The 288,358-nt window shown below is 34.3% G+C and overlaps 1 protein-coding gene across 2 annotated transcripts; it reads left to right on the top strand.

The window, feature by feature from the left end:
• The first annotated feature begins 149,336 nt into the window (after positions 1-149,336).
• Positions 149,337-280,457, top strand: NR3C1 (nuclear receptor subfamily 3 group C member 1). Of its 2 annotated transcripts, none has more exons than XM_051978636.1 (9): positions 149,337-152,234; positions 154,773-155,942; positions 242,969-243,135; positions 251,163-251,279; positions 259,240-259,518; positions 261,089-261,233; positions 271,856-271,986; positions 274,963-275,120; positions 276,003-280,457. In XM_051978636.1, the coding sequence occupies exons 2-9, from the start codon at positions 154,786-154,788 to the stop codon at positions 276,153-276,155; spliced, it is 2,307 nt and encodes a 768-aa protein (XP_051834596.1). In that variant the 5' UTR covers positions 149,337-152,234; positions 154,773-154,785; the 3' UTR covers positions 276,156-280,457. The 2 variants fall into 2 exon arrangements, with proteins under 2 accessions (XP_051834596.1, XP_051834597.1); XM_051978637.1 differs by having other exon boundaries at positions 149,340-152,234; positions 242,969-243,132.
• Positions 280,458-288,358: the final 7,901 nt, after the last annotated feature.

Genomic DNA, 288,358 nt, shown 5'->3' with positions numbered 1-288,358 from the left:
TCTTGTTAAGTTATACATTAGATTCAAGAAGATGACTTCAGAAGTCCTTTCCAATTCTGATACAGGGTGATTCTGTAACCTCCAAGAACCTTCACATTTTTAAATTTCAATTTTTTAAATAAATGATTTAGTGAAAGATATAATTGAAATGCTTATTAAATTTGCAGATGACATGAAGTTGAATATGTTGTATAACAAAAACAAAATCCAAAAAAATCATGATGGGGAAAGTTGATGAGCTGACATTTAATATAGATAATGTAAAATTCTATCTATAAGTTCAAAAAATCAATTGCCTAATTGATTTTACCTAGGTTGGAGGAGATAATAACTAGTCAACAGTTAATAGAGAGGGAAGAAGAAGAAACCTGGGGATATCAGGAACTCCAAGATCAATAAGAATTAAGTGTGACTTAATAGCCAAAGAGTAATGAAACACTTAAGAAGAATATATGAAGGGTTCCACTAGAATCTCTTGAATTCTGATAGCATTTTTAGGAGGGAAACTGATAAGCACAAAGTATCTAGAGAAGAGTAAACAAAATAGTAAAGATACTGGAAACCAAGTTATATCAGAATCAGTTAAAGGTAATAGAAATATGTTATGGGCCAGAACTCTGAACTTGAAACAAGGATTCTTACCAGTTGTTAATTAAGTGGAATTGATGAGACAATGGTTATCTAGTTTAGCATGGTGCTTAATAGTTCTCTAAGTTCAGCATGATTGATTTAATTTTACAACAAATAATGGTTTCCTAGTCATATAATGATTGGTTTATACTCAGTGTAGAGCATATAAGCTAGAAGCCTCAACCAGGTTCATTCAGAAGCAGAGAAGACAAAGGACTGGGGGCAGGAGCTCAAGCTCTCAGAACCAAGGAGAGAAATTCATTCAATCTTCAGTTAGGCTTCTGGGGAACTGAGAGGCTCAGAGAGTGAGCTAGAGAAAACAAGTGGACTGGAGGCTGAAGCACAAGCCCTTGGACTCAGTTTAATTCATTCTATCTCACACTACCCTGGTGGCAGGCTCTCCTCCTTATTTCTCCATTGAAACCAAGATTCCAGAAGGCCTCTAAGAAAGCTAACCGGGCCCCAGGAAAGGAGACAAAACTTTGAAAGAGATAATAAAAGTAACCTTTAACACCTGGCTACTCTCGTGGTAATTATTGAACTGAAATGAAAGCTGCTCCCAGAGACCCCAAGAAAACCAAACCAGAGAACATTACAGAAATATTTATGCCAAAGATGATAATTTAAGGCATATGATAGCTACCTATGAATAGTTCCAGAGTTTTCTTTTTTTCCCCCCTGAGGCAATTGGGGTTAAGTGACTTGCCCAGGGTCACACACCTAAGAAGTATTAAATGTCTGAGAACAGATCTGAACTCAAGTCCTGCTAGCTTAAGGGCTGGGGCTCTATTCACTGTGTCACCTAGCTGCTCCTACCACCTAGCTGTCCCAAGAGTTTTCTTAAGAAAGACAAATTATATTCATTCTGCTTGGTCCCAGAGGACAGAATTCGAAGAAATGAGTAGTAGTTACAGAGAAGCAAAAGCTGAATGGAATGCCTAGACACATAATGGATTGAAGTGGTTTGGTGGTAAAATGGAAAGAGTACTGGGCTTAGAGTGAGGAAGACCTAAATTCAAATGCAGTTTCAGATGCATAAGTCCATTAACTGAGTCATCTTGGGCAAGATATTTAACATCTGTCTACCACAGGTTCCTCATATGTAAAGTAGGGATAATAATAATACTTATCTTATAAGATTATTGTGAAGATCAAATAAGATAACATTTTAAAGCACTTAGCACAGTTCCTGGCATATGGCAGATACTAAATAAATGTTTAGTAGTAGCAGTAATAGTAATAGTGGATTCTTTGAAGACAATTTTATATAGAAGGTGGATGAGTACTTGTTAGGAGTATTTACTTGTTAGGCATATTTCAGAAGGGATTCTAAAATGCCATTATCATTAGTTGCTATTTGTCTTTCCCACTACCACCACAGGAATGATCTTGATTCCAGCCAGGTTCTTCCTTACTTCTCCTAAGAATAGCCTTTCCCTGATGATTATTGATTAGGGCATATCTAGAGATATGTTCTTCAAAGCTGGTGCAAGTCCCCCTTCTGATACATACTGAATATGTGACCATGGCTAACTCATTTCTCAAAAAAACTAAAACAATCAGTGGCAGAGATATCCCAGTCTACATTGGTAGAAAAGAAAAATTCTCTCCCATGGAATTCCCAATAAGAACCACAGGTCTTTCCCTGCCCTCCCAGTCTCCACCAATTTTTTTTCTTTTTAAAAATAACTCAGTCAAATCACTATCTCAGGCTCAATTCTTTACCACAACACAATTAAAGCTTGGTTGTTTGCATAAATGACAATCTAACATTTGACTTGTAATTCCTAGGCACCTAATTTTAAAATTCTCCCTTCTTTATTAATAAATAGAAGAATAGAAAAATGGTATAGAGTAGACACAATTTTACAGCAGCAAATAAATATAACAGTTTTATATGTGACAAATATAAAAACTTAAGATTTGGGGAATAAGAATTCATTATTTGGTAAAAATTGTTGGGAAAACTGGAAAGCTGTCATACTGCTTTGGGCATAGACCAATGTCTTACAACATTTACTAAAAGAAATTTTATAAGAAAATTGGAAGAACACAGGACATATTGCTTATCAGACTTTTGGATAGGCAAACAATTTTTTAAAATGAGATAGAAAGTAATGTTGGATATAAAATTATTTTAATTACATTAAACTAATTAGACTGTACAAATAAAACAAATGTAACCAAGATCAGAAGGAAAGCAAGAAATGTGGGAGAAATTTTTTAGACAATTTATCAGCTAAAGGTCTCATATCTAAACTATATAAAGAACTTTATCAAATTGTGAGGGATGTAGAAGACCCTTACCCAAAATGACTACTCAGAGATCACTCGGTAGAAGGCAGAAAAGTTGTTTATTGAAAACCTCTGGAGGATGTGCCCTCCCATCGTGAGATAAGAAAGAGAAAGCTCACAGTAGGAGAGCTAAGAAGTAGTAAAGATACATAGTTTTTATACAAGAAATTACATCACAAGTAAGAGAGCATTGAGAAGGGGAGGGGGAGGCATTTAATTGGTTGTTGCTATTTGGGGAGATTGGAATAGAAGGTTTCTGTTTCCCTGAAATCTCCTGATTTCTAGGAAACAGAAAGTCAGGCCTTCAGGCTTAATCAAGCAGACAGTGGTCCAGCTAATAGACTAAATATCAATAAATGTCAAATACCAATAAATGTCATCAGCTCAGGTTAAGTAAATATGTTTCTAGTTGGCCAAGGCTCAAGTAGATATGAGCCTGCACATATTATAAAGGTCATGAGGGAGACACAGAAATAATAAAATACAAAAAAAGAATCCATACATTCCTGTAAGTTCTTCACCTTATTTATTCCCCACAAAATCCATAAGAATATCTCATTCCCCAATTGATAATTGGTGAAAGCATCTGAACAGGCAAGTCTTCTGATGAAGAAATCAAAACAATTTATCATCATATAAAAAATGCTAAATCATTATCGATTAGAGAACTTCATATTAAAACAAGCTTGAGACATCATTTTACAACTACCAGATTGGATAAAATGATAGAAGAGGACAGTGACAAGTGTTGAAGAAGATTTGGAAAAATTGGGACACTTATTTTTGGTAGATTTGTAAACTCTAATCATTTTGGAGAGCAATCTGAAACTTATACCCAAAGAGTTATTAAACTTTTACTTAGCAATACTAATATTTGATCTATTTCCAAAGATAATTACAGAAAAGAAAAAGAACTTATATGTTCTAAAATGTTTGCAGCAGTTCTCCTTATGGTGGCAAAGAACTGGAAACTGAAGGGATGTTCATCAACTGGATAATAACTAAATGAGTTATGGTATACGATTGTGATGGAATGCTACTCTGCTATAAGAAATGGTAATTTTAGAAAAATATGAAAAATCTTGCATGAAATAATAAAAAGCAAAGTGAGCAGAACCAAGAAAGCAACTTTGAACAACTTAAGTTATTTTCAAAGCAGCTAAAGCACAAACCCTGCATAATTCACAAAATTACTAATTGGCCAATAGATAATAAATTCAAGAAACTCTGAGAATCAAGTAATAATTTATATTCATTAGAATTCTGGGTAAATATTGACTGGAATGGGATAGGCTGTGAAAGGCAACAATATTCCCACAGCTTTGAATATCTGTTTGCCTTTTAGGACAGTTTCAGGAAATACCACAGACAGATTTTTTTTTTTTAATTCTCCTAGGATTTCATGCTGAGGATGTTTTTAAGTTGAATTTTTTTTCCTCCAAAAGCCCTTACATATTCATTCAATTTAAGAAACATTTATTGAGTTTCTCCTACATGAAGGTTGCCAAGCAGCAGTGAGAACCCGACTAATGTGAGAACAGGCATTTGTGGTGAAACCAGTCTTCAATCAAATGACTTTCTTCATACAATATTTGGCAGCCTGGGAACAGGAGATAAAATGCTGAATGATGTGGATTTCCCTGTTTGGGGGATTGGCAAGACAAGTAGAGCAGAAGATTTAAGAGGATAATAGATTCTAGGTAATAATGACAGGATAATTGAAATAGCTGTTGATGGAGCCCAAATTGGGTGGGAAGAAAAGTAAATTCACAAGTGTGCTAATGATGATTGGTTTAGTGAATAGGGAGGGGTAGGGAAGTAGAGTTTTCATGAAAGCAAAGAGCAGGCTTATTAGAAATATAGAAGGGGGAAGGGGAGGGGAGGTGGCAGGAAGTGAGGGACATTTCAGAACTCAAGGGATAGTTGGAAGGTAATGTGTGAGCAATACTCAGTTGAGAGTGGCCATACTTTGGGATGGCAGAAATACAGATATGAACATCAATGGAGTTGAGATGATGGACAGGGTTATGAGGCCAAGAATTATAAGGAATATCAACATAAATGCTGAAGTCACCAAAGATGATCACAAGGAATAGGGCATAGAAGACAATTAAACTAAGAATAAAATCCCTTTTTTAAAAAAAGGGAATACCATTGTCCCGGAGGCAAGTAAACTCTGGCAAGGCAAGGAGGGCAGAATGAGGCTTAATACAAAGCTTTATTGCATTAAGTTTTTGAAATCCCCTTTCAACTATATGGCTTAAAGGGTATGTAACATATCATCCACTACTTACTGAGCCTTCAGGGAAGGAAGATAGGGTCCCTGGGAGGGTTTGTAAATGACTGAAGCCCATTTCAGATTAGTTTTATTGCCATGAAGAATTAAAGGATGGCTAGAACTAGCCTTTTGTCACCTACATTTGCACTTCCTCAGCTTCAATTGTCAGAAAAGGAGACTACTATCTGCAGAAGAGCTGAATGCAGCAGGGAGTCATACATTCTGTAAATAGCTAGCTAATTTACAAATTAACAAATTAACAAAATAACTAAAATTAACAAATGGCTCTTATTTGTTGAAGGCTTGTCCAGACTTGTTTCAATCTAAGCACATCCAAATGTAACCATTCCCCTCCCCACCCCCACCAATACTAAACATAACAAAAGCATCAAAATAAAGTTTTTATTTTTGGCTAATCTTTGCCTAAGTACTCTCTATATGAATTTCTTTTTAATCAATCTCACCAATGAATGGGCCAACTTAAAACTAAATTCTTAAAATTCAGATGAGGACAATTCGAATAAGGCTGATATATTTGCCTTTAAAAACAGTTTAAAGGAAAATTTTCTTTAATATCCCTTTACAAAATGGGTAAAGAGAAAGCACAAAAAAATGAGGTTGACTACATCTTATCTAACAGGATTAGTTTATTTGAGAGAAGTCATTTAAGAATTCACTGAGGTGTGGTTAAGATATAATTAATTATTTGATAGTTTTAAGTTCTTTACTCACTGCCAAATTATAAGCATAATTTTTTCTAAAGGACACAGAATCATTTAATGTTGGAGAAATAAATTCAAAGGAAAAACTATAGAAATATTGTAAGCATACTCCCAAACTCTAGATAGAAATGAACTATAGGTACAAAATGAGAAATCCATTTTAAGACACTATCAATGTAGTTATATATATATATATATATATATTTGCTTAACAATGCTGGCTTGTTCCAAGAAAAGACATTTATTTTTGGCAGAGCATTGAGAGAGGAGTGATGAGATAGGAAAAAAAAAAAGTAATGAGGAATTATAACCACTTATAGGGGGTTAATTGACTTATCATAAACTGGCCTTTTTATGCTAGGCTTAGATGACTGAAAAGTTGCATCAATGACTTGAGCTCTATAGAGTCTTTTGGACTTCCTTCCTTTAAGGAAAAACTAATCTGTGCAAGATGGTAGGACCCTGGGCAACCAAAAATTTGAATAACTGGTTTCAGTCCTAGTTTCCTGAAATGATCAAGTGTAAGAAGTTTCCCTGCTTTTAAGGAAATCGAACAAACATGAATTGTCTTTTGTAGGTCCAAAATAACTTTGTAAGTTCTACACATTATCTGAATTGTAACCTAGCTTAAATATTTTTCTCTTCATGTCTGGTTCTATATCTCCAGATCATCTTAAATATCTGCCTAAAATACATGCTTGAGAAACTAACTCAGTGAATTACCCATCCACCTGCATTTAGCAACTTTAGCAATGTGCATTTTCATCCATTTTCTTTTCACCTTGTTAAAAGTTATGCTCTTTCAAGTAAGTATGAAGTTCATTAATAGAGAATGCCTCTTTTATTGAGATACTGCTCAGAACATTTTCCACTATACCTTAGTCTCACTCTATTTTATGACTTTCTTGAGACTGGTTTTGAGCAGCCTTTGAACAAACTTATCTATGAAATTCAACTGTCATAGAATTTTATGTGGTTTTTGCATGTGTGGGAAACAACTTATTTGCAGAAGTTAAAACTTATTTTTTACTCACTTTTTATGTATATCAACAAAAAGAAAATTATAGGTTCATATATTTTCTACACATTGAAGTCAGTTTTACGACTATGCTGATGGCCCCAGCTTTACAGAATTATCTATAACTGCTTATTTCTTTCCCAAGTTTTTATTAAGAATACTCTTAACATATATACATGTACATATATGGCAAATTCTTGTTAAGATTATATGATGATTAGAAAGAAGGCATATAATTAACCATAGCTGTAATATTCTCTTTATCCTTTGTTACAAGTATCATATACTATTTTTTCCTTTAAAATCTTCATCTTAAGGAAAGTTCTTAAAAGTCAATAAACATACAAGAAGCAATAGAGAAAAAAGCTCTCAGCACAATTCTCATACTTTACAGTCTAAATCTGTAATGTCCCACATAGACAGTAATTAAAATTTCAGTAAGAACAGAACTTAAAAATAGCTTAATCTATAATCTTTGGAAATGGAAGACATGGCTTAGGGAAAAGTTAATATACCAAGCCTTCCTCAGACTATTTATAGCCCAGCAACTGATCCTACATGCACTTCAATTTCTAGCTTTGGATGGGTGGTATCTATCATTAGTGACCCAGTATATCAAACATATTCATCCATGCTTTAATAGGGAGAGTAGGATGATGTGAAGAACGTTGACCACTAGTCACTATGCCAAAGAGAATAAATAGCTGGGAGGAAGGGATAGGGAAGGAGTCCCAATAGTGCCGAATTGACCTTCCATACTGAAGGAAAAGAGAAGAAAGCAGTACAAAACCAGCTGTAGAATATTCATATGAAATATCCATGTGGCAGGGAAGCCTCCAGATACCTCTAAAACTCCACTTGAGAAGAACTCTTATATTATATAAATCTCATGATTTGAGAAAAAGTAAATATTTGGGTAAGTCTAACAGTATCTATACCTTATATATTTTGCTGACTGATCAGAAGGGTGTGTGTGTACCATAAGAAAAGTGATATAGAAAGTTTAAAGATAAGTCATCACCCAAGCAGAACACTATCTGAATGACTCATCAAAACAGATGGAAAACTAAGCAAGGAGATCTAAAAAGTTCCCAGAACAATGAAGAGATGTTGTTCCATGACAGAAAATTGCAAAAAAAAAAAAAAAAAAAAATCCCAGTGGAAAAGTAAGAAAATAAATTTTATGATCTCCCATAAATAATAAAACAAGACATCTTGGGTTGGTCTAAATGAAGCAAATGTAAAAAAAAAAAAATTAAGTACAGAAATTAGGACTAAATTTGTGATAGAATGTAATTCTTCAAGGAAGAAATTAATAGATTATAAAACACAAAAGAAAATTTCTCCATGGCACAGAAGCTCTAAGAAAAGTGAAAATCAGATATGCAACTCCAAAATACAAATTAGGAGAAAATTCATCAACAAAGAGTAAAAGAAGAATAACATTAAAAAAATGCATGAGTTCTATACAATTCATAATGAACAGTTGAGCTCATGGATCTTCTTGGGGGGAAAATGATTAAATAAAAAACCTAAGTTCATCAAATAATATAAGAACATTGCCCCTAAAATATTTATAAAAAGAAATTAATGTCATAATTGACTAGATTGCCAACAGAGAGAAACTCTATTCTCTAAACAGGATGGAATATAGAGACTAAATTTCAGAATTTCAATATGAAACAAGAAATATTACAAATGTGTAAGATGGAGATCATTTGCTTTTAGTAGAAAATCAATCCATGGAGTCCAGAAATTAAAAATGATTTTGGAATGTGGTTTTAAAAAATCAAGGAAATTAAAATACACCTCAAGAACAATCTATCCTCTAAAGCAGAACCTATTCATCAATGAGAATGAATGACTTTTCAACAACAGGATGATATTCAAGAAATTCCTCTAAAAGAAAAAAGAAGAAAGTACTGTTGGTGTTCTTCATTTTCAAAAAGTAGCAGTAACATCATGGGCTGATGTTTTGATTTGTATGTGAATTAGATTTAAGTGAAGCAAAGTTACAGAAAGTCATCAGTCTCAATTTCTCTTACTGAGTCATCAAAGTTCAGTGGCAAAACAGTCAAAATGACCCACAACAGATAAGAATGCATCTTAGCACCTTTAATTTGTGGCCAAGCTATAACCATGACCTTTGGAACAAATGGCTGTCATCTACCCATTCCACTGGGGAAAGTCTTCACTTGGGGTAAACAATCCCCTAATTCACCAATGGGTTCAAGTCCTGTTGGTTACTCTCATAATGATTTGGTTCAATTGCTTAGACAGTTTTACCAAATTATAGCAACTGTACAGGCTACTGTGTCTTGGAGTGAGAGTTGGGTGAAAAGTAAACGGTAAATGAGTAGCCCTGCATTTAGGCTCCATCAATTCTTTCTCTGGTGGTTAAGAGCATTTTTCATAATAAATCCTTTAAAATTGTCTTGGATTATTGTAGTGCTAAGAATTGCTAAATTATTCACAATTGATCATCATATCACATTCCTATTACTGTATATAGTATTCTCCTAGTTCTGCTCATTTTGCCTTTCAGTTCATGTATATATATCCAGGTATTTCTGAATGTATCTTGCTTATCATTTCTTCTAGTACAATAGTGTGCCATCGAGGAGCAGAGCCAAAATATCAGAGAGTAGACACATCTTTATCTGAGCTCCTCCTAGTGTCCTGCAGATCAACACCAAATCAAGGCTCTGAACTGGTTTTGGAGTAACAGAACCCACATATTTATAGTATAACAAATTTCTTGCAGAAGATACTTTGGAACAACTTCAGAAAAGGTCTGTTTCAATTGAGCAGGAGTAGAGGAGGCCGACCACAGATGCAGCACAGGGAGCCACAGCACCATGATGTCCACTTTCTGAGGAATACACTGGGAGGCTCTTAGGCAAAATACAGCTGCATTGGCTATTCTGTCCTGGTTACAAACCAGTGGATCAGCAGATTGGCTGTAAGACCTCCAATGCAAATGAAAAAGGCAAATAGTAAGACTCTGAACCCCAGAAAAATGTGGGACCTGGCCACCCCTACCCAACACCAGAAGTAAGCCAGCAGCACCAGTCCCAGGGCAACCTAAAGTGGCTATTGACTATAGAGGAAGGCTGGAACAACTTCCCCTTTGTCCTAAAAGCAGACCTCAGCCTTTAAAAAAAAATGAGCAAAAAGGCCAAAATAACACTGAACATAGATAGCTTTTATGGAGAAAAAGAAGAACAGATCTCAAATCCTAAAGGGTTGGAAAAGCAAATGATCTACAGATGAAGCCCCAAAGGGTGATATAAGTTGGTCACCATCTCACAAGGCTTTCTTGGGAGAATTAAGACGGAAGAAAAATGGGGAAAAAAATGAGAATTTTGCAAGAGATTTTGGAAAAGGAAAAACCAAAATTATCTGAAGAAACTCCTTAAAAATAGATCTGATGAAATGGAAAAAGCATGTAACTCCTTAAAAATAGATATCAAAAAAGAAACTATCTCTTTGAAAAACAGAATTGACAAAACAGAGAAAAAATGCAATGAACAAAACACCTCATTTAAAAGCACAGTAGACTAAATGCAAAAGGAGATAAAAAAGCTAACTGAAGAAAATAATTCACTAAAATTAGAATTGAACAAATGGAAGTGAATTACTCATTGAGACTTCAAGAATCAATCACACAAAACCAAAAAAAAAAAAAAAATAGAAGAAAATCTGTAATACCTCATTGGAAAAACAACTGACCTGGAAAATAGATCTGGGAGAGACAATCTAAGGATTATTGGATTCCTGAAAACAATGATAAAAAAAAAAGTGCCTAGACATCTTTCAGGAAATCATCAAAGAAAACTGCCCTGATGTTCTAGAACCAGAGGGTAAAATAGCCATTAAAAGAATTCACTGATCATCTCCTGAAAGAGACCCCAAATGAAAACTTCAAGGAACTTCACAGCTAGATTTCAGAATTATCAAATCAAAGAGAAAATATTGCAAGCAGCCAAGAGGAAACAATTCAAGTATCAAGGATCCACAATCACAATTACCCAGGACCTAGCAGCTTCCACTTTAAAGAATAGAAGGGCATGGAATCTGATATTCTGAATGACAAAGGAATTTGGATTGCAGTCAAGAATCAACTATCCACTAAAATTGAGCATTATCTTTCAGGGGAGAAAATGGACATTCAATGAAACAGGTAAATTTCATTAGTTTCTGATGAAAAGACCAGAGCTGAATAGAAAATTTGATCTTCAAATATAGAACTCAAGAGAAGCATAAAAAGGAAAGGAGAAAAGAGGGGAAAAAAAACTTTGTTTTAAAAGTATATGGGAATATGATATGTTTAACTTTTGAAATCTTATCTCTATTATAGGTATATTTATAAGATGCAGATATAAAAAGAAACTAGAGGAGGAAAGATGATTCTACTTGAAGAAGGGGAAAATAGAGTGAAAATGGGCCTCTCAGAAAGAGGCCAAAAAAGATCTTTTATAATTGAGGGAAAGAAGGAAGGGAGATGAGCATTGTGTAAATCTTACTCTCATCAGATTTGACTCATAGAAAGCTACATATCAAACATATTTAGCTTCACAAAGAAGTTTGTTTCACCTTATAGAGAGGTACAAAGGGAAAGGTATTAGAAAGGGGAGGAGATGTAAAAGGGGAGGGCTATTTGAGGGAGGAGTGGTCACAAGCAAAATACTCGGGAGGAGAAAAAAGGAGAAAGGAAATAAAAAAGTATAAAGGGGAGAGGGGGAAACAAGATGGCAGGAAGTACAGAGTTAGTAATTTTAACTGTGAATGTGAATGGGATGAACTCTCCCATAAAATTGAAGTGGATAGCAGACTGGATGAAAAGCCAGAATCCTACAATTTTGTTGTTTACAAGAAAATTATTTAAAGTAGAATGATACATTTAGAGTATCATTCTAAGGTAATGTAAAAAGTAAAAGGCTGAAGCAGAATCTATTATGCTTCAGCTAAAGTAAAAAAAAAAAAAGCAGGGGAAGCAATCCTGATCTCAGATCAAGCAAAAGCAAAAATGGATCTAATTAAAAGAAATAAGAATGGAAACTACATCCTACTAAAAGGTACCATAGATAAATGAAGTAATATCAATACTAAACATGTATAGCATCCAAATTTCTAAAGGCGAAGTTAAGAGAGCTGGAAGAATTAGACAACAAAACTGTACTAATGGGAGATCTCAATCTTACTAGATTGAGATCTAGATTTTGGATAAATTGAATCACAAAATAAAATAAGAAGTTGAGGAGGTAAACAGAATTCTAGAAAAGTTAGGTATGATAGACTTTTGGAGAAAATTGAATGGAGACAGAAAGGAATATATTTTTTTTCTTGATAGTACATGGAACCTACACAAAAATTGACTGTGCATTAGGGTATAAAAACCTCAAAATCACATAGTGTTCCTTCACAATTATATGCCACAATTCATTCAGTTATTCTCAATTGATGGATATCCCCTCTATTTCCAATTTTTTGCCACCATAAAAAGAGCTGCTATAAATATTTTTTTGTATTTTTAGTTCTTTTTCTTTTTGTCTTTTTTTTTTTTATCTCTTTTGGATATAGTCCTCAAAGTGGTATTGCTGGGTCAAAGGATATGTATGGTTTTATAGATCTTTGGGTATAGTTCTAAATTGCTCTATAGAAGAGTTGAATCAATTCACAACTTCATCAGCAGTACATTCTTAGGAACTTGAATCAGTTCTTGAAGATAGCTAATAGTCTCCTCTGAGTTTTCTCTTCTCTAAGACAAATATTCCCTGTTCTGCATTAATACTCATATGGCATGATCTAGAGGCTTTTTGCCATATAGTCACCATGCTCTGAACATTTTTTATTTATTGTTCAATCAGTCTCAAAGTATAAGGGGAGGAAACATAATTGAGATGTGGGAGTGTTTGTCAGGGAACTATGAGCTTAATATAAGTCAATAGTATGATATAGAAAAAGTAATATAATCTTGGGCTGTGTTTACAGAGGTATAACCTTTAAGGTTAAGAAGGTGATCTTGGTGTTATTATTATTTCTATTTTAGGGCTAAGAAAATTGAGGACAAGATAAATTAAGTGACTTGACCATTGTCATAACATCTATTATCTGTCTGAAGTAAATTTCAGATTCAAATCTCCATGACTCAAGTCCAGCATTCTAAACACTGTGCCTCCTAGAACATAGGAGTAGACCCAATTCAATTTAATTAAGACTGTATTTTTTTTAAGAATTTAACTAAATTCTAAGCAGTAGAGATAAAAAAAAATGCCCAAGGTAGTAGAATTCCCTTAACTGAAGGATTTTAAGAAAAGGTTAGATGACTAGTTGTTTACACTGTGGAAGACACTCTTTTTCAGGAATGAGATAGCCACTAAGGCTCCTTCCATTTCTGAGATTCCTTGATTCTGTAATTTTCCTAATCCAGTGTGGCTATGTATGAGCAATAGAATGACTCAAATATTGGTCACTAAAGGGAAGAACTAAGCAACTGAATACTGAATAATGATCTATGAAAAAATCAAAAGTTAACTGTAATTATTCTTGACATTTGCAGAGAATGTTCACACTTACCTTACCAAAGCAGCTCTTCTTTTATAGTCTATATACCTCTATCCTCTGATAATCACAAATTTACTGGCAGTTCTCATCAGAGCAATGAATTTAATAGCCACTAGCTAGTCAGCTTTCTGCCAAAGTTACTTTTGTCAATTACTATATTAAGAACCCATGGATCTGCAAAGAACTAATTCAGTTTGGATTATATGAGTTGGGGCACCTGAGAAAGGACTCCTGGGACCTTTGGCAAGAGCTGCAATTTGTAATTTCTAATTCAGGAATATTTCTATCATAAAAAATTGAGTTAATACATCTTTCATGGCACATGCTCAAATGCTATCTCCAACAAGAAGCCTTTCTTGATCTCCCCAATTGCTAGTGTCCTCCTCCTAGAAATTAATCAGTATTTCATTTTTATTACCATAGAAACTCTTTTTTTGTTGTTGTTCAGTCATTTTTCAATTGTTTTCAACTCTTCATTACTCCATTTCTGGCTTTCTTGGCAAAGACTCTGTGGTGGTTTGCCATTTTCTTCTCCATTCATTTTACAGATAAGAAAACTGAGGAAAACAGGAATAAATGGCTTGCCCAGAGTCACACAGACAGTAAGTGCTTGAGGCTAGTTTTGAACTCAGGAAAATAAGTCTTCTTGACTCTAGGCCCATCCAGCACTCTATTCATTCCAGCCACCTCGTTAAAAACTCTTTAGAAGATTAGTAATCCTTTGACTATGTTAATTTTTGTATTCTATTCACATTTCTATGGGTAAAATGAAGACATTGGACAGAGTGTGAGGAAATGGTCTCCAATGGGAATGCAAGCTTCATGAAAGCAGGGACAGTTTTGTTTTTGTCTTTGTTTCCCCAGTACCTAGCTGGATAACCATACAATCTCATTTGAATTCACATAGTAAGTTCTTAGTAAATTCTCATCATTATTTCTAAGTGACCTTGAGATCTAGAAAATGAAATTCCCTGAGGTAACATTCTACCAAAAATTCCATAGCTTTACCAAGATTACTCATTTTTCCAATCAATTCCAATTACTTTTACTTAATAGGTTCTCCTTTCTTCCCTCATTTACTTCTAATTTTCTCCAAAGGTGCTTGATTCACTTAGATCACATCTACACATATACAATGAGCTGAAGAATCGAGGCAAATATCTAGAATAACCAGCCAAAGCTACCTTACATTCCACTTAGGCATTCAGAAATTCAAGGAACATTTACTAGGTTCTAAGAGAGATACCAGGTTTAAATAAGAGCTGGTCTCTTCCCTCAAAGAGCTTATACTATACTATGGAATTACCATAGCACAGAAGTCAGAGGTCATGGTTCAAATCCCTACTTTTAACACTTCTTACTTATATGTCCTTAAATAAATCATTTAGCCTCAGTTTCCACAACTGTAAAATAAAGGGATGGCTAAAGAGTCTCTGAAGTCCTTTCAGGTTCTAACTCTATAATCCTATCATCCTCAGGTAGTCAAAACAAGTCACTAAAACTCTGAGCCTCAGTCTCATCATCTTTAAAATGAGATGATAATACCTATGTTACTCTTCATCCATAGTAATTCATATGTCCAGATGAGATGTTATAAACTTTAAAGCACTATACATATGTCAATAATGATTAGATCACTGATTTACTTGAATTATGTTGGCTAATGCACCCTTTGCTTTTACTTGCATAAACATAGCCTTCCCCGTCATCCTTCCTATCTCCATTAAAAAATAGAAATGGAAGATGCTTTTAGTCCCAGGCAGAGCTGCCAAAATAATTAGGAATAAGTATGCTCCCATTCTTCTTGGCTAATTTTCCCATCAGGTCTCAAGGGAAACAAAATCATTCTCATTCCTTAGTTTGCCACTTGACACCCTTGTCACCACCATGAAGGGAAGGACAAACAGTTACAAGGAAGAGGGGAGAAAAGAAAAGCCCCTTCAGGGGCAAGAAGATGGTGATGTATAAACAGGTAGGAACATGTGGATGCTGGGGAGTAAGTTCCCAGTGAATTTCTTGAGCCTTAATCATTCCTTGGCAAAGTTCCCATCATTACTACTTATATCAAACTAGAAGGGGCCAGTTCCACCAATCCGTATTTTATTTAAGCTCACATTTAATGCAAAACCCACAAGAATTCATTTTGATCCAATACTCAACCTTCTCTTCTTCTAGAAAATTTCTTTTATCTTCCTCTTACAAAATCCAGAAAATCCCAAGCACTCTGAAGCAGCAAGGGAGTTAGTTGGCAATTCCTTTAGTATTTCTAATAAAACCTTAGAGAAGTTGGAGACATTTGCTTACTGATCAGAGATTCACATTCCCTGTGAATAAGAACAACAGTAATTGTTGTCATGAACAGAGAATCTTTATGAAACTATTTTAAGATTGTTTGTTCTTGAAGATAATAGCATGACAAATGATGGCTGGAATCTTTAAAGCTTCCACCCTGAGTAGAGGTTAAGAATGCACCAGTAGCCCCACATACTTAAAGTTGGAATTTGAGGGCTTTTGTGATCAGAAAGATATGTCATGTAGCTGCAGATTCTTTGCTTTTAAGAAAAAACACATTGAATTCTTAGAAGTAAAAGCCCTAAAGCCACCCAAATTAAGAAAGGAAGGAAGGAAGGAAGGGAAAAAAAAGAGGGAGGGAAGAAGGAAGGAAACAAACTTTCTCAAAACTATGGATAAAAGTAGTTAGAGAAGGTAGTTCCACTCATGGATTCAAAGATTTCAAGGAGACTCCCTGCCCTAAATTATGTCTCACACTGACGTCAGAAATTCTGCCATTAGAGATCAATTCCTTTGGATTCAACTTTGTACAAATTCACATTTATGTAGTACTTAGCAATCCCCAAAGAGTTTTCTTCACAATGACCCTCCCAGATAATTAAGACTAGTATTGTTAGCCTCATTCACTGAAGCTAAGAGAGGTAAGATGATTTTCAGTTCCACAACTAATAAAACTTGGAGTCTTAGTTTGAACACATATCTTTTGATTCCAAATTCTGTCTACAACACTACTATCTATCTCTCATTCATTTTTCCAGATAATTACATATTGCTAATTAATCCTTGAGGTTGGGGCTTTTATTCCCATTTTGGGAGTAGGTGAGGGGACAAAATAGCATATTAAGTTCCCAATACCCCAATAGGTATGAGTTCATTCAACAAGCTTCTTTCCTGTAGAAGATGAAACAGCATGAAAGTAAATGTGCCCAAGGAAAAGAGGATAATTGTGAAGAAGAGGAGAGAAAGGCCTAAAGATGAATGTGAGAATATTGAAGACAAAAGATACATAGAAACCTGAAAATTCTAACCATAGTCAGATTAACCCAAAAGAAAGTTGGTTTCTCCCTAAAGTAGGTTATTCCCCCTAAGAATAAGAAAGTGGAATAGGGAAGACAAGTGTGCATGAAAGTGAGATTTATTTCTACTTTTAGACCATGTTTCTGAAATCCTAGAATTATATACTTGGAGTTAGGAATATCCATGTTCTAATCCTAGCTCTGATACTTAATAGTTGGATAACAAGTCCCTTTAGTTCTATGAAACTCAACTTCCTTATCTGTAAAGTGAGACTAATACTTACATCAAGTCAAGTCAAGGGACTCAAGATCCCTTCCAGCCCTGGATCTATTAGCCTTTGATCTACAAATATTATTTTAGTGTTATCAGTGTGCTAAGCACTAGGCAACATGCTGAAAGAAAAAAAGGCAAAAAAGGGGGAAAAGAGACATTTACTACCTCAGAGAGATTTTGCCTAGGAAAAGATACAACTAAATATATACACAATCTAGACAAAGCAAATAAAAACAAATTTGGGATAGCCCTGAAATTCTTAAGAGGAGAAGTTAAGAGAGCTGCAAGAAGGATTAAACAGCAAAATTATACTAGTGGAAGATACTTGCTCTCTCAGACTTAGATAAATCAAACAACAAAATAAATAAGAACTAGATAAATCAAACCACAAAACAAATAAAAAGTTAAGGAGGTAAATAGAATTTTAGAAAAGTAAGGTAGGAGAAATCTTTAGAGAAAATTGAATGGAGGTATAAAGGAATATACTTTTTCTCAGTGGTACATGGAACCTACACAAAAATTGACCGTGTACTAGGGCATAAAAAACTCAAAATCAAATGACAGAAATATAAATGCATCTTTTTTTCAGATCATGATGCAATAAAAATTACATGTAATAAAGGGCCAAGGAAAAATTAATTGGAAACTAAATAATCTAATTCTAAAGAATGAGTAGGTGAAACCAAATATCATAGACACAATAATTTCATCCAAGAGAATGAAAATAATGAAACAAAATTTATGGAATACAGCCAAAGCAGCTCTTAAAGGAAGTTTTATATCTCTAGATGTTTGCTTGCATAAAATAGAAAAAGAGAAGATTAATGAATTAGGCATGCAACTAAAAAGGCTAGAAAAAGAACTAATTAAAAATCCTCAATTAAATACCAAATTTAAAATTCTGAAAATAAAAGTAGAGATTAATAAAATTGAAAGTAATAAAACTATTGAATGAATAAACAAAACAAAGAGTTGGTTTCATGAAAAAAATAGACAAACCTTTAGTTAACTTGATAGAAAAAAGGAAAGAAGAAAATCAAATTGTTAGTATTAAAAATGAAAAGGGTGAACTTCACACCAATGAAGAGGAAATTGGAGCAACAATTAGAAGCTATTTTGCCCAACCATATGCCAATAAATCTGATAATGTAAGTGAAATGGATGAATACTTATAAAAATATAAATTGTCCAGATTAACAGAGGAAGAAATAAATTACTTATATAGTCCTATTTTAAAGAAATTAAACAAGCTATTAATCAAATCTCTAAGAAATGTCTCCCTGGCCAGATAGCTTTATATGTGAATTCTACCAAATATTTAAAGGACAACTAATTCTAATACTATGAAAACTGTTTGAAAAATAGGGAAAGGAATCCTATCAAATTTCTTTTATAACACAGATATGATGTTGATACCTAAACCAGGTAGAGTCAAAACAGAAAAAGAAAATTATAGACCAATTTCCCCAATGAATATTGATGCAGAAATTTAAATAAAATATTGGCAAAGTTATACAGCAAGTTATCACCAGGATAATACATCATGCACAAGTAAGATTTATACCAGGAATGCAGGGCTGGTTCAATATTAGAAGAACTATTAGCATAATTGGTTATATTAACAATCAAACTAACAGGAATTATATGATTATCTCAATAGAAACAGAAACAAAAATGGACAAAATCCAATACTCATTCCTATTAAAAAACACTAGAGAGTATGAAAATAAACAGTTTTCCTTAAAATGATCAGTAGCATTTATTTAAAATCATCAGCAAGCATTATATGTAATGGGGATAAATAAGAACCATTCCCAATAAAATCAGACATAAAATAAGGTTGCCCACTATCACCATTACTATTCAATATTGTATTAGAAATGTTAGCTTTAGCAATAAAAGAAGAAAAAGAGATTAAAGGAATTCAAGTAGATAATGAGGAAACCAAATTATCACTCTTTGCAGATGATATGATGATATACTTAGAGAAGCCTAGAGAATCAACTAAAAACTATTAAAAACAATTAACTTTAGAAAAGTTGCAGGATACAAAATAAATCCACATAAATCATCAGCATTGTTATATGTTACCAACAAAGTTCTGTAGCAAGTGACACAAAGAGAAAATCCATTTAGAATAGCTGTAGATAATATAAAATATTTGGGAGTCTATCTGCAAAGGCAATGTCAGGAACTATGCAAACACAATTACAAAACACTTTCCACACAAAAAATGTCAGATCTAATCAACTAGAAAAATATCAAGTGCTCATGAGTAGGTCAAGCTAATATAATAAAAATGACAATACTACCTAAATTAATCTACTTATTTGGTGTCATGCAAATCAAATGCCCAAGAAATTATTTTACAAAGTTAGAAAAAATAATAGCAAAGTTCATCTGGAAGAAAAAAAGACCAAGAATTTCAAGAGAATTAATGAAAAAACTTTCCAATGAAGGTGGCCTAGCTGTTCCAGAGCTAAAACTATATTATATAGCTGAAATCATCAAAACCATTACTGGCTAAGAAATAAAGTAGTCAATCAGTGGAATAGGGTAGGTTCACAAGACACAATAATCAATGACTATAGTAATCTAATGTTTGATAAACCCAAAGCCCCCAGCTTCTGGGATAAGAACTCACTATTTGAGAAAAATTTTTTGGAAAATTGGAAATTAGTATGGCAGAAACTAGGCACTGACACACACCTAACAGTCTATGCCAAGAACACATGAAAATGGGTTCATGATTTAGACATAAAGAGTGATACTTTAAGCAAATTAGAAGAATAAAAGATATTTTACCTTTCAGATCTATGGAGAAGGAAGGAATTTATGGCCAAAGAAAAACTAGAGTATATTATAGAATGCAAAATGGATAATTTTTATTATATTAAGTTTTTGTACAAACAAAACCAATGCAGACAAGATTAGAAGGAAAGTAATAAATTGGGGAGGGGGGAATTTTACATCCAAAGGTTCTGATAAAGCCCTCATTTCTAAAGTATATAGATAATTGACTCAAATTTATAAGAATTCAAGCCATTCTCCAATTAATAGTCAAAGAATATGAACAGACAATTTTCAAATGAAGAAATTAAAACCATTATAGTCATATGAAAAAGTGCTCTAAATCACTATTGATCAAAGAGATGCAAATTAAAACAACTCTGAGGTACTACTTTTCAGATTGACTAAGATGATAGGAAAAAATGATAAATGTTGGAAGGGATATGGGAAAACTGGGACTCTAATACAGTGTTATTGGAGTTGTGAACTGATTAAATCATCTTGAAGAGCATTTGAAACTATGCCTAAATGCCTATTAAGCTGTGCATACCTCAGTGTTTCTAATGAATCTGTATCCTAAAGAGATCACAAAAAAGGGGAAAGAACCCACATGTGCAAAAATGTTTGTAGCAGCCTTTTTTGTAGTGGCAAGAAACTGAAAATGAGTGAGTGCCCATCAATTGGAGAATGGCTAAATAAGTTATGATATATGAATTTTATAGAATATTACAGTTCTATAAGAAAAAATCAGCAGGATGATTTCACAGAGGCCTAGAGAGACTTACATGAACTGATGCTAAGTGAAGTGATGCTAAGAACCAGGAGAACATTGTACACAATAACAGCAAGATTATGATAATAATTCTGATGGATGTGACTCAACAGTGAGGTGATTCAGCCTAGTTCCAATGATCTTGTGATGAGAACTATGTGCACCCAGAGAGAGGACTGTGGGGACTAAGTGTAGATCACAACATAGTATTTTCATTTTTTTATTGTTGTTTGCTTATATTTTGTTTTCTTTCTCATTTTTCCCCTTTTTCAATTTGATTTTCCTTTTTCAGTATGATAATTGTGGGAAAATGTATAGAAGAATTGCACCTGTTTAACATATTGGATTACTTGCCATTTAGTAAAGGGGGTGGGGAGGAAGGGAGGGAAAAATTTGAGACACAAGGTTTTGCAAGGGTGAATGTTGAAAATTATCTATGCATATGTTTTGAAAATAAAAAAAAATTTAATTAAAAAAAAAAAGAAATTTGGAGTGAAGATGAGCACTGACAAACAAGAATATCAAGAAAGACCTCCTATAAGAGTTGATTATGTTTAGAAGAAAGTCAGAGATTTTGTGAGGCATAAATGAGAAGGGAAGCGTTCTGGCCTGTGTAAATGCATGGGAGCTGGTAATCGAACATCTAATACAAAAAGGATCAAGTATGTTGTCTGCTGAAATAAAGGGATGGAATGTGAAGAAATAATAAACTATTAGTTTATCAGTTTAGGTCAGTTTCAGATAGTGAAGGTCTTTAAATGACAGAGAGAAAAGTTTGTTTTATTCTGAAGACAATAAAGCGTCATTAAAGCTGTTAGAACAGAGGAGTGATAAGGTCAGATCTCAACTTTAGTAATATTAATTAGGTAGCTTTGCAAAGAATAGTTTGAAGAGACAAAGAGACTGGAAGCAGAATGATAATAGAATCACCAAATTACAGAGCTAGGAAGGACTTCAGCAGCCATCCAGTCCAATGTCTACTTGACAAAGATTTCTACTATCCCAAAAACAATCACCCAAAGTCTGCTTGATGAAGACTCCAATGATGGTTAAACCTAATCCTCAAGACACTCCCCACCCTGACACACATACTCTATTCCTTTGCAGACATGGAAGGCCCATAATATAAGTACACTATACACCTTTTCAGAATTTTTCAACATATTGATCAGTTTTGCTTTTTATTTGTTTAAAAATATGATTTGAAATATGGTATGGCTCTCTGAGAGGGATACCTAGAGAAACTTTGATAATGTTAAATTATATATATGTGTGTGTGCATGTGTATGTGTGATGACCAGACCAGGCAGAATATGGAAAACAAGATTCACATGCTGGTGGACTGCATCAACATCCAAATGGGAAATGAATGCCAGGATTTTCATCCACCTGAAGGCAAGCCAAGGGACCATATACTGCAGATTGTTTGTGGAGATGGAAAAATTATCAATCTTTGTGCCGAAAGTGAAGATGATTGCTTGGCCTGGAAATTTGCACTCCAGGATGCCAGAACAAATACTGCCTATGTTGGCTCGGAAGTGATGTATGATGAGACTGCTGTTGCTTCATCTCTATCTCCTTATACAGCTTATCCCACGCCATCTTCTGAACTCTCTGCATACTGACCTTGACCAGCTAGTTGGTCAAAAGTGATTTGTCCAATAGCTCCTGTTTGTCTATTGTGTTGGGTTTGAATTATATATATATATATATATATATATATATATATATATATATATATATATATGAACACTTTATAAAAAGAAAGGAATAATTGATGATGTTGAAGATAATAGCTCTAGTTGAGAGATGAGATTAAAAATCAGATTTTAGAAAGTCTGAGGAGAAGAAATGGAGGCAATGGAAAATTATTTTACTAAGAAATTCTTTTACTAAGCAGTCATTTAACTTTTGATAACTATCTTGAAGTCTAGCCATTAAACCAATTCCAAATCCATCTATTTGTTTTGTACCAAATGCTTTGCTAAAATGAATTCTCTCTGTATATAAAACATCATATACCTGTTTTCCCCTTTTTTCCCCCAAGATCTTTTGAAGGCAGAATCAATAACATTTGGCAATTAATTGGTTATAAACCTATATTACTGAAAGGATGATGGCACCCTCAATAGAGATAAAGAAGTCAGGGAGAGGGAAGAAACAGAAAAGAAATGAAAGAATTTTTATTTAGACAAAGGTAAGTTTGGGTTCAATAAATAATTGAAAATAAAAAAGGAAAAATGAACAAAAGAAATGACATTAACACAAAGAATAAAATAACTGAAAAAGTATTTTAGTTAGCAAATATCTCATTTAATAGCCAAATGGAGAAAGATTTCTACAAAAGGTAGTATCATGCTAGAACATAAACTCTTTTGTAAAATCTTGCAAAGAAGGATAATGAAAGGTTAAGAGCAGCTTTGCCTCATAAAGCAAAGAGAAGTGGCAAAAGATAAAACCAGTTTAAAGAAAATTTGGCAAGATATCCAACAAAGCAGTCATATCAATGACATGTGAAGATTTAAATGAAAGGACTATGAACAAAAGAAAAATGGAAAGGATTTTTAAAAGTCACTATTGCAAAATTTTCTGCATCAAGGATATTGGAACTACCACCCCTGTTCTCTAATATCATAGTTCTCAATATGTTTAAAGGTAACATAATTGCCATTCAGGAGTACAAAGAAGGGAAAAGTAGTTGAATTTATCCTCAAATTTGACCAAGGATGCCCATGCTATAGGTGATACAATTATGAAGGCACCGAAGACTCAAAACATAAATTATCTAAAAGGAGGGAAAAAATTTAAGAAATCTCAGATTGTATTAATCCTAAGAAAAAGCTGCCAAGAGAACATGAATAACTACTGACTCACTTTTCTAGTGACAAAAAATATTTATTAGAGTCCCTGATACAGGAATTGAGGACAACTTTAATGAGGCAATTAGGAGGAAACAAGCAGGATTTCACATGGACTATTCAACTAAAGACCACCTCTTTATCATTTCTGTTCAGTGAAAAATATAAAGAATATAACATCCCATTGTGCTCAGTATTTTTATTATTAAGAAGTATTTGATTCAATGAGAGAAAAAAGCTACCTTAGAGACTCATTTACAACAAAGTTACCTCCCATTCTTCTATCAATATCATTTAAGCCTCCTTGAAAGAGATATCAAAATAAATAACCCTGTTCAATGTTCAATGATGATGAACACCAAATGTGACACAAAACATACATATATTTGTATATTTATCAAAAGTATCTATTACAGTAAAGGAAGAGATCTGAGAAAGTATCCAAGTTGTAGAAAAATTCCCTAGGAATGGTGAAATCTTCCAGATATCTGAAGAAGGACCATAGAGAAATCTCATATGCCTTCACACCTAGCGGGTAAGAACTGTATGACTCCACAAAGAAGATTTAAAAGCAGGCAGAGAAGTGGGAAGAAAACTACCAGAAAGAACATCACAATAATCCAGATAGAAGATAGTGTCAAGGAGCTATGTCACAGATTATTGCTAAGAAAATGATTTGTAAAAAAAAATTACAAAATGTTAAAAGAAATGGCTCTATTGTGGAGCAGGAGTGAATATATAAAAGACTTAAGTGTTGTAAAGAGAACAGATTAAATAAAGACATTTTCATAAATATGGGTTATTTTCATTTCATAAATATGGGTAATATTCAATATGGATGAGGAGCTTCTTGGTTATTTTCTTCTGGTACTAGAATTACCCTCTGATATAATCTTACCCAAAGTTGTACCCTCTAGTAGCCTAGTGGATTAATACAGTTTTTAATCTTCTGTCTCTGAACTTCTTTAATATTTTGACAATTGTTGTTTCCATATAATTGGTTTTCTTTGGGCATAGAATATCATATCCATTGAATTACATAGAGGTCAGTTCAAACAAATCCTAGAGGATTTAAGAAGATGTAATGTTAAACTAACCTAGAATAGAGGGTCTTAACATAGATTCCCCAAATTTTTGTTTGTTTTTATATTTTGATAGCTGTATTTCAATCTAAGTGGTTTCTTTTATAATCCTATGCATTTTATTGTGTTTGGTTCTGAATGCAGCAATTTAAGAAAATCCTTGATTTTCTAAAGCCCAGAGGAAAGCACCTGGCAAGTGAGGGTTTTCAAGTTCATGTTGGGAGAACTGTTTGGTTCTGCAAATATATATTATATCTAGGATATACTGCAACATATTTAACATGTATAGGACTGCTTGCCATCGGGGGGGGGGGGGGGGGGGAGGGGGGGTGGAGGGAGGGAGGGGAAAAAACGAAACATAAGCGAGTGCAAGGGATAATGTTGTAAAAGATTACCCTGGCATGGATTCTGTCAATACAAAGTTATTATTAAATAAAATTAAATTAAAAAAAAAAGTTCATGTTGTATGAGAATCATTTGAAGGAACTAGAGACATTTAATTTAGAAAAAAAAAGATTCAAAGGAAACATGATAAATGTTCAAATATTTGCAAGATTGTCACATGAAAGCGGGATCATACTTGTATTTTAGTCTTAGAGAACAGGACTAGGAGCACTGCATATATATTTTAAAGATGCTACCAGTCTAAGGCTTAAATTCATAAGCCTGAAAGACTAGGGGAATGTTCAAATCAAAGAGAGCTCTAGAACCAGAAGGTATGTGAGATTTTGAACTCAAGAGTAAGTGGGAAATGAAAGAGGTTAGAGAAGGGATCTCTTTCAGAGAATACTTATTCCACTACCACATAAAGGAAAATAATAATGATTATTGGAAAACTGAGACACCATGAATCCAAACTAAGTTACCTGAATTGATCCATCAGGGTCTACCTTATATTCTACTTCTGAGAAGCTTTTTTTTAAGATCTCTGGAAATCAAGAGACCAAGGTTCTAACCCCAGCTCTTCTTTTTAACCTTGTACAAATTCCTTCACCTCCAGAAGAGCAGGAGGGAGAAAGCATGGGGGCGGGAAGAAGCTTCAATTCCTCTTCAGTAAAATGAGGGGATGGTACTAGGTGATGTATTTTTTCTATTTTCTATTTTCATATTTCTAACTCACTTTACCCCCATCCTGCTCATGCTGTTCTTAACTGCTGATTCGAATACTTAGCTGCTTTACTTCATTATTGGAACTGACCTACATATATTATTTTTGTTTCTGTAACAGTGCTAGTATACACTAGCTAAATAGTACGGAACTGTAATTTCATAATTACAAGAAAGTAACACATCACTCCAGTATTTCTGATGTGGGGAATTTTTTTTTTGTACTCATGACAAGATTTTACAGCAAATAGTTAATATTAATTAATAAGTAATTAATAGTTAATATAGTTAATAATAGATGCACATGTGCATCCTTCTTTTTTCTAAAAATACATAAAATACATAAAAATCTAAATCACTATTGATCAGAGAAATGCAAATTAAGACAACTGAGGTACCACTACACCTCTCAAATTAGCTAAAATAACAGAAAAAGATAATGATGAATGTTAGAGGGAATGTGGGAAAAGTGGGACACTAATACATTGGTGGTGAAGTTGTGCACTGATCCAAGCATTCTGGAGAGCAATTTGGAACTATACCCAAAGGACTAGCAAACTGTGAATACTCCTTTGATCCAGCAGTGTTTCTACTGGGCTTATATCCCAAAGAGATCTTAAAGGAGAGAAAGGGACTCATATGTACAAAAATATTTGTGGCAGCCCTTTTTGTAATGGCAAGAAACTGGAAACTGAGTGGATACCATCAGTTGGAAGGAGAATGGCTGAACAAGTTATGGTATGTTAATGTTATGGAATATTATTGTTCTGTAAGAAACAATCAACAGGATGATTTCAGAAAGGCCTAGAGAGACTTATTACATGAACTGATGCTAAGTGAAATGAGCAGAACCAAGACAACATTGTACATCAGTTGGAGAATGGCTGAAGAAGTTATGGTTTATGAATGTTATGGAGTATTATTTTTCTGTAAGCAACGATTAGCAGGATGATTTCAAAGAGACCTGGAGAGACATGAACTGATGTTAAGTAAAATGAACAGAACCAGGAGATCATTGTACATGGCAACATCTATATCATACAATGTATTAGTATATGATAACAAAAAACAAGCAAAAACCTGCTTCTTCTTATGACCCACAATCCTGACATTTTTAGAATGGGGAAAAGGAGGGGAGATTAAAAATACAAATATCACAAGCCTCCCAAAACAGCACAATTATACATGGAGATATGAAGTAAAGAAATTCCTAACAATGAATATCTATAAAAATCTCTGCAACTTTATTTCAGAGTATAAATTGCTTGGGATATGAGCAGGATTAAGAGAAGAAAACAAATCAGGTATTTATTAAATACTATGTATGAGTCATTGTGATAAGCAATTTTATAAATATTATTTCATTTGATCCTCACAATAATCTTTTAAGTACATTTTCCAGTTGAGAAAACCAAGTCGAGTTGAATGGAGATCAAATGAAATAATACTTCTAAAGTGCTTAATACAGTGCCTACCACATAGTAGGCACTTAATAAATACCTATTTCCTTCACTATCCTCCCTAAAGCAGAGTTTAAGTTACTTGCCCAAAGTTACACCATTTAGTAAAAGTCTGAGGCTGGATTTGAATTCAGGGTTTCCTAACTCTTAAGCCCAGCACACTATCCACCAAAATTAAATTATTTACCTGTGATGATACAGCTTGTATATATCAGAGGCAAGATTTGAACATGTCTTCCTAATTCCAAGGTCAACTATCTACATGTCTGTCTATCTACATCCCACTGTCTACTGATACATAACTATTTTAGGATCATGAGATCATACATTTAGAACTGGTAGGGATCTTAAAAGTGTCATAAAATCTAACTCCCTCATTTTATAAATGACCAGACTGACCCAGAGAAGTTAAATGACTTACCTAGGGCCACACAGCTAGTTAAGTTTGGGGAAAATATTTAAATTCAGGTGGTCATGACTCCAAGTCCAATGTTTTTTCCACCATATCAGCCTCAACAGAGAGCTTGCTACCTTGAAATGAAGTTGTTGAAATTGTAAAGTGGGCAGTTTGCCCTTGATTCAGAACTTCCTCCCTTTCAAGCATCACACCAGCAGGTCAGTTTTTATGACCCATCATTTTTGGCATGCCCTTTCCAGATGATGCTTCCCCATAGTGGCCCAGAGATAACCATGAAAACATTCCCTGCAGCTTTCCTTCCTCGACCCTCTTATAGAACTCTAGGCAAGCTCAGCCACTGTACCTTTCAACACAAGAACTAATGTAACTTACAACATGCTCCACAAAATAAAATATCATTCTTTGTTAATCCCAAGAACCCTCAGTCTGATCCATCTAAAAACATGTGCATATTTGAACAGTGACTTTCTGGAAGCAATATCTCCTTCCCTCACACCCACCCTTTTATTTTTTTCTTATCTAACATTAAGGAATGACATATAGTAGAGATTTGGAGTCAGAAAAGAAAAGGTAATGTCATGGCAGGAAAGCAAAGGAGCATTTGGGGATTGTAAAGACTTCATGGAGCCCTTCAAATTACAGAACATAGAGATTATCTATCTATTCATATAGTATTCCCTCCCTCAAGCCCTCATTCTCTGTACCTTGAGATTCCTAAGGAATCCTAAAATACATTTTATATGGCCCTCTTCCTCTGTTGCTAGGAGACAGTAAGACAGTGAAGAATGACCATAATACAGGAGCCAGGCTCTCTGTGTGTGACTCAATCTTTTTAGCCTCTTGCCTGGGGACTTGAAACTCAGATTTCATGTTTGTTTTAAATGTACAATTCTTGTGTGTTTTCAGGACCTAAATCTGCATTCTCATCACACACAAAAAAAAAGTGTTACTCTAATTACAGATCATCTGAAAAGACAAAGAGAAGCATAATACACTGTGGCCTAGCTTTAAGATTTCTTCCCTAAACTGGGATAAAACATACTTAGCTTTTTATGATTACAGGGTCATAACATCCAATGAGTTAAAGCTGAAAAGGTCTTCAGAAACCAGCAAATCCATGCTCCTTCTTTTTGTAGACGAAGAAAGTAAAACCCATAGAGGTCAAGTAATTTTCTCAGAATCATTCAAGTAGTAAGAAGCAGAACTATGCTAATATTATCTTTGACAGATTTAATCCCAGGTCATGTGACTCTATATCCAATGCCCTTTCCACTATATCAGGCTTCATCCCTACTTAGGTTTTGGGTTGCTTTGTTTGTTTGTTTGTTTGTTTGTTTTAAGCATCTCAATAAAAGTTATATGTAAAATTTTCAGCCTTAAGATTTTCATGTAGAAAATACATGTAATCACTCACTCTGGGAGTCATAAATCCGTGGCTAGTTTCATAAATCACTTTCCTTACAGCACTGCCACATTACCTAATTCCTTATACTATGACATAATGGGCTGAACTCTTATTCTGTAATCAGAGTATTTCATCATAATACCTGAAAAAGAAATGGAGAAATATTTCCTTTAATACTTAAACTTCCTCTATAAATAATACAACATTACTTTGAAATGTTTTATCAAAATCCATGACTCAGATTTCTTAGAAACATAGAATATTAGAGTTGGAATGTCTCTTCAAGCAATAGAATCAAACTCGGAAGTGTGGGCCACATGAATTCACTGTAGAATACCAAAACTGGCAATGCTTAGAATTTAGAAATGAATGGCTAAACTGGCAAGTACCTGAGAATATAGAGTATTAGAGTCAGGGGAAAAAAATTAGAAAAATAACATAAAATGTTAGAGATAGAAAGGACCTTACAGACTATTTATTTTACAGATTTGAAACTGAGTCCCAAGAAGGGAATTAACTTGCCCAAGATAACAGGAATTAGAACCTAAGTCCCAGCCAATGCACTATTTGAAATTTGTTCCTTTATTGCCCAACCACTCCCTAAATACCACCCTCTCAAAGAAAAACAGTAACACTATCACAGAGTCATGAAATTTTAGAGCTGAAAGGGACCTTAGAAGTCTTTCTCTTTACCTAAAGTGAGGGGGAAAGGGCAAGAGGCATCCTATAATTATAGCTCTGACTCCATATGAACCCAGTTCAATATTGAAAGTTTATTATTAACTAACTAAATGACTAATAAAGACATTTACAATATCTCCTTTCTGTAAATGTCTGAATTTAATTCATTTCTATCTCTCATCTAAGACATCTTTAATTCCCTTGTAAGCACTAAACTAAGAAGGCGCGGAACAGAACAAGTTTACCACACACAATAAAGAAAGAAAAGACTCATACCTGAGTCAATAGATAGTAAAAAAAAAAAAAATAATGATAATAATAAAATCTACTATGATGAACCCTATCTTCCTCAGAAACTTATAAAACTGATCTAGATTTTTTGCTATAAGGCTGGTTTTTGAGACCTCCCATCAAAAAGAAAAAAAAAAAATTTATGTTAGGTGAGTCTTGTTGTGGGAATGACTAAGACAAGAGCAAGAAATGTGTGCTGAGAAAGGAAGAAGTTAACCCTTAAAATGAACCCTATCTTCCACAAGGACTTATACATTTACCCCCATTCTATATGGTCATAATGGTGTTGAGGCCCATCCAAGTGATGAAAGAACTTGAGGCTAATTAGAGAACTAATATGTCCACACAGACATTCATAGTACACATAATTTATAATGCCAACAAAGGGGATGGTTCATATTTGTTCTACCTTGTCCGCGCTTTTTACCTCATCATTCTTTAGTTTGGTTCAGGAACTCCTCTACTTATTTTAGGAATTTCTAGCCACTTTACTAAAGACCATACTACCTTAGCACTGTCTTTGTCTTCTAACACCACAAATAGCATCTTTCCCACTGACATTGCAAGTAATATCATCTTGAGAGCATGCCTTCTGGGGTCACACTGACACTGGAAGAGAGGCAGCTCCAACCACATATTTTAGGAGTAACTCTGTAGTTGACTTTTTCCCAAAAAAATAGGGGCTCATGTGCCCCCTATTAGTGTGTTTCCCATTAACAATCACAATATATTAACTCTTAGAAAAGGTCTTATTCAAATGGAAGGAGGCTTTGATATCCAACCCCAAAAGAAACCACTAAGAATAGAAGGAAGTGAGCAATAAGGGGTAAATAAGGAAAGGGGAAAGGATTGAAATAAAGAGTTCAGAAATAAGAAAATTCAAAAACCTTGAATATAAATAAATCAACGGGAAAAACAAAACAAGAAAATAGAGCCTCCATATCTATTAGTAAATATTGCAAAACAAGGGAAATGATACAATACTTGATGAAACAGAAAATCCTATGGAATTTGAGGAGAATTTTCAACCAAAAGAAAGCATTCTTATGTGGTTTAAAAAAAAGGAATAAGAATGATAAGACCAGAATTTATGTCCTACACTCCAAAAATAATAGGCAAAATTTTTAAAAAGCCTACATTCTACATTGGCACACTGAAACAGAGCTTAGGGTATGACTGAAGGTAACCTAGCCTAAAAATCCAAACTTAACTACAATACAAGTGAAAAAAAAAAGTAGATGTTCAATGGTAAAGGGACATTTTAAACATTTTTTCAAAGAAAATGAGAATTGAAGAACTTGTTTGCTTCTCAAACACCAGAAACAACAGAAAAATAGAAATAATGAATAAATGCATATGGCAAAGACAACAGCAACAGTACCAATAAAACTTCTTTTTGAATGGATACGAGTAGATAGGGGTAAAGACAGACATCTGGTAGAGTTAACAAGAACTTGATAATACCCTGGTTACAGGTGAATCAGTTTTGTTTTGTGGGACTACATTACAATATGAAAATGGTACATAAAGGGGAATAGAGTATACAAGGTACCAAGATCAAGGGCTAACAAAAAGGGGAAGGTGTTCTGAGATCTCAGAAAAAGAAGAGTCTATGGGAGAATGGATACAGAAGTCGAGAGAATAATTGAAAAGAAGGAAAAGAAAGGAAGCCTTACTATGGTGTTAGAAGGGGGTTCCTCTAATGAATGTTCCTAAAGATGAAGAGAAATGGTTGAAGGAAACCAGAGACCTTATATTGAGTAGCTCTTGGGATTTAGTACCTGAGAATTCTATTTATCCTACATCAAAAGAGGCTAAGAAGTTGGAATCCGTTGAGATAAGAAGTACATGAAGTAATGGGAAATCATGGACCCAGCGGGAAGATGTTAAGATAAAAGGGGAGGTTATTTATAGATCAATTTTGAGCTGCATAATCAGGGACAATGTAGGAGAGGTAACCTGAGATGAGGCAATGTTGTCACTGGTACTTGTAATAACTGACATTGTTCTGGAACTGACGAATATTGGAAAAGGGGAAATGATGGTACAAATTCTACAGGCAATGGCACAAACCACCTAAAGCCTAGAATGGAAATCTTGAAAGCTTTCCTCACATGAGAAATGCAGACAAAAGAGAAATTATTAATTATAGGGGTAATGAATCAAAGCATAAAAGTCTAGAGTACAGAGAGGATAAATAATGAATAAAGAGAAATCATTTTTGGAAAAGGGTACAAAAATGAAACTTTAAAAAATAATGAATAAGATAAGCTGAAGGGGAAAAAAGGAAGAGGGAATCTACTTGACTGAGAGGAAAAATAATGAAAAAATTACATAATGACATAAAAAAAGGAAATAAAAAGGAACTAATAAGAAAAATCCCCAAAAGGAATGTGTTCACAAAGGAGGGAAAGGATTCAGGAGTGAGAAGAAAAAAAAAAAAAAAAAAAAAAACATTGAGAACAGAGACATCTTAAAAAACATTAAAGTAACTGAAGGAATATAATATAGAAGAAGGGAAGAAATTATAACATGAAAAATACTCTACATTAGAGATAGGTAGAGTAAAATATGAGCTTAACTCATAACTTTAAATGTGAATAGATTAAACAATCCAATCAAGGGGGTAAATGACAGATTGGGTAAAAAAAAAAAATACCCTTACTTACAACAACAAAAAACAAAGATATATGCAATATTTTTTTTAATTTAGCCAGGTTTTTTTTTAATAATTATAATTTTTATTGACAGAATCCATGCCTGGATAATTTTTTATTGCAACACTAATACATTGTTGGTGGAATTGTGAATACATCCAATCATTCTGGAGAGCAATTTGGAACTATGCTCAAAAAGTTATCAAACTGTGCATACCCTTTGATCCAGCAGTGTTACTACTGGGCTTATATTCCCAAAGAGATCATAAAGAAGGGAAAGGGATCTGTATGTGCACGAATGTTTGTGGAAGCCCTCTTTGTAGTAGTCAGAAAATGGAAACTGAGTAAATGCCCATCATTTGGAGAATGGCTGAATAAATTGTTGTGGTATATGAATATTATGGAATATTATTGTTCGGTAGGAAATGACCAACAGGATGATTTCAGAAAGGCCTAGAGAGACTTACATGAACTGATGCTGAGTAAAACGAACAGGGCCAGGAGATCATTATATACTTCAACAACAATACTATATGATGATCAATTCTGATGGACCTGGTCATCTTCAGCAGTGAGATGAACCAAATCAGTTCCAATGGAGCAGTAATGAACTGAACCAGCTACACCCAGAGAAAGAACTCTGGGAGATGACTAAGAACCATTACATTGAATTCCTAATTCCTACATTTTCACCTGCCTGCATTTTGGATTTCCTTCACAGGCTAATTGTACAATATTTCAGAGCCCGATTCTTTTTGTACAGCAAAATAACAGTTTGGTCATGAATACTTATTGTGTATCTAATTTATACTTTAATATATTTAACATCTACTGGTCATCCTGCCATCTAGGGGAAGGGGTGGAGGGAAGGAGGGGAAAAATTGGAACAAAAGATTCGGCAATTGTCAATGCTGTAAAATTACCCATACATATAACTTATAAATAAAAAGCTATTAAAAAAAAATCACACATTATCCCTTGCACTCACTTCTGTTACAACTTTTCCCCTCCCTCCACCCAATCCCCCAGATGGCAAGCAGTCCTATACATGTTAAATAACACATATACAATATAAAACTTAAGGGATAGGGAAAAAAAAACTTAATATGCATCAAGTTAAACTCAAAAAAGCAGGAGTTTCAATCACACTATCTAATAAAGCAAGAACAAATGTTCAAGAAATAAAAAGGGATAAACAAGGAAGTACGTTATACTGAAAGGAACCATAGACAACAAATCAATATAGTTAAATGTCTTGGCATCCAAATTCATAAAGAAAATATCTGAGCTATAAGAAGATGGAGTAGCAATAATGACAGCAGACTTCAATATTCCTCTCTCAGTTTTGGATAGGTCTATACAGAAAAATGCACAAAAGAAAAAAATGTAAAACTAAACAAATTACTGAAAACATTAGCGTTAAAAAAAAACTTATGGTATCTTCTAAATGGGACAAGAAAATATATCTATAGCTATATATCTGTGTTATTTCACAGTACCACATAGAAAAATTTAAATGTACTATATATATAATGTGTATATGTATGTATATATGGAGATATACATCCTTTCCAAATCACAACAAGAAAAATAATAATTGATTCACGGATCACAAACAAAAAATACTTAGTCAAAGAAAGAGTCAATAGAAACAATTACTAATTATGGAAAAGAAAATAATACTGATCAAACAATACACCAAAACTTCTGACATGCAGCTGAAACAGTTATCAGGGACCAAAGCATATTTTTACAAATATAAATGAATAAAACAAGAGAGAAAGGACTAATGAGCTAAATATAAATTGTATTTTATAAATTAGAAAGCCAACAAATAAACAAACCTAAATTAGACACAAAAAGAAAAAAATTTTAATTGCAGAGAAGACAGATGTATTATATATAAAAATAGGAATGATAAAACTAAATGTTGGGTTTTAAAAACCCCATAAAATTGATAAGTCCTTAGTTAATGTCATCACAAAGAAGAGTAGAAAAATAAATTAATAAAATAGATGAACAAGATGAAATTACAACAAAACTAGAAGAAATAAAAAGAATCATTAGCCCATAATATTCACAATTATAGGCTAACAAAACTTAGAACATGAAAGAAACAGAAAAACACCTTCAAAAATATAAAATACATAAAATATCAGAAAACTAAATAAAGATCTTAAATAACCCAATCTCAGAAAAGGAAATAGATCTACTTATAAGTGAACTACCAAAGAAAAAATCCTTGATTCTGATAGATTCACAGGAGAATTCACTCAAACTATTAAAGAACATTTAGCATTCACACTTCACAAATTAATCCCAAAAACTGATAAAGAAAGCACCCTACAAGAATATTTTTGTGAAACAAGTATATTTCTGATATGTAAAACAAAGACAAAACACCAAAAGAAAACTATAGACCAATATCATTAATGGATTTTGATTTAAAATTTTAAAACAAAATCTCATCAGACTACAGCAATTTTTTCAAAAAATCATTCATTATGAGCAAGTGGAATTTGCATCAGGAATATAAGGATAGTTCAATATTAGAAAAACAATCAACATTAATTAATCATATTAAAAATGAAAACCAAATTAATAGAAACCAAAAACAATCTTTAACAAAGTGCAACATTCCTTTATACTAAAAATCCTATAAAGTATAGACACAGAGGAATAGCATCTATCTAAAACTCAAAAAAAGCACCATATGTAAGGAGCAATATACTACTTTTTAATAAATACAGTAGTGACACAATAAAGGCCACTCTCCCCACTATTATTATATTGTTCTAGAAATGATAGCAACAAGAAGACAAGAGAAAGAAATTAAAATTATATATATATATATATGTGTGTGTGTGTGTGTGTGTGTGTGTGTGTGTGTGTGTGTGTGTGTATAAAGAGGAGATAAAAATATCCTTGTTGATTACAGAATAGATTACTAAGGATATTCAAGAGAAACAGCAAAGATACCAATTGAGACTCTTAATAGCAAAATTATAGGCTACAAAAGAAATTCTAAAAAATCAAAAGTGTCTCTATATAATAAGAACAAAACCGAAGAAACAATAACAGAAATGGAAATCCCATTACAAATAACTACTAAATATCTAGAAATTAACCTTTCAAAGCAAATAAAAGGTTTATATAGATTCAATCACAAAGTACTCCTTAATTATCATACACAGCAACAAGATCATACAAGGATCAGTTCTGATGGACATGGCTCTTTTTAACAATGAGGTGATTCAGACCAGTTTCAATAGACCTGTGATGGAGAGAGCCATCTATACCCAGAGAGAGAACTGTGGGAACTGAGAGTGGATCACAACATAGCATTTTCACTCTTTTTGTTGTGGTTTACTTGAATTTTATTTTCTTTCTCATTTTTTTTTTTTTTTTTACTTTTTGATCTGATTTTTCTTATGCAACAAAATAATTGTATAAATATGTATGCCTATATTTGAAGGGGATAAAAGTACTCCTTAAGGAAATAAAGAACAACTTAAATATCTAGAAAAATATCTAGTGTTCACGGCTAGGCCATGACATAATAAAAATGAAAATATTACCAAAATTAATTTATACTTTTACTACCATACCAATCAAAGTACAATAGGATACGTTAGAGAATTTAACAAAATTCATTTGGCAAAACAAAAGCTCTAGAATATCAAGGAAAATTATGAAAAGACATAGGAAGAAAAGAGGAATAGCACTTCCAGACCTCAAATTATAATATCATGACTATATATACATATATGTGTATGGTGTGTGTGTGTGTGTGTGTGTGTGTGTGTGTGTGTGTGAGAGAGAGAGAGAGAGAGACAGAGACAGACAGACAGACAGACAGACAGACTATATATATATATGGTTGTTTGAGTTCCCTTTTGTTTTTTGTTTTTTTAACAAAGGACCTCCTTGAATTCCTAATGTCATTCTAAGGCTTCTCTGATCCTCAATTCAGAGTAATTTGGATGGTGTGGTATTATTAGATGTAGGGCATTAGAAAAGGAGAGAATGATAGTTGGCAATGTAAACGGAAAAAGGTATTAATGTTTTTTCCCAGTCTCAAAAAAAGACTTGATAGAAGAAAGAGAGGTAAAGTGACAAAGAGAGAGACAGAAACAGAAAGGCAGGCAGGTAAGCAGAGAGATACAAATATAGATAGAGACAGAGATATACACAGAGAGAGTCATCAAACTCATCTGACACTAACTAAGAATAGTGAGATAGATCAATGGAAAAGATTAAAGAAGGAAAATTTGGGAGGGAAAATAGGATTTAATAACCTTGTATTCAATAACATGGAAAATATATTATCTAGGGGAAAAAAAACCCTTATTTAATTTTTTTTAATCTCCTGGAAAAACTGGAAAGTAGTCTGACAGTAATTAGGCTTAAACCAATACCTCCCACCACACTCTGCAATATATTCTAAATGTATATATGACCTTAATGTAAAGGTGTTGCCAAAAAAATTAGAAGAGACACAGATCATATATATTTCTCAGCTATATGTAGATAGTGGATTCTTAACCACACAACAGTGAAAGGAAATTATAAAAGATAATATAGTAAGTATGATGATTTGAAACAGAAACTCTGCACATTCAACATTAATGCATCTAGGGTAATAGAAATGATTGAATTGGAGCATGGAGGATAGGGAAGAATTTTTGTATTAAATTTCCTTCATAAGTGTTTGGTATTCAAGACAAATAAGTAACAATAGATATATGTGACATAGTCATTTCACCTCAGATAAATGTTCAAAATATATGAACAAACAGTTCTCAAAAAAACTGTAAAATTTTCACAAACACATAATAAGATGTTCCAGATCTAATAATAAAAGAAATGCAACCCCCCCCAATGAGGTTTCAACATGCATGCTACAAAATGGAAAAAATGGAAGGGGGGAGAGAGGGAAATGACAACAGTCAATGTTGGAGATGTTGTAGAAGGATAGGCACATTAATAGACTCTTGGTAGAGCTATGAAATAGTATAATCATTTTGGAAAACGATTTGGAAACATGTAAAAAAGTGACAAAAAACAGAAACTACTACTGGGTTTATATCCCAAAAAATTCATCAATAAGAAGAAAATATACATATACTCCAAAAAAAATGTATAGCAACACTTTTTATGATAGCAAAGAATTGGAAACAATGGTATATATGCAATGTTGAAGAACGGATAAACAAATTGTGGTACATGAATGTAATGCAATATTATTGTGTTGTAAGAAATGATATGTGATGAGAAGCAGGGCAGCATGGAAAGATCTATATGAACTGACTCAAAATGAAGTAAGTAGAGCCAAGAAAACAATATACACAGTAACTATAATATAAATATAATATAAATACATGTCAAAAAATCAGAAATAAATGTCACAATATTATAAAGAAAAAGGATTCAAAGTGATATGATACCCCCTACTTACCTTTTTGTGGAGGTGGGAAGTCCATAAGTGTTACATATTTCATGTGTTTTTCATCTTTTCCAATATATTGATCAGTTTTGCTGATTTTTTCCCTTTAAAAAGTATTATTTGTCATATAGATTTGCTCTTTGGAAATGGGGTGGAAGTTTAGGATAACTTTGATAATGTAAAAAACAGAAAGCATCAGTAAAAACTTTTTAAGTGTCACAACTTTTGAAAAATGTGCTAATCCAGACCTGCATGCCACAAAGGTAATCAACCCTTTTCTAGCTTTCCTTTAATCATTCCCACAGCCACCTTCTTCAAAAGGTATTATCTGGAAGCTTTAATGTCCCCCACAAGATTTCTTGCTTACTCTTTTTAAATCAAAGTTTCTTCAGCCTGCCTGCACAGTACAAGTGAATTGTATTCTCTTCCCTGCACATCATCAATCTCTCTCTGTCTCTGTGTGTTTGTTTTTCTGTGTGTGTGTGTGTGTGTGTGTGTGTGTGTGTGTGTGTGTGTGTGTGTTTATGTTTATCTTTTTCTCTCCTCCTTTTCCCTCTCCCTCTCTTTCTTCTATCAAGTCTTCTTGAAATTGGGGAAAATATCAATACCTCTTTCCATTCACATTGCCAACTCTTATTATTCTTTTTCTTTTCAGTGCCCCACCTCTAGTAATTATAACCACACCATCCAAATTATCTTCAGAGTCAGAGAAGTCTCAGGATGGCATTAGCAATGGAAGAAGGTCTTTCAAAACATCAAGGAGGAACAGCTCAAACAATCATAGATATCAGTGCTATTCCAACAACAAAAGCTTCTAATTCCATTCATTGTAGAGAATTTAGGGTTCGAACTGTGATAGGCCTTGGATATTGGAAGTTTTAACTTCATTTTATAGGCAATGGACTATCCTTAAAGGTTTTTAAAGAGAAAAAAACATGGCTAAAGTGGTGGTAGTGTATACGTGTGTGTGTATGTGTGTTGGCAGGCAACACTACTAAAAAGGATGGATTGAATTTTGGTTTTTAGGAGGGAACAAAGTTTGGGGGAAGGAAAACCTTTGAAGCAATTAGATATGTTATACCATACAATGAGATCATGACTACAATTCATTCAGGAAGAAAGCTCTATTTAGAATCAAGGTGTGATTATTATTATTATAATATTATTATTGTATTCCACCAGGGAAATAGTGACAAACTTATTGTCTAAGCCAATTGAAAACAATTTTGGACAAAAAGCATCTTGTAAGATCTGATAATACCTAAAAGAAGCTTAGTAACTCTTTCTTCTCTATAGTTTTCAATGGCCTGAGTTATTAAAAGACATGGTCTGTGGAGTCCAACAGATTCCCACATTTCCCAGAGGAGAGAAGCCCCTCAGAACTGGTTTACTTTACAGTCATGGAGATCTGTTTACTGTGTTAAACTCATTACACTGTGGGCAGTTTGGAATCGCAGCAATTCATCTGTTTAAGTTTCCAAAATATTATGGTCCTGACCACCTCCTGTTCTATGCAATGGAAATAAAGAGTGAAGAAAGGAAAACTAGGATAGTTTCTAGTGTGTGGCAATTGAGTAGTTAGAATTAGGATGTCATAAGGACTGGAGTGAATAATAGCCAAGTAAGAGGCAAGGAAAGAAATAAGAAAGGGACATTTTAAGGGCTCTATGCTGTTCCTTGCTCCTTAGTTACTACATGGGGTCCTATGTTCATCAATTCAGGATGAAGAGGATGTAGCTAAAAACAAATACATAATTAACATCAGCATCCAAAATCTAACTAGTATAAGCACCACCAATTTAACAAGAGCTTCAAAATACACACACACACACACACACACACACACACACACACATACACACACACACTCATAATTTTGGCTGAAGATTCAAATGTATAAAAATAGTGGTAGGGGGAGAGAAACCTGTACCATGTGATTTCTCACCTCCACTTTCACTCTAGATTCCATAATCTCTTAAGGGAAGGCCTATGAAAAGTAATTTTGTTCATAAATCGTTAAATAAGACGCAAGAGGGGCAAACACAAGTCTAAAGTACATGACTCAGGCCTCAAGGAAACCAGCAGAGTCCTGGAGAAGCAATCAAGAGAAAACAATGTTTAACTGGTATAAAGCAAGCCAATAAGAATTTATTAGAACTATTGGTCAGAATTAAGCTGTTCTTCAAAAAAAGGATATAATATAAATTCCATATATGAACCAAGAGGTAGTAGAAAGGTTATCTACTTATCATTATGTAAGAACATTTTTTTTTCTAATTCATACTCTTTTCATCCACTGAAGAGAATTATCTGATGAATTCAATGATCTTAGGAAAAAACATAGAAAGACTTGCATAAAATAATGAAAAGTGAAATGAACAGAATAAAAAAAAAACATTGTATGTGCCTATCTTTTAGAATTGTTATAAGAATCAAATATATGGTATAATATATATAAAGACCTTTGCAAAAGTTGAAGCGACATATAAATGCTTGCTATTATTGTTGACTGCAGAAGACAGGAGGAGACAGAGCAAAGCAAAAGAAACTCATATATATCCAAGGACTATCATAATCATCCAAGCTGCAAACAATATGAATACTTAAGGAAAAAGAAACGGAGATAATCAGATTAAATCTAAGAGTGCTTCCATTTCCAACATTCAAATTTCTAATGTCTACTCAAATACTAATCTTCTGTGACTCTCTGAGTATAAGATGGAATTAAATGTCATGGATGAGTGCTTCTTCAAATTTCTATACTGATCTATCAGCATCTGGTGGGGATAAAACTGAAACTGGATAAGAGTAGAGAATATTATTGACTACTTCCTGAACATGGTAGAAGAAAGCCAGGGATCCATCATGACGGATTACTACTTTCTAACCATGTAATCTAAAATAAAATACTTTGTCTCAATAAAGTTATAAAATAGGAATGATAAAAATAAACAAATTATACTTCCAATAAGGCTTTTGCTGATGCTCCCAGAACTACTTTGTATTTATTTTGCATATACTGTATGTGTGTTGGCTCTCCCTTGTAAATTTTAGAGACTTCATTTTTTCCTTTATCTCATACTTGCTTCATCCACTACAGACAGTTATCTGCAGAGAATGAAAAAGAAAAGCTACAAGAAACTCAGCTGAAGAAAGTAGGTGGTATCTTTGTATCTCCAGCACATGGCAGAATGATTGGCACATAGTAGGTGCTCAACAAATGTGTGGTGAAGCGAAAGAACTCTGGGAGATGATCAAGAACTGTTACATAGAATTCCCAATCCCTCTATTTTTGTCCACTGCATTTTTTATTTCCTTCACAGGCTAATTGTACATTATTTAAGAGTCCGATTCTTTTTGTTCAGCAAAATAACTATTTGGACATGTATACTTATTTTGTATTTAATTTATACTTTAACATATTTAACATTTATTGGTCAACCTGCCATCTGGGGGAGGGGATAGGGGAAAGGAGGGGAAAAAATGGAACAAAAGGTTTGGCAATTGTCAATACTATAAAACTACCCATGCATATAATTTCTAAATAAAAAGCTATATAAAGTATAGTCTTTAAAAAAAAAAATTGGGTCTCCTGAGGCTCCTCAGAAATGGCCCACATTTCTCTGCATTCAGCACCTCGCAATCTTGCATCAGCTTGACAACATATGACAAGGGATGACAAGGGAATAAAGGCTTCTTCTAGGTAAAAAAAAATAAAATAAAATAAATGTATGGTGATTGATTTTCCATTTAGCACATTTCAAGCTCTTCGGATGCTTATCCTCATTCCACTCACCAACAAATCTCAGGTCCCAGAGTAGAGGCATACCTCCCCCTCCAGGGTTTTTGTTCAATCTTAAATATCCATCTTATTTTACTACTAGCATGTAGTACTACTACTAGTATGCTCTCTAGGTCCCCAGGTATTGCCATTTGACCTGTTAATGAACTTTAAAGATTCCTACCTTGCCAACCATTCTCCTACTGAACTTTTAGGACCATGAGCCCCTTTTCTCCATTCTGTAATTACATTTTCCTATATCTGTTGCCTCCCCCATTTAGAGTATAAGGTCATTGATAATTGGAATTGTTTCACTTTATTAATTGCATCCCCAGCACTAAACACAATAATTAGGGAAATGCTTAGTCAATTTTCCCCCCATTCATTCAAGATAAAATTAAAACTACTCACCAATCTTAATATCTTTTCAGGATGGATCCTGGGTTCTGTCTGCCTTTCCAGATTTATTTCACATGACTCATCATCTCACTATTCTGTCCAGGGGACGTGTAATAGAAAGAGCACTGCATTAGGAGTTGGAGCTGGGTTCAAATCCCAGCTCTAATTCTCAGTATTTGTATGACTTTGGACAAGACAGTTTACCTCTCTGGGATTCAGTTTCCTTAGCTGAAAATTAAGAGATTGAACTAATTCATCTTTGAATTTCTTTTCCATTTCTAAATTTAGGATCCTCTGACTAAACTAAATGATCACTGAGGTCTCTTCCAACTCTAAGTCCTATGATCCCAATATATTAGAGCCAAACCTGTTTGCCTGCTTTGCAAAACAGAAAGTGCCATCTCCTACCTTTGTCTTGTTATACAAACAATCCCCCAGCACTTAAAATGTCCTCCCTCTTCACCTTATAATAAAATAATGACTTATTTTCATCAAGGGTCAAACTCAGGGCTCTCTTCGATGATAGCTCTTTCTTTTCCTCCCCTACTTGTGGTCTCTTTCTCCTCAAATTATATTATTTCTACTTATCTGTATACCTGTCTTAACTAACCTCTCCTAAAAGAAGAGAAACTCCTATTTGGGTGGTGTGAGGGGCAAGGTAAAAACAATTTACCTGGAGATAATAACAACTGGTATGTGATAGATTGGCAGTTTCGTGTGCAAATATCTTTTTTTTTTTATTGTACTGTGCTGTGGAAATCCTTATGGATTTTTATGGATTTGTTATGGAACAAAACTTGAAAAAAATTTTCTTTTAAGAAATGAAAAGAACAAGAGTAAAAGTAAAAAGAAATTTCAAAATACTAAAAAATGGATCATTAAAACAAAAAGAAACACAAACAGTAATTTTGTTACTTTGTTCAATTTAATCTATTCTTTAAGAGAAATTGTGACAGAGGTTCATGATTTTGCATATTATCCTCTTTTTCATCTTTTGTATATTGGAATATTTGTATTTGTTGATGATAAAGTTCATAACAAAAAAAAAAAAAAGAAAAATTTTAAAAAGAAACAAGAAACCTAAAAGAAAAAAGAAGAAAAGCTTAAAGGCAAGGAGCATATTTTATTACCTTTATCTCTCCAATGCCCAGCACAATGGCTTACATGTTGTAAAAATCTTTAAATATTTGTTGTTTTTTTTTTCTGTAAGCTATCAACAAATAAATGTAAACTTTTTAAAATTGTTACTAGGCAAATGGTCCCCAAAGCAGCACATATATTACAAATTTGTGCAGTAAGATGTTGGAAGGAGTGGTTGAAGGAGAAATATTTAGTTTGGATTTAAATACTGTCAAACATTTTAGGATAAATTCTAGGTACAAATTTGGAATAAAAAAGATTCAACCCACTAATATAAAATTAGCTCATTGTCATGTAGCTTTGATAATTTTATTTTTCATTGACATTTAGAAACAAATATTTACAATTGGCATTATTTCATGATTTATAAAAAATAAAATAAAATAAATCTCTCATTCTTTAGGGCCAAAAGATGTTCTTTGTCTTCCAATGGAGTTGAGTAATATAATTTTTTTTCTTAATTCATTTAATTTCTACTTGGGTGATATTTTTCTGTCTTTTTCTCTCTAATAACGTAGACTTCCTGGCAATCTTATGTTGAAAATTAAAGCAATATCCTTTCTGAACTTGAATTGATTTTGTCCTAGTCTATGTTTCAGAAATAATAGCAAAGAGAAATAATGAACTCAGAAAGACCTTGAATTTCACAGATTCCTTCTTTTCTGCCTAGCTTGAAGCCATTTTATGAGTTCTGTGATTTTTCTTCCCCTTTCCTCTCCATCTCTCACATTCAAAATGCTGTTATTACTTTACATGATTTTCTGTTGTTGATTCTGAAAATAGATTGGTTCAAGGGCTGGTAATTAAATCATCTACTTATATTTCTTCCTTTCACTCAAAACCAGAAAATTTTTTTAGGCCCCCAAGAAAATACTTATTCAATATGTATAGTCAGATTTACTCTAGCCAAATAAGGTGGAAGATAAAGAAGTTGTAAAGATAAGTCTGATCCAATACTTCTTTGAAGGGTTCTTTTGGTCCAAATTATATAGAGAATTTGCCTCCATTTTCTCTTTACATCTCTTGTGCAGATGTAATTTTCTTCTCAAAGCATAGCTCTGACCATGCTCATGTAGCTTATAATGCCATGAGCATTGTCAATTATCTAGTCATGGTTACCAAAGTAAATAAACTAGAGAAACCTGAGAAGTAGAGCCAGAATCATCCACTTTGGGAATGTGAATTATCTAAATTATCTGTTTATACAGATCTTTACTTCAATATGTATCAGTACGTTGAAACTGAAAATTCAGCACAAGGATAAAGAGTAGATCAAAAAGGGACCCTTTTTATAACCATTTTTTTCCTGCAAGTTCATATTTTGTTGAGTAAAAATATAAATAGTTGGAGTTTAATTGATCTATCTATCTAGAACTATAGTCAATATGCTATTTTATTAATAACTATAAATAAATAAATAAACCATAATAAATAATAAACTATAATTTATACAAATAAAACACAATATTTTAATTTTATCAATAATGTACTACTCCTTATTTCAGGAAACAGAATGAGGTGAGTCCACACAACATGAAATGAGGAGACCTACATCATGTTCGAGACTTTTCTGGTCATAGGCTGCATGTCTTTGAGCAAATCATTTTCCCACTTAGTTTCCTCATCTGTCGAAAGAAGCTGACCCCATATGGAGGTTTCATAACTGAATGTGAGGGTTGCAAAATTATGATTTATTATCAGTAAATGTTTGATTTGTATACCCATTTTATATACCTCTTTCTACATAAAGGGTCACAAAAATTTCTTGGGCAAAAAGTAGAAAAAGTTTAAGAAGCTCTGAAGTAGATGATCTAACAGGGTTTTTTTTCAGTTCTCAAATCCTGTCATCTATATTTTATCTTGGCTCTGAAAATATTTCTGCTTCTCTTTTTTCATTGTTCAAACATGAACAACTCTTTGTGACCCATTTGGGTTTTCTTGGCAAAAGTATTAGAGTGGTTTCCTTCTCTAGCTCATTTTTTAAACGAGGAAACTCAGACAAAGAAGGTTAAGTGACTTATCCAGAGCCCACAGTAAGTGTCTGAGGCCAGATTGGAACTCAGAAAGATCAGTCTTCCTGACTCTAACCCCAGAACTCTATCTACTGACCTATCAAACTGATCTTTTTGTTGTAATTCTTTTTTTAAGAGCCTTCAAAAATTAAACAATATATAAAATTTCAATAACTGAAATAATGAAAGCATAGGATCATAGAGCAATAGCTAAAAAGGACATTAAAGGAAATCTTGTCCAAATTTTAGAAAAGCCCTAAAATTAAAGGCTACATGAGATATGCTCATGATGCTTTAATCTAAACCCAATATGATGCTTCTAAATAAAAAGGATTTTCTTTCTTTTTTAATGATTACTTTGCATTAATTTTAGCACTTGAAAAAGCTGAGAATTTGACAATCCAGTTTAGTATTTCTTTTGTTAATTCATGATACAGAAGCACAAAGGCCAACGTTAATTTACCCTCTTAGTGGGGTCTTTACAACTAGTCTGGAAAAATCACAGTCAGCAGAGCCAAAAGGGTAGAAAAGAGTCAGAAAGTTGACTGAACTCTCCCCAGTTTCCCTCTGAAATATAAAATCAAGCCTCTAAACAGATTTGGGAGTGATAGAACATATAAAAAGATGGAGTGAAACAATTTTTCAGGCCAAGATATTTTGGAAGGACTTCAAGAAAGGTCTGTTTCACTTAGATAAAAAATGAGCATAGCCCAGAATAGACAGTGTCTGGTCAAGCCAGCAAGATACTCTCAGTCACAGCACAGATCTACAACCAACATGCCTTGGTCAAAGCTTAGCAGGCTAGTGGCACAGCAAACCAGCTGTGAGGCTCCAGCCCCAGCATAGCAGGCAAGCTGGTGTCCCACAGGCACTACTAGGCCATGTAGTGGGTAAGCCACCAATATCTGAATCCTGGACCCAAAAAAACATGACCAGGCCTCTGGGCCCCAGACCAAAAAGTTTGAGAAAGTGCCCTTCTTCTATGCCCCAGATCAAAGTTCAATTTTAAAAGTCACAAAATAGGCTTAAATATGAGCAAAAAACAAAAAACAAAAACAAAACAAACAAACAAAAAAACAGAAAAGAACCCTAATTATAAAAAAAAAAAACAACTATGGTAACAAGGAAGATCAAAACACAAACACAGAAGACAACAATATCAAAATGCCTTCCTAGGCTCCTTTATGGGGGAATATAAATTTGTCTCAAACCAAAAAATTCTTCTTGTCATAAACTATTTTAAAGAGAGGTAGAAAAAATATTATTCAAGACGATTAAACTATTTACATCCCTATCAAAAAGATGACACATGTAACTCTTAAGAACTGTATAGAGCAATTAGAAGGAATAAATATAAGGGTGTAGACATAAATTAACTTTGATGTGATGATATTTTTAAAAATTAGGGGTTGAAAAATCATTGTGCAAGGGGAAGAGGAAAAGAGGAGGTAAAATGGGATAAACTACATCACATGTAGAGGCACAGAAAGCCTATTATAGCAAAGGGAAAGAAGAGAGGGTGAGGAGCATTATTTGAATCTTATTCTCATTAGATTTGGCTCAAAGAGAGAATGATATCCACACTTAGTTTGGTATAGAAATTTTTCTCACCCTATATGGAACTAGAAAATGATAAGGATAAAAGAGGGGAATGATAAAAGGAAGAGTAGATTGAGGAAGGTAAAACAAAACACTAGTGAGGAGGGAAAGAGTGAAAGAAGAGAAAAAAGCATAAATGGGGGGAAACAGGATGGCGGGAAATATAGTCATCTTAACTATGAATGTGAGTAGGATAAACTCTTCCATAAAACAGAAACAGATAGCAAAGTGCATTAAAAGCCAGAATCCTACAATATGTTGTTACAAGAAACATATTTGAAGCACAGAGATACATACTGAGTAAAGATAAAAGGCTGGAGAATATATCATTCAGCTGAAGTAAAGAAAGCAGAGGAACCAATCCTGATATCAGACAAAATAAAAGCAAAAACATATCTAATCAAAAGATATGAAGAAGGAAACTATATCCCATTAAAAGGGACTGTTAGAATTCTTACAAGATACTAATTCAGTGGAACTGAGGAGACAAAGAGTAAATCTAATTTAGCATTGATTTAATCTACAACAAATAATGGTTGCCTACTGATGTAATGATTGAATTATACCCAGTGTGCAGCATATAAGCAAGAACTCTGGAAGATTGAGAAGCCAGGATTCAATTGGACAGAACGAAGGAAGACAGAGAAGAGGTGGCAGGCTGTCCTGTGGAGAACACTGAAATCAAGATATGGAAGGCCTCCAGATAGCTAGCTGAGCCCCTGGCTGCATTTGGGATTATTACTCAGAACTGAAAGGAAGGCTGCTTCCAGAAGCTCCACAAGAAACCTGCTCTCAGAGAACATTTTTAGAGGAGAGAACATTACATTTTGGTGCTCGAACATGGGACAGACACGATCCTTATTTCAGTGGAAAAGTCTCCTATCTTGATTTCAGTGGAAAAGCCTCCTCCACCCAGAAATTAGGGTGAGTACAATAAGGAAACTTTGTTAAAAAGCTAAAGTAATATTTCAGCTGAAATGGGACAGATATTTAGAAAACAGCCTTCTTTTCAAGGAAAATGTTTAGAGAGCATTGCCAAGGTTATGAAAAGCCAAGGTTTGATTATAATTTGGGAGCAGATCACTGAACTTTTAGAAACTGTACAGTACACATCTCCTTCATTCTCTATGGAAAAAGAATTGGATGTAGAGGAGTGGAAATTAGTAGTAGAGCAACTTTGTCAATCCTATAATGATAATGGACCTGACTCAATTTCCAAAGACACACTTAATACATACAAATACATACAAATACAAAAATACAGTTTAATATAATTGGCTTTAGGAAATTACATAATTATAGAATAAGGAAAAAGAAGAAGGAGCATGAGGAGGATTTGCCAACTAAACTAGGTGAAAAGGATGAAGAATGAGATAAAAATTCACAGCAGGAGAAATTAGATCATTCCCAATCTCCTGATCTACTTCCTTCAATTAACCCTTCATGGGTGGAGGGGGAAGGAGGAGGGGGAGAGGCAGTAACACAATCAGTTCCTCCTATGAAGCAGTCTATGACAAGACTAGAAAAGGCATTGGTTAAGGCAAAAAATGGATCTGATTTTATAAGTGCATACCCTGTGATTGAAGAGATTAACTCTTCAGGTCAAAAAAGGAGAAGATACTCCTTTTGATCTGGAAAAAAATTAAGGATTTGAAAAAGGGTTGCACTCTTTATGGGTCTACATCATCTTATGTTAAAATGTTACTAGATAATTTGGCTTACAAAATCCTAACCCCCAGTGATTGGAAATCCATAGCAAGGACATATTTAAACTTGGATAAAACTTGTCGTGGCTTTCAGAGTATCATGAATTATGCAGGATTCAAGCCAGACACAATAGGAAAACAGGAGTTAATATACAAATCACTTTTGACCAACTAGCAGGTGAAGGTCAGTATGGAGAGAATTCAGAACAGATTATTTATCCCATAACAGGATATGAACAAATTTCTAAGGCTGAAATAAAATCTTGGGGTACCCTTCCAAGAAAAGATCAAGGGGAAGCCTTCACAAAAATAAAGCAAGGTCCCAATGAACCCTTTGCAGATTTTGTGGAACATTTGCAGACAGCTGTCACAAGAACCATTGGAGAAAATTCAGCTATGGAAATAATGACCAGATATCTAGCTAAGGAAAATGCTAATGAGGTTTGCAAAAGAATTATATGGGGACTACATAAAGATGCTCCTTTAGAAGAAATCATAAGATGCTGTGCCAGAGTGAGCACAAATGCTTATTATACCCAGACTATGATGAACATAGGAAGACAGGGTCCCTCTTGGCAAGGGACTTCTAGAGAAAATCATCAATGTTTTCAGTGTGGAAAAGTTGGACATTTGAGAGCCCATTGTAGATATGGAGATAGAATGAAAAGACAGGGTGAGAGAAAACCCAAAACCCCATGTCCAAAATGCAACTGAGGCTTCCACTGGGCCTTGGACTGTAGATTGAAGGAAGGGAAATGAGAAGCAGAGCCCAGCCCCAAGATATCAACAAAAGATAGGTGCGGCATGATGGCAGTTGAGTTTACACCCAAAGAGTCTGTAGAAGGTCAGGACTCTGATGTGATCAATCAGCCTAAAAATAATCACATGGCAGAAAGGGATTCAGGGGTCCTCAAACTTTTAAAATAGGGGACCAGTTCACTGTCCCTCAGACTGTTGGAGAGCCAGATTATAGTAAGAACAAATACTTTGTTTTGTGGGCCTTTAAATAAAGAAACTTCATAGCCCTGGGTGAGGGGGATAATTATTCTCAGCTGCCGCATCTGGCCACGGCCGGCCGTTGTTTGACGACCCCTGGACATGATCAACCAACAGCAAAGCAATCAGATGGCAGAAAGGGATTACAGTTGGGGAGAATACAGGCTTTTTAAATCAACAGGGCAGTGTCCCGTGCAAATAGCTTCAATATAATTGCCAGGTAATGAGGAGAAATCCCAAAAGTGGTAAATAGAAGGGAATTAGATAGGTTAACTGCTTGGGCGAAAGAGTTTGCTTGCATTCTTACAAATAGAGAAGAAAACAGATGGAGAAGGAAACAGATGGGTGGCAACGAGCACCTGAAGAGAGACAGAAAAGGAGAAAAACCTCAAAACAAAGGAGAAGATCTAAGAAACATCTGACACTGAAAGAGCATGAGACTGTTAAAGAATTTTAAAATCTGCAGGAATCATTGGATTCCTTGAGATGAAAAATTGTTGATAAAGACTGTTGCAGGACTTGAAAACCATCAGGAATCACTTGATTCCCTAACATAAGATGAGACTGTTTCAGGACTTGAAAACGAGCAGGAATCATTGGATTCCTTGAGATGCAAAATTGTTGATGAGACTACTGCAAGACTTCAAAACTTGCAGGAATTATTGCATTCCTGGCACATGAACTAATGGACAATAGATTCCTTTTGGACTGTTTCTGGACTTATGGACATGTATAATTCCTCATATTGATTTATATTATTTGTTTCATCACTACTAGCCTGTGTTATGTTACTATGTGCTTATGTAATTTATGTAATCATGTGTAATACCTCCCATATTGATGGATTTATGTATACCTGTTTTAAGAGTGAGCCCCTTTAGAAATCTGATTTGATTTCCCATTTCCTTTGGTGTTTTCATCGCCCTTCCTGAGAAGTCAGGGAGGGCATGATCACGTTCTTTTTATGGTGTTTTTACTCCCTTTTTGAGCAGTCTGGGAAGGCATGATCATCTTCTTTTTTGGGGTTCTCACCTCCTTGAGAAGTCAGGGAGGTCATGACCACCTATGTTCTAAATCAAAAGAAAGGGGGTGATGTTAGAATTCTTACAAGGTGCTAAATCAGTGGAATTAAGGAGACAATGGTTAAATCTAATTTAGCATTGATTTAATCCTACAACAAATAATGGTTTCCTAGTGATGTAGTAATTGAAGCATACTCAGTGTGCAGTATATAAGCAAGAAGCCAGGATTCAGTTGGGCAGAATGAAGGAAGACAGAGAATAGGTGGCAAGCTGTCCTGTGGAGAACACTGAAACCAAGATTCGGAAGGCCTCCAGAAAGCTAGCCGAGCCCCTGGCTGCATTTGGGATTATTACTCAGAACTGAAAGGAAGGCTGCTTCCAGAAGCTCCACAAGAAACCTGATCTCAGAGAACATTTTATTTTTGAGAAGAGAGCATTACAAAGGACCATAAACAATGAAGTAATATCAATGCTAACCATATATGTACCCAGTAGTATAACGTCAAAATTCTTAGAGAAGAAGCTAAATGAGTTACAGGAAAAAATAGATAGCAAAGCTATATGAGTCGGGGACCTGAGCACCACCCCCCGCCCCAGAACTAGATAAATCTAACTGCAAAATAAATAGAAGATAAGGAGGTGAATAGAATTTTAGAAAAGCTAGATAGGATAGATCTCTAGAAAAAATTTAATGAAGATAGAAAAGGATATAAATGTCACCTACATGAAAATTGATTGTATTAGGGCATTAAAAACTTCACAATCAAATGCAGAAAGGCAGGAATATTAAATGCATCCTTTTCAGATTACAATGCAATAAAAATTATATGTATTAATAAGCTGTGGAAGGTTACCCTAAAAACTAATTGAAAATTAAACTATCTAATCCTAAAGAATGACTGGATCAAACAACAAATCATAGAAACAATAATTTCACTAAAGAGAATGACAATAATAAGATAACATACTAAAAGTTATGGGATATAACCAAAGAACTTCTTAGGTGAAATTTTATATCTCTAAATGCTTACTTCCATAAAATGAAGAAATAGCAGGTTGATGAATTGAGTGTGCAACTAAAACAGCTAGAAAAAGAACAAATTAAAAATTTTCAACTAAATACTAAATGAGAAATTCTAAAAGCCAGAGGAGAAATTAATAAATTAAAAGTAAGAGAGAGATGGAACTAATAAATAAAATTCAGAGCTGATTTTGTGAAAAATAAAATAGATAAACCTGTGGTTAATTTGATTTTTTTAAAAAGAAAAAAAATCAAATTACCAATATGAAAAATGAAAAGGGTGAATCCATCATCAATAAAATAACATTAAAGCAATAATTAGGAATGATTTTTCCCAACTGTATGTCAATAAATATGACCATCTAAGTGAAATAGATGAATATTTACAAAATATAAATTGATCAGATCGGCAGGAAAGGAAATAAAATACTTACCATCATTTTAGAAAAAGAAATTGAATAAAGCATTAGTGAATTCCGTAAGAAAATATCCCAGGTACCACTACACATCTGTCAGATTGGCCAAGATGACAAGAAAAGATAATGATTAATGTTGGAGGGGATGTGGGAAAATGGGACATTGAAGCATTGTTGGTGGAGTTGTGAACAGATCTAACCATTTTGGAGAGCAATTTGGAACTATACTCAAGAAGTTATCAAACTGTGCATACCCTTTGATCCAGCAGTTACTAAGGGACTTATATTCCAAAGAGATATTAAAGAAGGGAAAGGGATATACATGTGCAAAAATGTTTGTTGCAGCCCTTTCTGTAGTGGCTAGAAACTGGAAATTGAATGGATGCCCACCAATTGGAGAATAGCTGAATAAATTGTGGTATATGAATTTTATGGAACATTATTATTCTATAAGAAATGACCAGCAGGATGAATACAGAGAGGCTTGGAGAGACTTACATGAACTGATGCTAAGTGAAATGAGCAGAACCAGGAAATCATTATACACTTCAACAACAATATTACATGATGATCAATTCTGATGAACATGACTCTCTTCAACAATGAGAGGATCCAAAACAGTTCCAATTGATTTATAATGAACAGAACCAGCTACACCCAGAGAAAGAATACTGAGAAATGAGGATGGACCACAACATAATATTTCCACTCTGTTAATGTTTGCTTGAATTTTTGTTTTTTTCTTCTCAGGTTATTTTTATCTTCTTTCTAAATCTGATCTTTCTGGTGCAACAAGATAACTGTATGTGTGTGTGTATGTGTGTATATATATATCTATATATATATATATACACATACATGCAGATATATATGTGTGTGTGTATACATACATACAGATATGTGTGTGTATTATATATATATATGTTGTATTTAACATATGCTTTAACATATTTTATATGTATGGGACTATCTGCCATCTAGGGGAGGGGGTGGGGGGAAGGAGCAGAAAATTGGAACAGAAGGTTTTGCCAGGGTCAATGTTGAAAAATTACCCATGCATATGTTTTGTATATAAAAAGCTATAATAAAAAATAAAATTAAAAAAAGAAAAGAAAATATCTCCAAGGAGAATTCTGGGGAAATGGCAAAGGTCAGTAAATATCAAGCTCTCCAGATTTCCCTCACAAACAAGTGTACCTTACGTGGAATTAGATTGATCAAAAATCAAGAAGACTTGAGGCATAACAGGGATACTCCTAGTACATTCCAGAAGAACCTTGAGACAATAATGCAAGAAATAATCCAATAAAATTGTCCTGAAGTGATAAAACATGTGATGAAAATAGAAATAGAAAAATCCAATGATCACCACTTCAAAGAGATCTTTTATGGAAAACATATAGGAATAATGCCAAATTTTAAAATCTTCAGATCAAAGAGAAAATCTTGCAAGAAACAAGAAAAACAATTCAAATATGCTGGAGCTACAATTAAAATTGCATAAAATTTATCAGCAGCCACAATAAAAGACCTGGAATCATGTTTACCAATAATCAAAATAACTAAGCCTGCAGCCAAAAATATCATATCCAGTAAAATTATCTATAATATTGAATGGGAAAAAATGAACATCCAACAAACCTGCAGATTTTCGGGACTTTGTTTCAACCAAACCCAAACTCAATAGAAAATTTAACATATAAAAGTCAATACCAAAGATCAATTTCAAGGAAGAATATGGACAAATTGTTTATGTTTTTTAACATGAAAATATATAGTATATGTTTAAGATTGACATTAGCAATTGAAAGAAAGATTGAGGCAGAGTTAAGTAGTTATACGCATGAGGTGCAGAGAAAGAATAGACATAGAGGCATTAGATGGGGGAGAAGGGCTCATAATTCTGAAAAACTATTCCCATTGGGAATGGATTAAATAGGCAACACTACATATATACCATAAAGAGTATAGCACTCTCTAAAATATATAAAGAAATAAGGGGGAAGGGATGGAAGGAGAGGAAGCAAAAAGTGAAGGGAGAAGACAAGAGAGGGATTCATGGATGAGGAGAGATTAAGTAATAGCAAGGCAAGTTAAGGAGCAGAATTAAAGCAAAGAGTTAGCAGGGATAGGAAAGATAGGCTGTGTGTACTGGGGGAGGGGAAGTGGATGTGTATATATATCTATGTCTATATCTATCTATGTATACATAAATATATTCTTTTTTTATTTTAATTTTATTTTATTTAATAATAACTTTGTATTGACAGAATCCATGCCAGGGTAATTTTTTACAACATTATCCCTTGCACTCACTTATGTTTCGTTTTTTTCCCCTCCCTCCCTCCACCCCTCCCGCCAAGATGGCAAGCAGTCCTATATATGTTAAATATGTTGCAGTATATCCTAGATACAATACATATTTGCAGAACCGAACAGTTCTCCTGTTGCACAAGGAGAATTGGATTCAGAAGGTAAAAATAACTCGGGAAGAAAATCAAAAATGCAAATAGTTCACATTCGTTTCCCAGTGTTCCTTCTTTGGGTGTAGCTGTTTCTGTCCATCATTTATCCATTGAAACTCAGTTAGGTCTCTTTGTCATAGAAATCCACTTCCATCAGAATACATCCTCATACAATATCGTTGTCGAAGTGTATAATGATCTCCTGGTTCTGCTCATCTCATTTAGCATCAGTCCATGTAGGTCTCTCCAAGCCTCTCTGTATTCATCCTGCTGGTCATTCCTTACAGAGTGATAATATTCCATAACATTCATATTCCACAATTTACCCAACCATTCTCCAATTGATGGGCATCCATTCATTTTCCAGCTTCTAGCCACTACAAACAGGGCTGCTACAAACATTTTGGCACATACAGGTCCCTTTCCCTTTTTTAGTATCTCTTTGAGGTATAAGCCCAATAGAAACACTGCTGGATCAAAGGGTATGCACAGTTTGATAACTTTTTGGGTATAATTCCAGATTGCTCTCCAGAATGGTTGGATTTGTTCACAACTCCACCAACAATGCATCAGTGTCCCCGTTTTTCCGCATCCCCTCCAACATTCATCATTATTTTTTCCTGTCATCTTAGCCAATCTGACAGGTGTGTAGTGATATCTCAGAGTTGTCTTAATTTGCATTTCTCTGATCAATAGTGATTTGGAACACTCTTTCATGTGAGTAGTAATAGTTTCAATTTCATCATCTGAAAATTGTCTGTTCATATCCTTTGACCATTTATCAATTGGAGAATGGCTTGATTTTTTATAAATTTGAGTCAGTTCTCTATATATTTTGGAAATGAGGCCTTTATCAGAACCTTTAATTGTAAAGATGTTTTCCCAGTTTGTTGCTTCCCTACTAATCTTGTTTGCATTCGTTCTGTTTGTACAAAGGCTTTTTAATTTGATATAATCAAAATTTTCTATTTTGTGATCAGTAATGGTCTCTAGTTCATCTTTGGTCACAAATTTTTTTCTCCTCCACAAGTCTGAGAGATAAACTATCCTATGTTCCTCTAATTTATTTATAATCTCGTTCTTTTACATAAATATATTCTTGCTTAACTAACTATGGTCTATCTGAGAGAGGCAAGGGGGGAAAAAAATAAAATTTTAAAATGCCCAGCAAAGAACAAAAGAACAACCCACAAGGAAATAAAGAAAAGATGGACATTCATTAATATAATCTCTTCTATTATTATATATCCTTTCTCTACATTTTGAATGCTCCTTGCTGTTCTGCTGGGCACCTGACAAAGTTCTGTTTTATCTTGTTTTGTTTGGTTTGGTTTTCTTTTTTATTCTGTTTTTCTTAATAAAAAAAATTTTTTAAAGAAAAAATAAGGAAAAAAAATGAGGGAAAATTATCTCCAGGGCCAGATAAATTTACGACTTCTACCAAACATTTAAAGAACAATTAATTTCAATACTATATAAATTATTTGGAAAATAGGCAAATAAAGAGTCCTGCAAAATTCCTTTTATCTCAACACTAAACATAGTGTTGAGAAAAAAAGGATAGATTAATTTCCCTAATGAATATTCATTCAAAAAATTAAATAGAAATTAGCAAAGAAATTATAGTAATTTATCACCAGGATAATACATTGTGACTAGGTGGGATTTTTACCAGAAATGCAAAGCTATTGCAATATTTAGAAAACTATTAGCACAATTGACCATATCAATAACAAAACTAAAAAAAACCATATGTTTATCTCAATAGATGCAGAAAAAGCTTTTTACAAAATACAGCACCCATTCCTATTAAAAACATTAGAAAGCATAGGAATATTTTTTTTTTTACTTAAAATGATAAGCAGTATTACCTAAAACCATCAACAAGCATTATATATACTAAAGATAAGTTAGAAGCCTTCCCAATTAAGAGTAGGAGTGAAACGAAGATATTCATTATCACCATGATTATTCAATATTGTGCTAGAAATTCTAGCTTTAGCAATTAGAAAAGAATTAGAATAGGCAATGAGGAAAACTATCACTCTTTGCAGGTGATATGAATGTACACTTAGATAATCCACTAAAAACTATTTGAAACAATTAACAACTTTAGCAAAGTTGCACTATATAAAATAAACCCACATAAATAATCAGCATTTTTAATTTAATAAAGTCCAGCAACAAGAAAGAGAAAGCAAAAGTTTATTTAAAATATGAGTAGACAATATAAAGTAGTTGGGAGTCTTTCAGCCAAGACAAAACCAGGAACTTATGAACCCAATTATAAAATATTTTTCACATTAATAACATGAGAGCTAAACAATTGAGAAAATATTAATTGCTCACGGATAAGCCAAGCTAATAAAATAAAAAGCAATTCTTTCTAAATTAATTTACTTATTCAGTGCCATACCAAACTACCAAAAATATATTTTATAGAGATAGAAAAAAAAATAATATCAAAATCCATCTCTGAAAGAACCAAAAAAAATCTAAAATATCAAGTGAACTAATGAAAAAAAAATAGAAAGAAAGGTGGCCTAGACATACCAGATTTAAATTTATATTATAAAGCAGCAATCCTCAAAACTATTTGCTACTGGCTAAGAAAGAGAGTGGTGAATAAGTGGAATAAGATGGGTATGCAAGACACAGTAGTAAATGATTGCAATGATTTTCTAATTATAATCCAAAGATTCCAGCATCTGGGATGAGAACTATTTGACAAAAACTGCTGGGAAAACTGGAAAATAGTATAGCAGAGAATAGTTATAGATCAACATCTCATACCCAACATAAATATAAGGTCAAAATGGGCATGTTATTTGGACATAAGGAGTGATGCCCTAAGCAAATTAAAAGAGCAAGGAATAGTTACTTGTTAGATCTAGGGTAAAGGGAAGAATTTTTGATCAAACAAGAGACAGAGAACATTATGAAATGCAAAATGGATCATCTTGATTATATTAAACTAAAAGGGGTTTTCAATAACAAAAATAACTCAACCGATATTAGAAGAAAAGCAGAAAGCTAGAGAACAATTTTTAAAGCATTTCTTTTATATATATATATATATATATATATATATATATATATATATATATGTTCTCAAATATACAGGAAATTGAGTCAATTTTACAATATGATATGAACAAGAAGTTTTCAGATGAAAAAATAATAGCTATGTATAGTCATATGAAAAAAATGTTCTAAATCACTATTGATTAGAGAAATGCACATTAAAACACCTCTGAGGTACTACATCACACCCATCATGTTGGCTAATATGACAAAAAAAGGAAAATGATAAATGTTAGAGAAGATATAGAAAAAATAAAAACATTAATATTAACATGTTGTTGGATTTGCCAAATGATCCAATCATTCTGGAAAGCAATTTGAACTATGCTCAAAGGGCTATTGTGCATAACCCCTTTGATTCGGTAATACCACTACTGGATCTATATTCCAAAAAAATCATAAAAAAAAGAAAAAAGGACTCATATGTAAAAAAAATTATAGCAATTCTTTTTCTGATGGCAAAGAATTTGTCATCATCAAATGGGGAGTGACTGAACAAGTTGAGCTGTATAAATAAAATGGAATACTATTGGGCTATAAGAAAAATGTGGACTTACATGAACTAATACTAATAAAATGAACAAACCAGGAGAACATTGTACACAGTAGCAGCAACATTGTGAGATGATCAAGCATGATTGACTTAGCTCATCTCAGTAATATGATGATGCAAGAAAATTCCAAAAGATTCATGGTAGAAAATGCTACTCCCATACAGAGAAAGAACTATGGAGTCTGAATACAGATCAAAGCATATTATTTTTGCTTTTGTTGTTGTTTTCTTCTCATGATTTTTTTCTTTCTCATATTTTCCTTTTTTGTTCTGATTCTTCTTTCCTAACATACCTAATGTGGAAATGTGTACATCATGATTGTACATATGTAACATATCAGATTTCTTGCTGTCTTGGGGAGAGAAAGTAGAAGGAAGGAAGGCAAAAATTTGGAACTCAAAATCTTATAAAAATGAATGTTGAAAAGTATCTTTATATTTAATTGAAAAAATAAAATATTATTAAGTGGTAGGGGAGAAAAGCTGGAAAAAAAGAAAATCACAATCAAGAACTTAATAGCCACATAAAAGAATTATGCCAAAATTTATGAGCACAATGAATGTGACAATTTATGTATGAAAACAAAGTTTCTTCTTGCTAACTATTTTCTCCCTCCTCCAAAAGCTTAAAGAGTCTAGTTTTATGGATTCTGCCTCTACTGAATCTCTCCAATTTGTTCTCTTTTCTTCACCATAGGCTTAAATTAAATACTTGTTACCACTATTGAAAGGGCCTCCAAATCATTCCCCTTGCCTGAATTTTTTTTTTTCATCTTCAGGCTATCCTTCCCCAGCTGCCAGGGTGATATTCCAAACACACTGATCTAACTATGTCACTACCCCATTCAGAAAAATCAATAGTGCCTTCTTATCGCTAGTATTAAATACAAACTGCTTTCTTTAGTATTTCAATCTAAGTCCATCATAGCATGTCTGAACCTACCTTTCTAGCTTTATTCATCACTCTCTTTTATGCCCTCTTTAGTCCAAAAAATCTGACCTTCTTTGCTTTTCCTTATATATGATATTCCATCTCTTCCCCTTTGTATTCACAAAGGTTATTCCAGATGCCTGGAACATACTAATTCCTCCACATCTGAGAATTCTAAGTTTACTTTAAAGCTCAATTAAAGACCTCCTACATGACATTTTTCCTGATCTTTCTGGTACCTCCTCCTTAAAATAACTTCATTATTTATTTGTTTAGATTTTTAAGTCTTTATTTGTGTATATGTTATTTCATTTTATAGAATGAGAAGTCTTAGAAGTCTGGGGCCATTTTATTAATTTCTTTGCATAACAGATTCTGAACTAATGCATCTAGTTTTGATTAATTGATTTCAAACTATTAAACACTTGAACCAAATCTATCAAACAATTCTAAACTCACCCAATATAGTGATAACATTTTTTCCTCCTTTTGATCTAGATTTGTTACCTACTCATTCAATTGCCAGGTAACTAGGTAGCAAGTAGGTGGCACAGTGGATAGACTGCTGGTCCAGAAATTAAGAAGACCTAAGTTCAAATCTGTCAAATCTGTCCTCCGGCAGTTGCCAGATATGTGATGCTAATCAAGTCACTTATCCCTGTTTGCCTCTGTTTTCTCTTCTGTAAAATAAGGAGTATAGGGAAATGGCAAACCATTCCAGAGTCTTTGCCAAGAAAATTCCAAATGAAGTCATGAGGAGTCAAACACAACTGAACAATCACATTCATTTGCTGGCTTTTCTGTGCTAGATATGAATTGTTTCAATAACCTGATCAAAATAGCACCTGCTTGAAATTCCTGGATTTTGAAACCTCTGCAAATCAGTTATTCTTATAGGATTCTCATATATTCATGCTTTACTTTATATGTATTTAGTTGTTTCATAATTCAGTGTGATTAATGTTTCCAACAAAATGAAAAGATAAAAAGAATTTCTTGAAATATAATAAAAATAATTCACATTTATATAGCACTTTTCAGTTTTGTAAAGCATTTTGCGTGCACACATGTATGTTTTTGTATAATCTGTTTTGAACCTCATAAAAGTTTTGTGAGGTAAGTGTATTATTATTCTTATTTTACAGTTGGAGAAACTAAGAATTGGAAAGATTAATCAAAGAACTAGGAAGTATCTGAGACAGCATGTAAACTCAAGTCTTATTAAAGTCAGATCTAATATACCATGCTGCCTCTCTCAAGCAAATGAACTACAGTCTATGAAAGTTAGTAAGATATACATTTTGTGTTATTGGGGGTTTTTCCTAATCACTGAAATAAAATTTTACTAGACTTTCAACTCTTGGTAGATTATACTTTATTGCATAGATTTTCATTGGTTATTCTATTACTCATGCTTTTGATGGTAAGAAAGTAAGCTGGAAAAAATTAGGAAGCTAAAGAGTCTTTTCTTTTTTGTTTAGGTGGATTTAAATCTGGCTTGCTATCAGTAAAAATATTCTGTGTTCTATAAAAGATAAGTGACAATGCCAGATGAGGCTTAATCTCTCATGGTCAATTTTTTTATGCTCTCTTTCCATTTTGCTCTTGGACATGAAATTCTGGAAGACAGGGATTGTGTCAAAAAGCATTTGTATGAATGATAAAAAACATGTTTCTTTCCAAAGACCTCAATAATCAATCATGTGTGTAATTAAAATAGGGAAGCATGCTTCAGCTAAGCAAAGGAATCTTCCAAAGGTGTTTAGGATAAGAAGATTGGCTTGCTGAAATAAAAATGGTAATCTATGCCCATATGTGAATTTTTCTCTTCTCCACTTCCAAACAAACTGATACAGGTCTGAAAAAAATCATGCCAAGTTTCTAGTTTTAAAATGAAGTTATTTTTGAAATACTTTTGAGCTCCCCCTCCCTAAAATTCATTCCCTAAAATCCAAGCATGTTGAAACCTAAAACTTGGAAGGAGATGAGGCTGGGAAGGTATCAGGAAAGCAATGTTTTTTACAGCAAAGGACAGTTTCAGCCTTTAGGGGATTATTTTGCCAGGATAATGATTGAGTGAAAGTAGTAGGTTTACGAAGAGTAATGGATTTTGTCAAAATTATCTACAACTTCTCTGGTACAACTCTTAAGGACAGCCTTTTACCAGTAATAACAGTAGTACCTGGGAAAGTACATTATATTGGAATCTGCCCCACAAAACTAGGAATTTTCTTTTTATTCTTTCCTTTTAAAATTTTTTGCAAGTTTTAGAAAACTTTTATCACATTGTATAAAAAATGCTCTATCTCTCAGATATTTTAAATTTAAGTTGAAAGTAAAGTTTTATTGAAATAGACTCCCTTAGTTCCAAATATGTGATGATTTGGATAGTAGTAGACTAATGTTTAATTTTTCAGATTTTCCAGGTTCATAGATTATTTATAAATTGGGAGTATTAAAAGTTATCTAGTCTAATCTCTTCCTCTTACAGATAAGGAGGACTAGCACCTCTGCTATAGAGATTCTGAGAGCCCTTTACAGCCTGCTTATTCAGCTTTGGTGTCCATACTCACCCAACTCTCACCTTTGGCTCCAAGAAACTTTTGCATATACAACAATCACCCCCTAGTAAAACTGTTTTGGCAGATGGGCTAAATCAGGATGATGGTAACTGACAGGCTTCAAACCCATTACAGAGTTACAGGGCTGTCTATACTAGCATGTAAAGACTTCTTGCAGCAGAATGGACAGATGAGAACAATTTGTTCCAGTGACCATTTAAGGTGTTGAAAGAGATACTGAGTTTGGTCTGAATCAAAGATGACAAGGTGCATTTTGAGTCATTGTCAATCATCTTGATTTTGATCTTGCCATTGAACTTAAATGACTCAGAAAGAGAGAGTGAGGCTTATATAACTCTGCCTCACTTAAATCCAATTTTCAAGCAAGTCAAGATAATCCCCAAAATGTTATTGGTCTGCTTTGAAAATGAAGGATGAACAGCAATAGATGAGATACCTAAAGCTCCAGGAGGTAAAGTGACTATTGATAAGTAGATAAGTAGCAGAACTTATATTTGACCCAAGTCTTCCAAATCCAAATCCAGCACTTATCTGTACTACACTGAATCCAATGAATCAAAGTGATATGGATTTAGAATCAGAAGAGGCCTTTGAACCTGACCCATTCATATTACAAATGAGAAAATTAAGCTCTTTTCTAGTTCAGCATAAGTTTCAGGCAAACTGATGGGCTATGGATCCATAACACTCTTTCATATAGTCCAAATCTGATTTAAATGTCACTGAAGAATTTAACAAAATAAATAAGATTTCAATAGAGTATAGATGATGTTAATATGTGGTTTTCTAAGTCAGTATGCTGCTACTAGAATCCATAGATGTGATTCTCTTTTCTATTTGAGTTTTATACCACTGGTTAAAGGACTAGGTCAGGAAAGCTGAGCTTAGACTGAGGCAAGTTTGAAACACAAGTTTTTCTGATGCCAAATCCAGAATTCTACATAATATATTTCCTTCTACCAAGCAAATTAGAAAAATAAACAAGATGGGAAAAAAGGGAGAAGAACAGAAAGAAAAAAATATATAAATTTAACATAATTAAAAGAATAAAAGTTTCAAGGCAAGATGAGAAATCATCCTTATTTATTAATTAAAGCAAGTCCCAAAATGAAATCTTTTTGTTAACACTATTCCTAGCAATGCTTTAGTAGCTTAATATAAGTTAGTGAACATACTTGGGCATAATGGGCTGCATTTCTTTTGAGAATTAATAGGTCAAGGAGTGGCGCCAAGATGGCTGAGAGTAGATCTTTGTCTGAATTCTATCTGACTTCCCTCAGATCAACACTAGATCAAGCCTCTGAAAAGGTTTTGGAGTGAAAGAACCCACAAATATTTAGAGTGTAACAAATTTCCAGTAGATGATATTTTGGAAGAACTTCAGGAAAGGTCAAAGGTCAAATCATCAGCAAGCGTCATATGTAATGGTAATAAACTAGAACCATTCCCACTAAGATCAGAGGTGAAACAAGGTTGCCCACTATCACCATTACTAATCAATATTGTATTGAAATGTTAGCTTTAGTAATGAGAAGAAAAAAACTAATAGAGTAGGTACCAAGAAAACCAAATTATCACTCTTTGCAGATGACATGATAGTATATGTACAGAATCCTACAGAATCAATTAAAAAACTACTAAAAATAGTTAACAACTTTAGCAAAGTTGCAGGATACAAAATAAACCCACATAAAGCATTCTAAATGTCACCAACTAAGCCTAGTAGCAAAAAATACAAAGAAAAATTCCATTTAAAATAACTACAGATAATATAAAATATTTCAGAGTCTACCTGGCAAGAAAAAGCCAGGAACTATATGAACACAATTAAAAAACACTTTCCACACAAAAAATGACAGATCTAAACAATTAGAAGAATATCAAGTGCTCATGCGTAAGCCAAGCTAATATAATAAAAATGACAATGCTTCCTAAATTAATCTATATATTTAGTGCCATACAAATCAAACTACCAAGAAAATACTTTAGAATTAAAAAATAATAATAACAAAGTTCATCTGGAAGAACAAAAGGTCAAGAATTTCAATGGAATTAATGAAAAAATGCAAAAGAAGTGGCCTAGCTATACCAGACCTAAAACCATATTATAAAGCAGCAGTCATCAAAACCATTTGGTATTGGCTAAGAAACAATAAGAAACAGAGAAGTTGATCAGTGGAATAGGTTAGGTTCACAAGACATTATATGACTATAATATTCTGGTATTTGATAAACCCAAAGCCCCCTGCTTCTGGAATAAGAACTCAGTATTGACAAAAATTGCTGAGAAAATTAGAAAATACTGGGGCAGAAACTAGGCCATAGTTGGTTTTTGACCACCACCCTATAACAAGATAAGCTCAAAATGGGTTCATGATTTAGACATAAACAGTGATACTATAAGTAAATTATAAGAATAAAGGATAGTCTACCTCTCAGATCTGTGGAGAAGGAAGGAATTTGTAGCCAAAGAAGAACTAGCATACATTTTGAAATGCAAAATGGGTAATTTTGCTTACATCAAGCTAAAAAGTTTTTGTACAAACAAAACCAATGCAAACAAGATTAGAAGGGAAGTAGTAAACTGAAAAAACATTTTTACATCCAAGGGTTCTGATAAAGGCCTCATTTCAAATATATATACAGACTTGACTCAAATTTATAAAAATACAAGTCATTCTCCAATTAATATATCAAAGGATATGAACAATTTCCAGATGAAGAAATTAAGTCATATGAAAAATTTCTAGTCATATGAAAAACATGCTCTAAATCACTATTGATCAGAGAAATGCAAATTAAGACAATTCTGAGATTTCCCTACACACTTCTCAGACTGGCTAAAATGACAGGAAAAGATAACGACAAATGGTGGAAGGAATATAGGAAAAGTAGACTACTGATACATTGTTGTGGAGTTGTAAGCTTATCCACTTATTCTGGAGAGCAATTTGGAATTATGCCCAAAGGGCTATCAAACTGTACATATTCTTTGATCCAGCAGTGTCTCTCTTGGGTCTGTATTCCAAAGAGATCATATAAAAGAGAAAAAAACCCACATGTATAAAAATGTTTGTAGCAGCCCTTTTTGTTGTGGCAAGGAACTGGAAACTGAGTGAATGCCCATCAGTTGGAGAATGACTGAATAAGTTAAAATATATGAATGAAATGGAATATTATTGTTTAAAAGAAATGATCAACAGGATGATTTCAGAAAGGCCGGGAGATACTTACATGAACTGATGCTGAGTGAAGTGAGTAGAACTAAGAGAACACTGTACAGAGCTTCACATGCAATGTTCAATTCTGATGGATATGGCTCTTTTCAGCAATGAGGTGATTCAGGCCAGTTCCAATAGACATGTGAGAGAGAGAGCCATCTGTATCCAGAGAGAGACTGAATGTGGATCACAACATATTATTCTATCTTTTTTGTTGTTTGCCTAATTTTTGTTTTCTTCTTAATTTTTTTTCCCTTTTTGATCTGATTTTTCTTGTGCAGCATGATAATTGTGGAAATATGTATAGAAGATTGCATATATTCAATATAGATTACTAGTTGTCTAGGGGAGGGGATGGGGAGAAAAATTTGGAACACAGGGTTTTTCAAGCATGAAAGCTGAAAATTATGGATATATTTTAAAAATTAAAAAGAAAAAAGAAAGAATTAACAAGGCAGATTTTTGTTGATTGGCCTTTTATTGCAGCTAAAAAGTAATGAGATTTCACTCTATCTTTTAATGAGACAAAGTTTAAAACTCAATTTTTGAGCATTAAAAAGGTACATTTTATATATAGTTATGTGTAGAGGGCTGAAACTACAAAAAGTATGTTTGAATCAAACAACCAAGCACTTAAGGCTAATTACCTATTTGATATGAGACAATGACTCTATTAGCATATGTTTGGATAAATGGCTTCTCTCATAGTTGGTGCTTACAGAATGTTTGGTGTTAATAATAGGCAAGGATTAGAAGGCAAGTGAGAGAGGCCAGAGTCACTTGGTGGTAGGACACTGGAGATTTTGGACTCCAGAATCCAGGAGAGAATTTTGGCAAGCTTCATGGCAGCTTGCCTACATCCTTCACTTTTCCCTCTAAAGACCAAGGACTTTAATTCATTCTGACTCTGGCTGACTCTGAAGCCTTCCAAAGAGCTAGCTTGTACTTTACAATTATGTATACATAGAACAGTTGCTAGGAAATGCTATATGTCTGTATAAGGTGGCTTGAACTGTCTTATTGAGTAATTTTGGAGTAACTATAATGGCTGAAATGGCTGGCTAAAATTCTGACTAGATTAATTCAGTCGATTGTTCTCCGAAATAGATCGATCAGACATGATGCATTCTATTTTGAATAAGGAGACTTCAAATGAAACTACAATCTGGTTGTGCCAGCATAGGAGTTATCATAAACCTAACTGATTTTCATAATTTTACTTTACAGAGAGGGAGAATCTAAAGTGTAGGCAATGTGGAAGTTATCTATTATATACAGTGGAACAGTATGTGCTCCACAAAAGTCCTATACTCCACAACCCTGTAATTTGCCTTTAAAGAAACCTGCAGTTGCCACCACAAGATTCCTGTTATATGGTTGAAAAGAACAGTAAACTTAGAATCAGGAGACCTGTCTTCAACTCCCAGTTTTTATACTTAACAAATCAGTTGGCATCTCTGGAGATTTGTTTCTTCATCTATAAAATGAAAATAGCAAGCCCTGCTCTATCAACTTCATAATGTCAGTATGAAAATCAAATAAGAGCTGCTATAGTGGATTGACTTTCCTAAGAGAGGAAGTGGTTGTTGAAGTAGAAATTATGGGAATCTTGGGGAAAAATGAACTATTCTATCTTAGAATTTCCAGGGCAGAAGCTAGTTGGCACAGTGGATAGAGCATGAGCCCTAGAATCAGGAAGACCAGAATTCAAATCCAGTCTCAGACACTTAACATTTTCTAGCTGTGTGATCCTAGGCAAGTCATTTAACCCCAAATGCTTCAAAAAGAAAGAAAAAGAGAATTTGTGACAAAGTAGAAAATGGAACATACATAATTGTGTACCATAGATTTTTATTTTAAATACTATGTTACAGACACTATGCTAAGAGATGAGAATATCAAAAAAATTTTAAAAAGATTAAAAACAAGGTTTCTGACCTCAGGGAGTTGACATTGTATGGGTCACACAACATGCAAAACAATACAGTCAATGCATGATATACACAATGTAATGGGAAGGTAATGTCAGTGAGAAATGTGGGAGAAAGAGGCAACTGAAAAGCCTTCTTGTGAAAGGAAGAATTTGAACTGAGTCTTAAATGAAACCAGAGCAACAAGGAGTACTCAGGAGGATTATCCCCTATGTTTTGAGGGCTTCCAAGCCCTTTTCAGGACTGTTCATCCACTTTTGGCATCTATCTTCACCCAACTCTTACATGTGACTCCACCTACCCCAGAAAAATTGCCTCATCAGGTAGATTAAACCAAGTTGACAGACTTCAATCCATTGGTGAGTTAGGGGGATGTCTACCCTAAGCATGTGAAGACTTTGCTTAGAAAACTGAGCAAATGAGAACAATTTATTCCAGTGGCCATGAAGGTGACTTAAGCAGGCACTGTGGAGCATTAGAGATTGGCAGACATCAAAGATGCATTCTGGAATATCTCTACTTTTTTCTTGCCATCAGACTTTGATTACTACAGAAGAAAGAGTGAGAGTCATGACTTTGTGCAATTCTGCCTCACTTATTTATTATTTCACATGCAAGTCAAGATACTACCCATGGTGTCACTAGTCCTCTTCAAGAATGAAATATGAACAATAAAAGGAAGCCAAGAAAGCTGAGAGGCAGAGGAGAGGTATGCGTTCCATGCATAAAGAATAGTAAATGAAAAGACATGTAGTCCAAAGGTGGTATATTTAGTGAGAGGAACAGGAGGAGAGCAAGTATATCTAAATCATAAAATAAGGGAAGAAGATTAAAGTGTAAGGAGACTTCTTTTTGTTGTTTTGTTATTTGTTCTTGAAAATGATATTAGGAAAGTAAAGACACCACCTGCAAATGAATTGGATTTAAGTAAGCTGTGGAAAGTCATCAGTCTCATTTTCTCCTCCAGAGATCTGAATCCAGTGGCCTGATATAGATTAGGGGATGGCCCTGAATGCAATGGGATATCTTAGCCTTTTTAAGCTAAGATCTTTAACAGATCTGTTTGATTGAGATAACTGCCCATTTCATGATTAAGGCAAGGTAAGAAAGAAATGAGGCAAATAATTTTCATGTAAATCACCCTAGTAGGGAAAGAAAGTCCTTTATTCTGAATATGTAACAAATTGTGAACATGTAAATAAAAATAATTCCAACTAGGAGGAAATCAATCGATATGGAACTTATCAACCCAATTTTGATTTTAAAGTGCCATGAACAAGTTACAGAAGGAGGACAGACAAGAGAGACTGAATAAAATAAAAGTGTCTCACAATCCTATGCTAAGTGTTAGGAATGCTAACATTCACAACGATGTGAAACTATCTGAGAAGGCTAAAAACAACAACAAAAAAAAAAAATGAGAATTTTTTTAGCTCTATTGGAAAGAAAAGGAGGGTTAAAAACAGAACAGAATTGTTGCTTGAGATACATAGGGACACATTTTGCTTCTTTTTTCCTCCAGGACTTAAGATAGTGCCTAGTGTCTACTGGATTGCAGTAGAAGTTAAACAAATGCTTGCTGATTTTGCTATTTACTAGAATAACAATGTTTGGTATAGAAAGAACAGAACAAAAATGACTAATAAAGATTTGACACATAAATAAGATAAGAATAGAACACATAGTTGATCATGATAAATTCAAGTTACCAGAGCCAGAGAAAGAAAAAACATAAGAATTTCGAGGAAAATATTTTTAAGTGGAAAAATAAGAAGACATGCTAGTACTATATCTTAAACTACACTACAATACAGTAAACAAAATGTTTACTATTGATTAAGAAATGGAGAGGTCAATCAATGGAACATAGATATATAATATAATATAAGCAAATTTGCACAATAACTTCAAATTTGATAATCCCAAAGATCTCAGCTGAAATCTGGAGCTAAGAACAAACTATTCCACAAAAACCATTAGGAAAACTAGAAAGTATGGCAGAAACTATGTACAGACTGGTATTTCACACTATATACCAAGATAAAATCTAAATGGTCATTAAACAAATTAGAAGAAAAAAATTAATTTTCAGAATTATGCAAATAATTCTAAAAATATAGTTCATGAACAAATTTATGCTAGAAAAGATTACAGAAAATAAGATCAACAATTTTGATTATATAAAATTAATATTTTTGCACAAATAAAACCAATGAAACTAAAATTAGAAAGGGAGAGCAGAACTAAAAAATAATCTTTGCCACAATTTTCTCTAATAAAATTCTCATTTCAAAGATTTATAAAATTTATTCAAACATATAAGAATAAGAGTAATAGCTCAACTGATAAATGGTCAAGTGATATAAATAGGCTATTTTTCAGAAGAATAAAACCAAGCTATCAAAGACCATTCTAAATCATAAATTAAAAGAGAAACACAAATTAAAGACACTTCCATCTCATGTCTATCCAATTGAAAAAGTTACTCCTCCCCCCCACACACAAAAAAATGAAAATGACAAATATTGGAAGAGTTGTGAGAAAATAGGTACATATATGTATTATTGGTAGAACTATGAATTTAGATTGCCATTCTAGAAAACAAATTGTATCTATGCTCTAAAATTTATTAAACTGTGCATAAGCTTTGACCCAACTATATTACTACTAAATCTATATACTTGAAGCACTATAAGGAGATAAAGTGAGAGTATTTATAACAGCTCTTTTTGTTCTGGCAAAAAACTGGAAACTAAGAGAGTTTCCAATAATTAGGAAATGGTTAAACAAATTATGCTTTACAAATGTGGCATGATATGATTGTCATATAAGAAATAGTGAAAAATTGGCTTCAAAGAAACCTTGCAAGAATTGTATGAACTGATGCAAAATGATGTGGGGCCCAACTAGCAGTATGATTTATACTATGACAATATTGAAAAGATTCTAAATGGTGAATATTGAAATGAACTCAAAAGAATGTCAAAATTTAACTGATCAATTCTATGATCAACCAGAATCCCAAAGGATCCAGGAGGAAATATTTTATTTACCTACTAAAAGAGAAGTGATAGATTCAGAATATAGAAGGAGACTTTTTTGGACATGACCAATGAATGAATTCATATTGTTTAAATAAGTGTATTTGTTTGAAGGGCTTCATTTTTCTTTTTTTTCTTTATGGAGAAATAATGGAGGCATAAAGGAAAGAAAACTGATTATTTGTTCTTTGAAAAAAATCAAACTGAAAAAAAAAAAAAGAAAAGAAAAAAAATCAAATTGAATTTTTAAAAATTGGGGAGAAAGGTAACCAGGCCCACATGAACTACAGCTCAGAATGCCAAAAGTCCTGATGAATGTGATTGATTAGCCCCTGTCCATTAGCTTTGAAAGGTCATGGAGAAACTAAAGTCTACCAAGAATAGAAAAGGATAAATAGTGTCTTCCCCTTCTTTTCCTTAAGTGGAAAAGAGTAGTCTTTAAGTTCTGGGCCAATGACCTCTAATATCTGATAAAATTCTAAAATAATATTAAAGATATAGTTCCTGAACATGTTAAAAAGGGAAGCAATTATGACCAAAAGTCAGCATTGACTTCATCAAGGACAAATTGTGTCAAGCCATTTCAATTTGCTATAATCCGTACATAACACTAGGCACTTAGGTTGCAAAGACAAAATCACAGTATTTCCTGCCTTCAAGGAACTCACATTTTAGTGGGATGATAAAATAATTGTGTAGATAAAAAATAAAAGGTAATTTCAAATTAAATGTTAGATTAGGAAGAACTTTGTATAGACAGTAAGGTCTGACTAAAAAAAAAAATCAGTAAGTATTCTGCAATACTGACAAGATTTGCTATCGGTTTATTAGCTTGAGCATGGGTAATCACTTCTCTTGCTTTTTTTATTCTTTGAAAAATGGGAACAATAATACTTGTAATATCTACCTCATGGGATTGCTCTGAGGCTTAAATAAGATAATATATGCAAAACACTTTTCAAACAATAAAAGCATTACATAAATATCAGCTACTAAAATTATAATAACTGTTATTATTAGTATTATTACTGACAGAATGGTAGAGTGGATAGAGAGAGCTGAACCCTGAGCCATAAAGGCCTGGGTTCAAGTTCCACATTTGACATATAATATGTCATATTTTGCTCTTGGGATCATTTCTTAATTTTTCAGAAAATTCTAGAATCTAGATAACTCTCTCAGGCTTTATGCCTCCCCAAAGAGATAGAGGGAGTTGCTTCATCTAGAAGTTCCTACATCTAGAAGTTCCTAAAGAGTTATAGGTACAATCTCTATAGGTACAATCTCTATCTTACCATTGTTATGATTATCATTATCAACAAAATCATCATCATACAAATATAGATATATAATTTACTTATAATTGGACAAAACATTCGATGTAATTATTTGTGGTATTCTTGTGAAAAAGAGAAAGTTTCAATAATAATCTAATTTGGTGGATTTGGGACTAGTTGAAAAAGATGTTAAAATTTGAAGAGATGTTATAGTTCATCTACTCCAACCCTCTCATTTTACAAATGAAAACACTGGAACCCAGAGGGGCAAAGTGACATCATCTTTATCAGTAGTATTCATTGTTTTTTAATTATGTTAAACTTTTTTTGTAACATATATTTTTTTACAAATATTACTTCATTTTATCTTCTCAATAGCTTTAGAAGATATATGCTAATTTTACAGATAACACAACTGAGGAAAACATCTTACAGTGACTTTCCCATAGTCTTATAATTAGCAAATCTCCAAAGCTGGATTTGAATAGAAGTCCTCCTGGCTTCAGGTTTAGCACTCTATTCACTATACCACTCTACCTAAATTTACACTCATAGAAATTGGCAGAGTTGAATTAGAATTTAAATCCTCTAAGTCCAAATCTAGCATTGTGAAAGAGAATTTAAACTATAAAATACTATGCAAATCTAAAACAGTGTTATTGAACTTGAATTAAGGAGAACTAGTTGAGGTTATGCTTCCAGATTTCCAAGATAGTGCTTGTAGAAAGAGAGAGAAAGCCATCAAAAAAAAAAAATTTTTTTTTGCCATTTTTCCTAGGGCCTTTCTTTTAAAATGTTCATTTAGACACACTATTTAAATTTATTTTAAAATAATGGCACTTTATTTCCCTTACTCTTCCATTCCAACAACCTACTGAGAATTCTGTCAATAACTAGCTTTATGACACAAGCAAATCATTTCTCCTTTCTCAAAGTTTCCTCAACTATAAGGATACTTTGGTCAGGATGATCTTTAATGTCTCTTGCAACTCTCACAAACATCTACAATCAAATAGTTATATTTCAATAATTCAATGGATCCAGAATTTTATCAATGTACAACCCCAGTGGTGCAAATTGCAATCTATTGATAATCTGCATGATTCTTGTCCACAAATTTTTCATAGAAGGATCTATCTAACATGTTGTTGTTGTTGTTATTCAGTTGTTTCAGTCACATCTAACTCTTTGTGACCCTGTTTGGGGTTTTCTTGGCAAAGATTCTAGAGTGGTTTGCCATTTTCTTCTCCAACTCATTTAACAGATAAGGAAACTGAGGCAAACAGGTTTAAATGACTTGCCCAGGGTCACACAGCTAGAAAGTATATGAGGCTGGATTTGGACTTAGGTCTTCCTAACTCTAGGCCTGGCACTCTATCCACTGTACTATCCAAATGCCCTGTGACAAATATATAGGAGGGCTTTGGGCATTCTATGGGAAGCAGTGTAGCACTTGGTTCAACCCATATTAACTCTCATTCTCACTCCATATATAACGTTCCAATCAGATTTTTCATGAATAATATATTTGATGTTACTCTTCCCTGTGTATATGCCACTTCTGCTACATACATCAACTATACATTTCTTTCCATTGTCCTTTGAGCAATCTTCCATTTTAATTCTTCAGAGATCATGAGGTTCCATGATTTTCTCATTCACATAATTCTTTGGTAATGACATTCTGTGAAACAAGAAACAAATGTACACACATAGAAACCTCTGTGAGGACTTTTTTTTATTATAGAGATTTTGGAATTGCCTATTTTCCTGCTGATATTTAAAACAAAGATAAACAATACAATATTAATAACCTTTATAATTCAGTATTGTATATGAGAAATCCCACTGCATTCTGCTTTTTCCTTATTTCACAGAACATAACATCATTTTTATATTAATCTGTGTCATGAAAAAAAAATTCAAAAACATGAAGCTATCCTTTTCTTTCACAGACATCCTGCAATTAGCCCTAGTTTTCATCTCTTCCCTGTAAGATCCTGCTTCACAAAACAGAAAAGTTTCCTTTTGTTGGCATGTTGTTGCCAGATGTTTCCACAAAATGCAAAGACAAAGTTATTTGTGTGCACTAGTGTATATGACTTCATCCTTAACGATTGCTTCAAAATGCCCCTCCTCCTTAATTAAGTCAATTAGTTCTCCAGTTTCTTTGCAAAGAATTTCTATTGTCTGTCTTTACAATCTTTCTTGTTATGGCACCATAGCTTTTCTTCTAAAGTCAAACCTCCAGCTTAGTTCATTTATATATGCTCATTAAAAACAGGCCCAGAATAAACACCTTAATTAACATTCTGACAAAAGAAAATTCTATCACTGTCAAATTAACATGTGAAACTGTTGCTATCTTTCCAATTAACCTTGAATTTGATTAAGTGGAGACTGTAAAACTATGCTTTGAAATAGTATGATAAATTTGCAAATAATATGAGCAATCAAGTTCCTTTTAGTTTTGTTTCAGTCTTGAGATAGCAATATCTTTAATGTTGCTATCAAATGTTTTCCTGTTATTGAAATTCTCTTTAATTGCTCTTCAGGAACCTCACCTTTCACTACCTGCCACATAACCTTTTTCATCCCTTTACCTCCAGTTGTTGAAATAATGTACTTTCTTATAGCAGATCCTTATTACCTTTTTCAATTAGACTTTATAGTAATCCTTATTAAATTTTATCTTATAAAATCTACCCCAAGTAGTAGTAGTCCAAGTTATTGAGGACTTTTTGTATCTACTCTGTTGGACAATATATATGGTCTACCCCTTCTGACTCTGTCATCCGTAAATTTGAAAAGCAAGCTACCTGTTCCTTTATCCAAATAATACATGTGTTATTTTCATGTGAATTATGTACATATTACATGCTATGCATCATTTATCATATCACATCACATCACATGTCAATTACAATATAGGATAGCAAGGCATCAAATAGCATAGTATAGCTTAGTACAGCAAAGCATAATGTATAACATAACGTAGTATAGCTTAGTGTAGCATAGCAATGCTATGCTACACTAAGCTATACTATGTTATACAATAATAATATAACACAATATATAATATTATATAATTATATAATATAATAATACAATATAGTACAATCTAGTATATATAAAATAATAGGGGGAGGACCTACCTCAGATTCCTATTGTACTCCTCAGAGACTATCATATTTGAATTATTACCCTTTAAGCCCAGCCATTCAACCAAGTCCAAATATTTCTAGTCATATTATCATCTCACCCAGAAGTGTCCAACACTTGACTTGCAGCCCATTAACTCCCAAGTATAGCCCAAACCAGATTAAAATGAAATTGAGAAATATTTAACAACATAAATTTTGACTTATATAGAATATAAATAATGTTAATATATGGTTTTCACAGCCATTATGCAGCCTAACAGGGACCCTTCATTGTGATTCAATGCCATTTCTATTTGAGCTTGACATCTCTGATCCATCACATATCTCTCCATCTTATCTACAAGGATAACATGAAAAATTTTGTCAGATGCATTAGTAAAATCTAGGTAAAATATACCTATGTCATTTCCTAATCTACCATTACAGTTGCCCTGTGAAAAAGAAAAACAAAAACAATTTTGGTTTAGATTCTCATCAGCTATCATCAGGACTATTGCAATAGCCTCCCAACTGGTCTTTCAGTCTCATGTCTCCCTCTTTACCAGTATTAATTTTATCAATCTTTATGCTCCACACAGCTAATAAAATTATGTTCTTTAAAAAGTACAATTAGCCAATAGATAAGTGATCAAAAGATCAAAAGACCAGTTTTCAGATGAAGAAATCAAAGCTATCTATAATCATATGAAATAGGCTCTAAATTATTATTAGAGAAATGAACATTAAGATAGCTTTGAGTTATCGTAAACTTATCAGATTGGCTAATATATCAGAAAAGGAAAATGATAAATATTGGAAGGAACATGGGAATATGAGGAAATTAATGTATTAATTAATATAAGAACACTAATGCATTGTTAGTGGAGTTGTGAACTGATCCCACCTTTCTCAAGAACAATTTAGACCTGTGCCCAAAGGGCTACAAAACTGCAGTATCAGAACTAAGTCCATATCTCTTTCTTCTTTTTTTTTTAATTATTATAGCTTTTTGTTTACAAGACATATGCATGGATAATTTTTCAGCATTGACCCTTGCAAAACCTTCCGTTCCAACTTTTCCCCTCCTTCCCTCCACCTCCTCCCCTAGATGGCAGGTAGACCAACACATGTTAAATATATTAAAGTATATGTTAAATTCAATATATGTATGCATATTTATATAGTTATCTTGCTGCACAGGAAAAATCGGATTTAGAAATAAGGTAAAAATAACCTGAGAAAGAAGACCAAAATGCAAGTGGACCAAAACAGAAGGAGTGGAAATGCTATGTTGTGGTTTTTACTCATTTCCCATAATTCTTTTACTGGGTATAGCTGGTTCTCTTCATTATTGAACAATTGGAACTAATTTGGTTCATCTCAATGTTGAAGAGAGCCACATCCATCAGAACTGATCATCATATAGTATTGTTGTTGAAATATATAATGTATAATGTTGTTGAAATGTATAATGTATAATGATCTCCTCCTCTTCTGCTCATTTCACTCATCATCAGTTCATGTAAGTCTCTTCAGGCCTTTCTGAAATCATCCTGCTGGTCATTTCTTACAAAACAGTAATATTCCATGACATTCACATACCACAATTTATTCAGCCATTCTCCAACTGACTAAGTCCATATCTCAAAGAGATTTTTTTAAAGGGAAGAGATAATTATAGCTGCTTTTTGGGGGGTAGCAAAAAATTGGAAATTGAGGGGATGTTTATTAGCTGGGGAATGGCTTAAGTGTTGTGGTATATAATTGTGCTAAAAAGAAATAATGAGCAAGATAATTTCAGAAAAACCTGGAAAGACTTGATGCAAATGTGAAATGATGCAAAGTGAAGTGAGCAGAATTAGGACAATGTACACAGTAACAGCAACATAGCACAACAATCGACTGAATAATCTATTCTTCTCAACAACTAATGATCCAAGATAATTCTAAAGGATTCATGGTGGAAAATAATATTCACTTCTTAAGAAAGAACTGATGGAGTCTAAATGCAGATCAAAGCACATTGTTTTTCGCTTTATTTTTTTCTTGATTTTTTTGGTCTGCTTATTTTTTCACAATATAACTTAAGTGGGCACATGTTTTGCATGATTGTATAGTTGATGTATATTCCCTTAACATATAACAAAAGGAACAAACAATGAGCCCAGAATTAAAGTTAGAGAGTGGAGGAGATCACCTTCAGAAAAATGCATTTCTCCTTTAATGACTCCAAGCATCTCCTAGAAACCAAGACCCAGTGTTTTAATACCAACATTCTATCTATGTCTATGCAACATGGAGTATAAGAGTCTCCAAGACTGTGCACAAAGGGCAATAAAGAAGTGCAAGACAGTAATGTAAGAAGTGAAAGTGGACTACAGTGACATATAAAAAATGGGGAATTAAAAAAAAAACAGAAATAAAGGCTAATCACATAGAAATCATGCATCTCTTCATAATGTCAAAAGATGAGGAAAGCCCCCTTAACATCAGGTGGACTTCCTATAGTAAACTTACAGGAAAACATGGGCATGAAATGCCTAAAACTAATAAGCATGGATTGATTGCAATAGGCATAGCTGGTGTGAGCATTCAAATCAATCATATAACAGATCCATTTGATAAATATGCATGGTTTTTCCTCTCATCTTTTCATTTGTAGCACTTTTGATTAAATTTTTAAGACTTCAGATAAACATATTTTTCTGAATTTACATTACATTTCCTATATTTTGCAACTCAGAAACCCAAATTCTGAACTCAGAATCATACTATCATTCATCTGTTCATGTCCCAAATTTGTTTTTCTCTTCTTTGCCTTCAATTGATAGCAGTGATGAAAATACCACCTGTGCCCCTAAGGTCTTCAATTTCTTGCCCAGAACTTCCTAATCCCTCAAAATGCTTTCTATATTCCCTCTGGCAGTATCAATTGTCTGCACATGAATTCCCAGAAGTGGATACTAGTCATCAGGTCTGACAGGTTTGGAAAGCTGTTTCATTACATTCTGAATATAGACCCTGAGAAGATAGGGGATTTCTCCATTGTTAATAACAGGTCAAAAAATAATTGTCTCACTCTCACTCAGCAAGTAGTTGCCAACTACTATGACTTGTCTCTTCATCTTTAGCCATTACTCAATTATCTCTCTCTTAAAAAACATCTGTGTATTCACATCATTATCCTTTGGAGGGAAAGCAGCTGCTTCATCTTCAGAGGATCTATCACCTCCCCACTACAGGAAGAGCATCATGTCCATTTCTTCTGACCCAAGATGATATTCCTTTCCATTTCCAGAAATTTCTTTTCATTTCTTTTCTTTTTCTTCAAGCTCTTTTTTTTTTCACTTTTAAAGAACATTTCGTGTTCCCTGATAACATGGAGAACAAAAAGGTATTCTTTGAGGAATACCCATCAGTTGAGAGATGGCTGAACAAGTTACACAATGTAACTGTGCCATAAGAGATGACAAAGCAGATGGTTTCAGAGAAACTTGGTAAGATATATGATGCAGAATGAAATAAACAATAACAATAATGTAAGAACAAAATCTTTGAAAGTGATAAGAACTCTGGTCTATGCAATGACCAGCTATAACTGCACAAGACTAAGAAAGAAGGATGCTACTCACCTCCGAAAAGAGAAGCAATGGAGTTAAAATGCAGTCATTTGAGCATGGAAAAGAAGCAAATATTATACACTTTTGTAGGCCATTGAAAAAAAATTTTCCTTGACCTCATACTTTCTGGAAGCATGATCCTCAGTACTTCAAAGTTTATTTTCAGTAACCATCTCGCTCCCATAATCAAATTATCTGTTAGTCATATATTTCCACTTCTTTGAGGGTGCCAAAGAATCAATAAGACTAATCAAGTGTAAGGAAATGAGTGGAGAATTAAAACATTTTTAGTGTGGCTGACTTGAAAAATGGTAATATCATTCACAGAAATAGTTAAGTCAGGAGAAAGCTCTTTTGAGACAATGAGAACAAAGAACCAAATGGATCTTTCCACTTTCTGATCTAACCTTAACTCACTCTTGAACTCCTCTAGATAAAAATAATTTACAGAAATTGGATATGTTATATTTGGGGACTAAAATCATATGGTTTCTAAATGGAAAGGACTTTGGCATTCATCTATGTAGACATTCTAATTTCATAGATGAGGAAACTGAGGACAATAAAAGTTAAGTAACAGAGATAGTCAATGGGAGAGCCAAGATTTCAAGTATTTTGACTAGAACTAGAATCACAGTCAATTACACAATAGTGACTCTAGAGTTAGATTCCTTTACTTATCAAGTTATATAAATTCCCATAGGCCCCCATTGCAGAATTTCAGAGATCAGCTTTGTCTCTCAAAGACATTGTTAAAAGACAGGATTAAGAAGGATAAAATGAAGCACATTGCATTCTTCCTAATCCCACCTAAAAGATAAAAAGTGGTCCATGGACCTTCAATATCCACATGATAAAACTACCCTTATGTGAAAAACAGACCTATTGGAATTTAGAATCTAGAAATAGATGGAGTTTAGAGATCACCTAATTCAATACTTTCATTTTATACTTAAGGAAGTATAGTTGTAAAGCCACACTGGGACAAATTAGCTGAGCTGCAATTCAAACTCAGGTTTTAACTATAAATTCCATATTCTTTCCACTATACTATACTTGATCCTCCTACAGTTACATTGACCACCAATGCTAAGACAAACCTAGCTCAGGGAGGCTGAGCTAAATTTGATAGTGAAGGGGGTACTAAAAGAGGGTGTTGTCATGAAGCAGAAATAGAGAGCAGGGTCCATGAGACCCCACTCTACCACCTCTAGATCAAAGATACTCTTAATCCAAATCTCCCCAGACTCTTAAATTCCAGACAAGGCTTGGAAGTGGCCCAGCATATTCCAATAAGAAGTTATTTTTAGCTCCAGACTCTGCAACTGGGAAAAGCCAGTCATGGAAATGAAACAGAGGAATTGTAGATTGACAAGGGAATTAAAGAGTTAATAAAAAATAATGACAAATACCAAAGCTGTGGGGTAGTATAGCTTGAGAAAACCATAGAGATTTTTGAAAGCTCCTTTCTGTGATTCTCTTAGTGCCCACATCAGTCAGGTTGTCAAGGTTACCTCTCATCATCTTGGGAATATTATTAGATGTTGACCTATATTGTCTCAAAATAAAATGTAGACATGCTTCATGACTTCATCCCCCACTGCTCAAACTATTATAGCACTCTTTTCTGATTTCAGTTTTACTGTTTTACCTCCATTTGAATTTGGAAAGAATTTTTTAACTGAGTCATTAACTAGACAATGATGTCATTTTAGATTTCTCTGATATTAACTGGTGTCTAGTTGTCTTTGATTCAGACTGTATGCAATAGAAAAAACTACACTGGGAGGCAGGAGACCTAAATTCTAGTTCTGAGTATGCTAAATATTGCCTATGTAAACTTAGGCAAGTCATTTCCTTCTTGGAAGCCTCAGTTTCCTGAATTGTAAAGTGAAGAGATTGAATTACATACATTTCCAGCTCTAAAATCCTAAAATTTTTGTGGTTCTAATTTTTTAAATCTATATTTGATATTGTGTGAGAATGTACTCATCAGTGAATTTGCTTTTTGATGGATTGTAGTCATTGTTTTGGTTCTTACCATTTTCCTCTCTAATTTTAAACTTAAGCTTTTAGAATAATAGAAAGACAAAACTGATAGGGATCTCAAAGGTCACTTAGTCCACACTCCCTGGGGCCAGCTGTTTTCATGCTGTTGTAAAACAGATATTTGAATAAAGAGGGATTATAACTGCTTTTTTTTAATTTTCTGAGAATTTCACTAGCAGGACACCAATAAGACACCCAAACTGGTAGAGCAATAAGGAGAAAAATCCAACCATCCTTTTGTATTTATTAATAAGCTGTACTGGAAGATATAACCAAAATGCTTGAACCAATAACTAGTCTTAGAAGAACAATAGAAAAGATATTTCACAAAACTGTCTTGGAAGGAAGGTTTTTTTTTTTTTTTTAAATGTAGCATTCATAAATGAGGAGTCTTACAATAATGTAGAACAATGAAATAGTAAAGAACAATCAGGCTATTTAGCCCAAAATTCAGATAAGACTATTTTGTCACCAGAGTAAAAAAGCACTACTAACATGCTGTACAATTTGGAAGCAATTTGCAAGAGTTTTATCTATGATTCCATAGGTTTGTTTAAATAATAGCTGCAAGCATTTGGCTATTGTCCAGACAAGATCTTAAAGCCACATTATCACAGCTCACATCAGTTTGCCATGCTTAACTGATTACAATAGATGTTAATATCATTGCAGCAAACTTTTCTTACTTTTCATGGAGAACTGCAACAATTTATATACATATGTATGTATGTATAATTTTAAAGTGTGTCAAGTACTTTATATACATTCTCTCATATGAACCTCACAACAATGCTGTGAAATAAACATTATTTGTTTATTAGACATATTTTATAGATGAGGAAACTGAGGCTCAGAAAAGTAAAGGGATTTACTTATTGTTAGAGTTAATAAGTGTCACAGGCCAGATTCACATTTAGAATTTTGTAATTCTAACACATACAGGTAGATAGATAGTGCAGCAAATAGAATGCTAGACCAGCAGTCACAAAGATTATTGTAATTGTTGTTTACTCATTCAATCATGTCCAACTCTTCATGACCCTATGGACCATAGCAAGCCAATACTGGCAAAGGTTTGCCATCCCTTTTTTCAGTAGAATAATGCAAAGGTTAAATGATTTGCCAAGATCACACAGCTAATAAGTGTCCAAAACCAGATTTACACTGAGATCTTCCTGATTCCAAACCTGGGGCTCCATAGCACTCTATCCACTCAGTAAACTAGCTGCCTCAGAATCAGGAAGCTCCAAGTTCAAATCCTATCTCAGATGCTTACTAGCTTTGTGATCCTGAACAAGTCACTTAATTTCTATCTACTTCTGTTAAATAAGGATAATAAATAGTATCCACTTCCTAGGATTATTGTAAAGGTAAAGTGAAATAATGTTTATGAGGTACTTTGCAAATCTAAAAGCTCTGAATAAATGATAGCTATTATCACAAATATGCAATGGTACCTCCCAAGGAAGGAGCTTAAAAAACATACAATAGAAAGAGCACTGGCTCCAAAATTAAAGTACCTACGTTCACTCTCACTTTTAATGGCCCCCTGGACTTCAATTTCCTCGTGTACAAAATGAGATAGTTGCACAAAATGACTTTTGGAATCCCTTCCAATTCTAGATCTATGATACTAACTCACCTGCTATCTTCATTCTAAAGAAGGAAAAAGAAACATGAAGTTTGTTCAACAAACTCACTTGTAATTCATAAATCAAATTGATTTATATACCAAGAAAGCTATTAACAGAAAGAAACATCCCATAAATGCCAAAATATTTATAGCAGTGCTCTTGGTGACAGGAAAGAACCAGAAACAAAATAAATGTCCACTAATAGAGGAATGCTAACTAAATTGTGATAAGTGATGTATTGGAATATTAAAAATTATATTTTGATGAATACAGAAACATGAAAATCTTTATAGGAATTGATGCAGCATAGAATAAGCAACACCAAGAAATATATACAAATATAAATGGAAAGAACAACTACACATAAAAAAATCAAAAGTGAATGTAACAAAATTGTGAAGATCAAGCATTATAAAACATCCCTAAACTTCTTGGAGGTGAGGTCACAGGTGTTGCAAATTACAGTTTATTTTTTTTTAATGAAAGTTTTTTTTTTTTATTTTCAAAATATAATAGATGGATAATTTTCGACATTCACCCCTACAAAATCCTGTGCTCCAATTTTTCCTTCCCTTCCACCCACCTCCTTCCCCAATTGGCAAGTGATCCCATATATGTTAAATATGTGGAATTCCTCTATACATATATACAAATATCATGCTGCACAAGAAAAATCAGATCAAAAAGCTAAAAAAAAAAAAAAAATGAAAAAGAAAACAAAATACAAGCAAACAAAAACAAAAAGAATGAAAACACTATGTTGTGGTTCACATTCAGTTCCCACTCTCCTCTCCCTGAGTACAGATGGCTTTCTTCAAAACAAGCCCATTGGATATGGCCTGAATCACATTTGCTGAGAAGAGCACTGTTCATCAGAATTGATCATTGTATAATATTGCTGCTGCTGTGTACAATGATCTCCTGAATTCTGCTCATTTCATTTAGCATGAGTTCATGTAAGGCTCTCCAAGCCTCTCTGAAATCATCCTGCTGCTCATTTCTTATAGAACAATAATATTCCATAACATTTACTACCATAACTTGTTCAGCCGTTCTCCAATTGATGGGTATCCACTCAGTTTCCAGGTTCCTGTCACTACAAAACGGGCTACCACATTTTTTGCACATATGGGTCCCTTTCCCTTCTTTAAGATCTCTTTGGGATCTTAATGCTGCTGGATCAAAGGGTATGCACAGTTTGATAAATTTTTTTGAGCGTAGTTCCAAATTGCTCTCCAGAATGGCTGGATCCATTCACAACTCCATAACTTATGTCACTCTTTATGTCTAAATTATGAACCCATTTCAATCTTATCTTGATAGAGAGTGTTAGGTGTCAAACAAGTTGAGGACTGAGAAAACACCATTATATTTGGCAGTTAAGAAATTGGTCAACTTAAAAGCAACAATCCTAGTTGAGTGGGAAATGACTTACTTTCTTTCCCTGTCAGGAAAAAGATATAATCAGATAATTCTATTATCAAATAATTCCCATTTTGTCCATCCCCAAAGTTTTGAGTATCTTCAGACAAGATTTTGAGATGTTGATTAGCATATCTTTAGGCAGGGTTCAGACCTGGTCTGTCAGGTCTGGCTCCTAACTCTTCTCTCCCTCTCTCTGAGTTCCCCACCTTTACTTCTCTGGCCTCCCTGAGAAATCCCCAAGACTAAATTTCCCCTATAAAAGATCTGCTTATGATGAAGATCTTTACTAAGTTGTCTTCAGGACTAAACCCATAATAAGGTACTTTCTTTCTCTCCCTCACAATGTTTTCCTTCTAATGGTGCCATTCTCCTTACTCTAGTTAACTCTGGTCAGTTTAACTTGTTAGACAATGACTTTCTCTACCTTGTGGAATATTTCCTTTCTCCTGGTTAATTATGAGTTCCCTGGGAAACTTGTCTTTCCTCTTAGTCTAACTCTATGATCTCCCAATTCTATTTCATATTCGCCATTCCTGGTGTTTATGTCCCTTCATTTTGTCTGTAACCTCTTCCCCTAAATAAATCTACCTTTTGCCAAAGAGAATGATCATTGTGAATTTGTCACATGTCTTTTTTAAACTAGTTATTGCTAGTTAAAATCAGAGGGAGCATATTAAATCACACAGCTTCAAAAGTGGTGAAGTAGCTGGGGCATCTTGTAAATGACTTTTTTTAGGAATTTGTGAAATTTGGGGAGAATTCTACAACAGACTTACTTATAGCATAGCAAAAGTTTGGTTTGAAGTGAAGAAGACAAGCCTTACAGTTAAGAAGGAGCCAGAAAATAAGGAGTATTTCCTAGTAGAAGGGAAAACCAAAGTATTACAAAGGAAATAGCTAAAGTGTTACAATTTCTTGCTACTGTTGCTAAGTTTTTCCACTTTGTAACTGCATAACTTAAGTGTTTTTGTTGTTTTAAACCAGCTTCTGGTGAAGAATTTCCTCTTCTAAAGTAGGTCTGCACCTTCTCTACAATTCAGTCAGAAACAGATACTTGAGGCATTGAGAGAATGATTTGCATAGGGTCAATCAACCAGCATGTAGCCGAGCTAGAATTTGCACTCAGACCAGTTCTCTAACTATACTGTGTAACTTTGATTCAACAGCAAAGGGGGAAAAAATCAGATTTTTTTTTTAGGTCCAGTCTCCAAAGTTAAAAGAAAGCAAAAAGGGAAACAGTTAAGCTTTCAGTGCAGCAGGTAGGATTTAGGGTAGGTATTTGAAATTCCTATTTTATATGGAATGGAATTATTCTGAAAAACTGCCTCCTCTCAACCCAAAAAATATCCTTCTTCAAAGACCATTTATTCTTTTTTTTATTCCCATACAGTTTATATATATTTTAATTCTACCTAAAGTCATGGGAATGAACTAAAGTACCTCCCCAAAACCCTATGATTCTAAAATTTTCGGAAAACTGACTTTTTAAAAAGTCATTTAGTTAGATCAGAAATAATCTATATTTCAGTCTAAAAATCCCTTGCCTCAATTTTCTCTTTTATATTGGAGCTCTTACTCTGTTTCATTTATGGGTCTGGAATAGTTTCATTTTGTTCTTTGGAATTCTGTGCTGGTTAAGTTAGTAAAAAAGCTTCAAAGAGTCTTAAAGTATGAGTAAACTAGGCTTGGGAATTATTAAAGTGTTATTGGTGATAGGGCAAGGAAGTATGGGATTAAAGAGAAGAATATAGTGTAGAATTGAAATGTTTCATTAAGGAGTTGAGATATCCAAAGGAAAGTGTAGCCAGTGCAGGGGTAAATAGCCCATAAAAGAACACAAAGACAGAGAAAATGAAGATGATAGTAGGAATAAGGAATAGGGTTAGGCATTTACGATACATAAAGAAAAGCAGAATGATTAAAAATTGTAATCACATATATAATAATATATAATTCTTGAAAAAGAAGTGGAATACTTTTGAGTAATGACAAGATCAAAAATATGACTTAAAATCTTTGTGTCATAGTTCAAATTTATCTCATGAGTTCATCTTTGACCAGCTGGAATGGAGAATCTTGGGAGAGAGATTTTTGAATGATTTTAGGAAAATGATTCTTCAAAGATGTGCTAAAAGTTAAGTGACTTGTTTTGTTTGATAAAGAGAAACATCAGGGGAACTTTACCCTGAGAATTGTAACAATCTCAGTGTGGAATTTTGTCTAATGTATTAGAATACTATAGCTATAATTCTGAAACAGCTTTGGGAAGAGACATTTTTTCATGGCCATGAAGTGACCCTGCCTGTCTATATTCTCTTTCCTTAATCAGATATTTTAGGATAATGTAAAATCACTTTTTAAATATTTCTGGCAGGATTGTGACTAAAATGCAAAGCATAGAATTTTCTTCCACACTGCTTACTCACATTGATTTTGTCATCTAAAACCCCAGAAGAATAGAATTCTCTATTCGGAGTCTTAGGAATCTGTTCTTGGCACTTAGCTCTTTTACATTTTTATTAATGGTATACATGAAAGGATCGCTGGCATACTTAGCAGACTTATAGATATCAGGAAATTGAGAGAGATAACATGATGAAAGCCAATATACATTTTTATTTATCTTTTGTTTTATATCATCTTAATTTCTATCCTCCCATTTTTATAATCAATAATAAAAAAGAAAAAAAATTCAGCAAGTCAATCAACATACATGCCTACCAAGTCTGACATATATTCTAGTTTGCTACACTGAATTTCCCACCTCTCCAAAGAGAGAGAAGGGTGGTTTTTTCTTCTTTTCTTCAGAGTCTTTCTCATTGAGTAGATGCTTTAGGATAATTTAAATTATTTTTAAATGTTTCAGGCAGACTTGTGACTACAATGCAGAGTACAGAATTTTCTTAGTCAATATCATTTCTCAGAATTCAGCTTCCATTCTTTTTGTTTTTTCCACTTATATTATTATAGTTACTAGATACATTTTCTCTTTGATAATGTTTACTTTGTGCTGCACCCATTCATAGAATTCTTCCTTTGTTTTTCCATTTTCTTCATACTTATATTTTCTTATAGTACAGGAATACTTTATTACATTATTGTACCAAAATTTGTTCAGCCATTCTCCCAATCCTGAGATGCTTTCACTCATACTTCTATGGTTTCTACTTCCTGTACCTGTAAAGCTGAATCCATTTGAAAAACTTTACCTTTATCTTAAATAAATATCATCTTTGAATACAGAGAGGACTGGAGAGACTTACATGAACTGAAGCTAAGTGAAATGAGCAAAACCAGGAGATCATTATATACCTCAACAACGATACTGTTTGAGGATGTATTCTGATGGAAGTGGATCTCTTCGATAAAGAGAGCTAATTCAGTTTCAATTGATCAAAGATGGACAGAAGCAGCTACACCTAAAGAAAGAACACTGGGAAATGAATATAAACTGCTTGCATTTTTGCTTTTTTTCCCGGGTTATTTATATCTTCTGAGTCCAATTTTCCCTGTGCAACAAGAGAACTGTTCAGTTCTGCACACATATATTGTATCTAGGATATACTGTAATCTATTTAACATGTAAAGGACTGCTTGCCATCTGAGGGAGGGAGTGAAGGGAGGAAGGGGAAAAATCAGAACAGAAGTGAGTGTGAGGGATAATGCTGTAAAAAATTACCCTGGCATGGGTTCTGTCAATAAAAAGTTATTTAAAATAAATAAATAAATATCATCTTCATTAACTGGTTCTTCCAAACAGTTGAGATCTTTTTGAATCCTAACTTTACCATGCAATATTTTATCGATCCTTCCCAATATTCTGTCATACTGACTATGCCTTCACCCAAGTCATTATTAACTATGTTAAAGGACACAGTTCCATGAACAAAATTCCTCTGTCTGAATTGACATTAACCCATTAACAACTACTCCATGACTCTGGTCATTTCATTTCATTCTGCCTATTCCAAATCTGCCTGCTTATACTATTGTATGGCCCATATCTATCCAGCTTGTCCAAGTGATCACTTTTTCTCTTTGAAAAATGCAAACCATCCCATGAATAACATATTTTAGAATATGTTAGGAATTCATTAGCCTAAAATTCACAAGTCCTATTGACCTCATTTAGGGCAACAGAGTTCTCAAAATCTACTCATTTAGAGAACAGTTAAGTGGCACAGTGAATAGAACACTGGGCCTACAATCAGGAAAACTCATCCTCATCTATTCAAATCCAGCCCCAAACACAGTTAGAAAAGCTAGGTGACTCTCAGCCCTGTTTCCTTAAGGCCCTTAACCCTGTTTGCCAACTTCCTCATCTGTAAAATGAGTTGAGAAGAAAAGAGCAAACTGCTCCAGAATCTTTGCAAAAAATAAACAAAAAATCCAAATGTGGGCATGAACAGTCTGACATTACTGAAATCACTGAACAACAATATCAGAAATAATAATGTTGATGATGCTCCACTTTTCTTAAGGGAAAGCAACCAGATGGCCCTCTGGATAAAGTGCCTATGCTTGGAGTCAGGAAGACTGGAGTCAATTAAAATCTGGCTTCAGACACTTAGTGGCTTTGTTATCCTGGACAAGTCATTTAACCCTTCATCTGTAACATGAACTAGAGAAGAAAATGGCAAACCATTCAGTCAGTATCTTTTCCAAGAAAACCTCAAATGGGATCACAGAATTAGTTAGACATGGCTAAAAATGACTCAACAATATACTCATTTATGTTGGATTTCAATTTGAAGTCAAATTTATTTTATTCTTGGTGTAAAGATCATTTTTTATAACAGGGAGGAAAGGCAAAATGGAGGTTGAGAAATCTATCTTCTCTTTTTCATCTGTCATCATTATCTCATCCCCTCTACCATCAGTCCTAATGCTTTTTTAGGCAACTAATTGTTATGGTAGCTAGAATACTAGAGTTAAGAATTGAAAAGACCTGAGTTCAAATCTTAAATCAGGTTAGGATTCCCTGAGCTTCAGTGTCTTAACAAGAGTAATAATAAAAACTATCTCACAGGATTATTGTAAAAATCAAATGTTTGCACATGTAACGTTCTTTGCAAATGCTAAAACACTACAGAAAGGCTATCCATTATTATTATTATTATCAAAATGCTCCTTATGCTCCTCTATTCCTTCTCATTTGAATATTTTTCTTTGTATTGTCATCTTAACTTCACTATTGAGACCTCTCCGTCACATCTAGGCTGACTTCTGATCAATAGAGAGATCTGAAATCCTATCCATCCTTTCTTTGACATCTTTGAAATCTTTTCCCAAAACTACAGTTCCTGTCAGATTTGTGTCCAATTTTCCTTTTTCCTGTCAAAAACTCTAAGAGGCCATAGTCACTTCTTCCTATATGCCCATCATTTCTATAAACAAGATTTTTCTTGTTAAACAGAAATTGTCCATTATAACAAATTTCACTTTTCCTCTACTTTTTAGAAAATAAATCTATTAGAAATCCAGAAAATGATCCAGGAGTAGAAACAGTCACTGTCACTGAGATCTTATTGTAGGTCTTTTTAACATTCTATGATTACAATCTTATATATATATACATAGACTAATTATTATAATTTATGTTTGAGTGTCAGTTCTTATTCTCAATATTTCCCTTTAATTTCTTACCATTGTGAATTATTACCTTATCATATTCTAATTTATGTTATTGCTATTTTGTATCTTGGTCTTGTATTCCTTTATAGATTATAGGTACTTTGAGAGCAGGGTCAGTGTCTTATTCATCTGTTTCCTATCTTCTCTTAGAAATTTATCCCCATATCATTAATGATATTTCTTCTCAACCCATATTTTGCCTTTCTTTCTATCCTATAAAAAATGTTCTTCACATCGAGAAGAATAAAATAAAATTGTTTGACTTAAAGTTGAAATCCAACATAAGTGAGTATGTTGTTGAGTCACTTTTTTAGTCATATCATGTCTGACTCTTTGTGACCCTATTTGAAGTTTTCTTGGCAAAGATATTGGAGTGGTTTGCCATTTCCTTCTCCAGATAATTTTGTTTATTGCTTCCATTTTTTCAATATTGTATAGAATAATAGCCTGGTCAGTATCTAAAATGCCTACTACTGTAAGTAAACTCCTAGAGAATGCTTCTAACAATAATTTAACAATCAATTGAGAAAAGCTGGTTGAAGCTATCTGCTTACATATTCTTTCTATAATACACATATAATAATTTCAGGAAGAGAAAGCAATAATAACTAGTAATAAAGCTTCTCATAGGAAGTGGATCCTGAGCTGAGCTTTGAAAAAAGCTAAGGATTTTAAAAGGCAAAGATGAGAGGAAAACAAATAAATCAGCCATATATTCATTTCTCTCCAAGTACCACTTTTGACTTTGATTTTTTTCTTCTATGCTTCCTTCCTCCTAGGTACCTTTATCTACCCCTATCCTCTTTACTTTTCATTTTCCTCTTATGTGTTTTTCCCCCATTAGAATACAAGATCTTTGAGGATAGAAACAATCTGTTTATATTTGTATTCTCAGTGCTTAGCATAATGCCTGGCATATGATAAATGTTTGATAAATTATTGTTGACTTGATTTAAATTTAGAGGGATTATCTTAGCTATTATGGGCCAAGCCTAACTCAGACCAATATTGTGGTTCAAGCTTATGACTAAAATGAAATGAGACACTAGTAAAACATCAAACATTTGATAAAAGATTTACTTAACAATAGCATAGAAAAGCTATTCAGTAAGCATTGATTCAAATGGACCAACATTGGTTCACTTAGTGGTACATCTGATTAACAGTATATGTCAAGCCTGAGGAACTTCTAATTTCTCGTGTGCTGAGTTTGTGTACTGACACAACTACTTCAGTCATTCAAACATTAGTTCCCTAGATAATTTCATTATCTTTTAGAAAAAAAAAATAACCTTGTTTATATGGCAGAAATCTTAGTGGCTTTTGGGCCCACCACATTTGGCAAGGTGTGAGATTCTGCTATGATAAAGAGGTAGTAAGTGACAACTTGTAGGATGGATTAACTATGGTGTAGAAGTAAAACATGATTTAGTGCAGAGGTTGACATACTTTGGCCCATGTGTCAAAGCTGACCCACCATCTATTTTTGTTATGGCCCATAAACTTAGAATAGTTTTTACATTTTTTTAAATGGTTGAAAAATAAAAAGAAGAAAAATACTTGACAAAAATTATATATTTGATTCAAATTTAAGTGTCCATAAAGATTTATTGAAAGGCATTTACTGGATTTAATAGTAGACAGAAATTATATGTGACACTAATAGTAGACAGAAATTATATGTGACACTCATTTCTTTGAACTGATATTCAAAATACATTTGAAAAGCTTCTACTTTCTTTTTTTAAAATATACATAGTTTTATTTTCCCTAGTTACATGTAAAACAACTTTTTTACATTTGTTTTTAAAATGTTGAGTTCCAGATTCTCCCTCGTCCTCCCTATATTTCCCATTGAGAAAGCCCATGTGAAATTGAACAAAACATTTCTATAAAAGGCATATTGTAAAAGAAAACATACATTCACCCTCCCCCAAAAAAATCCTCAAGAAAAAAAAGTTTTTAAAAAAAAAATATGCTTCAGTCTATGTATTCAGACACAATCAATTATTTTTCTGGTTATGGATAGCATTTTTTCATCATTAAGTCTTTCAGAATAGCCTTGGGTCATTGTATTACAGAGAACAGTAAAGTCATTCACAGCTGGTTATACCACAACTTTGTTATTACTATATACAATCTCACTTTACTTAAACTAATGAGGACTTTCTAGACTTTTCTAATAGCATTCTGTTCATTTCTTAATATTCTCTCATAATCCCATAGCACAATTCATTCAGCCGTTCCTCTGCTGATAAATGTCCTCTTAATTTCCAATTCTTTGCTCTGAGAAAAGAGTTGCTATAGATATTCATATATATATATACATATATATATGTATATATATATATATATATAGATTCTTTTTTTTTGCTTTCAAATCAATTTCTTTCTTTTTTCACATATGAAATCATGCAAAATATATTTTCACATTAAACACATTTTAAAAAAAATTTTAAATATTATTTTGTTATATGAAGTTAATAGCAACAAATTCTCTTAAATTATATATCCATTTTCTTCAATTTTCTACCTTTATAATAGTAGTTTATTTTTCCAGATAGATGCAGAGATAGTTTTCAATATTCATCTTTGCAAAACCCTTGTGTTTCAAGTTTTTATTCTCTTCTCCTCTCCCCAGGACAGAAAATAACCTGATATGGGTTAAACATGTGCAATTCTTCTAAACATATTTCCATATTCATCATGCTATACAAGAAAAATCAGATCAAGTAGGATGATTTCAGAAAGGCTTACATGAACTGATACTAAGTGAAGTGAATAGAACCAAGAGAACATTGTACATAGAAACAACAAGATTATACAATTATCAATTCTGATGGACATGGCTCTTTTTAACAGTGAGGTAATTGAAGCTAGTTCAATAATCTTGTGATGGAGAGAGCTATCTGTACCCATAGAAAGGATTTGGGGATTGAGTGTGGGTCACAATATATAATATTTCACTTTTTTGTTGTTGTTTGCTTGCATTTTGTTTTCTTTCTCATTTCTTTTCCTTTTTGATCTGATTTTTCTTGTGTAGCATGATAATTGTTGCACATGTTTAACATATGTTGGATTTCTTGCCATCTAGAGAAGTAGAAAAGGGAAGGGAGAAAAAATTTAGAACACAAGGTTTTGCACAGGTGAATGTTGAATGTTACAAAGGGGCAGCTAGGTGGCACAGTGGGTAGAGCACCAGCTCCAAAGTCAGGAGTACCTGAGTTCAAATCTGACCTCAGACATGTAACAATTCCTAGCTGTGTGACCCTGGGCAAGTCACTTAACCCCAATTGCCTCAGGGGGAAAAAAAATTAGATCAGAAGGGGAAAATCCATGAGAAAGAAAAAAAAAACAAGCAAAAAACAACAAAAAAGTGAAAATATTATGCTTTCAGCCACATTCAGTCTCCATAGTTCTCTTTCTGGCTGCAGATGGCACTTTTCATCCCAAGTCTATTAGAATTGCCTTGAGTTACCTCAGTGTTGAAAAGAGCCAAGTCTACCACAAGTTTTTCAACACATAATCTTGTTGTTACTATATATAATAATTCTGCTCACTTCATTCGGCATCAGTTCATATAAGTCTTTCCAGGCTTTTCTGAAATCAGCCTGTTCATCTTTTCTTATAGAACAATAATATTCCATTACATTCATATCCCATAACTTATTCAGCCATAACCCAGCTAATAGGTATCCACTCAATTTCCAGTTCCTTGCTGCTACAAAAAGGCTGCTACAAACATTTTTGCACACATAGGTCTTTTGCCCTTTTTTATAATGTCTTTGGAATACAGGCCCACTAGAGACAGTGCTGAATCAAAGGATATGGATGGTTTGTAGCCCTTTGGGCATAGTTACATATGCCCTCTTTTATAATCTCTTTAGGTTACAGACTGGGAAGAATTTCCTAACCATCATACCACACAATGACCATTTACTTCCTTTGAAGTGACATTGTACTGATTACCCTTCATTCAGCCTTTATCACATATTGCTATATACTGCATTTTCATATGTTCCCACTGACCAGATTATGAACTACTTGAGAAGAGAAGCCACATCATGACCCCCTTTCATCCCTCAAAGATGTCCCAAACAGGCACTTAATAAATATAAGTTGGTTGATAAATATGAAAGTCAGATAGAGTAAAGATCAGTATTGACTGGAACTATGGGACAAGAAAGTAGACCTTGAGATTACTTCTCTCCCTTTCATAAAGGCTTTCCTGATCATTGAAGGCAGAAGAGATGTCTCTATCCCAGGAGCTCCATATCTTTTTTCCAGTTTATTCTCTTCCTTTAGCAAGTTAATATAATAGCTAATCTGACACTTCAATGTTTGCAAAACACATGTATCACATTGTATTTCCTTTGATTTTCACAACAAAATTGTGCAATTGATGTTACACATACTATCATCCCTATTTAAAGATGAAGAAACTGAGGCTAAAAGGATTTGGGAAGATGAGAAGAGATTTCGTTATTTGCCCCTAGTTACAAAGTCAATATCAGAAATAGAATTTGAACCCATCTCTTCTAATTCTTTATCACATAGTCATCTTATAAAACTATTAAGACTCTATACAAGCAAATCATCATGGTGGAACAAAAAAACAAAGAGGGATCAGTGCAATTTCATCATTACTTCTAAAAGAACAAAGCAAAAGTAGTAGATTTATAGGGTTCCCCTTAGTCAGTGACTAATAGAATTTGAAATCATAGTTCCCCTTCTTTTGTTCTATTGCAAAACATTAATCTGGGAACTTTAGCAAACTTATCAGTTTGTTTGTCCATTTGCTTAGAGCAAAAAGAATGCTAGTTCCTTGAGAAGAGCTTAATACATGCTTCTGGACTTCATTAATTGTCCTTTGCGACAAACTCCTCACCAAAAGGAGGAAATAAGGAAGCTTATGATATCTTTATTTTTAGAAAAAATTAAAACATCTCACAAACTCCAAGAAAACTAAAAATTAAATTTGATAATCATGAATAATAGTTATATGGGGCTTCAGTGGATGATTATAGCTGTAGTAAATATATTAAATTAAATTATTTTTCAAGTTCTAAGTAAAATATTATCCCTACCTTTTATTCAATTCACAACAGATTTTTCAGAGCAATTAAAAATATAAGACGATATGGCAACTAAGTCAGTGGTAACTAACTGCCTGATCCTCACTATAATATTCCATTCCAGCAAATATTGTAAAGTAGCAGTTGTTTCCAGGTATAATTTCTGCAGATATTTTCTATGCAGTAATTACATCATTCCAGACAATGGGTCAAATGAGGTTTTCAGACTTGGAATAAAATAAATCTAACTAAAAGGTTCTACTATAATTAGCATAGAACAGAATAGGTAACAACCTTAAAATGGGAGCCAAGGAAACTGGAACTGTCTGCTCTGTTTCAAATACTTCAACAACTCTATAGATCAACTGCCTTATTCAGGGATAGTTTGGGTAGTTACCATAATATATATCACTAAGGTCCCATAATATATCTTTCATTTGCTCAATAGATTAAAAATGTTTTTAAAATCAAATTCATTTACAATCTGATTATATTCATCTGACAGTGGTGATCAAAATATCAACCCAACTTAGACACCATGCATGTAGAAAAACAAAAAGTACATGAACATTTCATCTTTTTTCTGATTTATTGGAAATTGTGCATATATAATTGAATCCTATTTGACCAGACAAGAAAGGCATAATTGAAAAATTTTTTTAAGATGAAAATATTCTACACCTAAAACTTTTGGGTATCAGAACTGTATAAGCAATAATAGAAATTTCTTTAACTAATGAAAAATGTCTTCATACTATTCAAAAACTGGAATTGCACATTTATGCAAAAATGAGTATTCATTTGAAATTCCATTTTTCTTCCATTACTCCTCAGGCTTCTTCACCTTTTTTTTTCCTTTCTATTCTCCTCTGTGGTATTCTCTTATTTAATATAATGGTTCTCTGGGAGTAGGTTTCTTAGAGAGGTTTTCTGGAGGCAGCCTCAGTTTCAGTTCAGAGTAATAATCACTCCAAATACAGCCAGCTGATAAAATCCAAATGTTTATTTCTTATCTCTTTCCTTGGGCCCGGTTAGCTTTCTTAGAGGCCTATCTCTCTGCTTGGTTCCAAGAGCTCTTGCAGCTTGTCCTTTGCCTCTGCTTTCTTCAGCCTCCAGCCAGCACAAAGGTGGAAGATGGAATGAATCTGACTCCGCTTCCAAGAGTGGGCTTCTGTATCTCCCAGAGTGCTCTCTGGCCCTGAGAGCTTTATTGCTTATATGCTGTACACTGAGTATACACAAATCATTATATCACTGGGAAGCCATTATTTGTTGTAGGATTAAATGAATTCTAAACTAGATTTAAACATTGTTTCCTCAATTCCACTTAGTACCTTGTTTCAAATGTACATCTCCTCGTAGGATCATATCAATCATACTGAATCATGCTAAATTAGGCAACAGACATCACTTTATAAGGATTCTAACACTCCTCCTCTTCTTTCTCCTGCTCCCTCTCTCTCTCATTCTCTCCCTCCCTATCTCTCTTTCTCTTCTCTGTCCATTTGTCTCTCTCTGTCTTGTCTTTATCTCTGTCTCAGTGTGTTCATGTTTCTGTCTCTCTCACCTCTATTTGATAAGTACACAGATGGCTGAGAGAGAGAGAGCAATAGAAAGAAGGAGAAGGAGAAGGAGTGGGGAGGAAGAGAAGGAGGAGGAAAAAGAGAGTGTGTGTTCTTTGTAGCCTTATAACAGGGCAGTGCTTTGTGTAATTGTTCATGATTCTAGCTGCCATTCATGGATGAATTCTTGCCTATAGAAATAAGGCAAAATAATGGAATTGAATCAATTTTTGACTCATATATAGAAACTACCAATGTTATTTATATTTGGGGAAGGTTCCCCTCACCTCAGGAAGTAAGATACTTGTATGTAGTGATGTACACTAGAGCCTGATTTTAAGAATTAATCATTTCATTTGATGTTTATCATGAAGGCTTGTAACCATTTGCTTGCCTTGTAAAAGTTCAAAAGATCTTTTCCCTTTGTAACTTTTTCAAAAAGCTCTATAGTACATAGTCTGCTTCCTCCTTACTTCTTCCCTGACACTGGTATATCCTTCCCAGTAAAATAAGTTTTTTTCAATTTTATCCTTCAATAACTGAAAAACTAACTACTATAGACCTCTTATCCAGGTAACAATACACTTGTGCATAAGGCTATAAATGATATTTAATGTGTAGTAAGGTCAAGTCCTTCAATAGATCAATCATATGTGTTCACTAGCCACAAATTCACAATAGCCCTGACCACTCATAGTTCTTCAGATCTTCAAAACTGAAATTTTGCTGATAACCATGTCAGAAGGATTTTTTTTGGTAGATTAGTTATAATAACCAAATCTCAAATCTCTTCAAGGTGGGAAGTCAAGGAAAAGAAATCTCACCATAGGCCCCCAGAAGATTGGAAGCAGTCTTATTAAAACACCCTTCCTTCTCTACCAATCTGAGATAGAGATGACTCTGCCATACCTTTCCATAAATCCTACTTGGATATTTAAGTCATGCATTGGTCTCTGCTTTCATGTTTAGAAAAGAAAATACCTTATTTTTACATTATAGTCTTTATCAGATATAAGGAAGGTATGAATCATCTCAACTAGTTTTCTTGCTTACAAATAGAATATAGTAGTTTCCAATAATTAATTTTTATTTCTTCTTTATTCATTATGAATTCACTTTGTTTATTTTGCATTTAGGTGATTTTTTCCCCTCTTTTTTTGCACTGATTAGATTAGCTAAAGGTTTATTTTATTATTATTTTTATTAAAATCTCTTGTTTCTACAACTTTTGTCTTTAGATTTATCTATTTCTCATCTAATTGTCAAGTATGCTGATTTTAAGATTCCTTTTAGTTTTTGAATAAGTTGATTTTCTAGTTTTTCTAATTGCATTTTCAATTTATTGTTCCTATTTTTTTCATTTTCTTAACATGCACTTCCTTCCAGAGGTACCCATTTTCCTCTGCAGCCTTCTAATGTGGTTTCATTGTTTTCATTTTTTTTGTACAAATTTGTTTATTGTTGCTATGATTTGTTCTTTAACCTACTTTATTATTCAGAATTTCATTAATTAATTTTCATTTATATTTATATATTTTGCTTACATACTCAATCACTATTTTTGTTGTATAATGGTATTCATAATTTCTTTGTGTCCCAATATATGATTTATCTTCTAAATCTACTATGCAATACTGAGATCATGAATACTCATTAATGTTTCCATTCAGAAGACTCCATAAATCTTTCATGTCTAATCTTGAAATCTGTTGTTCTTTTCAATATTGTTCCTTTCTGTTTATCCTTTTGTTAAATTTATCTAGCTCAAAGGTAAAAATCAAAGTCACCTACAATTATTGTGTCACTATCTTTTTGCAATTCTAATAGTTTTTCCTTTATGAATGTATATGCCATACTGTTTAATATATGTAATAATGATATCATTTCACTGTCTATGCTCATTTCAAACATATAACTTCCCCATGTATTTTGTCTTATACAATGATTATACCTCTTGTTTATTTGGCATTGCATGAAACCCCAGTAAGTTTTGTTACAGTAACTCATTTTCATTCTGTAGATGAAATACATATACAACGTCTTTCTGTTCAACCTCTTGGTTAAAGTATTATTCTTTTATAGAACCCTTTTCTAAGATATGTTCATTTATTTTGCCTTCTTCCTCATTTATACATAAACATATGTGTAACATATGCATGTACATATGTTTTATATTTTTATATAGTTACATACATATTGTAGGTACACACATATATATATAGAAACATTATCCTAAATTATACTTTCCTATTCATTGACTATATGTTTACATACTCTTAATCTGTCCTTTCATGAAAGTTAAGCATTCTCAAATTAAGTTTTATCTTATCTCCTTATTACTGTTACTTTATTTGTAGATTCACAGTATCCTCTCTTTCCCCTTTGTCACTTTTAAAATTTGTTTTCAGTTTGTTTTTGATTGTGGTCTTCCATTGTCTCTCATTCCTAAAAACATTAATACATGAAGGAAGTAGAATTTCAGACATCTACTGAAGCTGGCTCAAACTACTTCAAGAGACAGTCAATTGTTAGATTTTCAGGATGAGCGTCTACATTTCAGAAATTGACAAATGCTACAAATCAAGACTTTGGTAATTGTTTTGTTGATTGTCTAGTCTGTATTAAGATACAGTGATGGAGAAAATCAATGAAGCAGATTATGCTCAAAAGTGTGTGATAAATGTATACTTTATTTCTAGAGGAAATGTTAAACATTAAGCAAGAAATTCCTGGATTTTGTGTAGTGTGGTGATAATACTCTTTAGCTTCCTAAGTCATAGCACCCAATTTTTACTCCCTTCCCTTCCCATGACCACTTACTCTTCTAAGGCTGGCATATTCTACTATTAGATTTATATATCCCTCTACTACCTCCTTACCTTCTGGAATAAGATTCAATCTCACTATGTATAAGCCTTGCTCAGAGAAGTGGCCTCTTTAGGCTTCCATTCCCCCAAATGAAAAATATGAGGACTTCGTCTATCCCTCATGAAAAGATGCTGTAATGACATTTTTTCATTGATTTTTCTAGAGTAAATCTAGCCTCCAGTTCCTCCCTCGCAATACCAGTCTTTCACCTTGAGTCCTCTGACCTTATTCTCTCTCAGGTCTATATTCCTTGTTTATTGAGGGACTAAATATATTATTTGGCAGCTATGTAGCATAGTATAGCCCAGAATGCTGCTGGGCTTGGAGTCAGGAAGATTCAGCTTCCTAAATTCAAATCTGGCCTCAGACATTTCCTAGCTATGTGACCCTGGGCAAGCCATTCAATTCTTTTTGCCTCAGCTTTCTTACCTATAAAATGAGCTAGAAAATGAAATGGCAAACCACTCCAGTATCTTTGGGGGTTGTGAAGAGTAGAACATAACTGGAACAAGTGAATGATAACAATAAAAATATTACTATCCCTTCTCTGCTCATATTGAGCCCAGTCAGGAGTTTATTTCAATATTTCTTTCTCTCTTTCCTCCCCTGTCCCTATTCATGTGGTTTTCCAATATGCTATCCATTTTCTATAGAAAAGAAATGTTGATTCCATTATAGGAGAATGTAGATTCTAATCCATGGAATATTCATTCATTCAAGTTTTCCTCCTTTCCTTTTCTTCATTCTTTTAATTTCCCCTTAAATTTTCAGTCATATGGCTCTCTTCAACAAAGAGATGTTTCAAACCAGTTCCTATTGTTCAGTGATGAAGAGGACCATCTACATCCAGAGAGAGGACTGTGGGAACTGAGTGTGGACCACAAAATAGCATTTTCACTCTTTCTGTTGTTGGGTTTTTTTTTTTTGCATTTTGTTTTGTTTCTCAGCTTTTTTTTTTCCTTCTTGATCCAGTTTTTTCTTATGCAGAAAGATAACTGTATAACTATGTATACATATTTTGGATTTAACACATATTTTTACATATTTAACATGTATTGGACTACATTCTATCTAGGGAAGGAGGTAGGGAGAAGGAGGGGAAAATTTGTAACAGAAGGTTTCCCAAGAGTCAGTGTTGAAAAATTACTCATACATATATTTTGTAAATAAAAAGCTTTAATAAAAAAAATAAAATAAGAAAATAAAAAAATTTTAGTCTCCTGAGATAGTTCTGTCCCTGAATGATACTTTTGTTCTTTGTTGTAACCCTCAACCAGATTTCTATTTTTAAAAAATAATCTTGTCTTGCTCTAGAAAGAGGAGAAAATCATTTTATTACTCTTTTCTTGACAAATGCATTTATTTGCCTTCCTTGTGTTTCTCTTGTTTGGTAAGTTTGCAACTCAAATGCTCTAATCACCTCTAGTTTCTTTTACTGGAATTACTGAAATGCCTTGCCATTTGAAAACTTGCTCAGTTTTGTAGGATATGTTATTTTAAGGAAAACATATTTCCTTTGATTTTTCTAGAATATCACAATAAATGTCCTTCTCTGATTTTTTTATATTATTATAGCATTTTATTTACAAGATATATGCGTGGGTATTTTTTCAGCATTGACAATTGCAAAACCTTTTCTTCCAACTTTTCCCCTCGTTCCCCCTACCCTTTCCCCCAGATGGCAGGTTGACCAATAGATGTTAAATATGTTGAAGTATAAGTTAAATACAATATATGTATACATGTCCATACAGTTATTTTGCTGTACAAAAAGAATTGGACTTTGAAATAGTGTACTATTAGCCTGTGAAGGAAATCAAAAATGCAGGTGGACAAAAATAGACAGATTGGGAATTCTATGTAGTGGTTCATAGTTATCTCCCAGAATTCTTTCGCTAGGTGTAGCTGGTTCAGTTCATTACTCCTCTATTGGAAATGATTTGGTTCATTTCATTGTTGAAGAGGGCCACGTCCATCAGAATTGATCATCATATAGTATTGTTGGTGAAGTATATAATGATCTCCTGGTCCTGCTTATTTCACTCAGAATCAGTAAGTCTCTCCAGGCCTTTCTGAAATTACCCTGCTGCTCATTTCTTACAGAATAAAAATATTCCATAATATTCATAAACCACAATTTACTCAACCATTCTCTAATTGATGAGCATCCACTCAGTTTCCAGTTTCTGGCCACTACAAAGAGGGCTGCCACAAACATTCTTGCTTCTTTAAAACCTCTTTGGGATATAAGCCCAGTAGTAACACTACTAGATCAAAGGCTATGCCCAGTTCGATAACTTTTTGAACATAGTTCCAAATCACTCTCCAGAATGGCTGGATGTGTTCACAATTCCACCAACAATGTATCAGTGTCCCAGTTTTCCACTTCTCCTCCAACATTCTGTATTATCTTTCCCTATCATTCTAACCAATCTGAAAGGTGTGTAGTGACATCTCAGAGTTGTCTTAATTTGCATTTCACTGATTAATAATGACTTGGAGCATTTTTTCATATGGCTAGAAATAGTTTCAATTTCTTCATCTGAAAATTGTCTGTTCATATCCTTTGACCATTTATCAATTGGAGAATACCTTGATTTCTTATAAATTAGAGTCAATACTCTATATATTTTGGAAATGAGGCCTTTATCAGAATCTTTGGCTGTAAAAATGTTTTCCCAATTTATTGGTTCCCTTCTAATCTTGTCTGCATTAGTTTTGTTTGTACAAAAACTTTTCAATTTCATATAATCAAAATTTTCTATTTTGTGATCAATAATGATCTCTAGTTCCTCTCTGGTCATAAATTCCTTCCTCTTCCACAGGTCTGAGAGGTAAACTATCCTATGTTCTTCTAATTTATTTATAATCTCATTCTTTATGCCTATGAACCCATTTTTGACCTTATCTTGATGTCAAGTGTGGGTCAATGCCTAATTTCTGCCATACTAATTTTCAATTTTCCCAGCAATTGTTATAAAACAGTAAGTTCTTATCCCAAAATCTAGGGTCTTCGGGTTTGTCAAACTCTAGATTATTAAAGTTATTGACTGTTTTGTCCTTTGAATCTAAACTATTCCACTGATCAACTAGTTTATTTCTTAGCCAATACCAAATGGTTATGGTAATCGCTGCTTTATAATATAATTTTAGATCTGGTACAGCTAGGCCACCTTCATTTGATTTTTTTCATTAATTCCCTTGAAATTTTTGACCTTTTGTTTTTCCATATGAACTTTGTTATTATTTTTTCTAGGTCATTAAAATAGTTTTTTGGGAGTCTGATTGGTATAGTACTAAATAGATTGGTTTAGGTAGTATTGTCATCTTTATTATATTTGCTTGCCCTATCCAAGAGCATTTAATACTTTTTCAATTGGTTAGATCTGATTTTATTTGTGTGGAAAGTGTTTTGTAGTTTTGCTCATATAGTATCTGATTTTCCCTTGGCAGACTGATTTCTTAATATTTTATATTATCAGTAGTTACTTTAAATAAAATTTCTCTTTGTAACTCTAACTGTTGGATTTTGTTAGTGATATATAAGAATGCTGATGACTTATGTGAGTTTATTTTGTATCCTGCAACTTTGCTAAAGGTGTGGATTTTTTTCTAATAGCTTTTTAGTAGAATCTCTGGGGTTCTCTAAGTATACCATCATATCATCAGCAAAGAATGATAATTTTGTTTCCTTATTACCTACTCCAATTCTCTTTCTCAACTCTTATTGCTGAAGCTAGCATTTCTAATACAATATTGAATAGTAATGGTGATAGTGGGCAACCTTGTTTTACTCCTGATGTTATTGGGAATGGTTTCAGTTTATCCCCATTACATATGATGCTTACTGATGGTTTTAAATAGATGCTACTGATTATTTTAAAGAAAAGTTCCTTTATTCCTATATTCTCAAGTGTTTTTAATAGGAATAGATGTTGGATTTTATCAAATGCTTTTTCTGCATCTATTGAGATGATCATATGGTTTTTGTTAATTTGGTTATTAATATGGTCAATTATATTAATAGTTTTCCTAATATTGAACCAGCCCTGCATTCCTGGTATAAATCCTATTTGGTCATGGTGTATTATCTGGGGGATGATTTTCTGTAGTCTTTTTGCTAATATTTTATTTAAGATTTTAGCATCAATATTCTTTAGGGAATTGGCCTATAATTTTCTTTCTCTGTTTTCAACCTACCTGGTTTAGGTACCAGTACCATCTCTGTGTCATAAAAGGAGTTTGGTAGGACCCCTTCATTCCCTATTTTTTTCAAATAGTTTATATAGCATTGGGGCTAATTGTTCTTTAAATGTTTGGTAGAATTCACATGTAAATCCATCTGGTCCTGGGGATTTTTTCTTAGGGAGTTGATTAATAGCTTGTTCTATTTCTTTTTCTGAAATGGGACTATTTAAGCAATTTACTTTCTCCTCTGTTAATCTGGGAAGCCTATATTTTTGGAGGTAGTCATCCATTTCACTTAGGTTATCAAATTTATTGGCATACAGTTGGGCAAAGTAACTCCTTATTATTACTCTAATTTCCTCTTCATTGGTGGAAAGTTCTCCCTTTTCATTTTAAAACTAACAATTTGATTTTCCTCCTACCTTTTTCTAATCAGATTTACCAAAGGTTTATCTGTTTTATTGGTTTTTCATAAAATCAACTCTTAGTTTTATTTATTAATTCAATAGTTTGGGTTTTTTTTTTTTACTTTCGATATTATTAATTTCTCCTTTTAATTTGAGAATTTCAAGTTTAGTATTTGATTGGGGGGTTTTAATTTGGTTTTTTCTAGCTTTTTAAGTTGTAAGCCCAATTCATTGATCTTCTCTTTCTCTATTTTATTCAAGTAAACCTCTAAAGATATAAAATTTCCCCTTATTACTGTTTTAGTATGATGTCTCATTGTTGTCATTATCTTGAGTGAAATTATTGTGTCTATAATTTGCTATTTCATCCAATCATTCATTAAGATGAAATTATTTAGTTTCCAATTACTTTTTGGTCTATTTACACCTAACTTTTTGTTGAATGTAGTTTTTATTGCATTGTGATCTGAAAAGAAAGAATTTACTATTTCTGCCTTCTTGCATTTAATTTTGAGGATTTTATGTCCTAATATATGGTCAATTTTTGAATAGGTTCCATGAACTGCTGAGGAGAAAGTATATTCCTTTCAATCTCCATTCAAATTTCTCCAAAGATCTATCATACCTAATTTTTCTAATATTCTATTTACCTCTTTAATTTCTTTCTTATTTGTTTTGTGGTTTGATTTGTCTAATTTTGAGAGTGCAAGGTTGAGATCTCCCACTATTACAGTTTTGCTGTCTATTTCTTCTTGCAACTCACTTAACCTTTCTTTTAGGAAGTTAGATGCTATACCACTTGGTGCATATATGTTTAATATTGATATTGCTTCATTGTCTATAATGCCCTTTAGCAAGATATAGTTTCCTTCCTTATCTCTTTTAATTGGAACAATTTTTGCTTTTGCTTGATCTGAGATAAGGATGGCTACCCCTGCTTTTTTGACTTCACCTGAAGCATAATAGATTTTGCTCGGGCATTTTACCTTTACTCTGTATGTATCTCCCTGCTTTAAATGTGTTTCCTGTAAACAACATATGGTAGGGTTCTGACTTTTGATCCAGTCTGCTATCTGCCTCCTTTTTTGGGGAGAGTTCATCCCATTCACATTTATGGTTAAAATGTCTAATTCTGTATTTCCTGCCATCTTAATATCCCCAGATTATGCTTTTCTTTTTCTTGCCCCCCCAACCCTCTTTCCCCATTTTAAACTTATGTGCCCCACTTGTATCATGATGCTCACCCTTTTTAGAATCCCTCCCTCCCCCACTTTGAATTTCTTCCCCTTTCTTGTACCCTTCCCTTATTACTCCTTTCCTTTTCCATTTTCCTCTCTCTCTTCTTAATGAGGTGAGAGAAGATTCTCTGTAAAACAAATATGTCAATTATTTTCTCATTGAGCCAACTCTGATGAGAGTAAGATTCACACAATGTTCCTTTCCTGATCTAAATTCCCTCGGATATGATAGGTTTCCTTTGCCTCTTCATGGGATGTAGTTTCCCTCTTTTTATCTCCCCTTTTCTCTTTTTCTGACACTATCCCCTTTCCATTTCCACTTCCCTTTTTTTATATCAATAAAATCAAATTATATATGTGGTCTTTATGTATATCCACAACAGAAATATAGTTCTCAAGAGTTCCTTTTACCTTTTTCTGCTTCTCTTGAGTCCTGTGGTTGGAGATCAAATTTTTTGTTTAGATCTGTTTTTTTTCCTTAGAAACAAATGGAATTCATCTGTTTCATTAAATGTCCATCTTCTTCTATGGAAGAAAATGCTCAGCTTAGCTGAGTAGTTTATTCATGGCTGCATTTCAAGTTCTTTTGCCTTTAGGAATATCAGATTCCAGGCCCTTCAATCCTTTAATGTGGAGACAGCCAGATTTTGAGTGAGCCTTATTGTGGCACCTCAATATTTGAATTGTTTTTTCCTGGCTGCTTGTAATATTTTTATCTTAGTCTGATAGTTCTGCAATTTGGCTACTATAATGGGCTGAAGCTCTTGAGTTGTTGCACTGAGGTCCCAAGCATGTGAAGCTAAATAGCAATTGAACAATACTCTATTAATATATGCTTGGAGAAAGAATGGCCCCACCCACTCTCTATGCAAGTTTTGATATGTTGTATAGAAGATGACCTAGAGACGATTTGGTGGGTAGAATGAGAGAAGCAGAGCACTGCTGGCCAGATTCATGTCGCAATTGCTCTCACTTCATATCGCCATTCCCTTTCACCTCTGCAAAGAATAAAGATCAAGGATTTTCCCTTATTCTGACTCTGGCTGATTTTAATATACTCTGGATCTAAATGTGGTCATCACATTTGGCGTACATGGTGGAACCAAGAAGCCTACTTTCATTGAAGAAGTCTCCAGTGACCAGGAAATTAGGTGAGTATTTTAATAGACAAACAGGGAACTTACTTTGTTAAGGGCTAAATTAGTAACCTTTTTTGGTTGAAATGGGACAGATGTTAGGAAAAGATTTTCCTCCATCCCCACCCCTACTCCCACCCCCAATCCCGCCCCGAGGTGGCGTTATACAAAGTATGCTTAAGTTGATAGAAGGACAAGGCTTACTTATAACTTGGGAACAAATAGCTAGATTTCTGGGTACATTAAAATGCACCTCCCCTTGGTTCTTAGAGGAAGAGCAAATCTCTCCAGATAATTGGAGATTAATAGGACAACAGCTCTCTCAATATTACAATGAAAAAGGTCCGCATTCAATTTCCATTGAAGCATTCTATGTATACAATATAACACAGTTGGCCTTAAAGAATCCTACAAGTTATAGAAAAAAGAAAACTTCTAGGAACAGCCAGATGAGGAAGTGTGGGGAAAATGAGGAAGACAATGAACCATATCCCCACAGGGCATGGAGATTTAAATGAGGCTCAAGGGTGTGGTGACTCTTCAACCCAGCATCCCAGGCAGCTTCAACACAATCTACAGAGCAGATAATTAACACAATCCCATCAACTCCACCTTCTGAGATGGAGGGAGGAGGAGTAGTGGGGTGGGGGGGGGAGGAGGAAAGGGGTTTGCAGTGAGACCACCAGCACCTCTCCCCCAGCATCGCTCCTATGAATAGATTGCAAAAGGCACTACTCAAAGCCATGGAAGAAGGGAAAGATGTAAATGAGTTACGATCACACATTTTTCCTGTGATTCAACAGTTTAATTCTTCAGGTCAAGTAGAAAATACACTCCTTTTGATATAGAAATCCTCAAAGACCTAAAAAAGGCTTGCACTCTTTATGGGGCTACATCAGCTTATGTTAAGATGTTATTACTGAATTTGGCTTTTGAAATCTTAACTCTTAATGACTAGAAATCTATAGCAAGGGTATGCTTAGAACCTGGACAAAACTTGTTGTGGCTTTCTGAATATAGTGAGCTCTGTAGGATACAAGCCCAACAAAATAGTCAGAGTGGAGTTCATACTAATAGGTGTAGGTTCTTATGCAGACATCACAGTACACACAGAGATCACAGTTACTCCATAGCAGCAAATGAGCAAATTGCTGCTGCTGCTATCAAAGTGTGGGCTTCTCTCCACAATAAAGATGACAAGAGTGAGGCCTTCACAAAAATAACACAAGGGCCAAATGAACCCTTTGCTGATTTTGTGGGACTTTTGCAGACAGCTATCACAAGAATTAATGGTGAAAATGCAGTAACAGACATTTTGATAAGGCAATTTGCTAAGGAAAATACTAATGAGATTTGCAGAAGAATTATACTAGGACTGCACAAGGGTTTAGAGGAGCTCATAAAATGCCACAGTGGGCACAAATGCCTTTTATAGCCAGGCTATAATGCAGACTTCCCAAGATCAGAACATGGGAAAACAGGGTCCTTTTTGGCAAGGGATTTCCAGGGATACTCATCAATGCTTCCAATGTGGTAAAAGTAGGGCATCTGAAAGCTCAATGTTGGTATAGAGACAGAATGAGAAACAGGGTGGGAGAACAAGACCCAGTACCCCATGTCCAAAATACAACAGAGGCTTCCACTGGGCCTCAGAATGTAGACTGATTCAGGGAAACGGGATGAGGGGCCCAGCCCAAAGGCCCAAGGCAAAAAATACTTGGGGCATGATGGCAGCCAATGGTGCACCCAGAGAGTGTCTAGAAGTCCAGTACCCAGACATGACCAATCAGCCAGGAAGCTATCTGATGGGAGAAAGGGATTACAATTGGGGAGAATAGAGTTGTATGCAGCTGGGACAACTGAGATACTCTCTGGAGAAGTGAAATCTGTTCTTCTCCAGCCTATGGATCCCTTGCCTCCAGGCACAGTAAGCTTGACCATTTCACCTTCTTGTATGTACAAAACAGTGTCCATCCATATACTGATGTGGGAAACTGGGGAATGTGTAGATAATATCCCAGTCACTAATACAGGTAGACAATGTGTGACTTATCACCCAGGAGAAGTAGTAGCATCAGGTTTACTGATACAGACTCCTAATAAGCAATCTGGTGATAGTCGCCCAGATTCTGACTCCAAGCTACAAAATCCAGGAATATATAGTAGGACAGCAGGTATTAACAGCTGACTGACCTATGCTCATGATCTATATAAATGCCTACCATTGGAAGGATTGGTAGACACAGGTGCAGATCATACGTAATTAGAGATGCCAACTGGCCCAGTCACTGGCCAAAGATTAAAGCAGACCCCTACATGTCTGGCATAGGAGGATCAATAGCACCTGAAGTTAGTGCTGCCCCTATGAGATGGACTTTTGAAGGTAAAATAGGAGTTTTTACTCCTTTTATAGTTGAAAAATCCCCATCGATCTGTGGGGAAGAGACGATTTACAACAATTAGGGTTAAAAATGAGTACTTCGGTTTTTTAGGCAGGGCTGCTGTTGAAGGCCTGCCAATACTTTCACCTGTTCCTATCCAAGGGAAAACTGATACATCAGTGTGGATAGAATAATGGCCCTTAGGTAGCGATAAAATTCAGGCTATATTAGATATTAATACAAGAGCAACTTGACCAAGGATACTTACAACCTTCTCTAAGTCCTTGGAATTTCCCAGTATTTGTTGTAAAAAAGAAATCTGGAAAATGGAGAATGTTGACTGATTTAAGAAAGGTAAATGAACAGATGGAAACTATGGGAACTCTACAGCCTGGACTTCCATCTCCTACTCAATTGCCTAGAGAATGGCCTCTTTGGGTTATAAATATTAAGGAATGTTTCTATTCTATCCCTCTGGATAAGGAAGATACCAAAAGATTTGCCTTTTCAGTGCCCAGCGTTAACATAGCTGAGCTTTATAAAAGATATGAATGGACAGTTTTGCCACAGGGAATGAAAAACAGCCCTACTATGTGTCAAATGTATGTTGCTGCTACTCTTACTCCAGTAAGAAAAGCATTTCCAAAAGTAATGTTATTATATTATATGGATGATATATTGGGATGTACACTTGAGGAACAAATGTTAGAAGCATGTCTACAAAAGACCATAGAAACATTAAGGAATTACAAATTGTACATAGCTCCAGAAAAAATTCAAAGACATTCTCCTTTTCAATATTTAGGATATGAAGTATACCCTAAGGTGCTTACAGTACAAAAACTGTCCTTAAGAACAGAGAAGCTAAACACCTTAAATGATTTTCAGAAATTGATAGGAGATATCTGTAATGGGCTGAGGCTTGAGTTGATGCACTGAGGTCCCAAGCACATGAGGCTAAATAGTAATTGGACCATACTCTTTTAATATATAAGCTTGGAGAAAGAATGGCCCCCACCCACTCTTTGTGCAAGTCCTGATGTGTTGTATAGGAAATGACGATTTTGGTGGGTGGAGGCAGGGGAGTGGAAAGGGAAGGGGAGGAGAGACTTTTTGGGATTGCCATTGCCACGGTTGGCTCGGCTCGCGTCTCTCTCTCTCTTAGCTGGATTCCTGTCGCAACTGCCTATATTTGCTATCGCAATCTTTCTTGCCTATATTTGCTATTGCAATCTTTATTCACCTCTTCACTTCAATAAATATTGAAGATTTTCCCCTTAACCTGAATTCCTGACTCCGGCTGATTTTAAATACACGGTCATTACAGATATCCAATGGATGCGACCAGTGTTAGGCTTCTCTACCTATCAATTGCAACCATTATATGGTATTTTAAGGGGAGATAGCACTTTAAATTCACCACGTCAGCTTACAAAAGAAGATCAAGAGGCTTTGAGAGAAGTTGAACTGGCTTTATCCAATGTGGTTGAAAGAGTCACTCAAAAACCCTTGGAAATATCTGCTACACAAGCATTCCTTCATCAAGGAGACAGTGTGATAAAGTGGGTGAACCTCCCAGCACAACAAGAACAAAGCCTTACTCCTTATCCTGTGCTTGTGGCTAGAATTTTATTAAAGGCCATTAAGCAAGCAGTACAATTATCTGGGACAAGACCTGACAAGATATATACCTTTTATACTAATACACAAATTAATGTGTGCTGTGAGACCATCCCAGAGTGGCAAATTTTATTAGCCACAGCTCCAAATTTTACACATGTGTCTCCATTAAAGATAACCAGAGTATTACATAATTGGTGATGGATTCTTGAAGAAAAAGTTCTAAAGTCCCTCTTAAAGGACCAACTGTCTACATCCAAATGCATCCAAACATAATATTTGCACTGTATACTCTTGTGACTTAAATATAAAGGGTGTAGTCAGAACTCCTTTTCAGTCCACTCAGCAGAATGAATTGTATGCAATCATTCTAGCTCTTATGTATTATCCAGAAGATATAAATATAATATCTGATTCGGTCTACCTAGTAGTTGTGGTACAAAGAATTGCCACAGACCAAATAAAATTTGTAGCCTCTAATATATATCAGCTCTTTAAGAAACTTCAAGAGCAAATGAGAAAGCATCCAAGTAAGATTTATATTTTGCATATCCACTCTCATAGTGGATATCCAGGTCCTATTTTTTGATGGTAATTCAAAGGCAGATAACCTTCTAACTATGTTGGTCAATACTTCTTTATTCCAAGAAGCCCAGACATCTCATTCTAAATATCATCAGGCTGCTTGAGCTTTACATTTACAATTTGGAGTAACAAGAGAGGAAGCTAAGAGCATAGTAAAAGCCTGTACAGCTTGCCTTTTTTTTCACACTCCTATACTGCCTCCAGGGAAAAACCCTCGTGGTTTGAGATCCAATGAAATTTGGCAAATGGATGTGATCCATTATAAATCTTTTGGTCGCCTGTCTTTTATCCACGTTTTGGTAGACACCCTTTCAGGATTCACTTTTGCAATACCAGCAGCAAAAGAGAGAGTCCGAGTGGTCACTGAGTTCTTTATTCAAGCATTTGCAATTATGGGTGTGCCACAAGCAATAAAAACAGATAATGAACCTGCATATACTTTTAAACATTTTGCACACTTTTGTGCAAAGTATAAAATTTTACACACCATTGGCATACCTTTTAATCCTCAAGGACAGGCAATAGTAGAGGAGAAACAGAGACATTAAGATGCTCCTCCAAAAACAAAAGAAATGGGGAGCCACAGGTAACCATAGAGAACTTCTAAATCTAGCCCTTTATACTATTAATGTCTTGATTTTTGACAAAGATGCACTGACTCCAGCAGACAGGTTTTATAACCCACCAGAAGGGCAGTGTCCAGTGAGAGCAGCTCCACTATCTTTAGATAATCACCAAGTGATATAGAGAGACCCAGAAAGTGGTGAATGGCAGGGACCAGATAGGTTAACTGGTTGGGGGAGAGGTTTACTTGTATCTCTACAGATGAAGAAGGAATCAGATGGGTGCCAATGAGCCATATTCACCTTGTCCATCACAGAGAGACGGATTAGCCCCTTGAAACGAAGGAGAAGAACCAAGAAACATCGGGTGGTTCCATTGCTGATTGTGCCTATCACTGAAAGAGCATGGCAGTTATGGTGTTTGACTCGTGGACATCGAAAATTGTTGGACTTGAAAACCCTCAGGAATCATTGGATTCTCTGAGACATAAGACTGTTGCAGGCCTTGAAAGCCCTCAGGAATCATTGGATTTTCTGAGAAATGATAAGACTGTTGCAGGACTTCAAAATCTGCTGGAATCTTTGGATTCCCTAACACATAAAAGGACTGTTGCAGGACTTCAAAAACTTGGGGGAGATCATTGGATTCCCTGACATGTGAAGCAATGGACAATAGATTGGGTTTGGACTATCTCTTGGCTTCTGAAGAAGGCGTATGTGTGACTATTGTTTACATACCCTCCTTCTAGGACTTCTGGAAATCGTTTACAACACTATATTGATTTATATTGTTTGTTATACCACTACTTGCATGTACAATTCATGTTTGTTACACCACATCAAGCCTGCACTGACTGTGGGGAGAGTCATCATTAATAGCCTAAGCATTATTGCTATGTGCTTATGTAATACCTCCCATACTGATGGGTTTGTACATACCTGTTTCTAATAAGATCCTTCAGCCCAGAAACCTGCTAGCAACCCCCACTTCCCTTTGATGCTTTTCATCTCCCTTCCTGAGATGTCAGGGAGAGCATGATCACCTCCTTTTCGGTGCTTTCACCTCCTTTCTTGAGAAGTCAGGGAGGGTATGATTACCTCCCCTTGGGGGCTCTCACCTCCCTGAGAAGTCAGGGATGGCATGACTACCTGTGTTCTAAAACAAAAGAAAGCGGGAGATGTAATGGGCTGAAGCTCTTAAGTCATTGCACTGAGGTCCCAAGCATGTGAGGCTAAATAGCAACTGGATAATACTCTATTAATATATGTTTGGAGAAAGAAAGACCCTGCCCACCCTCTGTGCAAGTTTTGATGTGTTGTATAGGAGATGATGTAGAGACGATTTGGTGGGTGGAGTGAGAGAAGCAGAGCACCATTGGCCAGATTCGTGTCACCACTGCTCTCACTTCGTATCGCCATTCCCCTTCACCTCCGCAAAGAGTAAAGAGCAAGGATTTTCCTTTATTCTGACTCCAGGTGATTTCAATATACTCTGGGTGCTAAACACAGTCATCACAGGCTACAATATCCCTTGGAGTTTTTATTTTAGGGTCTTTTTCAGAAGATGTTCAATGAATTCTTTCAACACCTATTTTACCTTCTGATTCTATTACATTTGAGCAGTTCTCTTTGATAATTTCCTGTATCTAGGTTCTTTTTTTCATCATAATTTTTGGGAAGTCCATAATCCTCAGATTATCTCTCCTAGATCTAGTTTCTAGGTCTGTTCTTTTTCTAATTAGATATGTAATATTTTTTTCTAATTTTTCATTTTTTTGGTTTTGTTTGACTGATTCTTGATGTCTCAATGAATCATTCATTTCTATTTGTTTAGTTCTGATTTTTAATGAGTTATTTTCTTCATTAGCTTTTTTTACATCTTTTCGTATATGTCCAATTGAGTTTTTAAATGAGTTGTTTTGCTCTATGGAATTTTTTTCCATTTCACTAATTTTTTTTTTTTCAGTGAGTTATTTTCTTTTTCCAATTCACAAATCCTACTTTCTTGGGAGTTATTTATCTTTTCCAATTCACAAATCCTACTTTCCAATTCACAAATTCTGTTTCCCTGCACTTCCTGGAAGTTCTTTACTTTTTCCAATTCACATTTCAGTAAGTTGTTACTTTCTTGCATAGCTTCTCTTTCCTTTCCCCATTTTTCTTCTAGCTCTCTTTTAAGATTTTTAATAGTCTCTTCTAGGAGAGATTTGTGTGATGGCAACCAGGTTACATTCCCTCTTTGTGGTTTTATCTGGAGACTATCTGCTATTAGTCTCCTCGGAGTTGAAAACCTGCTCTCTTTCTGTATAGAAGCTATTGATCATCCTTTTGGGACTTTTTTTACTCATTTTTTTTTAAAGCCTGTAGTGTCTGCCTTCAGGACAAGGAGGTTACCAGCTTCCTCAGCAGAACAGGGATAGGTATATAGACAGTAGCTGTCCTGCAAACGGGCTGCAAAGAGTGAGGTGCAGTAGTGCTTTGGGAAAATGTTCTCAACTGGAAGTGACTCCGACCTAGGTAGCACTGGGCCAAGCTTCGGGAGTGCCTAGTGAAGAACCCTATTGTGCAGATTAGCGACTGCCCTGGGGCTAGAGGCTGAGTAGTAAAAGTGTCACTATCCCAAGCCAAAGCCTGCTGTGGAGTTGTGGGTATTAGCAGTTGTCCAGTGAATAGCCATAAGGACCAGAAGTGTCTCTGCCCAGTGAAGCGCGGTCATGCTGTGGAAGTTCTATTGCCCCAGGTCGAGCCCCTCCTCCTCTGAAGATTAGAAGCTGTCCCGGGCTGTGCCCTCCTGCCATGCAGATTTGTGACTGCCCTAGGTGAAAGCCCTGTGCTATAGAATGCAGCTGCACAGCTGTGCTGTGGCCTGTGCTGGTTTACTCACTTCCAGTTATGGTGGGTATAGACAGATCCTGTTAGGTTCTAGCATTTTTTAGTGTACTCTCTACCTTTGGCTTTAATTTCTCTGCTAGTCTGCTACTTTTCAAGCAGAGCAGAGCAGTCAGCCTATGGCAGTCATCTCTGTAAATTTTCTAACACGGCGGCCACCCCTACCTGGTCTACTCAATATGTTAGCCTCTAATTCTCTATACCTGTTTGTACTGGTCTGTTCCCACCCCTCAGAACAAACCTTTTCTGGCAGTCTTCCAGATTATCTTTGGCTGGTAAGTTGTTGTACTTCTAATCTTCGTGAATTTTACCAGTCAAGCGTTATTTTTGAGGCTGAATTTAATAACTGGTCGTGAGGATATGAGAAGAGCTTAGAAAGTCGCGTGTGCCTTCTCTGCCATCTTGGCTCTACCCTCTCTGATTTTTCATAAATATGTACGTTGAATAATTCAGTATCACCATTCTTCATAAATGAAAATTTTTCTCCTGACTACTTGCTAAATATGTTATTCAGCATTAAAATTTTTGAAATTTAGCTATCACATTCCTTAAAATTTCAAATTGGGGTCTTTTTCAAAAATATATGTATTCTTTCAATTTGCCATGTATTCTCAAATTTTCCTCGGTTTTTGTGTTACTTTTTGTTCTATGATATTTATTCTTTGCAATTTATCATGATTTTTCTCCCCCTTTGATATGCTTATATTATCCTATCTTCAAAGTAAATCATTTTTGTTGGTAGAAATTTCCTGTACTCTTTTCAATTTTGTTGTATATTGTTTATCTTCTCCCATATGTTTTCATTTGAGTATTTTTGAGTTTAAAAATCTATCATTTTATTTTTTTAAATCTATTACTTCGAGAGATTTTCCATTGTTCATAGTACTGTTTACTATCATTATTTCTTCTTCAAGAGCTCTGATTTTCAACTTGATTTCTAACCTAATGGGGTTTTTTAAGTTTTCTCTTGAACCTTTGTTTTTTCTTTCCATTATTAGAAGTCTTTTTATGGGCATTTTTGTTCACTTTTCTTTGAGGTTTAATTTTTGGTTATTGTATTGTAATTCTTTTTTATTTTAATCTTGCTCCTCTTCCTTCTATCTTTTAAGGGTCTCACTGTGGGCTTATGTGCTTTGAATCTAGACTTATATACAAACTTATTCTCTTAGAATTTTTCTTTTGTTTCCAATCATTTGTATTAAGCTTCTCTCCAACTATTTATTCTTTCTCCCTTCTACCATTGTGATGCAAGCCCTCTCTTGCACAGACCTGAAAGTTTGGTTGAATTGTAATGGGTAGGGTATAGATGGATTCCTGCCCTAATTCAATTAGGAAATAACTGACCACAGATATCTGTTCCTGGGTCCTTTATGGTTGATTTGGGCAGAGAATTCCCCTCCAGTTCTTTACTTCAGGTCTTCTCTCGCACACACACAGAATCCCAGTCCCTCTCTAACTCATACCTAAGTAATATCAATATAGTCTACCTCTTGTAGTATGTGGGACATCAAGACTGTGTTATTTTCATCTAAAAAACAGGTAGAATCATTCTAAGTGTTTGTATTGGCTGCTTCTAGTGCAGAAGGGTTAAAGATAGCTTGGGTAACTAGGATAAGTTGGAAGGATCAGCTCTGTTGTTATTTCAGAAGATTTTTCCTTGTGAGAAGACATTTTTGTCTTCTCTTATTGATGTTTTAATTGCTTTTATATTGGTACATTTCTTTTTAATCTTAAGATTTGTAATATAGAAAAGTTATACTGAAAACAACTTCACCATCTTATAAAAATGGAGCCCTTCTCTATTCCTCATACAAAGCATGCACAGATATTGTTGGCATTTTTCCAGTGGACTGTATGGGAAATATGAGGGACCAGATATCTGACCATGTATGACTCATTGCTGATATTTATCTGATTGGCTGTTGAGCCAGAAAAGCTGGTAATGTGAAATGTTACACTGGATTTATTTTTATTTATTAAAGCTTTTTATTTTTCTTTTCTTTTTTTAAAAAGCTTTTTTATTTTTCAAAATATATGTGTGGACAATTCTTCAACATTAACCCTTGCAAAACCTTATGTTACAATTTTTCCCCTCCTTCCTCATGCCCTCCCCTAAATGGCAAGTAGTCCAATAAACAAGGTAGAAATACATGTTAAATCCAATATATGCATACATATTTATATAATTATCTTGCCACACAAGAAAAATCAAATCAAACTAGTAAAAAAGAGAGAGAGAAGCAAAATAAAATGAACCAAACAACAACAAAAAAATGAAAATGCTATGTTGTGAACCACACTCAGTCCCCACAGTCTTCTCTCTGGGTGTAGATGGCTCTCTGAATCACTAAACAATTGGAACTGGTTTGAATCAGCTCATTGTTGAAAAAAGCCACATCTATCAGAATTGATCATCATATAATCTTGTTTTTGCTGAAATGATACAACTCATTTCATTTAGCATCATTATATCTCTCCAGGATTCTCTGAGATCAACCTGCTAGTCGTTTCTCATAGAACAATAATATTCCATAACATTCATATACCATAACTTATTCAGCCATTTTCTAATTGATGGACATCCATTCGGTTTTCAGTTTCTTGCCATTACAAAAAAGGCTGCCACAAACAGTTTTGCACATCCAGGTCCCTTTCCCTTCTTTAAGATCTTTTTGGGATATTTTTGCTGCACAAAAGAATCAGACTTTGAAATAATGTACAATTAACCTGTGAAGGAAATCAAAAATGCAAGTGGACAAAAATAGAGGTATTGGGAATTCTATGCAGTGGTTCACACTCATTTCCCTGAGTTCTTTTGCTGGGTGTAGCTGGTTCAATTCATTATTCATTATTAATTTATGTAAGAAATGACCAGCAGGGTGATTTCAGAAAGTCCTGGAGAGACTTACATGAACTGATGTTGTGTGAAATGAGTAGGACCAGGAGGACATCATTATATACTAAAGCAATAATATTATATGATGATCAATTCTGATGGATGTGGCCCTCTTCAACAATGTGATGAAACAAATCAGCTCCAATAGAACAATAATGAATTGAACCAGCTACACCCAGCAAAAGAACTCAGGGAAATGAGTGTGAACCACTGCATAGAATAATATAGAATTAATAGAATAATAAGTGATTATTCCTTAATGTTAATCACTGCTTTCTTTGAAAAGATATGAATTATTTATCAGTTTATACACTAAGTAACTCTTTTACTTCTCCCTTTCTGGGAAACTCCTTAGAACTTCAATCTATCACTATTATTCTAATTAGTAAATATCCCCAGGATGACAAGGTAAAGGTTAGGAGACACTAAATGTAAGAATGGGGAATGTACTTCTCTAATTAAGGGGTTCAGCTTCCCCAGAGTTAATAGCAGTAGTGGCAAGAGCTAAATAAAGGCTGGTCTGGATCACTATCCATGTACCCTAAACTTCTAGCTAGCTTCTTTGCTGAATTTGCTAATCCTCTATCTCTTCCTTTAAATTGTTTATCAAGACAGTGTTAACTTTATGTAACTATTCATTTAGAGAGAGGACATGTGCTATTGAATGGTAAAGAATGAAGAAGAGAGATTGATCAATTCTCCACCTTCTGAAATTAGTTTTTTTGAACCTAATGGCTCTCATGGTAGATCAAGGTCATATGAGGAATGGGAGGGGAGGGTAGAAAGAGAAGAAAGATGGAAGAGAAGAAAAGGGGAAAGTATATCTCCTAGGTATAAGAAAAAATAACAGATGCTCCTTCAAATATTTCTGGATTAAACAAAACATATATATATATATATATATATGTATTCTCATCTGAGATTCCTTTTTGATAAATTATCCATTTCTAGTCTATGAGATTCAAAATACTATGAGATCAAGGATCATGGCTTGGATTCTCACAAAGAAACTTCTCAAATGTTTGTTGAAAGGGATTAGACCACATAACAGTGGAAACCTTGGAAATCTAAGGTCCTCGTTTTCATATCTGAATAAACTGAGGTCCACAGAGGTTAAATGGCTGGTCAACAGTCACTGAAAATTAATGTCCCATAATGATCAGATCGCCTAACAATTAGCTGAACTGAGATTAGTGATTAGGTTTAGAGATTCCACATCTGAGTAGTATTTCCACTACATTAATGTGTGACAGCAGGTATCTCTTTACACATTCTACATTTATCACAAATGGCCAAGAGTGATTAGTCTACAAAAATGGTTACCATTAGTTTCTTTCAGAAGAAGGACTCTGGGCCAGATTCACACACTCTTTCCTTATTTTTTGTATTGCTATATAAACTATTGCTTAAAAAACTGAGAAAGATAATATCTGTAAAGTCGTATATAGGTTGGATTCTAACAACATGTAAAAGTATTTTAATTACTATTTGTATTTTAAAATACCTTTCATCTTTGTAGCACTTTTCCCAGAAAAAAGTCTCAGGAGTGTTTTCAGGCACTGTCTCATTAAAACTCAGAATTTGCCTGGAAGGAAAAATGGAACCTATTATTATTCTTTGTCTACAGATGGGTAAATTGAGTTACAGAGTAAAGACTTGCTCTGGGTCACCAAGAAGCCATATAGTTGCTATAACAAATAAGAATGGGACCAAATCAATTACTTGTAGAATTCTGGCAAAAGAAAAATATTTCCTAGATAATGATTTCTGTTTGAATTAAGCAATTAATTACCCAAATTTCTATTTTGCTTATAGAAATACAACCAGAGGATTCTAGCTGAAAACAATCGTATCTTTCTTTACTTTCATTCATATAACCTTGTAATCCACCTAAACTGGAATTTGCTATTCCTCAAATATATCCCACAATTTCCCACTTTAGTGCTTTTGTTTCTTGTACCTAGAATTCCCTTTCTCTATCTACCAATATATCTACTTTTCAAGGTTTACCTCAATTACCACCTCTGCTTTGTTATAAACTCCCAATATGAACATTACACTTAAATATATCACCTTAGATGCTGTATTTTGAGACCAACAGAGTTTTAAAGATGACTCCAAAGACTCTTAACAATCAATCTATTTATTTTTTTTTACTTTAAGAGACTATCTAAATAAATTTCAACTTCTCTTTCCAAAAGTAAACTTCAGCATGATCTAGTATATTTTCTAGATTATATGTATGTATATATATATCCCTGTGCTAGCTGAGCCAACCATAGTTTACCAAAGAACATGGATTTTTTTCAGCAATGAAAAACAATAAGAAAATAAAAGGTCCAGAAGCTGATACTTTATTACAAAAAGCAGTCTAAGAAACAGATAAACATCAAGTATTTGTAAATTGTAGCAACTCCTTCAAGAAGACTTTGATGAAGAAGTAGGGATCTTTTTTGACTCCTGGTCTTACTACTTGCTTTCCTGACCTTATTCCATAGGGGCACAGAAACGCCAGGATACTTCAAGGTTTCTTAATTCATGGCTATCAATCACTGACCCCACTTAATGGTGCACCCATGCATGATGGTCATTTCTATTGTGACCAGATTGGAGTATTTGGGAGTCTGACACAATTTCAGTAAAACTGAGAACACAATGATTACCTATTTTTCAAATGAAGGCAATCAGCTCACTTTTCTATGAGACTCAATTAAAAAGTCATACTTTGTTGTTGTTGTCTTTTAAAGTAGCAACAACACAAAAATGCCATGGCATATTAATAGTAAGGTAAATGTGATGTCAGTGTGGCCACTCCCTCTAAAGGTCTAGATCACAACTCATAGATGTAATTCCTGTGCAATTCTTTTTCATGTTGTTGTTGTTGTTGTTGTTGTTTTTAATAGAGGGGTTATACAATGCCTTAGAGGACTTTTTCCTGATATTTTAGTATTTTTTCAATATCAGTTTAACATTCAGATTATCCATCAAATTCTCAATCTCACTTCACAACTAATTCTCTTTTTCTGATAAATATACACATAGCAAAAATCGTTCCATTTTCATGTACCATGTAACATGCTCACAGTTACTATTATTGGTGTCTGTAGAAGTCAGGGAGTGAGGTGAGGAAGGGAAGGGACCTGTTTCCAGACATGTATGACTTACCTCTGAGGTAAGTGAAATGATGAAGAGTTCCCTTATTAGCTAAGGAATTTAAGGAGTATTCAAAGGCTGTAGAAAAGGAAGTAGCTCATTTCTTCACCATCTCCTTTCTTTCTTGCTATGAATTATGCAGTACTAATTCCAGTTAGGAAAAAGGCAAATAGCATATTCCCTATTCTGAACACCATATGGCCATGAGTACATGACAACAAAAAGCACGTGGTCTGCCTAACAAAGCCTGGTCCTGAGTTTTGGTTGCTTTTTTTTAAGTTTGTTCTTTCCTCATCTTAGGCAAAATACTAATATGGATGTGTCTGGAGCTAGAAGTGACTTAACCTTGTGAGTTCAAGAGATGGAGACATAGTGAGTGCAATAACATCAGCAGCAGCAACAGGAATACGAGAGCTATAAGGAAAGCTTCTACATTAGTTAGAACAGTAGCAAGAAGAGGATAGGTCCAAGTAGAGCCATTTTACCAACAGACATTTACTAGGAGTTATATGGACAAATGAGCCAAAGTCAAATATAAAATACCTAATTTCCTCTCCCAGATTTACTTCTGATTCTCTCATCTTTGTCAATATGCCTTAACTGTCTTCTCATTCTGAAACATTCCTCTGCCTCTGTGACACTTCCCATTGGTAAATTCCTTCCAGAGCCTCCATTGTAGGAAGAGACTCAAGTAACCATTCTCTATTCCTCTCCCAATTCCATTTCTTTGCCATCCCATCCTCCTTGCCCTTTTTATGCATTATTATTCCTAAGTAAGCTACATTATTTGGAACATAAGTTCTTTGTGGAATAAGACTTCCCTTTTTTGCATATGCTCTGTCAAATGCTTGGCATCATACCTGGCATACAACAAAAAATTAATAAATGCTTGTGAATAATTGACCTAATTACAACAGCCCTGTAAATTTTTATGTTCTGATAGTTCAAGTAAAAAGTTTTTCAATAGATGGTAACATAAGTTATAAAGTAAGTTAGTGAATCCTGTTTTAAACTGGTTTTTTTAAAGTATATACTTGTGAATATATGTTTAGCATTTGTGTGTCTGTTTGTATGTGCATAGGAATAAGTTATCTACTCCATAACTATTTTATTGTATATTAAATACCTATATTCCTTCTCGACATTTTTATAAAGGAAAGCTCTAGATGTGAACTTCCCCAATGTGGATAACTTAATAAATTAATTCATGTGAACAAAGGGACCCTCATCCTATCTGGAATTCCCTTTCTCCCTCAATCTACTTATTTACTATTCAAGGTTCACCTCAAAAACCACCTGTGTTTTGTTATAACTTCCTTATTTGAAGATTAGTTACTGCACTAATATATCACTTATGGTGCTGTATTTTGAGACCAACAGGGATTTTTAAGATTAAAGATTAATCCAAGACTCTTACCAATTAAATCCTTTACTTACTCTTTCTTTTACCTTATTTTTTTTAGAGACAGGATCCTCCTAACAGTGAATCTAATCCAATTATGTGTCTGGGTCCAGAGCAGAAGCACCCTGGGTTATAGAGGGAGGGTCACAGTACCTCCAACTTCTGTGATGACCTACATCCAGTTTCTTATGATTAGGCACATTAGTGATCTCTTTTACTATTACTGTTTATTCATATCATGTGTCTTTTGCATTATTCTTTGCAACACCAGAAATTTATGGCATGACATGTAACCAATCAGAAAATTACAATCACATGTGAGATAAACTCTGAAATATAATTTGTCATTATCACATGTGAGATGAACTCTGAAATATAATTAGTCATTTTTTCTAGTAAGAATTGTTTGAAGGATTATGTCAGGGACTCTAAAGAAATATTTGTTATAAAGTTGCTTTTTAGATTTGCATGGATATCTTTTGTTTCCAATCACTTTCATATACACAGAACATTTATTAATCACTTATTATATGCCAGGTTCTGTATTTAATGCTAAGGAGACAACTACAAGCAATCAAGACAGTCAAGTCCCCCAGAAATTTGTATTCTAATAGGAGAAGACAGCATATAAATAAGAGCTGGAAAAGAGGTAGGGAAATAGCATATTGTGTGAAGATGGCTGGGAAGTGGCACAAAGTCCTGGTTCTTAGCAAATTGAAGCAAAGTTCACCTATTAGAGCCTGACATCCCAAGTTCAGAGTCCAAGGTTCTGGTGGAAAAGGGGAGGAGGGAAAAGGAATGATGATCAGAGTAGAACCAGCATCAAGTGGAGATGGCTGGTAAACACCTAATCTGTCTCTCCCCTTGTCCTTATCCAGTGAGCCAACCCTTGGAACAAAGAATAATAAAGAAGAAAAAAAGCATCAGTTCAGCAAAACTAACCAGCTCTGATTGAATTTGAATTCCCCAATATATGGAATATACCACTCCCACACTTTTGCAAAGAAGGGAACGAGGTACATTTTTCTCATTTTATGAAATATTGTAAGGCAGAGTTCCTAATCATGGAATTTAAGACCCAGAATTTAAGCAGAATTTCATCTGCTAAATTGTGTTTCACTTGAATTATAAATTGTAATCAGTGAATGTGTTATTTCCAATGAAAATATAAATAATAGTTTTTGATGATGTCTTCAAGGTCACTTGTATAATGAAATCATATTCATTTTCCATACACCACTTCATAAACCAAATAAATCATATAGTCAATCAATAAACATTTCTTAAGTGCCTACTAAATACCAGACATGGTGTTAAGCACTGAAATCTAATGAACCACAATGGCCTAAATGTAGAATATACTTTTATCCTTAAATTTGCATGGAATAAATCCTGACTGTTGTCTATCATTATGTAAGAAAATTATAGTGAAATTATTGAAGACAAAGAGCATGGTAATTATAAAAGTGAATAAAACATTATCATTTGAATTGAAATTACTCTCACATTGATATAGGATCTTTAAGTTTTTGAGTCTCACTACAGCTCTGTGAGGTATTATTATAATTATCTCACATGAGCTAGTATATTAGTAAGTATTGTTATTCCCATTTCACTGATGAAGAAATAACTAAAAAGAGGTTAGTATAACATGGTGTCAAGGATATTAGGCTTACCAGACCCAGGTTCAAATCACCAAAACCTTCAAAAATTGGTGAAAACTCGAGGCACATATCATTATATATCTCTGGATCTCAGTTTCTTCTGATATTTGCACTCTGGCCCCATTCTCTCTTAGCCAGATCTACTATACCTGCCTTCTCAGGCTAGAAGAGTGTGCTTAGAGTGCTAAGAAGAGTGTTGGACTTTTTTCTCTATTGTTGTTGGCTCACACCACCATTGGCTTGTTTCTCAATTTATTAAGGGGTCCAGTGACTAGTATCTCAATTACATTTAACACAACATCAAGTAATTTTTTACAAAGGGATATTTTCTTCAAAGATAGCAAAAACAAATATATAAATGTCCTTCTCCCCTCCCAATACCTACTGGGCAATAGGTTCAAAACTTAACTTACTCCTAATGTAGCATGGGACCCACTAAATTCATGACCAGCTATAGGATGATTGCCAAGTGAGTCTTTCCACTATCTGGAGCCCTAAAAGTTATTCTTTGTTCCTTGGGCATACATTCTGTGCAACATCCAACCTGAATTCTAACTCCAAGATTCTTATGCTCTCTTTTCTGACCAAATCAGAGACTATACTCCTGCATTCAGAATTAGAAAGAATGAATTAAAAAGTCCGAAGACCAAGGTCCATTTCTCAGGGGCCATATGGCTTTAGAAGGAAAGATAATTCTGAGTTCTTTTCTCTTATCGCATAATATCTCACCAGACACTTTTGAGAGAGTAACCAAGATATTTACCAAGTGCAAATGAAGGTTTAAAATAAAAAAGTTCCTTCAAATACAAGGCTGGTCAACTAGAAATAGTTTTGAAACATCCACAAATGCTTCAGACTCTCCAAGATACTTCCTTTACATGTCATCATCGAACTCCAGAAGCTGCATTCCTGATTGTTCTTCACATGGAGGAAAGTAAGTTAATGGGTTCTGCATATGTGGTAGATGACTGTTGTGCTTGCATTATCTATATCATATGTTGCTGTCGGGAAAGTATTTTGCAAACCTTAAAACATTTTTAAATTTATTATTTCCAGGGGCTAATCAATAATAAGTAGTAGAGCTGAAGTCTATTGAAAAATGTCTTACTATGAAGTACTTCTCCTTCTATAGAAAATGGAAAGGGATGCATTTTATCTGTAATCTTTGAGGAATCTTTGAAAAAAGAAAGAGAAAGAAGATGAGGAAAAACTTCCTTATCAGAATTACTGTAACTATGGTGATAAAAGGAAACATGAAAAGAAGACATCCAAGAAGAATTTCTGAAGAATTATTAAATATGATGTATTTTGCAAAGATTTTTCTGTGATAACTGAATAAAAAGAAAAGAAAATGATTAATCTAGTTGACTTCCTGTGGGACTAAATTTAACTCTTAATTTAAGGGCAAATATTAAGATCTTTAAGAGATTATAATCAGCATCTGAAATAAAATTAATATTAAAATTATGTTTCTTGAGGAGTCATCTATTATTATACTAAGAGTTTAAAGACACTGGCTATAAACTTATTGCCCAGCAAAATCTTATAAATACTTACAGATTTCTTTATAATGAATTGTATTTGCTAACAAGTTTTCATTTATTCAATAATTTTAATATTTAAATAAGGCAATAAAAATAATTACCATTTTATAAAGGTTCCTTTACTTCGTTAAATAATTTATATTTAATTTGTGAAATATTAATTACTTTTATTATATCTATGATCTACAAGAATATAAAAAAGAAATATAATGAATACACAGGGTAAAACAGAAAAGTTGAGGATTAATTTGTTCCTTATCAGAACTATTTTAACTAACATTTAATGAACTGAGGTGGGGGCCTTAAACTAATTAAAGAATTAATGAGAAAGTCTGCAATTTTATTAATGGAAAAAAATGTAAGCATACTCATAAATCATGCTGATTCAAGAGTTCTTAACTTTTTTGTGTCATTGGCATTTGGTATTCTGGTGAAGTTTTTTATGACTTCCTTCTCAGAAAAAAAATTTTTTTTTTAATGCATAAAAATGAAATACCGGAATTAAAAAGGAAAATGAGAGACAGAGTAAGAGATTGAGAAGTGAGCTTGGAGTATGGGAGAAAAAAAATCTTGCAATTATAAAAATTCATAGCTAAAGCTTCATCTACATTCATTCTCAATCCTGATAACTATTTCATCAAATATTATTTTTTAAGGAATACTGCACTGTGCTTCGAACTATTCAGGGTATCTTGATCTTGCACAGGATCACAAAATTTGAGAGACAGAGAGACAAAGACAAAGAGAATAAGAAACATTTAAAGTGCCATGGGGTCTAATCCTTTAACCTCCAGTTTTATAGAGGAGGAAACTAAGGTTCAGGGAGACAAACTTTGTCCAAGACAGTGGATTAGGTGGCTACTTACTAGTAGAACTGAAGTCTTCTGATTCCCATTTTACTGTTGTTTTCATTATGACAAATAGCCACAAGCAAATGAAAGTGATCTGTGACTAGCAAATAAACAAGTAAAGAAAAATTAATGAATTAATAAACAAATGAAGGAATGAATACATGTATATATTCATAAATGGTAAACATTTTCACTCTTTCAAGTCATTGCCTATGACTAAGTTATACAACATGAGGTTTAGTTCAGGGACTTATGTTCTGAGTGTGACACTGAGCAAGTAATAGATTGCAAACTCCATTGGGACTGGAACAATGAAATATTTTTGTATTCCCCCTTCAGCCCTTATCATGGTACCATATACACAGTGGTAAGTGCTCAATATGAATGTGAAATGAAAATGAAAATTTCTAGTCTCTATATGTCTAAATCTCCCTAGTTGCAGGATTATATTCTCATTCTTTAAGAAGGAGAATAAATAAGATTCCATTTGTGAAAGAGCTTTATGATATCAAAAAGAAAGTTCAGGGCTATAAAGTGGAAAAACACTAGAAGAAAAGTTCCCCTGGCAAAGAACATAGAAAAAAATCAGCATTTCAGAGAAGCAGCTAGGAAAAGGAAGACACAAAATAGATGAAGGAAGTACAATAGGACAAGAGAAAATAAGGACTTGTACTTACTGAAACTCCTCAAAATTAAACATTATAATGTTATATAATTGTTGTTTATATGCCACAGTAGCAAAAGTTATATGAATAGAACTCTACTTTTACCACCAACTAAGTAGATATGCTTTCGTGGTTACTGATGTTTTTTCTTCACCTTTTAAGAGAATAAACAATCTACAGTTATTTCTGTCTATTATTAAGCATTCTGCAAAATTTGACTATGTTACATGTTTATAGTCACTGCATATTTATAAACAAATCAGTAAAAAAGATAAGGTTATGCAAGCACTAAACAGAAACTGGATTTTGGCTTTCTACATAAAACTAGATTTTTCTTTCTGTTCAAACATTTTTAAAATTCAGGAATCTGAAGGCAAAGTATGTTGCTTACCAATCTATCATAAGAGGCTGACTTTTACAGGTAGTTCATAATTAGAATGTTAGAGGGAACTAGGTGACAAAATAGACAGGGTGTCAGGCCTGGAATCAGGAAAACCTGAGTTCAAATCCAACTTCAAATACTTACTAGCTGTGTGACCCTAGATAAGTCATGTAACCTCTGATTCAGTTCCCTCAACTGTAAAATAATGATAATAATTATACTTACTTTCTAAGGTTATTGTGAGGATCAAATGAGCTATCACTTGCAAAATATCTGACACATATTAGGTACTTAATAATTAGTTGTTCTCTTCCCTCCCCTTTTTCCTCAGTTTCACATGTTTATGTTTGGAATAAAATAAGTTTAATCTAGTAGGAGGGTGGGCATGTCCTTGTCCAGGGAAATGCCATATTTTTAGAAGATATAGCCTCGAGGATTCTGATATAGTGAACATTAATGGCATTAAAAGTTTGGGAGCAGCAAGGGGACACTATAATAGTTTTGCTTCCGAAAAAGAAAACTTTCTGAGAAATCCCAGGTAGAAAAGTAGTCACCCAGTACATTTCTAGCTCCCTTTCTGCCTGTCTCTTCTTTGTTCATACATACCAACACTTATGTTTTAAATTCCAGCTCTTCTTTACCTCTAGGGCAGTTAGGTATCACAGTGAAGAGAGAGGCAGATCTGGAGTCAAGAGGCCTCAGACACTTATTAACTGTGTGATCTTGGGCAAGTTACTTAATCCTGTTTGCCTCAATTTCTTCATCTGCAAAGTGAGCTGAAGAAGAAAATGGCAAACTACTCTAGCATCTTTACCGAGAAAATCCCAAATTGAGTCATGATGAGCTAGGAGGACTGAATAACAATTTCTTCGCCTAATTTAAATCTTTAAATTTATCCCCCAATCAGAATACCCATTCCATTGTACATTTTTCTTATGCATTGATTATATTCTATAAGTACATAATATCTTTCTGAATGTTCATTACTATCTATAACACAGTGTGACAGTCACTGAAAGAATGGTCTGAAGGGCCTCTGTAGTTATTCTACAGATCATTAAGGGTAGATACCAGATCCTTCAATGCCTATCATATCATTTTGTAGAAAGAAAGCAATTAATTTTTGTTGTATGAATAAGAGGAGTCCCATCCTGTAGAAGGTAGACAAGTCTTTTTTAAAGATATCTGATTTTGTAGAATAGATAATCCTTCCACTAACATAGACCTAATGCTTTTAGGCTTTTGTGGATAAGTTCATGACTTTACAATCAATCAGTAAGTACTTATTAGGTGTCAGCTAATGTTCTATATGCTGGAATTAACATACAAATTTGACATACAAATCTGCAACAGATATGATGCCTTTAATTACAGACACACAGACTAATTTTCAGTGTATCCCCCATAATGACCTTAAGGTCATTTTGTCAAAACAAGTAAGGACAGGGCAGAAAATGGAGAGCCATACTAAAAAATATAGGTTTTTTTTTTTTTTTTTTTTTTTTTTTTTTGCCAATTACAAGTAAAGATAGTTTTCAACATATATTTTTGTAAAATTTTGAATGCCAATTTTTTTCCCTCTCTCTCTTACCTCACCCTTCCCCCAGACAGCAAGCAATACAATATAGGCTATACATGTACAATCATGTTAAATATATGTCTATATTAGTCGTGTTGTGAAAGAAGATTTGGGGTGGATGGAAAGGGTGAAAACCATGAGAAAGAAAAAACAAAAAAACAAATTTTTAAAAAGTGAAAATGGAGACGTATATCCTTTTAACCAATCTATTAGAATGCCATCTTCTTAATGGTCAGCCATTGTAATAAAGTATTTCTATGTTGTTGTTCCTCTTTGATCACATAATCCATTGCTTAAAAAGCTTTAGTGGTTCCCTATTGTTTCTAGGCCAAAATATATATTCCTCTGTTGAACATGTAAAGCCCTTCACCATCTGCTTCTAATCTATCTTTCTAAACTGAGTTTCCATCATTTCTCATAATATACTTTATAATCTAACTAAGTAGCTTCCTTGTTGTTTCCAATATACAATATGCCAGTTTTCATCTCCATGTCTTTGCATAATTTGTTCCCCCAAACCTGGAATGTTCTCTCTCTTCAGCATCATATTTTGGAATTCCTGACTCCATTCAAGCTTCACCTCAACTTCTACCTCCTATACTAGGTCCTCTTAATTTTTCCTGTTAATTGTTACCACTCCCCTCTTTCCAAAATTATTTCAGTTTAATCTCCAAAATTGGGTTCATTATTTTCTTTCCATCCCTCTCCTTTTCTAACTTTATTACTGTTGAGGGCACCACCATGCTTCTAGTCACTAAGATTCACAACCTAAGTATTATCCTCAACTTCTTACTCTCTTTCATCCTCTAATATCCAATCTGCTGCCACAGCCAGTTAATTTCTTTCACAGTTCTTTCCCACACACTCCCTTCTCTCCTTTCACATTGTCAACCTCCTGGTACAGGGTCTTATTACCTCATGCCTAAACCATTTCAACAGCCTTCAACTTGGTCTTTCTAGCACAAGTTTTCACTATTTCAATCCATCTCCACTCAGTTATCAGTGATCTTCCTACGGCACAGAATCCCTACTCAATAAATGCCAGAAGCTCCTTACCAGATCTGGGATCAATTATAATATAAAATCTCCTATTTGCTATTCAAAGCCCTTCATAACCTACCCCTCCCACTTTTCAAGGCTTCTCAAACACTTTCATACTCTTTGATCCAGCGACAATAGCCTTCTTGTTGCTTTTCAAACAAAACAGTCCATGTCTAGTCTTCAGGCATTTTTACTATCTTTGCCCAAACCTGGAATGCACACCTTTCTTATCTTTGCCTTCTATTTTCCCTAATTAAAATCCCACCTTCAACAGGAATTTTTTCCCAGTCCCCTTAATTCCAGTACCTTCTATTTCCAATTTATTCTATATATACTTTATTTGTTCATAGTTATTCGCACATTGTCACCCACATTAGACTGTGACATCCTTGAGAATACAGGATATCTTTTGCTTTTCTTTGTATCCCTAAAAAGGCATTTAGCATGGTGTTTTACACATATAAGTGCTTAATATATATTTATTGACTGTTGATAACAAAACATTTATCTCTATACATAATGTTTCCTCTTAGTAAGATATAAGCTTCTTTATGTCTGGGATTTTTCCCCCCTTTTTGAACATGTCTCCCTAGTGCCTACCATGATGCCTAAATTATTACACACAGTACACAGTAGGCTTGAGAAATTAATTTTCATTGACTACCCCTTCAGAACTTGAGCTAACTCTAAGCACATCTACATATTAGTCAAAAGTCTTCTTTGGCACTTCAAGTGTACCTTTTTACCATTCCCTGCCCCCTATCCATTGTGCCTTTTCCCCTTCTCTCCTCTTTCTCAAGTGCCCACTTCCCTCAAATTTCCTTCTTCCTTCTAATAATAAATTTCATGAAATCTTAGGCTAAAGAAATAAATCACAATTTTCAGGAGTTATTTTCAGGAATTATCAGTCTTAAGGAAAAAATATAAAGAGTGAAGAGGAAAGAAAAGAAAAAGGTCATGGTAAGATGTTTTCTAATTTCCCTGAAAACAAACTGGCATAAATGGCTACCTTTCACACCTGTGATCAAATCTTGCAGGTATATTCAGTGAAATTTCAAAAAAAAAAATGTGAAAGTGTTTCATAAAATTGATGTGAAAATGTTCAGAGCACCTAGTATAGTGCCAGGCTCAAAGTATGCACTCAATAAATATTAGCTGATGACAATGATAGTGATGGAAAATTCATCAGACCCAAGAGGCTAAAAGCAATTAATCAAAAAGTATTCATTGAATGCTTACTGCTTCTGTTGCTGGTTCTGGCTTATTGCCTGCCTGATGCTAATGGTAGAGCCAGGAGAATGATATTCAAAAGAGAATATCAGAAGACGCAACAGAGCTGCTGAAGGCACATAGTGACATGTAATTTCTCATCATTTATGTATGTATGACTGTCAAAAAGATCTAAGGCTTCTTGTTAAAGAAATAAAACTGGTTTAAGACTGAAAAAAGTGCCAAAATGTAAATCACTGATACAGTGGCTAAGTGGGAGCTAAACCTGGAGTCAGGAAGATCTGAGTTCCAATCTAGCCTTAAACATTTACTAGCTGGGTGCCCCTAAGCAACTCACTTAATTCTTATTTGCCTCAGTTGGTCATCTATAAAATGAGTGCATACATTAGAGAAGGAAATGACAAACTGCTCCAGTATCTTTACCAAGAAAACTCCACAAAGTCTGTGGGGTCATACAGAGTCAGATATGACTAAGCCACAAAATGTTATTAAATCACCTACAAATAGCTCAATTAAGAAGAATGTAATCAATTCTTTGGAGTAGACATACTGCTAAATCTTTATATTTTGTGTTTCACCAAAGCTAACCACATATGAGCTTAGTAAATGTTTAGTAATTTTTACTGGATGTGATTGAAAATTGAACAATAGAATTCAGTCTCTTTTTCTTGCCCAAAATTAAAAACAGAAAAGAGAGAACCCCCAAATCAGTCAATCAGCAAGCATTTATTAGGTATTTACAATGTGTTAGGCACTATACTAAATCGTAATATAAATATATATAGTCCAGTTTTCAAGAGGTGGGGAACTAGAAAAGGCCAATTGCAAAGAGTGAGCTTTAAGCTAAGTTGTTTAAAAAAAAAAAAAGCTAGGAAAGTTAAAAGGTTAAGATGACAAGACAGCATTCAATGCATGGGGAGGAGGAAAAGGAGAGTGATGGAAAAAGGAAAAGAGAAAGGTGAAGAGGAGAGAGGGCAGCTGTTGCAAAGGTAATACAGTCATGAGATAGAGTGTCCCTATTAGGAACTGCAGGAAGGCCAGTATAACTGGTAGTATTGTGTGTAGAGGGAATAAAGTCTAAGAAGACTGGAAAGATGGATGGAGGCTGGTCTTAAATAACAAAAGCAATAGTGAAACTTACAATGTTATAATTATTGACTATATTTGTAGCATAAGATGAAAATCTATATTTAAATGGAAGCAAAAGCTGGAAAATATAATTAGGGGGGAAAAGACACAATTAATTTAATGCTCCCAAAAGGAACACTGAAAACATCAACTATTGGAAATGGTTTTATTATTTTTACAGTTTTTCTGCTATCTGAACATTTGGAGGCAAGGGACTCTTTGCAAATCATTTCTGACAACCCATTAACAATCAATGACCTGAGATGCCTAATATAACATGCCCTAGGTTGAGATAAGATTGAACAATCAATCAAAGAAAAAAAGTTATTAAGTGCCCACTATATATTAGGGGTAAAAAAAAAAAAAAAAAAAAAAAAAAAAAAAAAGATAGTTCTGTCCTCTGGAACCTTATAATTTAATGGTACACAAATGGGTCATTCAGTTGAAACTGCGTAGTAGGCTCACTTAGGAAGCAAAGAACTAAGAACAGAAAGCATCATTTAGCCAAGAAATCAATTGCCCTGTTCAATGCAAAATAGAGACTGACCTCAAGGCATCGAGTGGAATAAAGAAATAATTTACTACTTGAGGTAGGTGAGGGAAAGGGAAAAGCTATGTAATCTTAATCCCAAAAATTTTTTTCCAGAAGATTTCAGGATCACAGATTTAAAATCTGAAGGAAACTTAGAGGCCATTGAATCAAACTCCCTCATTTCATAGATAAAGTAACTAAGGCTCAGAGAAGTGATTTGGGGTTAAATGAAAGTAATTATGAATATATAAGCTTTAATCAAAATGTATATATTGTCCCAAAAATCTTATTGTCCTTATAAACTATTAAAATCGTATTAAAATTTTGGGGACATCCTGTGCTAGTTATAATATGTACTTAGTATTTCTGTCCCTCACTCTCTTCACTTAATGAAATTAGACTTTGTGGTTAAGTATGAAATTAAAATTCCTCACTATGTATGTTCTGAAGGTCTTCATCAGGGTATTTCAGACTACATCTTTACATCTGGTTTACTAACCTGCTCTCTCTTTTTCAATGAGTCTGTTAAGATTTTCTTTTGTTTGTCAGTACTGAAGCCCATCTGAGCTTCCCATGTCCCTCTCAGGCTATGACAACATGCCTTTATAATTATTTAAATAACTCCTGACTTCAGAAAAACCTGGACTTATATAAAGTGATGCAAAGTGAAGTGAAAAGAGCCAGGAAAACATTGTAAACAATAATGACAACTTTGTACATGATTAACTGTGAATAACATAGCTGTTCTCAGCTATACAATAATCCTTGACAATACCAAAGGACACATGATGAAAAATGTTATCCACCTCCTGAGAAAAAACTGCTGGAGTCTGAATGCAAATCTACTTTTTCATACTATTTTTCCCACTTTATTTTGTTTTTTGTTTCCCCTTTGGGTCTTTGGATTCTTTTACAACATGTTTAGCATGATTGCCCATATGTATAAGATGATGTATATATCATGTTTGCATATGTATATGTGTATGTACATATCAAATATCAAATGTATATTTGTATAATGTACAACATATAAAATTGCTTATTATTTCAGAAGGGAAGATGAAGGAGGGAAGGAGAAAATGTTAAATTGAATGTTAAAATTTTCTTTTTGTAATTGGAGGGAAAACATTATTAGAATTTCAAGTTTGGTATTTGATTGGGGTTTTTTAATTTGTGTTTTTTTCTAACTTTTTTTTAGTTGCAAGCCCATTCATTGATCTTCTCTTTCTCTATTTTATGCAAGTAAAAGAGATACAAAATTTCCCTTATTACCGCTTTGGCTGAATCCCACATGTTTTGATATGTTGTCTTATTATTGTCATTCTCTTGGATGAAATTATTGTGTCTATGATTTGCTGTTTAACCTATTCATTCTTTAGGATGAGATTATTTATTTTCTAACAATTTTTTGGTCTATTTTCCCCTGGCCTTTTATTGAATGGAATTTTTATTGCATAGTGATCTGAAAAAAAAATGTACTATTTCTGCCTTTCTGTGTTTGATTTTGAGGTTTTTAATGTCTAATATATGCTCAATTTTTGTGTAGGTTCCATGAAGTACTGAGAAGAAAGTGTACTCCTTTCTATCTCCATTCAATTTCTCCAAATATCTATCATATCTAGCTTTTCTAGTATTCTATTTACCTTTTTAACTTCTTTCTTACTTGTTTTGTGTTTTGACTTATCTAGTTCTGAGATAGCAAGGTTGAGATCTCCCACTATTATAGTTTTGCTGTCGATTTCTTCTTGCAACTCTCTTAACTTCTCTTTTAGTAATTTAGATGCTATACCACTTGGTCCATATATGTTTAATATTGATATTGCTTCATTATCTATAGTACCCTTTAGCAAGATATAGTTTCCTTCCTTATCTCTTTTACTTAGATCAATTTTTGCATTTGCTTGATCTAAGATCAGGATGGCTTCCTCTGTTTTTTTTTTAATTTCACCTGAAGTATAATAGATTCTGCTCCAGCCTTTTACCTTTACTCTGTATGTATTGCTCTGCTTTAAATGCATTTCTTGTAAACAACACATTGTAGGATTCTTACTTTTAATCCAGTCTGCTATCCACTCATGCTTTATGGGAGAGTTCACCCCATTCACATTTACAGTTAAAACTACTAATTCTGTATTTCCTGCCATTTTATTAATCACAAATTATAATTTTCTCTTTCCTTTTCTCCTTTCCCTCCTCCTCAGTATTTTACTTATGAGCACTACTTGCCTCAAGCAGTCCTCCCCCTTTAGAAGCCCTCCATACCTTTCCCCTACTATTTCTGTTTTCTCTTCTATTTAGCCTACCCCTTCCCTTTTCCCCTTTCCCCTCCCACTTTTCTATAAGGTGAGAGAAGTTTCTTCATGAAAGCAAATATATCTAATATTCTTTCTTTGAGCCAAATTTGATGAGAGTAAGATTCACACAATATTCATCACCCTCTCTTCTTTCCCTCAATTATAATAGGTTTTCTTTGCCTCTTCATGAGATGTTAATTTTCCTCATTTTACCTGCACCTTCCCCTTTTTTCTGATACAATCTCTTTTCCACCTCTAGTTTCTTTTTTATATTATAGCAGTAAAATCAGATTATTCACATAATCTCTATGTATACCCATAATAGAAATATAGTTCTCAAGAGTTTTTTTTTTCCTTTTTACCTTTATATGATTCTCTTGAGTGCTGTATTTGGAGCTCAATTTTTTTATTTAGCTCTGGTATTTTCAAATGGAATTCATTAGTTTCATCCTGAAAGAGAATGCTCAGTTTAACAGGGTAATTTATTCTTGGCTACATTCCAAGATCCTTTGCCTTTCAGAGTATCAGATTCCAGACCCTTCAATCTTTTAAAGTGGAAGCTGCTAGGTCTTGAGTAATCCTTATTGTGGCTTGGTATTTGCATTGTTTCTTTCTGGCTGCTTATAATATTTTTTCCTTAGTCCAATAGTTCTGAAATTTAGCCATGATATTCCTTGGAGTTTTAATTTTGGGGTCTCTTTCAGGAGGTATTCAATGAATTCTTTCAATGGCTATTTTACCTTCTGATTCTATGACATCTGGACAGTTCTCTTTGATGATTTCCTGAAAAATAGTGTCTAGCAAAGAGAAGATCTAACTCCGTTTCAGTTGATCAATGATGGATAGAAGCAGCTACACCCAAAGAAAGAACAATGGGAAACGAATGTAAACTATTTGCATTTTTGGTTTTCTTCCCGGGTTATTTTTACCTTCTGAATCCAATTCTTCCTGTGCAACAAGAGAACTGTTCAGTTCTGCACACATATATTGTATCTAGGATATATTGTGACCTATTTAACATGTATAGGACTGCTTGCCATCTGGGGGAGGGGGTGGAGGGAGAGAGGGGAAAAATCAAAACAAAAGTGAGTGCAAGGGATAATGTTGTAAAAAATTACCCAGGCATGGGTTCTGTCAATAAAAAGTTATAATTTAAAAAAAGAAAAAGAAAAAGAGTGTCTAGGCTTTTTTTTTTTCATCATGATTTTCAGGGAATCCAATAATTCTTAAATTGTCTCTCCTAGATCTATTTTCCAGGTCAGTTATTTTCCCAATTAGATATTTTACTTTTTTTTTCTATTTTTTTCATTTTTTTTGATTTTGCTTGACTGATTCTTGTTGTCTCATTGAGTCATTCATTTCCATTTGTTTAGTTCTGAATTTTAGTGAATTATTTTCTTCATTTACTTTTTATATTTCTTGTATTTATCCAATTGAATTTTTAAATGAGTTGGTTTGTTCTATGGAATTTTTTTCCATTTTACAAATTTTTTTAAGGAGTTATTTTCTTTTTCTATTTCACAAATTCTGTTTTTCTGGGAGCTGTTTTCTTTTTCCATTTTATCAAATCTATCTTATAATTAGTTGTATGCCTTTTCCAAACCCTCGTGCAAAGCTTTCATTTCCTTTCCCCATTTTTCTTCTAGTTCTCTTTTAAGATCCTTTTTAATTTCTTCTAGGAGAGGCTTGTGGGATGAGGACCAAGTTATATCACCTTTGAGGGCTTCATCTGGAGATGATCTGCTTTTAGTCTCTTCAGGATTTGAAATCTGTTCTTCTCTTTCACCATAAAAGCTGTCTTTGGTTAGAGTTTTCTTTGCTTTTTTTGTTACTCATTTTTTAAAAAAAAGTTAAGGTCTGCTTTTAGGACAAGGGAGGTTTTCCAAGCTTCCTCTACAAGCAGTGGCTTCCTCTATAAGTGGCCACAGCTGTGCTGAGTCAATGCTGACTCACTCCCAGTACTGGGTGGGCATGGCCAGGTCGAGTGAGATTCTGGCGTTTTGGGGTTCACTATCTTTTGTGTTTGTGTTGGATGTTTTATAACTTTTCTGCTGATCTACTGGCTTGCAACCAGGGCAGAGTGGCCAATACTGCTGTAGATTCCTCCCCATAGATCTTCCACCACACAGAGTCTGCACCACTCTGGGACTCTGTGCTGTCTGTGCTGGTGTCTGTGCTCAGCCTGTTTGTGCTTGGCTACCTCCCTCCCATTTCCAATTGATCTTCAAAATTATCTTCTACTGGTAGTTTGTTGGACTCCCAATATTTGTGGATTCTGCTTATCCAGAGTTAATTCAGAGTTGGATCTGCTAATTAGTCTAACAATTGTAGAAGGTCAGAAAGAAATGTGTGTCTTCTCCGCCATCTTGGCTCTGCCTCCAGAAGTCCACAAACTGTTATTTTTAAAATAATTCCTTAAATCCCATCTCCTCCACAAAACCACCTTAGATTGCCTAGACTCACCTTTTTCAATTCAAGCTGAATATGGAATTACTATACATGCTATCTCTCCTTACCTAGCTGATGAAGTAAAAAGACTCTTAGCTTTAGAGTCAAAACGTAAGTTCAAATGATAGTTCTATTTCTTTCTACTTGTATTACCTTGGTCATGTTACTTAATTTCTCTAGTCAATTTCAGTTCTAAATTTATGATCCTTCTTGAAGTCCAACAGATGTTTGGAGTAGAAACACTCCTTCCTGCTTTAAGAAAGTAAAAAGAACTAATTTTCTTTTACCATTATTATCTCTACCTACTAAGGTCAACTAAGGTTGTGACTGTTTTGAGCTTATCTGCTTCTATTTCTGTTCTATTCTCCTGCCTCAAGAGGAAAAGAAAATCCAAAGACTCCTGATGAAGAGTAAATTGTCTGCTTGGAAACTGAGATTAACTAAAAATAGTTTTAATCTAGACAAAGTCCCAGCTTCACATGACTCTTCTTCTCTGAAAAGTTAGAAAACTTTATAATATGGGTTAAAATTTATAAATCTTTGAGCCTCCAGATAGAGAAAAAAGTAGTCTTTCCTGTCAATACCAACAAATGTGTTTTGAGAGGAGTACAAGGGATCAATCCATAAAAAGAGAATAATAACGTAATACCCCAAATAGAATTTAAAAGAATGATCTGGTCACAAGACTCCAAGAATACTTAGGAAAAATGAAATGTTACAAAATATAATGTCGAATGAAATGAGAGGCAGGGAGATATCAGGAGCAGGTCTGACTTAGGCTAGTACCTGCTGTTTCAGGTTCAGTGTTAGAATGAAATTTGCTTATTAGTCAGTCAACAATTAACAAAAGGTGGCTTATTTAACCATGACAGAGAGGATATGTAGACAATATTTAGACACGTAGACATGGCCTTCCTTTATCTCCATATGGAAATATATCTGATTTGTAGGTCAGCATATGGCAACATATGGTTTGGATATAGCTACCAAGTCTGAAGGGCACCAACTCCATATGGGTTGATCTTTTTATGCCCTTAGCTGACCTAAAAATCACTTCATTGAGGCCAAAGGTTATCAGAAAGTTATGGCAAGGGAACCACTTTTGACTCAATTAAGTCCCAGGGGAAGTTTTGTTACCTTTCAGAATATACAGTAGTTCTAACAAAGAAAGAAAGAATAAAATCCAGAAACAATAGTTAAGAACAGAAGATGAAAAATCTTATACAAGAACTGATTTAAAAAAAAAACAGAATGTGCCAAATTAAAAGTAAATGATGCTATAAGACAAGAAGAAATATTAAAACAATATCAAAAGATTGATAAAAGAAAAAGAAAAGAAAAAAAAGATTGAAAAAGAAAAAATGTGAAGTATATACTATTGGAAACGACTGACTTAGAAATCAGATCAGGGAATTACTGATTAAAATAATGGCCAAAATCATCCTTAATATTATATTTCAAGAAATCATTAGTGAGACTTACCATTAGAATCAGAGGAGAAAGTTAAAAAAATAGGAAAAATTCTATCTATAACCTCCTAAAAAAAATCTCAAAATGACATAGTCAAAACTCTGAGCTACTATATCAAAGAAAAAATACTGTGAGCAGCAAAAAGAATGAGTTCTGTAATAAGAAATTACATTCAAGATTTCATATTATATGGTATCTAGTATCATAAAGGAAAAGAAATCTTGGAAGATAATTTTCTGAAAGATAAAAGATAAAGGCTTAAAACTTAAAATAATCTTAGAGGAGAGGAAATGGACCTTTATTAAAGGAGTTGACTTTCAAGAATTCCTTTACAAGAGCTGAGTAGGAGATTTCAAATACAATTTCTGGAGCCAAGAGAAAATTAGAAAGTTAAATACATTTGAGCCTTTGAAAGAGGCTGTAGAATGATGAAATGCTTACATTCTAAAAAGGAGAAAAGAAACAAGTGCCTCTTTAGAACCTAATGTCTTTAAAGGTGACAGAAGGAATTGCACAAATCAGAGGGCCTGGGGGATGTTCTATTTTGATAGTCTTGAGAGAAGAAGGAAAAGGGAGGTAAAAGGGAATAGGAAAATGGGAATAGGGGAAAGTAGAAGGGGAGACAACTTTCTATCTTGAATAATAGAAACAGATAGGAAACATGGATGAAAGATTTCATAGGAGAAATGGTTATTACATAAAGTTCATGTCTTTTATCTGAACTGGTTAAAGGAAGATTGAACACACATGCATTTATATACATCCACATGCAGACACATAAAAAAACAAGTTTGGTTTAGACATGCATACATTAAGAGCTTTCTTTGTGTTGGGTACTGGCCTAGATGCTGGGGATACCATGAAAAGGCAAAAACACTAATTCCTAATTTTTCACTTCTCACTTACTTCTGAAACTTTCCAATCCATCTTTGGCCCAGACACCAATAAACTTTTTGTTGCTAAATACAGTTACCTTTTCTCAGGTCATTTCCTTTATAATATCTCTGCAACATGATATTGTTGACCATCCCCTTCCTAAATATTCCCTGCTCTCTAGGTTTTTGTGAAATGAACTATTGTAATTCTTTCTCTACCTATCTGACCAATCCTTCTTATTCTCTTCTGCAAGATCATTAGTCAGGCTCTCTATGCAAAGGTATGCATTAGGATGCTGTTCTTGTCTTCCTTTTCTATATATATTCTAAATTTTGATGCTTTCATCAATTCCCATGGATTTAATTACTTTCTCTATTCAACTGACTCCCAATCAACATATTTAGTTTTTATTTTATTTCTGAGAGCTAATCCCAAATCACTAATGGCTACCTAGATATCTCCAAAAAGATATCCCATACTAATCTCAAATTTTACATCACCTCATCTTTCCTCAATAACCAACCCATCCTCACTATTATATCCTCCCTACTTCTGTCAAAGTCACCACCACCTTTCAATTACTATGTTCCCAACCCTGGAGTCTTTCTCAACTCATCACTTTTACTCACTCTCCATAAACAACCAGCTGTCAAGTCCTTTCAAGAGAACCTTCACAAGATTTCATCTGTCTCCTTTTCTCTAGTCACATCATAACCACCCTGATTCAGTCTTTTAATATCTCTTACCTAAGCTATTAAGAAATCATTAACCATATATTAAATCCTTGCTATGTGCCAGGAACTTGAGAGCTAGAAATATAAACTATTGGAAAAACAATTATGAAAATGCAGAGAAAAAATGAAATAGTCCTACTCTAAAGGAAGAGAGAGGTATATTCAAGATACACGAGATAGTCTATAACAATTGTATGTATTTTGTATAATTGCAACAGTTTCCACTGTTTTCATTCATTATGTCTATAAGCATTTATTAGTGTTGTACTGATTGAGTACTGTGCCTGGAACCAGAAAGACTCATCTTCTTGAGTTCAAATCTCAGACACTTACTGTGTGACCCTGAGCAAGTTACTTATCCCCATCTGCCTTCATTTTCTTATCTATAAAATGAGCTGTAGAAGGAAATGTCAAATTATTACATATCCTTACCAAGAAAACCCCAAATGGGATCATAGTCAAATATACCAAAAATATCTAAACAATAAGAAATACCTACTATATTCTAGGTACTGAGGTAGATCAAAGGATACACAGACAGAAAACAAAATAATTCCTGACTTCAAGAAGCTTGTGTTCTATTGGGAACCCTATATGGAAAATTAAATGCAAAATATATATATACAGCAAATATAAAAGTAATTGGGGGGGCAGATATTAACGATAATTAGGAATCACTAGGAAGTGAGAACTGAGGTAAAACTTTATAGAAAGGGATATTCCATGAGGAAGAGATGAGCCAGAATTACACTTTATGTATGAAAGATACCTAATTGCTATGGCATGGAGACAAGGTTGATAAAATGGAATGGAAGTAGAAAGCAAGACAATTTGCCTAGGACACAGAATGCACAAAATGAAAAGTACAATAAAGTCTAGAAAAGTAGGCACAGCAAGACTAGGAAGGATGTGAAATTAAGTAGTTTATATTTTGAACTAAAGGTAAGAGGAAAGCACTGGCGCATCTTGAGCAGAGTAGTAAAGTAGGTATACCTGTGCTTTAAGGATTTCCATTTAGTACAAATTAAGACAATTCTGAGGTACTATCTCACACCTAACATATTGGTTAATATGACAAAAAAGGAAAAATTATAAATGTTGGAGGGACTGTGGAAAAACTAGAATACTAAAGCATTGTTGGTAGAGTTGTGAACTAATCCAACCATTCTGGAGAACAATCTGGAACTAAGCCCAAAAGATTATAAAACTATGAATTTCCTTTGATCCAATAATACCACTGCTAGGTCTATAATCTAAAGAATTTTTTTTCTTTAAAGGATAGGGGTAGGAATTGAGGAGACAGACCTACTTCTACAAAAATATTTATAAAATAGTTATAGAAACTGGGAGATAAATCAATTGGGTTACAGCTGCACAAGTTGTAAAATACCACTGTGATAGAATATTATTGTAATATAAGAAAAGACAAACAAGATGATTTCAGAAAAACCTTGAAAGACTAACATGAACTGATACAAAGTGAAGTGAGCAGAACCAGAAGAACATTATACATAATAACAGCTATATTGTATGATGAAGAGTTATGAATGACTTACTATTCTCAGAAATACAATGATCTAAAATAGTCCCAAAGAACTCATAATAAAAAATGCTATTTACTCCAAAGAAAGAGCTAATATTTTCAAAATACAGTCTGAAGTATACTATTTTTCACTTCTTTCCTTCCTTCTTTCTTTCCTTCTTTGCACATATATAACTTATACCAGATGCTTATCATCTCAGGGAGGGGGGGAGAGAAGAGAGATGGAAAAATGAAAGGAATGATAGAATTTGGAATTCAAAATTTTAAAAAAAATGTTTAAATTGGAAATAAATATTACTTTAAAAAATTAAAGTATAGCCATATAACAACTGTGCAGAGGATAAATTAGAAAAGGAAAAGACCTAAGCTAGGAGGTGAAGTGATTTGTCTAGTTACCCAGATATCAAGTATCAGAGATAGGATTTGAATCTAGGTCCTCTGGCTTTAGAGCCAGTTCTGAATATATGTTCTTTGAAAAAAACTATTTTATTTTCATCTGTTTCTTGAGTGTCTGACTTAGTGATTTCCAAAGAATAATTATTGATAAATATATATTGAATTAAGTCTTATCTGATCCTCTCAATAATATGCAAAGTAGGTACTTTTATTATCCCCATTTTATAGATGAAAAGATTCAGGCTAGTAAAAGAGAAAATGTATGTGAAAGTCTCCTGTAAACTTGAGAATGATACACAAATATAATAGTAGTAATTAAGTTCCTGATGATGATGATGATGATGATGATGATGATGGCTAGAGAGGAAGGAAACAGCATGTGCCAAGCGAATCAAACTACTACCACCATATTGACCGTAATCTCTCCTTAAATCTTGATGAAACAAGCATATATCACAAACTCCAAGAACTTTGGGAACAGCAGTGTGCCCCAAAACACCAGATTTGCTTTTAATCTAGCCATTAAAGTCTATCTTCCTCAATCCACCAGTAATAATTGTGGCCAACTGTCACCAACAGGTAGACAGGAGTCCTAACAGTGGCAACCCACCATTATACAGGTCCTGCTTCTAGTCCAGCCCTCATAGTCATCATCTGACGAAGTGGCCTCTATGGAGAAAGGGCCAGTCATTCCCACAAATGGCTAATCATCTGCTATCCACAGAGCAGGCAAGTCAACCTAGCTGAAGCAGTAACTCACTGAGAAAGAATCAGGAAGCACCATATGCCTAAACAGTCCAAAATTCTTGTTTCCAAAGAACTTAGTACTGTCAAATGGATTAAAATCAGAAACAAATATGAAATAACTATGAGGAACAAATTAAACCAAAATGCATACTACTAATTCTGTATTTTCAATATGTATGCTCCAATATGTTAAATTGTTTGCTTAATCACTGATTGGACATTGCTTCAGTCAAAGTGAGACTTGTTAAAGATCTTAATTTGAAAAGGCCAAGGTCTTGCACTGCATCTAGAGTCATCTCTAGTCATCCTCATCTATATATCTTGCTATTGGACACATGACTCCTGAGGAGAATATGAGACTGGTGACTTTGCACAGCTTTCCCCCTCTTAAATTCAATTCATTTGCATGATGTAGACCCCCTGGTGTCTTAGTTCTCTTTGAGAACAAAGGACAAACAATAACAACTGTTTGAAAACTAAGTTTCTCTGTATAAAAATATTTCTTCAATTGATAGGTCAATTTCTTCAATTGTAGATCAATTTTTATATTGCTTTTTATTCAGTTTACATACAGAATAAGTTGCTCTACTTAATAAAAAAATAGAGACTCTTTCAAAAAGAAGAAAGAGGAATAAAGCACCTACTGTGTACCAGACACTGAAATACCCTTGAAAAAATAGATACTGTTATTCCCCCTTTTACAATTGAAAAAACTGAAGCAAACAGAAGTTAAATTAATTGCCCAAATCTTATTAGCCAAATTTGAATTCAGGTGGTGTTCTTAAGTCCAGGTCCTGCATTTTATCCACTGTGCCAATTGCCTCTGCCTTCAATAAAACATATAGATAGTTTTATGCTTATGAGAATGAAATATTTTTCATCATATTACAGCATGCATTTGATTACATTACCAATAACATTATAGAATGCCAGAGAGACCATTAACAATTTCTCATAGCCAATTTGAATAGGAAAGTATTCCATTTATAGAGAGAACAAAATGATATTTGTTATGATTAGAACTCACTCTATCCCTATCAAAATTTTATGATAGAAAAGGTTAATAGAAAATTCAAATGTTGCATCAGGTTCAACTTGTATATTCTGAATTTGGTTAGATTTTCCTGAATGTTCTTACTTTAGAGAGTTGGAATAAGAACATAATTCTTTCATAAAGTAAGTTATTCTGAAATAGCAATTATATTTATTGTGGTCACAATTCTACTAATCTTGTTTTTAGTAATATAAGAAATATTTGTTGCTAGTAGACTAGAATAGTTGTATAAGTTTGATAATAAAATAGTATCAAGTATACATACATATGTATATGTAAATATATACACATATACACACATATATACATATATATGCTTATACACATAGTATATATGTGTGTTTGCATAGAGATTAAAGGGACCTTAAAACTGTCTAGTCTAACTTTGTCATTTATAGATGAGAAAATTGAGACCTAGAGAAGTTATATCACTTTCCTAAGATCACACAGCTAGTAAGAAACTCAAAAGTCATGTATTCTGACTCTTACTTGGAAGGACTTTCTATTCATCACCTACACACTAAAAAATTATATATATAATCTTCCCTTCTAAGTCACTTATATTGCCATGAAGCAGAGTACCTCACCCCACACTCACAGAAAAATTAAATCTTGAGTTTCTTCTCTCCAGTTCCAATTCAAATCAACTCAGCATTACTTCCCAGATTCTTCCCTTTTGTTTGAGGTGGTCCTTTTCCTTGACAAGAAAAAACACTATTCAAATTTCCTTAATCAGATTACTACTACCCATTTTCTCCATGAGTTTACCTCTTTGATCATTTCATTTCTCCCTAATTTTAAAAGCTTTTCTTTAATCATTGATTCCTTCCTTGCTCCCTTTAATATGCCCAGGTTTTACCTATTTTTGAAAAATACAAACTTCACTTGACCCTGCCACCCCCAAAAACCATCACCTTAAATCTTTCCTTTCTTTCATTGCCTAACTTGTAGGGAAAATTCTATACCCTCACTGCCTCCATTTTGTTGCTTCATACACACTCCAAAACCATTTACAAAATTGCTTCCGTCCCACTACTCAATTGAAACTACTCCTTCCTAGGTGCAATTGGTAAATCCAGTGGCCTTTTTTTAGACATTATTCTTCTTAAATGTTCTGTATTTTCCACTACTCAAGACCATCTCATTGTATCTAGATACTTTTGCTTTCCATTCTGGGGGGAAAAAAATTTTTTTTTAAATTATGAATAAGCACAAACATTTCAACATACAGCTTCCTGGGTTTTTGCCACAGTCTTCTGTCTAGTTTGTTTTTTCCCCTCCTGTCTTATGGCTCCTTAATCTCCTTTTTAGGATCATCATTCAGGTTCTACCTCCTATGAATGGGTATATACCCTGATAACTGTGGGTCATTATCTCTTCTCTCTCAGTGATCTCTTCATCTCCTATTAATTCAATTACCACCTCTACATGGATAACTCCTCAATCAATATACCTAGTATTTGACTCTCTTCCAGCCCAAATCCTATATATCCAACTATGTGCTGGATACCTCCCCTTGGGTGTCCTATAAACAAATCAAATTCAACATGTACTAAACAGAATACATTATCTTTTTCACTAAGTGTATCCTACTTCCTAATGTCTCTTTTTTTAAAATTTTTATTTACAAAACATATGCATGAGTAATTCTTCACACTTCCTAATTTCTCAATTTCAGTCCTTTTTTCAGTCACCCAAGTTTGAAACATCCATCCGTCATTTTCAACCCTTCAGTACCATTCACCTTCCACCATAGCTAATTAGTTGTCAAATCTCATCAATTCTACTTCCTCAATATCTCTTACATCCATCTTCTTCTCTTTATTCATACCACAACCAACTGCCACCTGGATTATTTCAATAGCTATCTAATCGGTCTCCATCTATTTAGTGTCACTATTTTCCAATGTGTACTTCACATGTATCTGCTAAATTAATATTCTTAAAGTGGAGATGTGCTCATATCACTCCTTTGCTAAAGAAGTTTGTGGGTATCTACTATGTTTGGCATTTAAAGTCCTTCACAGTTTGGATTCAGTTTATCTTTCTAACCTAATTCCACATTACTCTTCCTTTTGAACTTTATCTTATAGAGGAGCTTGCTTGCTATTCCACCTCTCCCAATATTCCATCTCCTGCCTTGGTCAAAAACAGGCTTTCTCTTCTTTTTAAAACATTCTTCTTCCTCACTTCTACCTTTTTGGCCCATATCTTCCACCAAGACTCATTTCAAAAGTTACTTTAAGAAAAGGTCTTGAAAATACTAAAGAAGGGAAAGGGACCTGTATGTGCCAAAATGTTTGTAGCAGCCCTATTTGTAGTGGCTAGAAACTGGAAAATGAATGGATGCCCATCAATTGGAGAATGGCTGGGTAAATTGTGGTATATGAATGTTATGGAATATTATTGTTCTGTAAGAAATGACCAGCAGGATGAATACAGAGAGGACTGGCGAGACTTACATGAACTGATGCTAAGTGAAATGAGCAGAACCAGGAGATCATTATACACTTCAACAATGATAATGTATGAGGACATATTTTGATGGAAGTGTATTTCTTTGACAAAGAGACCTAACTCAGTTTCAATTGATAAATGACAGACAAAAGCAGCTACACCCAAAGAAAGAACACTGGGAAACAAATGTGAACTATCTGCATTTTTGTTTTTCTTCCCGGGTTATTTATACCTTCTGAATCCAATTCTCCCTATGCAACAAGAGAACTGTTCGGTTCTGCAAACATATATTGTATCTAGGATATACTGCAACATATCCAACATATAAAGGACTGCTTGCCATCTAGGGGAGGGGGTGGAGGGAGGGAGGGGAAAAAAATTGGAACAGAAACGAGTGCAAAGGATAATGTTGTAAAAAAAAAAAATTACCCTGGCATGGATTCTGTCAATATAAAGTAATTATTAAATAAAAATTTAAAAAAAAAAAAAGAAAAGAAAAGGTCTTGATTTTACCACAGTTATGAGTGCCCTCTACAATGATTTATCTGAGACTATGTTGTATTCTTCTAGCAAAATATATGCTCCATGAAGACAGGGACTATCTAATTTTGGTACTGTATTTGTGTCCCTCTTTCTCATCATAATACCAGGTATGAAGTAGATAATTAATGCATTCTTGCTGAATATCACAATTTATATTTGATATTGCAAAGGTCAAAATAATAGAAGTAGAAAAGAGATTAAATAGAGAGAAGACTATAACATACTTCTCTCCATGAATTTTACAATTCAGCTGTGCTGACTTACTATTATTACTACAATATTTGATTCTCCTGTTTCAGTGATTTTGCATTTACTGTCCTAAAAGTCTGGAATGCTCTTGTTTCCCACCTCTTGAAACCTTCTTTTTTTCAAGTTTTAGCTTAAGTATCACCTTCTATAGAAGACCTGTCCTGTCCCATCTTCAGCTACAACTATCCCTTCAAAGGATGAAGGAATCTTTTCATCTCATCTCCAGAAGGAGAAAATGTGACTAACTTTTCAGAGCTCTGCCTCATTTAAATCCAATTCACTTCCAAATCAAGACATCATCCTCATGAGATCTTCCTTGAGAAAAAAGAATGAACAAAAAGAGAGAAACAACAAACTATCTTTTTACTTTGTATTTGGTACATTACTATATATGTCCATGTCTTATTAGAATGCAGTTTCCTTAAGGGGAGGGTCTATTTCTTTTTCATCTGAATTCCCAGACCTTAGCACAGTGTCTGACATAATTGGTGTTTAATAATTGCTGGTGGGTTGAGTGACTGAGCCTGGCAATAAAATGAAAAGGAAGAGAATGCAGCATCTCACATTTAGAGTTGAAAGAGACCTTGGAGAACACCTACTCCAACGTCTACATTTTAATGTGGACTCAAATCTCACATCTGGTGTTTTCTTTTTTTAATATTTTTTTTATTTTCAAAAGATATGCAAAGATAGTTTTCAACATTCACCATTGCAAAACCTTGTGTCCCAAATTTTCATCCTTCCTTTCTCCCTACTCTCTCTCCTAGAGAGCAAGTAATTGAATATGAGTTAAACATGCAATTCTTCTGCACAAATTTCCACATTTATCATGCTGCACAAGAAAAATATCTGATATTTTCTAGCTGTTTATCTTAGATAAATCATTTAATCTCCCCAGACCTCATTTTTCTCATCTAGAAAATAAAAGGGTTGGACTAGATAGCTTCTGAAACCTTTCTGAGGCAGCTAGGTGGAACAACAAATATAGCACTATGCCTGAAATCAAGAAGGCCCAAGTTCAAATCAATCTCAGATACATATTAACTATAAGACTTTGGACAAATCATTTAATCTGTTTGCCTTAATTTCTTGGAGTATAAAATAAGGGTAACAACACCTACCTTGACTCAGTTTTCTATATAGTTGAGAAATAGTCTTTATTGGAGACATTTGCTATAAAAATTTTTTCCCAACTTTGCTTTCCTTCTAATCTTGGCTGCATTTGTTTTGTTTGAATAATATCTACCTTGAAGGATGATTGTGAGGATCAAATGAATTAATACAGTATGACAACTAAAGTAAGGAAAGTTTTAGGAAAAATGTAAGAATCCTTGACAGGAGTTAGATGACCTGAGTTCAAAACTAACTTACTAAGAATATGATCTTGGGCAGAGAAAAAGTCTAAAGAAATGCTTGGAATCAATTGTCAATAATGGAAACAGAAAGACAGAGAAACATTGTGAAGGAAAAGCTGCCAGGAATTCATTGGAAATTGACTTGATACATTGTTGCACTGAAATAGACAAAATAATTCTTGGTTATGTTTAATTCTAAAATTCTGAGAACTTAAAAAGCTATACGTTTTTATACCCAGGACTAAGAAAATAAGGATTTTGAATATATATTATGGACCAGAGATAATGAAGTTGCTATGAGATCAGCAAGGAAAATCTATTATTAATTTCTTAAAAACCAGCTTGCTTTCCAGTTATGAAAATTACCATATTATTACTGTTATTTTTGACGAGATTTATGGCTTTGTCTGTTAACATCATATCAGGTAAAGAACTTTCTTTAACATGCAGAACAATACCTACTCTGAAACTTGTAATTGGAGAAAGTATACTGAGGCTTGAATTATTTGTCTAAAATCATACAGTCATTATGTAAGGATTTAAATACAGGTCTTTTTTTGTTTTGTTTTTTAAGGTAAAAACACTATGCTTCAATTCACAAGTGGTCTCCATTAAGGTTTGTTAAAAGCTTACATACATTATTTCATGTGAGGTAGGTAAATAACAAAGATATCATCATCCTCTTTTTACAGATGAGGAAACTGTGCCCTTGATCTCATGGCTACTCAGCTAGTCAGTACCAGGAGTGAAATCTAGGTCTTTCTGACGTCGAATCCATTTTTCTAAATAGAATGCTGACTTTGAGGGTCCTTTAATCTGCTCTATATATAATGACTTTGAGTGTATAAGAATTAGTGAATGAAAAACTGACTAAATTTTTCAGAGCATCTTTGGAAAGAGCTTATTTGTTGTTATTAAGTCATTTTTTCAAAAGTCCTCTCTGACTTTTCATGATCCCATTTGGAGTTTTTTTGGCAATGACAGTACAATGATTTGCCATTTCCTTTTCAAGATCATTTTACAGTTGAGTAACTGAGGCAAACAGGGTGACTTGCCTGTGAAATAACCCATACAGTAAATAAGGCCTGAGGCCACATTTGAACTCAAGAAGATAAATCTGATTCCAATCCCAGAACTCAATCCTTTTCTCCACCTAGCTACCCTTAAAGGTTATATATAATATGGTGGGAGGATAGATAAAGCTCTATAACTTCTTTCTGTGTTAGTGTAGCCACATTTCTTCCAAACTCATGAGTTTTGTTCCCATCCCACAGGGCAGGCACTCTGCATTACAAGAGTCAAATACAGACATCAGGCTATATTTACTCTGGTGTTACCAGACACATATTAAAATGTAATTGGGAATGGATTTATGATGTAAAATGCCATCTGCATCCAGAGAAAGAACTGACTGAATGTGGATCAAAGCACAGTATTTTCACCTTTCCTTGTTATTGTTAGTTTTTTTCTTGTGTTTTTTTTTTTTCCTTTTCCTCTAATTTTTCTTGCATAGCATGACAAATAACTGTCATGTTTCTGTCATGTGCAGAACTGCACATTTTAAACTATCGAATTACTTGTCTAGGGGAGAAAGGAGAGGAGAAAAGGAGAGAAAAATTTGGAAAACAAGAATTTGCAAAAGTGAGTTAACTATTTTTGTATGTATTTGGAAAAATAAATACTATTAAATAGCAAAAAAAATGTAATTTAATAAAATGAATAAAAATCTAATAGAACATAAAGCCAATGGATTCTTTTCTAAATCAATATACCCCAAAGGGATCATTTTGCACAGATTAGTGATCCTCAATTGCTATCAAATTAAACTGCGGGATAGGACTTGATCTACGCATGCGCCTTCGCCTTCGCCCTTTACCAAGATGGTGAACACCGTTCCCTTAACCAATATGGATACCTAGAAACAATGTTAAGGGGATGAGAAAGGAATCCCTCGAAAGTCTTCTCTGCCAAGACTGTCTGTTCAAGGCCCAACCTTGACAAAAGTTTTGGTTCTCAAGTTTCATTTAAACTCCTAAACCGAAGGGCTTAGCTCCCGCTTGAGACTACACAGTGCACCAATATGGATCACCAGGGTTTGATGAACGCAAATTTACTTTACCAAGATGGCGGCCGGAAGCTTCCGGTAGACTCCCCAATCCCTGGTTAGGATATCGGGAGGGGGAGGGGGAATGACTTGGGCGAAGACTAGGCCTGAAGTGACAGTTTCAGTGTTGCGGGTGCCAGAGTCCTAGGAGCTGGGAGTTTTTCCAGCGGGGGCCTCTCCAAACATACTTTTCCCGCGCCGCTGTCACCCAGGGGCGGGCATATCACCTCACGTGCACACACAGACAAATCATAATCATAATTACAATAACTGGCATCCGGGGTAGAAGGTTAGGTTTTTCTATCGCTCTCCACTGGACTTGGCGGGAGCCGCTCCTTGGAGGGGGAGCAGGATCCCGCCCCAGTAGGAAATGTCTCGGGATACGTGAGGGTCTTTGAGCCGTTCTAAAAGCTGTCCCGCAAGAGTTAAACTCATGGTTCACTCAGACCTTTCGAGGGGGGAGGAGGGGAAGTGTCTAACGGGAACTATTGCAAGGAGTTTTTGCAGAAACTTGAAAAGATTTGCTGTCAGAGGCTCAGTGAGGGGAGGAGGGACATGTAAGGAGCGAGGGAGGGGAAGGGTCAGTAGTGTACGAAGTGTAAGGTTTAGCAAATGTTACAACCATAATTGAGGGGAGGGGCCCTGACTTGCAATTTGGGCTGGGGCTGGGGTGGGAAAGGAGGTTAGATGTAGGTTATTTGTGTAAGAGGTTGAGGATCCCTGCCATTCTCCATGGCAAGTCACAGTTTCACATTCAACTCCCCATTCCCCTTCTTTCCACTCCAAAAGTACAGTGTGCGGGAGGGGTTTTTTGTTTTGTTTTGTTTCGTTTCGTTTTGTTTTTTGGTTTTTTTTTTTTTTTTTTTTTTTCATTTGGCTGGTAACTTCCTTTAAGTGAGAGCGATGGGAGGGGTGGAGGTTGAACTTGGCAGGCGACGCCTCCTCTCGCTGCTGCTGCTGCCGCCGCTGCGGCTCCGACTCGACTCGGGTGGGGGACCACAGAGAGGGAGGGTGGGTTTTGCTTTGCAACTTCTCCCAGCGCAAGATAAAGGTGGCGGGGAGCGGCGGCTGCAGACTTCGCTGCACAGACGATGCGTGGGTGGGGGGAACCTTCATGCATGCAACTCTCTCGGGGCCAAATGTACGTATGCTATTTCTTCCCCCCCTTAAATGTTTGCCCGAGGGCGTGTCCGTCGATCAAGTCTGAGAGATAGACTTGTGTACCGCACCGTGCCCCCTTCTCAGCCTTCTTCTCCTACCTTAAATGTGTGGCTTGGGGGCTGCTCATTGCCCCCACCATCTCTTCCTCATGGGTCGAAAACTGTATTCCCTTCTAGGCGTCTTTTCCTAAGTGAGACACTTAAAGTATCTCGTGCTGGTCTCGGCGGACCACCCCCGCCTGGTTTTCCCTTGGAGACAGCCGGCCCCCTGGCCGGCCCCATGGCTCAGGCCTCTGGACTTTGTGCACTGGGCACTGTCCCCCACCCTCCGCCCCGCTCCAGCCCAGTTCCCTCGGAGTGGACAGCGGCCCTCGCCGGTCCACTGTCACATGCATCACCCACCGGGTATTCTTCGTCATCCCCGTCATCAGAATTGATCTTCTAAGTCAGCTCAGCCCGGAGAAATGGAGTAGGGTGGGGGCGGGAAGGAAGGGAGAAAAAGAAACTACACAAACTAAGCGTCTCTGCTTCCTCTCCCTCCCCAGAAAGACCAGGTCTGTCGCAGCCGCGTTTATTTTTGTTTTTTATTTTCCTTTGGAGATGAAGGGCAGAAGGGTGAGGAGGAGGGGAGGGCACAATGCGCGTGCAGAGACTGGGGTTGAAATGCAGTAAATATTACTTAGCTTCTGTAATCGGTGCTGCAGGGAGGTAAGCTTATATGTGGGGACCGGGGTAGGAGAGGTGGGGGCTCCGTGTGCAAAGGAGGTGGTGGGAGTTAAGTTGCTGCCAAGAAGGAGAAGCGGGAGGCGCCGGCTGCCGGACTGGACTGCGTTCGAGGGGCTTGGGGAGCTGAGCGTGCGATTGCAATTGCTCACAATCACCAACAGGTTGCATCGTTCCCCGCCAGCTGCTGCCCCTCAGGCTTCGTACACGCTGGGAGCGGCGAAATATGTGAGTGTGTGCGTGTGTGCATGTGCGTGTGTGTATGTGGATGTGGCGCCGCCTCCTCCTCCTCCCCCCCCTCCGCCCCCATCTCGGTCCAACTCTCCCTCTCTCTCTACAACCAGGCAGCCCTTTCCCGTGTCCTCCCTCCCCTTCTTCTCCTCCTCCTCCTCCTCCTCCTCCATTTTGCTAGCTCGGTCTGTGACTAGAGCCCGAGTCACCGCCCGCCTGTCGGGGACGGCTGAAAGTGGGTGTAAGAAGGAGAAGAAGGGTGGGAGGACTCCGGGGAGAAGAAATGTACCTATAAACAACAGTCCAGAAGACCCGAAGAAGGGCCGAGGACAGTTCTAGGCGGTGTGGAAAAAGGGCAAGACTTTTTAAATTGGGGTTCTCCCCCTTTTCCCCCCATGGAAAAGGGGGCGGCTGTTTACTTCCTTTTTTTAGAAAAATATTTTTTCCTCCTTCTTTCACACGCTAAGTTGTTTGTTTCGGCCGTGGTGGGAGCTGTGGAAGGTGGCGGGAGAACCGGACCCCTAGATGAGGTAAGAGGCAGATGGAGAAAAGGGGGGGTTACGGGTGCTTGCTACCTCTGCCCCCTTCCCCCAAAGCCCTGAGAGTCTTTCTTGGCAAGGCACTGAATCCTAGGGGGCGGCTTTGAATCTTGAAAACTTTTATTAACTGGGGGAGGGGGGAGGAGAGTGGGGAGGGGTTGAGTAGGGAGATTTGACAGTGACGAAAGGACAGAAAAAAGGGTGACAGTGCTTGCTCCCTCCCCCTCGCCACCCCCCTGCCATGCTTGGGTGCGTGGGGTGGACGGGGAGGAAGCTGAGCTTGTACTTTCGGACCAAGAGGCTGAAATAATGCCTCTCGGCGTGGGCTCCAAGCTCCCTGGCGGGGAAGTCGGGGCCCCCAAGCCTCAGGTTGAGTTAATACCGTACTAGGAAAGCCGCAATACTCCCCCCCCCACTTCTTCTCTCTGCCACCCCTTATTTTTCTTCCTTGAGGGTTGATATCTATTTTTATCCTAAACGCGAAAAAAAAGAAATAGTGCCTTAACTCTTTTCTTTCCCGAAAATGTTAACTGTTGCCTAGGATTGATTAGAATTTCCGTCCATGCTACGACGTGTCTCCCTTCTGAGCTCTCTGCATGGGTGGATTTTTTTTTTTTTTTTTTCGGGGACGAAAGAGGCTGACAGCCTGAAAGTTGCAGACTTCTCTTAGGGGCTGGTGTTATCTTGCAGAAGTGGGCGTGTCGGAGAAAGAGCTCAACAGGTCTCGACACATTTCTAGACACTTCGCGCTTTTGTGGGGGTTTCTTCCTTCCAATTAGATAATGAGTGCTTTGTTTTTCCTTTTTTTTTTTTTTTTCCTTTTTCCTATTTTCGTGATTGAGCAGTCTTTTAAACCGACCTTCGAGTTATTTTGTAGTCTGAGGTTTATGACGGACTATAGTTCTGATGTTTGTATTTTGGTTGTAAATGTGCTAATTGAAGCGTTGTAGTGCCACTTTAGATATTTGGATATTGTTCGTAAGGACCGGTTAATGTTGCAGGTTCATTCGTAACTTTAAACTAAGAAAAATATTGCTTGAAGGACAATTTTGTCGTTCTGCCCCCCACCCCCATCCCCTTCACTACCGCGGCCGAACTGGGTGTTGTTATGGTTTCGGGTTTGAAGGCAGCTGTCAGGAAAGCCCGTGGAAATTCATTAGACTCCATTTGATACCTTGTGTGTGTTTAGAGATCATTATCAAGTAAACGTAGCAGAGGGACTAGAAGTTAAACCTCATGTACTCAAGATATGTTATTGCAGCTCCTTACTCCACCCACCTTCAGCCTCTCTCCCAGCCCTGTATCCTAGGGACTCTACTGTGCAACTAGCTATCAAGTTTATGATTTTTAACTTCCTACAGAAAAGTTTTTCCTATTGGACTGGATTTGACTAGATCGTCCTAAATATTTATGTCAGTCTTTTTGGACCTTTCAGATAATTTTAATTATTAAATGGATTCTCAATTTAGCTCTCTACTGAAGGCATGATTTTCTAATAAGATCTTCTTAGACAGTCATGGAAATTTTTTTTTTTTTTTTAAGGGATGGGTGAAGGTTTAAAATCCAGTGAGTGTTATTTATTGTGGCTTTTTTCCCCCCAACATCCTCCAGTCCCAGTCAGATTATCTGGATCTTCACTATTTTCTTTTCAATACTCTAAATTATGTTTCAAAGGGGAGAAAATGCAGTGAGCTCAGAATAGGATATACTAGTGGTTACAGAAAACTATATATTAATAGCTAAATAATGTAACATACCTAGGCAGTATCCTATACTATCAGTATGAATTAGTAATAATTTTTATATTTACATTTCAAACAAATGCACATTTTTGTCAGAAAAATAATATTTTCTAGTCTGTCTCCTTGAAATGTAAACTATCTTTAACTTACATTAACCCAGGCTTGTTTTTCATTGTGAATATCCAGACTTAAGTCCTGAATTACTATGTCGCTATGATGGAGTTTAAAATGGGAACATTTTCCTTTGTCCAGGAGATTAGCAGATTGGCAGTGTTGGTTTATTAGAATGGAGTAGAGGATTCATTTGCAGATAGTAGTATGCTAGGTATTAGATAAAGGGCTAAATGGAGTTGGAAAATTTAGGGAATAACTCAGGATTCTTCAGTATTTTCTCTTGCAGTCTTGATTAAAAAATGGTAGGTTTTAGTCATTTCCCCACCTTTCCTGACACATTGATATATAATCTTTTAAAATAATCATTTTAATTACAGACATTATTATACATTAAATTTTTATATGAATGAACAAGTAAATGGCAAAATATCAGGTTGTAATTTGGCTGTTTTGTAGATGATCTGTAATTGTATGAAATACTACATTTGATGAAGCAGAGGAAACTTGATTATAACTCTAGAAAGAAACTACCCTTCTGGTGATGTGGAGTAAGATTAGTAAAATCCATACATGTTGAGCTTCTTTCATATTATGAACCTAATCCTATCATTAAAATGCTGATGTGAATGTATTGGTGACTTATTTAGTTATGGTATATATGTTCTTTTTCTAGCTGGTATTAACTGATGGACTCAAAAGAATCGTTAAGTCCCTCCCTTGGAGAAGAAACCACCAAAAGCATACATGGTCGGAAGAGAGGAAATGTAATGGACTTTTATAAACCGATAAGGGGTGGAGCTACTGTCAAGATTCCTGCATCTTCATCCTCACTGGCTGCTGCTTCTCAATCAGACTCTAAGCAGCAACCTCTTTTGGGTGACTATTCTAAAGGATCAGCAAGCAGTGCACAGCAGCCAGACTTATCCAAGGCAGTATCTCTATCAATGGGACTCTATATGGGTGACACAGATACAAAAGTAATGGGAAATGATCTGGTATTTCCTCAGCAGGGCCAAATTGGTGAAACAGATTTTAGGCTTCTTGAAGAGAGCATCGCAAGCCTCAGTAAGTCATCCAGGGTACCCCAAAGCCCCAAGAGTTCAGCATCTGCTACAGATAATGAATTTCCAACAACATCTAATTTTGATAAAGCTTTAGAAAAGCCGACTTTTAAAAAGGGCCCAATTGGCACTTCTGATGGCAATGCAAAATTGTATACTGAAGACCAAAGTACCTTTGATATTTTACAGGATTTGGAATTGTCTGCTGGGTCCCCAAATAAGGAGGCAAATGAGAGCCCATGGAGGTTAGACCCCTTGTTAGACGAAAACTGTTTGCTTTCTCCTTTAGCAACAGATGAGTCATTTCTTTTAGAAGGAAATGCAGATGAAGACTGCAAGCCTCTTATTTTGCCGGACACTAAGCCTAAAATTATGGAGCAGGGGGGTCTGATTATACCCACTTCTAATATACCATTGCCTCAAGTGAAAACAGAAAAGGAAGATTTTATTGAACTTTGTACTCCTGGGGTAATTAAACAGGAGAAATTGGGCCCAGTTTACTGTCAAGGAAGTTTTTCTGGGACAAATATAATTGGAAACAAGATGTCTGCCATTTCTGTTCATGGTGTGAGTACCTCTGGGGGACAGATGTATCACTACGACTTGAATACTTCATCCCTTTCTCAGCAACAGGATCACAAGCCTGTATTTAATGTCATTCCACCCATTCCTGTTGGTTCAGAAAATTGGAATAGGTGCCAGGGATCTGGAGATGACAACTTGACTTCCTTGGGAACTTTGAATTTCACCAATCGATCTGTTTTTTCTAATGGATATTCAAGGTAAGAGTCATATGAATATATTTTTTTTAAGGATAGGTCTAAGATCATTTGATTTTTTTTTTCAATGTGTTCACTGTTTTTGAATGACTCTCATACTCCCTTAGGTGTGACATAAAGGCAAAGGGCATCACTTTTGCCCAAATCAAAGTGTCTTCATTATAGTGTATGCTGAATTCACTGATTGTTAAAGGATATATTTCTATTACAATGTAAAGGTGCTTTTATATTAAAACATGCTAATGATAATATCAAGCTTCTATACTTATATATTTATGAATAATGTTATTTTTTGCTAGCAGTGTGAAAGGAGTGAAGATTTAGAAATTAGAATGATCAGTATTGAGGCCTGCTGGCTATCCAGAATCCTTGTTGCAGAACTTGTTTTTGTTTTTGACTTTTATTTAATGTTAGTAGTACATGGTAGGCACACAGCAGAATACTGAGTAAGACATAGTTCCTGTCCATGGGTCTCAGGATGTAAATTAAATAAGAAGCCTCCACTCATCAGTCCCTTTGGGGACTTTTCAGTGTTTGAGAATTCTCAAATTCACGCTTGAACACAGATTTTGTGGAGCTTGTGTTCTCAGGATGTCACTTGCTTGGTTTACTCTTCAATTGTCAGGTCATTAAAAGCTTTCTTGATCTTGGGATTTAATTTTCAACCCTGTTTTATAGGTGCACGTTTCTGATAAGAAACAGTTTCAATCCATAACAATGAAACAAAAGGTTTTGATTTTTAACATATTTTGGTTTAGTAGAGAAAGATTGTGGTTTGTAGTCTTTTGCTAGGAGGAGATGTCAAGAATAATATTGATTCAATTTTCTTTGTATGATACTGTGTCATATTTCCTCTTAAATATTAATATTGTTTAGTATTCTTGTTTACTTCTTTTTGAGGATTTTATATCTGGCCCACTTTTTTTGTTTCAGCCACATTTTACACTGGGTAGATCTTTCCACATTTCTATATTGGGAATATTTTCTGTTTGTTAAGAAAGCTAAATAATTTTGTAGATTTCTAAAAGATTTGGTCATTGTAAACCATGATTCCTAAAATGATTCTAAAAAGATTTGGTCAAGTAAACAAAACCAAAAATTTCTGTGTTTTACTTAAACCTTTACAATTATGCTTTGTTTAAGTAATTTCTTATTTGTAAGAAAACAGTTTATATTCATTATCTTTGTGAATTGAGGTTCATGAAATTGTTACGGGTCATTAGGAGTTTGTATTTGAAAGTAAGCATTTGAGAATAAGTTTTGCATTTAAAGATTTCTTTTACTATATTTGTTTACATCTAGAAATTTGGGGCAATAAAACCTGTGATTGTACATATTTGACTCTCTGAATAGATCCTCCATTAATTTGCAGGTTGTGAAAAGCTGTAACCATGCCATGGGAAATGTTATGTTTTATGAAACACTTGAGGATTATCAGAGCATTTTGTGCTCATAATGATATAATTTTGCTTTCATTTTCCTTGCCCAAATATTAAATGCATGAAACAAAAAACATCCATTTGCATTAAGGGTGAACACAGAAGATGTATACCAAAAAAAAAAAAAAAAAAAAGATAAGTGAACACACTTATCTTGTGAATAATAATTGCTCCCAAGTTCATAGCACTTTGTAAGTCTCTTAACAATATAAATTCTTAATGGATTGTCTTCATAACTCTGAAAAGGAAGTATTATTATCTTGTTTTTTTCAGTGACCTGGGGCATTACTTCTGTCTGTTTCCCCCTGTGTCAGAAGAGGAAGTTGGACTAGGTCCCCTCTAAAGACCCTGTTAGCTCTCAACTTTCTCTGAATCTACTTGATGTGATTATTTTTTGCTTAATGCTCTTCAGCTTTTCCAATTAAACTGATGGTGGCTTGGGCAATTTCCTTTGGTAACTTTTCTTTGGAAATTTTATACATTATGGCATTAACTTAGTTGGAATTGGGGAACTAGAATTACTCAGAAGAGAAATTCACTCAAATAAATTCAAACAATGTTTCTTTTCAGTTTCAATGTTTCTTTGATTCAGATTGAATCAATCTATTGTTTTCAAATGAGCAACATTGATATGACTCAAAATGGTTGCTTTTCTATTGTGCCTTTATATTATTGGGCTCTAGTTAAACATTAGTCTTGACTGGAACCTTAGAGAACAACTTAAAGTTAATTTGGAGATATCAACTAGATATTATTCCTAATATTTTCATTGCAAATGTAAAAATAGTAGAAGAAAAAAGCCTACTTATTCAATTTTAACTCCCTTTTAGCATTTCTTTTTCAGAGTAATTAAAATTTTAGCTATAAACTACACTTCTGGAAATTCCTTAAATTTGTGTCTAAAGCATTGAGTAATCACACAGTATGTACTTAGCATTAGTAAGATTAAAAGATGAAGCATCTTGCTTAATTAAGCCTTAGAGTCAAGGGCTTATTGATAGGTAAACAATAAAGGTCCTTCAACTTCATTCTGTCCAGGTTAACATAAGAAAAATAAGTTAAAAGGTTCCAAATTAACCTATGGAAAGTCCACATATAACATGATCTTTTCATTGATAGGAAGACATTGTCTTATGATTAATTTTTCAGAATTTTTTTGCCTTTGGTGTTGAAACTATGTTGTAAAGAGGTGAAAGAGAACTAGGTTGTTTCATGTTCATTATGTTCCTTTGTTTGTTTTTTTGTTGTTGTTTTGTAGTATTCTTAAGACTCTAATTGTAAAATATTGACTGCTTTTAAAAGCGCTAAATTAACAGGAGGAACCATGTAAGACAAAGATCAACTTTGAAAGCCTGTTCAATATGCCGTTTAGGCTTCTAGTAGCGAGAGGGAAGAAGTCAAGTTTGTTGATTTGGTAATGCTTCTGTTAACTGTACTACATTATTAACTTTATTAGAGGGAGAAGAGAACATTGATGATCTTGAGGTGTCATATGGATATAAAGCCTGAGTGGTGAAAATCTGTCTTTATCTTGCCTGTTAAAATAGTGCTGCAAAGATGTCAGAAAATTCAGTTTGAGGTTTTGCCAGAGAAAAGGGGAAGGATTCTTTTTAAAGTGAATTATTATATTTAAATAATTTTATATGTTTTATATGTTTTATATTTAAAGTGAAGTATTAGTGAAAAGGGAAGGATTCTTTTATAATCACTATTAATGTCATTCTTAATGGAAACTTTACTAATGGATAATGAATAAAATTAAAAATTATTTTTCTCCTTTCCCTCCTTCCTTTCCTTCTCATCTTCCTTCCTTCCTTTCTTCCTTTTTCTCTCTCTTGTTCGTTTCTTCCTTTTTTTTCTTTGACATCTTTACAATCTCTTCTCTTAATACTGGTTGCTTCTGTGCCTTTTGAAATTAATTTATTCTGTGAAATTCAGTCATGTAGAAAGATTGAATGTGTTGAAATGCTGCTTTTGTTTGCTTTTGGTTCTTTTTATATTGTAGTTACTATGAAGAAATTGAGAGGATTGTAGTGTATGTACATAGTTTAATATATATATATATTTTTCATTGTTCCTTTATAGTCTTTCCTTATTCCTTCATTTGAAAATAAAAAGAGTTCATATATTTTATAGGAGTTGCGGGGTGGGAGGAAATTTCATAGCAAAATTTCTCTGACAAAGCTTCGTTCTATTACGAAGATAACTAATATGTTAAGGTTGAGTGCCCTTAGGATGGAAATGTTAAGACTTGGATTATTCAGTTGCATCTTATAATTAATAACATAATTTAAATTTATATATTGTTGTGCTAGTAAGTATGTGAGGTTAGATTTGTATGTCTTCCTAACTCCAAATCTGATACTCTATCTACTGCATCACCTAGCAGATCAAGTCACTTAACCTTTCCTCATCTATAAAATTAGGAGGCTAGACTTGACCTGTGAGGCCCTCTTCCAACTCTAAATCAATAATTGATCCTATGATCCTATAATCAGACTAAGGTCTTTGGGATATTGTTCAAGGAGAGTCTTACATTTGGATATTTTTCTTTCATGTGAAAGACTTAAACATGAAAATATGAGCATTGATATATTAATTGATTGATTATCTAAGCCTGGGTCTTTCCCGTAGCTTCCAGGTGACAGAAGTAGAGCAGTTATATTAGTAAATATAATATCTTTATGAGATTTAAAATAAACCCCATCAGCACTTTTGAAAAATATAGATATTTTTCTTCTCTTTGATAATTAGGTGATGATTACTAGTCTCAATAGAAGTTAATCTTGATGTGTATATGTGTATGTTTTATAAAACTTAGATATGTGACATATAAATGTTTCTTTGAATTTGGTCTCTATGTTCATTTTAGTGCTAATTTGGTATATCATTTCTTAGAATATACCTTTTTCAATACACATTAAAATATTTTGAGGGGAAGAAAGAAAATTTTATTCCATGTTATCTGGTAAAGAGCAAACTAGCAAAATATACTTAAGTGAAATTTAATATATTACGATAGTATACACATACATAACTTTGAGATACACATACATATTGGTATGTGTTGAATAGGCAAAGTGAATTTAATACTGTTCTTCATTGCACTTGCTCCCCTTGGGATCAGCTTAAAACTGCATGAATAAATGAACTCTGATAGTATATTTATATGAAGTGAGAATTAATAATAATAATAATGATAAACAAAATTAATGGGTACAGGGTAATAAGTTGTAGTTGAAAACATTATGTAAAGATTTTTCAATATTTTCTTTCAATTTATATCTGAAAATAGTAATTCTGTGTTTTTATAGGAGATTTTAAAAAATCATACCTAATAATAGCAGCTTATTTAAGTTCTGACAGGTCCAAGTTCTTTGATTCTTTTCTACATTAGCTTCTATTTCTGTATTACATGTTTTATAGAAAATTAAAATACTCCTGTCTTAAAATGCCGCTTAAAAAGAGAAATCTTTAACATTCTGTATAGTTTTTCTTTTGGTTTGTTTTCTGTTCATTTCAGTGCTAAGGCAATTTGAAGTATGACTTCTTATAACATATTTCTTTCCAATATATATTAAACTATTTTGGGAGAAAGCAAAGCAGATTTTTCTATTTCAGTCTTAGAGTAGTAAATATGAGAAATCTAATCTCAAAATACTTTTATCTATTTAAACAACAAGCAGAATTCAGTTTTCTTAAGCAAAATTTTAATCCTACTATTGTAATTTTTTGGATGTTTTATTATTAGGATTTCCCTGAGGATTTTAGGTTAGCATGGGGGAGGGTGGAAGGGACAGTGTAGAATGATGGCAGATTGCCAAAATTAAGATAAATTTAGCAAAGTAAAAACAGTTCCTGAATCAGCAGTATCTATAGCCAATGGAGAGAAACTTGAAGCAGGAAGAGACTTTTTACATAAGGAAATTGATGTACAGGGGGTGGAAGGAGAGTGGGGAAAAAGGTGGATAAGGATTTTGATTTGACCATTCTAAATTGAGATCAAAATTAATAGTGATTCTAAAATCTGTAATTGAATGTTTTCTTAAAGGATAAAATTGCTATATTTAAATCCTTTTAGAATGTTTCTGCCAAGGTGATTTTTATTTGTTCCATGTTTATTGAAACTTTTGTCTGTATATTTGAAACAATATACATTGGAATTTCTTTAAAGAACATAATTAGAATGGTATATATTAAATTCCTTGAGTTAAACTTACTTCTTTAATAACTGTTGTGTTGCTTTCAGTTAACCTAAGTAAAGTAAATTCTAATATAATAATATCTATACAGGATAAATTATGGTTCCTAAAAGCACTAGACACTAATTTAATTAACCTATTTATATGACTGTAGTCCTTACATTCAATTATTTTGTGATGAAAGTGTGTCATCCTTTAATTTTATCTTTGTGTCAGTTTAAATATTAATGACTTAATGTGGATTGTTGAGTGTACTACTTTTGAAAAACAAAGTTAATTTTCAACATTTTTTTAGTGCTGTTAAATAGCTTTAATTCTGCTTTTAAAAAAATGTAATGTGTGAAGGATTAATGGTGTCTGCATTACAGCTTGTGGTTGCTTAGTAGTGAAAGTAAATTATATTTTATACTTATACCATGTGCTCTACAGTGATCTAAAATTTTATATAAAGGTAAATGGAAAATCTAATGATCTAGTTAGATTTATTGCTTAATGTATTTTTTTCACCTTGAATTTTCATTTTTAGGAGTATAATAGCTCCTTTTATTAAAAAGCTAGCCTTTATTCCAGTTAATTTCATAATACTCAACAGTAATATTTGACAATGGCCATTATGAAAGTTTATTTGGTGGCCAGGTTTTGAAAACTGTTGTGAAATGACATCCAATTTAGCAACTAATTTATTTCATGCTGGTTGGAGTAGTGCAGTGACTTATGACCTTATGGTTATCACATGATGATCCTTACAGCTGTGTCATTTGAACAAATTTCAGTTTTTGTTTTGGTTTTTAATTGGGAAAGGGAAAAGAATTCCACAGTTTTAGGCATTTCAAATTGTAGGCTTAAAAACTTTGTTTTGCTTCCTCCTTTCTTCCACCTACCCAAGAATATCTTTCCAAACAATATAATTTTTGCTTCTCAATTTTTTTCCATTGAAAATCTTCCTCAAATCTCAAAAATATCAAGAATAAATATTAAGAATAATTTGTTGATATTCATTATTGTTGAGAGTAGAAATATGATTGAGGTAAAGAGGAAGTAAAGCAGTATTTGTAGAAAAATTTTTTTAAAGTAGGAGATACTTCAAAAGACTCTTGGTTTCTCTACTATGGATACTGTCTCTACAGATAATGATTCTGTGGTAGTGCCTGGCATTTTGCAGTTGTTTAATAAATGTTTGATAGTTTAGTAGATAGTTTTCAACATAGAATGCCACTATGGCTGAACATGTCAGCAGCATGTGGGCAGCATAGTAGTGAGCCCCTCTACAAACTTAACTACAATGTTAGTCATATGATAAAATATATAGTCCACTGCAGGCTCATACTTGAAACCTTTCTAACTTGTTAAAGCCTGTAGGAGCTTGTAGTCTGCTAGCATATTCCTTTGAAGACCCCAGGTCACCTCCACACCCTTCTGAAGCACTGTAGTAGAACTTGGCTGGAGGTGACCCTGGGTTCTCAAAAAGTATGCCAGTTGGAATGCAAAGAACTGAAATGCACTTTTAAATTTAGCTTTACAGAACGTCAGCTACCTCTTCACCCAGCAATGCACATAGTGAAGATTTCATAAACGTTTTGTTGAATTGTTGGCAAACTTGAAGATTGGGGAAGAGGTGAAATAAAGGGGGAAAAGAAAAAGCATAGAAAAAAGAAAATAGAATTTTTTGTCTAAGTTCTGAATTTTATATCTTGTAGAGTATGGTCAAATCTTTTAATTTCTCAGTGCTTAAATTTTTACATTTCAAAAATGTGGATAATAGTAATATCACTGTTATTATGCCAGAAAACACAAGTACAATAGGACTGTTGCTAAGAATCCTTTTTCACATAAAAGCTTTTTTCACTGGGTGAGGGATTAGACTAAGTGATCCATAAGGTCTCTTCCACTTTCTGTCTATAGAGTCTTAGATTCCACAGTAAAACATGAAATATTTCAGGGCCTTTTGTTGGATGCAATTTTGTAAAGTCTTTGATAGAAAATAAATCAATAAAGAGGAGGCAGAACCATTTCAGAAACACATGAAAAGCAGATCTATTGATTCACAGTTTGTTATTCAGTCATGTCTGGCTCTTAGTGACCCCATTTAGGGTTTTCTTAGCAAAATTACTGGAGTGTTTTGACATTTCCTTCTCCAGCTCATTTTACAGATGAGAAAACTGAGGAAAACAGAGTTGAGTGACTTGCTCAGAGTCACAAAGCTAAGAAGTTCTAAGGCCCAATTTGAATTCAGGAAGATGAGTCTTACTGATTCCAGGGCCAGTACTCTATCCCCTGCTCCATTTAGCTGCCCTTTTGACCAACCAGGCCTTTTAAAATTACTTACTAGGCATTGTGCCAATGCCTCAAAGACAAAAATTCCTTAAAAGAGTTTGTTTTTAAAGGGGAAACAAACATGTGTGTGTGTGTGTGTGTGTGTGTATGTAAATATGTACAAAATATATACAAAATAACTTCAAGGTAATTTGAAGGTGAAGGTACTGGAAGCTGGCAGGGGGATTCAGGAAAGACCTTGTATTAGGGCAGGCTGCTCAATTTGATCTTTGAAGGAAGGATTCTAAGAGTAGAAGTAAGGAGGGTGTGCATTCTAAACAGGGGACAGATTATGCAAAGGATCATGAAGAAAGGCAGTGGAATATTGTATGTGTAAGATACAAGAAGAAAGGCTAGTTTGACTGAAATGAAGAGTTCATGAAATAAGACATAAGGCTGGAAATGTAGTTGGAACCATATTACAAAAGATTTTAATTGCTAAATTCTATGTTTGTATTTCATGCTAGAAGTAGTCAAGAGCAATTGAAGTTTATCAACTCTCTACTATAGGAATGTAACTGGGAACTGTATGGAGGATGAATTGGGAAGAGGAGAGATTTCTGACAGGTAGGCTTCTAAGAAGGCTACTTCCCTGTGGCAGTCCATGTGAAAGGTGATAGAACCCTAACTTGATGTGGAGGGCATGTAGCTGGAGAAAAGTAGATACAAACTAGGATATACTGCAACATATCTAACATATATAGGACTGCTTGCCATCTAGGGGAGGGGGTGGAGGGAAGGAGGGGAAAAATCGGAACAGAAGCGAATGCAAGGGATAATGTTGTAAAAAAATTATCCTGGCATGGATTCTGTCAATATAAAGTTATTATAAAATAAAATTTAATTTAATTTTTAAAAAAAGTAGATACAAAGAACTTTGAAGGTATAAAAGAGTTGCATCTGAATAAAGTAAAGTGAGAGGGAAATAAGGAGTTAAGGAAAACTCATTGCAGACTTAGACAACAAGAAGGAAGGTATGTTGCAAAGATGGGGAAAGGAACTTTATTTTGGACTTGTTGAGCTTAATGTGCCTATAGGATATTTAGTTGGAAATGTTTGGTAATGTGGAATTGGAGTGTAGGAGGGAAATGTGAGCTTATTTTCTTTTTCTATTCCTTAGCTTCCTTACCTGTTTAAAAAAAAAAATGAGATACAGGTGATATCTAAGAGATCCTTTCTGACTCAAAATCTTATGACCTCTTCATTTTAGAATAGAAAAAGGGAAAAATGGAATTGAGTACAGGTTTGCTTCACTGGTCTGAAAGGAGAAATGGACAGATCACCATCTTTGAAAACAATATTGTTAATTTGTTGTATATAATTCATCATTATAAGCATTATGGGTTTAAATCATGGTTCTTGTTGAATTATAAAAGGTTTAAGAAGAAGCAGAATCTGATATGATGCCATTTCCTTTAATATTTTGGACAGTCTCTTTGTTGATAATAGTAATAAATTAGAGCAGGCATTTTATAGAAACTTAAGGTTTATAAAGCTTTCAACATGCATTATATCACTTAAGCTTTACAGCAAACAACCCTATGAGATATTTACCTTTAACATCCCCATTTCATAGATGAAAACACCTAGGCTTAGAGAGAGAGAATAATTAATTTTGCCTACGGTCACATAGCTCATAGGTATCTAAATTAGTCTTTGAACCCAAATTTTCCTGACTCCAAGTTTGGCATTCTTTCCACAATGCCACACTGCCTCCTTACTAAATGGTATCTTTACTTTCATTTAGGAAATATAAAAAGGGGAAAAGTACTGTATCAGCTGAGGTAGGAGACAGGGAAGGGTTAAAAGAAGTGTGAAGCAATTGTGTTTCCTTTGTAAATGTTAGAAGGGGAAAAAAGCAAAGGAAATGGTGTCAACAGAGAAATATCACTAGTATAGACCAAAGTAGAGACTTTATACTACTTATAAGGAAATCAGTTTTAGAAGATTGACTTGTGGCTCTGTCTAAATATATGTTGACAAAATATATTCTTTTTGTTGTTGACATTAGTCTTAAGGTTATCTTGAGACTTTGGAATGAACGTTTTTTTTCTTACAAGTTTTTAGAATAATCCTAATTTCTTTACCTTGAATTTCTTTGATTTCTTGGAAATTTCTTTGAAAAAACTATTTTGTAAGAATGGATAAAGAAGAGTTTTGGTGGTGGCAGTGTTATTGTTTTTGTTGTTGTACTAAAATTGTTACTGAACTAAAAATTTTTAAAAGTCAAGTAATGGTGTAAAAATATTTTAATGCACCTTTTTTTAACTTTAAGATACTTTGGATTTTTTTATAGTAGAAATTTTCTCCTTATATTTTTCATTGATGAGTGAACTGGGAAAGTTTTTTAAAAATAAATATGTATTCACTCTAAAATCATATTTATGTAAATTTCTTAAAATTTTTATTTTTTTATTTGTTTGTTTGTTTGTTTGTTTTGCTGAGGCAATTGTGATTGTGACTTGCCTGAATCAAGAAGACAAGTTAAGTGTCTGATGTCACGTTGGAACTCAGGTCCTCCTGACTTCAGGGCTGGTGCTACACCAACTAGCTCCCCCTAAATTCATATTTATTTATTTAATCACTGAAATATCAATCTGATGGAATTTACCATGCACTGAATGTCGGCTTATTCATTAAATATTCTGAACAAAGCAGCCTTTCTTGGACATATTATCATGAAGCCTAGACTTGCAAAGAACATTGGATAGATTCTAAAAGCTTGAGTTCAAATTCTGGTTTTTCTATCTGTGGATATTTATTTCTGCTTATCTAGTCAGAGACTTTAAGTTTGAATTCTGAACCCAATCTTCCTCATCCCACCCCACATAAAAATTTTAGAAGTCACTTTTTTACCTTCTGGAAATAACACAGCAAGTTGTGAAAGGTAGGAAAATACAAGTAATATTTTAAATTTTAAAAGATGAGGAAATCAAGATTCATTGTGTGCAACCTTAGTTAAAAGTCTCCAGATCTCAGTTTCTTAACATGAAATGATTAGACTAGATAGCAATTCAAACACAGATAAATCTGTGATTTTTATCATTGAATATTGAATAGTTTTCTTAAAAAAAAAAATAAAGAAATTAAATATTCTGAGTGATTGTAACTTAACCTGACTGAAATAAAAAACAAAAGGCTAAAAATTTCTTGACTAAGTGATCAAGACTTAAAGACAAAATGAAAAAATTGAATATCTGGTTTAATTGGGAAGCTTCAAATACTGTACATTTTATGGTATGTATTTTATGGTGATGTGTGCTATCTCACTCCCTGAATAATTTTAAATCTTTATTATGCCATCCCTAAACTAATAGAATTAATTCACAGTAAATTTTAGTTTTTATTTAGACCAAATCCCAAACATTATATGGATTGCAATAGAGATGATACAAATGACATATGAAAATCTTTAAAAATCAAAATTATAAGGTTAGATTTCAGAAAGTTAAGCATATTTGGCAGGAACATTCAAAAGGAAACACCGAAAGACATTTGGGGGAGAAGAAGATAGGTATTAGCAGAAGCAAGAAAAAAAAAAAAAACAAATAAAGACTCTGAGAAATAAATTATTATAAAATTGGAGGGTGGGGGATGGGAAAAGGGCCAAGGACTCTAGAGCCCTGGAAGATATCCAAACAGAATAGTTACAGAAGAAATAAAATGAACAGTTGTAAAATCGGGAGACGGCAATCTCAGAATCTGAAAAAGGAGACACAATGAACTTTATTCAGTAAAAAGTAATAGATGAGAGATAATTGGCCGAGGTTCAGATTTGAGTGTTTATTTCTGATGCCAGTCTTTAGAACAGTTAAAAATTTCTAAAAGGATACAAGAAAATTAGTGAAAACCAGGGAGAAAAGAGATGAGAAAAATTACTGATTAACTGAAACAATGAATAATAAAGGGACTGATAGACTGACAACAGTTGATTAAAGATTACCTAACAATGGTAGCAACAAAAATATTTGAAAATTAGATTTCAAGGATAAGAACACCTCTTAATGAACCTACTACTACATGGTGAGCCTCCAAATCTTGGTCAGGAAAAGCATACTCAGCAACATAACATTGCTGTTTTTTCCTTTGCTTTATGTCTCTCACATCCATCTTCTTTCCATTTCATATGCCAACACCTTAGTTCAAAATCTCATTCTCTTTTGTCTGGCCTATTATAATAACCCCCAACTGCCTCTAGTCTCTTTTTCCATCTCCACCCCAATGCATCCTACACATTGCATCAGAATGACATTCCTTAGAACAGTTCTGATTGTGTCATTGTCTTGTTCCAAAAATCTAACAACTTCCTGATACCTATTAAATAAATGGTGTAGTGGGTAGAGTCTTGGGCCTAGAAGTCAAGAAGACTTGAATTCAAATGCAAGTTTAAGAAACTTACTAACAGTGTGATCCTAGGCAAGTCACTTAACCCTGTTTGTCTCAGTTTCCTCATCTGTAACATGTACTGGAGGAAGAAATGGCAAACCACTTCAGTATCTTGGCCCAGAAAACCCCAAAAGGGATCATAAAAAGTCAAAGACTACTGAAAAACAACTAAGTAACATCAAGTTGTTTTACCTCATGCTTTCAATGTCCTTCTTGATTTAGGAACCTACTTTTTAAATATTATCTTCCAATACTCATTCTTATAAAATGTCATCATTTTGTGTTTTCTCAAACATCTTTTTCCCTGTCTCCTTGTCTTTGCTCACAAAGTTCCTTCTTCCTGGAGTGTCCTTTCTCTGAGACTACCTGTCCATTTCTTAACTATCTTTAAAGATCCAGCCTAAGTATTCTATCACCCACAAAGCTTTTCTGGGACCCTGTAGTTGAGAGTGATAATGATGAGGGGAGCCCCAAAACTCTCTTTCTCTCTGACTTTGGGAATGAACCATCAGGTAGAGCACTTGAGAAGTTCCTTCAAGGAGACTTTCTCCTTGAATCCTGCCACTGTAAAGACCCTCTGGAGGACAAACAGCTTCATTCTATTATTTAGGTGGGGTTAGCTGAGTCCAGAGTTGGAGATTTTAATCCCATTGAATTGGAGAAACACCCTTTCAATTCTAAGATTTTCTGTTCAATTCCAGCTCAAACTCCACCCACCAGCCCTCATCAGGAGCAGGCCTCTGGCTTGTAGCCAAAGGCTTCTATTATAAAAATGGCAATTTTAAATCCAATCCTCACAGAGGACCTAATATGCCATCCATGGCATATTAGCAAACTCTGCCCAGGGGAATCAGTTACCCTCTCTTTATCTTCACCTATTTCCCTAAAGAGACTTTATATCTCTCTGCTAGGATTTCTCTATTAAAAACTGTATTTCTCTGCCTGGACCTTGCCACTAAGGAATCCAGTCTTTCTATTCATGCATAGCAAAGGCTGACTTCCCAATGCCAATAATAAACTTCTTTTTATCAGTCTACCTTTTTGGGTTTGTAAAATTCTTTTATGAAGGATTTCTGTGTCACCAGAAGGGGGTTCCCAAAACTTCCTACCTTGCACAAATCCCAAGGGGATTTAGGGAGCCAAACCTCTTCATTTGGTTCTCTGAATCCCGATCCTGCCACTGGCCTCATCATTTAACTCCCTGATCGCCAGGAACCCTAATCTCATTTTTTGGTTCCTTGAATCTAATCTCATCAATCTCACCTTGCTTTGAACACACATAATACCATGTACCTCTCAATACATTTTACATAACTTATAGTATAATTAGGTATATTTCTCATCTTTCCTACTGAAATCTAAGTTTCACGAGGGCGCTTTGATCCTCTTATCCATTTTATTATCTTCATAGCAGTTTACAAATATGGAATGTTAATGAATGAAAGATTATATTCACTATTGCATCAATCAGTTAATCAGTAAGCATCTATTAAGTGACTACTATGTAATTAATACTGTGGTAGGAATTGGGGATACTCAGACAAAACCAAAATTGCCCCTAACCTCCCATTGGGAGGATGTAATATGTACATATACAAGGCAATACAAAATTTATAAATTTATACAAAGTAATTGAGGAAAGGAAGGGAAAGAAAGGAAGAGAAGGAGAAGAGACTAATAACTTGGGCAGTTCTATCCATTCTCTATGATTTAAAGGAAGTTAGGAATTCTATGAGGTCAAATGAAGAGCGATTGGATTCTCAGATTTCTGATACTAATCTATAGTTTTGTAATATTGGTCTATGGTTTTCCTCTTTTGCTTCATTTTTTCCTGGCTTAAGTATTAGTCTCAGGAGAAATCTGGTAGAATTGTTTCCTTCTCAGGTTTTGAGATTAAATTATGTAGTGTTGGCATTAATTGTTCCTTAAAACTTGGGAGAATTCTTACTGCATTTAATCTTTTAGATTCAGGAGGGTTATCCATTTTGTTTTGTTTTGTTTTAAGGTTTTTTTTGGGGGGGAGGGGTTTGGGGTAGTTTCCTTACAGTTCTACTTCATTTTCTAAGACTGGATTATTGAAGGTGTCTATTTGGTTTTCTATTAGTTTGGATAGTTTATATTTTTGAAGATAATTCAGTATTACTTTCCCTAAACATATAACTGCATAGTAGTTTGTGATAAATTCTTGGTTAATTCTTTTTTTGTGTGTGTGAATTTGCTCATTGGCAGTTTTGTTGATTTAAGTTTCTGGAGGGAGTATGTCACTAAATGGGGTAGCCATGCAAAGGTTTATATGGTAAAGAGATAGCAATCCAGTTTTGCTAAAAAGAGGATACATGAAGGGGAGCAAAATGAAATAAGACAAGAAAAGTAGATGGGAACCATATTGTGAAGGACTTAAAATGCCAAACTGAGATGACTTTGTACTTTATTCTAGAGGCAACAGGAAGCCATTGAAGATTTTTTAGGTATGATGCCATGGTCAACTTTATCTAATTAGGGAACTGTGAGGGGGTCAGATGGGGCGGGGAGAAGCATAGAAGGGTCTTGTCTTCCTCCTTTCATTCTAGAGTTTTTAATTTGAAAAGTGAATGCTTTTAGTTGATTGATGGAGAATCTAACCTCTAATCAGGCTTATATTTTGGTATGATGCTTAAAGAGGAACTGAGAAGTGCATATGTGGTAGATGTTTTGTTGACATGAGTCCTTTTTTCCCCTGACAAGTTCCTCTGATGAGCCCTCCCATTTTGCTGTTACTACCTTAACCCCCTAAAGCCTACATGGTTAAAGTGTTCTAGAAAAAGTCTCCCAATCAGACAAATTTTGCATGCCTTGGGCAAGATATGAAACTTAAGGATATCATTCAAGCTCATTAGTTGTGTTCCCTGTATATAACTGTGTTTCTTCCTGTGTCTTCTTTTTTAGGAAGATTATTAACCCATTGGGAGCTAAAGAATTCTGTGAAAGCCAAAGAATTCTATTCTCTGTATAAGTAGGAAAAATTGTTTCTTGCAGTCTATAATTAATTAAATCATTTTAGTATACATGTTATAATTAAAAGCAGCTGTATTCAGCTTGGATAGGAGACAGTCAGGCATTCAAGTAAAATAATTGTTCTTAATCTCAGTAGTTATCATCTGGCCATGTTAGTCTGTAATACCATAGAAGCAAACAGGCTGAAGCAGTAAACCTCAGAAAAACAGAATTCATGGATCAAGTCATGCAATTCATCCTTACCACAGAGACATGTAAATTGATTGAGGATTTTTGTCTTGCTCTTCTTGTCTGAATGTGTTTGCATGTGACATTTGTCTAAAATAGCTAATCACATTTGGGACTTCTGCTGTTTCAGTTTCAGTGATGATGGGGCCATTTATTAAACCTAACTAGAGAAATTAGTTTGTAAAGAAAGTACATGAAAGAAAAAAAAGGAAATTTTAAATCTAACAAACCACTTAAAAGTGAATGCTAGTATTCAAAATGTCTAGTAAAACAGCCCTTGGTCTTTTTTTTTTTTTAATTAAATGTCTACTTTATGAATTTGATTTCTTTTTTTAATTAAGAATTTGTATTTTTATTAAGGTAATATAGGAAATATCCATTTTAACTCTCAAATAAAATCATTAGTAATTGGTCATCCTAAAGATTTTGGAAATGCCTTGTGGCTGTTTGTGTCATTCTCAGTTAGCGAATCTCCATTATATATACTGGCTGTATTTATGTGCTAGATAGGTACATGTTTTTAGGCCACAACTAATATGAGTGAATGAATAACAAAAAATTGTTTATTATGTGCTAAGCACTAAAGATATAAATGGAAAAGCAAGACAGTCCCAGGTATCAAAAAACTTAAATTCTAGTAAAGAAAACAACATGTAGGAGATTTTTCACTTGTTATAGATTTCAGCTGCAAGTCAAAAGGAAAGGCCCAAGTATCCTTGTTCTAGTGCTATTCCAAAGCCCAATTAAGAGAGTAACTTTTTTTTCCCCTCGCTCTTGGCCTATAAAGAAAATGTTGTCACTTCTCCTATAGACCTAATTTCCAGAGAACCGTATCTGGATATTAAATGACATTGAAGGTTTATGATAATATGTTGAAACGTCCTACTTAACTTAAAAAAGAGGAGAATTAGAACAAGTTTTGAGAAAATTGTCAAGGCACTATATTCTGAGGGACCCAAATGTTTGTTGAGAAAACAATTAAGATAATTAGCATAATATCTTCCACATTGTTGTATTTATTGTTTTTCAGTTATGTCAGATTGTTCATAATCCCATTTGGGATTTTCTTGGCAAACATGCTCTAAAGTGCTTTGTAATTTCCTTCTTCAGATCATTTTTGTAGATGAGGAAACCGAAACAAACAGGATTAAGTGACTTGCCCAGGTTCACACAGCTAGTAAGTGTCTGGGATACATTTGAACTGCTTTTCTTAACTCAAGGTCCAGTACTATCCACTGTACTGCCTAGCTTCCCTATTATTTGTGTTTAGAAGAACAAAATGTTGTATTTTTAATGCAATCATGTTAATATTTTAGAATATTTATGTACATAGATATGTATACATATATAAGCTATGTGTTGAGGTATTTGTCAAATAATATTATCATGGCAAGATGATCTAAGCAGTAACATTCTCTTAGATAATTTAATAGCCGTTTATTAAGTATATGCCAAATTCTACATTGGATGCTAAATACATAAAATTTAAAATGAAGTAGTTTCTTATCCCATAGAATTTATATTCTGTAGGAGACAGAGACATGGAGAAGAGAGGAAGGTTTTGTATGTAAACAGATGAGTGTCTACAAAATAAATATACAGTAATTTGTATCAAGGGTAGGGATTAATGGTATCAACATTGGGAGGGTCAGTTGTGTGTGACTAAGAAAAGGCTTTGTGTAGGAGGTAGCACTTGAACTCTGATCTTTTGAAAGGAACTGGGGTTTCCTAGCAGGTGAGGAAGGAAAACATGTAGGTCTATATAAGACGGCTTGTCTAAAGCTTTTTCAAAGTAGATTATGTAATTGTAAGTTAAAACATCTAATTTCTATTCTTTGTTTAAAAATTGCTTTCAGTAATGTATGGGAATAAAGATTCCTTTCACCCATAAATCTAAGATCCTATAATCAAAAAGATTAATTATTTTAGACTGGAGGAGACCTTAGAGATCATCATAGTCTGGTTGCATCCTTTTATAGATGAGGAAACTTAGGCCCAGAGAGGTTAAGAAAATAATAGTTAGAATTTGAACCCAAACCTCCTGATTTTAAATTTGGCACCATGTTTTACTGCATCATGTTCTCTGTAATGATTTTATTACTTTTATTTATTTCTGTATCTTCTGTATTCCACTAGCTACTAAAGAATTTGTTGCCAAATAAATTTAATGAAGTGAATTCAGGAACAAATGTAATAGTTAGGCCTTTTTTCATGAAGTAAGCTTGTCACTCTGTGACTTTAGAAAGACCATGTTCAAATATCACCATGGAGTTTTTCTGGTGGGTCATTTTTAGGCTGTTTAAGGAGAATCATCTAATCTTGCTATTGAATTTCTTCTCCTTTGGCTTCTCACTACAGAAATTTCCCACTTTTCTCCAGCTCACAAAAGCCATGGTTTGAAAAGTGCATACTACTATGAAAACATGTAGAACACCACAAACCAAATAGACCGGGGAATTGAAAATCTAGGATTTTCTGAGTTACAAAATGAACTCTTTCTTTGATTTGTCACTCTGGGTTATGTTGTTTAATTATTCTGTTTCTACTTATTTATAAATGTTCATTCACAGAGTTGATTTAAAGACTAGGCAATTTACTAACCATTTAGAATATTCAAATATAAGATTATGACATTAAATAACAATATGCTCAAAAGAAAATTAGCTTGGTAACCAAATGTTTTATATGTTGCAAGGTGATAAAGGGAGACATATGGGGAAAATGAAGAGCAGGAAGTTGTCATTGAACCAGAAGATAGTTACTTTTGAACTAGTATCTTGAAAATACATTTCCTTATATTCAGTTGCAAGTACCAGTGTAGTGAACACATCAGAATTTCACTGTAATCTTTATTGTATGTCATATATATATATATATATATATATACATATATATACACATATATACATATATGTATATATATATAATTGCATATATATGTTATATAATTATACTTAATTATATATCATATAACAAATTATTGATGATAATAATATATTACTTTTTTGCACATTGATTTACACATTGGCCTTCCTGCTTCACAGAATAAGTATAAGAAATTCCCAATTCTTTCCTAATTCTAAATCAGCAATTGAGATGGCAACTTCCAAAGGAAAAATGTCACCCTTATTCCTGTAATGTAAAGGTTCTGAATCTGGCACATGTGAGCTTTAAAGGAATACACATGTGCACACATACACACACATGGAGTTGTCTTTTAATATCAATTTCTTTTGTAATACTGTATATTTGCTTTTATTCTTTTAGTTACTTAAAGACATCTAAAAAGGAATCCAGTGACTTTACCATTCTATTGCAGGAGTTGATGACACCCAAAAGGTTAAGGACCTTTGCTATAAAAACATTCTTTAGGAGTATCTGGGTGGAAAATATATCTTTCTACATTCCTCAACCTGAAACTTGTTTTATTCATGTATTTTTCTTTGCTATCTTTTTCACTATATAAGTCTTTGGCACATCAGCATCTTATTCTAGATCCCTGGCTCAGCTGAATAACATTACTTCTTGAACGGATGTAAAATCATTTGAATATATACTAACTCCTTTAACATAAAAGTAGATATCATTTACAGCAAACAAATATGGAGTGCCTACAAGACATTGTGCCAAGAACTAGGAATACAAAAAGAAAAAAAAAAAGCCCAAACAGGATACAATTAAATAGCCATTTTCTGGAAGAAAAAAAAAAGTACATAGGCATTTAATCATTGAACTTTAGAGCTAGGAGGGACTTTTAGAGATCATCTAATGCAAATACTATAGATAGATAAGGAAATGAGATGTGTAACCATCAAGTGACTTGTTCAGGATTACATGGAAAATTAGTAGAAAAGCCAGGTTGACCATTCAGGTGTCAAGCTTGCCTTCTATCCTAGTGATCTTTATACTCCCAGTATTTAGCTTGTTATCAGTAATTTTTTACTAAACTAAATTATATGAAGGATACTTTTTTTTTCAATTGTGAAGGAATAAAACAGAAATGGTTTATTTGAAAGATTATTCCTAGAGAAATGAGAATATTTTGAAATCTGTAATTTTAAATATAAGATCATAGATTTGGAGCTGAAAGGGACCTTTAGACAATCCAACCTCCTCATTTTATAGATGACAAAACTAAGGTCTATAGAGATTACACTAATTCCCAGAGTCACACAGATAGTTATTGTCAGGAAGAATTTAAACTGAGGCTTTCTGACTCTTAAATCTAATACTCTATGTACTCTTGCATGCTGCCTTTCAAATTAAGAAATCTTCTGCAGAGGATTTGTGAGAAAACATAAACAGAATTTATATAGAATAAAAAAGAATATGGAGAAATGGTGTGCCATAAGTGGTTGGAGTGTCCAAAAAGATGTAACACACATTTTTCAGAACATTGAGTTTGGGGGAAGAGTATAGACAAAAATAAAAGGGGGAAGGAGCGGGCATTTATGAAGCACCTGCTATGTATTAGACACTATGCTAAGTGCTTTACAAATTTTATCTCATTTGATTCTTGCAAAAATTTTTCAAGGTAGGTGTTATTATCTCCATTTTATAATTGTGAAAACTGAGGCAGATTAAGTGACTTATCCATGGTCACATAGTTAATAAGACCAAATTTGAATTCAAATCTTTCTGCCTTCAGGGCACCCAACTGTCTCTTTATGGGGAAGGCTTGAGGTTTGAGTCAGCATTAGGGAAGTCCTGGTATGAAAATACAGCAGCTCAACTGCTTATCTGTAATATAGAGCCTTAGAGATTAACCTGGACAATGAGAGAGTTAAGTTACTCATGATCACATTGCTCTTATATGTTGGAAGCAGGACTTAAACCCAGACCTTCTTGAGTCCAAGGCTAGCTCCCTCTCTGCCCTGTCATGCTACTTATCGTAGTTTCAAAATTCTATCAAGTTTTCAAGCCTCACACATCTTTGATAAATTGATAACACTAGAATATGAAACATGGAAGAGTCATTATCATAACCATGGCTAATATATATGTACTTTATACATAGATCATGATGAGGTCCCAAGTCATTGTATAGCTCCAGCCAGTTTTCTGGAACAAGGAATTTGTATTTTAGTAGCATGACATTGCTGCCAATAAACCATGCCAGCTTAAGCGGCATTAAGTAGTTATAACTTCCAAGGTTCATATGATGTCACTGTCACTATCACACCTGCAGGATTGATTGTGTTCGTTTCTTGTTGTTGTTATTCTTCAGTCATTTCTGTCACGTATGACTCTTTGTGGCCCCATTTGGATTTTTCCTGGTAGAAGTACTAGAGTGGTTTACCATTTCCTTATCCAGTTCATTTGACAGTTAAGGAAACTGAGGCAAACAGGATTTCCAAGTGCTGCTTTTTTACAGGGATGTTGACAGACCAAAATACATTCAGAAGACGGCAACAAAGATCTCGAGAAGCCTGAAAATTGTTTCACATGAATAACTGTTTGAAGGAATTAGAGAAGGGTTTTATTCTGGAAAGACAAAATATAAGGAATATGTGGAGCTGCCTTCAGCTCTTTGAAAGGCTGCACTGAAGAAAGATTAATGGAATAAGTTTTAGGGACATGGATTTAAACTTTTTATAAGGTAGAATTATAATGGAACTGTCCAGAAACGAAATGGATTGTCACATGAAATAGTTAATTGATTAATTAACAAGTATTTATTAAGCACCTGCTCTAAGCCAGGCACTGTGCTAGGCTTTGAAAATACTAATATAAAGAATAAAACAATCCTTGCTTATAAAGAGCTTATATTCTTTTTAAAACAAATTTTAATTAATAACTTTTGTTTTTATATCACCTAGTTACTTTCTGCCCCTCCCAGAGAACTATCACATACAACAAAAGATTTTTTTTTTTAAAGGAAGAAAAGAAAACCAAAAACAAGACTAATTACATGGGGAAAAAAAAAAAAAACAGTCTGACTTAATATGCAGTATTACACATGCATTTTGTCCTCTTTTACCCTTTGGTCTGTATGCTTTTGCAATATTCATTTTATATTATTTCAAGAATAGCTTAAATTTTAATGGGAGAACATAGCCCACTAACACTGGAGATGTTCAAACAGATGATATTATGGCATGAACTAGAAGGAAACAATCACTAGGTGAAAGGAACATTAGAGGCCATCTTATGGAACCTATATCCAGAGCTGTGACTAAGGATATATTCACTTGTGGCAAAAAGTCTGAATAAATGCAGGTAGCAGTACAGACAATAGTTTGTGTGTATGTGTGTGTGTTTTTGTTTTGTTTTGTTTTGTTTTGTTTTTTACCATATATGAGTCTGCCCCTTTGAGTTGAGGAGGTAGTATTCCTTAGGATGGACAGACCTGGGGAAAGTAGAGTTTTGTGGTAGTTATGCCTCAGGGCATCCCCGGCCAGAGTGGGCCTGAGAGATGAAGTACAGAAATGGTAAAGTCCCTGAGAATCTTTATCTCAAGTCTGAAGCATTTCTCAGATTTTGGCCACCTTAACAAAGCCCCATTCTGCTTGTGCTTATGGCTTCACTTTTATATCCATCGTTTATGATTGAAAATACGCTCCTGAAACAAATCCCAAATGGACATCTCATTTTTACACAAAAATGTCCAGTGAGGAGGAATCCATTGCCTCCTAAGGCAGCCCATTCTACATTTGGATTGTGAGATATTTTGCCTTTTATCTAGCTAGAACCTGTCCCTGCAATTTCCACTCATTGTTTCTAATTTTCCGTTCTGTATCTAAAAAGAATAAAGCTTATTGCTTTTCCATATGACAGCCCTTCAAATATTTGTACCATGAAAGGGTATATAAGGGACCCCAGGTTTCATTCCACCTCAGATGTTTTATGAAACTGATTCCATTTAGTCTTTTCTATTAAGCATGTGCTAGGAAAATATGGGAGTTTTATGATATTTGTCCCTTTCCTCGAGTTTACAAACTTATTAGAAAAGCAAGCTTTTCATGCTTTCACCCATTTATTCAATAAGCATTTATTACATATTTCTGATTTTCTAGGCATTATATTAGGTGCTAGAAAAGAGAAGGGGGAAAGGGAATAAGTACTTAAAATGCTCATTATTTACCTAGACTAAGAGCAACATTGTGTTAAGAACTGGGGAAATAAATAGAAAAAGAAATGAAGGTCCTTTTCTCAAGGAACCTATCAATCTCGATTTGGAAATGATAATACATATAAAAGAATTCAGATGGAATGGACCAGAAGTCCTAAGGGTGTAAAACAGGGCAATGACCATGCCCAGGCATATAGAAAGCACAGTGGTAAGGCAGATGGTAAGTCCTGGTGCTTTTTCATCTTACTAGAAGGCGTATAGTTAATAACTCTTGTCTCATCAAGTATTATGAACAGCAATGTCATTTGTCCCCCAAGGGGTTTTGGTGGCCCAGCAACAGAGGGTGGGAGGCAGGGCAGGAAGAGGCAAAAGACAAGGAAAGGGGAAGGGCACCCCTATTGGTGATTCTGGGTGGCACTGGGTAATTATGGTAGGGAGGTGGGAAGGGTTAAGGGAATGGAGCTGCCTACTAGGCAGTTACAGATGTAGGAAGGGGGAGAGTGATTAAGTGAATTCTGATGTAAAACAATATCAAATAAGTGTTTGAATATTAGACTATGATATAAATTTGAAACTGGTTTGGATCTTGATTTATAGTCATAAGAGCTACCTTAGATTCAATTCAAATCAAGGGAGTTATCTTTGTCAAATTGAATAGGCCTGAAAAATGAGACTCAGAACAGCTTTTAAAAATCCAAACATGTTGCCTTATAATGAAAATATTTGGCTTTTTATAGTAGTAATTAAAGGAATTTAATACTTTTTTTTCATAATCATTTGCCTTTGCCTCCCACTGTAATAGAGAACTAAGAATTCATGAAGTTCTCTAAATGTATAAAGCAACTTTTTTTTAAATGAAAGGAAAGGAGGAAGAAGAATGGGAACTGCTCCATTAAAAAAAAAAAAAAATGTTTCAAATTAGTGAATCACTTAGCTCACGGGAATGATCCATAGAAGAAAAAAAATTCCCTTAATGTCTCTGCTTCAGTTTGTCCAAAATGTCCAAAATTTGACTTTTGAAATTGTTTGAAATTGACTTGTATAAGATATTTAGCTGAAGTCTAAGCAATCTCCTGCAGCATAAAGGACAAATTACAACTGTTTACTTTGTATTATTTTATCTGTTATATCAACTGGCCTTTGTTCTCATTGACTCATCTTCCAACCACTTATAAACAGAGTCAGATATTTTGATTTTGCATAGATTTAATAGATAGGCAGCATGGAGTAATGGAAAAAGACCCTGGCTTCAGAACTAGAAAGACATTGAGCCAAAACCCAACTCTGACATATTGGCTCTATGTCCCTTATTATGTTACTTGAACACTTAATGATCTTGACAGCTCTCTGAAACTAAAAGTTACAAATCTGAATTGGTAGAAAGAATTTCCTTATCTGGAGTTCCCTATTACCAGTGAAATTAGATTGATAAGGTTACACTGGAATAGTAGTTTTTCTTGTAGATTTAATTATGTCTCTATAAACACTCTCTTTAAAAATGACTTAATGACAAGAGTGTTTCTGACCAGTTAGATACTTCAATATTATCCCACAACTAAAAAGAAGTATTTTTAAAAATTACTTTTGTCTCAACCTATTTAATTTGTCTTCTTCTTTAGATAATAGTTCCGGGGGGGGGGGGGGGGGAATTAATATCTCATTTACTTAAAGGTTTATTATTATTTGGGTATTTTACTGACCACTTATTCTTATAATCTCATAAAGAAACTATGGAATCATCATTAAGGGAAAGCAGCATAATGTCATTTATGGAGAATGGAATTGTTTCCAAATTATTATAAATGACAGGTTAGAGTTTAGTATTGGATTTGTAGTCACTTAGATATGGGTTTGAATTTTGCCTCTAAAACTTAACTAGTATGACCATGGGCAAGCCACTTATATTCTCTGAACCTTATTTAAATGGAATAAGTGTAATAATACCTGTATCACATTTCTCATATGGTTGTTATGAGGCTTAACTTTATATAAATGCTTTGAAAATGTTAAAGCTATATAGATGTCTTGACTAGGAGTCAGGCAATGTGAGTTCTAATTCCAGCTTTATCACTAACTAGCTATGTGACCTTAGACAAAGTACTTCCACATTTGTAAACCGAGGAGATTTAACTAGAATCCAATAATTTGATCAAACTGAAAATCTAGTTACTTTAGAAACATTCAAACTCTTAAAATTCTGTGATTCAGTTATTTTAATCAAGTAACTCTAATTACTAATCTCTTTTCAGTATATATATGAAAGCACACTGCTAATTTATTTAGCTGGGAACTTTGGGGATGATTTTTTATCCCATCTATACTTAACCATTCTCGTATATGTTAAAAAGCAAATACATGATTTATATATTCTCTGTCTTTTTGTCTTTTGTCTCTTCTTAAACTCCCTTCTTCTACATCTATCTCTATCTCTATTTCTATCTCTTTCACCTTTTGAATTGTCTTCAAACGATAAACAATTTAATGTGGAAAACATTTTAATAGTAATCTAGGCCAGCCCCTTCCTTTTACAGATGTGGAAATTGAACCACTCATAACTTAAATGACCTGGCCAGGGTCCCATTGTTAGTATAATATGGGATGATGATTTTTTTTTTTTTTGGATTTATTTTGTACCATTGTATCATCTTGGTTTGGTCACTAAGATTTTTTTTTAGTTACTAAATTTCTGTATCACTCATTAATGCCAGTATTTATATCTTTTAATTTTTTCTCATGTCTTATTGTCTAATGTCTCTGACACTAAGGCAAATAATACTGAAGACTGCTTTACCTACATCAGAAAAATTGTGGTGGATGTCTCTATTTCTTTCTCTAGGCATTATCCATTTTTATAGTTGACTTATGAAAAGTTATAGTTTTTTTTAAAATCCCATGTAAAGTATTCTGTTTAAACCCCAATTTTACTCTTTGTGACTGTTTTTTTCATGAAGCAAATTATTAGGTTTATCTTCTCATACATTCTATCCTTTTTTATTTTATGAGTAAATTTAATCCATTTATATTTACTTGGTTTTTTCCCTCCATTTTTGTCATAACTTAGTCTCTATAATTTGTTTTGCTTACACTAATTTGATCCCAAACTCTTACTCACTCCCACCACCCTGCCAAATTCTTTGAGTTTGCTTTATTATTTATCTTCTATCTTTTTCTCTCTTTGTCTTCCCTTTTACAACTCAATTAAAAGAATATTTCAGGTTTCCTTCCCCTCCCTACACCAATACACTTTCTTAGTTTTAGTAACATTCATTTATCATACTTTTTTATAGAACATAGTCATTTATTTCACTTATTTTCTTGCTCCTTTCCCCTTGTAGGATACTTTGCAAAGTAATCTCCCATTCAGGGTCTTTCTATTATATACTTTCTTTGTCCGTTCTCTTTATAATTCTTATAAATTGAAGATTTTGAAAGACAAAGACCTTGTCCCTTCTTTTGTCTATTCCTAATTCTGTCTAATCTATTTGTGAGATTATGAGTTTCACCTATCCTTCTTTTCTGCATTTCTTTTTGCTGTTGTTATTGATATTTTGAAAAATCTTCTGCAGAATCTTAGTCTCAAAAATACTACTTTAGGAAGGAGACAGTATTGTGTAGTGTGAAGCCTTCATTATCTCATATCAAGGAACTTAGTCTTAATAGCTACCATTTCAATCATCACCTACCTATCATAAAACCCACCCAAATCTGTATATCTATCTCCCCTCCCTCTTCTTTCACTTTTTGTGATGGATATCCCTGGTGATCCATATATCTTCATTTCTTTCTTTTTCTTTTTCTTTTTTTTTTTAGTTTTTTAATTTAGTTTTTAATTAAACCTTTTTATTTTCAAAACATATGCATAGTTTTCAACATTCACCCTTGCAAAATCTTTTGTTCCAGATTTTTTTTCTCCCTTCCTCCTACCTCCTGCCCTAAATGGTAATGCAATAAATGTATGTTAAACATGTGCAATTCTTCTGTACATATTTCTACAATTATCATGCAACATTAGAAAAATCAGATCAAAAAGGAAAAAAAAAAAAAAGAAAGAAAACAAAATGCAAGCAAACCACAACAACAAAAGTGAAAATACTATATTATAATCCACACTCAGTCCCCACAGTCCTCTCTCTGCATGCAGATGGCTCTGTTCATCATAAGACTATTGGAACTGGCCTGAATCACCTCGCTATTGATGAGAGCCATGTCCATCAGACTTGATCATTGTATAATCTTGCTGTTATTGTGTACAATTATCTCCTGGGTCTTCTCACTTCACTTAGCATCAGTTCATGTCTCTCTAGGCCTCTCTGAAATCATCCTGCTGATCATTTCTTATAGAACAATAATATTCCATAACATTCATATATCATAACTTATTCAGTCATTCTTCAAACTAATGGACATTTACTCAGTTTCCAGTTTCTTGCCACTACAAAAAGGGCTGCCACAAACATTTTTGCATATGTGGGTCCCTTTCCCTCCTTTATGATCTCTTTGTGATACATGCTCAGTAGAGAACTGTTGGAGCAAAGAATATGCACAGTTTGACAACTCTTTAAGAATAGTTCCAAATTGCTCTCCAGAAGGGCTGAATGAGTTCACAACTCCACCAACAATGTGTTAGTGTCCCAGTTTGCCCACATCCTCCCCAACATTGATCATTATCTTTTCCAATCTTAGACAATTTGAGAGGTGTATAGTGGTACCTCAGAGTTATTTTAATTTGCATTTCTCTCATCAATAACGATTTAGAGTACCTTTTCATATGACTAGAAATGGTTTTAATTTCTTCATCTGAAAATCTGTCCATATACTTAGACCATTTATCAGTTGGAGAATGGCTTGAACTCTTACAAATGTGAGTCAATTCTCTACCAAAACACTTGGATGTAAATTTTTTTTCCCAGTTTATTGTTTCCTTTCTGATCTTTTATGCCTTGGTTTTGTTTGTACTAAAACTTTTTAACTCAATGTCATCAAAATTATCCATTTTGCATTTTTCTTTAGCCTCATGCATAGTTTCCTTTCTTCTCTACAGATCTGAGAGGTAGACTCTCCTTTGTACTTTTAATATGCTTAAAATACCACTCTTTATGTCTAAATCATAAACCCATTTTGATCTTATCTTGGTATAGAGTGCTAGGTATGGATCAGTGCCTAGTTTCTGCCTTACTAATTTTTCCCAGTAATTTTTGTGAATTATTATCTCACAAGCTGGGTCTTTGAGTTTATCAAATACTAGATTACTATAATCATTCACTATTTTATCTTGTAAACCTAACTTATTCCATTGATCATCTACTCTATTTCTTAGCTAGTACCAAATGGTTTTGATGACTGCTGCTTTATAATATAGTTTTAGGTAGGCCACCTTCATTTGTATTTTTTTCATTCATTCCCTTGAAATTCTTGACCTTTTGTTCTTCCAGATGAACATTTTCATTATTTTTTTCTAACATTGTAAAATAATTTTTTGGGCATTTGATTGGTATGGCACTAAATACGTAAATTAATTTAGTTCATATTGTCATTTTTAATAGCTCAGCCTATCCATGAGCATTTAATATTTTTCCAGTTGATTAGATCTGCCTTTATTTGTGTGGAAAGTGTTTTATAATTTTGTTCATATAGTTCTTGACTTTGTCTTGGCAAGTGGACTCCCAAATATTTTATAGTCTGTATAGTTATTTTAAATGGAATTTCTCTTTGTATCTCTTGCTGCTGGACTTTGTTGTTAATATATAAAAATGCTGATTATTTATGTGGATTTAGTTTGTATCCTGCAACTTTGCTAAAGTTGTGTTAGTTGATTTTCTAAGTATAATCATATCATCTGCAAAGAGTGATAATTTGGTTTCCTCCTTACCTATTCTAATTCCTTTAATTTCTTTTTCATTTTTTATTGCCAAAGCTAGTATTTCTAAAGCAACACTGAATAGTAATGGTGATAATAGACAACCTTGTTTTACCCCTAATCTTACTGGGAATGGTTCTAGTTTATCCCCATTATATATGATGCTTGCTGATGATTTTAAATAGATGCTATTAATCATTTTAAGAAAAACTCATTGATTCTGATATTCCCTAGAATTTTCAATAGGAATAAGTGTTGGATTTTTATCAAATGCTTTTTTCTGCATCTATTGAGATAATCATATGTTTTTATTAGTTTGGTTATTAATATAGTAAATTATGCTAATAGTTTTCCTAATATGTGAACCCAGCCATCCATTCTTGGTAGAAATCATAGTTGGGGGGAATAGCTTGGTATAATCTTTTTGATAATATTTTATTTAAGATTTTTGCATCAATATTCATTAAAGAAATTGGTCTATGATTTTCTTTTTCTGTTTTGGCCTTCCTTGTTTAAGTATCAGCACCGTGTCTGTGTCATAAAAGGAATTTGATAGGACTCCTTCTCCTTTTTTTTTTTTTCCTCCAAATAGTTTGCATAGTATTGGAATTAATTGTTGTTTAAATGTTTGGTAGAATTCACTTGTGAATGCATCTGGTCCTGGAGATTTTTTTTCTTAAGGAGTTAATTAATAACTTGTTCAATTTATTTTTCTAAAATGGGACTATTTAAGTCATTTATTTCCTCCTCTTAATCTGGGCAGTCTATATTTTTATAAGTATTCATTCATTTCACTTAGATTATCAGATTTATTGGCATACAGTTGGGCATAACGCCTTGTCAGTCTGGTGAAGGCTAGAGATCTCAGAATAATGTTGATAAATATATAAAATAAATACATAGGATTAGAAAGAAACCCAATTACAAACCCAATTGAAATACAATTATGGAAAACTACTAATGAACAAGGCACTTTTCTTATTTGAAAAGCTAATTGATTGACTTCTGTTCATTGATATTTGAATTTATCTACATAAGTAGACTATGGAATTTTTAGTTTGTGATGTAACCATCCAGACTCAAACAATAACCTGTTAAGGTCTGTATTACAATTAACAAAATTTATTAATATTCATGGTTGTTGATATTTACTGAAATTGAAATTAGCAGAATTTAACAGACAATATATGTTGTCTAAATTTAGGGAGAAATTACTCTTCATTTACTTTAAAGCTTTCTTTATTACCAAGCTTGAATGCTTTTTGAGTTGTAGGATTTCATTGTATCTTATATGAACAATTTGACAATTCTTTAAAGTCTCTTCTCAATATTTTGGACTTGTTTATAGGATATTTCATTATCAGGGAGTAGTTTATGTAAATATTTTATTCTTAATTGCTGCCAAAATAAATTGTTAATTTTCTTCCTTTTTTTTTTACTTACCCATCTTTTTACTCATAATTTTAAAAATTAATATATAAAGAAAAGCATTTTAGCCTTAATTGAGTAGAATCAAATGAGGCTAGTCCAAAACATATTCATTTCTCAAAATATAGTTAGAGAAGTACTGCAATTCAAAAGTAATTTGGGAGCAGGATAATATATATGGCTAGCTTATTTTCTTTCCAATTCTCAAATGGAGGAAGAATGTCAGCAGTTTAATGGACATTATCAGTGATTTTTTTTGTAATCATCTTATTATTTGCAATATTTATGACACTTCAGATTGATATTATTAACCCTCTGAACTTCATTTTCTGCTGTATCAGTTTGAATACTAATCAGTTGAATACTTGAAGAAGATTTTTGAATCCTGTTATCAGAAGGAAATATTTGAAATACCCAGAGTTTTCAAATTGAGAACAATATCTCACTTTGTATAGTTTTAAGTGAATCCTGGCTTGCATCTATCTCTTCCATTTACATATAACATGTAAAACTTTCATATAGTTGGCATTTGATAAATGCTTATGAAATTTTTATTGTACTTATTATTTGTAAGAATTTTTTTTTTCATTAGCCCCTCAGTGAGAGGCTGGAGAACCATTCTAACTTCAACCACCCTCTTCTCTTTTAATCTTTTAAAATTCTTTCACTGGACAGTATAGCTTAAACAAAATAAGGAATAGTTGGCCGATGGCTATTTGATACTGTATTCTTTAATTGTTCACATATTTAAATATTTGCTATCCACGCAAGTTTACATTTTTATACTGGGTTTAAATCATTAGCAAATAAAGATAAAAATCTCTTACTCTTGTCACCCTTAATAGCATATGCATCTAATTTATATTTAGCATCAATATTTAATAAACTTGAATAACAAATTTAATTTAAAAATAGGAGAGAGAAAGGGGAGGGAGAGAAGAGAGAGAGAAACAAACTTAAAGCTTACCCTTCAAAATGAAATAGTCTATAAGACACAGAAAATATTTTCTTATGTTTTATAAATAGTTTTGTAGAAACTGAAACTAATATTTGGTATTCTATTTCTTAGTTCTTGCCAAAAATTTTGCTATAAAAACTGCTTTATGTATTGATTCTTTATTTCTCTTTATGGAAAATAAGGCTTTTCATTCTCAACTTAATGGTTTTACTTAATGCCAACTGTGGCTTTTAAATTTTTTACTGCTCATTTGTGTGAACTGAAACTACCAATACCACCTATCTAGAATTATATAAGGCAGATATGCTTATTATTGCAAAAAAAAAAAAAAGCATACACACACACATATATAGACAGACAGGAGAGGAAAAGGAAGAGCGTGATAGAGAGAGAAAGGGAAGGAGAGAGAGAGAGAAGGAGAGGGAGAGGAAGAGGAAGAAAGAGTGGGGTCAACTAGGCACTGGGCTTGGAATCAGGAAGACTTTTCTTTGTAAATTCAACTCCAGCCTTATTAGGTGTCTGATCTTGGGCAAGTCACTTAATCCTGTTTGCCTCAGTTTCTTCATTTGTAAAATGAGGTGGAGAAGGAAATGGCAAACCACTGTTGTGTCTTTGCCAAGAAAACCCCAGATAGGGTCACTAAGTCAGACATGATAAAAAACAATCCCACAACAAAAAAATATACATATATAAAATCTTTTCTGAAATTTTGAAATAATCTCTATCTTCAATATAATTGAACAGTTTTTTTTTTTTTAGCAAAAAGTGAATTTTTGATAGCAAAATCAGTATCATATCAGCTTTTGTGTGCCTAGCAATTAACTTGGTGTTTTGAACATAGTAAGTACTTTTTGAATTTTTGTCACCAGAGTTTCACTATGCCAGAGAGTCATTTGAAAGACCAGTTAAAGGATACTTAATTCAGAAGAGAATAAAAGGTAATAAGCAATGTTTTCATTGTTCATTCATTTCGATCAAACCCTATTTTGGAGTTTTCTTGGCAAAGATTTCTTCTCCAGCCCATTTTATAGCTGAAGAAACTGAGGCAAATAGGATTAAATGACTTGCTCAGAATCAAAATTAGTAAGTCTCTCGGGCCTTTCTGAACTCAGAAGAGCCCAGTGTTTTATTGACTGTGCCACTTAGCTTAAATCAGCTGTCAGGAGCTCTAGTTATATAAGAGTATTGCCAAATATTGATGTCCTAGGGAAACCTAAGATTGTGGACCAGTAAGGTACTTAACCCATACCAAGTATTTGACATAGTAGGTAATAGGTTCAAGTTCTAACTCTGCTTTAAAATTTGGGCATAAGTCCTTTCTCTCTGATCTCATTTTTATCATCTGTAAAATTTACACAGTTTAATGAAATAACCTTCTAATTCTAAATTTATGATCCTATGGTCTACTCTGGGTGGAGGCATAAATCATTGAGATTATTAATAGAGAGAAAACCCTGCCTCCCCTCCCCCCCATTGATTCCAGCATGTTGTGTCAGAGATCAGGAAATATGGTAGTCTGGTAACAGTACATTTGTTAATAGTCAACAAAGATCAACATGTTTAATAATGTTGCATTTGTAAAAATTGAAGAGAAAAAGTAGTAGTCTTAAAATGTCCACCAAGGCTCTGAGAATTTTGTACTTATAATATTTAATTGTAGTATTCTAAGTTTATTAAAAATGCTATATGTGACATTCCAAAAGTCTTAATGCAGTTTCAAGCTATTAAGCCTAAAAATTTTTTTAAACTTCACTGAGATTTTTGAAAGACCCTGTATTTGGGATTCTGATTATTGTGTCATGTATTTCTTTTACTTGGAAATATTTAAAGATTCTTGATAATTGAGTTCTTCAAACTCACTAGTTTGCAGTTTGTATTGTGCCTGTGGAGGTAGAAGCCATTTTTTTCATCTCATATTTAAAACATAAGATTTAATCTTTCAAAAAAATTTAAATTGTGTTTAGTCCTCTAGATTTGGAATTGGAATAATTAGGATAAAATGGAAGAAGTGTTGCTATTTCAGCAGAATTCTAGAATTCTGTTTCTGGGCTTTACCATTTCTAGTGTAATGAATCTGGCATCTTTCCAACCATTAACTAATAGAACAAAGATGGATTTTTAAAAGAAGTTTATTTACATAATGCTTGAAGTCCAATTGAAAACAGGTGTCCTGATGAAATCTTGTAAACAATGTATGTACCATGACTGGAAAACTTTAATCATCATGCCTATTTTTCATCTGTTTGTGGAGATAGGCATTATCATCTGTCTCATCTGAAGGCTCTGAGCATGAGGGTCTATGTTTTTTAGTATTTAGAACTCTTAAGAAGAAAAATTATACTGCTACCAATTTGTTAAAACCATACTTCCCTGTGGAAAAAAAAAAGTTGTTGGGTCCCTCAAAGTCAAGGTCTTAATTCATGACTTCATTGAGGTGTGTGGAGGGGATTTTTTCTTCTTAAAGCCAATAAATTCTGGTCCATCCTGCCAAATTGTAAGTATGTTGTGAGATAGTAAAGAAAAATCCTTCCTCATACATAGCAGGTATTGTACTCAGTACAGGCTTCAAGTATGATCCCAGTAAAAGAGTCAGAAGACCAGGTCAGTCCTGAGACCTCTGTCAGTAGAAAGTTGACCACTGGATGATGACTGGGGAGAGGTAGAGAAGGAAGTGAGAGAGGGGACAATAGCAACTCATGAAAAACTAAAGCATAGAATATCATCTGAATCATCCATCACTCCACCTAAGAAGTTGGCGTTCTTTTTTTCAGATTGAAACATTGCATGGAATTGTTGAACCATATGCTGGAAAATAACACATGTGAAATGGTTTCCTTAGGGTAATGCTATAATGTTGCAATATGAAATAAATCTCAGGAAACAACTGAGAAATTGACTCATTGGGAGTGTAAATGAGGGAAAAGGCTCCTAACTGTGTTGCTGGTGGTTCCCAGGCACTGAGTGAAAACAGCTCTGGTGCCATTGTAGATTTCATCTGTTTCCTGTGGAAGCTGTTGGGTCCCTTTGATTTCTGGATGGTTGGTGACCAGAGAATATTGCTCCTCTAGAGGATAAGAAAAAAAAAGAGAGAGAGAAACTCTTTTTTGGATAAACCCATTTACTGAGTACAATACCTGCTATGTATGAGGAAGGATTTTTCTTTACTATCTCACAGTATAATTGTGGTGGGGCATCAGCTTATAAGACTTGTCATTTGGTTCTATCTGAATTCTGAAAGTTATTTGGCAGACAGTGAGAGATGGAGTGAAAAAAAAAAAAAAAAAACCTTGGCTTTAAGATAGGAAGATCTGGATCCAAATCCTGTTTTCTAACCCTTATTAGTTGTGGGACTATAGTGGACAAATCACTTAAGTTCTCCAAGGGTCAATTTCCTCACTTGTAAAAGGTAAAATATAACACCTCTAGTACTTGCCTTAAAAAATTGTGAGCATCAAGTGAAATCATGTCAAGTTGCTTTGCAAACTTTAAGGCATTATATGTGTCAGTTGTTAGTAACAGAAGAAGTATCTTGGAAAGAAAAAAGTTTTGCTGTATTGGGGGCTAAGCATGATCATAGCTAAAATAACTTTTGTGGTTTGGGATTGACCACAGTTTGCCTGTCTGAATTACTGACTGCTCATCCCATCCCTCACTGATATCTTCAAACTTAGTACAGTATCCCTTATATTCTCAACCCTTTATCTTCATTGCCCCTTTTAACTCCTATTTTGTTTTAATATTAACTATATTGCAGATTTGAAGTTTTATATGCCATTGGATTTTTAATTTGAAAAAATTAAAATCTCTTTCAAGATGGAAATTGTGGTTTCAGAAAAAGTTTTTTATAAAATTTCTATTTTAAAATCTGTCTACATAAATGGAAAAGTAGATATGGAAAATTTTTCCTCACTGTTGTCAGGATATCATTTTAAGTTGTGACAATGTGTTTTTGTGTGGAGAGCCTTTCTTCAGGTTGTGATAGATCAGTTGGATTATTTTAGATAATTATTACACAATGCTGAGTGACCTTGGGCTATTAAGTGTTAGTACTTTGGAGTTAATTGAGTAAGATTTACAAATCACAGCTCCTATGTTTATTATTATTATTATTATTATTAATTTTTTTTAGAACAGGCTCCCACTTTATCTGACTTTATGCATTCTTTTCCCATAGTGCTCTCTGATTGGTGCACAACACAGAGTAAACAACTTACTGTAAATGGGCTTCTTGCCAGCTGGCATAGAGCAACATTAAGCTTGTGACTTGCACTCAGGGTTAGGAAATGCTTTTTAACTTATGCACCCCTTTTCTATCCCAGTCTCTGAAATGAAAAAAAGAGAAAACACCTTAAATTCATTGATTATGTACCTCTGCTGGATTATAAGCTTTTAAGAACTGTTTACAGAATATGCATACTATTTGATTAGAACTCTTTATGTAAAACATTGAAGTTTGAAATTTTAAAAAGATAATTCTAAAACCCATGCTTTCAGCTGCCTTCGATTAAATTATGTTTGGCAAGGGAAGAAGGGAAGGGGAGAAATTATACTTTTAATGTTAGTTTCAAATAGTAATTTTGAAACTTTTTGGAGAAAAGAAAATGCTTTATGTGAGATACAAAGGTTTTTAGTGTGTTTATTTTCAAACGTGAAGGACTAAACCAAATCTTTAGAAAAAAAGGGAATAGATGGGAACAGGATTTAATTCATTCTTCTTGCTTTGTCCAATACTTTGTCACTGAACAATGAATTATAATTTTATTTAAATATAGTCAATGTATGTCTTGAATTAATTTACACTTATGACCATTACCTGTAATTTTGCATATCTAAGTACTTTATATGGTGTGGGTTTTTTACATAGTACAGTTTATAAATTTATTTGTGTGTATATATATAAGCATTTTATATCCTTTTTTGATTGTCAATGGAACTCGGTAAATAGGTAAGGCTATTATTATGGTCCCCATATGACAGATGAGGAAATTGATGGGAAGAAGGGGGGCCATGTCAAAGAGGTAAAGTAGTTTGCCCAAGTCACTTAGCTAACTAATCAGTGGAAGAGCCAGACCTCAAACTTTGGCCTACCTCTTTTGTGTAGAAAAGTCAACAGTAGGATCCTACGAAAAAAATTAGATATCTAATGGTATAAGAAATAATTGTCTTTTGGAATATTTCAAGAAATGTAGATTCTTATTTTTGCTTTAAGTCAGAAATTGTTAAATAACTGTGAGTGTGTGAGAGAGAGAGAGAGAGAGAGAGAGAGAGAGAGAGAGAGAGAGAGAGAGAGAGAGAGAGAGAAAGAGAGACAGACAGACAGACAGACAGAGAAACAGAGGAGGGAGAGAGGGAGAAAAGGAAGAGAGAGAGAGAGAGAGGGGAAAGGAGAGAAGGAGGGAGGGAGGAAGGGGGGGAAGGGAGAAGAAGAGATCTTGGCAACCTGGTAAAAGCTAGGAGCCCTTTCTCAGAATTGTATTTTAAAATGAATAAAATAAAATACATAAGATTACAAAGGAAACCAATTGTGTTGAAATACTGTTAACAAAATATCAAAAGAACAAGTTCATGGACCCCAGGCTAAGAACCCTTGCTCTAGATGAAAGCCTCCCTTTGGAGTCATATTACCTAGATAGAAAAGGTCAGTTCTTAGTTTGTGCTGTGTGACAGATATAACATCCAAGTTTCTGGTAATTGTTTAAAGGATTTTGTGTAAAAATGCTAGTAGATCACTGGACCTGTATTCAGAGTTTTTTTTAATAGAAGGGGAGTGTATCAAATTTGACCTGTAGATAGTTTCATATTAAAGGCCACAAGACCTGGAGAAAAATGTTGAGATATACTTGAATGATCTGTAAACTTATCTTGGATACAGTGGCACAGATCACTCCATGAGTTTTTGATGCATGTTCTTCAGTGCTGGGGTAGCAGAAAAATTTATCACTTCAGCCATGCTGGTGATAACCCTCTCTGCAAGCCTTGCTAAGTTGATCTTCAGATTTTAACAGCCTTATAACCCATCAATGACCAGGACTTGAAGCCTTTTGAATTTGGGAGGAGGGAGAGCTTGCCACAATTTATCCTTCTCCAGAAAGAGCCTCCATGTCATGATGATGCATCAGAGAAGGATGCTAGTAGCGGTCTATTTTTAAATAATTGGAAATAATTGACAGGAAATTCATATGAAAAACAGCCTATTACAAGAGATAGTGGGCAAATCTTAGAGTCATGCAGATCAAAATTCAGGGCCTGCTTCTGACAATTACTATGTGACCATGAGCAAAAGGCCCCTAAGAAACTTCTATCTAAGGGTAAGGACCATCTGATCTAAAAAGATCAGAAATCCTGACCAACTAGATTAATAAACATTAGTTATTGAAATGAATTATTTACATTCCATAGCTTTCTGATTTAGCAATTAATAACAATGTGTTTCTCCTGCTTTTCTTTCTAATTAGTTTTTTATACTTGATACATTTTCTTTGAATCAAAGAAAGCATTACCTGGTCAGCCTCTTTTTTGCTAATAGTTTATATCTGTTTGCAATTTTGATCAATTCAATGTTAGTAATTATGTGTAGTACAGATCTTTGTAAATGAATTTAATTTTAATTTAATTATTCTTTTAACATCTGTGCTACTAACCTATTCATATTATTCTTGTGTATTCTTTAGCAATGGCTTCTCATGCTTTCTCTAGGTAATTGGTATCACAAGGTCTTTGTATGTATAGAACTTGAGAGGTTATAGGTTTAGAAATGACAGTTCCCAAAACTGCCAGTATTTAAGAAATTGAAACAAGATAGCAAAACAAGATTTCTCAGTAATCTGAAAAAGTAGAAGGTGGATGCTGGGATAATACTTGCTTTTTTAAATGAGTATCTTAAGGCTTAATTTTATTGTTACTGATAGGAATGAACTAATAGAATACTGGTGTATTCTAGTTATAGAAAGGTAATATGGCGTGAGAAGTTGGATACTGGCTTGGGAGTCAGAAGACTTTTAACGACTATGTGAATCTAGACAAGCTATTTAACTTCTCACTGTTTCAGTCAATTCTCAAAAATTATAAATTGCTGAATAGTTGCTGCCCTATATTGGGAGAGGTATTTTCCTTATTAGTATCACTTCTGCAGTTCCCTAAGCCTAGACCCCTCTTGCATATAATATACCTTTTTGTTGTTTGGTCATATCTGACTCTATTTGGAGTTTTCTTGGGAAGAATACTGGAATGGTTTGCTATCTCCACTTTCTGTTTATTTTACAGACCAGGAAACTGAGGCAAACAGGGTTCATTGACTTGTCCAGGGTCACACAGCTACATAAGTATCTGAGTATCTCATGAAGATGAGTTTTTCTATTTCCAAGGCCAAGGCTCTATCCACTGAGCCATCAAGCTGCTTCTCCAAAAACTATTGAGTTCAATAAAACGTTGAAATTAATGTTTTTATTAGCAGTGTACATTTGAAGGACCCATTATTCACACTGCATATTTTATTGGAGCTAAGAAAAAAAAAAAAGGTTCAAATCACAATGCTTAGGGCACATATGGGTGCCAGACCTCTTTGCAATGGTTCAAAAGATAAATTGGCTAACAAGTCAGGAATCATTGGAAGAGTGGAGGATGCTCTGGGCTAGGACTGGGATTCTAGTCCCAACTCTTCTACAGCAATCGTTTCCATAGCTTTAAAATTGGGGTCATTAAAATAATACATTACTTAATGCACCTCATAGTACTGTTGTGAGGAATTAATTTTTTAAGCCTTATTCTGTTATGTAAATATGAGCCATGATTACCATTGCCAAAATAATAGTAACTAGGTAGTGTGATGAAAAAAAGGTAGGAAGATTGTCATTATGGTGAAATTTCATACAATTTTTTAAAATGCTAAGTAAAAATGTAAATCTCCTCTTGGATTGAATTAAACAATTCAGGAGTGACATTGTCTACAAGAAGAGTTCTTAACCAGGGCTGGAAGGAGAGGGGGGTTGGGAGAAGGAGAGATGTCTGTGAACTTGTTTTTAAAAATGTTTTTAATAAGTGTATTTCAATATAATTCATTTTTATAAAGATAAGTAGGTGGTGCAGTAGATAAAGTAATGAGCATGGAAATAAGTAAGACCTGAGTTCGTCTTCAATCTCAGATATTTAGTGGCTATATAATCTTGGATAATCACATAACTCATGTTTCCCTCAGTTTTCTTATCTGTAAGATGTGTATAATAATGACACTTTCATGATTGTTCTGAGGATCAAATGAGATAGAAAAATTCTTAGCACAATACCTAGCACATAGTCGATACTTGATAAATGCTTATGGGAGAAGGGTAGTTTACACAATAATATATTTAAAAGGAATAGCAAGTATTTGTAATAGATTTCAGTTTCACGTGTAATCCTTTTATTATGCTACATTATAGAAAGGCTTGTTTTATTACATAAATTTAAAAAATAATTGCTAATTTTCTGTCTTCCTTTGTAATCCTAAATATTTTATCCATTTGAAAATATGATTCTGAGAAGTACATAGACTTTACTAGATTGCTTAAAGGAATTCATGGCACACTGAAAAGTGCTGTTTTTTAAAAATATCTTATGCTCATTGGGCTTTTCTTCAAACATGTAGAACGCTTGATGTACGTGTGTATGTATGTGTGTGTGTGTTTCTCTTCTTTTAAAGGATTCCAAAGTCTACATTGTATATGATAGTTCTGGGAGCTAAAGGGATAAATTGATATTTAATTAGTGACATTAAGATGTGAAACACATTTTTGATTAAGCAATAGAAGAACAAGTAAAATAAGGAGATTGGATTTCTCTCCCAGTCCCCTTATCCTGAGCACCCCACCACATCCCTCAAGAGATCTGGTTCTCTCTATCATTCATTGGTTCTTAGTTACAAGATTATAGTTTGAGTCAAACCTTTTCAAGTTGATTCCCAGTATCAATGTCTGGCTGCCATGTTTTCCAGTTGCTTTTATAATTTTTAACAGACTTCATCATATGGCCCTATAAAAATTAGAACTCTCTAGGATGTTTAAAACTACTATAAATTACAATTAAAAATTCCCATCCATAAAACCTTGCCTTGTATTTATGGATAGAATTAAGGCTTTGAAAGGTAGAGAGCACTTATAAATATTATTTGATGACAGGATTTATAAAGTAACAAATGATACTAATGACTGGATACTTTTGTTGTATCATCATTTTACTACCTGTTCTGGAAGACTAGATTTCAAAAGAGGAGGATCGTTTTTTAAGCATGTTTAGTCAGTACTTCAAGAAACAAAACCAAAATAAAATATTTTCCTTAAGCACAGAATTCTGAAGAAACCAGGGTAAAGAAAGATTTGGTGGTGCTTGAAATTGCAAGGGGAAAAATCTTTCTTAATCTGTGTTAGAGGGCTTTTTAAAGTGCTTAAATTTAAATTATCATCTGACTGATTAAAAAAAAAAAAAACGGATTTTAGCTCATAACAATTATTTCCTAACAACCATGTGTTAGGGGACTCATAAGCCACTCTACTCACCAGGGCAATGCAGCATGTACTAACCAGCTTCTTCCTTTAAGCAACTGAGAATCAGGGAACTGTTAAGCCTCCACAGGATAGAGGTGAAAGTACAAACAAGTCTTTGAAAGGCAAGTCCTTCTGCCTTTCTTCTTTCTTTTCTCATTTCATTTATCTGAGCTGAAAACCATTATAAGATGGGTACATGTTTCAGTAGATAATAAGAAAGAATTATTTTCTATCATAATAAAGATCTGAGAACTGACTAGCACCTTAGATTTTGTAATTTGAAAAGATAAGCATTCCTTCTTTGGCTCTGTACAAATATTTACTAAATTTATCATGCAATGTTAAAGCATCAGTTTTTTTTTCCACCAAAACACATGTTTTATGGCTCAACACATGCCAACCAAAATATATGTTGGTTGACTTGATAAAATCTCCTGTCAGACACGTTGCTGAAAGTGAAAGAAATACCAAATCCAGGACCTACATTTTGTAATTATTTGACAAAGGTGACAGTGTCTTGTGCCAAGAGTTGACAAAAGCACCAATTTCAGCCTGTCTCCTCTTTTTCTATGGCCTGTGAGATATAATTTTCTAATTCAGCAATAAGTTCGAAATTTCTATCAACAAAGACTTGCCAAACCTGAATACCAGAAATCTTGACATTTCATGGTAGCACATTGTTGGCTAATAAAAAGAGAATATACAACTGTAAGTTTTGATCGGTTTATTTGTGATATTTGGATTCTTAATGGGCTTTCAAAGTGCACTGTTAGATTGGCTTCTCATAGTTTAAGAGAAAGTGGAAAAAATGTGTGATTACATTTCCACTTCTCATGCCACCACAAACATATCCAAAGAGAAGAGAAACCTACATTCTATAGCAAGCCTACTTGACTAAGTGTATTGCTTCTGCCTAAAATTAGATATCTAATTTTGTTTTGTTTCTGGGCCAATGTTTACCAAAAAATAGCATTTTAAAAAAATATTTTCTTTCTGGATATGTTTTGTAAATGGCCTCTGTTTTTCAGATTTTTTGTTTAGTTTTGGGTTTTGTTTTGACATTTGCACACATTTCACAAATATGTAAAAGCGAAGGCCCTGCTCAATTTATTCTGAACAATAGGTGACTAAAAGTCACCTCTTCTTTTTAGAGCTACATGAACCCAAAGGCTGAAATATTTAAGGCATGGCCATGTATGAAATATAGCTTTCTTTTCCACTTTTTAGCACACATTACTCACTTAGTCACATTTGGAATGTGTGTAAAATTTCAGTAGATTAGCCTACAGAGGAAGACAAATAAATGTTTGTTGGGCCATTTTCCTATGCATATGTAGGACTTGGGGGAAGTGCTGGGCATTTATGGAAACAATGTTGGGAAACAGTAAGAAATGTTTTTCTTCTGTGTTTATATTCTCTCTGATTTAAATAGGTGGCTGATTTTCTAAAAAGAGAAGAAAATGATACTATACTACTATTATAGAATTGAGAATTCTTGAAGGTCAGAGTCTGTCTCTAATCCTACATTAAAAACAGAGAAACACTGGATTTATGGAATTCTATGTCCCCAAGAGTACTCAATTAATTTTCTTTGGGATCAAATAATCTTTTTTTTAAGCTTTGTCATATAATTGGAAACTTTGACCCATTACTTTTCTGCAGTCCAAAGCAAGTTTTATTTTCTGTATCTGCTATGACCGCTTGGTTTAACTATAATGAGATGATTTTATAAATCATGAAAATGGATAGTCAGGCAAGAAGAGCAAAATAGGGTCCTGTCCAGAGCCAGGACAAAGAATTTCTGTGTCCAAGACACACTTTTTAAAAAATCTGATTTTCCATTGTATCACTGTCCAACACATACTTTGAATTTTCGCTGTAGAACAGAACTATGGAAAACCTGTTAATGGTCGGTTAAAGCTTATGGACCCTTTCTCACAATAAGGGCTTTAAATGCATAGAATAAAATAGGATTAAAAAGGAAATCTGTTATATTGAAGTTCATCAGAATATTAAAAAAAAAAAAAAGCTCATGGATTCAAAGGTTCACAACCCTACTGAAGAATGTATAACTTGATTTGTCCAAAATAAATATCTCCATGCCATGGAGAGCAACATTTTTAAGCATTAAAAATGTAATAATTAAAAATTTCTCTTTTTGAATTCCCTGCTATATCCCATTTTTGCTCTTGAGGAGATACTAGAGACTTTTCATCCTAATCAGAATTGAAGGCAAATTTTTTGAAGTTACAGTATTGATCAGAAAGTAAAATATAATCCTTGAAACAAATAAAAAAAATTGGACTTGTTTTATTAATATACACAAACATTTAAATGTGTATTTGTGCATCTAGGGAACTTCCAGATAAAGGGACTTCCTACAGTCTTTCAGTATTGTACTGACTTTGCAAAACCTTATGGTATTATTGACTTGCCTAGAGCAGAGATGCTAGGCAGAAGTTTCAAAATGTCTACCCCCACTTGCTACCAGGGAAACACTCTAGTGGAGAATAAAATGTAATTAGGAAATGTTTAACAAAATAAATAAAAATATAATAAAGTGCCAATAATGTCGATTGGTAGTTTTCTAAGTCAGTATGCTTTCAGCAGAGATAAATTTTCATTTGAGTGTGACACCACTGGCCTAGAATGTCCAGAAGTTAATAAAATAAGACTTTTAATTTACATTTAAATAGCACTTTAAGATTTGTAAAAATGTTTTGCATATTTCCTCTCAACAGCCCTGTAAGTTATGCTTTATTATTATTATCCTGTTTTTATAGAGAAGAAAACTGTGGCAGAATTCTTAAGTTACTTAAGTGACTTTCTCAACAAGTATTCATCAGAGATGGGATTTCAATCCAATTCTTTCTTCTTCTAAGAAATACTATAATACTATATGGCTTCATAAAAATTTGCATATGTTTGTAAATCTATAACTGTGTATTTGTTCATATACAGAACTACTTATTTATACAAAAATATTTATATAAGAAGGGTCTGACAGCCATAGTTATTGTGACAGAAAAGTCACAAAGAAAATGATTCTAGCTTTAGTCCTGAAAACCAGACACTCATCTGTTCGCCTGAAGTGGGAATGGGAATTCCTTTAGCTCCATACTATTGATAGTGACTCCACAACTCAAGATAGGAGTTTTAGTTGAGCAGAAGAAGTTCTTAGGGGTGAAATGAAACTCCAGGGAATCAGTACTAAGGAACTATGCAACTAGAATTCTGACTGAGGACAAATCTCAGTAAATAGTTCACTTTGTCAACTGTTTTTTTAAAAACAATTTTAAACATCAGTACAGTTAAACTTGCTCAATAACTCTACATTCAAAGTAACTAATTTCAACACATGCTGTATCAGCAATATTTTAGTCACTCCCAGTCACAACAGACTGAATTAAGATTTATTTGGGGAAGGGATAAGGAAGGGAAAAGTATAGAATTAGCCTTTGCTGTTTGGGGAATTCTTTTGGAGCAGATTTGTCAAACTCGGCTGTTTATTCTATTACAACCCAACCATGAGGGATGGAGGTGCTTACTGTAGAGAATTCCCTGTCTATATTTTCTTTCTTCCAATTGGTTAAAGCCCCTCTTCCCACTCAGCACTGTACAGTTATGAACTAACAGACTCAGCCTTGACTTATGGCTCAGAAATATCACAATAATTTGTCTGTTTCTCTGTCTCTCACCTCTTCTATGTATTTTTGTGTACATATATGTAAAGACATATATGTAAAGACATATATGTACATGTACATATTTACAACCAAATGTATTTATAAAGCAATGTAGTTATTCTGGCAAAGTAGCTTTTAGCAGAAGATGAGGAATAGCAATAGGAAAGATGGATGAAACAATCTTCCTTCCTTTCCTCCTTAATTTTCTGCCATGTTAGATCTGTTCAAGATTTAGGATAATTTCTTATCCAAATGAGAGAGACCTCTTTCCTGTTTAACCAATAAGTGGTCATTTAGTCTTTGCTTGAAGACTTCTAGGGAGTAGAAGCCCCCTACTTCCCAAGGCAGCCCATTCAACTTTGACATAACTGTCATTTTAGGAAAAAAAAATGTTCTTCTTTCACCACCCTGCCTCCACCCCCATAAAATGCAAGCTCCTTGAGGGCAGTATTGTTTTTTGCCATAGTTTTCTTAGTTAGCATTTAGCTCTGGGTCTGACACATAACAGGGGCCTAAAAAGCACTTGTTGATTAGTAGATTAATTTCTTAAGGAAGATGGACTTCAGGGATCATGGTGGCCACACTTGGCTGGGTTGCTGCCCCTGTGGACTGTTTGTATATCATGGCCATGAACTGCTTGCTCCTGGAAAAAAAAAAGTAAGAGAAAAAGGAAAAAAAAAACTAAATCCTTCTTTGTTGTTTTGTTTTGTTTTGTTTTAAATGAATGGTCAAGAAAAACAAACTCAAGACTGACCCTGTCTGCAAATGCATATCTCATTTATGAGACAATTACCTTTGTGTTAGGAAATGGGTAACAAGCTTCATCATTAGATCTGAAATTGTGGCTCTTCACCTGTCTTCAAATTTCTTGTCTCAAATTTGTTTTTCTATGCGGTGTTCTCCTTATTCTGCTCACTTGCATAGCCTCATAAGTCTTCTTAAGTTTTCTTAACATTTCCCCTACCTTCGTTTTTTACAGTGTAATAATGACTTATTACATTAATATGCCATAATTTGTTTAGCTATTCTTCAATTGAAATATGTCCCACTTAATTTCCAATTCTTTGTAACAACAAAAAGAGATGCTATAAATGTTTTTGTTCACATAAGTCTTTTTATGTCACCTCTTTGGTATGTAAAAATAGCCAGCATTTATAAAGTATGTCAAGAGATTTACAAAGCACCTTACAAATATTATTTTATTGATTCTCACAATAACCCTGGTAGATAAGGCAATTATTATCCCAATTTTTACAAACAAAAAACTGATGCAAGGTTAAGTAACTTGCTCAAAGGTCATGTATTTAATAAGTGTCTGAGACCTGATTTGAACATAGGTCTTTCATTCTCCAATGACAACCATAATAACTGTATGATATTCATATCTATGCATGTATATGGCTTGTTATGTATTTTACATACACACACATACGCACGCATGCCAGTAGAGTGTCCTTAAGGGGATATACTTCCTAAGTAATTTCTAGCAAATTAGTTCTGAGGCTTCTTGCAGGCCCTTCAACTATTGTCATTTTTTGGGGTCAGATTTGACAGTCTTAAGTAAAAGTGTGTGAATATATGTAAAAACCTCAAAAGTAATTTGAATGTGCATTTCTCTGATTATTAGTGATTTTGGAGCAGTTTCATATGCTCTTGGATGGTTTGTATGCCTTTTAAAAAAAAAAAACTTTATATTTTTTGACCATCATTTGAGGAAATGGCTTCCTATTCTCATATATTTGAATCAGTTCTTTGTAAATCTTGGATATCAGAGATTTATCAAAGAAAATTGATGCATAATTTTCTTCCCTTTCTCTTCCCACCTTCTTCAGTTTCCCTTCTACTTTTAAATGCTTTGATTCTGTTTGTGTAAAAATCTTTCAAGCTGATATCATCAAAACTATCCATTTTATTTTCTGTGTTCTTCTTTATACCTTGTTTGGCCATGGATACTTCCCCAATACATTGTTACCAAAAGGTATTTCATTTTCTGCTTCTCTCATTTGTTTATGCTATGACCTTTGATATCTAAGTAACACATTTATTTGGAACTTATCTTGGTATGTGATATTAGATAAAAATTCTAAACTAAATTCTGTCATTCTAATTTTTATCAAATAATGAGATCTTACCCCAGAAGTTGGGGCTTTGGGTTTATCAAATTCTTTATTACCATTTTTATTTGCTTCTGTTGTATAACAAATCTGTTCCAATGGTTAACTTTTCTGTTTCTTAACTTGGAACAAAAAATTGTCATTATTGTTTTAAAGTATAGATTGAAATCTAGTACTATTATGCCCTCCATCTTTTTTTTTAATTAAATCCCTTGATATTCTTATTTTGTTAATCCAGATGAATTTTGTTATTAATTTTTCTAGATCTCTAAAATCATCCTAAAATGATCAGCCTTGTTTTACAAAATTTTGTTCTTTGAAAGATCTATAGTATTTCTCTATTATATGTGATGTTGGCTCCTGCCTTTAAATATATATTCTTTATTTTATTAAGGAAAGATTTATTCATATACTTCTTTGTCTTTTTTTTTGATAGAATGATATATTTTGTCAAAAGTTTTTTCAATACCCATTGGCACAATCTTATAGCCTACAATTTAAATTAGGACAGTTTTTTAATCTTGTGAAAAATTTTGTGTTCTCTATTTTTTTTTAATCAAAAGAGTTGACAGAAGAAAAAAGAGACACAGAAAAACTAACATACACACACACACACACACACATATATATATATTTTATTTCCATACACACTTAATTTTTAAAAAAGGATTCATTCTACTTAATCTAAGTATATGATGTTCTGATGTACAGAAGGTTTAGGAAAACCACTCTTTTTAGTTCAGCTTTTTAAATACTCACTGTCAAGTAAATCAAGTTCCTTGAGGGCCGGGGCTATGTTAGCTATTTACAACTTTGTATCCCTCCCCAGAGTTCCTAGTACAGTGCTAGCTACATGGTTTCTAAGTGGACATTTTGTTGAAGAAATGAGTGAATGAATTAACTAATATTAGAATATTCTATGGTGCTATACTTAGAAGTCACTAACAAAAGACTGAAAAAAAAATATTTTTAAGAATAAGCACTCAAATCATTGGTATCCTCTGCAGTGTGCAACACAAAAGTGGGTGCTCAATGTTTGAGTGAATTAATGAAAGGATAGTGTGTAATTAAATTCACATAGAGATTAACGATTAGTTACTGTTGCTCTGTTAAAACAATTGAATTGCAGTATCAGAAATTTTTTACAATTGTTTGCTCTGTAAAATATTTTTAGTATCCAGGGACAGGTAGATGGTGCAGTGGATGGAGCAGCAGTGAGGATGGGAGGACCTGAGTTCAAATTCAGCCTCAGATATTTAACTCTAGTTATATGATCCTGGGCAAGTCACTTAGCCCCAATTGCTTTGCCCCCCCAAAAAAATTTTCAATAACCCCCCAAAGAGTTATGGGTTTTTTGGTTTGTTTTTGTTTTTGGTAATAGGATAGGAAAGGAGGTAGCCCAGACCTATGATTTCTTTGATAATAGGGAATTCTCAGTGTAGAAAGGTAGTCCAACCAGTTAAGTCTTCTGTGTATCTAGTTAAAGACTTGAAATTTAGATCATTAATACGCCAGTTGCTGGGACTTTAAGGAGTTAAATGACTGACCCTTGCACTTGAACCCAGATCATCTTACCTACTTAACAGGCTTGTTTTTGAGGCTCTAGCGAGAGAAAGTCATTAGTGTCTTGTAAACTGTGAAGAACTATGATGATAATGCAATCAAAATCTTATCAAAAAGAATGTTTTATTTACTAACCAGTTTGTAATGGCCCTTGCATAATAAATCTATTGGTGGCCAATACCATATTTTAAAATGGTTGAACATTCTTTATTTATTTATTTATTTAGAATATAAGCTTCTAAAAAGTGAGAGTTTTCTCTTAAGCTATGTTCTCTCCCCTACAATTCTGGAAACTACTTGAGGGTAAGGATTGTGTCTCTTTTATTAATTCTGGACAGCCAGTGAGCATTTAGTAAATTTTATTGAATACGTTCCTTTTCTGTCTTTGAATTATTTATAACCTTGAGTAAATCACAGATAATTTTTTTTAAAGTTTCTGATTGTGCCTATTCATTATCTGCATCAAGAATATTTTTTAAGTCTGATAAGATTTAAATAATGACTTTATTTGGAAAGAGGAAATTCTGCCATGCTGTACATAATCAGTTATTTTCTGCCTGTTTGTCTCTTTGGTCTCTTGTTGTTTGTTTTATAGGCCAGCATAATTATATCTCTATTCTTTGTTTGACTAAATGTTTATTATGATATTTGATACCTTTTTCTACTCACTGGTTTCTTACAGTGCCTACTTGAACTTTGTACCAAAATAGGTAAGGTCAACCAGTAGTTTTAAGTTGGACTTCTTGGAGTAGTGCACCTCGAAGTCTGATATCATCATATCTACTGTATAACAAGTTTGCTAATGTATTTCCTGCTTAGCATAATCACTAGGCAGACATCTTCCAAGTAGATTTAAAAGAGATCACCTGTTAATTGTCCCTGGTTTTTAGTAACTGATTTCATCGACCCAGTGTATTTACAAGTCAGTTAGCTTAATGTTCTAACACAGGAGTGACATGTGCTTCATAATCTTCTGTCCTTTCATAAGGACATTGCATCCTTATTCACTGGCGTACTCATATGACACTTGGAAATAGAAGGGGGATTTGGGGTTGGTGGTTTGTTTTTTGTTTTTTCAGTACAGCATTGACAGATACTAAATATAAGCTATAAATAAGCAAAGTAATTGATTTCATTTAACTTTTCTGTACTCTCTATTCTCCTGTAGAATTATAGATCTGGAAAAGTTTAGAAGTCTTTCATCTTCTTTCTGTATCCTTTCTATGGTCTCTCTGTTACTTAAAAATATCAAGATCCTTACTAGAAATTGTACAGTATAATGTTGCAGTATTTGGTACTGTATAACAGGAAAACGATTTATAAACTATTGCATGTCTAATAATATATGAGTCAACTTCAGATAGAGGGTCAGGTTCAAAGCCAGGAAGATTTGGGTTAGCCCAATAATTTCTCTAGTCTTTTGTCAATACCCTAATTTATAGGGATGAGCAAATGAATCAGCATTTTTATTAACTCACTTCTCACCATTGAAATTCATAAGTGGATTTTGTAAGTGAGCTAGTAACTATTTTAATATCTTATTCATTTTGAGATTGTTTATCTAATTTAGTGATTGCATCCTGCTCTAGTTAAGATCAATATTAATATTCTCCTATAAATGAAGCAAGAAAAATGGCAAGAAATAGTTCAATGAGAGGGACAAATAAATTATTTCATTGTACACCCCCTCCAGGTAACAGGAAACATTGTTTAATGGAAAACTTCATCATCTCACTTTGAACTGCTTATGTTAAACATGAACCAAAAGACACCCATAAAGATAGTGGCCACTTATGTGTCAATATCTGTTGAACAATATGAAAAAATAGAGAAATTATGAAGAATCTAACAAGATTCCCTAAACCTGGGGCCGATGAACTTGGTTCCTTTAATTGCTTAGTAACTATTTTGGTATAATCGATTTCCTTTGTAATTCTCTATATTTTATTTTATGCAGATAGGGACATTCTGAGAAAGGGCCCGTAAATTTTAGTCTGCTTAAGGGACATATGAATTAAAAAATTAACCAAATCAACATAATAATCTGGATATTCTGTGATTTCAATGCTAAGATCAGGATAGAGGAAGAATATTTCTATTTTGTTTTTACTTATTTTCTTTTCAATTTATGGTATAAAGCAATATTTCCACAACATAGTATAATAATGTAAAAAAAAAAAGATTTCACATGAAACTGCAAATCTATTATGTATAACTTGCTACTCCATTTAAATACCTAATAAAATTATCTTTTCTTTTTTCTTCCCACTCACTCTAGAGATGAGTGCTATTAGACACACAGAGATATAGGTGTATGTGTATAAAATCATTCCATACATACTTCTATTATCAGTTCTTTCTCTGGATACAGATAGTATTTTCATATAGTTTATTTGTAGTATTTGAGTATTTGTAATTTAAGTCAAATTGACTTACTCACTGAAAGTCATTCTTGAAGGAATATTGTTGTCACTGTATACAAAGTTCTCTTAGTTCTGTTCATTTTCCCTTCATTATTTTGTGCAAGTTTTTTCATGTATTTTGAAGATCATCAAATTCATCATTCCTTATAGCACAGTCATATTCTATCACAATCATATACCACAACTTCTTTAGCAAACAAAAAAAATTGCTTTGGGGAGAGGGGTTAAAATGGAAAATTTGGTCCCATATGAAGAATTCTAAAAAAGTCAAAGACTTGTAAACTATCCCAGGGCATTATATCTTTCTTTCATTAAAACTTTCTTTAATAAAAGGACTGTTAAGTGCTGAATATAGCAAACACTGGAAAAAAAATTCACAAATACAAAAAAGTGACTATACATTAAAAGCTAGCAAATGGTAGGTTATCATTATATGAGTAATTTCTTGGCCAGTTGTCTGTGTAGAGTCAGACCACAGATTACTTAGAACAAAAGGTTAAAATCATCACTGAATTAGAAGTAAAAAATATGAAGATAAAAAAGATCTTTGTTACACTCATTACAACCTAACCAATATAAACAAACTATTTAAAAATGGAATAGAAGGAATAGAAAAACAATAAAAACTGACTCAGATGATTGCCATTTCTTTGAAAAGTTTAACCAGTATCAAAGAAGCAGCATAATGCAGACTGAAAGTAACACTGGTTCTATTGGTTTGCATATAAGCATTGAAAGCATGAAAACATGAAAGGAGGATAGTGAAAGACTAAAAAGAGTATCTTCTCATAAAGTAGCAAAAATCCATATGGAGGAAAGTAACTTAGGGAATGATTGATATGAGATCCAAATAATTCATATCACAAGCATTTATAAAATTGCAGTGAAAATAAGAAATGGCCAACAAAAATCAAACTCATTTGTCAGTATATCTGCAATGATCTATTATTAATAACAGTTGTATTACTACATAACTAATAGCTCAATAGTTAAAGTACAAGACAGGTAATTGGCAAGAAATTTACATAATGAAGCAAGAGAGGCTAAATCTAAGTATATACAGAAGAAATCCCTAGTGGAAGTTGCATAATTGAAGATATTCAAGGTTCAGTTTTTAAAACTCTCTTAAAGATAGGACCGTGCCAGAAGGATAAGAACCCTTGCCAAAGAAGGTTTCTAGAGCATTTAATAGGTAGTTAGTTAAAGATCTGTAGCACAAAATGAGAAAATTTCATCTCTAAAATTCTTAGGGGAATAATCTAATCATATGACAGGGGTATCTTTGATCAGAGTCTGAAAAGGGACCAGACTGTCTTTCACAACAGATTTTCTACAGCCCTATATATTTTTATTTCATAAAAGATACAGAGAATGTAGTATGTCTTGTGCTTATTATTTGACTCCTACAAAAAAACAAACAAATCTCAACTCAAAGGAGGAAAATGAAGCCTAGAAGGTTCTTCTCTAACTAGATGTCTTTTTTTTTTCCATGAGACAATCAGGGTTAAGTAACTCTAGCTAGTCACATAACTACTAAGTGTCAAGTGTTTGAGGCTGGATTTGAACTAAAGTTCTCCTGACTCTGATTCTTTATCGTGCCAGCTTAGCTACGCCTAGATTTTTTTTAAAAATATATATCTACATCTGCATCTGTGATATTTAATTGTGTCCACCACTTCATGACCCTGTGAGCTATTGCTGTCCGTGGTATTTTGATGGCAAAGATACTGGAGTTGTTTGTCATTTCCTTCCCCAGTTCTGTGTCTCTAATACCTCAGTAACTTTAACATGCAGATGTTAGGTTGATATAGAAGATTACTGTGTTCAATGACCTGCAAGTTATCAGTTTCAAGGGAGGCAACGTGTTTGATGATCTTTGAGTCATGGAGTATCAAGGAAGAAGTGGGCCTCAGTTTTCTCATCTATAAAATGAAGAATTGGCATAGACAAATCTCTTAGATTCCTTCTGACTGTAGATCTAAGGTGTTATGATCCTGAATTTTTAGAAGAGATGCAGTGAATTGTAACAGAGAGAGAACTGAATTTGGAATGAGAAGAACAAAACCCAAATCATGATTCTACCACCTACTACTTGTGAGAAAATAGATGAGTCATTTATTCCTTGGGCCTCAGTTTCCTTAGTTATCAAATGAGTAGGTTGGACTAGATGAATTCAGAAGTTCTTCTCATTTCCAAATCTTCATATTTGGAAGATATCTTGCATGGAGACTTTTTGAAAGGTAAATTTCCAAAAGTTGGTGAGAATTCCCATATATTATTACTTATGGATAACATTCTGCTAATTGTATCAAGCCTTGTAAATTACGTTGTGTGGCTTTAAATAATGGAACATCATGCCTCTCCAGAGAATCAAAAGTGTAAACAACTCAAACAACATTAGAGAGATGCTTCATAGGTATGTAAATTGGCTGTAGCACATAAATGGCTTTCTTTCACGTGAATGATATAAAATAATTTTAAAATTTTATTTATTTATTTAATGTTTCATTCAAAAAACCATTTTTTTAACATTTGTTTTTAAAATTTTTGAGTTCTAGGTTCTCTTTCATACTTCCATGCAAGACATTTCCATAAAAGCCAAGTTGTGAAAGAAAACATAGATCTCCTACTCTAATGAAAATAAAAACCCTCAAGGAAAGTTAAATTAAAAATAAAGAGAGAGAAAGAAATAGAAAATGCTTTGATCTGTATTCAGACTCAATCATTCCCTTCCCTGGGTATGGATGTGATTTTTCATCATCTGTCCTTCAGAGTAGTTGTGGATGATTGTACTACTGAGAATAGCAAAGCCCTTTAAAGCTGGTCATGCCAGAACATTGGTATCAATTTGTTCATGAAGGACTTTCCAGGTTTTTTTTTTCCCTGAGAATATCCGATAACTTATCATTTCCCAGAGAACAATAATATTCCATCAGAGAAACTTGGTTCCAAAATTTTTTTACAATTACTATTGCTACTTGTATTTCCCCTGTTTATTCTTTCTCTTTTACCCTGTCCCTCCTCAAAAGTGTTTTGCTACTGACCACTCCCTCCCTCCAATATGCCCTCTCTTTTTATCACTCACTCCCCCTTCTCATATCCCATTTCCCTCCTAAGAAAATACATTTTTAAAGAGACTAGAAAAAGGAGGGAGTGCATCTGATCATGCAGACCGCAAAGATGACAGAGAGACAACTGAGTGCTATGGTGATCCATATTTTTTTTTTTATATCAAAAAGCAGGAGCATTTAATCTTTTTTGTGTTAGGGACGTCTTTGACAGTCTAGTAAAGTCTATTGACCTCCTCAAAATTATGAGTTACACATCAAAATACATTTCAAAAATTGAAGAATTGGGAAGGACACCAGTTATATTGAAATGTGTTGAAATACAGTTATATGCATATTGGCTCACCTAAATATATTTAGGTGAGGCAATTGGGGTTTAGTGACTTGCCCAGGATCACGCAACTAGTAAATATTAAGTGTCTGAAACCAAATTTGAAATCTGGTCCTCCTCATTGATGCATTGTTGGTGGAGTTGTGAACGAATCCAGCCATTCTGGAGAGCGATCTGGAATTATGCCCAAAAAGTTATCAAACTGTGCATACCCTTTGATCCAACAGTGTTTCTATTGGGCTTATACCCCAAAGAGATACTAAAAAAGGGAAGGGGACCTGTATGTGCCAAAATGTTTGTAGCAGCCCTGTTTGTAGTGGCTAGAAACTGGAAAATGAATGGATGCCCATCAATTGGAGAATGGCTGGGTAAATTGTGGTATATGAATGTTATGGAATATTATTGCTCTGTAAGGAATGACCAGCAGGATGAATACAGAGAGGCTTGGAGAGACCTACATGGACTGATGCTAAGTGAGATGAGCAGAACCAGGAGATCATTATACACTTCGACAACGATATTGTATGAGGATGTATTCTGATGGAAGTGGATTTCTCTGACAAAGAGACTTAACTGAGTTTCATTGGAGAAATGATGGACAGAAACAGCTACACCCAAAGAAGGAATACTGGGAAATGAATGTGAACTATTTGCATTTTTGATTTTCTTCCCGAGTTATTTTTACCTTCTGAATCCAATTCTCCCTGTGCAACAAGAGAACTGTTTGGTTCTGCAAATATGTATTGTATCTAGGATATACTGCAACATGTTTAGCATATATAGGACTGCTTGCCATCCTGGGGGCGGGAGGAGGGAGGGAGGGGGAAAAAACGAAACATAAGTGATTGCAAGGATAATGTCGTGTAGAAATTATCCTGGCATGGATTCTGTCAATACGAAGTTATTATTAAATAAAAATAAAATTTATTATAAAAAAAAAAAAAAAAAAAAAAAGAAATCTGGTCCTCCTGACTTGTATCCACTGCACCATTTAGCTGCCCCTATCAAAACATTTTTTAAAAATAATTCATGGGGAATTGACACTAAATGTGATGAGCAGAACCAAGAGATGATTGTACACAGCAACAACATTTAGTTTTCTTTCTCATTTTTTCCTTTTTGATCTGATTTTTATTGTGCAGCACGATGATTGTATTAATATGTATGTGTGGGTATATATATGATTTAACATATTTTAACATGTTTAACATGTATTGGATTACTTGCCATCTAGGAGAGGGGGGTAGGAGGAAATAGGGGGAAATTTGGAACACAAGGTTTTGCAAGGTTTAATATTGAAAAATTATCCATGCATATATATTGAAAATAAAAAAACATGAATTAAAAAAAAAAAGAAAAAAATCATGGAACCTAGGATAAGAACCCTTCCCATAGAATGAGATTTCCAGAGCATTTAATAGATAGTTTGTTAAAGATTTGTGAAAAAGTGGGCAAGAGCAGCACAAAAAGAGAAATTAATGGGCCACAATGAAGAACCATTCTACTAAATAGTTAAAGACATTTGGATGGCCCAGCTGAAATTAGGTCTGGAATCTGGGAAACCTGAGTTCAAATCCAGCCTCAGACACTTTACTTGCTATGTGGCTATAAGCAGCTGTTTAATCTCTGTTTATTTCAGTTTCTTCACCTGTAAAATAGGGGTGATAATAATAGCATCCACCTCTTAGTTTTGTTATAAGGAGCAAATGGAATAATAATTGCAAAGTGGTTAAGACCTTGTTTGGCATACAGTAAGCACTTTATAAATATTAGTTATTATTATTGTTATTATTTCTTGCTATGGGACCTGGAAGACTTGAATCCTGGTTCTAATCATAATTTATTTATTATCTTCCTGTGTAATATGAGGCAAGTATTTGAAATTAGGAAAATACCACCACTGTTATTTACCTCTCAATTCCCTCATCTGTTAAATGGGACTAATAATACTTTTCACTACTTACCCACACAGGTAAGCCACGTGCTCAAATATAAAGCATTCTATAAATGTGAGCTGCTATTACTGTACATTCTCTTTTGAATTTGCACTCTATGACCTTCATCCTGTGTTACCAAGATCACTTGGAATCTTCTTCCTATCTTCAGAAAAATTATCTCCCTCATATATTTTAATATATTCTTATATGTTTCTCATATATATGTATACATATATGCACATAGACATGCATATAGACATACATATACACATACATATTCTTATGTCTCCTTCATATATTTTCTCTGAACTTAAATGATTCTCCACTCTATCAGTCCAGAACTTACATCTCAAAACTGCCTTGTTCAAGAGACCACTTAATAATTCCTTGGTTGGTTTTTCCTTTGATTACAAAACTCAGTGTTTTTCTTGAGCATAGCCTTTTGGTATATATGACTAAAAAGTATTGGCTCCATTCTTTTCCATGTCTTACAAGTAAGATTTCTTTTTTTACTGAAAGCTTTGGGTTTTTTGTTGTTGTTGTTGTTGTTGTTGTTGTTGAATACTTTCTGCCATTTCCATCTCCTAAATAAGCTAGTTTTATCCTTACTATCCTTTTTGTTCTGCCTTTGACCTGGAAAGGAAGTTTGTTCTAATTGCCAGCATCTTAAAAGTGTTTAACTGTATTTCTTTTAAAAAGTGTTGGAAGGAAGGGGAGGAAGGGGGGAGAAAAAACTTTATAATTTTAATGACCAAACTCAGCCCTTAAGAAGATTGAGAGACTATGGATATGTTATATTGCATACACTATCAAATGTGATTTATTAGTTTTATAGAAATGCTTTCTTTCTCATTCTTTTTTAATTTTAAATTATGAGAGATGGCTCATTGGGTAAAGGAGAGCTGTCTTTGAAAATGAAGGTGACAAAAACCAAAAATAACAATAAAATGAGACAAAAATTAGTTGTTGTGTGAACATAAAAAAAAAAAAACACTAAACATAATTTTATATATATATGGGACAATTCGTGGTACCGTAGTACACAGAACACCAGACCTGAGCTCAGGAGTATTTCTTTTTATAAATTCAAATCTGACTTAATGTACACTTTGTAACTTTGGGCAAGTCACTTGACTCCTCAGTTTTCTCATCTGTAAAATGAGATGGAAAAGAAAATGGCAAACCCTTCCAATGTCTTTTTTAAGAAAACCTCATGTGGGTCACAACAAGTTGAACACAACCGAATAATATCAAAATAATCAATAGTATAATATCCAATATCAAATAATATCAATAATAGTATAATTATCAAATATCAAATAGTACTCAATATCATTGAATAATATCAAAATAATATCCAGAAGTACTCAAAATAGATAGTGACTGTGATGTAGCAGAAGAACTGGATTAGGATTAGCTTCTTCACTGTGTGGTCCTGGCTCTCTGTAAAATAAAGGTGTTGGACAAACTTAAAAATTTGAAATTTTAGATCTCAAAAGCTTCCTCTAATTGTTGAGTTAATCTTTTGAATGTGCTGGTTGACAAAACTGTACCAGCAGTCAGATATAAGAAGAAAATTGAAGGATATCAGCTCCTCACGTGCAGCACCTTTTTATTACTCATTTTGTTTTGACTTTTGGCATGCTGGATTCCTGCTGAAGGCTTGGAAGGAAACAATCTGTCATTTGTATCATGGCGTCAATGGAACAGTCTGTGACTCAACCATATAATGTCATCTTGGACTAGCATCAGATGGAGATGAGCCAGAATCTAATGTTATGACATATGTAGCATTCTTTCCTGCCGTCCCTCTCTCTGCTATGTTTGCCACACATTTTCGTTAAGATAAACCCATAGTGGTAAAATTTTAGTTTGATTCTAAGGTGAGAATCATGGAAGGTATTTGCATTCATAAACATGTACAAATAAAGACTTCTAAAAGAAATATTAGTTTCTTTTGACTGGGCTTTTCTTTTCACAAGAACTCTAATTAGAGACATAAAATAATAGGGATTTATGCTGTAAAACATTTGTGTCACATTTTACTGTAATTGTATAGACTGTTAAAAAAAAAAAAAACAACTAGTGATTTTAACAAAGGCTACAAAGCTAATTGGGGCAGATAGGGGAAACTGCATAGAATACTAGGAGTCAAGAAGATCTAAATTTAAATTTGGCCTTAGATACTTTCTAGCTGTGTGATCTTGGACAAGCCACTTAACCCTGTTTGCCTCAGTTTCCTCATGTGTAAAAATGATCTGGAGAAAGAAATGGCAGATCACTCCATCTTTGCCAAAGAAAAGCCTATGAGGTTGTGAAGATTCCAATACTACTGCATGACTAAACAACAAAGCTAATTAGTCTAACTTGTGGTACTATGTTTCACCAGGGACTTACTATTTATGTCCAAGCATATACTTTTTATTTCAGTCATTTATCAATAGGGCCTTATAATAATCTGTCTTAAAAATGAAGACATTCAAAATCTAGCTAATTTTACATTGAAACTCCTATTTTGTCTCTTCCAGAATTTTATACTATTGTTACTGTATTATAGTTTTAGGGCACTTTAGAGACCTCAGAGGTCATCTAGTCCAACTCCTTTTTACTCTGGAGGAAATGAGGCCCTGGGAGATTTGAAAAGCTTGCCTGAGGTCATACAACCAGTCAATAATAGAGGCAATTAACCCAGATCTCCGGATTCCAAATGAAATGTGCATGACATTGCCCCAGGCTACCTCTCTGTGGCTTTCTAGAGAAGAAGGCTTCATGCCCCAAGCATAAATACCCCCTGAGCAATCACCTTAAAAACTGCTAGGAGTTCTTTCCTCCATAGTTTGGAGAACTGCTATTCTCTCTTGAAAGTGCTTTCTTAGAAGTTCCTCTATAACCTCCCTCTATTACCACCTTGTCTGTTTGACATAAAATTTCACTTTGTCCATGTCTATTTTCTCTCTGAAAATGATATTGCTGATGTTGCTTACTGTCTGTCTATAAATGTGAATGAGAAGGTCAATCTTGGGGAACAAATGGAAGGAATGCTTTTTAAAATTAAATCCTCCTTTTTGTTGTGAACTTAATCATGTACAAATGCATATATAGAAAGGTAATAAATACATTTAAGAAACTGCAAACCTGCAGTGTACAATTTAAAATTTTTTTTAATTAATTTTTTTATATATAGATACTTTTAATGTCACAAAAAAAGCTGTTTTTCCATGACATGTAAGTATTTGTGTTATAATTCTAATTTTACATGTTAGGGTGAAAACTCAAACTATAGTGGACATAAACACACAGGCACAGAAATGCCTTGCCCCAAGTCGACCTCTACCTTTATTTTTAAGATAAATGCTTTTTAGAGTCACCCATCTGTTTGCAAATAGAGGTCATGGAGTGGGACATGGTATATAAAGTCAGACCTTTTCAGGATATTGGTTGGTTTTGCTGACATTTCACTTTTGAAAAATTCTTTATTATAAGTAATAATCTCTTTGGGAGTCAGTAGGAAGAGGAATACATTGGGAAATGTAGGCAATATAAAAACAAAATATATCAATAAACATAATTTAAAAGTGCTTCTTTAATGAAAGCCTCCTAAATTTAAACAAAGCAACCTTCTCCCTTCCCCTCACCCCCATGTAATTCTTTGACAAAGGGAAGCTTCCTTATGACCTCTTTTTGGTTCCCTTAATAGAAGATTCCTATTTTTTTTATTGCTGATTAATTTTATGAAGTTTGGAGCAATAGTCCAATTGAACTTTGAGGTAGGGGAAGTGGCAAGGGGGGGGAAGGTATAAACAGTTTTGAATGTCTGCACATTTAGGAAAAATTTTTACATACTGTGGATGAAATTTCATTGTTTGACCCAAATTTCCAGCATAGAAAATATTTATATAGCATTTCTTATTTTATAGACACTTTGTGGTAGTCATCCTGCAGTGATTTCATGAAGTAGAGACAAAAAAAAAAATCTTACTGTATAAGTGAGAAATTAATGTACAGTAGGTGGTTTATAACCTAATGCAATGAGTGACTTACAGATCATTCTTATTGACAGTAACTTAACATTTACAAAACTTCTACTTGCCAAACCGTTTCCATCATTTCACTCCCTGACGTTATCCAGTGTGTATGATTGTGTTGGCCAAAGTAGTTGATCTTCTTCCAACTAATGTACATCCTTCTGTCCTAGTCACAGGTGACAGATGACATCAAATGAGAACCTCCTTCTCATCTGATACTTTAGACTGTATAAAGCAGGTAAAATTATTTGCTAAAGCAGCCGCAAAAGATGATGAACTGAAAGCTAAGTCCATTGATCTCCCACTGCTTGAGTTCTAGAAGTCAGTATTTTTGTATGGCCATGAATGGCATTATAAATATCCAAATAGCCCTTGGCAGAAACAAAGATTTCTTACCTTTGCTCTTTACAGCCACTTCATTTTCTTCTTCCCCAAAACCTCCTCTGCATTCTGTAAAGAAAGTTGAAATTTTATCTATGTGGTTAGCATACTATGCTGTATGGAAGGCTATAACCTGTCACTGACTAGTGATAGGAACATCTTGATGGTTATTTCTGTTCAAAGTTGGGCAGTATGTTTTTGGCCAGGAGTTCTACTTACATCATTTTGACTGAATAGCAACTTTTTCAGAAATGTCTATGAGCTTAGGATCTGCCAGTTTTTATTGACTGAATTTCTATCCTATCCATTCATCAGCTTTTTCTGAGAAGGTTCAGCCACAAACACATATAATTTGACATTTCCTTTCACTCAACACCTATGCCAGTTGTACCACTTAGCTTGAAGGAACCTCTGAATCCATAATAAGGCCATATTATTCCTTATTTTGGAAGATCTACCTGGTCAGGGAATCCCCCTGTATAGACAGATTTTGGGGAAGAGATTCCAAGTTCTGTTAAGGAATACAAATTTCTCTGAAGCAGCTTCGACAATAGGTAGAATCTTAGATTTGGAATCAGAAAAACATAAATTTGAATCCTGACTCATCACTTATTTGCTGTGTGACCCTAAACAAATCACTTAACCTCATTTCAATGTTACCCTTCTTCAATAAACTCAGGTTTTTTTCTTCTCATCTCGGCATCAAATATTCAGTTCTCTCATCATCTGTTAAGTCCTCTCTGATTCTTCATGACCCCTTTGGGAGTTTTCTTGGCAAAGACACTGCAGTGATTTTCACTGTCTTTTTCCAGCTTGTTTTACATATGAGGAAACTGAGGTAAACCACATAAGTGACTTGAATAGGGCCACAGAGCTAGTAAGTGTCTAAGGCCAGATTTGAATTCAGGAAGATGAGTCTTCCTGACTCCAGGCCCAACACTTTGTGTCTCATACCACCTGTATGTTTTTAAAAGCCTTTCTTACCTTGGTCCCCTCTTCTTACACTACTCAGTCCCTTGTATGCTGCAATCTAGTATCACTGGCTTTCTTACTTACTCTTGCACAAGACACTCCATCTCCATGTATTTTCACTGGCTGTCCTCCCTGCCTGGAATTTTCTTCCTCTTCGTCTCTTCCTTCTGACTTACCAAGCTTCAAATCTTTATTAAAATACCACCTTTTTTCAAAAAATCTTTCCCTCTCTACTATAATGTTAATGGTGGCAACTAGGTGACACAGTGTACAGAGGACTGTCCTGGAGTAAGGAAGACCTGAGTTAAAATGTAGCCTCAAATATTTATTAGCCTTTTGACCTTGAATAAAAGCATTTAGCCTTTTTTCCATCTCAGGCTTTTCAACTATAAAATGGAGATAATAATAATACCCCACTTCAGAATCATTATAAGTATAAAATGAAATATTTGTTAAAGCGCCTAGCCCAGTGCCTGCCATGTTGTTGTTGTTGATATTGCTGTTGAGCCATTGGCATCATGTCTAATTCTTTGTGACTCCATTTGGGGCATTTTTGTCAGAGATACTAGCTAAAGTAGTTTGCCATTTCCCTCTCCAGCTCATTTTACAGAGGAAGCATATATTTGGTGCTTAATAAATGCTTGTTTAGTGCCTTACCTCTAAGATTATCTCCAGTTACATTGTTTCTATCTTGTTTGTAGATGTATTCAAGAAGATTTTTAATATGGCCTCTTCATAGTCTCTTCAATTATATCAGTTTGAGGTTTAATATAACTCTTACATTTTTATGACATGACATAGTTTTCTACTAAAGGTCAAATGTTTATGGACTATGTTTATGCATACTTTTGAAACTGAATCATACTTCTGAAAACATGGGGGAAAGTCTGCTAGACTTCATTTTATTTCATGATTAAAAAATTAGTACTAGAGAAGTAAAATGAATTATCCCTTTTGAAAAAATAAGGTATTATTCCAAACTTAAATAAAAATGCTAAAGGGGAAATGTGGTTAGTTTGTCTCTTTCTCAAGAAAATAAAATGACTAATAATCATTTTGGCAAGTCAAAGTTGCAACCTCATTCCTGAACTTAAAATGTGATATTAATTTATGTTGTGAAAAACTGGACTTTCTGACATACGTTAAACTTTTTATACTATTAAATGAAGAAAAAGCAACCTTATAGTTACTTAATCTTCAAAAGTTTATTATTTAGAAGAGATGCAAATACATATAGGCTAAAAGAAAGAGAAATGTCTGCTTTTCAGAGGGGAATGAGGTACATACACTAAATTTAGAACAGTTTGACTTTGATCCATAATTTGTCTGGTCACTAGTGTTTGTTGCTATCATTGAAATTTTTAGAACTTGGTACATAATTTTTTGTTGAAGTAGTGAAGACTGATCTAGTGGGAGGGGATAATGTTGTTTAATCCTCATGAAGTCAAAACACTTGTATTCAAAATTTCACTCCCTCCCTGAACTTTATTATCTCATCTACATAGTTGTGTTATTGCTTGTACATCTTCCTTCATCAGAAGTTTTTGTGCAGAAAGTGCTTTTAAATAAGCCTTTAAATGCTACAGAAATGTGAGCAGTTGTAATAATCTGGCTGTTTTTCAGTTGTGTCCGACTCTCGGTGATCATATTTGGGGTTTTCTTGGTAAAGATATTGGAGTAGTTTGCCATTTCCTTCTCCAGTTCATTTTACAGATGAGGAACTAAAGCAATAAGGTTAAGTGACTTGTTCAGGTTTACCCAGCTAGGAAGTGTCTGAGCCTAGATTTGAACTCATTCTTGTTTCTGAGCTACACTGTGCCATCTGGCTGCCATAATCCAAGTAGAACTCTATGACTGAACTGTGTTATACTAAGAATTCAGCAAAGTGATGTTTCAAAGTTTTGAATGTGTAATTCTTTATTTGAATCAACTTTAAATGAAGCAAGTTGGGATATATATTCTAACTCCCAATAATTTTCTCTCTCCTAATTTGTACTTTTTGGGACTTCTGCTTTGAGTTGATTGCTGTCTGGTGGTTGTCATTATAGTAGGAAGCCACTGAAGTTGATTGAGTAGGGAAGTCACATGTTTAAGGAAAATTACATCAATGTGTTTGTATGCGGTAAAGTGGTAAGATAGTCAGGGCAGTGACTGCCAGTGAGTAGGCAAGAAATGTTGATGGCCTAAACTAAGGTGGTAGCTGTGTGAATAGAGGAAAAGGATCAGGTACAAAAGAAGGTACAAGATTTGGCATCCACTTGGCTATGTGAGATGAATGAAAATGAGGAATCAGGGATAATGCTGAAGTTACAAACTGGAGAGATGGTGGTAATTTTAATAGAGTTAGAGACATTTGAAAAGGGAAGGATTTAAACAAAAAGCATTTCAAGTATGGGCCTGAAATTTAGGGAAGGGGCTGGGTCTCCCATATATATATATATATATATATATATATATACACACAATATACACATGTCTATATATAGACATGTGTATATTGTGTATGAAGTCTGTGTATGACTTAGTTTCCCCATTTGTATTTGAATTTGACACTCAAATACAAATAGGGAAACTTAAGTAATATACAGAGATCCTTTCAGACTGCCTGTTGCCATGGAAAATCACATATATTTATACATTTCTTTTTTTTTTCTTTTAACAATATATCATTACATTAAAATAAGATAGGAATTACATTTTAATCTAGTTTAGGCCACATTCAGGAATGTTTTGGGTGGCATGTGTTTTGATATCTCTGATATAGGCAATAGATAAAGATATATCTGTGAGTCATCTACATAGAAATTCTAGTTTAATTCATGGGGGCTGGGGGAGTTACCGAGAAGAATATAGCTGTAAAAGAAAAGAGAAACTAGAACAGATCCTTGGGAAACATCCAGCTTTTTGAGATAACATAATTGCTTTCTTCCTTTCAGAGCCTTGATCAGAACCAACTTTTTGTATGATTTACAAGTGTTGTCTCTTTAAAGTAATACAAAATTAAATATTTATTTATGGACAAACAAAAAAATTTTAGCCTTTAATTTGGTCCCTTCCCTATCTTAACTTATTAGTGTATATTTTAAAAATAATAATGAAAATATGCTGTTTTTATTTTTATTTCTTCTTGCTCATGTGCACTTCAAACCATGAAATTGTCAAAAGATAAGACAAAAGAGGGTAAAATAACATACTAGATAACCACTGTGCGATAGTGTGGGGGGGTGGGGAAGATTAGGAGGGGTATACATTTATGTATATGTGTATATAAATTATACTATATGCATATATACACACACATATATATGTCATATACATAAGTCAGTGATGGTAGTAATTTAAAGATCATAGATTAGAAATGGGTATTTTACAAAGAATAAGCATTTTTTCTTTACATTTAAGAAACCTTAAGCATATAACATGTATAAATGGCACCATGCTGGACATTAGTGATTCAAATACTTTTTTTATTTTTATTTTTGCTGAGGCAAGTAGGGTTAAGTAACTTGCCCAGGGTCACACAGCCAGGAAGTGTTAAGTGTCTGAGACCAGATTTGAACTCAGGTCCTCCTTATTTCAGGACTGGTGCTCTATCCACTGCTCCACCTAGCTGCCCCCTCAAATACATCTTAAAGACTAAGCATGGAGAAAGGCTGGAGCTAGATGTCTTGACTTCAGGACTTTTGAGTAGTAGGACTCAGATCTGATCAGATGTCTCTACTACACTTGGCATTAATATATAGTGAGCCCTAGGAATGGAGGGCCTCCAGGATGCCCAAGAAGGCTCAAATTGGGAAACTCTTATGTGGATCAGAATACAATCAGGCTATGAGCAGTTATTATTCCTGACTGAGCAGGATGGAGAAATCTAGTCCTGAAAGAGAGAAAAGAAATAAGAGAGAGAAATAATGTTTAAGGGGAATGAGGAATAAAATTTTCAATTTTTGTAGCTAACAATACTACGTTCTAACTTTAGATGCAAGATCACTTTATATCGCTTCATTCATCACCAATTTCTGTGTTCACCAGCCTAGGCAGTAATGAGCAGAATACTGTAATTGGGGGTGCAATGGCATAACATTCCGTTGCCCATGATACTTGGTTGTTGATGATTAGCAGAGAGCGAAGAAAACTCCTTCCCATTCAGAAAAGAATGCCTGGCACTAAAACAGGATCAACTAGTCACCCTCACTTATTGCAGCTGGAGAGATGCATGAGTCCTTTGTGTTCTGTGCTTTGCACAGTATTCTAAATTAGTATTCTCTTTCTGTTCAAGCCCTGGGGCTTCTTCTGGGTCAGATGAAAAAAAAAAATGAACAATTTTTTCCCTTCTGCTATGTCATGCAGCCACTGGGCTTGAGGAATGGGCAGAAAGACTTAGATTTTCAGTCTTGGAGATGTCTCAAAATGTTTTGGTTCAACATTGGACATATGTACTCGAGTGCCTAGGTCAGAGATGAAGCCATTAGATTCCATCTGACAGTATTATAAAAGAATTAAAAATCATAAAATCTAAATGTAAACTCCCCACATTGCCTCTAAGGGAAATCAGAAGCAATGGAGGAACATTTGTTTTCAGTAATCCATAGCGTAGAATATAGTTTGTTATTTTTTAATTTTGTTTTCATATTATTGTGGACATTGGCCAACTTTCGGTATTAAAGATAAGCCTGAAAAATCATTTACTTGTAATGAAACCATGAACTTATCATTATCACATATTTGTAGGGTAAAATTAGGTTCCTGCCCTGAAAATATCTTTATGATTCATGTTTTGGCAAGCAGAAGATGGTTAGTATTTTGCTTTAACAATAATATGTAGATTTTAGCATGTTTATATACATATACAGATATATATTATCTCAAAATGCTCTTTTGTTGAAATGGCATGGGTTTCTTAGGGACTGCTACAAGTTACAGTGGTATGGTGATAAATCTAAAACTTTGCTGTACTTAACAAACATTTTAATTTCATAAATTGTTTTAGACTTTAGACCTGACACTGATAGGGTCACATTTGTCTGGTCAGCAGGTTTTGTGTTCAGCCTGCTGCACTCCTTACGTAAGAGAGCCTTAAAGGCTAGTGTTGACAATTTTACAAAGAAGAGCGTTTTGTTTCCAATATCAAAGAAATATCTTCTTAGCAAGTTTTGAAGTTATTTAAATGAAGATGCCATAGCTGGGAAAGATTGTGAGGCTATTTGATTTTTGAAATCCTTGCTACAAATTATTCCTGCAAAGGAGAGATTAAAAGAAAAATTAGAATTATTCTATTCAGATTCTAAGGGGCTCTTTGACTGGGGAAGGTTTCAAAGTTTCAAAATTCTAAGATTCCAAGTATAACAGTGATTATCATTTATTCATTCCAAGAAACTCCAGTCTGTGCCTTTGAAACCTTTACGTTCTGGAGATTTTTTTTTTTTAATCACATCACTCATGTGCTTTTAATGTTTGTCTTTTCTTTCCCTATGTAATTTCTAAAAGTGGAAACAGACACTAATCTAAAAGAATGTAAACTGGTTTTAATGACACAAACTATAGGGTATGGGGGGAGGGGTAACAAACAAAATTACAGAAATTTTGTTTTGCTATTAAGTTCGGCAAACCTAAGTCAAAAAGAACATTCTGTAATGTTTGGATCAGTTATCATAATTAACATTGGGATTACATGGGAGGAAAAACTGATTTAGAAATAGAGAAGTTATCAATTTGGGGTCACTGTGCACTGGAAACGAGGGTCACAAAACCAGTACATATGAAAGGTATGACTTAAAACCCCCATTGTTCTGATTCTCAGGCTCTCTCACTATCTACTGTATCACAGTGCCCTTCTACATTAAATGTAACAGTAGTTATAAATTACGATAATTGTGTAATCTGCTGTAATATTTTTGACCTAGAGAAGGCAGATTTTCAAAATATTAAAACTGGAACCAACAAGTCATTTGACTTTTCATCCAATGCTCTTTCAATGATAGCACTCCTTCTATTTGATACCTGTGTTCCAGAGCTCTAGATATAAAGTCAGGAAAATCTGAGTTCAAATTCAGTCTCAGACACTTATTGACTGTGTAACCCTGGGAAAGACACTTAATCTTTATTTGCCTTGGTTTACTCATCTGAAATAGAGATAACAATAGTACCTTCCTCACAGGCTGTTGCAAGGACTTGAATAAGATCACTTGGGTAAATTGCATCTTAGAGAATTTATGTAAAGGCAAACCTGAATCATAAATACTAGGCTCTCAGCACTCCAGACAATGCTCTAAATTGAAAAATAGGTACAGAACTAAATTGGATAGATCAAGTTTACCTACCCAAAGTTCTCTACCAGTAGAGTCATAGATGAGATTTTTTTAAGCTTGTTTTTTTTTTTTACATATTTATATGCTGCATTTGAATAAATGACAAAGAAGCAAGTATTAAAAAAAAGTAATACAAAATTGAGTTCTGCTTTTAGTTCTACTATTCAAAAGCTGTTTAACCTTGGAAAGGGCTCTAATTAAATTCCTGTGAAGATGATTAGTGTTTGGCTTTAAACAATAACATATAGTTTTAGTATGTTAAAAATAGATTTTTTTTTCATTGTGCTTTTCAGGTAATTCAATAATTCTTAGATTGTCTCTCTTGGATCTATTTTCCAGGTCAGTTGTTTTTCCAGTGAGATATTTTATATTGTCATCTTCTTTTTTGTTTGTTTATTTAACTGATTCTTGGTGTCTCATTGAGTCATTCACTTCCATTTCTTCAATTCTAATTTACCTCCTTTTGCATTTGGCCAATTGAACTTTTAAATGAGTTGTTTTGTTCATTGGATCGTTTTTCTATTTCACCAATGATGTCTTTTAGGGAATTGTCTTCCCTTTCCATTTTGTTAAATCTATTTTTTAAAGAGTTTTCTTCAGATAATTTCTGTTTCCTTTTCCAAACTTTCCTGCATCATTTCCTTTCCCCATTTTTCTTCTCTTTTCTAAGAGCCTTTTTGAATTCTTCCAAGAGAGCCTTTTGAGTTGGAGATCAATTCATATCACTCTGTAGGACTTCATCTCATTTTGAGATTTGTTCTTCTCTGTCTCCATAATAGCTATCTATGGTCAGAATTCTTTTTGCTTTTTTGCCTATTTTTAAATATTGAGCTCTACTCTTAGGGCAAAGGGGAGATTGTCTCAAGCTTCCTCTACAGGTGACAACAGCTTCATGCTGCCCTGGGGCAGGTGCTTCTGGCTTCCTTCCCATGTTGGATGGGTGTGGCCAAGTCCTGCATTATTCTGGAGTTTAGGAGCTCACTATTTGCCTTCTGTAATTATGTTGGAGGTCTCATAGCTAGTCTGTTGATCCACTGGCATTTGAACCAGGACAGAATAGCCAAAGATACTGTATTGTGGCTAAGAGCCCCCTGGTAGAGTCCCCTGGCATTTCCACCCTGGATCCCTGCACTGCACCTGCATTGGAACATCTCCCTACCTTTCCAATTGAGACAGACATTTCCTGAAATACTTCCAAAATATCTTCTGCTGCAAATGTGTTACACTCCAAATATTTATGGGTTTTGTCACTTCAAAACCCGTTCAGAGGCTTGATATAGTATAGATCTTAGGGAAACCAGGAAGAGCGCAGATTCCTAGATACTCTCCATCATCTTGGTCCCACCCACTCCCCATATTTAAAAATAGATTTTTTTTTTGATTAAATAGTGGTGATGGTAGTAACCAAAAGAGGCTAGTTTTCTAGAGTGCTTTAACAGGTTTATAGGAGTTGAATTTAAATAACAGTATCATTTGTAAAGTATCTTAGGTTGAGTAGTACATGTATTGCATACACCCCCATAAATTTCCCTCTCTGGAAAACAAGACATGAATTAGATGATGATTCTTCCTAGCTTAGCACATTCTACTGTCATGCTACCTTAAAAATTAAACTTATCAAAGTTACAAGAAGAATCTTTAAAAAGTTTTTGCTATTTGAGAGAAAAAAGTATAGCAACATAGTATTTATCACCAAGTCCCTTTTTGTCATTGTAACAAGAATCAATCAGCAAACATTTAGTTCCTACTATGTGCCTAGAGCTGTGCTAAGCACAGAGTATACAAAAAGAGGCAAAAGACAGCTCCTGATCTCAAGGCATTTGCAAGCTGATGAAATTCTGAAACATTACATGACTAACATTAGTTGCCTTATATGAATATTTTTCCCATTCAGTATAGATGTCAAAAATAGAACATGTAAATTGAATGCTTCATTTGAAAGCAACTCTGTTTGAAACTAGTACTTAGACCTGAGCTTTATTCTAGTTAGCTAGCTTTGTACATATCTATTTATCTGTGTGTGTATATATATTCATGATAGGTGATATGGATGGATAGATAGTTATACATACATATAAATATATGTACATATGAGTGTATGTGTTTTTTTTTTTAAGACATGACCAATGTAGGTATTTGTTTTCCTTGACTATACTTATATAATACAAGGATTATCCTTCCTTCCTTCTTTTCTGTCTTCCTTTCTAGTAGGATAGGAGGAGATGGGAAGGAAAAAAAAATGTCTAATAATTGAAAAAGATTTAATTTTTTTAAAAAATAGTGCTCTGCTGTTGATATCCAAAAAAACTTTATCTAGGTTGGCTGTATTGGTCACATTTAATTCAGTTGGATTACATAAAACTTCCTGTCTTTGGATTTTAGAGTATTATTTGAGAAAAAATTCAACAGAGGCTGCTAGAAAAGTTGAGAGAAAAGGAAAGGAATCTTGGCTTTTTCAAACCTTTTGGCCATAAAAGGACTAAGGAATAAATATTAAGGAGATTGGTTTCAGCCTCTTATGAGGAATAATATTGTCACTGAACTATCCAGAACTATGTGGTATCTTGGTTCATACCCTCAAAGTGTTTGGGGAGGGCTAGATTGACCAACTTTTGAGAACAATGGTAGATAAAATGCCCTGTAGCAAGTTAGACTACATGATCTCCTAGTTTCTATCTAACTTCAAAATTTGATGGTTTTGTAAATAAGTACAAAAATATTCTTATGCACAACAAGTTGAGGGCTCATTTTTTGAACTTCTTAATGATATTATCTAGCTACTGACTCAGATAATTTGTACTTACTTATTTTACAAAAGGAATCATAGAATCATCCCCATAAACAGAAATGATCCTCCCTTACTATATGGATGAAAGTGGTTAAAGGCTTTTCCTTATACTTGAATAAGGTGCCTGATTTAATAAGAGGCTTTATAATAGTCATAAATTACTTTATACTAATGACTGAAAGACTGTATATAGTAAGACAAGCAGCAATTTACACGTGCCTTGGAAAAGCAGCCAAGAAATAGAAATTGACATAAAACCTGGAGATGATTGTGATCATGTAGCAAGCCTGTTCCCACAAGCCCTACATGATCAGAAAGCCTCATTTGTAGAGCATGAATGGAAACAGTCACAGAATTCTACTACTTTAAAAAAACAACATTGTCCAATGATGACTCTTGTAGACAAGGAAATAGAAAACTATATTGACAATGTGAGTATCACATTTGCCACATAAACAGAACCCAGATGTCACTAAGGCAGCAAACCTTGAAAAAGGTGTTTGCAAAGCATAGTATTTCCTTACTGTATGTGGGAAGCCTGTTATAGTAAGCACATTCTACTGCTTGGTTGATTTCAAACGAAATGCCTACAGTATTTTCACACAGTAGTTGGGGACCATTAGCAAACATTCTTCTATTGCCTCTTGACCTAATGATAAGAGTGTATGGTTAAAATCATACCATTGCTGCTAAATACCTGTATATCTCTAGATAAGAAATTCCACTTATTTGCCAGTTTCTTCATCTATAAAATGCTAGATATATAGATATAGATACATAAAATACTAGATGACCTTTAAAACGTCCTTCTAGAATTACATCCATGATCTGGAGTCAAACAGGAGCAGCTATGTAACTCAATGGACAGAATAAACAAAAAATGATATCAGAATAGTGCTTTTTTTTTTTAATCACCCTGGTAGTTGTGCAGAATATAGGTTGAGTTAGAAGGGACCTTAAGCAAGGAGATGACATCTGTCACCATTATTTCCTTCTTCCACTTACACAACTATCATTGTAGTTCAGACCTTTGTCACCTTTCACCTAGGCCATTTCAGTAGCTTCCTAATTGTTCTCTGACCTTCCAGTTTTTCCACTCTCCAATTTAAAGAGCTGCCATAGTAATTTTCCTATGGCACAGTTTTAACCATGTCACTACTTACTTGAAAAATAAACAAAAATCATTTCCCTCACTTGTAGAGTAAAATATAACATTGCATATCCACTACATGATGGCTCCCAACAACTGTTCCACACTCATTTCATATTGCTATCCATATGATTAGTAAGGGAAGAACATTTCTCTTTATGGGTAATTCTATAATTTCTTTTATAGAATAAATAAGTGCAAATTATCTGGGTCAATAGATAGATAATATCATTAGAAAGTTCAAAAATGAGTCCTTAGTTTGTTGTGCACAAGAATATTTTTGTACTTATTTGCAAAATAATCAAATTTTGAAATTAGATGGGAACTTTGAAATCATGTAGGCTAACCTGACACAGGCAGTTTTATCTGCCACTCTCCTCAACAGTTGGTGAATATATTTTAGGGTACTTGGTGGTCACTAAAATCAATACTTTATCTCTATATCTAAAGTATCTCCCTTAAAGGGAAAATCAAAGAGATAATATTTACAGAGGGTTAAAATACTAGATAGAAATCATTTATCATTATTATACTTGACCATAACTGTCTAGTGCAGATTACAGAATATGATATGGAATATGCTGGATGGAAACTAAGTCTGGTCTCCTTTCTACATGACCCAATTTTAACATGAACCTCCACTTATTCTTTCTCCTTTTGCTTTTGAAACTTCCCCTATGTTTATTTCTTCCCCATATACATTCACTTTCAATGTATCCTCTTCTTTCCCCACATTATTGTTATTATATTTATAATTTTTAAGGTAGACTTGGATGCAGGGCTTTCTGGGTGATTTTCCCTGAAACTAATAAAATCATGCTAAAGAGATGGACTCCAGGCTTCCTCTCATCTTAATTCTTTCATTCAATTACAATGTGCATTTATTTAGCACTTAGTACATGCCTTATACTATGATGTAGAGGACCGATATGTATCCCCATTTCCTTCTAGACTTTATCTCTACTTGATTCCTGGATTTTGCTTAGTGCACTTATCCTCTTAAATACAGCAATATCTTACTCTTCCCTTTCCTCTTTCTTTTATCTATGTGTTTCTTGCAAATGTCGAATGATGTGATAGTTATCTTTTGCAAGAATTTGGAGTATTATAATAATGCAAGATTTTTATTGAACCAAGATTCCCACAAATCCCATGGAATTTTAAGGACAGTGTTTTTAGTTTAAAGAAGCCTAATCTATGGGGGTAATTGAGAAGTAGGAGTAATAGCTTTTGTTAACTAAAAGCAATTGGGCATGTCACTTGATATAATTGAAGCAAAATTATACTAATGGAGTACAGAATGAGACATTAAATGGCTTTCTATAAAGAATACATTTATATCTATTTACCTAGAGAATAGATTGCTATAATGTCATCTCCCCATCCATTCATCAATCAGTTAGCATTCATTGAACTCCTACTGTTTGAGACACTGGAGATACAAAGACCAAACTAACAAATCTTTGTCCCCCCAAGGAACAAATTCTGTAATTTTATACAGCATGTCCAAGCTTTGTGTGAATGTATATGTAGATATACATATATACTCACATGTAAATGTGAGTATGTATTTATATATGACATCGACAAATACAAGGTAATTTTGGAAGGGAGAAAGATATTAGCAACTGAAGGGGAACAGGGGGTCATATAAGAAGATGATATGAACCTAACTTTGAAGAAAGCTAGATTCTAAGAAGCAGAGATAAGGAAGGTATACTTGTTAGGAAGACAATCCTTGCAAAGGCTTGCAAAGTCAGAAGATGAAGTCATCTTCTGACTCTTGTCATCAGAGCATATTGCATTGACTCTGTTCAAGAAAAGGAGCAGTTTTTTTTAGAAGATTGAGATAAAAATAATTATAGCAACTTTAAAAATTCTTAATTTTATTTTTATTTATATCTTTTGGTTTTGTATCACATTTCTTTTCAAATTACCTTTCCTTCTGCCCAGCTGTCCATCCATTTTTAAAAAGAAAGAAGAAAAAGTCCATCAAAATTAATCAACCTAACACATAAATGAAAGCACTGAAGTCAAAAAAGACTTGTTCACGGCAAGAGTGGCTGTCCCATTGACCAGACAAAGTAGTTTTAGAGCACACCTTTTTCACCTCTCCCCAGTCACACATGTGATAAGTGAATTGTAATGTAGGTTCCTGTATCCTGTGCTGCTTTTCTTAGGAAAGTGAAAATAGAACAATTTATAGTTTCAGCAATTTGACAGTCTCTTGAATTTCAGACCCTCAAAAATACCTTTGGAAAACTTGGTCTATAGAAAAGGTTAAAATAAAAACATCTTGCTTAAAAAATAAGAACAAACTACTAGCTTGTAGATTTACTACTGTAACATAATCCTTCTTCAGTTTCTCTTTGAAAGTATTCCTTTGATAATTTTCGAACAGTGATTACTAAGCCTTTAGTGAATGAAGAAATAAATCGAAACCCAGAAACTAGCACTTCCATTGCTCATGTCAAACATGTTGGACTAAATGACTTTTATGATCCCTTCTAATCTTAAATCTCCATAGCATTCTTGTGTGCTAATTCCAAGGACTTTAAAGAGGGAAGGAGGGGGAAAGGGGGGAGGGAGGGGTGTCCGGTGGAGGAACTCTCTGTTCAATGGTGAGTTTCTTGGGTAGAATATTTATTTTTTTTCTCTCTCCAGTTATGATGTTCAAGCTTTATAAAGCTTTTTTTAAAGATAACACCTGATGATTCACTAGCAATTAGAATGAAAATTTTGTCAATAACTATTTTAATTTGCTTGTCATGGTACTTGTAGATTGTTTGATGTTGTCTTCTTATTTTCTAAGGACTTGGCATATATAATGCCATAATACATTTGTTGCTCTCTTTTTATTATATGGATACGTTGTTAATTAAATTCAGTTAAATTAGAAGCATTGTAGGTTTATTGTAGGTTTTTTTGAAGCATATACCTTTTGACTGTTTTGTTCTAAATTTATGGAAGGAGAAGGAATTGTGAAGGCAAGTTGAATGGTTATGCAGTTTTGAAGTAGTCCATGTAATTCTTCCTAGAAGAAAAGGTAAAAAAAATATTGAATAATGTTTTTCCATTCTTCAGGTTATCAGGGAGATGAATTGGTTCTTTAAAAAAAAAAAAAAGCTTCAATGTAGAAAAGCAAAAATAAAATTGGATTTAAAGGTACAAAAGGAATCTTACCTTTGTCAAGAGGTTAGAGAATAAAAGAATATGGCAGCTAAATAATCAATAACAGATTCTTCTTATAGTGAAGAAAGATGTCTTCCTAGGAAAGATGATGTGACTCCCCAGGTGCTATCCTGTAAGAAATCATCCACTAAGAGTCAGAGGAAGAAGAGATGAGTAGTAGAGTTTACTGACGCTACCATAGGAGGGAGTGAAGCAGCTATTTGTCAACCAGATGATAACAATAGGAGAGCTTTGCTGTCTTCCCAAGGCATGTATCCAGGATATGACAAAGATTCTATAAAAGACTTTAATCAGATACATGGTGATTCATGTGGGCTTAAATGATACTGCCAGAAGGAATCAAGAAAGCATGGCTCAGAATTAGGAAGTTTTGATCAAGAAATTGAATGTTTTAAGAAGATGGTTGTTGTTTTCATCATCATTAATAATCTAAGAAAAGTGCTTCAATGAGAGGCCAAATTTGATCATCATAATTATACTATTATTGTTGTTCTTTTTCTTCAGTCTTTTCAGTCCTGTCTAACTTCTCATGACCACAATTGGAGTTTTCTTGACAAAGATATTGGAATTGATTGTTATTTCCTTCCCCAGTTTATTTTACAGATGAGGAAACTAAAGCAAGTGACTTGCCCAAGGTCATGCAGATGTCTGAAACTAGATGAGGAAGATGCATCTTCTTAAATCCAGGTCTGGCACTCTATCCACTGTGCCACCTAACTACCACAAATCCTATTTATAAAATGCTTTTATATATTATACATATATAATACTTTAAAGTTTACAAATGGCTTCATACATGTTGTTGATCCTTGCAACAGTCTTATGAATTAAAGGCTACAAATATTATCATCTTTTCATTAGATGAAATTGAGATGGTTGTGCAAATGATAAGTTTCTAAGGTGAGATTCAAATTCAAGTCTTCCTGACATCTTGTCTAGTAGTCAGTCCATTGTATCATGCTAAAATATGAATAACTAGTTAAAAATGTATTATCAGCAGGAAGAAAAACATTAACAACCCTAGATCTGAAATTGTGTGTTTACATGTAGTCATAATGTCCAAGGTTGGCCACTGAGAAGAGTTCAAAAAAATGTACTTCCTCACTCTTTGTAGAGGTAGGGACCTTTGGATGTGAGAATGGACTATTTCATACCATGATTTTGCTGAACTCTTTTCTTTCTTTTAAAAAAAATTACTGTTACAAGAGGTGACATGTGAAATAGGGAGAAATACATATATTTAGAAATGAAGGTAATGAAAACAAAATAATAATGTTTCACAACATAAAGTAAAAATGTTTTTTGAGAATGACCAGCTTCTAGCAAAATATATTTAATGAGTATTAGCAAGAGTATATTTGGCAGAAATGTTGTAATCTAACTAAAAGGGCTTTAAAAAGAAAAAAAGAAGAAAATTTTCTGTATACAAATACCAGAGAACATGTGATATAGCTAGAGTGTAATAAGAACAGTAGTAGTGAAATCAAGAAGTCAACAGCAGGTAAAATATAAGAAAGCAGTAAAATCCATGTCTTTATACAAACGCACAAAATGTAAGTAACTAATATAATGAACCAGAATCCTGACATAACATCATAAGTATTTCTGAGACTTGATAGAATAATACTCATTAATATAATATGGTTCTAGAAAGATATGAATTTGCTCATTAGTGAGGAATGAGATAGATAAAAATATGGAGAATGGAGACTTTCTGGGGGCAGTTGTAATAACACTATATATTGTTGTTCAGTCATTTTTCAGTCATGTCTGACTCTTCATGACCCTGTTTGAAATTTTCTTGGCAAAGATGCTGCATTGGTTTGCCATTTCCTTCTCTAGATCATTTTATAGATGAGGAAACTGAGGCATACTAGGATTAAATGACATGTATACAGTTACTGTGTACAGTATACAGTAAGTGTCTTGAGGACAGATTTGAACTCAGGAAGATGAATCTCCTGACCCAGGGCCCCATTTTCTCCACTGTATTACCTAGCTACCTCAAGTACTATATATATTAGGAAGATAATAGTCATGAAAAGTTCTAGAACCCAGAGGAGTAAGGTCTGTGAAAATCAACATAGATGCCAACAGAAACAGAATTATCATTGTATGCTGCAGACTACTGAGACAGAAAAAAGAAATGGGTAAGGAGTTATGTTTACAAGCCTAGCAGGGGAACATGATATAATAATAGGGGTGGATTTTAATTATTTTGCTCTCTACTGGAGCCCTCTCCCTTCCAAAATTAGAGTAGAGAGTATTTTCTTGCCTTCATTTAATGTTAACTTCATCCTTCAAGAGGTGAAGGAAGTAATGATAGTATTTTGGACTTGACTTTTACCAACAAGAAGGGATTTGTTGTTGGGCTGGAATGGTTTTAGGGAACTACAAGCTCAATGTGAGCCATTTGTGTATTAAAACAGTTAATAATAATAATAATAATAATAAATGTAATTTGAGACAACATTAAAAGAGACACAGCTTCCAGGAAAAGGGAAGTGCAAGTCTTTCTGTATTCTGCTCTTGTGAGATCACATAGAGCAATTGTGCCTACTTCTGGGTGGTGTGGTTGAGGAAGGCCATTGATAAGCCAGAAAGTGTCCAGAGTAGGGCAACCAGCATGATAAACTGTGCCAAATGAAAATCACCTGAAGGGACTAGTGTTTGGCCTAGAGAAGAGAAAATTTGCAGGAGGAATATGACAGCTTATTTCTAATACTTGAAGGACTGACACACAGACCTGTTTAGAGTTCTCTTTGGCCCTAAGAGACAGAAGTAGGAGAAGTGGAGGAAAGTTACAAAGAGGCAACTTTGGTCTTATTGTCAAGAAATGTTTCCTAACAATTCTTTATCCAAAAGTGGGAAAGAGTGCCTCAAAAGGGAAGAGTTCCCCACACTGAAAGCTGAAAGCAGACCCGGGATGACTCCTTGTCAGGTATGACATAATAGAAAATTTGGGTAGGAATAAAGTTTTGCAACTAAACTACCAAGATGGTTCCTAAATTTTCTTCCAACTCTGAAATACTGCAACTCAATGATGGGAATTTTCCCCGAGAAAAGTGTCTTCTCTCTTAGAATTTTAAATACAAGAGAAGATGGATAAGTATAGTTTATAAATGCCCTAGATTCTGGGAAAACAAATTTCAATGGGTTCATAAAAAGAATATGTAGGATTAGGTTGCCTAAAATTCATTAGAAGTCAGCTCCAAAAAAGATTTTTAAAAAATATTTTTTCTGTGCAATTAATCATTTTACTAAATATGCTAATAGATCTTTAATAAAAAGGGTCAGATGTTCTGGCTAGCTCTCTGGCGGTCCTCTGAATGGGCCTTGATATCAGCAGAATAATCACCACAAGAATAGTCAGGAATAAAGTCCAAAGTCTTTATTATCTCCTTTACAGTCTGTCTCCTTCACCTGGGCCAGAGTAGCTGTCTGGGGGACCTTCAGATGGGCCTTGGTCTTCTTAGTAGAGGAATGCAGGAGGCAGGAGAGCCACCAGGATGGTGGGAGATGGAATGTCTCTCTTCCAGTCCTTGTTGGCTCTTATATACCTTATTGTAATTACGTCATTACAGTATACTGATTATGTGTGAACTTAGAGAACCATTATATCACGATGCTAAGTACTAAGTATATAAGTAAACTAGATAACCATTGTCTCATCAATTCCTCTGAGCTAACACTTTGTTTCAAGTATAATTCTCCAGAGTTCTGGCTCTCTACAGTCAGTAGCACTCTTGAATGCAAAAGACCCCTCAGGGAATCCACTCATTGCTTATATACTATTGGAAGAGCCTGTGTTTGTTTCTGAGAGTGGCAATCAACTCTAATTGGTTATGATAATGAGAATATTATTATGATGAGAAAGGGATTATTGACTAAAAAAACACTCTTAGGAAAGAAATGATGAAGCTACAAAGATAACCAGTCTCATCGAGAAGAAAAGGTTTTTAACCCGGGGTCTGTGAGTTTAAAAACTTTTTTTTTTTTAACAACTATTTCAATGTAATTGTTTTTTTTTGTTTGTTTGTTTTTTGTTTTTTTTTTTTTTTGTAATCTTATGTTTTATTTTAAGTATTTAAAAAACATTCTGAGAAAGGATTCATTCCCCCCACCCCCCCAAAAAAAACAGGTAAAAAAAGAAAACATTTATAACATGAATAGACAGGCTAAATAATTACAATTGTCATGTTCAACATTTTATATGTCTCATTCTTCCCTTTAAATCCATTAGGATATGGATAGCATGCTCCTTCACCAGTCCTATGGAATTATGGTTGATCACTTCATTAATCAGAGTCATTTAAAGTAATTCACCTTTATATTTTTGTTATTTTTTAAGTTGTTTTCCTGGATCAGCTCACCTCTTGTGCATTAGTTCATATAATTCTTCTGAAGTTTCTCTGAAACTGTCCCTTTCATCATTTCTTATTTCATAATAATGTTCTATATTCATAATATGTTTAGCCCTTCCCTAATTGACAGAAATCCCCTTACTTTCCAGTTCTTGGCTGCTACAAGATACATATATATATATATATATATAATTTTGCTGCTGTTGTTCTGTTTAAACTATAAGCCTAATAGTGGTATTATTGGATCAAAGGTTTTCACCTTTCAGTGACTTTTTGGATACAGTTCCAATTTGCTTTACAAAATAGTGTCTTTGATTCTTCACTATGGGAAGGGAAAAAAAGCCTTGTTTAGCTTGTCAGATAACCTCTTAGCTTCTTCTATACATTTTGTCCAGCTCCAAACATGCAATCAATAACTATTAGAGATGATAATAATGATATCTTTCCTAATGGAGCTCTCCATTCTTAGAAGACTGAATCAATACCCCAATCTACAATGTTAACTCTTGTACTCACTGAGACAGGATTAACTTCACATAGGTTTCTCCAAAGTGAAATACTTTAAACAATTACCCCCTTGTGGGTATATCAGGAACACTGCTGAGAAGCAAGGGATACAGAAATAAAACAAAATCTAGTTAAGGATTTTTTTCTACTGGAATAATGAGGGGAAAGTATACCCAGAGATATGGAGAAAGAAGGTACCAGAAAGGGGATAAAGTAAGATCTGAGTAACAAGTGGTATTTGAGCTCTTTCTTTCTTTTTTTTTTTTTTTTTTTTTGATGAGGTAATCAGAATTAAGTGACTTCCCCAGGATCACACAGCTTGTATGTGTCAATTTTGATCTGATTCAGATTTGAACTCAAATCCTCTTGATTCCAGAAGCAATACTCCATCCACCCTACCACCTAGCTATCCATAAGCTGAGTCTTAAAGGGAGATAGGATTCCAAGAGGCAAAGTAATAAGGGAGAGTATTTGAGGTGATAACCTGGTAGGCACAGGAGATTTTTTTAAATACATATCCAGTGTATTAAACTACTGCCAACTCACCTGATGGAGTCAAGTATTTTCACCAGAAGCTTCATATACTCAGGTTTATGTGTTATGTCCCCTGTTGTTCATCACAGATCATAATAATCTTCATGGTGAAGTGACAATATAACTGATTTTTTCCACTGATGTCTGTATTGTATCTGGCAGCTTTCCATGTGGTCAGTAAATATAGTTCTTATCTGATACTGGCTGGAGTGACTGAAGGGAAGCCAGGAACCTAATATAGGGGCCAGATTCACAGCTATTTTATTCATCCATTTGGTCCTTTATTTTTAGTTTTTCCATTCTACCATTACTCATTCTGACGTTAATAATGTGTATGTTAATTATGTACATTCTTTAATTTGTGATTGTTTATTTTTCTATATTTTTGGATTTCCTTGCTCATGGGATAATGAAAAAGTTATTTGTCCAACGTTATAGAGTAGACTTTTTTCTTTGAAAGCTAAAGGAATAACATCTCAGATCTTACTGAAAATAATATTGATGATACATTCATACTTAGCCCTCATTTGGGCTATGGTAATGTTTGATGTTCATGTTTATAATATGTAAATATAGCGTCTTCTGTCAGAAACTCACATACCTGTTTCATGCAGAGTTTTTGGTAATTAGCTCACTCTGTCTAAACTTACATCCGACTCCCAGTATGGTATTATTGAAGACTCAAGCATATAAATTTATAACAAGTTTTATAGTCAGAATAAATTTATAACAAGTCTTTTAGTCAGGCTTGGAAATCCATATCTTCTATAGTAAGCACAAATATCTCTCAAATTAAATCTGATGGCTTGCATTAAGAAATCATTTAAACCCAGTAGCAGAAATGACTTTAAATAATCCACATCAAAAATTTCTTTCTTTTAAATAGATTCACTAAACATTTTTAAGATGTTTTAAGTAAGGGATTTGTTAGATGAAGACTTGCCTCATTCAAACTGTAATAGTGTATTTGTTTTCTATATATCAAGTGTGCAAATAACCCCCATTGCCTTTTTGAATGTCCCAGGAATGGAAAGGACTAAATGAGAACAAGGGCATACCAGTAGCATACCAGGGAGCAACTTAGGAAAGCAACATGGGATCCTATAAGGAGTGCTGGATTTAGTGAACGAAACCTAGGTTCTATTCACAGCTCTGTCTGTGCCTCCTGTGGGAATAAATTATTTACCATCTCTGAGCCTTTCTTAATTTAGATTATTTATTAAGTGTCCACTTGTGTGTAAAGCACTAGGGGTTCAGAGTCATGAAAAACAGTTCCTTTCACAACAGTCTGCTGAGAAGCAGTATTTGCACAGATTAAGTAGATGCTAGACAACTTGAGGAGGGACAAAACACTACTAACTAAGATCAGAAAGAATTCCCATAAGAGATGGCACCTAAGTTGACTTTGAAGAAAACTAAGATTTCTAGAAGGTAAAGTGGGGAGGGAGTACTATCCAATCATGGGGAAAAACTTGTCCAAAAGTTGTAGAGGCAGGAGATGTTACATAAGATTTGGGGTGGGGGTTGGGGGGGAAAATAGATTCATTTCAATCAGTAAGCATTTATTAAAGACCTACTGTGTGCTAGGCACTGTGCTAACTATTGGAGATGCCAAGAAAGGAAAAAAGCAGTCATACCCTCTAGGAGCTCATATGTGAAAGGAAGTAAGGTAAAGCAAATCTGCTAAGGAAGTAGAATGAAAGATTTGAACTAAAAAATCCTCTAGAAGACTCCATCTAACTCTAAATCTTCTGATTCTATTGAATGTGCATTTGTTCAGCATGCTGTTGAACCTGAAACTCCAGGGCCAGGTCACTTTTTCTTAAAATGATATCTTTAGTACAATTCTTCTAATTAGGTTGAATAGATGAATGAATTAATTGACTAAAAGCACATCTCTTAAAATGCACCAAGCACTGTACTAAACAGTAGAGTTACAAATAGAAAAGCAGAAACAGTTATTTCTGACAAGGAGGTTACATTCTAGGGGAAGAAATGATGTAGTTATCTCATCCACATTGCAACTTTCTCTATATCTGTTTCAATATGTTGTGGGTCAACATAAGAAATTAAATGGGAATTTTTAAAAGAATTTTGTGGAAGCTGCCAATGACACAAAAAAACCAGTAGACAACACAGAAAAAGTTTAGAAACTCAGAAATGCATAATATATATGCATGGTATTGTATAATATCAACATAGTTTGTCTTTAAATACCATAAATATGCCCAATTTCTTTTCTAAAGTTAAAGTATGACTAAATACTTAACCCAGATTTTACATTGATGCTATAAATGCTTCACAAAATAGAAATTTAAAAATTTAGACTTCTCTAGTACAAAGGGAGAGCTAACCCCCATGATGTGGAAGGGACATACCTGTACATAGTAAAGTGATAGCTAAGAGGAGATCCTTTGTTCTATAAGGGTATAGAGATAGTGAGTGGGACAGTGGAGTGACAGCGGCATAGACTGACATGTATCATCATAGTTCATGGTCCCTAATTGGAATGAATGGGAGAAGAGAAAAGGAAAGGAGTACATTGAAGTTGTTGTTTGTCCTTCATTCTTGAGGAGGACCATGACATGAGGAAGGTGATACCATAACATACAAGTGAACTGGATTTGAGTGAGTAAGGGCTGGGCAAAGTCACCTGCCTCACTTTCCCCTCCGGAGCCATCTAGGTCCAGTTGCAAGCTATAGATCAGGACAACTAGAGATGGCCTTGGTCTTTTTAAGCTAAGATCTTTAGCAGGTCTCAGTTTGAGTAAGGCAGTATCCATTCAGTGATTAAAACTAAGTAGCAACTAAGGCAAAGATCTCCTCAGGGGAGAACTTTGTGAAGAGAGTAACCATAGAAAAAGGACTGATGGGGCGGGGCTTTCCTGAAATTGTGTTCTAGAAGAGACATTCACAAGTCACAAAAAGAGAAAAGTGACAGAGGGACCTTAGTGAAAAGATTTCATCTACTGTATGGGGTAGTTCATATTGTAGTTATAAGTCACACCACAGATTTGTTTTTGTTTTTTTTTTTCCCCTTAATGCAGGTTATAAAAGAAGTTCCCTTTAAATGCAAAAAAAAAAAAAAAAAAAAAAAAAAAAAAAAAAAAGGAAAAAACTAACCAGGAACTCTTTTTTTTTTTTTTATTTTAATAACTTTTTATTTACAAGTTATATGCATGGGTAATTTTACAGCATTGACAATTGCCAAATCTTTCGTTCCAATTTTTTCCCTCCTTCCCCCACCCCATCCCTTAGATGGCAGGATGACCAATACATGCTAAATATGTTAAAGTATAAATTAAATACAAAATAAGTATAAATGTCCAAACCGTTATTTTGCTAAGCAAAAAGAATCGGACTCTGAAATATTGTACAATTAGCCTGTGAAGGAAATCAAAAATGCAAGTGGGCAAAAATAGAGGGATTGGAAATTCTATGTAATGGTTCTTAGTCATCTCCCAGAGTGCTTTCTCTGGGTGTAGCTGGTTCAGTTCATTACTGCTCCATTAGAACTGATTTGGTTCATCTCATTGCTGAAGATGGCCAGGTCCATCAGAATTGATCATCATATAGTATTGTTGTTGAAGTATATAATGATCTCCTGGCCCTGCTCATTTCACTCAGCATCAGTTCATGTAAGTCTCTCCAGGCCTTTCTGAAATTATCCTGCTGGTCATTTCTTACCGAACAATAATATTCCATAATATTCATATACCACAATTTATTCAGCCATTCTTCAATTGATGGGCATCTACTCAGTTTCCAGTTTCTGGCCACTACAAAGAGACCTGCCACAAACATTCTTGCTCATACAGGTCCCTTTCCCTCAGGAACTCTTTTGAAAAATCAGATTGAAATTTCCATTTTCCCGGCTCCACAGATCATGAAGCCTAGGGCATACTGGCAGCATTGGGCTACTTTACTGTTGATCATAAGATTGATACTTACATAGGGCAAAGTAGAATAAAAGCATAGCTCTTGGGGGTAGAGCAAAGCCACAGAATTTTGAATGAGTAATTTCATCTAAAAGTATGTAGTCCTTATCTGCTATGCTTTTGAGAATAGTGATGTTTTATAGAAAGAAAAGGAGTTATTGAGGAGAGAGAAAGAGAGAAAACTTTTGGGGCTGCTTTTTACTGTAATCAGACATACCTGGAAAACAATTAATCTCTGTATTACTTTCACCATAGCTATAATTCTCTTTCATCTTATAGAAATATTTGGCAAAAGATGGGCACAAAAGCCAGACATGGTTTTTGTAAAGTCTTTTTGTTCTAACAGTGGTTTTAGAACATTAACTGAGGTGTAAGTTGGATTATTGTGTTATTTATATTAATACCTATTTCACTTTTCTTCTTAGCCTGAAGGGAAAATACCTCATTATGATTCATTAGACTGAATCATCGGATTATGGACTATTATACTACTAGGAAGGACCTTGAAGATGATCTAATGCAAACCTCTCATTTTTTTGCAGAGACAGAAATTTTCTCAGAGAGAGGAAGTCACTTTCTCATGATACCAGGCCTAGAATTAGACCTCCAGATATAACAGATACCAAGTCAGTGCTAGTACCTCCACAAGATTTTATTTATTACTTTGCCTTGCTAAACAAGGGGTCAAGGCAGTGTGATAATGCTATTTAGTCAATTTTTCAATCATATCCTCTGACCCCTTTGTGGTTTTCTTGTCAAAGATACTAGAGTGGTTTGCTGTTTCCTTCTCCAACTTATTTTATAGATGAAGAAACTGAGGTAACAGGATTAAGTGACTTCCCCAGGATCAGTTAGGGTCTAAAGCAATATTTGAACTCAGGTCTTCTGATCCAGACCCAGGCCTCTATCCATTGTGTCACTTAGTTGTCCCCAAGACAGTATGGCATAGTACATCTCTATAGGTGTCAGCCTTGGAATCAGAAAGAAAAGACTTAAAATCCATTACTCTGATACATACTAGTTGCTTGGCTTTGGACAGGGTCATTTAATCATTTAATTGAGCCAATTCTCTAAGAGTATGAATTATATATGAATTCTATCCTGGGAGCTCCCTGTATCAAAAAAATCACAGGTCCAAACCAAGGATTGAGTATCCAGAGAACCAAAACTCTGGTTTTTGTCTTGAATTAGAGTCTTTTCATGTGGTAAATGTTTGTATTAGTGTGCTTGTAATTGGGATTTCATTCATTGGTTATTCGCCATATTTGAAATTTTCTTCCTTCTTATTTCTACCTATTGGCTTCCCTAGCTTCTTTCAAGAGTCTTCTGAAATTCCAGTTTCTTTGACAAACCTCCCCATATCTCCCTTCATACTAGTACCCTTTCCCTGTTAAATATCTCTAATTTATCCTTTCTATATTTATTTGTACATTGAGGTAACTAGGTCATGCCATGGATAGTATGCTAGGTCTGGCTTCAGAAAGACCTGAATTCAAATCTAGTCTCAGACATTACTAACTTTATGACCCTTAGTAAATTATTTAAAATCTGCCTACCTCAGTTTCCTCTTCTATAAAATGGGAATAAAAATAGCACTTATCTCCCAGAATTATCATGAGGGTGATACCAGTAAAGTGCTTAGCACAGTTCCAGGCACATTGCAAGAACTATAGAAATATTAGATATCATCATCATCATCATTATTATTATTATTAGCTGTTAGTTGTTTGTATATTGCCTCCTTCATTTGGCTGCTCTTTTAGAACAAAGACTATTTATCTTTTGTCTTTCTTTGTACCTCCAGCACCTGGCACAATAACTGGGACATAGGTACTAAATAAATGTTTGTTGATTGACTGTGGTGTACAGAAAAGAAATATGTCTATTATAAATACATACATATATATGTGCATAAATTTTTATAGATACATAAGAATAAAGGAATGTGGGAGAGAAAAGAGATTATATGTCTATGCCTGTAAACTGATCATTTAACCTAAGTTTTTGCCCAAAATTTTTAGTGGGTGAGAGTTTAGAAAAATCTGGGAAGATTTTTTTCATGTTTTCTCTTGCAGGGGAAAAATGATAAACAGCTTTGTGTTTCTACATATAATTCATTGTGTAGTATTTTAAGTCAGCCTATTATATCTGTCCACATTTTTGGAAATGTGTCTGTCACCAATTGCTCTTTATGGAAAGGCATTTTCTAATTGTTATAAACAGCAGTTTGAGAATGATAGATTCTGAAACAATCAAAACTGAATGCAATGAAAATTATAATGACTTGGCCCTAAAAAAAAAAAAAAAAAGACAGAAGAAAACACTTTTTTTTTGCTCCTTTACAAAGGCAAAGGACTATGGTTGTTAAAAAAAAAAAAGTGCCTCTTATGTTGGATCTTTTCTGTATATTAATAAATTCTACCAAACTGTCTTTTTTTTTTTAATTCTTTTATTATAAGGAATTGTTCTGTGGAGGAAGGAAAGGGAGAAATATTCTGGGAAATGTGTGTGTATGATATGGAAAAGGGGGGGAAATAACACTGGGAAATGTAGGGTTATACACACACACACATACACAGTACAAAAATTCTTCATAAAGAATCAGACACAACTGCATGACTGAACGACAGCAACATATATGGAATTATATACCCATATAAACATACACACACACACATACACACACACACACACACACACACACACATATATATATATATATATATATATATATAGGTATATGTAGGATTAAACAAAGATATATAATAAAGGATGCCAATCATTTTTATTTAAAACATATATAAAAGAAAATTATAGATGTTTAATGATAAATGTTTGTCACTGGGGAACAGCTAAGTAAGCTGTGGTACATTAATGTTATAAAATATTACTTCACTGTAATAGCCAATGATCACAAATACAAAAAAAGAAAAGAAGATTTACATGAAGTAATCCAAAATAGAGCAGAACCAGGAAAAGCATACATATTTTACTATCAATAAAAATAAAACAACTGAAACTGACTGCAATGAAATTATATCTAAGATTAACCCTAAAGAAGATGTAAGAAGGCAATTCCCAATGTAGCCTTCCTCTCCCAGAGAGTATCCCTTATAATAAAGAATGAAAAACATATTTTTAAAAAATATTAATTCAGGTCTGTATGTTTCATCCAGTGCAATTCAACATAACTAGGAAGAAAATGAACTCAAATTTGCTTATTATGTGAATCCATCTCACGAAATGAATGTCACAAATGCTCTTCTTTTGATCTGATAATGGGAATGAGATGGTTAATATTGCTATGCTGTTAGATATTCAAGGATTATGTCTCTCTCTTCTTCTCACTTGTTTAGCCCTGGAATGAGACCAGATGTAAGTTCTTCTCCATCTACTTCCTCCACGACAACGGGACCACCCCCCAAACTCTGCCTTGTTTGCTCCGATGAGGCTTCAGGATGTCATTATGGTGTCCTAACTTGTGGAAGTTGTAAAGTGTTCTTCAAAAGAGCAGTGGAAGGTAGTATGTGTTTTGAAGAGTTTTTTTGGCTTGTTTATTTCTCATTCTTGTAAGTAGAAGCTTGAAAATGATAGGTTATTACTGGCCATGATACTCAGAGGACCTGTATTTTTTTTTTCATGGCCAGTAATTTCTAAGAGCTATGTTTTTTTCTATTCCAATTTGGTAGAAACTAGTAGTAAGTAAATTAGCCTTAATCAATGTGTCAATTGTGGATTTTTAAATTTGTAACTATAAGGTGGCTCTGTATAAATATGGACAGACCCAAAAGTCACCTCTTGGTTGGGAAAGAAAGTCAAAGAAAAGATGAAGGGAAAAGAATCAGTCATCAAGCATTTATTAAAACTCTGTGTATGTGAAAATCAAAAAGTGTCAGTTGGAAGATGTTGAAAAATTGGGACACTAATTCAAAGGATCAACTCAATGATATAGGAAAACATAGAGAGACTTGCATGAATAATGAATAGTGAAATGAACAGAAATAGAGTAATAGCAATATTGCTATAAGAATACCATTTGAACATTATAAATACCCCAAATTAACTATAAAATACATATGAATACTCTGCATCTAAGGAAAAAACTGATAAATAAAAGTATATATAGAATAATTTTACATATATACATGTGTATATGTATGGGTATGTTTATATGGGGGTGTGGGGGGGGGTGTACACACATACATACACACCTATTTCTGTTTAATGATGGCCATTTCTAGAAGGGGTAGGAAAAGAAAAAAAAAAAAAGAAATATACATGATAACATGTATTTTTCAAAGGAATATTAAATTGTACATAGTAGCTTTGCAGTTTCATGTATAGTCATCCTTTTATTGTACCACATTATGGAAATGCTTGTTTTATTCCACAAATTTAAAAATAAAATTATTTTTAAAAATTAATTTTAAAAACACTATGTGCCAGGTACATTTTATTCATATTCCCAACAACTATCAAAGAAAGAAAGAATCCCTTCTCAAAAAAAAAGCTCTCATTCTAGCAGAGACAGCAATCTAAACATATACAACATAAATATAAAAGGAATAAACTCAAATATACAAAGTAGCTAACATAAGGCAGTTTGGGAGGGAGGATAGTAATAGTGTATAAGGAAAGGTTTTGTGCAGATGTGTCTTAAAGGAAGAGGGAAGAAAAGAGGAACAGGCATTTATTAAACACCTACTCTGCACCAGGCACTGTGCTAAGTATCTTACAGATATTATTTCCTTTAATCCTCACAGCAATCCTGGGAGGCAGGTGCTGTTATCCCCATTTTACAACGGAGAAAACTGAGACAAACGGAGAGATTAAATGGCTTGCCCAGAGTCACATGGCTAGGAAGTATTTGAAGCTGACTTTGAACTGAGGTTGTCTTGACTTCTGGCCCAGAACTCCATCCTGTGCACCACTTGGGATTCTTTAATCAGTCAATAAACATTTACCTAGTAACTACTTATGTGCCAATAGGCACTGTCATAAACATTGGAGATACAAGTACAAACAAAAACAAGATCAATTGCTGCCCTCAAGGAGCTTACACACAAAAAGAAACTGAAAAGTGAGATAGGAAGAAGATCCCTAGAGAAGTCCCAAAGAGCAGGGTAGCTGGTAAGAAATGGTGAGAAATATTTTGCTGAGCCCCTTCTTTCAAAAGATGTCTTGGAGCCCAAAGCCTGCCTTCAAGCTCCAGTCTGAAGGGCAAAGAGTACTACTGAGATGTGAGATCCAATCTAGCAGCATTATGATATTTCCCAATGATAAGGTAGAGATAAGTAGGGAGTATGTTTCAGGCATGGGCAGTACAGAGGCATGGAGATGGGAGACAGAGGCCAATTTCTTTGAATCATAGATCATGGGACAGAGAGAGGAGAAGTGATGTGTAAAGAGGCTGGACATAGAAATTGGAGCCTGTCTGTGAAGTTATGTGTGTGACATTTAAAGACCTTCACAGTACGGCTTCATCTCACTTTCCCAGGCTTATTATAAGCCCATTATTTCCCTTTACTCTGGCCAGATTAGCCTACTTGCCATTCCTGATACCCATTTCATCTCTCATCTTGGTGCTTATCCATAGGCTCCTTCTCATGTCTGGAATGTGACATTTTCCTAATCCCTCCTCTTAGGATCCCTGATTTCCTTCAAACTTCAGCCTACAGAAGGCCTTTCTTGATACTTCTCATTGGCTAGTGCCTCCTTCCTCCCTTTAAAAAATTTTACATGATATTTTTATTTTATATATATTTTGTATTACTTATCTATATGTAGTTTCCCCCAATAGAGTATAAGTTGCTTGAGGTCAGAACATCTAGCCCAGTACTTAGCAGACAGAGGAGATTTTTCATTGATTCTTTTTGATTGATGTGACTGGTTGGGAGGAGAGGGTGAAGAAGGAAATCTCTTCTGATTCCTTCTTTAGGAAGGCGCAAACCCCTCCCCCCCCAAAAAAAAAGGACCCTACTCACTAGGAATTTCCTCCCAAGTGAGGAAACAGTATTGCCACACAACATACTCATAAGGGAATCCATGCAGCATAATCAGATAACAGAAGGTACCAGTAGCAGAAAAGGATAGGAGATCAAATTATCATGGTACATTTCATTAGCAATTGCTATTGGGCTTAGGGTTGAGATCACTGATCTGTTCCCCTAAAGGTCAACATTCTCAGCTGTACACCAGAGGTAGCCTACAGTCTCACGTGGACATACCGTCACCAAGGATAATGGGGGGAAATGGAGTTACAGTTATAAACCCATCCCCCAAGTGCAAAAACAGTAAAGAAAGAAAGAAGCTCCCCCCCTTGCAGGGAGTCACTTGGAATAGCTTCACAAACGAAAAGCACATCTAAGAATGAAGAGAAGTAAATTCTTAAAATTCCAATGTTGCATATGAGTACTCTTAGAATAATTACATATTGTAATGGTTGTGTAAAGTAAACTGTATAGACTGAATGGGTGATCTCAAGCTCTGGTAATACTCATTTAAAAAAAAATAATGTAGCCCATTCATTCATAGTTTGAGAAGGATTATTATTGTTTGGCCACAATTCTGTTTGCACGTTCTTAAGAGCTATATGACTCATCTCTCTTCCTTTGCCTAGATTTTTTTTTTAAGTATTGCAAATTACAAAATTGTTCGTACAGGTTCATTCTAAACTTTGGGTTACAAATTCCTCGGGTAGCTCTCTGTCTAGTTTCCATTTTTGAGAAGTTAAGAAGAATGAATCTATTTAAAAGACCTATGTTGAGAACATATAGAAAATTGTCTCCCACTTTTTACATATTGATATTAAAAGAAGCAGTGAGTGGAAAGCTGGCCTCAGAGTCAGAAAGACCTGCGTTTAAGCCATGTCTCTAATAAATCCTGGTTTAATGAAGTATGGGGCAAATCACTTAACCACTCACTGATCCACACAGCTCTATAAGATTGTAAATTAGAGAAGAGTTGCCTGTCTGTCTTGATTGAGGAAGTTTTCTTGTGAGGAATTTCCCAAATCAATGAAATCATTGGTCCAGACCAAGAAATGCATGCATGTGTGCGATTAATACATTCATACTTTGCCCAGTACCACTCATTATCATGTAATAAATAACATGAATAATTGTACATTTTTGCTGGATTTGGTCACATGGAGTACCACTGAGCATTGGATCTAGAATCAAGAAGCTCTGAATTCAGATTCCTAATTGGTAATAGTAAGAGCATTGGTTATATTGTAGATTTATTAATATTAATCATAATTATTATTGATGGGCTAATAATGATTAAAAATAATGACTCATTATATTTTGTACATTAGGGTTTCCAAAGTACTGTCTTTATAACTAAGTGAATTACATAATATGGTTGCTATTATTTCCACTTTATAGATGAAAGAAACAAAGGCTCATTGATTTACCCATAGTGAGATCAAGTAGGTATCAGTTAAATCTCCAACTCAGTTCTTGTGTTTTTAAAGCCTGTGCTCATTTTGCACCAGCCTCAGAAAGTGCCTCTCTAGAGAGAACTCCTTTTCTCTTTTTTTCATAGCTTTTTGAAACATTGAAATACTAGCTTTTGGGTGTGTATTCCCATGTATGTTTTTGTACAGTTAGATTAGGTGATTAATAAGAAATTATTAAATGGATATTTTCAATAAATCATTTCATTTCAGGGGAACTCAGGTTCTGTTTTGTTTTTTTCCTATAAGAGAGGGTTTAGACACAAAGCTCTCAATATCCTTTGGTCTTGTGAATTGAACTTTAATCATAAGGAGAGATGGTTTGTTTTATTCATTTTTTTGTTTTGAGGTTATTGATTTTTCTTTTTTTTTCTTTTTTTATCTTTTTCTTTTTTTTTTTTTTTCATCATTGTTGTATTATGTGGGAAGGTAGTTTCCAAACCTCCTAAAAGCCATTTCTCTGTGAAAACATATTCTTTAAGGTCAAACCTGTTCAGTGAAAGAACCATCCAGAAAGATACAAAGTAACCAAATAAGGAAGATTCATAGACACTCTCATCTTGAAGGGAATGGGAATGAAACTTGAGTCATAGATTTTTGAAGACTTGGAAGATTCCTGAGATTTTTATGCTCAATGGGGTATAAAAACAAACTATTACAGGTATTTTAGGTGTTTACCTAGTTAAAGATATGCAGGAGAAATTTTGGGTTTTCTAGAAATTGGAGTCCAAACCAAATTAATGAATTTAGTTACATGGAGTCCCAAAGAGTTGAAACTTGGAATTTTAGTGTTCAAAACAAATATCACAACCCACACCTTTGTGGGGAATAGGGATGGAACTTGGAAAGAGTTTATTTCTTCCCACATGTTTAATAGTTTCCTTTTTTAACTTCCTAGACAGAGACTTAGTTTTGTTCTTAACTTGCTAGTGATCCACCATGGAGCAATGGATAGAGCACTGGATTTGGGGTCAGGAAGTTCTGGGTTCAGATTTCTCCTCATATATTAACTGGACAAGTCAATCTCTCAAGGCCTCTGTTTTATCATCTGTAAAGTAAAGAGGGAAATCTTGATTGCTTCTGAGATCCTTTCCCATTCAGAATTTACGATCTCATAACTACAGGTCCGACCAGCACTCTCCAACCCCAGGACAAAACTCAAGCTTTCCCCATCCTGGTTCTAACTATGTGAGGAATTCAGCTACTTCTAGGTAGTTGATTAGCAGTAATCATAGTTTATCTTATAAATGTGACCAATTACATTGAATAAGACATAGAGAAAGAGCTATGATTTGGGCTTTGTACCTCTTCCTTCCTATTCTCTGTCTCCATAAAGGTCATACAACCTTTATGTTGTTGAATGCCTCCTGCCTTCATTCATCCTATTTCTTCTATTTTGGAAGCAAATATGAGATATTTAAAGGATATAAAAGGTTATAGAATTATAGATTTAGATCTAGAAGGGATCTTAAAGAGCTTTGATTCCAGCACTTTCAATTTAGAGATGGAAAAACTGAAGGCCAGGAAAAGTTTTTAAATTTAATTTTTTAAAAATTTAATTAAAAATCTATTTTCTCTTCCTTCTGTCTTCCACTGAGGGAAAAAAGAAAGAAAAAAAAAATCTTTGTAAAAAATATGGATGCTCAAAAAACAAAAAAAAAAACCACATTGGCTATGTCCAAAAAATGCATATCTCATTCTGCACCTTGCTTTGACTAGAATTCTTGAGTCTTTCAAAGCTGTTTGATTTTACAGTGTTGTTACTGTTGCATAAGTTGTGTACCTCTGATTATGTACACTTCAATCTACCTCAGTTTATATAAGTCTTCCTAGGGTTTTCCTAAACTGTACATTGCAACGTTTCTTACAACACAGGTATTCCATTGCATTCATGTACTATAACTTCTTCAGCTTTTCACCACTTGATGGGCATGCCTTTTGTTTCCATTTCTTTACTACTAAAAAAAAATGCTCTAAATATTTTTGTAATTATGGATCCTTTTCCTCTTTCTTTGGGTTAGTCATATTGCTAGGTTATGCAATTATAATTCCAAATATATTTTCAGAGTAGCCAGATGAATTTATAACTCTATCTGGACAATGCATTAACATTAGGTCCAGAGTAGTGAGTTGATGTGTCTGAACTACAAAGTGTGAGGCAGGATCTGAATCTGAGTTCAGTATATAGTCTGCTACTCCATGCTGCCTCTAAACAAATAAGTTTGTCACATCATTCATGTCCTTAGAGTCCTAGAATATTGGCACTAGAATGAATCTTTTGAGAGATTGAGTCCAAATCCTTTATTTAACAAATGAGAAAGTGAAATCATATTTGACTAGTCACCCAGGTTGTTAGTGGCAAAGCCATTAACTCATAGATCTCCAGACTTACTGCAAAAATATCATTTGATGGTTCATATCAGGACAAGAGAATTCAACTCATTTCTACAAAAATTCAACAACTAACCTCCAGTGTGAACATAATTTCCCCAGAAATGATTAATCCAACCTAAGAATATAAACTGAGAGAAACATTGTTTCGCTTGTATAGGTGTTTCTTTCTTTGGAAAATTGTTGCAGAATTTCTTGCTATCTGTCTAGAAGTGAAGAGTTGCAGAATATTTTAGAAACTTTAATAAGGTTTTCTTTCCATTTTTTCCCATGAAAGAGTCCAATTCGTACTTTTTCCTCTTTGTCTTGAAACCTAGGCATGCATATGCTGTATATATGGGCACAAACGTTGCTAAACGCCCTCTTCCCCAGGGGAGAACTGCCTGAGATCTAGTCTGTTGACGTCCTTCATTCTTCTATTTCCTACTCACTTTTCCTGGGAGGCTGTACTGGTATAGGAGAAAAAAAAAGATTTGGGCCTAGTAACTTGCTTGCCCTACAATCCAGGGTCCATCCGCAACTCTCTTCTGGATATTCTCCATAGCATGGCCTTTCCTACTGTAATGGCACTTCTTGGCAGAGTGTGACTTCCAATGAGGTCAGGCAGCCTTCCTCCTTCCCACCCCCAGTAGTTCCCCCAACTCCTGCCAAAGGATTCCAGCTGGCTGCAGCTGGGACAGGGAAAAATTGACAAGACAGTTTTTCCCTTTTGACTGCTTTGGCTACTTTTGTCTGTTTCCTGTGGTTCAGCCTGGGCTGTGTAGCCCTAGAGCGTTAGCTGATGTGGGCAATAAGAGAAAAAAAGTGAAAATTTTAAAAGGATATTCCTTAAACTCCATTGCCAAATCATCACAGCAAAATACAGGGATAAGAGATCTAAAAAAGAAATTTAGCTAGTTACTTTTCTCAATACTTCTAGGATTGCTTCATCAGCCCACATATATCAAAACTATTTGTATGGGAGTGCCAGACAAAATTCCTGGGGCTTGATACTTCAGTATTTGATGGTAAATTGGAAGGGTTTGCATTGGTGAACACATTTATAAGGCGCAAACAGTGGTTCATAAGATCAAGTGTCTGAGTCACCCATTGTTGCCATTAGCCTCAAAAGTGTAAGATTAAATATCCTTTTTTTCTCTAGCACAGCATTTAGAAATAGAAATAAAAGAAGTATCCATTTTATAAATATAATATTGAACTAAAATTTCAATTTATCATTTGAAAATTTCACGGTATGGTGAAACCAAGTCATAAGACCAAATCATTTATAAATGGGACTTTGAAGAACTCATGTAACTTCACTGGGTTTCTCAAGGTCCCTTCCAACTCTAAATCTATAACTATTATCCCTAAATTCTATGATCTTATTGTAGTAATAGAAAGCAATTGGAAGATTTTTTTAAAGGATATTTTAATGAAGGAAATTAAAGTCAGAAAAGATCCATTTTTTCTTTTTCTTTTCTTTTCCTTTTTTTTAAAATTTTGCTGTTTGTTTAACATCAAACCTTCCAAACTCACCTCAGCAAAATTCAGGTAATGTGCTAGATTTAAATATATTGAATTCACTCTCCCTGATTCCCCCCACCCTTAAAAAAGCAACAATAAAACACACACACATACACATACACAAAGAGAGTGAAAGATAGACACTATCTACAAAATAAGCAGTATTTTAACATTTTCTTTCTTTCCTACTATAGGACAGCACAATTATCTTTGTGCTGGAAGAAATGATTGTATCATTGATAAAATTCGAAGAAAAAACTGCCCAGCATGCCGTTACCGAAAATGTCTCCAAGCTGGAATGAACCTAGAAGGTAATTTTAAAGACTTAAGTGGATTGTTTGCCTCTGAATCATAGAAAAATGCATCAATTTGCTTTGTAAGATGTGAATAATCAGGTGCAATGTCTTGCTATCTTCAAAATAGTTGAGTTATTATAGGGCATTCTTGGCCATAATATCCCTACTGTTGCCTAACAAAAGTAGGGATTTTTCTCCTTCTTTCCCATCATGGGTCCTATTCTGCTTGTTTAACAGACCTATACAGTATTACAGTTTTATCTACAGGTTCTCCTTGTACATAGGACATGCTCATGGAGTTCACCATACTTAGAGTGGAAGATGGGAAAGAAAATTACACCATTTGAGTATTATAGAGGACAACAGGGCATTCTCTTTTTTCCTTTTGTGACTCTATAAAATCTTGAAATGTAAACACTCTTCTATTAAACATGCAATCATTATTTTCTTTATCATAGCCCTTTTAAGAATTTCAGTTTCTAAATGGTCCCATTGTGGGGCAACATATATGAACAGAGATCTGAAAGAAGAAACAACTTAACTAGCACCCAGCTGTCACACCAAGTAGAAAGAATCATGGGAAGACACTGGGTAACATAAGAGAGTTACTAGACTTGTAGACTAAAAGGGCTAGGACTAAAATGTCTAGAGTTTTATAGATCATGACTGCTCCCCACCATTTTGTTAAATTTTGGTAAATTGATAGTATCTAATTATCTTGAAATGTGTCTCATGTTTTGAATCAAAGGGGAAAATTTTTAAGTAACAAAATCCCACACACCTTCCCCCATGTCTAGAATATACTATCTCTTCACTATTGCCTCTTAGTATCCCTTTTTTACTTCAAAGCTCAGCTCAGATACTACCTCCCACATAAGGTCTTTCCTGATTCCTCAGGGCTGCTGTGCTCTTTCTCACCCCAAAAAAAACTGAATTGTATTTTTTAAAAATATATATTGGCTCCTTGATAAAATGTAAACTCCTTGGGGATAGGGACTAATTTGATTTAAAGGTTCATTATCCTCACAAGTCTTATGTACCCAGTATTTCTTGGAGCATAGTGATACTTTCTACCAACTGAAAGATTTCTTGATTGAACTTATCTGGTTAAACATTTCAAGGGAAAAAAATTATCCTGGAAAATAGCCTCTATCCTTCACTAGTATCATTTAGGTGATGTTCTAATTAAAAGGAGCCCTGCTTTCAAAACGATGTCATTAATACCCAGAAGAGTATAACTCCATATTGTACAACTGACATAGAAAGCATATGGTTGATGCTTTTTTTTCCCCATACAAGGCAAGTATACAACCACTTTTCTCCTGTGCAAAAATATTTAACATCAGCAGATTCTAATTGTGTATTTAAAGTAAATAAAAATTAATACCAGTAGGACAATATAACTGATTGGTGTTCTCTTTGGGGGTTTAGTTTGCCTTTGTTAAACATGAAGTAGTTTGATGAAGTATGACTTGTAAGCAAAAGATCTTCCACAAACCAATCTATCTTCCTACTTTATAGACACACCTCAGATTATTTGAGCCAAGAAAGCTCCTAGTCAGTTCTTAGTCACTCCAACCCTGTACTCAAAGACGTACAGGATTGTGCATCAGAGAGACATAACTGAACACCTCCTTCTGACTCTAAAGAACTAGAAGCAGAAGGCCAAAGAATGCTAGTCTCGAGTTCTGAGTTCAGATCCCACCTCTGACACAGGCTAATCAGGTGACTGTAGGCAAGTCATTCAACCTCTCAATTCCCCAAGATAAGAGATAAAATTTGAACTACATATCTGTATTCTTGAAGGGAGTTCCCATCCTAAGAAGTCCTTAACTAGACACTGATGACATTACCTGGCTTGACGACAAAAAAGAAAAAACTGGATATTCAAAACTGGAATATTGTATCTGACTATATTTAAGTTATTCAAATGGAAAAAATAGCTATCTACCTAATGTAATTGTTTGGGGAAATTAGATAGGTCAATTAACAAATTAAACTGGTAAAGTACTTCTTAATCCACAAGAGATGTTTTTTTATTTTGCAAATATAGATGAATATTGCTAATTTACTGTGCTTGGTATGTATTAGATCTCCTGCCAAGGTATATTTGTTCTTTTAGTAAATTCAGCAAGTGTTTATCAATAATTATAGCACAATGACTTCAATTTTTAAAATACTTTACATATGTCAACTTATTTCATTCTCACAACAGCCCTGTAAGATATTATTATTATTAACCCCATTTTACAAATGAGGAAAATGAGGCTAGGGGGAGGGGTTAAGTGACTTGCCTAGGATCATGCAGCTATTAAGTTTCTGAGATAGGATTTGAACTCAGTCTATCTGACTAATACATTAACTTCATCCATTAAGCCACCCCACTGCCTGTTTTAACTGTGTAGGTAGGTCCTATGCAAGACTACAGCTATAAAGATAAAACAGATATTTCAAAGGAACTTCCATTCTCTGGTTATTCTTTGATAGTCAGTTTCTGTGTTAACAATTGTGTAATAGGGTAGCAGTTATAATGTGATAGAGGGGGTTAATTTTTAACACAACATCTATACTATGTCTAAATAGGGAATTAGGAGGTTTCATAAGACAGTTCTTCAGTATTTTTGTCCTAGATTCATTTTATCTCTATACCTCTTTGTTCTTATCACAGTAGCATTCTCTTCATCCCTGAAATGTTTCATCCTGGCCTTTCTATTTTAACTTGGACAATAATTTTTATTCTCAACTAGCTTCCAGACAAATCCTGCTTAAATAATCTGCCCAAAACCATTAACCCATTCTTATGATTTCACATAGGCAGTTCTAATGGCTACTGCTGAATTAATTTACATTCTACCTACACAAATAATTTTCTTTTCTTTATTTTTTAACACAAATCATTTTCAGAAGAACTTAAGATCAGTAGTATTTGTATGGGACATTCCTCCATAGAAAGAAACACTATCCCCAGCTGAAGAGAATTTTAGTTCTATCTCACATACCATAAAGATTTACAAAGGATTACAAAATTTCTTTGTAAGAATAATATAACTTTTAAAAATATCCATCAGCATCTATAGGAGGAGTTAATAATATATTTTGCATATTTTTGCAAATTACAGTTTCAGTTTTTAGATATAGATATTGTGTTAATATCTACACTTGATTAATGAGATTCTAAAAGATTAAGTTACTTGTCCAAAACCATTTTGCTACTAAGTATGAAGTCTAGTCAGACTTCAAAGCCATGTCTTAGATCCTAAGTCCTGTGATCTAAAACTACTCTTTCTAAGGCAGAGGTTCCCAACCTTTTTCAGTCCTTATGTTTCCAAGTTAGGAACCCTTCTCTAAGGTAAAGAAAGTTATGTGTATGTCCATACATTAAATACTTAAAACATCCTTTTCAGACTTTGGGGCTTTTGCTGATGGAAAGAGACAAAGAAAAAAGACAAATGTGAAACTTGTATATGAAAAACAATAATAAAGCAGCCCACAGGGACAATGTATCCAGAATAAGATTTGCCTCAGTGCCTTGTTTTCAAGAAGCTCATTTGTATATGATCAATGGAAAATTCTAGGGTTTATAACCAGGGAACTCTGGACCCCAGAACTATTTTGTGATTACTGAACAAATATTCATTGCTTGCTTATGGCTTAGCTAGCAGAGACGAAGATTTGTTAATCCAAAGTGAGGTCTTTCAATGAGCAGTCCCAGTCTTGAACCAGAAAAATAAGGTCTAATAAAGACCTCAGACAATGATGAGAGAAAAGCTTTGTGTTTCTGGACTGCTTAAAAGAAAGGTACCACTCTTTAATTCTGGCTGCCTGCAACATGGGATGGAGGAACCCCTTAGGGAACCCAACCAAGAAAGTAGAACTGGAGAAACTTCTGCAGATCTCAAGCTGAATCAATTGCTCTTTTTGAATGAGAGGCCCAGATCTATAGAAGAACACTAGCATAAAACAAAAGCAAAGCAATCCTATGCAACCCTCACAAGGCAGCCCAACATATATGAACTAAGTCTCTGAGAAAGGATATTAAGATTCAGAGTTTCAGAATTATGCATTACTATGGCCCAATGTATTCGTTATACATGTTAACTCATTAACAGTACTTTCAGATCATACTCATTCTCTCCCACAGACACCGTATTTATTAGTGGAAGATGTCGAGCCCTAAAAATAAATGACCAAAGAGCCACAGAGGTTATATGTCAACTTCTGTTAACTCTGAAAAAAAAACCCAAAGAGCTAATGATGATTATAAGCAAAAGAGTATGTTCTAAGTTTATAGATATAATGTTGTGTTATTCTTGTTTCTTTGTCTTTTGAATACATGCTTTTGTTAAAAGTTCATTGAACCAGTTGATTGACTTGTTAGTGGGAAACATATAAGTAAGGGCTCATGAGATCTAATAAATAAAGGTAGATACCCACAAAGGGTATCCTTAGCACCCTAAGATTAAGTAGTTGTACCAGTCACCTTTCTGATAACACAACCTTCTAGCAGGTTGAGAGGATAAGTGAATGAGTTGGAAATATGAGAATAAAACATACTACATAGGCTTTATTTTTTCATTTTTTTTTCAGTCAGCAAAAATCTACCTTTTTATCCTTCTAATTCCCATGCCACACTTAATCTCCTCTCCACTTGAAAATTAAAGGTAAACTAACCCCATTACAATCAAAACAAATTTTTATATTGGCCTTTTAAAAAAAAATTATCTCATTTTGCACTACAAGTCCTTTACCTTTCTATCAGGAGATATGTAGCATATTTCAGTATTAGTCCTCTGGAATCTCAGTTGGCCATTAAGCTGTTAAAAATTCCTAATTCAAAGTTGTTTGCCTTTACCATATACCTGTCATGGTGTAATTTGTTCTTCTGGTTCTGTTCACTACACTTTGCATCAGTTCATGTAAGTCTTCCTAAATTTCTCTGAAATCAAACTCTCCATCATTTCTTACAACAATAATAATCCATCACATTTATGGACCGACGTTGTTCATCTATTCCCTAATTTATGGCTACCCTCTCAGATTCCATTCTTTGCAACCTCAAAAGAGCCATATATATTTTTGTACATCCTTAGAGTTTATTTTACTTAGTAAAAGGGATTAGTCAATCCCTCCTTTAATCTCCTTTTTCTCTAATTCTCCCTTCCTTCTTCTTCCCTTTCCCTCCTATTTCTCTGTTGAAAGCAGTGTATTTCTTTACCATATTGTGTGTGTGTGTGTGTGTGTGTGTGTGTAAGTTCTTTGTTAGGGCTGACTTTGCCTTACTCTGCAAGGAAGGTCTAGGTTGGTATTGTTACTGCTTCTTTTTTTTTTTTTTTTTTTTTTTGATATTAAATTTTACATTCAGACTAAAAAAGGAAAAAGAATAAAAAACTTTTTTTTCCCTTGAAAATGAATAGGGGTTTTGTAGCTTTATTCTGAAAGCCTCATCTGGCAGCTAGATGGTACAGTGGCAAGAATACCAAATTCAGAATAAGGAAGATCCAAGTTCAAATCCAGTCTCAGATACTTATTAGCAGAGTGAACCTAGGCAGGTCACTTAACTTTTGTCTGCCTCATTTATTTAACTGTAAAATGAGGATAATTATAACACCTATCTCCCAGGGCTATTGTGAGAATAATATTTATCAAGATGAGATAATATTTGTCAAATATTTAGCCCAATGCCTGACACACAGAAGGTGCATTTGTTTATTTGGATCCATTATCTGACAGAGGTAAGTATTTTTTGGTGCCTTTTGACAGGCCATCATATTTAAGAAATATGTCAATGAGCCACATTTCATCCTTTTTTTTTTGTCATTTTCTATTCTTAGTAATCTTTCCTAAGTCATCGGACTTTTTTTTTTTTAACACTACATGATTTTGTGTCATTTAACTAATGATGGTCTTAAAGTAACCATATGATAAGATGAGTTCAGTCAAAGGTATTCATTTATCCTGGTATCTCAAGAAGACAGAGGAATTTGGCTCTACAAAATGCTTCCATGCATATATTGTTCTCTAATCTCCATATAAAAGCAGCTTATTTGGCTCTTTCTATATACCCTAGAAAAAGATAGCAAAAAGAACAAAGAAGTTTCCATATGTATTTTGAGGTAACAGTCATAGCCATTTTAAAGATCTTGATCTATTTTTTGTTAAATATTTGTCTTTAAGTCATCACTAACTGTAGAATGTGTGTTCAAATGTGGACCTTCATCTTTGCTATGGAAAAGGTCAAAAAGAATTTACTAAGAAAATTAAAATTTTTTTTTGTTCCTACTTCTCTTCATTTAGTCTTCTGTTTAAAATATTTTTCAAGCTATTAAATTCTCCTCTTCCTTAGCAACAGGGAAGATGGGACTGCTACAAATCCCTGCATAATTCTTTGCTTACATTCTTTGTGGTAAATCCTTGATAATAGTAATAGTACAAAATAAAACTTCTGGCATCTTGAGTAGATCTTTGACAGAGGATTTACAGAAACACAGGTCTAAAAATACTTGGAATAAGCTATGTAGAAGCGTTGTGATCTGTGTTGGCAGAAGGAGTACCTACACAGTTGAAATATATTTAACAGAATATTGGTTCTGAAGTGTGAAGTGTTCAAATCTTACCTTTGACCTGAGTGATCTTGGGCAATTTTTATAAAAACAGGTTTCCTAATCTATAAAATGAGGGGATTGGGCAAATGATCTCTTCAGGTCCCTTCTTCCTCTAAATCTGTGATCTTTTGAGGCCAGAGATCTACCAAAGTCATGGGGGGTGGACTGGGGGGACACTCTCAGTTTTGAGAAAACTTGGGGAGTATCTTTGGGTAAGTTGAAGGATTTGTCCCTTGGAAGAGGGATAAGACTTCCTCTTCTTGGCTTCAAGAGACTGGATGAAGAGCAAAGATTATAAGTTGCAGCAAGTCCAGTTTGGGCTTAATGCCAGGAAAATTTCCTTGCTTGCTATCAAAAAAAGGATGAACTTCCTCCAGAGTTTACCTCCAGAGGTGGCAGGTTCCCATCACTGGAGTTCTTTCAAGCACAGACTTGATAAACTCTGAGGCAGATGTTATAGAAGACACTCCTCTCTGAGTATAACTTGGCCCATATGGCCTCTGAGGTCTGAAATTCCATAATATATTGCATTTTGTTAAGGATGCACATAGACGGGATGTGCCAAAAAGATGCATTTTTCTATGTAAACATAACACTGTAGAAGGCAAATATTCCCCTATCCTTATGAGAAAGAGGATTTATGTAATTGGATAAGATATCTTTCTTTACTGAGTGTATGATTCTGTTCACCTCTAAGGTAAAACCTTCTGATTGGGAGATTATTATTGAATAACACAAGGGAAGCAAAACTTACAGAATTTTCCTAAAAAGCATTAAAGAAGATTTTTCAAACAGGTACAGTTTACTGTACCAGCCAGATGGGAAATAATCAGATTTAAAAGGCAGAGAGTAAAAATTCATTGTACCAAATAAATCACTGAAATGATTAAATATTAATGAAGTTGGATTTATGTGTACAATTTTTGCAAGAAAGCATCTGTTTCATAGGGCTGACCACATTGGCTGATTGCCAGGACAGGAACGAAGATAGAGAACATTCTTTCATTACTTCTGATTCTTCGGTCAAGGAAGTATAGCTTCTGTTGACCTAAGAGGGTGTCTCTTCCCTTTGGATCGAGGTCAACTCTTTTAAATGAAAAGTAAAGGAGGAAGAAAAGCAGCACAACTGGGTAGAAAGAGAGCCATTCTCTTTGGAGTGAGCTATGCTATTTTGGGCAAGTTATTCAGTCTTTCTGAGCCTCTTCTGTAAAATGGGAATCATTAATATTTATATTGTCATTGTGAGGAGATAGCTGTATAAATTGTAAGGCGCTACAGAAAAGGAAACCATTATTATTATTGGTGGTGGTGGTGACTATTGTTAGCATTTCCTAAAACCTTTTTTTAATCTTTTTTTTTTCCTTAACCCACAGCTCGAAAGACAAAGAAGAAAATTAAAGGAATTCAGCAACCCAACCCAACAGGAACAAGAGAGAATTCGGAAAGTCCTGTCAATAAAACAATGGTTCCTGCATCTTTGCCACAGCTCACCCCAACACTGGTGTCACTCCTGGAGGTCATTGAGCCAGAGGTGTTATATTCAGGATATGACAGTTCAATGCCTGATACCACTTGGAGGATCATGTCAACACTTAACATGTTGGGAGGGCGACAAGTCATTGCAGCAGTGAAATGGGCAAAGGCAATACCAGGTAAGAGGAAAATATGATCTCTGGCTCAATAGATAGGATTGATCTATAGACATAGAGCTATTTCTGTTGTTTCAAGTTTCAGTCTTGTCCAACTTTTTGTGACTCCAGTTAGGATTTTCTTGGCAAAAATACTGAAATGGTTTGCCATTTCCTTCTCCAGCTCATTTTATAGATGAAGAAACTGAGGCAAAGCAGGTTAAATGACTTGCTACCTAGCTGCTCATACATAGATCTCTACATAGGTATAAATAGATCTATTGATGCTTGATCCTTAGATACAGATAGATAAAGTGACTAGTCAATAGACTTGAGAACTTAGTGGGAAAATAACATATTTTAACCTCTTTCTCAACCTACATATAAGAAGCAAATAGGTAGCACAGTGAATAGAGTCCTTAGAATCAGAAAGAGCTAAGTTCATATGTGGCTTCTGCCACTTAATAACGGTATGACCTGGAGTAACCATTTGGCCTTTTCTAGCCTCAGTTTTCCCATCTGCAACATGAGGATGATAATAAAACCTCACAAGACTGTTGTGGAAATCCAATAAATTAACATATGGAAACAAAGCTTTGCCAACCCTAAAACTCTGCATAAATAATCTAAGATTAGAGGTTTCCTTTTTTGTTTTCTCCCTTCCTATATTCTTTCCAGTTGGAAATGAACCTAGTCTTTATTCAGACATATCAGATAACCAAAGAAGTTCATCCTATTTTATTATCTACTTTCCTGTGCTGTTCTCTCAGGAAAACAAGGTTGTACATATCTAAAATAATTTATTTTCATGCCACATAAAATGGTCAGTTAACTTATATGTTTACTTATGGCCTTTTAGAGAGACAATCTGTCATAATGGATAGAAAACTTAACTAGAGATCAAAAAAACTAAGTTCAAGTCTTGTCTCTGACACAGTCAGTGTTGCCTCTGACTCTAGGCAAGTTATTTCATTGCTTTGGGCTCCCACCAACACTGTTAGCTGTAGACAGGGGGATGATCTGCATTTGGGGAAGGAGCTTCTACCTAGGCATTCTCCATCTCTGTGAAATCACAGGAGTAGATGTTATGCTCTTATGTATGCCTTTTCCATAAGAAGAAAATTAAAAGATGATTTTTTTTAATTCTGAAATTATTTGGATGAAAGATGATTAGGAAGGGACCACACATGTGATAGGATAAATGTTTTGAGATATTAGAAACTTATAAACATGGGGTTGTACAGATAAAAAGTTGGGGACAAGAATTAGACCTGATTGTGACATCAGTTTTTCAAAGGTTATGCTATTTAATACTTAATTTTTTTTTCTATTTCTGCTAGTATACAACCCCAATGAAGAACCCTAAGCTCTAGTGCTATCTATTATTCTTCAGGATTATAAGTTTGAAAAAGGTGTCAGCCTACATTGGTAGTAAAAGGAGTTTCCTTCTCTAGAAATTTCTTTTACTAAATGAAATCCTTACATCCATCCAGCTATTGCCTATAATTAAGTGGTGATTATAGCTGGGTATCATGAAAGGCTTTCTCTTTGAACATCAAAGCTAACATTTTGGTCACTTTGTTTTGGTCTTTAGGTTTCAGAAACTTACACCTGGATGACCAAATGACCCTGCTGCAGTACTCCTGGATGTTCCTGATGTCTTTTGCACTAGGATGGAGATCCTACAAACAATCAAATGGGAGCCTGCTGTGTTTTGCTCCTGATCTGATTATAAATGAGTAAGTAGTTAGTATATGAGGAATGTTTACCTGATGCCATTTTTAACAAGCTTCATTTTCCTAGTAGAAGTTAGTATTGTGATGGTTTGTGAATGAAAGAGAAATGTTCAAAATACTAGAGAGCTAATTGGTCATAGGTGACCAATTTATGGTGGAAGAGATGTGGGACATTTATTCTTGTCTACCTGTGTATGTTACAGAAGGTATCTTTGGCTCAGGGAAGCTTATTCCTTGGATCAATGTAAGTCCAGTAATGGTAATGAAATGACATCTCTGAAGTCAAAGTATCTCTATTCACATAGAATTGAGAGAACACCCTTGATGTAGTCAGAATACAGCAAAATCCTGAAGGGATAAAAATCTTTGTCTTTCATCATATTCCACCCTGCCTTGTTTTTTAACAGCCATATGTGCTAAGAACATAACATAGGTAACATTAGAAAGGAGGACTAATAATATTAGTTGACAGGCTCTAAATGGAGTTTTATAAGAATAAATATATAGACCTATGCAAGTAAAGAATGGGTAGGGAAGGAACAAGCATTTATTTTCTATCTACTTGATCCCCATTTTACAGTTGTGGGAACTGAGATAGGTTAAATGGCTTGCCCAGGCCCATACAGCTAATAAGTATCTAAGGCTGGATTTGAACTCAGGATTTCCTGACTTCAGGTTGAATACTGTATCCACTCTATACCACTTAGCTGGAAAAGTTGTTTCTAAATGATAGTTGGGGGTAGAGTGAGGGGAAACTCAGGAGTTTTAAACAAAAATGTTGATGAGAACTAATCGTTTATCTTGACAACCACTGAAGCTCACCTAGTTTTAGACTGCACTCCCAGAAATCATGTGCTCCATCAAGGGATACTAGCCCCACTATAGCAGATCTTTGGTCTTAGTCCCAGTTCTTGTTCAATAAAAATTAGAATTAATGAGGATGATGGAAGCATGTTGAGACAGATTTAAGCTTAATATCAGGAAGGACTGTCTAATGATTTAGATAACATTTTAAAATGAAATGGATGCATTCATTTGAGTTAGTAAGTTAGTTACCTTGTCACTAGAGGGGTTTGACTAGAGATTGGATGACTACAATTATAGGTGCTATTCAAGGAATTTTTTCTGGTCATTTGGTCCTGCAGTGGATTGAGAATACTTGGCCTGGAATAAGGAAGACATGAAATTAAATGTGACCCTAGGCAAGTCACTTAACCAGTTTGTTCCAATTTCCTCAATTGTAAAATGGGAATAATAATAGAATCTACCTTCCAGAATTGGTGTGAGTATCAAGTGAGTTACTTGTAAATTCCTTAGCAATGACATAGTACATGCTATAGAAATGCTTATTCCCTTCTGCTTGCAACCTCTCATTTCTTTATCACATGGAAATTTATACTCCTTTCTGATTCTTAAAATGCCACAGTAGTAAGGTTTGGAAGATAAAAAAAAAAAAAAAAACTGTAACAACTAACAAGTTCATCCCTTCTATTTGTTCTTTTTAACTTATCAATCCCTTTTTCAAAACTATTTGATCTTTATCTTAATCTTCATATCCAAAAGTGTGTATGTATGTATGGGCTCAGAAAAGGAGAAGAAAGCAAAGGGAAAGAATTGGATCCTTAAGGAAAGAAGGTTTCAAGACTGGGTGACGTTATATATTTATACCTTCAATTTGACTCAATAAGAATTTCTCAAATACCTGCTGCATATAAGGAAAGCATTATGGTTTTGGAAGCTATGTGAAGGATTATTTGGAGAGTGGAAAAATAGTTAGGAGGCTGTTAAAACACAGGCTAGTTATAAGAATCTGAGCCAAGGTGCTGATTGTGAGAGTAGATAGATGAACAGAGATGTGAAAGACATTGTAAAGAATTGACCTGAAGGGGAAAGGAAATGAGCATTTATTTTAGCACTGACCACATTCCAGGCTGTGTGCTAAGCATTTTACATATATTATCTCATTTGATCGTTTGATCCTTCCAATAATTTTGTGAGTTATTATTCTCATTTTAGATTTGAGGAAACTAAGGTAAATGGAGATTAAATCATTTACACAGAGTCACACAGCTAAAGAATCTCTTGAGGCTGAATTTGAACTCAGGTCTTCCTCCAGATCCTGTTCTTTATTCACTGCATCATTCAGCTACCAAGACATTACTTGTCTAATAATTAGCAACAGTGAAATGAAGGAGAGGAGTCAAAAATGACTCTTAAGATTTCAGGAAAGTTGTTTTGGGTGTAACGGGGGAAAATATTAAATAAATTAATTAAAAGTAAGATTTCAAATGAAGATGACTTGGAAGATAGTAGATCCTGCCCTCAAAAATTGCAGACGTTTGGAGGAAGAGGAAAGAGAGAATGATTCATTCAATTTTGGATAATGTTAAGTTCGAGGTCTGGTGGGACATCCGGGGCTGATATTCATGAGGCGGATATCTGATTAAAGTGTAGGGGAGAGACTGAGTTAGTTGTATAGATTTGGGAATCATCAGTATAAAGTAAGTAAGTGAACCAATAGAAGAGGATAGGATTACTGAGGTAGAAAGTAGAGAATGTATGTAGTTGTAGGGGATACTCACTGCAGAACTAAGAAATGATGACAATGATAATGCCATCATTTGTAAAGATCTTCAAAATTTACAAGCACTTTACATTTGTTATCTGAGTTGAACCTCAGAATAACCTATTAAGGTAATACAACAGATATTATTATCCCCATTTTATAAGGAGCTTAGATTAAATAGCTTGCACTTGATTAAGTAGAAGGGAAATGAATCAGTAGAGAAAAGAGTCACAGAAACCATGAGAGAACAATGTATCTAAGAGGAGAGAATGAATCACCATTGTTGTGAAAATTTCAGAGAAGTCAAAGAGAATGAGAACTAAGAGAAGACTGTGAATGTATCAGTGAAAAAATATCTGGCAACTTTGAAAGAGCAGTTTCAGTAGAATGATGGAGTCAGAAAGCAGATCATAGGGGTTGAAAAATGAATGGGTAGTATAGAAAATAGAAGAGACAAATATTAGTTTAATGTTGAAAGGGAGAGATTTGGGGGTCAGCTAAATGGCACAGTAGATAGAGCACCCACTCTGGAGTGAAGAAGACCAGAGTTCAAATTTGGCCCTAGACACTTAATACTTGCTAGCTATATGACTGAGCAAATCACTTAACCCTAATTGCCTCAAGAAGGAGGAAGAGAAGGAGGGAGAGAAGAGGAGAGGAAAGAAAAGGGAGAGAGAGAGAAAGAAAGAAGAGAGAGGAGAGAGTGTGTGTATGTATTAGTTTTAGATGATGGCTTGAAAAAATGCAAGTCAGAAGATGACTGGGGGAAGGAGGATTGACTTTTTTTTTTTTTAGGTTAGGGGTAACCTGAACATGTATAGGCAGCTAGGGAAAAGCCTGTATATTGGTAAATAATTGGCAATAAAAAAATGATCTTGGTGCAAAGTACAAGGTTTCTTTATCTTTGTTGCATCATGGATCCCTTTGAAAGTCTAATGAAGTCTATGACTCCCCTTTTCAGAATATTTTAACTGCATAATATAAAATATATAGGATTACAAAATATATAGGATTTTTCCCAAAAAGTTCATGGAATCTACATTAAAAACCTCCTAATCTAGAAGAAAGAAGAGAGAATGAGATCAAGGATACAAATAGAAAAAATTAGTTTGGGGACAGGGTCTGACTAGGAATGCACAGGATGATGCATTTCAATGCAAAGAGAGGCTGGGCACTAGGACAACATGAGCTTCTAGACCCCTATTAGGACTTTATGCAGTTCTAGGGAACAAGTGCTATATGGCAGTTTCATTGCCCACTATCTAGATCTGAGTTCAGATGGGAAGACTTGCACCTAGAGTAAAATTTGGGGTAAAGTGCTATCATAAACCATAAGCTGTATATTGAGAATAGCATGTTCACTAGTAAGGAACAGCCATGTGGGTGTGACCCCCCCAGGAGCAGAACAGAGTTTCAGTTCTAATTTCTGGCCCTATTTGAAGCCTGCAGAGGAATAAACAGGGCAATGATTCCAGGCCAAAGGAAATCTTGCAGTTCTTTGGCTTTGAACCAGCTAAGCTTGGATCCAAACCGACTGATACTGGCTAAATCCAGCAGAAGTCTATTGTTGCTCAGATTCACTGCTAGGTCAGAAACTTGCAGAGGTCAGAACAGACCAGGCAATCACTTTGGGAATCTTTGGGATTCACCAAAAGCTTACAGATATCTGGTCTGTCTCTGAGATACTGAAAAAATTCAATACTCAATCCCCCAAGAAAGCAGAAGCAGGACCAGCCCATACCTTCCCTCTAGAAGTGCACAAAGCTGGTTCTAGCACCAAATGTGAAGTCAGGAAGTGATCTGGAAAAATAAGCAAATGAAAATTAGTAATCCCACCCCAAAAAGCTATTATGATGATAGAGATGCTTAAGTTAAATCCAGAAGAAGAGAATGACTCCAAAACATCTAAAGCAAATCCTTAAAGAAAAACACAGTTGGGGGTAGAAATTCAACTAGAATTCTAGGAAGATATAAACTAAAAGTTGCTGACATTTTTAAGTATTTTTTTGTTGTTGTTGTTGTTAAATAAATGAGATAAGAATGCTTGAAGGAAAAAAAATGGAAAAGAAATGAGAACTAGAGAAGAAAGAATTGGAAAGAGAATTAACAATTTATGCAAAAGATATAAAACTTTGCCCAAGCAAAAACTTTCTGAAAATTATAATGGACTAAATAGAAGCCAATGACTTCGTGAAACATTAAGAAATATTGAAAGTAAGGTATTTTAAAGCAAAACAACTGACATGGAAAACATAATTGAGAGGGAAAGGTAAGAATTGTTGAATTATTTAAAAATTATGACCTCTCCTAAAAAAGTTTTTAATACATTTCAAGAAATCACAAAAGAAAACTGTCCAGATATCTTTGAACAAGAGGACAAAGTAAACATAGAAAGAATCCACCAGCCACTTCTAAAAAGAAACTCCCAAATGAAAATTCTTAGGAATATTATAGCCAAAATCCAGAGGTTTTTAATTAATTAATAAGTAATTAATTTAAGGTCAAAGGGGAAAAATAAAACCACAAGTAGCTAGAAAGCAACAACTCAAGTATCAGCAAGCTTTAGATAGGATTAAAAAGAATTTAATGGCCACCATGATGAAAGAATAGAGTATTTGGAAAATAATATTCAGGAAGGCAAAGAATATGGGCTTACAACCAAGAATAGCTTCCCAAGCAACACTGATTTTAATGCTATAGGGGGAAAATGTAGTTTTAATTAAGGAGGATTTCCAGGTATTACTGGTGAAAAAAACAGATTACAGGCGTTGAGAAACAAAAAGATAAACATAAACAATCCTAAAGCACTAAAGAAAAATAAATGGCTTACATTTTTAATATAGAGAAATGATAACCTCTGAACCTGATCAGAAAAGTTAGAGAGAATTTTTCTTTAATCTTAAATAATCAAGATATACAAACAAGGAAGAAGAGTAGCTGATGTTTCAATCTAATTCTTATATGATCTGATTAAGGGAGGGAAGGATAGATACATACACACACGTGTGTGCAAACAGATATACACTACTGGGTACAACAACATATTTCATTCAACAGGGAAGGAAATGGGAGGAGAGAGGATGGGGAATTAAAGGGATGTTAAAGGAGAAATTAATTGTAAGTAAAACAAAAATCTAAGGCTATTAAGTGGCTCTTTTGAAGTGGATTCGTGCTTAGCATAGTGCTTGACACATTGTAGGTGTTTAATAAATGTTAATTGACTGGCAAAAAAAATTTAGAAATTTGAGGGGGTGACCATCATCTGAGAAATGGCTGAACAAATTAAATTTTACAACTTGCTATAGCAATGATTGAAGGATGTAGTTTCAGAGAGCACTGGAAAATTATATGTGAACTAATACAGGCTGAAATCAATAGAACTAGGAGACCCACAGAATAATATATACTTTAACCACAATATTTTAAAATCTTGTGAATTATGATCACCATAATAACCAACCATAATTCTAGAGTACTGATGCTGAAACATGCTATCCAATTCCTGAGACTAACAGTGTAGTAATTGTATTTTATACATTCATGTTTATGTTTTTCTTTTGGATCTGAATGACAACTTCTGAACACTTAAGAGAGAAAGCAACTAAATTACAAGAAGAAATAGACAATAAAAAACTTTGTAATAGATTAATAGTTACATTTTAGGATGTAAAACCTCACAAACAAAAGCAGAAATATTATACACATTCTTGATATATCCTAATGCAATTAAATTATAATGAATAATGTTAAAGACTCTGTAAGTCAAAAACAAATCATAGAAACCATAGATAAGTTCATTACAAAAACAATAACACTCATGAAATGACATATCAAAATTTTTGGTATAGAGCCAGAGTAGTCCTTGAGGTAAATTTTTATCTAAACCCACTTTTATTAACAAGGTGAGGGAGAGAAAAAGAAAAGGAGAGAGAAAAAGAAGAATTGAATGGGGAATGCAATTAAAAAACTAGATAATTATAAAACTAAAATACTAGAAAATTTTAGAAAACCAATTTTGAAGACATAAACTGATGAAGAATGTAAGGAACAAAACCAGAATGGTTTATATAGTGGCAACAATTTCTAGTATTGTCACTACAAATATATAGTGACACTATTTTGACAACTATTGTCAAAATAGTGATAACAATTTTAAAGACTATAAGATCTATGATCAATATAATGACTGTCCCTCATTATGGGGAACTAATGACAAAATATACTATTAATTTTTTTTTTGAAAACTAAAAGCTTTATTAAAAATTAAAATAATATTTTATTTTTTACTGTAAAGACTATTTTAAAGGCTATTTTAAACAGTTATTTAAAAAATATTTTGAATTCTAAATTTTCTCCCTCTTTCCTTCACTTCTCTCTTCCCTAAGATAGTAAGCAATTTGATATAGATTATATATGTACAACCATACAAAACTTATTTCCATATTAGTCATGCTGTGAAAGAAGATGCAGACCAATATTGTATCTAGGATATACTGCAACATATCCAACATATAAAATATACTATTAATTTAACGAAAGAGAGATAATGGATTTTGAGTACAGAATCAGACATGTATATGTTTTTGTATACAGATGTTGAGGAAATTTGTTTTGCTTTACCATGATTATTAGTTCCAGGAAATTTGTTTTCCTTTTCTCTTTTTGGTTGGGATGTTGGGATGAGGTTGGGATGAGAGGGAAAGAAAATAAATTCTTGTTAACTAAAAAGCATTTTAATATGGGTTGTACTACAGTTTTGGAATGCACTTTCAGATAAGTCCATGTATTGTAGTATTGTTTAATTATTTTACTTTGTTACAAGAGAGCTCCACATAGTGTGGGTACTCTAAATAATTGTAATTTTAAAAAAACAAAAAAAATCTGTAATACTTTTAAAAGAAATTATTTCAAATATAACAAAGATTTTATGCAATTGTGATATATACAAGGGAGACAACTTGTTGGAAGTATACATAAGATAGTGATTTTTTTATTCAAAATAAAATGCTTCTTTAGTCAATAAACAAGGTCTGTTCCTTAAAAAAAAAAAGGTTAAACGACACATTTTTGTACTCATGATTGGTCTTTAGGCATCTTGACCATGCATACATTCAATATCATCAGCAGTCTTAGTTATATATGGCTTTTGTCCGAATGCCAGATGATCACTGTAAAAATGACTTTAGAAAAAGCTACTATTATTTTAGAGTGAACTTTAGTGATAGAGATAAAGAGAGGGGAGAACAAATAACAGAAAAGATAAACTGTTAAGCTTTTAATAGTCAGGTAAGACATTTAAAGTAGTTATGATAGGTTTTTTAAAATCTATTGTTCTGTTTGTAGTTATTATAGAATAATAGACAATAAAATTCAATAGACAATAAAAAACTATAGAATAGTTATTATAAAAGTAGCAAAGACAACATTTATAACTGTTTGAATATATGAGATGAAGAAAAGTGTTGAGCCAAAGAAAATATTGAGAAACTGGAAGACTCATAGGAAAATTTGATAAAGACTTCTGTTTTGGATTTACTGATTTTGAGATCTTTCCAGGATATCCAGGTTGAATGCAGTGATAATACTGGACAGAAACTAGGGCTGAAGATGTGTGTGTGTGTGTAGATACATCTGTAAGTCTTCTGTTTAGGTCATAATTATTTAAATTCATGGGAGTTGATGAAATCACCAAAAGAGTATATAGAAAAGAGAAGGCCCTGGACTAAACACAGAACTTTCTGGTCCTTCCAGCTTTAAATCTTGTAAACACTGGCTTTATTTTATATTGATTTAGTCACAGTATCATAGTACTCAGGACTCAGAGTTGCTGTAGTTCAATCCTTTCATCGTGCATATGAATAAATCAAGACCCAAAGAAATGAGTGCCTTGACAGAGATTATACTAGTAATAAGTAGCAGTTAGAACTGAAATCTATATCTTCTGGACATAGTGTTCATTTCCCTCATAACTATGCTGATTACTTTGGCAGTCAGGTAAAATAGAGACTTTTACAATAGTTCTGGAGACAAGAACTGGAAGGGAGGAAGTGTAAGGGATATTGTGGAGATAGAATCGATCATGTTTGGCAATTATGACTTGAGAGGAGTGGGAGAAACAGAGGAGTCAAGTTTTGAACCAGAACTATATATTTAAACTGAAGGTAGTAGTCTAGTTCCACTAGAAATGGAAGGGGAAATAGGAAAACAAGCACATTTATTTACATGGGCAAGATAATTAATTTGTGCAAGGATTTTAAATGGATCCAAGGAATAAGATATCACATCATTGTTGTCTATTAACGTGTATTTCTTTGGCTATATTAGCTCCTTTGGAATATACCTATACATTCCCCCAAAATCTATAGGATTATAATTTCTTAGTATTTAAACACAATTGGTGAGTTATCATTGTTGAGATATGGTTGAGGTAGCTATTTTCATCAGTTATAATTTGTCTATTATATGTGGAGAACAGGAATTCTTAGATCCAGTGTAGCTTGTTAGTACTTATAACCAAGTCATAGTTATATGCTAAGAAAAAAGGAATGAATATTTTAATGCTTTTCTTTTTTTTAAACAAAGCATTTCTTATGCTTATTAGTTGGTCTAACTACAGTGTTACTCTAGACAAACTGAGACTTGGGAAAGATCTTAACTCAAAAAGACCAAAGCCATCTCTAGTCCTCGTCTGTATTTGGCCGCCCAATTGACTATGAAGGAAAAAGTGAGGCTGGTGACTTTCCACAGTCCTCACTCACTTAAATCCCTTTCACTTGCATGCTAGCATTATTTCCCTAATGTCATAGTCCTCTTTGAGAATGAAGGACAAACAACAATTTTCTATGTACATGCAACAAATTGAAATGAATAAACAGTCCCTAAGATCCATTAGAGGGACCAAGCTTGTATTTATTAAGAGATCCCTAAGAGTAGGAAGCTTTTGTTTGACTATTGTCCCTATTCAATGAATCTATGCAGATATATCACATTAAAAGAGTAAGAAGAGTAGTTTAACTATTTTATACAGAAACCGAAAGTCAACATGCACATTGAGCCATTGTCTCAAACATAAAGTCTGCAAAGGCTCTGCAATAAAGTTAAAAATAGCTAGTCTTTCCTCTGATCCTGTTGTCACATATTTGTGACATGAGCTGCGGTTAATTGAATGAGTTACAATATAAGTCCACTTCTAAGAGAAACAGAAAGAAAAGAATGTGATTGCATGTGTGGGTGCATATGGAAATATTTTCTAGGCCAAGGGTTTTTAACCTTTTTTTGTGCTGTGGATTCTTTTGTAGCTTTGTAAAAACCTATAGGCGTCTCAGAAAAGTGTTTTTAAATACTTAAAGAACATAAGATTACAAAAGAAACCAATTATGAATTATAATTGTCAAAATGTTTAGAAAACAGTTTTCACAGGTTAAAAATCCTTGATTTAAAAGAATATCACAAGGTAAATTCAAAAGTAACAGATGGGAAATGGGTACCTAATGAGATCCATTTTGAAGTAGGATCAGCCTTGATATGGATATAGGTTTAAGTTTTTTTATAAAAGTGGCACATGATTTTTTATTTCCTTCTCAGGTTATTTTTACCTTATTTCTAAGTTCGATTTTTCTTGTGCAGCAAAATAATTGTATGGGTATGTATACATATATTGTATTTAATATATACTTTAACATATTTAACATGTACTGGTCAACCTGCCACTGAGGGGGAGGGGGGATAGGGAGAAGAAGGGGAAAAGTTAGGAACAAAAGGTTTTGCAAGGGATCAGTGCTGAAAAATTACCCATGCATATATCTTGTAAATAAAAAGCTATAATAAAAATAAAATAGAATAAAATAAAAGTGGCAAATGAATAATTTTAAAAATCTTGTGGGAAGGGGAATTCTGTCCCCAAATATAGAAATAATAGCTACAGTTTCTCCAGGTGAAAAATCTAATTATTTCTTCAGACTGCGTTTGAAATGGGTCAAGAGAAATGGCAGTATTTGGCTAGGTTTATCTGATTAAATGTTTCTAATGGCAATTTTTCGTGTTTGTCTTTCTTTCATAGGCAGAGGATGAATTTACCCTGCATGTATGACCAATGTAAACATATGCTAGTTGTGTCCAATGAATTACAAAGGCTTCAGGTTTCTTATGAAGAATATCTCTGCATGAAAACTCTATTACTTCTCTCTTCAGGTAGGTCAGGCTCTTACCTGATACTAAGTAGCTGTTTCATATAACTGTATTCCATTCAAAGACATTATAAAATAAGGCACTAGACTTGGAATAAGGAAGTCCTGAGTTCAAATTCTGCCTCAAACATTTACTAACTTGTGATCCTGAGCAAGTCACTTAACTTCTAACTATAAAAACTCTAATATTATTTTGAAATTCAAATAAGATAACATTTGTAAAGTGCCTTATAAATAGTAAATCTACATAAATGCTAAATATCGTCATCATTATCATTATTGTTGTTGTTCCATTGAGTGTCAGCTGTATGTGAAATTGCTTCATTTGTAATCTTCACTACTAAATTGTGAATAATAATACCTAAAAAATTACATATCTATATACACACATACATACATACATACATATGGAGAGAGAGACAGACAGAGAGACAGACAGAGAGACAGACACTAACTATATAAATATTAGTTTTCTTGGATCTTCAATTACCTAGATAAATATTGAACAAAAGAGTATATATATCTAATGTATCTGTATGATTCCTCTTATTTTCTGGATTTCTGAACTTTCCAGGCTGCCATATACAAAAGGAAAAGAATCTATCTTGAGCCTGCAGCATATCACCTAGATAAAAAAACATTATAGTTCTAAAGTCAACTTATTGCTGCATCTGTTACATAAGATCAAGTACAAAGGGCAACATGAGGACTCTAGAAGGGAGACTCCTCCCATCCTATATTTACACATGCGCACACACACACACACACACACACACACACACACACACACACTCTCTACTATATGTTAATGCAGTTGAGCTTAATTCTCAGAACTGGTCTAAAGAAACCTCATCTTTTCATGTCAACCATAAGCAAGTGACTGTGAAGCAATAAAGCTCCAAGGCAGTCAGACAAATAAGTTACCTCTTCCCTTTCAGAACATCAACTTCTGTCTGATCCATAAGAACCTACACACATAAGGCAGACACTATTCAGGGTTTTGACTAGACAAAGCATTGGCTTTCTATGTCACGCTACCACCATGTAACAAGTTATAGGCTATATAACTTGGGACACCCAGAGGAGAATTGGATTCTCCCTTCTGACACTCATCCACTTCTCCATTTATTGTGAACAGTACAGAGAACATTTGGGAATATCACTGCACAAAAATACTTCCTAACCCATCAAAATGAGAACTTCCATGAATGATCTGCATGGCCCAATGGGAATATTTGCCAGAATCCAGCAACAGCTCCTCATGTTCTCTTTGTCTCAAAACCAAGGGCTTTCCAGAAAATCCATTTAATAAAATAATAGCATTTATGTTTAGAATGACTTTTGTCACTCATATCAGAGAAAAAGGTGAAACTAATTTTAAAGCCACAAAAGTGTAAATGGAATATTCTATTTAGTTTTGCTTTTTTACCATGTTCTACCTGTGAACTGCTAGAGAAAGAATTTTTTTCAGATACCTGCAGGGTTAATCTCAGACATTGTACTTAGAGTTAATAGTCTCTCTAGTTTGTTGAGATTATTTTCAAAGTATATCTTACAATATCCCTTCTTTGCAAATTCCAGTTTAGATTAAGGGGTAGTTCATGTAAAATAAACATTTGAGGGAAAATAATAATTCCGTTCCTTGTATTTATTACCATTGAATAGGACACAGCCCAGCACTATGAAAATACAAAAAAAAAAAAAAAAAAAAAGACAATCCTTGCCCTTATAAAACAAGTCCATTAGGAAGAAGACACACAAAGAGGTGTAATACCAACCATTGCAAAGAAAGAACCTTAGATTTGGACTTAGAAGATCTGAGTTAAATCTCATGTCCGTCATTTCCTAGTTCTGTGCCCTCCAACAAGCCTTCCAATCTGGAAATTAGATGGAATATTTATATTGCCTATGATACAGAGCCAACATGAAGATCCCAACCAGAATTAGGATCTAAAACATTTGATACATCAGTCATGAAGTATAGTCCTTTATAAAATGCAACCAAGATCTGCTGCCCTGAGATGAGACAGGCATTCCTTATCCTCAAAGACACCATTACTTGGACTTTATTTCAGGATATGTCATCTCACTTGGTACCTATTGTAGACTATGTAGAAGCTACATCTGAGAGATTGTGTTCCGCCAAAAGGGGAGGAGACACAAAAAAGTATAAAAAAGTACTATAGGCATTAGTTACTTTCAAGAAAAGACCATATACATTTAATAAGAGATTGCAGAAGAAATGATCTTCTGTTGTATCACAGGGTAGTATTCTTGACAGATGGTTACCCTGCGTCTGCTGACTCCTGGTCCAAAGTAGCTTCTACTCCATCATCGCCAGTGTTTCTGGCAATACCTTGATAATGATTACACCAACCCACAGAAAATAAAATACTATTGGTTTCATATGTAAATAGAATTTATAGCCAAATAGTAACAGAATTTTATTCACATTCACCTCCTGAACATACTATTCCTTTTCTCAGAAGAAGGTAGAAACCTCAAGAGTCCTCTGAGCATCTAACCATCTCTCTTGGGCTTTTGTTCATTTTACTGAGTTCAGATCATTGATCTTGGCCATTTGAGCACTATTTCCAAATAGGCCCCTTCTGTTTTATCCTCAGTGAGCCAAATCTGCTACCCACATGCTTCAAGACAATCGATTATTACTAGATTTTCTCTCTTCACAACACATACTTTGAAGATGCTTCTCACTTTTGTTGTTCGCCACAATTCTTTCATTTAGTTACTTCCAACATGGCTTCATAGACATTCCCAAATGATTCTGTCTCAACAAAAGCATATGTTAGTGCTGTATAGGATAATCTCAACTTGTTCCAAATAACATACTTATAGTCAGGGTAGACATGTTGTTCTGGAGTATTTCACTCACCAGCCATCATAACACCATGTGAAAGGATTTTTAATACTTCATCCTAATCTCCATCATCAAGAGGCATTTCCTTTTTTGCTTTTTCAGTTCCCAAGGAAGGTTTGAAGAGCCAGTCACTCTTTGATGAGATTAGAATGACTTACATCAAAGAGCTGGGGAAAGCCATAGTCAAGAGGGAAGGAAACTCAAGTCAGAACTGGCAGCGATTTTATCAGCTGACTAAACTTCTGGACTCCATGCATGAGGTGAGTTTTTTATTTTCTCTGCAACTTTAATCATCACATTGGGGTTTTATGTCTTAATTTTTGAAAGCCATCTATTTAGAATAGTCAGTATAGTAATAGTGGCACATGTTTCTAGGTGACATCAGGAATTATCATGAAACAAAGGCAACAGATTACTCTTCCCAATCCAGGCAACTCATTTCATTCCAAACACGTATTAAGCACCTGCTATAGGCACTTAGTGACAAAATGATGAAAACATAAATGCATCTTTGTCCTCTCAAGAACTGACATTCTTCTGGAAGGGATATAATTTGTATACAAATATTTATTTGGATTTTTTAAGGGTTACTAAATAAAATATAGGATTTGAGGCAGGAGGATAACAAGGGAGATCAAGGGAAGCTTTGTGGAATAGGTGACATTTGATCTGAGGCTTGAAGAAAGACAAGGATTCTAAAGGGAAGTAAATGAGGAAGGACATGAGATTGGGGCCAACTTGTGCCCATGCACAAAGGTGGAAAGTGAAGTTTTAGGTTCAAGAAACAATTGGTAGTCCCATTTACCTGGAATGTAGTAAAGTTCACAATGGTGAGTCCTATGGAATGAGTCAACAATAATTATTCTTACAGAAATGGAAACAGCTGGCACTGTTTTCCATTCTGCTGTTCTGTATTCTCCTATTGACTTCCAATCCATCCAGCTTAAATGCTCTAAGACAACTTGAAATATATCATATGTAATTATTTGCTCACTGAATTCTTCTAGTTTTCCTTTTTTAGGAATTGGGGTAGAACTGTAAAAAACAAGAAAGAAGGATTGTTGCTTGCAAATACATTACAGTTCTGCAAGCATGCTTCTTTGGACATCACTTTTACCTGATTCATTCTCTTCTCCTTTTAGATAGTTGAAAACCTTCTGAATTATTGCTTCCAAACGTTTTTGGATAAGACCATGAGCATCGAGTTCCCGGAGATGTTGGCTGAAATCATCAGTAATCAGATACCAAAATACTCAAATGGAAATATCAAAAAACTGCTCTTTCATCAGAAGTGACTGCCTTAATACAAAAGGTTGCCTTAAAGAAGTCAGATTTATAGACTGGTTCATTTTGTCCTTGTGGCGGCGTTCCTTCTGCAATTATGCACTACATGTGGTTTCTAGAGGGCCAAGACTCGGACATGGACATGGTTGCTTTGAAACAACGGGAGCAGCAGTAGGGAGAAAGGAAGTGAAATAAGTCATTTTGTAAATCCTGGAAATTAGACATGTCATCCTGGGACAGACCTTCCCAGTGGACAAAAGATGGCACCGTAATTCCTGCTGCCAGGAATCTGTATCATGAACATTCTACTAGTGATTTTCCACAATTGGTTGGATATGTGTTTTCTAGAACTTTTTTTGATCGTGTTTTTCTTTTTTTTTTTTCCTTCCCTTCTCCCCCTGTATAGTTAAGATAGCCTTTTGATTTATGCATGGTAACCTGAAAAAAGTTTACAAATGTATGCCAGAAAAGGGAAGTTGTGCCTTTTATAGCTATAACTGTCCGGTTTTAGCAATTTCCTTTACCTTTATATTCAGTGAACTTGGCCTGCCCATTTTTCTTACATCATTTTTGTATTCGAGTTGCCTGTTGTACAGCTGTCTGTTTCAGGTGGGCGCCCGGTTCACAGCTTTCCTAAATAAACGCTAACCATTATTCTTCTGCGCGAAAATGGGTTGGTGCTTCTACCCCGAGAGCTTTTTGCTCTCAGGAGACCACAAACAAAATTTTCTCAGACCTCAAGAGTCTTTACCAGTTATCACCCTATTGCTTTACAAGATATATCTACACATCTACATAGCAAATAGATATAGTTCCATCTGGTAATTAACTGGTACATGTCACCCAGTCTGGTGGCCTGCTCAATAAGCTATGAATAAGCTATGGTAAATAGATAGTAACTTCTAGAAGTGGCCTGATCACACCGGTATGATAGAGTGAAAATCACAGGAGCAAGATCCCAAACACACGGGTTCTAATTTCTGCCAGCTCTGATGTTCTTCAGGCCTCTTTCCTCATCAGGGTGTAAGAGAATAAGTCCCTAGAAAGATGGCAAGGAAGTGAGTTTTGAATCTTGTTCAGGGATCCTTTTATGAAAGAATATTGACCTTCAGGGTTTCAGAACAGCTCAGAGAAGTTTTTCAGTCATAACTGGACAGTGTTTGTTCTTAAAACCAGTGCTGCCCCTTCCTAAATTTTACTTAAGTCAATTTTATTCGGATTTTAAAAGGCTCAATTTGCTGAACCACAAAATCAAATCAAACAAAAAAACTGGCTAGACACCTATTTTCACATTCCCATCTCACACCAGTTGGTCCCTGTCTCCTGGGGTATAGGAGACCCTCAGCTATGAATTTTTGTGATTTCTGATCGTATTGTCAGACTTTTGTGTTTGTGAGGCTTACACATCCCTTCCTCTTCACTTTCTCTTGTGCCATAAACTTGACAAGGGGTCTTGTGAATCTCTCCTCCTCACTATGGGTGATCATTTTAGAAGATTTAGAAGCTGTAGTAGCCCTTTCTGTGTGCACCTTACCAACTTTCTGTAAACTCAAAACTTAACCTATTTACTGAGCCACAACAAGAATTGATTTTTATTCAGTGGCCAAATTATTTGTGTAATAGAAACTGAAAAAAAAAATCTAATATTAAAAATATGAAACTTCTAATATATTTTTATATTTAGTTCTACTTTCAGATATACATATATATAAATATATATCATATTGGTATTCACTAATCCAGGAAGGGAAGGGCTACTGCAGCTTTACATGCAATTTATTCAAGTGATTGTAAAATAGCTTGTATAGTGTATAATAAGAATGAATTTTTAGATGACAGATTGTTTTATCATGACATGTTCTATATTTTTCATAGGATTCAGAGAAATGCAGAAGGATAATCTAAACGATTTATAGTATGTGTGTGTGTTTATATAGTTGGCAGTCCATAGATGGGAAGAGAGGGACTGAGGAGGCAATCCTACATGTGGCCATTTTGCTTGGGCCATATCCCATCAAATTGAGAATAGCATCATCCCATTAACCTGGAATTCCAATCACTTTTCTTTTTCAGACAGTGAATCTGTTATCCCTACATGTTGGTTTGTCCTCCTGCTGAAAAAAAGAAAGAAAGGAAGGAATGGAGAGAGAGAGAGCAAGCGGGGGATAAAAAGAATGGCTCTTAGATATGTAGGGCACTGGCCAATAGCAGGGTTACTTTCACATACAGCCTCTCATACAGCTTAGCAAAAACAGTGGCTTAAGAAGCTTGGCAATAATAATGCACACAGGTACCAGCAATATGTATATATACTGCAAAACAACACAGGTCATTCACAATACACTACTTCTTTTCTATCCTATGGCAAAACTTCACTTCCCATTAAAATAAGGGATTAAGTGAGACTTTTCTTGGATAGCTTTTGAATGCTATAAGCTTCAGTATTTGATATGTCTTTGCTTTTATTTTTTTTTTTTTAAATGGAGTAATCACTTGTTTTTTTTTCAAATGCACGATAAAAGGGAAAGCTTCTTTCCTTATGGCCAGGATTCAAGTGTTACTCTTAAGATATTTTTCACCTAGCTGGAGGGGAAGTTTTACAGTGCCTCAGAAATAATATTTTAAGATTCATGATAGCGTTAGGTTTCAAAACCTGTTCCAGGAAAAGAAATCTCTGCTTAGAGAATGTGGTCAACACTCATTTGCTCCCAAGTTTATGAAATGTCACGTACTGACAGTCTCTGTGGAAAAGTCCTACTGACAGTTGTGAGATTGCCATAACTGGGGAAAGAATGGCACCCACCCTTTTGGGATTAATACAAATGTAAACAGATAACAGTTTTAACTAGGTCAATGTGCATGGGCTGCAATTGTGGATCTTGTACAAAAGTTAGACCAGGTGCTACTTGCAGACAGCCTTCATTCTGCCGCTAGTATTTAACTATTCACACCTTTTTAAAGTTGTTATTCATTTTAATGTGAGTTGCAGGCATGTGTGTCCCATACATGAAAAATGCTTCCAGTGATAGCTCAAAAATGTGATTCTTCTTTGGTGACTTTATGATGTGATATTGAGTACCACAGAGATAGAGCGAGGTAACTGGGCAACATGGAAACAAAATTCTGTGGCCTCCTAGTATCTGTTATTCTCCTTCTATCTTAGCAGGGAGATAGAAAGGTAATTGGCTTACAAAAGTAAGACAGAAAATCCATACTGCCCAACTTCTCATCCATGAAACTCTGTATCACCTCCCTTTAGGGGCAAACCCAAAAGAAACTCCTATCCAAAGAAGGAAGAAGAGCCAGCAATTGGTTTGTGGCAATGGAATTAGCATAGAATGAGATTCAAAAATGAAATCTAACCTTGCTATAAATAGCACTTCAAAAAAAAAACCTTCTCCCCTTCACAGAGACAGTCCTCAACTGTCCCTAAATCTACAGGTTTAATTAAACATGCCTTCTGAAAAACTTGTCTTGATAACCCCATAGGCTGTAAAAACATTAGTATAATTGAGTTCCTTTGCTTTGATAAAGGGATATGATCTTGTCAAGTCACCAAAAAAAGGTTGTAGATATTAGTTATAATGTGTGTTTCATCAGCCTGTTTCCAGCATGAGTACAGTGGAGGGAAAGGAGAGAAGGACAAGGAGAATACATTAAACAGTATTTTAAATGGCACAACTGTCATCCAAAACCAGGCACGTATTCCAGGTCTCAGTGCATCAGTGGCTATTGATGTGCTGAGACAAGAGCCTCATTTTTAGGAAAGAAATAGAGTCTCTTTCAAAGAAGGATTTCGCTTTCTGATGAAAGGCTGTGTGTATGAAAATAGCCCCCTTAGATATTTTACCTTGCTTAACCACATATAGATTCAAGTGTGTCGATATTCTATTTTGTATATTAAACAAAAGCTATGTAAGGGGAAAGATCTATATTATACTGTGTATGGCATTATTAAAAAGCTTTTTCATTATTTTTTATCACAGTAATTTTAAAATGTGTAAAAATAATTAAAACCAGTGACTCCTGTTTAAAAAAAATATATAAAAGTTGTAGTTTTTTATCCATGCTGAATAATTCTGTAGTAAAGAAAAAATAATTCTGTAGTAAAACGTGTCTTTTTCATCCACTCAGTGCAATGGTGGATTGTAAAATCTCGTGTGGAAATGTTTAACTTTTATTTTTCATTTTAATTCGCCGTCCCAGTAATATCACCCCACACGTTTGTACAGAATTGGCAGTAAATGGTAGTCATTTACAGCTATGCCAAATCATGGCCAGAAATCATAATAAAAACTTGCTTTTTCCATCAAGTGACTCCACAATGCTTTTTGGTAGTGCTTTGACTAGACACCTGTACTCACATCTGTTTTCCCATTTCCCAGTATAGGGGGAAATCAACCATGAGGTTTCCTTTTCCTGCCTTCCCTTTCATAACCACCTCCCCTACTTTGTTCAGTTTGGAAGGCAGTAACCCCAGAAATTAAAATCAAAGGGGAAAAGGAAAGATCCTTTTTTTTAAAAAATGTCAAAAAATCATATACTAACTACTGAGCCCTAGGACTAGAAAGTTAGCCCCCCCACCAACCCCAGGATGTGTTTTTAACTACCCAACAGCCCCTCAACCAGTCCCACATTAACAAATGATTCAGAAATTCTTTCCGTATCATTTGTTAATGTGGGACTGGTTTATCTTATTTCTTTGCAAATCTCATCACTTCCAGTTTGCTCCTTTTCAGAGGGCAGAGAATATTTTAAACAATGTCAGGTTCTGTTTTGTGTCATTTAAGTTAAAATCTTGAGCCAACAAGTTGGCAGATCTAAACACCTTTCTGAATATTTAACATTAATTTCCTTTAGATTATTTCAGTGATCAAGGCCCTGATCTCAGGAGTCAGGTTTGACTATATGTACCTAGTCTCTAAGATCCTAAGGATCTTAGGAAAACCACCACTTAACAAAATCATTATCTGAGCCATCTTGAACAAACCCATGCCAAATTACAGGGGGATGATTTTGCTTTAGGTGTTACATGGCATTGAATAGTTTTGTTTTGTTTTGTTTTTTTAAGCTTATTGGCTTTGGTAAGAAACAGCTGTGCTATTTATTTTACCCTAATAGTGAGCCAAAATATTATCTAATTAATAGATCAAGTCAGATTTCAGTGCACATCAAACTGTATCACTGTCATTGCCGTGGGGCTTTATCGCCATAAGCATTGCTTAGTAAGAAATTAAGACTACACAAAAACTAAACCTTCTTCAATCTAGTCAGAAAATCTTGGCACCCATCTAGAATGTGATAAAAATATATATATATATATAGAGAGAGAGAGAGAGAGATTAACTTTGATTTTAATAATAATAAAACAATAACAGCTAGTATTTATACAGTACTCTAAGATTTACAAAGTGCTTTACCCAGTGGTAGGTAGTAAATCTCCAGATCTCCAGAAGGAAAAAAAGGATGTATGTATATGTATGTATAAATTTCTATGTGTGCATCTATACACACACACACACACACACACACACACACACACACACATATCCACCACACATTTTTAAATTTAATCTACATTATTAACAATTTCTCCAACACTTTAAGTCTAGACAGTCACTGAAACAATAAATCAAGGCCTTCTTGACTCTGGGTTCAATGCCTTATCCATTATACCATCTAACTTCCTGTTCAGCTAGTTATTAAGTTTTTTTTTGTTTGTTTGTGTTGTTTTCAGTGCATTTGGGTTAAGTGATTGCCCAGGATCACACAGCTACTTAATGTTAAGTGTCTGAGATGGGATTTGAACTTAGATCCTCCTGACTTCGGGTAGTGCTCCACTATTGCACTATCTAGCTGCCCCTAGAATAGTTTTCTTTAAGAATAATCATGACCTACTAGAAGCTCAGGCACTGATATCCCATGTATTTTCAAGTCTTGTTTGCTTTACTGTTGTTCAGTCATTCAGTCGTGTCCAACTCTTTGTGACTCCATTATGGGGTTTTCTTGGCAAGGATACTGGAGTGGTTTGCCATTTCCTTCTCCAGTGAATTAAGGCAAACAGTGGCTAAATGACTTGCCAATAGCACACAGATATTAAGTGTCTGAAGTCAGATTTGAACTCAAGTTCAGCACTCAATTCCACTGAGCCCCCTCGCTGCCTCTCCAATCTCCTTTAGGTGACATTGTTTCTAATTTCTTCCTAGAAACTATCCTGGATTAAAATTATTCCACATAGAATTTTCTTTAAAGAAACAATTGAATTTCTATCGTATTTCTCCCCCCACACTCCGCCCCCTCCACCACCACCACCACATTTACCTACTGATTTCAATTGAAATGATCCTGGCTTCATAAATGATTGCAGGTCTTCTAGATGCAACGACCTGGAGCTCAGGCCATGCAGACTGAATCAGTCCACAGAGCTGCTTCTCAGTGCACCTATTTCTTAAATACACCCTAGTTTGATAGCAATTATGCTCCACAAATTTTCTTAAAGAAAGAAACAGGTGCAAATAGTTTTTGGTAAATTGAATAAATAGATGGGTTCAAAGTTTAGAAAAACTGCCATTCCTTCCAACTATCTTTGTGGGAAGAAGAAAGAGATGGAAATAAAGGAAGTTGTAATATTTTATCAGCCTTACTCAAATAAAACTCACTTAAGGTTATCCCAAATTGCAAGAATTCTTGGTTTAGATTTATAGCCATTTAGAATAAAAACTCTACCCCAGGAGGAATTAGCTCATAATCAATCTCTGGTTTTACTGCAGGGCCGTATGTTTAAAAGGATAGCTAGTTGTACAATCCATAAAGTTCCAGGAATCAGGAAGATCTAAATTTAATCCAGCTTCAGACTTACTACCTGTGTGACCCTGAACAAACCATTTAACACTGTTTGCCTTAGTTCCTTCATCTGTAAAAAGAGTTGAAGAAGGAAATGGCAAACTACCCCAGTATCTCTTCCAAGAAAAATCCCAAAAAGGGACACAATTGAATAAGCTGACTGCTCAAAACCTGAATGTCTTATCACTTTTGAATGGCTTATCTTGTGATAAACAGTAAGTATTTATTGGTAGGCCTTTTGCAAAGGACTTGAACATTTTACTTCTCTTTAATACTTCCAACTGTCCCACCTTGGGCAGGGTTCTCTCAGTGTATACACACAGCTAAAATAAAAGATATAAGCATTCACTGCTCTGCTTTACTTTTGTTGCCAATGTCATTTGTTTTATTACAAAGTAGTTATTCACCTCCATTTTTCTTACATATTAATCTATCTACTGTGACAAACAAAACCAGGTAGGGATAAAAACAATGAAATAGTCACCAGTTCAAAAATGGTTGCAACACTGTGCAGTCCTGATCCCCTCACCTATTTGTTCTCCTGAATATTTATTGGCCTTTCAATTTTTCAGACTTCCCCTTTCCTTTGAGTGCTCTTTTGAATTTGCATTATTGTTCTCATCATGTAAGTTGTTCTGGTTCTGTTTGCTTCTCTCTGCATCAGTTCCTACCAATTTGCCCATGTGTCTCTGAAGTTCTCATTTCTGAAAGCAACTTTTAAGATAAATAAAATCCCAATCCCCTTATTAATTTTAGAGCCTTCTAACAAACAACATTTTTTCTTACTCATCCTTAAATATTCTAGGCATAGAGAACATGCTGAAAGTAGAATTGGGAGTTCAAATAATGCCTCCAACATACTAGCTATATAATCATGCACAAGTCACTTAGCCTTGTGAGATTTCATTTCATCATCTGTGATCATCTATGAAATCAACTGAAAATACCATGTATAAAGGGTATCGCAAATCTTAAAGCTCTAAATAATGTTAGTTATTTTTATTTTCATCATTATTATTTTAAACTTCAGCACTCAAAGAGATAAAAATTCAGTCTTTTAATGGCTTCTAGGAGGCAGTTAGATGACTCAGTGTATAGAGCATATCAGAAAGACCTGAGTTCAAATGTGGCCTCAGATGCTTACTAGCTTATTAGTAAGTTTACTAGCTGTGTAATCCCAGCCAAGTCATTTGACCTTTGTTTGCCTTAATCCACTGGAAGAGGAAGAGACAAATTATTCCAGTATCCTTGCCAAGAAAACCCAATGGACACTCTTGGCATGCTGTGGTCCATGAGGTCACGAAGAGTCAGATGTGACTGAACAAGATTCACAGTTGTACTTTGAACTTTAGACTGGGAAGGCAAAGATAGCTTCATTTTGCCCTCAAAGCATAGGGCATACACATAATGCATACAATGACTACCTTAAGGGGCAGCTAGATGGCACCGTGGATAGGGCATCAGCTCTGGAGTCAGGAGGACCTGAGTTCAAATCCAATCTCAAAACACTCACTAGTTGTGTGACCCTGGGCAAGAAACTTAACCCCAATTACCTCATCAAATAAAAAATGAATACCTTAAGCCCTGGATAGAATGATATATTGGATTTTTACTGCAACCATCCACCCTTTGGTATCCCATAAGTACTCTACATTATTGAGCTCTAGAATAGACCTTTGAGAAATGGATATTCTTTGAAAAAAATCATTTCTATATCCACTCCAATAATAAAGGGAAAGCTACAGTGTTGTTTTATTTTGTTTTAATTCAGGTTTCATCTATATTCAGTTTATAAAAAACTCCTTTCTTTATAAAGGAGAAACCAAACTAACATAGATCACACCATAATCACTAAGAAGAGCTTTCCCATGACAATAACCCAGCCTGAAGTTACCAAGGCATCTTTCTATGGACAAGTCAAATTTCTTTTCATCATACTTTCCAAGACATACAGTTGTGGTAATATGACCTAGAATAATGTTAGCCAAATAGAGGTAGTCTGTCTCTGAACAGACCAACAACTCAGAATCGTTTGTATATTTATTGAACTCAAGTAGGGATGTAGCTCAAGTCCTAACATTGGAATGGCTTTTAGGATCATCTGGGAGGGAAAAACAACATGTCTAAAGTTCCTGTCAGGCATTAGGTACATTGTAAGCTAACCCCTTACTCATACATATACTTTTTGCTTGGAAATTTACTTAAAACTTTATTAAGAATCTAAGGTATGTTAGGCACTGGAAATAAAAAGATAAAAACAAAAAAACAAAAATCCTGTCCCTGCCCTCAAGAAGTTTTTATTCTGTGTTGGTGGAGTTGTGAACTAATCTAGCCATTCTGGAGAGCAATTTGGAACCCATAAAACTTTTACAAAATGTGCATATCCTTTGATTCAGCAGTCTCACTACTGGGCTTATGTACCAAAGAGATCACAAAAGAGGAAAGAGACTCACATGTACAAGAATGTTTGTAGAAGCCCTTTTTTTTTTGTGATAAGAAACTAGAAATTGAACGATGCCCCTCAGTTGGGGAATGGCTGAATAAGTTGTGGTTAATGAATTTAATGAATATTATTCTACAAGAAATGATGATTTCAGAAAAACCTGGAAAGACTTCGATGCTGAGTAAAGCAAGCAGAACCAAGAGAACATAATACATAATAACAGCAAAATTATGTGATGCTCAACTATGATAGACTTAGCTCTTAGCAATAGAATACAGTGATCCAAGATGATTCCAATAGACATGGGATGGAAAATGCCATTATCATCCAAAGAGAGAATTATGTGAATGTTTATTGAAGCACACTATTTTCACCTTTTTTTGTTTGTTTTGTGGGTTTTTTCTCTTTTGTTCTGGTTTTTCTTTCACAACACAAATATGGAATATATTTGAACCAATTGTACATGCATAACCTATTGCTTGCTATCTTAAGGAGGGAGAGAGGGAGGGGGAATAAATTTGGAACTCAAAATCTTACAAAAATAAATGTTGAAAATTATCTTTATGTGTAATTGGAAAAATAAGGTACTACTGAGAAAAAAATATTTAAGAGAGAAAAAATAAACTTTTATTCTACTGGGCAAATCCTTTTATAAGTAACAACAAGGCAATTTCAGCTCTTCTTTTTCAAGAATTGCTAGCATATTTCAAATTTGGCAGTGGCTTATTAAGTGAACATTTACCCTATCCTTAAACAGAAAAACAAAAAATGTCCCAGATTATTTCTGTAGCCTAAAACAAATCCTGATTCAGTCCTGTAGCTGCTAGCTGACACAATGAAGAGAGCACAGGCCTAGAATCAGGAAAACTCTTTTTCCTGAGTTCAAATCTGGTCTTAGACACATTAACTGTGAGACCCTCATCCAGTCATTTGATCCTGCCTGCCTCAGTTTCCTTATCTTTAGAATGAGCTGGAGAAGACAATGAAAGCCACAACAGTATCTTTTCCAAGCAAATCCAAAATTGGACCACTGACTCAATTAAGAAACAATTGAACAGCAATAACCCAAAATAGCCATTAACCCTTAGCCACAAACTACTCCCTAGACCCACGGATAATTTGGTATTTCCCAAGGCTCAGGGATAAAAATGAAGAAATAGAATCACCAAGGCTTACAGTTTAGGACAGCTAGGTAGCACATGGATAGAGTGTTTAGTTAGGAGTCAAGAAGACTGATTCAAATCCAGCTTCTTTTTTTTTATAATAAATTTTATTTTATTTAATAATAACTTCGCATTGACAGAATCCATGCCAGGATAATTTCTACACGACATTATCCCTTGCAATCACTTATATTTCGTTTTTTCCCCTCCCTCCCTCCTCCCCCCCCCCAGGATGGCAAGCAGTCCTATATATGCTAAACATGTTGCAGTATATCCTAGATACAATACATATTTGCAGAACCAAACAGTTCTCTTGTTGCACAGGGAGAATTGGATTCAGAAGGTAAAAATAACTCGGGAAGAAAATCAAAAATGCAAATAGTTCACATTCATTTCCCAGTATTCCTTCTTTGGGTGTAGCTGTTTCTGTCCATCATTTCTCCAATGAAATTCAGTTAAGTCTCTTTGTCAGAGAAATCCACTTCCATCAGAATACATCCTCATACAATATCGTTGTCGAAGTGTATAATGATCTCCTGGTTCTGCTCATCTCACTTAGCATCAGTCCATGTAGGTCTCTCCAAGCCTCTCTGTATTCATCCTGCTGGTCATTCCTTACAGAGCAATAATATTCCATAACATTCATATACCACAATTTACCCAGCCATTCTCCAATTGATGGGCATCCATTCATTTTCCAGTTTCTAGCCACTACAAACAGGGCTGCTACAAACATTTTGGCACATACAGGTCCCCTTCCCTTTTTTAGTATCTCTTTGGGGTATAAGCCCAATAGAAACACTGCTGGATCAAAGGGTATGCACAGTTTGATAACTTTTTGGGCATAATTCCAGATTGCTCTCCAGAATGGTTGGATTCGTTCACAACTCCACCAACAATGCATCAATGTCCCCGTTTTCCCGCATCCCCTCCAACATTCATCATTGTTTTTTCCTGTCATCTTAGCCAATCTGACAGGAGTGTAGTGATATCTCAAAGTTGTCTTAATTTGCATTTCTCTGATCAATAGTGATTTGGAACACTCTTTCATGTGAGTGGTAATAGTTTCAATTTCTTCATCTGAAAATTGTCTGTTCATATCCTTTGACCATTTATCAATTGGAGAATGGCTTGATTTTTTATAAATTTGAGTCAGTTCTCTATATATTTTGGAAATGAGGCCTTTATCAGAACCTTTAATTGTAAAGATGTTTTCCCAGTTTGTTACTTCCCTACTAATCTTGTTTGCATTTGTTCTGTTTGTACAAAGGCTTTTTAATTTGATATAATCAAAATTTTCTATTTTGTGATTGGTAATGGTCTCTAGTTCATCTTTGGTCACAAATTTCTTTCTCCTCCACAAGTCTGAGAGATAAACTATCCTATGTTCCTCTAATTTATTTATAATCTCATTCTTTATGCCTAGGTCATGGACCCATTTTGATCTTATCTTGGTATGTGGTGTTAAGTGTGGGTCCTTGCCTAATTTCTGCCATACTAATTTCCAGTTATCCCAGCAGTTTTTATCAAATAATGAAATCTTATCCCAAAATTTAGAATCTTTGGGTTTGTCAAACACTAGATTGCTATAGTTGACTATTCTGTCTTGTGAACCTAACCTTTTCCACTGATCAACTAATCTATTTCTAAGCCAATACCAGATGGTTTTGGTGACTGCTGCTTTATAATATAATTTTAGATCAGGTACAGCTAGACCACCTTCATTTGATTTTTTTTTCATTAATTCCCTTGAGATTCTCGACTT

The sequence above is a fragment of the Antechinus flavipes genome, chromosome 2 (genome assembly GCF_016432865.1).
Source record: "Antechinus flavipes isolate AdamAnt ecotype Samford, QLD, Australia chromosome 2, AdamAnt_v2, whole genome shotgun sequence".
NCBI classification, from domain to species: Eukaryota; Metazoa; Chordata; class Mammalia; order Dasyuromorphia; family Dasyuridae; genus Antechinus; species Antechinus flavipes.
This window is presented reverse-complemented; position numbering and strand designations above follow the sequence as displayed.

What these genes read in the sequence shown, in the direction of transcription:
- NR3C1 (XM_051978636.1), top strand. Translation starts at nt 154,786, where the DNA reads ATGGACTCAAAAGAATCGTTAAGTCCCTCCCTTGGAGAAGAAACCACC. An exon ending in CAAAAGAGCAGTGGAAGGTA is followed by an intron (nt 243,136 to 251,162) that starts GTATGTGTTTTG and finishes TTCCTACTATAG; the next exon opens with GACAGCACAATTATCTTTGT. An exon ending in TCTATTACTTCTCTCTTCAG is followed by an intron (nt 271,987 to 274,962) that starts GTAGGTCAGGCT and finishes TTGCTTTTTCAG; the next exon opens with TTCCCAAGGAAGGTTTGAAG.